The sequence below is a fragment of the Pipistrellus hanaki genome (assembly GCF_964339955.1).
Source record: "Pipistrellus hanaki genome assembly, chromosome: 12".
NCBI classification, from domain to species: Eukaryota; Metazoa; Chordata; class Mammalia; order Chiroptera; family Vespertilionidae; genus Pipistrellus; species Pipistrellus hanaki.
In genome coordinates this window covers 14592458-14867366 of record NC_140514.1, presented here as the reverse complement: position 1 = coordinate 14867366, position 274909 = coordinate 14592458, and the positions used below count along the sequence as shown (strand labels likewise).

The 274909-nt window shown below is 48.9% G+C and overlaps 19 protein-coding genes across 45 annotated transcripts; 8 read left to right on the top strand and 11 right to left on the bottom strand.

Annotated features, from left to right (window-relative positions):
- Positions 1–11747: 11747 nt before the first annotated feature.
- SLC5A6 (solute carrier family 5 member 6) lies at positions 11748–26849 on the bottom strand. Of its 6 annotated transcripts, none has more exons than XM_084901561.1 (18): positions 26334–26849; positions 25228–25292; positions 22571–22679; positions 18422–18965; positions 18055–18120; positions 17668–17719; positions 17450–17517; positions 16609–16763; positions 16070–16210; positions 15747–15876; positions 15201–15289; positions 14703–14815; positions 14322–14389; positions 13866–13952; positions 13572–13753; positions 13276–13379; positions 12923–13038; positions 11748–12607 (listed from the first exon to the last, which is right to left on the bottom strand). In XM_084901561.1, the coding sequence occupies exons 4-18, from the start codon at positions 18815–18817 to the stop codon at positions 12455–12457; spliced, it is 1920 nt and encodes a 639-aa protein (XP_084757687.1). In that variant the 5' UTR covers positions 18818–18965; positions 22571–22679; positions 25228–25292; positions 26334–26849; the 3' UTR covers positions 11748–12454. The 6 variants fall into 6 exon arrangements, with proteins under 6 accessions (XP_084757687.1, XP_084757685.1, XP_084757686.1 ...); XM_084901559.1 differs by lacking the exon at positions 26334–26849 and adding an exon at positions 25681–25821; XM_084901560.1 differs by lacking the exon at positions 26334–26849 and adding an exon at positions 25495–25626.
- Positions 20410–21134, top strand: LOC311631131 (nascent polypeptide-associated complex subunit alpha-like; the record flags this gene model as incomplete). Its single annotated transcript, XM_084900951.1, is given in 4 exon segments — positions 20410–20590; positions 20866–20889; positions 20892–20918; positions 20921–21134. Coding segments are annotated over 4 exon segments (300 nt in total), but the record flags the coding sequence as incomplete, so codon positions are not given.
- ATRAID (all-trans retinoic acid induced differentiation factor) lies at positions 25944–30181 on the top strand. The gene is made up of 7 exons (XM_084901562.1): positions 25944–26165; positions 26865–26986; positions 28658–28729; positions 28933–29004; positions 29105–29226; positions 29509–29606; positions 29848–30181. The coding sequence occupies exons 1-7, from the start codon at positions 26067–26069 to the stop codon at positions 29950–29952; spliced, it is 690 nt and encodes a 229-aa protein (XP_084757688.1). The 5' UTR covers positions 25944–26066; the 3' UTR covers positions 29953–30181.
- Positions 30182–30399: 218 nt separating this feature from the next.
- On the top strand, positions 30400–55081 carry CAD (carbamoyl-phosphate synthetase 2, aspartate transcarbamylase, and dihydroorotase). Of its 2 annotated transcripts, none has more exons than XM_084901551.1 (44): positions 30400–30667; positions 30928–31067; positions 32716–32845; positions 34309–34451; positions 34625–34766; positions 34962–35133; positions 35564–35749; positions 35933–36045; positions 37759–37904; positions 38154–38285; positions 38399–38632; positions 38766–38987; positions 39161–39349; positions 39820–39944; positions 40108–40238; positions 43715–43827; positions 44276–44520; positions 44734–44980; positions 45346–45444; positions 45630–45854; positions 45934–46116; positions 46312–46530; positions 46798–46965; positions 47533–47715; positions 47818–47922; positions 48596–48835; positions 49061–49142; positions 49421–49587; positions 49715–49879; positions 50017–50148; positions 50354–50555; positions 50867–51057; positions 51157–51297; positions 51486–51587; positions 51934–52030; positions 52556–52600; positions 52699–52868; positions 52967–53041; positions 53472–53684; positions 53768–53893; positions 54065–54220; positions 54295–54396; positions 54562–54656; positions 54740–55081. In XM_084901551.1, the coding sequence occupies exons 1-44, from the start codon at positions 30586–30588 to the stop codon at positions 54840–54842; spliced, it is 6678 nt and encodes a 2225-aa protein (XP_084757677.1). In that variant the 5' UTR covers positions 30400–30585; the 3' UTR covers positions 54843–55081. The 2 variants fall into 2 exon arrangements, with proteins under 2 accessions (XP_084757677.1, XP_084757676.1); XM_084901550.1 differs by having other exon boundaries at positions 52696–52868.
- Positions 55082–64105: 9024 nt separating this feature from the next.
- On the bottom strand, positions 64106–75040 carry SLC30A3 (solute carrier family 30 member 3). 2 transcript variants are annotated; one of them, XM_084900783.1, is made up of 8 exons: positions 74918–75040; positions 68282–68445; positions 67513–67659; positions 67274–67427; positions 66424–66622; positions 66085–66190; positions 65687–65821; positions 64106–64901 (listed from the first exon to the last, which is right to left on the bottom strand). In XM_084900783.1, the coding sequence occupies exons 2-8, from the start codon at positions 68427–68429 to the stop codon at positions 64753–64755; spliced, it is 1038 nt and encodes a 345-aa protein (XP_084756909.1). In that variant the 5' UTR covers positions 68430–68445; positions 74918–75040; the 3' UTR covers positions 64106–64752. The 2 variants fall into 2 exon arrangements, with proteins under 2 accessions (XP_084756909.1, XP_084756908.1); XM_084900782.1 differs by lacking the exon at positions 74918–75040 and adding an exon at positions 73042–73341.
- A 713-nt stretch (positions 75041–75753) lies between these two features.
- DNAJC5G (DnaJ heat shock protein family (Hsp40) member C5 gamma) lies at positions 75754–88151 on the top strand. 2 transcript variants are annotated; one of them, XM_084901564.1, is made up of 5 exons: positions 75754–75866; positions 86276–86470; positions 87020–87233; positions 87414–87561; positions 88026–88151. In XM_084901564.1, the coding sequence occupies exons 2-5, from the start codon at positions 86358–86360 to the stop codon at positions 88073–88075; spliced, it is 525 nt and encodes a 174-aa protein (XP_084757690.1). In that variant the 5' UTR covers positions 75754–75866; positions 86276–86357; the 3' UTR covers positions 88076–88151. The 2 variants fall into 2 exon arrangements, with proteins under 2 accessions (XP_084757690.1, XP_084757689.1); XM_084901563.1 differs by lacking the exon at positions 75754–75866 and adding an exon at positions 78942–79106.
- A 2418-nt stretch (positions 88152–90569) lies between these two features.
- On the top strand, positions 90570–108820 carry TRIM54 (tripartite motif containing 54). The gene is made up of 9 exons (XM_084900432.1): positions 90570–91088; positions 103750–103922; positions 104654–104825; positions 106340–106435; positions 107250–107483; positions 107757–107779; positions 107892–108016; positions 108325–108408; positions 108695–108820. The coding sequence occupies exons 1-9, from the start codon at positions 90921–90923 to the stop codon at positions 108703–108705; spliced, it is 1086 nt and encodes a 361-aa protein (XP_084756558.1). The 5' UTR covers positions 90570–90920; the 3' UTR covers positions 108706–108820.
- Positions 108821–109140: 320 nt separating this feature from the next.
- Positions 109141–110096, bottom strand: UCN (urocortin). Its single transcript, XM_084900434.1, has 2 exons — positions 109989–110096; positions 109141–109727 (listed from the first exon to the last, which is right to left on the bottom strand). The coding sequence occupies exon 2, from the start codon at positions 109709–109711 to the stop codon at positions 109301–109303; it is 411 nt and encodes a 136-aa protein (XP_084756560.1). The 5' UTR covers positions 109712–109727; positions 109989–110096; the 3' UTR covers positions 109141–109300.
- A 728-nt stretch (positions 110097–110824) lies between these two features.
- Positions 110825–122604, bottom strand: MPV17 (mitochondrial inner membrane protein MPV17). Its single transcript, XM_084900433.1, has 8 exons — positions 122514–122604; positions 121965–122039; positions 114286–114401; positions 113997–114089; positions 113813–113908; positions 113553–113585; positions 113238–113290; positions 110825–111787 (listed from the first exon to the last, which is right to left on the bottom strand). The coding sequence occupies exons 2-8, from the start codon at positions 122032–122034 to the stop codon at positions 111718–111720; spliced, it is 531 nt and encodes a 176-aa protein (XP_084756559.1). The 5' UTR covers positions 122035–122039; positions 122514–122604; the 3' UTR covers positions 110825–111717.
- A 2909-nt stretch (positions 122605–125513) lies between these two features.
- GTF3C2 (general transcription factor IIIC subunit 2) lies at positions 125514–142895 on the bottom strand. 2 transcript variants are annotated; one of them, XM_084900419.1, is made up of 19 exons: positions 142759–142895; positions 138136–138406; positions 137652–137973; positions 136771–137056; positions 134630–134724; positions 133838–133915; positions 133590–133688; positions 132575–132802; positions 132265–132376; positions 131942–132050; positions 130849–130874; positions 130537–130666; positions 128375–128519; positions 128107–128268; positions 127827–127914; positions 127476–127604; positions 127061–127210; positions 126807–126914; positions 125514–126524 (listed from the first exon to the last, which is right to left on the bottom strand). In XM_084900419.1, exons 2-19 carry the CDS (start codon positions 138380–138382, stop codon positions 126306–126308), a joined length of 2733 nt encoding a protein of 910 aa, XP_084756545.1. In that variant the 5' UTR covers positions 138383–138406; positions 142759–142895; the 3' UTR covers positions 125514–126305. The 2 variants fall into 2 exon arrangements, with proteins under 2 accessions (XP_084756545.1, XP_084756546.1); XM_084900420.1 differs by lacking the exon at positions 126807–126914.
- A 4686-nt stretch (positions 142896–147581) lies between these two features.
- Positions 147582–152465, bottom strand: EIF2B4 (eukaryotic translation initiation factor 2B subunit delta). Of its 6 annotated transcripts, none has more exons than XM_084900424.1 (13): positions 152183–152465; positions 151778–151821; positions 151366–151501; positions 150945–151151; positions 150346–150428; positions 150063–150154; positions 149721–149835; positions 149496–149572; positions 149215–149317; positions 148820–148947; positions 148511–148688; positions 147945–148125; positions 147582–147828 (listed from the first exon to the last, which is right to left on the bottom strand). In XM_084900424.1, the coding sequence occupies exons 1-13, from the start codon at positions 152211–152213 to the stop codon at positions 147629–147631; spliced, it is 1575 nt and encodes a 524-aa protein (XP_084756550.1). In that variant the 5' UTR covers positions 152214–152465; the 3' UTR covers positions 147582–147628. The 6 variants fall into 6 exon arrangements, with proteins under 6 accessions (XP_084756550.1, XP_084756552.1, XP_084756551.1 ...); XM_084900426.1 differs by having other exon boundaries at positions 149721–149809; positions 152183–152246; XM_084900425.1 differs by having other exon boundaries at positions 152023–152220.
- A 58-nt stretch (positions 152466–152523) lies between these two features.
- SNX17 (sorting nexin 17) lies at positions 152524–158142 on the top strand. 2 transcript variants are annotated; one of them, XM_084900430.1, is made up of 15 exons: positions 152526–152659; positions 153099–153173; positions 154104–154221; positions 154937–155001; positions 155256–155366; positions 155470–155560; positions 155708–155795; positions 156018–156087; positions 156340–156432; positions 156525–156728; positions 156861–156986; positions 157144–157221; positions 157363–157437; positions 157517–157558; positions 157651–158142. In XM_084900430.1, exons 1-15 carry the CDS (start codon positions 152597–152599, stop codon positions 157762–157764), a joined length of 1413 nt encoding a protein of 470 aa, XP_084756556.1. In that variant the 5' UTR covers positions 152526–152596; the 3' UTR covers positions 157765–158142. The 2 variants fall into 2 exon arrangements, with proteins under 2 accessions (XP_084756557.1, XP_084756556.1); XM_084900431.1 differs by lacking the exon at positions 153099–153173 and having other exon boundaries at positions 152524–152659.
- Positions 158143–158248: 106 nt separating this feature from the next.
- On the bottom strand, positions 158249–161625 carry ZNF513 (zinc finger protein 513). 2 transcript variants are annotated; one of them, XM_084900421.1, is made up of 4 exons: positions 161352–161625; positions 160953–161108; positions 159451–160029; positions 158249–159365 (listed from the first exon to the last, which is right to left on the bottom strand). In XM_084900421.1, the coding sequence occupies exons 1-4, from the start codon at positions 161404–161406 to the stop codon at positions 158542–158544; spliced, it is 1614 nt and encodes a 537-aa protein (XP_084756547.1). In that variant the 5' UTR covers positions 161407–161625; the 3' UTR covers positions 158249–158541. The 2 variants fall into 2 exon arrangements, with proteins under 2 accessions (XP_084756547.1, XP_084756548.1); XM_084900422.1 differs by lacking the exon at positions 161352–161625 and adding an exon at positions 161232–161305.
- A 515-nt stretch (positions 161626–162140) lies between these two features.
- Positions 162141–184806, bottom strand: PPM1G (protein phosphatase, Mg2+/Mn2+ dependent 1G). The gene is made up of 10 exons (XM_084900429.1): positions 184412–184806; positions 167752–167821; positions 167177–167262; positions 166582–166714; positions 165504–165916; positions 164789–164926; positions 164208–164442; positions 163712–163841; positions 163059–163161; positions 162141–162760 (listed from the first exon to the last, which is right to left on the bottom strand). Exons 1-10 carry the CDS (start codon positions 184529–184531, stop codon positions 162554–162556), a joined length of 1635 nt encoding a protein of 544 aa, XP_084756555.1. The 5' UTR covers positions 184532–184806; the 3' UTR covers positions 162141–162553.
- An 11782-nt stretch (positions 184807–196588) lies between these two features.
- On the top strand, positions 196589–208404 carry NRBP1 (nuclear receptor binding protein 1). 2 transcript variants are annotated; one of them, XM_084900173.1, is made up of 19 exons: positions 196589–196732; positions 199904–200139; positions 200324–200446; positions 200637–200738; positions 201323–201412; positions 201557–201597; positions 201962–202056; positions 202563–202586; positions 203554–203637; positions 203803–203861; positions 204023–204121; positions 206017–206149; positions 206585–206690; positions 206829–206879; positions 206974–207109; positions 207251–207304; positions 207392–207455; positions 207716–207771; positions 207845–208404. In XM_084900173.1, exons 2-19 carry the CDS (start codon positions 199924–199926, stop codon positions 207947–207949), a joined length of 1638 nt encoding a protein of 545 aa, XP_084756299.1. In that variant the 5' UTR covers positions 196589–196732; positions 199904–199923; the 3' UTR covers positions 207950–208404. The 2 variants fall into 2 exon arrangements, with proteins under 2 accessions (XP_084756299.1, XP_084756300.1); XM_084900174.1 differs by lacking the exon at positions 202563–202586.
- Positions 208405–208512: 108 nt separating this feature from the next.
- KRTCAP3 (keratinocyte associated protein 3) lies at positions 208513–210183 on the top strand. Of its 9 annotated transcripts, none has more exons than XM_084900198.1 (7): positions 208513–208593; positions 208732–208916; positions 208997–209056; positions 209204–209410; positions 209529–209663; positions 209770–209882; positions 210005–210183. In XM_084900198.1, the coding sequence occupies exons 1-6, from the start codon at positions 208566–208568 to the stop codon at positions 209875–209877; spliced, it is 723 nt and encodes a 240-aa protein (XP_084756324.1). In that variant the 5' UTR covers positions 208513–208565; the 3' UTR covers positions 209878–209882; positions 210005–210183. The 9 variants fall into 9 exon arrangements, 7 of the variants coding, with proteins under 7 accessions (XP_084756324.1, XP_084756325.1, XP_084756323.1 ...); XM_084900199.1 differs by having other exon boundaries at positions 208525–208593; positions 210002–210085; XM_084900195.1 differs by having other exon boundaries at positions 208530–208916; positions 210005–210117.
- IFT172 (intraflagellar transport 172) lies at positions 210142–244644 on the bottom strand. Its single transcript, XM_084900170.1, has 48 exons — positions 244463–244644; positions 241199–241342; positions 240892–241004; positions 240241–240280; positions 239853–239918; positions 239570–239649; positions 239263–239350; positions 238259–238473; positions 237290–237413; positions 236573–236668; positions 235291–235452; positions 234654–234707; positions 234307–234410; positions 234060–234145; positions 231439–231551; positions 230224–230391; positions 226958–227094; positions 226678–226785; positions 225126–225210; positions 224727–224819; positions 223973–224050; positions 223480–223728; positions 223226–223304; positions 222892–223012; positions 222565–222709; positions 221498–221587; positions 220840–220937; positions 220532–220667; positions 220332–220448; positions 219939–220081; positions 218844–218937; positions 218624–218688; positions 218252–218432; positions 217907–218016; positions 217662–217791; positions 214797–214895; positions 214483–214592; positions 214280–214343; positions 214087–214173; positions 213708–213824; positions 212826–212936; positions 212522–212641; positions 211913–212008; positions 211632–211691; positions 211444–211542; positions 210987–211140; positions 210492–210583; positions 210142–210293 (listed from the first exon to the last, which is right to left on the bottom strand). The coding sequence occupies exons 1-48, from the start codon at positions 244499–244501 to the stop codon at positions 210204–210206; spliced, it is 5250 nt and encodes a 1749-aa protein (XP_084756296.1). The 5' UTR covers positions 244502–244644; the 3' UTR covers positions 210142–210203.
- A 1764-nt stretch (positions 244645–246408) lies between these two features.
- FNDC4 (fibronectin type III domain containing 4) lies at positions 246409–249313 on the bottom strand. Of its 2 annotated transcripts, none has more exons than XM_084900016.1 (7): positions 249178–249313; positions 248845–248989; positions 248642–248757; positions 248197–248401; positions 247634–247723; positions 247170–247294; positions 246409–247001 (listed from the first exon to the last, which is right to left on the bottom strand). In XM_084900016.1, exons 2-7 carry the CDS (start codon positions 248963–248965, stop codon positions 246966–246968), a joined length of 693 nt encoding a protein of 230 aa, XP_084756142.1. In that variant the 5' UTR covers positions 248966–248989; positions 249178–249313; the 3' UTR covers positions 246409–246965. The 2 variants fall into 2 exon arrangements, with proteins under 2 accessions (XP_084756142.1, XP_084756143.1); XM_084900017.1 differs by having other exon boundaries at positions 248197–248395.
- Positions 249314–269896: 20583 nt separating this feature from the next.
- Positions 269897–270279, bottom strand: LOC311631130 (SRA stem-loop-interacting RNA-binding protein, mitochondrial-like; the record flags this gene model as incomplete). The annotated part of the gene is made up of 1 exon (XM_084900950.1): positions 269897–270279. The coding sequence occupies one exon, from the start codon at positions 270277–270279 to the stop codon at positions 269962–269964; it is 318 nt and encodes a 105-aa protein (XP_084757076.1). The 3' UTR covers positions 269897–269961.
- Between the last annotated feature and the right edge of the window lie 4630 nt (positions 270280–274909).

Here is a 274909-nt window from a genome sequence, read left to right as displayed (position 1 = left end):
ACATGCCTGGGTTGTGGGCTCCATCCCCAGTGTGGGGCGTGCAGGAGGCAGCCGATCAGTGATTCTCTCTCACCATTAATTTTCTCTCTCCCTCTCCCTCTCCCTTCCTCTCTGAAATCAATAAAAAAAAAAAAAACCCAAACACTTAAAATAAAATAAAACAACAACGTGAGCTAACATCTCAATGGGCCTGGACCTTTCGGTGTTCTTCCCCCACAGGCCTGTACCAACCATTACAAATGATCATGGACCAGTCCACCCTCCTGCCCGCAGAAACCCCGGGCATGTAATTCTCCTAGCCCCGTTAAGTACACACCTCCATAGTTCCCACCCTCTTAAATCTGTGTCTAAAGAAAGCAGAACACAAGCTGCTTATTCAAACATCTATTTTTCGTTTTAAGCCAGAATATTCTCATTTTTCCTAATGTTATGCATTCTCTATTGTGTCAATCTTCAGTCTGCCCAGAGGCGATTTCCAACATCCTGGGATTTCAAATGCTTCTGATCTCAAATGTCTGCCACTCCTAGGGTCATGCCCTTTACCCCATCTCCAAAATCTCTATTTCAGGAAATTCCGATCTGGTATTTTGATCCCTATGTCCTAGTCTTCTATATCACCTAGGTTAGTGTTTGTGGTCCACTATCTCTTCAATCTACACATGCTGGGGAGAGGGAGTAGGACAGGATAGAGCCTGCAACCGAGGTATGTGCCCTCGACTAGAATCGACCTGGAACCCTCAGTTCACTGGTGGATGTTCTATCCACTGAGCGAGCCTTTCTTAAACAGATAGGAAGGCTCTTCAGTTCGGAAGCCTCTCCTAGACAGGGCAGTTTTCCTTCGGGCACTCCCCAAGAGCTTTGCTCTGCACCTGAGCGGGTGAACGCCAGGCCCCGAGGGAACCTGGAAAGCAGAGGTGCCGGCTCTGCGCCTGCGCCTGCGCCTGCGTGAAGAACCCAGCCGTCTACAAGCCGGATCCACATTCTTCAGTCAGTGTGTGCTCCCTGATAAACGAGCCCCCTGCCTTGTTTTCAGTAAACCTCTCCTTTTGAATCGGTTTCACCTCCTCTCTTGTTTTCTATCCTTGAAAAGGGGCAAGAACCCCTTCTCTGGTGACACGGAGACCTCTAATTCATTTACCACCTCTGTCTTACTAACCATCTTCCCTCAGGTCCTTACCACCTCTTCCCTCCTCCCAGATTCCATGTTCATTACTAGAATTGCTTCCTTGCAAAGTTCCCTTATCCCCTGCACACACCCCCACCCCCACCCCCACCCCCACCCCCTTTGCTTTTGCTTGGCAACACCTTGACCCTGTGCTGCCATCGCTGCCATTCCACTCCAGGCCTTTCCTGCACACACAACTGCGCTCACGGTCCTTCCTTGAAAGTCTCACCATGAGTCTCAGCACTCTGTGGCAGCCTTCCCAGACATGTTTTCTTCCTCACATTCAAGCACATTTGTTTTTTGGTGTGTTTTTTTTTTTTTTTTTTAAATATATTTTATTGCTTTTTTATAGAGAGGAAGAGAGAGGGATAGAGAGCCAGAAACATCGATGAGAGAGAAACATCGATCAGCTGCCTCCTGCACCCTCCTACTGAGGATGTGCCCGCAACCAAGGTACATGCCCTTGACCGAAATCAAACCCGGGACCTTTCAGTCTGAAGGCCAATGCTCTATCCACTGAGCCAAACCGGTTAAGGCTGAAGCTATTTTTAAAAAATTTAGTCTGTGACCCTTTTCGCCCGTGGGCCTCTGCTGTGAAAGTTTTACCTGTGCAGTGTCCTCTGATCTTGTTCTTTTTCTGTAATCATAAAAATGTCTTTGCTGCTGAAACCGGTTTTGCTCAGTGGATAGAGCCTGTGGACTGAAGGGTCCCAGGTTCAATTCTTGTCAAGGGCATGTACCTTGGTTTCTCTCTCATCAATGTTTCTAACTCTCTGTCCCTCTCTCTTCCTCTCTGTAAAAAAATCAATAAAAAATATATTTTAAAAGAAGTCTTTGTTATTTGTAGGAACTTTCTTGTAGACATTTGGCCTCCAAAAGCTTCATACCATCCCCTGTAGTTCAGAAATTTATCTTGTAAAATAGCAGTCAGTCCTGAATCTGTACTTACTGAAGTAGCTACTCGAGTTTCTGGATTTTGTTGTTTGTCAAAAGTGTTGTCGTGTTCTTTTGCTGGCTCTTTCCTTTTGCCAAAGAATTATTAATATAATCACGAATGTAACATTAATCGTCTTAAAATGAGTGAAAAGTTTCTGCGTCTGCTCTGATGTAAAGAGATGCGGGTGAAGAAGCCCCCTTTTCTTCTTCGCTGGATGAGGTCAAGTCCACGCACAGTCTGGGATTGCTGCAGCCACCTTGAGACCCCAAGTGGAAACGTCACCCACATGCTGAGAATGGCAGGATCGGTAATGACCTTCTCAAGGCTCTGAGCTGACCTTGGGCCGCCTCGGCCCTGGGCATCTTGTTTGGGGGTAATGACTGTCCTTGGTGTGTGAGTGTCTGTGTTTAGAAAAGCAAGCGAGAATTTGTTGAATGCAGCAAAAATATATTGAAACAAGGACGGGCATAGAAGAAGGCAACAGAGAGCCTAGTCTGGGCTGTCTTGGCTCACAGGGAAGTCAAAGAACAGGAGAGTTGGAGACAGGTTCAGGGGGTTCGCCTGGTGCGAGCTGCCGCTGCCCGTTACTCCCCTGGATGCAAGTCTCATGGGGCCCATTAAAGGTTAGGGCAGTGGTAGGTAAACTGCGGCTCTTTGGCCCCTTGAGTGTGGCTCTTCCACAAAATACCACGTGCGGGCGCACACGTACAGTGCGATTGAAACTTGGTGGCCCATGCGTAGAAGTCGGTTTTCGGCTCTCAAAAGACATTTCAATCTTTGTACTGTTGATATTTGGCTCTGTTGACGAATGAGTTTGCCGACCACTGGGTTAGGGGATAGTTATAAGGGCGTGGTGGGGGTGGTGGTGGGAGGAGAGCCGGAAGGAGAGGGGGAAGGAAATGCTCTCTGGAGGGAGAGCGAAAACTCTCCTGACTGTGGACTATAGTTTTCTTTATGATGCCATTGTTACACACTGCCAATAGGGGAACACCTTTCCATTTGTTTCCGTTGCCCCGAGTCACAGAAGGATGAAAATTATAGGTGGTAAGAAAGTGATTGAGGTGCAAGGGTATTTATTTGAATGTTGGCTATGGCACCAAGGGTCAAGTTTGACAGCCTAAAATATCCTGTGCTTAACAACTGTCAGTTTGGGAAGCTAACCCAAGCAAAGACAGTTATGCAAGAGAGCAGCATTCTATAGGACAAAAGGCAAATCATTATATTATGTAATAAAAACAATACCGTTGTTTTTTTAAAAAGTATCCAACACTTTTGAAATTTACCCTGATAACTGATGAGTCCTATATGTACAATTGCAAAAACATTGTGCATTCTGGCATGACTGTCTGTTTTCGAGAAAATGAATGAGCAGGAGATTTTTTTTTATATAACATAAAAAAGGTGATTAAAGAGCATCTAACAAGCCAAAAAAAATAACATGGTGCAATGGCCGTCTGGCAGCTTTACAAAGGATGTCACAACACATTTCCCAAACTCTCCTGATGGGAACCCTCCTGGCAACACATGATGACAGTGAGCTTATTCCACGTGAAACATGTGAACACGTGGGTGTTGGTTGCCTGAAAGGCAGGGCAGTGATGGAGATTAAAGTGAAATGCTGTCACTAAACATTTGCAGCCTCAGACTTTGGCATCCCAGCCATCATTCTAAACATGCTCTAACTGAGCAAGAGGCCTCGTGATCAATTGATTTGAAGGGCTGAAATGTGGAAGCAAACTCAGTGTCCACTGAGGAGGCATGGATAAGCAAAATACGGTGTATTTATGTACAAGGGATATTATTCAACTTCAAAAAGGAGGGGCATTTTGCCCTAACCGGTTTGGCTCAGTGGATAGAGTGTCGACCTGAGGACTCAAGGGTCCTGGGTTCAATTCCAATCAAGGGCATGTACCTTGGTTGCAGGCACATTCCCAGTGGGAGGTGTGCAGGAGGCAGCTGATCAATGTTCTCTCATCAGTGTTTCTCTTTATCCCTCTCTCTTCCTCTCTGTAAAAAAATCAATTAAAAATATTTTTTAAAGAAGGAAATGGGGAGTTATTGACTAATGGGAATACAGTTTCAGTTTTGCAAGATGAAAAGAGTTCTGGAGGTGGGTGGTGGTGGTGGTGGCAGCACAACAATATGACTGTATTTAATACCACGAAGCTATATTCTTAAAAATAGTTAAGATGGTAAATTTTATGTTATGTATATTTTACCACAATAAAAGTTTGGGGGCGGGGGGAGAAAGCTGGAGTGGTTTTATTAATGTCAGATAAATGAGACTACAGAGCAATGAAAAATACTAGCTATAAAGAGGGACATTTGTAGCGATAACAGAGTCAAATGACAAGGAAGGGAACACAGACCGAGCCAGTTATCAGGCTGCTGTACTGAGGTGCCACCGGTCAGGCGGCTTGTAAACAACAGAAAGTTCTTTCTCGCAGTTCCGGAGGCTGGAAGAGAGTAGGGGAACCAAGACAGTTAAACAAGCAGTTTGCAGCCTTCTAGTAAATCCTATCTTCCTTACATCAGGCACTCTTAAGAGGAGATGATTTGTACCTCTCCTCCCCAGCCAGAGGGTAAATAGCTTAAATCACCCTACTCAGAGAGAGACAGGTACGGTAGCAGAAACCCATCAGTGACATTTCCCAACGCCAAAGGACGGATGAAGTTATTGAGGAGTAAATCTCATTTTGGCACATCAGCATAAACCTGACCCTGTCCCAAGGCCCCCTTCTCTCTGACTTCTTAGTGAGCCAAAGCAGCCCAGCTGATAGATCCTCCCTTCCTCCAGTTGATGGACTGAGGTAAACACCTGCAGCCAGACATTCCTGAGCACTGAACCACCAATCAGCACCTGCCAAATACCCTAAGGGCCCCCCCCCCCCCCCCCCATTCCTAAGTCCCTAGGTTCCTAATCACAGGTCTTACGTGTAACCACCAATCAGCCCTCTCCATTTCATCTTTTACCAGCCTAGGCTCATTTCCCCACCTAGTCCCTCCCCTCTATCCTAGGCCCTTCCTTGTTTCACTATCCCCAGTTTTAATAAATATCCTTTAAAATTCACCTCAACTTGTGCTGTGAAATTTATGAAATCAAGAACACACACAGTGGGGGGATAAGGACACATGCCGAGAACCAAGCTGGTTAAGCAGAGACAGGGTTGCATATGCAAATGTTCTTATTTCCCAATATTGCCAGCAGCATGGGAGAGGGACTAGGAGCTGTCAAGTAGAATATTCATTAGCTTTCCAGGTGAGTTCTTTGATATGTTCATGTACAAAAGTGAGAGCATTGAGGGACTAATCATTTTCTGATTAATTTCACCTTCAAAGAATGTAACAGGTGTGGCTCAGTGGTTGAGTTGACCTATGAACCTAGTGGTCACAGATCAATTCTGGTCAGGCACATGGGCTCGATCTCCAGTGGAGGGCATGCAGGAACCCCTCCCCGCCATCATTACAAACATATTTTTTAAAAAAATGTCCTGAGGCGGGGTCTGCCCCAGCACCCCTGGAATGTGTAAACTCTGCTCCTATCCTTTCCTTGTTTAGGGAAGATAAGACATTTGGTTTATTGCTCAACCAGTTTGGTCAGCTATCTGCTTCAGTTTTCCCATTCCATTTACCAAGTAATGTTAACATAAAAAAACATTGAAACCGGTAAAGAATTTTTTGACTTTATTTGAGCCAAACTGTAGACATATGCTGAGAAGCAGAACCTCACCGAATTGAGATAATGCTCTGGAGAATGGCAGGTTACATCTGTATTTATGCATTGCAATCAAAGGAAGGGACAAAGGTGGCTACACAACATACTTAGGTGGGTGCAGGAACATTAACATGATAATGAAGGAATTTGTGTTCTCTGTCCTGGAGCCCAGCAACTAAGGTCTGGGCCTCAAGGAGTCCAGAAAAAGGGAAGCTACAAGTTACCCAGACATTTCAAGGGTCTGTTATCATAGATGCAAAAAGACAGATAGGCTCAGTTAAGTTAAAGGTTGACCTTGTCAGTGAAGATACCGGCCTAGGACGTAACTACCATCATAACTGCTTTTAGTTAAAGTTTCATTTCAGACCATCCTCTGTGGTTACTTTAGGTCCCTGAGTTTGCAAGACCGTCATGCAGGCCTTCCCTGAGCTTGTCAGGTCAGCATGTGTCCCCAGTATTTTTCTTGCTTCTTACTAACCTGCCTCAACACTAAAAGCATAATCTATAAAAGAAAAAATTGACTAACCAGATTTCACCAAAATGTAACTTTTACTCTGTGAAGGATACTCTTTTTGTTTTGTTTTTTTTTGTTGTTGTTGTTACTATATTTTATTGATTTTGTACAGAGAGGAAGGGAGATAGAGTCAGAAACATCGATGAGAGAGAGTCATCGATCAGCTGCCTCTTGCACACCCGCTACTGGGGATATGCCCGCAACCAAGGTACATGCCCTTAATTGGAATTGAACACGGGACCCTTCAGTCCCCAAGCCGACGCTCTATCCATTGAGCCAAACCGGTCTCGGCTGTGAAGGATACTCTTAAGAGAATAAAAACACACTTAACAGATGGGAAGAAAATATTTACAAATCACACATCAGACAAAGGAATTGGATCCAAGATCATAAAGAACTCGCAAAACTCAATGAAAACAAGCCAATATAATAATAAGTGGACAAAGATTTGAACTGAATGTGTAGGCACCAGAACCCTCATATATTGCTGAGAGTGCAAAATAGTGAGGCCACTCTGGAAAAGCTGGCACATTTCTTACAAACTTCAACATACAAGACACATACCACACGATTCAAGAATCTCATTCCTAGGTATTAATTCAAGTGAAATTAAAACCTATGTTTATAAAAAAAAAAAAAAAAAAAAAAAAAAAAACCCTGAAAAACCACTGTACAAATGTTTACAGTAGCATTGCCTGTATTCACCCAAACCTGGAAACAACCCAAGAAATTGTGCCACATCTATAACAGAGATCACTAGTTAGCGAGCAAAAGGAAAATAGTAATTTAAAAAATTTTTCATTTATTTTTTATCCTTTCATTTGTTTTTACCTCCTGCAGGCCCCACACAGGGGATGGAGGCCACAACCCGGGCATGTGCCCTGACCGCAATCAAAGCGTGACCCCCTGGTTCATAGGTCGATGCTCAACCACTGAGCCATGCCAGCGGGATAGGAAAAAAAAGTATTGATATGATAACATAGACGCGTCTCAAATGCATTATATTAAATAAAAGAAGCCAGATTCAAAAGACCCTATATTACATGAACCCATTTATATACATTCCTGGAAAAAGCAGAAGTGCTGTATAGGGACGAGGAACCGATGGATGTTGTCAGAGACACACTGCGTCTCCAGTTCTTGCCCCTGTGTCCTGCCAGGACACTGGACTTTTCCTGAATTGCTGTGCCCCTCCCTCCCTCTCTGCCTGAAGCTCCCCCTCCCACAAGCTCCCTTAGGGTGAAGCCTCTACATTCTGCGTATTAGTGATGGCTCCTCATCTGCTTTCATTTTCCCAAACTGTGTTGACGTCTCTTGGCCCCGTCATCATTTTCCCCTTTTCTTTAACCCTATGTGTTTATGATCTTTTATTTCTTTACTGTTAGGACAGTGAGGACTTGGGAGGAAACATAAATACATATTCAGCGTACTCACACAAGCTCTTCTTTAATCAAGTCTAAAACATATAGTTTAGCTCATGGGTGTTATTTTCATATATATTTTCTCTCTCTGGCCAACCTCAGAAAACGTAGTTTACCAGACATGATCGCAGTAGATATCTCCATGCAAGCCACTGCATGTTTGTCTCCCAGAGTGGACACACTTAAGAGTTGTCACATGGTTTCAGGTCTAGCAGCCAGAATTTCCAGCAGCTGCCTGGGGTGTGGGCCAGAGATCCTGGGAATCCGACAAACCAGTGGTTCTCCACAGGGCTGTGGGAACTGGGCTGCCCACTAATAGTGGTGAGCTGGCAACTTGGCAAAGGAGACGAGGGTCTTTGTATGTCTCTGAGCAGCATCCCGTAGTCACACTTATAATCAGGACCCAGAAATGCCTTTTCATCACTTACATCATAATCATCCCTTCATAGAAAGGCATAAAAATAGTGTGGGACTGGCACCGACTCCCGCAGGAATCATTCCTGTTCTAATTTTTCCTACGGCATCTTGACCTTCAATCACAAGTGGTCTTTGACAAGACAGTAGTATTCAAGTCTACCACACCAAGAACACAGCAGGGTCCCAGGCAGCAGGGGGGCTTGTGTTCCCCTCTTCAAATGCCACAGCAGAGCTGAAGTGGTGCCAAGTGGTGGCTTTGAAAGCTTGGGCCACACAAATGTAGATTGCAGGTTGTAACATGCCCTGCATACACACATCTCATTTTTAAAAAAATATATATTTGATTGATTTTTTACAGAGAGGAAGGGAGAGAGCGATAGAGAGTTAGAAACATCAATGAGAGAGAAACATCGATCAGCTGCCTCCTGCACACCCCACACTGGGGATGTGCCCACAACCTAGGTACATGCCCTTGACGGGAATCGAACCTGGGACCCTTCAGTCTGCAGGCTGATGCTCTATCCACTGAGCCAAACCGGTTTTGGCACACATCTCATTTTAAAAAAATATATATTTTATTGATTTTTTACAGAGAGGAAGAGAGAGGGATAGAGAGAAACATCGATGAGAGAGAATCATCAATCAGCTGCCTCTTGCACACTCCCCATTGGGGATTTGCCTGCAACCAAGGTACATGCCCTTGACTGAAATCGAATCTGGGGCCTTTCAGTCTGCAGGCTGACGCTCTATCCACTGAGCCAAACTGGTTTTGGCACACATCTCATTTTTTAACAAATCTGCCACTGTTTATCTTTGCCAGCTGGCCCTAAAATTTTAGGTTTTATAATTTTACAAAACTACTAGAGGCCCAGTGCATGGATTTGTGCACATTGAAAGGAAATTAATTAGGTGGTGGTCTGAGGGGCAGGACTGGGTGAGAAAGCTAACCTCCCGTGGTCCCTCCTTGGCTGGCAACACCTGGGGCAGTGCCAAGGTTCTAAGGGTGTCTGCAGAGTGAGCAGGGTCCCTCTGGCAGGTGAGGTCCCTCTGCATGACCTGCAGGGATTGGGCCAAAATCAGCAGTTCAAGGGATTCCAGAGTACAAGAGGGCACTCTGTAAAGTTGCTGTCGCCCAGCAGTTCCTGTGTTGAACATCTACCTCTCCCCCCCGACCTCCCTTCCCTCCTTTGTGGTCAGTGTGCATCATACCTACTAGCTGCCAGTCGCTTAGCCTTTTATTTATATAGATGATCTTCTGGGCCAGGTAAACCAAGATTTTCTTTTGAAAGGGGCAGATACAGTGTACTTTACTGATGGTACATAAGATAGGACTCCCTAAGCCTCTCTCTTTCCTCAGAGGTTCTGGGATAGAAACTGTGTTGAGGGTAGGATTCTCAGTGCGTCAGGGGTCAAGTTGGTACAAGGACTCCCAGGCAGCTGTCCTCTCATTGGGGCTGGTGGCCCAAGGGCTCATTTTGGGAGTGATTTGAAGCATAAGGTCCACCACCCATTGCTATAGACAAACTCATTGTCATCCCAGGAAATGAGCTTGACAAAGTGGTCATGGAAGGCAATGCCAGCCCCAGCATCCAAGATGGAAGAGTGGCTTAAAGTTGCAGGAGACAAGCTGGTCCTCAGTGTAGCCCAGAGGCCCTTTAGGGAACACTTCGATGCTGCTTTTCCACCTTGGTATCATCATATCAGTTTTCTCCAGATGACAGTTCAAATCCATGACCAGCACATGGTGGGTGGGGACCCAGAAGGTTATGCCCATGTGTTTTCCATTCAGCTCAGGGCTGACCTTGCCCACAGCACTGTCAGTACCAGAAGCAAGAATGATGTTCTGGGCAGCCCCTCAGCCATCTTGCCACAGCTTCTCAGAGGGGCCATCAGGATCTTCTGGTGGCAGTGATGGCATGGGCTATGGCCCTAAGCCACTTAATCATGCCCAAGTTGTCATGGGTGACCTTGGCCAGGGGAGCCAGGCAGTTGATACAAGAAACATTGCTGACAACATTGAGGAAGTCATGTTTTTCATGGTTCATACCCATCACAAATAGGGGGCTTCTTGTTTTGATGTCCCGTTTGAGCCTCTTTTAGGTGGGTTTTCTATTTATGCTGCTGGAAGAATCTTAATGATTCAACTGAATGCATTTTGAATCTCACTCAGCAGGTTTTAATAGACCCAGTCTCAGCGAAAGAGCCTTATCCTACCCAGGTAAAATTTTATTATTTCTCTGGCCTAGTAGTATTGCATGGGTTTTTCTCAACTTGTCACAAAAGAATCACAGAAAGTCTCCCACAGATTGTTGGTGGGGGGTGGATGGATGTGAGACGGTCTTGCTTCCTAGGATGGGATAGTTGTTTATTAATAGTCCTCTATGTTCTCTGTTACTGACAGCTTCAGAGATCTGAACTGAAGTGCTAGTCAGGCAGGCCAACTGTATGAACAGATGGATGCTATTTCACAATTGTGGGTGTGAGAGGCGACCTTTAGTTCAGAAGTTGAGGATGGTGATCCTGAGACATCATTAGCGTCAATGGCATCTGTGCTGTCACTTTCTGTTTTGTTAATCCTCACCCGAGGATATTTTTCCTTTGGATTTTAGAGAACAGAAAGGAGGGGGAGAGACAGAGAAACATCAAAGGTTGGTTGCCTCCTGCACGTGCCTTGACCAGGGCTGGGATCAAGCCTGCAACCGAGGTACCTGCCTTTGACCAGAATGGAATCCAAGACCAGAGTGTCAGTAGAGGGGCTGACACTCTACCAACTGAGCCAAACCGGCTGGAGCTATGTATCCTTTTTATTTCTATTTGTGCCTTTTCTTTTTCCTTGACCATTTTTTGCCCATGTTGAGATCTATTACTCCTGTTGAGCAATGTAAAATTGGACTGCAATCCACATGAGAGCTGGTTTACAGCGTGTGGATAAATATATTGAAAAATGAACACACGAGAGTCCAATTAGGCCTAGAACACTGGCAGGCAGCTCTGGGGTGGGGCAGTTGTCCAGGAGCAATGTCCCCTCCATCCTCAGGAGAGCCAACCTGGCTTTTCTGAGACTGTCCACTGACCTACCTGGGACCAAGTCTCTCTTGAGGGGCCGAGAGCTTGTGCAGACTTATTTCTGGGCAGCTGGACAGGGCCAAGCAAGGGTAGAGAGCAGGTGTAGGGACGAGCAGTGTTCTTCACAGACTATAAAAGTCCACCTTGATTGTTCTATTTCTAAAGCCAAATAGCAGCAGTCTTCCTCTAGCCCCCAGAGTGAAAGTCTCAGAGCAGCAGGGAGAGAGATGCACAGGTCTCTTTGCTGCTTCTTGTCCCCGGGGCTGGACCAGGGACAGACTGAGCCACAGGGATGAGAAGCGGCAGGGAGAGAGGGTGTCTCCCACCCTGATGAGCATGAGCACAATGCTGCCACCTGCAGACACGCCAGGGACATACATGACTTGAAATCTCATGGAGACTGAGTTTCCCGGTTCTCCTTAGACCTGTGCATGGGAAATGAAGGCTCTTATCCTCTCCAGGGATGGGATTGGGGCGGACAAGAGCAGCTGCAGAAAGAACAGGAGCCCAGATTCTAGATCCAATGGCAATTTTTATTCCTTAGGAACAAAGATATGTGGGAAAGGAACTCCAAAAAGAAACAGGAGCATGAGTAACAAAAATGATACTAGGGTGGTGTGGCTCAGGAGTCAAGATGGACACTCCACAATGGAGCTGGTCATGCCCTGGTTCCTTAGATTACATCTACGCCATTCCCAAGTGCCCACTGGACTGGGTGGCGTGGCGTGGGCAGGATGCTTCCCCTACTCTACACAAAAGAGATGAATGTACCTGTCTTTTCTGAGGCCTCCCAGGAACACCAAACCTCCCTCTCAAGAATGGAGGTAGACAGATAAGAATAGAGGGCCTGTGTGTCACCGATTTCCTGAAAGCAGTCACAGGGCCCAGTGGCTTCGCTGGGGCACATGGGAAGTAACAGCATCTGTGGTGGAGGTGGTCCACCTTCCCAGAACAGGCCCATGGCAGTTGCAACCTGCACTGCAGGCTCCACCCACTTCAAAAGAACTTTATCCTTTCCCCAGAGGATTCCCTGGTATCTTCTTTTCCAGCAACACCCTGTCCCATCCTCACACCTCCAAGGCCCGACAGCCTCTAGCACAGACCCCCAGGATTAGAGTCCTTTGGTGTGGGCTCGGTCGTCTGGTCATCCCGCCCCCTGCAGCACACATCCAGTGTGCACCCCTGTACCACAGGGCAGACTGAGGAGGCTGGTGCCAGATCACAGTGAGGTCTCCTGGACGACGAAGGTGGGGCTGCTCCCTGGGTTGATTGGGTCTTCCTCAGGCTCTGCCACAGCCTCCTTGTCTCTGATGCCCTTCAGCATCCCATTACTCATCTTCTCGGGGAGCCCTGTGGGGTCCCCAAAGAAGTCCTGCAGACAGAGCAAAGCGAGTGAAATAGGGAGCAGCAGACAAAGGGCTGGGGAAGCGACTCCAGCAGAAAAGGTGAGAGACCCGCTCTGAGCCCAGCGAGAAGGGAAAGCAGCATGAGGGGAGGGGGGATGCCAGCACCCAGTGCTCTCTCCCCGCTCAGACCCCTCTGCCCACCAGGCCAGAGCTCTCCTGAGGCAAATACCAGAAAAAGGGGCGCTGGGTGTGGGGGGGAAGCAAAGGGAGGGAGGGGAACCCGGAAGGTCCGGCGGTGGTCTGGAGAGAGAAGGCGGGGGGCAATCTGGACAAGGCACTACCTGGCTGTGGCTTTTGCAGTGAAGTCGCTTCTGCCAGGACACAGGCAGGAGGGCAAGGAGTCTTGGCAACACTGGGTAAATAGTCCGAGGGTCCAAGGTCCGGCCCCGCATTCCCCCTGAAGGTTGAGGTGCTTGAGTTTTACCAGGTAACCAGTGTACGCAACCCAGAAAGCCCTCTGTTCTCAGGGCTCCCAGCCCCAGCCCTGCCCACCGTGGCTGGAGCTCAGCCAAGAAACCTGATGGTTAAAGATGCCCGGAGCCCAGAAGGTAGGGTCAATTCTCCCCCCAAAGTCCAGATTCCCGGAGCGCCTCCCTGTCCACCCTCTCCTGGGTGATCCTCCCCACACCCTCACCAGTGAGGAGACTGACGAGCAGGCCCACCACGATGACGGTGGTGGAGTTGTGGGCGCTGTACCACAGGTATGACAGGGAGTAGAGCCGCTGCAGTCCGGTGGGCCTGAGGAGACGGAGGGGGGTATTCCTTGGCCGCCTGGCTCCACTCACCTGCAGGTCCTCGGTCCCTGGATCCAACCTTTCCCTGGGGTTTCTGGTGGCCCATTCCTTACCAGGGCCCCTGGGAAACCCCTAAAAAAATGAGCTGTTCTTCCCTAAGGCTCCCCAAGGAGAAAGCTAGTGAGGCCCAACTCACCTGGAGAGGGGGGTCAAGGGCATCGGCGTGGTCATGGCCATGGTGGACAGGTTGCTGGGCGGGGAAAAGTGGGACCCATTCAGGGGCGGGGGTGCCACGCCAGAGCCCATTCTGGCCACTATGCTCCCAATGCCGATCCAGAAGGCCATGATGAGTCCAGCCAACAGGCCCACCACGGCGCCCTGCCAAAGACGGCACACTCTGGTCACAATGCCAGCCATACCAACCTCCAGGCGTGCCCAGCACTCCCAGGTCCATCCCTGCACATGACAGGGGAGCCAGACGGTCACTCACAGCAGGGTTGGCACAGGGAAAGAACATCCCAAGGCAGAAGAGTCCGAGCAGAGGCCCCCCAACCATGCCAAAGATGCTGATGGCTGCCTGTGGAGAACAGGGTTGGGAAAAGAACACAGGCTCAGAGACCCCAGTCTCACCAGCATGGCCTCAGAGCCCTCTGGCCAGATCTGCCCGGGAGCCGACCCCGTGCAGGACTCCATACGTCAGGAAGGAAAAAGGGAAAGTGCTCTGGGCTCCCCTCTGAAGACGATCCTCTGACGTCTCAGAGCCAACAAGAATGACCTGGGGCTTTTGGCGACTTGAATCTGTTTACAGCTAACGGCAGTCCGTCAAAGCAGAATTTCTGATGCCTGCCCCTATGTCATTGCCTTCACAATAGCTACCTCCTCAATTTCCCGTTTCAATCTGCTCCTGATCTCCCCCCAAACGGCTCTCTTCCCCCACAGTCATTACCTGCAGCACTGGTCCCATCCGGGAGGAGATGTAGGCCATTCCCAGACAAAGCAGCCCGTAGCTACAGGCTGGGAAGAGGGAGGAAACAGGCGAGTTAGCACACTACAGAGGGAAGTAGAGCAAAGCTCCTTCCCGGACGAATCACTTCCTCTGTATCGTTAGAAACAGGGCACACACTCCATGCCCGACTGCAGGTCCCTCCCAGCCTGTCCTCACTCTGTCTGACTCCGACCCCGGGAAGTCCCTGAGCTGGGCACCAGGCTGTGCTTCCCTCGGCAGGCAGCGAATGCTGAGCCCCACAGCTGGTGCTTTAGAGCAACGGTGACATGCTCAGCGCAAATCCGAGCAAGACGTGACCGAGAGGAGGAAGCATCATCTCACCAAGGATTCTGGAAAGCCTGGTGGCCCGGGCTTCTGAGAACTGAGGGAACCAGGGTCGAACCAGATCTTCCATCGTAACAGTTGCCAGTGAGTTGAAAGCAGAGGATATGGTGCTGAGAGGAGGAAGAGAAAGACAAGGTGCACTGAGAGGAAGGAACGAACAAGGGAGGCTATTGAGGGACAGTGCCCCGGAGGCAGAGGACGGTGCAGCCAAAAACCTCCTCCCAGGTGGCAGCCGAGGAAGAGGCCCGGAAGGTAAGGACACGTGACCTTTTCTGACTGGGGCACAGGTTTTATTCTGTAGATCAACTGCTTTTATAAAATAAAAGAGGACTTTTATCAAAGAAGGGAGCATCTCCAGAGAGGACACGCTCCGTCCTACACAGATGAGCTGCCCCTCGTCACCCAGATAGATGGCATAACGAGGGATCGTCCCCGCTGCCCGTCACTGTACTCGGCAGGGTCAGCCGCGCGGAGCCCGGGGAAAGGGTCAGGTACCTGAGGGAGCCGCTGAAGAGGCAGGCAACGAAGAGCCCGGGCAGGCCGGGCAGGCCCCGCAGGAGGTCCATCACAAAGTACAGCACGAACTGCGGGCAGAACACAGTGCACAGCTCTCCTGAGGGGAGCCCTTCCCCAGCGCGGACGCACAGGAAGCCTCTGTCCGTGCCCCAGCCAGCCGGGACCGCCAGGAAGAGGGCAGGCGCTGAGGGTGACCCCGCAGTAAGGAGAGAGAAAACGGACTCTGGAAAGAGGCCGCCTTGTTGAGCCTCTTTTCTCTATGAAGGGAGGCTGCTGGGAGGGTTACATGAGACCAGGTGGTGGCAGCTCCCAGCAGGGCATGTGTGCCCCGTGGTGAGCCACCCAGCAGGTGAGCAACGTGATGAGTGATGCTGGAGTCCTCACCAAATGGAGAGAGTCTCAGAGTGAAAAGAACGCACATCCGCTTGCTGCCCAGGGCGGGGGTCCTTTCTTCAGCCGCCCAGACACTCCTCCTCCGGGGCCCAGTGACTTCCCGGCACAGAAGGGGCCGGAAGGCCTTCTCACCTGGTCGGGCGCTGCCGCAGACTGCTGGGCGCTCATGGGATACTCCTTGTAGTAGGTGAACATGACCAGGCCAATGAGGCAGCTCATGCAGAGCACCAGCTGCTGGCACGGGAAGACGGCATAGCAGGAGCTGCAAGAGGCCGGGGGAGAGAGGGGCTAACAGATACCCTTAAGCATGTTCCTGAGCCCCAAAACCAGACTCACATAGTCCCCAACGGGGGGCTGTGAGCTCTGACATCCTGTCCCCACCAGACCGCCTCCATGGACCCAGGGCCCACTCTCCCCCTCCAGCCCTTGCTCCGCCCTCCTGTCCGCGCACTCACAGCACAGCAGCCTTCTCCGTGCGGGAGCTGAGGTAGCGCTGCACCTGCGCCTGGTTCACCCCATACAGGGAGAGCATCATGAAGACACCCCCGAAGGCCAACGTCCAGAAAGTGTGCCGCACAAAAGGGTCCGGATCTAGCCTGCAATGAACGCCACCGGTCACTGCGCCACAGCCGCAGAGACCCGGCCTTCCTCACTCTCCTTCCGCGGGGCTCAGCGGGGAGCAGAGGCAGCACTGTGAGGGCTAAGGAGCTGCTGAGGCAAGCACTGGGTGGACCCGAGAGAGGGTAGCAGGTTGGAGGGAGGGCTCCATTTTTCCAACCTACGGCCTCATCCCAGGCACTAAAAACAGCCTGACCCCCCTTACCCACCAGCCACACCGTGATCAGGCCCCACCTCTGCCGTGCCGGCTTCCCTCCTGTCTCAGTGCCGCCCTAAGGCTTCCACAGCTGGCCCTCTGCTTACAACCCTGAGCTCAGACTCTAGGATAGGACCAGCTCCTAGGCACGAGACCCATAGGCAGGAGGGTTGTACTTACTCGATCCCAGAGATAAGGCCATGCTGGGAAGCCACATCCCACACTTGCTTCAGGCCGCCCACCTTGGCCGACCCCACAATGATAACCGCCAGCTGCCCTAGGAACATGACCAGTGTCTGGAACACATCTGTCCAGATGACTGCCTTCAGCCCACCCTGTAAGAAAAAGCGCTGCCTGACACCAGTGTCTTCCAACCACCCGCCCAAGGACACTGCCACCAGCAAGGCACCGCTGCCGGGGGCACAACCACTGAGACCCCACTGACATCATTGGGTACCATCCCCTACCTGCACCTGCCATCCCCTCTACTACGTCCCACCCACCATAATCCCACCCATCTCCTACATCTCATTTCATTCTGCCTTCTCACCTATATTCTTTTTTTTGTGTGTTAATCCTCACTCAAGGATATTTTTCCAAAAATAAAATAAAATAAAATAAAATAAAATAAAAACGAGGGGAAAAAAAATAAAAAAAAGAATACCATGCAAAAAAAAAAAAAAAAAAAAAAAAAAAAAAAAAAAAGGATATTTTTCCACTGATTTTTAGGGAGAGTGGAAGAGAGAGGGAAAGTCAGAGAGAAACATTGATGTGAGAGAAACACATCAATTGATTGCCTCCTGAATGAACTATGACTAGGGCCTGGGCTGGGAGGAACCTGCAACCAAGGTCCCTGCCCTTGACTGGAATCGAATCTAGGACTCTTTGGTCTGCAGGCTCAAATACGTTCTTATCTCATCTCCCACCTTCTTATTTCACATATCCCTTCTTTCCCTTTTCTTCCCATTCCCTTCTTACTTTATCTCTCCTCCCTCCCCTACCTAAGACTTCCTGCACTTACCAGAGCAGTGTAGACAGTACAGACAATGCCTAGGGTCAGCACTGACAGCCAAATATCAAAGCCAGTCACTGTGAAGAGATAAAAGCCACGCTCTGTCTCTGGAAGAGGATTGCCAGGAGGGGAAGCCAGAGAAGCCCAGGTAAGACCGGAAGCATCTGGTCACCTGCCCTCCCAAAGGAACATCCCCAGCCTGGAAGCCAGGGGCTCGGCCTCCTCACCTGCATTGAGCGCCAGTGAGGGTGCATAGAGCACAACGCCCATGTAGATCACCTGTTGGGTGTGAAAAGGAGAACGTGAGGGGGAGGGGAGAGGAGGGTGGGCAGAGGAGGAAAGATGGACTCAGTTCCAATATCCCAACGGCCTCCTCTCCCCTGGGCTCACTACCTTCTCCCTTCTGCCAACGCTTGGCTTGCGGCCACCCTACTCGCCGTGCTGGGACTTGAAGGGATGGAAAGCAGGGTGCCTCTGGGGCTTTAGTAACTGAGTCCGAGCAGGAATTTTAAGCGTGCCGGTTTGAGAGCAAGGAGGCTCCAACTGCCTGGGCATGCCTGAGTTCAGGTCCCCTGCCCATGCCTCAGGCTCAATTCTAGCCTCATTCTACTTACCATCTGAAGGATGAAGGTGATGGTCCCACAAACCCGCACAGTCTTATTGAATCGGAGCTCCAGGTACTAGGTAGTATAAAAAAATAAGAAGGTATTCGTCCCTATTCCACCCCCAATTTCCCTCAAGAGGTCCAGAGACAGAAGGGAAGATCCAATTCATGTCCACGCTTGGCCCCGCTCAGAACAGCACGCTCCTCCCCGACTCTGCCCTCACCAGAAAGAACCTGTGAACACAGGACATGGCGCTGCCACTCTCATTAGGCAGAGGCAATCTGGGGCTCCAGATCCCTCATCTGTGCCGTTCCTCCTCTCCTTCCCTGAGAGCCTGAGGGTTCAATGTGCTCCCCTCCCCTTCCTCTCTGCTTACCTCGTAGGCACTGGTGAGATGCAGACGGTAGAAGACAGGGATGAAGATGTGTGCAGGGATCAGCAGCCCCAGGAAATAGGAGCAGCCCAGGAACCAGTACTGGGTCCCAAACCGGTAGATCTCGGACGGCACCCCCAGGATGGCCACCGCGGACTGGAAGGTGGCCAGCAGGGACAGCGCTACGGGAAGGCAGCCCATTTTGCGGTCTGCCATCTGCAGCTGATCAATGGTGTGCCGGCCCCAGCCATGACAGGCATGGTAGAGCCCAATGGCAAGGGAGAGAACCAGCAGCAGGATGAAGACCACGTAGTCCACAGGGGAAAAGGTGGTGTATTTTACCGCGCTTGTGTTTGCGGTGGGGGAGAGAGGAGCGAAGGTGGTCACCTCCACTCTCATGTTCTCACTGTCTGTGACCTGCAGCCACTCGCTGCTCCGGGGCTCTGGGCTGCCACTTGGCCAGGCAGTGGCAAGCCAGCGGCTACCACCTGGCTCTCAAGCAGGTTTCAGTCTTCCTTCTCCACCGAGTGACACGGTCCAGGGTGACCTGCAAAGGAACCAGCTGCTAGTCAGGCCTATTGTGCCTTCATGGCCCTCCACTGCCAGGCCTGTGAGTCCCAAACCCACCAAACTTGGACCAGCCACTTCGAGCAGACCTTGAAAGTCTGGAGGTCTCAGTTTGAAAAACGTAGGGAGGAGGCAGCAGAGTGAGACAGCCAATGTTACAGAACAGTAAGAAGCTAGGACAATTCCAGGACAAGTGGAATAGGGAATTGAGACAGAAGGTCCCAGTGTGCTCTCCCTCCAGCAAGCATGCCTGTGCCATTCTCTTCTCCTCTTTCCCCCACAGGCACGTATCCCCTGACCTCTGAGGGACCCCATGAGACCTGCAATCAGGGGAGCAAAGGGCAGCAGAAGCTCGCCCTGGGCTCACCCCTCGAACCTGATTCCAAGGCCCTCTTTCCTCTGACTGCCCAGTGAGCCAAAGCAGCCCAGCCGAGGCTCTCCTACTGCTGCTTCCATGCCCTTCCGTGTTTCACTGCCCTAAGCATGTTTTCACTGCGATCAATAAATTCTTGCTTGTCTCTTTTACTTAAAATATATTTTATTGACTTTTTATAGAGAGGAAGGGAGAAGTATAAAGAGTTAGAAACATCGATGATCAAGAAACTTTGATCAGCTGCCTCCTGCATACCTCCTACTGGGGATGTACCCACAACCAAGGTACATGCCCTTGACCGGAATCAAACTTGGGACCTTTGAGTCCACAGGCTGACGTTCTATCCACTGAGCCAAACTGGTCAGGGCAACATTTTGTCTCCTGATTGAAATTTTTCCTTCAAGATAAGAGTCAACTCCTCTCCCCAGTAACACCAGGAGATAACTCCGTGGCCAACACCTTTCTGAGCACGCACAGCTGTGAAATGTAAGAACCTTCTCCACCCCGTAACAAAAGAAAAATCAGCTCTAGCCCCTGTTTCTTATCAGATTTCTCTGCCCCACCCCCCACTTGTAGGCTCAGACCCAGTCACTACAATATATGAAGCCAGCAGAGCCCAACCTGGCGCCACCGCCCAGTGGGGAAGAAGAAATGGAGGCCAATAACAGCATAGTTTCCTCCATTCCCCTGACCTCAACTCCCTCTTCCCACGATTCCCAGTTTCATCATGCTGACAGCACCCCTTCTCAGCACTGATTCCCATCCCAATGAGATCATCTCCATGGCAGCCCCAAACTCCATTCCAGGCATCGCCAGGTCAACCACTCCATTCTCCCCAACACTACTAGCCTTGCCACTTATCTCTCAACTACTCTACCTGTAACACCACAATCAACAGCAGATCATGGAAGAGAAGTGGGATTCAAAAGTGAGAGGGGTTCCCTGCACAAAATGTGGGGTGGAGCCACAGAAAGCATCCCTATTGCACAGCAGGAGCGGCCACAGCCCCGGCTGAGACCGGCTCTGGAACAGAATCTGACAGTGATGAATCCGTGGCAGAGCCCGAGGAACAGATTCCACACAGGCCACCCAAGCCCAGCTGGCAGCAGCAGCTGAAGTCAATGAAAAGGCTCGGAAGGCTATGTCCAAACTGGGTCTTCAACAGGTTATGGGGGTTTCTGGGGTCACTATCTGGAAATCTAAGAATATCCTCTTTGTCATCATAAAACCAAATGTCTAGCCGAAACCGGTTGACTCAGTGGATAGAGCGTCGGCCTGCGGACTGAAAGGTCCCAGGTTCGATTCCGGTCAAGGGCATGTACCTTGGTTTTGGGCACATCCCCTGTAGGGGGTGTGCAGGAGGCAGCTGATTGGTGTTTCTCTCTCATTGATGTTTCTAGCTCGCTCTCTCTATCCCTCTCCCTTCCTGTCGGTAAAAAAAAAAAATCAATAAAATATATTTAAAAGAAAACAAAACAAACAAAAAACAAAAAAAACAAACAAACAGATGTCTACAAGAGCCCAGCTTCAGAATCTACATAGTTTCTGGGGAAGCCAAGATCAAGATTTATCTCAACAAGCACCGCTGGCAGCTGCTGAGAAATTCAAGTTTAAGGTGAAGCTGCTTTAAACATTAAATAAAACACAGATTCCAACTGTACAAAAGTGAAGAGGAAGAGGCAGGTGAAACAGGTGTGGCAGTTATGGACATAAAATTAAAACAAGACTGCCCGACCTGGTTGAGAGTTGACCTATGAATCAGGAGGTCATGATTTGATTCTTCTTTTTTTTTTCTTTTTTTAATATATTTTATTGATTTTTTACAGAGTAGGAGAGAGTGATAGAGAGCTAGAAACGTCGATGAGAGAGTAACATCGACCAGCTGCCTCTTGCACACCCCCTTCCAGGGATGTAACCAAGGCACATGCCCCTGACCGGAATCGAACCTGGGACCTTTCAGTCCGCAGACCGACGCTCTACCACTGAGCCAAACCGGTTTCGGCATGATTTGATTCTTGGTCAAGGCACATGGCTGGGTTGCAGGCTCCATCCCCAGTGTGGAGCATGCAGGAGGCAGCCAATCAATGATTCTCTCTCTCATCATGGATGTTTCTCGCCCTTTCTTCTTCTCCCTTCCTCTCTGAAATCAATCTATAATAAAAATGTAACATGCTAATTAGACCGGGCATTATTCCGGATGAAGCCGGGGTCAGAGGGAAGCCAGGTCCTATGTGCCTGCTGGTGGCCTGAGCAAAGCCAGGGTGCCTACAGCTGGGAGAAGGAAAGCCTACTCTTGCATGAATTTCGGGCATCAGGCCTCTGGTAAAAATACATAAAAAATAAACACTCTTTATAAAATAAAAACGAGGACTTTTTTTGAGTTTCAAAAGAGTAACAATTGCAGCTTGGTTCAAAATTTATCCTGTTTCTATCATTAATAAAGTTATGGCTTCTTTTTTTTTTAGAGCTGCTATTATGAAACCTTAGGGCATTATTATTTTTTAATAAATCTTTATTGCTCAGATTATTACAATTGTTTCTCCCCCCCCCCCATAGCTCCCTACCACCTGGTTCCCACCCCACCCTCTGCCCTTACCCCCCCACCATTGTCCTCATCCATACATCCATAGGTGTACGATTTTAATCCAGTCTCTTCCTGCACCCCTCACACCCCTTTCTCCCTGATAATTATCAATTCACTCCCTTTCTTTGCCCCTGATTCTATTATATTCACCAGTTTAATCTGTTCCTCAGATTTTTAATTCACTTGATTTTTAGATTCACTTGTTGATATATATGTATTTGTTGATCATAATCCTGGGACATTATTTTTAAAAATATATATTTTATTGATTTTTTTTTACAGAGAGAAAAAGGGAGAGAGAGTTAGAAACTTTGATGAGAGAGAAACATCGATCAGCTACCTCCTGCGCACCCCCCACCAGGAATGTGCCCGCAACCAAGGTACATGCTCTTGACCGGAATTGAACCTGGGACCCTTCAGTCCGCAGACTGAAGCTCTATCCACTGAGCCAAACCAGTTTCGGCAAGTTATGGCTTCTTGAAAAAACAGTGAGAGGGCAATGTGCTGGGTCCAGCAGTTCTGAGTTAGGATCATAGAACTCTTCAGGGAAAAGCAAACCAGCCGAGGAGCTGGGGCCGGGGGAACAGCCAGGGAGAGTGGTCTTACCCTGCTGGGGCAGACAACTTACCCAGAGAAGCAAGTCCGGTCTGAGGCAGAGCTGCCTGGAGAAGCTGTGTGTCTGAGGCTAGGCACTGAAGATCTGGCTCTATATTAGCAGCTATTGCTGAGATCAGGAACTGGAAGGCGAAGGGAAACTCAGCAGCTGTTTGTTCTGGCCCCTTCAGGGAACCAATCACTGTGATCCAAACAGCCCTGTTTCCCCAAGACCCCCAAACCCTCGCTCCAGAGCGGGAAGCAGGGAGCTCAGAGGCAACAACATTCCTAGATGGATTAGGCTTTCACTCTAAGTCACACTTGGCACCCGGGCCCAGAGGGAGTGGGAAGGAGGGGCTGAAAGAGGAGAAGTTACCTTTCTGACTCCTGAACAAGATACCAATCCTCAAAGAATATGCCTTTGTGCTTAGAACAAAGACAGGATCATAGTATTTAAAAACTTAGAGAGATCACTAAGTAACACCCTCATTTACACCAGGCTGAGATAACTCTGATCTTTTCAAACTATGCCAGAGGCTAGATTAGAGCCCAGGTCTAGTGATTGCCCCACCCATCCACTCTCCATTTATACCACACGGTTTTTAGAGACTTTTCTACCTTTTCCATCTCATGGCACACAAAACCTAATTACTAAATTCACCAGTGGCCCAATCCTTACTATCCAGGACAGAAAGAGAATGTTCATTGTAGTCAATCATTTGTGGAACAAAGTTTAGATTTCAACTAGTCTAGACACATATCATGCCTGATGGGCATGGCTTAGTGGTTGAGCACCGACTTATGAACCTGGAAGTCACAGTTCAATTCCCGGTCAGTGCACACGCCCAGGCTGCAGGCTCCATCCCCAGTGGGGCACATGCAGGAGGCAGCCAGTCAGTGATTCTCTCTCATCATTGATGTTTCTATCTCTCTCTCCTTTCCTCTCTGAAATCAATAAAAAAAATGTATTTTTAAAAAATAGACACAGATCATTATATGAGAGGTCTTCTGTTCTTGCCCAGTAGGAGAGAGCCTGGCTGTCTTCTGGCTCTCCCACACTGTGCTCTCGGGCAGATGTTGCCTGCTGGACTGATAGAGATGGCCTCACACCAATGAAACCTGAACTCTGAAACTCCTGGGGCCAATGAGAGAGGAAATCAGAGCTGGCAACTCTTGGATCACATGCTACAAATGTCAGTAATCGGAACAATGTTCCCAGTAGGCCACTGTAGTTTAACCTGAAGATGCCCTGGGTCTTTGTAGATTGCAACATCACAGAGTTTTCTCACTCCTCTAGAAATCTTTTACTGCTGTGATAGAGGTGACGGGAACTACTAGACAGTAAGAGATGGTGCTGTGTGCAAACAGAGGGTGCAATGGTAAAGGGTCAGTGACATGGAGAGGCAGGTAGTTGGAGAAAGGAAGATTCTAGTATAAACTAGAACACAGGCATACAGCTGGAGTAAACTAACAGGGCTTCCTGATAATCGTGGGGAACCCTCCTTGATGGCTATCTAGACAAGACAGAAAAAAGCTCGACCCAGGAAAAAAGTCTTCATGAGATGTGATTCTAAGAACAGGGTAGTAGCTAACAATTCTACACTGATTCAAACCCGATGGCCTTGGACTGTGAGTGAAAAGTAAGAACTGAGCTGTTTCGCTGAAATTGTAATACACAGGGCACAGATAGCTGGCTGTGGGCCCCTTTCAAAAATGCCTACAACGAGGAAGGTAATCTTTCCCACCACCTTACCCTTCCCTACCCTCACAAACTATATTGGATTGCTTGGACTCCTGCGAAGGAAACGGGGCCCCTGCGGGACCAAGCGTCCTGAAAAGATTCCTTCAAAATCTTGTGCCTAGCCCACACCGGTTTGGCTCAGTGGATAGAGCGTCAGTCTGCGGAATGTAAGGTCCCAGGTTCGATTCCGGTCAAGGGCATGTACCTTGGTTGCGGGCACATCCCCAGTAGGGGGCGTGCAAGAGGCAGCTGGTCAATGTTTCTCTCTCATCAATGTTTCTATCAATAAAAATGTATTTAAAAAAAAAAAAATCTTGTGCCTAGAATTTCTCAAGGTCTGAAAGGCTTTAGGGGGGCCCTCACTAAAACGTTATTTATTTATTTTTAAAATATATTTTATTGATTTTTAACAGAGAGGAAGGGAGAGAGATACTGAGCCAGAAACATCGATGAGAGAGAAACATCGGCCAGCTGCCTCCCGCACACCCCCCACCGGGAATGTGCTCGCAACCAATGTACATGCCCTTGACCGGAATCGAACCTGGGACCTTTCAGTCCGCAGACCGACGCTCTACCACTGAGCCAAACCGGCTTTGGCTAAAACGTTAATCTTTAATTTACAATTTAATGCTAATTTTATTTTCTAAGGCCTTAATTCTCGGGCTCAACATTGCCACCCCGCACCTTTTTTAAAAAGAAAACATTTTATTGATTTATTTTTTACACAGAGGAAGGGAGGATAGAGCTAGAAACACCCATCAGCTGCCTCTTGCACACCTCCTACTGGGGATGTGCTCGCAACCAAGGTACATGCCCTTGGCCGGAATCGAACCTGGGACCTTTCAGTCCGCAGGCCGACACTCTATCCACTGAGTCAAACCGGTTAGGGCGCCGCCCCTCACCTTTAGCCAGAGCCCAGGGCACCTTAGGACCGCGCTCCCTCTCCTTACCTCGTGGCTCAGACAGCGCTAGGAGGTCCGGTCGTTCTACCTGAGATCAGCATCGCTCCCCTTTCCTGGGAAAGGAGAGGAGACGGGGCTGTAAGGGAGCATCTCTCCCGCCCCCACCTCCGTGCCAGCGCTCCCGCCACCGCGTGCTCCCGGGGCGGGTGGAGGTGAAGGGGACAGGGTGCCCGAAACGTCTCCTCCCGCCAGGCTCGCCCTTCGCCCTCCATTCCCCGCTCCACACTCCGATCCTCGTGATGTCCCGCTTCCCACCTTCCCTCCGCGGGCGAGGCGGCAAGGACCACCGACCGCTCCGTCGCACGCCCCTGCGATCTCCCAGGGACCCACGCCGGGCGCGGGGCACTGGGCCCGGGCACCCCGCCCCCTCGCCTCCAGGCCCCGCCCTCCCCGCTCCTGCGCGGAGCTCCGCCGCCTTCCGGCCGCCCTCGACCTGCCCACCTGCCGCGTCTCCACGCCTGGGTCTGGCCGCCCGCCCAGGGCTGGCTCCCGGCACGCGCGCCGGGTGTGAGCCGGGGCCCGCCCCTGCCCGCCCCGCCATGTCGCCTGGGGGTTGGCGGTGTAACCCGGAGACCCGGCGGGGACGCGCCCTCGGCGTCCGGGCGCGAGGCTTTCGGGGGCGGGAGGGGGAGCCGGAGGGGGGCAGGCCAGCTCCGCCTAACGAGGACCGGGGCGCACGGAGGAGAGAGTTGACCTCGGCGGGCGGCAGCACCCCTAAGTCCAGCGGGGCCAACCGGCCGGCACCCCCTAGTCTCCGCCCCCGGGGGGCGGGGCCACAGCGCAAGTCTCGCGAGAGCTGAGAAAGGACATCTCCTAGGGCCGGAAAAATGTCCCCTCGCGTTGCGGGCAGCCCTCCGATCCCGCTGCCCTGGGCCGCGGCCCTGCTCCTCGCCCTGCGCGTGGGAAGGGCCCTGGCGCTACCCGAGGTACAGCGACGGGTCCGAGGTCCGTCCGCCGGAAGACGAGGCGCTGGGCCGGCGTGTGGTCGCGCTCGCCGACCTCGGCCCTCCCCGGCAGGCCGGCCCGCAGCTCCGGTTTTGCCCTTGAGGCCTTCCCAGCCCCATCCCAGCGGGCTCCCGCTCCAGATGACTCACCCGGCGCAGATTTCCCAGCCCCGCCGACATCCCAAGACCTTTCAACTTTGACCTCCTCGCGCCTGGGTCTTTGAATTAAGTTCTTTCTGCAGACGAGCCCTTTGGCTGTCCCGCAGGCTCTCCGCGCACGAATGCCGCTGTATGTGTCGTGCGGTGGCAGCGCTGCGCTTTCTGTAATGCTTGATGAGTGTGGACCTGCCGTCTTTTTACACCCCGCCAAGCGCCACTGTCAGGTTGCGAAGTCACTGGAGAGGACATAATAAATATCAATATGTCCCGATGGTGATCTTCAAGAACGAGAGGTTTCCCCGGGTGTGGTCTGGTGCTGAAAGGCTCTGGTGCGCTGATTTGGCGCCTGGGAAGACAGGCGTCTAGTGACACCTGATACGAAGGTAGAACACTTCCCTCTGTTCGAGGAATTCTGGAGAGGTGTACTGGCATGTAACATTTGATTCCTGTTTGTTCTTTCGTGGCTTTTTTTTTTTTTTTCTTTCTTCCCTGTGGGTCCTAATAGTTTTCTCTTTTCCACAGATATGCATCCAGTGCTCAGGGAGTGTGCAGGATTGGTCAAAAGTGGCCCTTTATTGTAAGCAGACGCCAGAGCGAACGTTGCACGCCCGCTGCTGCCTGAATCAGAATGGCACCATCCTGGGGTGAGGGAAAAGACTTCGCCGGATAGTGGAAAGGGGTTCCAAACCCAGATTCGTCAAGGCTTACCTGATTGGCTTTTGGGATAAATATTGGTGTCTATTTTGGAGGCATCTCAACCATAATTCTCAGACTTCTAAACCTGTTATAGCATTTTTGGCTAGGTAAACAACCTTGTGGTTCATCCTGGTTGAAACTACATACAAGCCTTTGTGGGTTTTTATTTTATTTTATTATTATATTATTATTATTATTATTATTATTATTGCCTTTGTGGGTTTTTAAAAAATGTTTTTATTTATTTTAGGGAGAGGGGTAGAAACATCAATGAGAGAGAACCAGCTATCACCTTCCTCTACTGGGGATCGGATTCCAACAGTAACCTCCTTTAGGGGTCATGCTCAACCGCTGAGCCATACCATCTGGGCTCCATTCTTTAATTCCAGCATCTTTTGTGAATTCCCCTTACTACTAAATACCACTGTAGTATTTTTTTTTTTACTCTCACTAATCCTTAATGTTTGTACTAATCAGTTTTATTTATAAACTGCCCTGTGATTTATTTCACACTAGAGGCCTGGTTCACTGTTTGTGCACCAGTGGGGTCCCTCAGGGTTCCTTGGCCTGGTCTGCACCCTCTTGCAATCTGGGACCCCTCAGGGGATGTCAGACTACCAGTTTCCACCGACCCCCACAGGCCTGGGCGGAAGGATCCCATCAGTGCGCCATCTGTTGGGGGAGGGCTCTAGGGCTTGTCCTGCTGGTCTAGCCTAGTCCGGATCAGCCGGACCCCAGTAGCAAGTTATCCTACCCGTCAGAGCATCTGCCCCCTGATGGTCAGTGCACATCATAACGACTGGTGGAATAGTCCAACCATGGTTGGACACTTAGCATGTTAGGCTTTTAATGTTTATATTGATCCTATTTTTGGTCTTGTTCTCCTACTACATTGTAAGCCATTTGAAAGCTAAAAAAGAAAAGAAAGCTAAGATACTGAGGGTTTTATTTTTTTATTTTTTTTAAAAAAATCAATCTTTGTTGTTCATATTATTACAAAGGTTCCTCATTGAGGGTTTTATTTTTATATTCCAAATTTCTGCAGTTAGTAGGTGCTCCATAAATATTTGTAGACCAGAGGAACAGACAGCAATAGATACTGAAGAAAATAATGTGGCATGCTCCCTAATATCCAGTGTTTTACATCCAATCTGTGGTAGAAAATGCACTTGGAAAAAACTTTCAATTATATGGTTTGAATTTTTTTTCCATTTGAAAGTCCTTTGTGATCTGAAGTCATATCATAATATGAGATTCACTAATCTAGACAAGAAACAAATTTCTTCCAATATATGCATAGATACAAAGAATTTTCTGCCATGATGGAAATATTCCATATCTATACCATTCAATATGGTAGCTGTTACCTACATGTTAATGGTTAACTGAACACTGAAATTTGGCTAGTGCAAAGGAGGGGCTGAATTTATTTCAGTAGCTACATGTAGCTAGTTAGTGGTGACTAGATTGGACAGTGCAGCCTTAAAATACCTACTACAGCACCTATTGTAGCCCTGAACATATCTGTATTCAACTAATACTTAGCAGAAAGAGGGATGCATTGGCCTCTAATGGACAGAGAGAGACATGTAGTTACACTGATTACCTTATTTCCTCAGGCTGGATCTCCAGAACTGTTCTCTGAAGGACCTTGGTGCAAACTTTCCTCAGGCACATACTGCCGTCATCATGTAAGTGGTTCATTATCCTCCTTACCAAAAAGTGACTATGACAAAGGTTGATGGGAAAGTTTTTGAGGATGTACTCCTCAAAAAATGTTTGAATACTGATACCTAAACTTGGACAGCTCAGAATGAGAACTGGAGTACCAGCCCAGGGAGCTGTGTTGACAGTGTTTTTCTAAAGCACAGCACTAACAGTGGGTGTCTTTCAGAGACCTGCACGCAAACCCACTCAAGGATGACTTGGCCAACACCTTCCACGGCTTTACCCAGCTCCAGACTCTGTGAGTAAGGTATGGGGTTGTGGGGAGGGAATCAAAGAGGGGCAGTGCTGTGAGCTCAGCAGCTTGGGTTGCATAGTAAGACTGCTTGCGTTGTGTTCAGGGTACTACCACCCGATGTCAACTGTCCTGGAGGCATTAACGCCTGGAACACTGTCACATTTTACCCAAACAACCAAACCTGTGAAGGACAAAGGAACCTTTGCAATAGCACTGGGGACACAGGTATGCTGTCTTATCCCCACCCTTTTGGGGACCTGCCTCTCCTCCTTTGGATTCTCCCTTTTAGATCAGAAAGATAGGAGAATTGCTTATGTGCCTTCTTGTTCAGGCTTCTGAAGCCATGGCCCCTTGGAAAGAAAGGATCTTAAGATATATTTATATTACTATGTTCTGATTATAACCTTTCTTCTCCTTTGACATGGAAATAACTAAATCTAAATTGAAGTACATATTTGAGAAATATAATGAGATCCTATGATATTCTCTTGTTTCTCTGAATCCCAGAAATATGTCCTGAGAATGGATCTTGTGTGCCTGATGGTCCAGGTCTTTTGCAGTGTGTTTGTGCTGATGGCTTCCATGGCTACAAGTGTATGCGCCAGGTGAGGAATGAATTCTTTTAATTAGGGGTAAGAGAAATGCACAGAGCAAACACCTCTCAGAAAGAAGAGCCATAAGACCAGGAGTTGATGCAAATCACCTAGTGAAGGAAACTCTGAAAGAATTGCCCCAGGATGAGGGGATATGTATGTTAGGGAAAAACTGGGTGTTAGGATGTAGCCCTTGGAGTAACACAATATGAGGTGTATGAGGTGTGTGTTTTTTAAAATCTTTTATTCACAGGGCTCGTTCTCGCTGCTTACGTTCTTTGGGATTTTGGGATCCACCACATTATTCATCTCCATCCTTCTTTGGGGAACCCAACGCCGAAAAGCCAAGGCTTCATGAACTACCTAGATCTCCTACTGACCTAAAGATCATCCCACTATCTTAGCCCAGCCGGGGAGACTTCCTTCCTGGACAGGCTGGTCCGAGGAGCCTCCTCAAGGAGAAGGCCACGGTTGGAAGGAAGATGGAACATTGCGCAGTGCTGGATTGTCACACTCCAATCGAGGCGTGGACTAGTCCCAGTTCCCATTTGTGCTGTTAACGATAATAAACTTTTTTATTTTATTTATTTGTTTATTTATTTGTTTATTTATTTATTAATTATTATTATTTTTTTTTTTTAGAGGAAGGTACCCCGGCTTTGTGTGTTTCTTGATTGGGGCGGAAGTGGGTTTTCTTTCGCACATTTCTCCAGGCTTTGCGCTAGGGAGACCCGATTCCTCCGACCTCGCTGCCGCCCAGGCTCCGCCCCTTACGTGCCGGCCCCGCCCCTCACGCCGCCCGCTGCTCGCGCCGCCGCAGTCGGCTCCCGGCACTCCCGGGGCTTCTGCCGCCCGCCGCGCACCACCCAGCCGGGCGCGCCGCGAGCCACGTGTACCTCCTCTGGGCTCCCGGCCCTCACGTGGTCCCAGCGTTGGCGGAAACTTGCGGTGCGTCCAGCTCTGAGTGCCCACGGCGCGGAGCTCCGTTCCCATGGCGACCCTGGTGTTGGAGGATGGGTTGGTCCTGCGTGGCCAGCCCTTTGGGGCCGCTGTGTCGACTGCCGGAGAAGTGGGTAAGCAAGCCCGGTCCGGCTGCCGCTATCGTCCCACTCTCTGCGGCCCTTCCCTGCCCAGGCTGCCCCAGCCAGACCCCGCCATTTTCCCGCCCACAACCCCCGCCCCCCCCCCCCCGCTTTCGGCGCCCAAGTCCCCCCCCCCCCCAGCCCCGTTCATCTCATGGCCAAGGCAGCCTCCACTCCAGGGCATTCTCGTGGAGTGGGGCAGCGTTCCCGAGGAGGCCCTCCTGAGCCCCAGCCCTGCCTCTTTCTTGCAGTGTTTCAAACCGGCATGGTCGGCTACCCCGAAGCCCTCACAGACCCATCCTACAAAGCACAGATCTTGGTGCTGACCTATCCTCTGATCGGCAACTACGGCATCCCCCCAGACGAAGCGGATGAGTTCGGGCTCAGCAAGGTAGCCACACCCAATGCCTAGGTGCAGCATTTCTCGAACTTGTTTTGTCTTGATTCCAGGTTTTCTGAGCCTTAGTTCTTCATTTGCCTTCCACTCGGGAGAGGGAACTCTAGGTAAGGGACTTGTTATTCCTCGGAAGGACCCCGTCTCATCTCAAACCTACGAATACACTGCATTCTAGTCTATAACGCAGTATCTTCATGAACATGTTAATCTCCAGTTTTGTCAGCCGTAAACACACTGATGAATTGATTTTATAAACTGCAAAACTGAGGCCCTGACAGAACCAGGGTAAGGCCTCCCAGAGCCACCAGATCACCACGGATGCTTTTCTGTCACATGTGTTGTAAACACACATATCCATGTGCAGACTAAACTTCCTGGAGCTGAGGGTTCTGCCAGACTGTCCTTCAAATCCTTTTCCATCTTTCCTTAAATCTCCCACTAAGCAGATGTAATTTGAATATGCAACTCCCTCCTACATAAATGACCGGTTTCTCTAGTTATTGAATGCTTATCTATTAGATAACAAATTTCTGTTATCTTTTTATGTATATAATCCCCTGTGAAGGAGGAGGGTATAATCTTGCCTAGATAAATTCCCCGAGCCTTTATCTTTATTTAGTAAGGTACGCTATTTTTATCACAATCTATAATCATGATCTTGCTTATTTACATGTTACCTGGTTAATTTTCTTGCTCTCTGAGTAACAAATTAACATTGTGACCACAGGGACCATGCTCACTGCTCCTCCCCCAGCCCTCAGGAAATGCTTATTGGCTACTATCATGTATCAGTCACCTTGCTCTTGAGATCACAGTTCTGTGAAAAAGACACAAACTTGTTTTGTCCTGATTCCAGGCTTACTGAGTCTTAGTTCTCAATTGCCCTCCACTTGAAAGAGGGAACTCTAGGTGAAGGACATATTATTCCTCCTAAGGACCATGTCTCATCACAAACCTATGAATATACTGCATTCTAGTTTATAATGTCGTATCTTGGTTAACATGTCAATCACCAGCTTTGTCAACTGTAAACCCACACTGATAGAATTGATTTTATAAACCTGCAAAATTGAAGTTTTATGTAAAAAGCAAGAACAGTGGAAAATAAGCGAACTTAGGTGAGCTCTAAGGAGAAGATACAAGCTGCAGTGGATGACTAGGGTGGCTTCACAGAAAAGGGGATTTATGATCTCAATTTTTGGGTAAAGGAAAAGGAAAGAGAATGTCATTTTCAATTTAAAAAAATGTATTTTTATTGATTTCAGAGAGGAAGGGGGCGGGGAAGAGAGAAATATCAATGATGAGAGAGAATCATTGATTGGCTGCCTCCTGCACGCCCCCTATTGGGGATCAAGCCCACAACACAGGCATGTGCTCTTGATTGAAATCGGACCCGGGACCCTTCAGTTGCAGGCCGACCCTCTATCCACTGAGCCAAACCAGCTAGGGCTAATTTTCAATGATTAATCAGGCACCCTGGGCCCTTGTAGGGAATAGCACCGCTGGTGAAGGACAAACGCATAAGGGAATGAGAGGGCATTCAGCGTGGCTGAAGCACAGGGTTCATGCCATACCATGGGAAAAGACGGCATAGCAGGGTATAAGGCCCTGGGCTCTCATGATCTCTTCCTTCCATCAACAGTGGTTTGAATCCTCGGGGATCCACGTGGCAGGACTGGTGGTGGGAGAGTGCTGCCCCACCCCTAGCCACTGGAGTTCCATCCGCACCCTTCACGAGTGGCTGCAGCAGCACGGCATACCTGGCCTGCAAGGTATGGTGCAAGCACATGTGAGGTTGGGCAGAGGACTGGTGCCTCGATGGGAAGAATCAAGAGAAAATCTCTGTGCACTGTTGGGACTTGAGTTCAAGGTTGTGATAGAATCTGATTTCCATGTAGATTGGGGTCTGGAGCAAGGAACTGAGCTCTTGCTCACATGGAAAATTTCAAACGTATAAAAAGGAAAGAAGAGCATATAATTAACCTCCACCAACACAGGGCTAAACTTATTTCCTCACCATTACTATAACCCCCGGATTATTGTTATTATTTTTTTAAAATTTTTTTATTAAATTATTATCTTCGTACATATACCATTGCATATTGTTATTGTTTAATATATGTTTATTGATGTCAGAGAGGAAAGGAGAGGGAGAGATAGAAACATCAATGAGGAGAGAGAATTATTGGTATGCTGCCTCTTGCACACTCCCCAGTGGGGATGCAGCCATGCAACCCGGGCATATGCCCTGACCAGGAATCAAACTGTGGCCTCCTGGTTCGATCACTGAGGCAAGCCAGCTGGGTACCCCCGGATTTTTTTATTTTTATTTTTTGGTTTAACTTGAGAGTTTTATTAGGGTCTCCATACAAATAAGTCTGGAAGCACATGCAACTCAAAAGCCTCACTGAAAAGTTTAGTGAAGGGACTAACTACTCCAAGGAGAGGCAGGTTCATGAAACGGAACGGGAGATGGCAGAGCAGTACCAAGTTCTGGCTACAAACAGCTACCAAAATCCACAGGGAGCCCTGTAGGAAAGGGGTCCCTGACGGGAGCATGGCCACAACTCACCACAGGGTTTTTGAAGCTTATCTCAGACATTGTATCATTTATCCATAAGTATTTAAGTATCTCTGAAAAAGGAATCCTTTTAAAACATGACCACAATAACATTGTACATTTTAAAAAGTAACAGTAATTCCTTAACATCATACATTTTAAAAAGTAACAGTAATTCTTAAATATCGAATATTCAGTCAAGGTTTTAAGTTTTCCCAGTTATCTAAGTTATTTTTTTCATGGCTTGTTTCTTTTTGAATCTGAATCTGAATCTAAACAAGATTGGTACATTGCATTTGATTATATCTTTTTAACCTATGGGCCTTGTAACCTATTGACAGAAACAGGTCATTTTTCTTTGGAGTATCCCAGTCTGCATTTTGTTGATTACATTCCTGTTGAATCATTTAGCATGTTCTTTTTCTATAAACAGATAAATCTTGATATTATTTTCTGTAAACAAACAGATCTGGATTCATGGTACAATTCAGATGTGAGGTTCTTGGCAAGAATCCTGCACGGTAGTGAGTTTCCACCAGGATGGCTTAGGGTTTTGATGCCCATAGACCAGCTGTGTGTGACGCGGCTGTGGAATGGAAGTTCTCCGGGCAGTCTTAACCCCAGGCATGGCTGAGTGGGAGGAGTGGGGTCTCTCAGAGTGGGCTATTTTGACAGGAGTGGACACTCGGGAGCTGACTAAGAAGTTGCGAGAACAAGGGTCTCTGCTGGGAAAGCTGGTCCAGGATGGGACAGATCCTTCAGCCCTGCCATTCTTGGACCCCAATGCCCGCCCTCTGGTGCCGGAGGTCTCCATTAAGGTACAGTGGGCGAGTGGGAGAGTGTTGTAAGCTGTCGCACAGTAATTACAGTCTGTCCGTAACCATGGAGAGCATTGAGGCAGAATCAGAAGAGGCCTCCACGTTAGGGGGTAGGTGTGTGCCTATAAATACTCAGTGATTACAGCTGCCACCCATTGCCCTTCCTTTCACAGGCTCCACAGGTATACAATGCAGGGGGCACCCCTCGCATTCTCGCTTTGGATTGTGGCCTAAAGTATAATCAGATCCGATGCTTGTGCCAGCGTGGGGCCGAGGTCACGGTGGTACCCTGGGACCATGCACTGGACAGCCAGGGTGAGTAGCTGGGGTCTCTGTAGGACCGCAGGCAAACGGCATGTGTGGAAGATCTGTCCCTGGGTCTAATCGCTAAAGCCAATGTGAGTGGCGGGGAAGACAATGGAGATCAGGGCTTTTGCTGTAATGGGAAGGGCTGTGAGTGTGTCTGTAGTTGAATACTGGTTATGACGTCATCTTTTCTGCCCATTCCAGAATATGAGGGTCTCTTCCTGAGTAACGGCCCTGGTGATCCTGCCTCCTACCCCAATGTGATATCCGCACTGAGCCGTGTCTTATCTGAGCCTAACCCCCGGCCTGTCTTCGGGATCTGCCTGGGACACCAGCTGTTGGCCTTAGCCATTGGGGCCAAGACTTATAAGATGAGGTGGGAGTTATGGGAGGAGAAGAGCCTGTACTACTGACAAGAGGGGTGGGGAGCTGAAACCAGTTTGGCTCAGTGGATAGAGCGTCAGCCTGTGGACTGAAGGGTCCCAGGTTCGATTCCGGTCAGGGGCATGTGCCTTGGTTGCGGGCACATCCCCTGTGGGGGGTGTGCAGGAGGCAGCTCATCGATGTTTTTCTCTCATCAATGTTTCTGGCTCTCTGTCCCTCTCCCTTCCTCAATGTAAAAATTCAATAAAATATATATATTTTTTAAAAATAGAGGGATGGGGAGTCTTGGGAAAGGGCATGGAGTTGGTGCTTATTAGTGTTAAAACAGAGCAGGAGCTGGTGGGGATCCTGAGAGAGCTGGGTTTGGTCCAGGGGTGAAGGAGGGTGAAAGGGGCCTGTGCCTCAGCTGCTTCCATCCGCAGGTACGGGAACCGAGGCCACAACCAGCCTTGCTTGCTGGTGGGCTCTGGGCGCTGCTTCCTGACATCCCAGAATCATGGGTTTGCTGTGGAAACAGACACCCTGCCGGCAGGCTGGCTTCCTCTCTTCACCAACGCCAATGACGATTCCAACGAGGGCATTGTCCATGACAGCCTGCCCTTCTTCAGGTGAGCCTGGGTGATCCTGGCACGGGGACTGGGTGTGTGCAGCTTTGAAGCCCCCTGGGACTTGAAGGTCCAAAAGTAAAGAGTGATCGTGGGCCCCCGTCATCCACCCCACTCCCTACCTCCGAGGCAGCCACTGCCCAGGCCAGTGATGATGACAGGTTTCTGATCCACTCTCGTCCACAGTGTCCAGTTTCACCCAGAGCACCAAGCTGGCCCTTCAGATATGGAGCTTCTTTTTGATATCTTTCTGGAAACTGTGAAAGAAGCCATCACTGGGAACCCTGGGGGCCAGACAGGTAAGCACCTGAGAAGAAGTGGGTTGTGAAACCAAGAACGGGGCTGGCTCTAGGATGGACGTACCCAGGAAACTGATACATGCTTGGGAGGTTAAGGAGGTGGGTGTAAAGCACCCAAACCAAGATGATTTATTTATACTTCTATTGAAAGCAACTCATGAGTCCTGGGTGTTCCCTCTCTCTCTCTCTCTCTCTCTCTCTCTCTCTCTCTCTCTCTCTCTCTAGTTGATTTTAGAGAGTAGAAGGGAGAGGGATAGAGAGATGGAAACATTGATATGATGAGAGAGCAGAACATCAATAGTTGCTTCCTGCACACCACCCACTGGGGATCAAGCCTGCAACCCAGACATGTGCCCTGACCTGGTTCAACACTCAATCACTGAGCAACACTAGCCGGGTTTTATTTTTTTTGTTCCTACCTGAGGATATTTTTTTATTGATTTAAAAAAATATATATATTTCTTTTATTGGTTTCAGAGAGAGAGGGAGAGAGGAACATCAATGATGAGAGAGAATCATTAATTGGCTGCCTCCTGCATGCTCCCCACTGGGGATCGAGCCCACAACCGGGCATGTGCCCCTGGCTGGAATTGAACCGGGGACCCTTCAGTCTGCAGGCTGATGCTCTATCCACTGAGCCAAATCGACCAGGGCTCCATTGATCTTTAGAGAAAGTGGAAGGGAGGGGTAGAGACAGAGAGAGACATCGGATGTGAGAGAGACACATCAATTGGTTGCCTCCCACACACGCCCCAAACAGGGTCAGGGATTGAGCCTGCTACTGAGGTACATGCCCTTGACCGGAATTGAGCCCATGACCCTTCAATCCACTGTGGATGCTCCAACCACTGAGTCAAAACTGGCCAGGGCTGGGTTCTAGCTCTGACTGCCATTCACTAGAGCAGTGGTTCCCAACCTTTTTTTGTCCATACCCCACCTAAGCATCTCTAAAATCCCGATTACCCCCTCTTCCCCCGCCACGACATACAATTCTTATTCAAAAAGTGACTCCTATTCATGTGGAGGAAGCCTAAAAGGCTGTTAACTTGGTCTAAAAAAGCTTCTAAAGAGCATGGCATCCATGAGAGAGAGAAATAAAAGAATGAAAGGACAGTTGAAGTACTGAGGAAGAAATCACTAAGAAGTTGTTAAAAAAAATAATAATAATATGAAGCGATATGAAAAAATGGCAAATAGCCCTAGCAGTTTGGCTCAGTGGATAGAGCGTTGGCCTGCAGACTGACAGGTCCCAGGTTCAATTCTGGTCAAGGGCATGTACCTTGGATGCGTACTTTGGATACAGTCACATCCCCAGTAGGGGGTGTGCAGGAGGCAGCTGATCGATGTTTCTCTCTCATCAATGTTTCTAACTCTATCCCTCTCCCTTCCTCTCTGTAAAAAAAAATCAATAAAATATATTTTAAAAATTTTAAAAGATGGCAAAGTTTCAAAACGTAGAGAATTTAAATGCATAAATGTTACAATACATATTTATATACTGTATATGAGGCCCCTAGAACCATAAGAAATGCAAAAAATTCACTGTTAATAATTCATTCTCAGATTGCCCCCCTGTGGGGCGTGTGGCCCACGTTGGGAACCACTGCACTAGTCATTGCTTGTTCTGGATTCTTCTGTGAAACGAGGGGGTTAATCCAGATGATTTCTCTCAGGTCTCATTAGTTCTGTCCATGACTCGCTTTGTTCCCACAGTTCGGGCGCGGCTGGCCGAGCGCCTGTGTCTGCCCGGGGCTCCCAGCCCGGGCTCTGGGCTCCCCCCACCACGGAAGGTCCTGATCCTGGGCTCGGGGGGCCTCTCCATTGGCCAGGCTGGCGAGTTTGACTACTCAGGCTCTCAGGTAAGTCAAGTCCATCCGCCCCTCAGGGCGTGTGAGCCTCAGGGATGCTAGAGTCTTGAGGAGAAAGGCCAGGCTGGAACCTTGGTTGTGGGAGGAAATGAAGGAGGAAGTGGGGAATGTGCGGGGCGGTGAGGTGCTGAGGAGGAGGAGGGGCTGTTAGGGACTAAGGGTACAGGGAGGACAGAGGACGGAGACAGTTTACAGTCTTGCTTCTGCAGTCTAAGTGGACGTGCCATTGTGTCTCCCTAGGCAATCAAGGCTCTGAAGGAGGAAAACATCCAGTCAGTGCTGATCAACCCCAACATTGCCACCGTGCAGACCTCCCAGGGGCTGGCCGACAAGGTCTATTTCCTTCCCATAACACCTCACTACGTCACCCAGGTACGGCTGGGGGAAGGCTGGACTGAGGAGGGGGACCCAGGCGGGAACACAGGTTTCTAAACTCCTTTGATCCATTTCCTAACTGCAAGGTCCTGATGCCTCTGCTTCCTCAGGTGATCCGTAACGAGCGCCCAGATGGCATACTGCTGACTTTTGGGGGCCAGACGGCTCTGAACTGTGGAGTGGAGCTGACCAAGGCTGGAGTGCTGGCTCGGTACGGGGTCCGGGTCCTGGGCACGCCCGTGGAGACCATCGAGCTGACGGAGGACCGGCGCGCCTTTGCCTCCAGGATGGCAGAGATTGGCGAGCACGTGGCCCCCAGTGAGGCAGCCAATTCCCTTGAACAGGTTTGAGAGGTGGCCGGAGGGAGGTAGAACAGAGTCCTTTTCTTTATATCTTATCTCCTCTGTGCCCGGGCACCCTCTGTGCAGCCCGCAGTCAAGGCCTGACCTGTTGGTTTATCTCTTCTGCTCCCTGCAGGCCCAGGCAGCCGCTGAGCGACTGGGGTACCCTGTGCTGGTGCGGGCAGCCTTCGCCCTGGGTGGCCTGGGCTCTGGCTTTGCATCCAACAGGGAGGAGCTCTGTGCTCTCGTGGCCCCAGCTTTTGCCCATACCAGCCAAGTCCTGGTAGACAAGTCCCTGAAGGGATGGAAGGAGATTGAGTATGAGGTGGTGAGAGACGCCTATGGCAACTGTGTCACGGTGAGTCGATGGAGACGGGGCGGGAGCCGTGCCGGGCAGTACGAGCTCTTGGAAGGGCAGAAGCCAGGGCTCAGATCTCTGTGCGTTCGGTGTCCCTCAGCTCCAGGATGGGTACCGCCACCTGTCTTTCCTGACCCCTTCGGCAGTGACCTCCATGGGGCCTCTCTTCACAGGTGTGTAACATGGAGAACTTGGACCCACTGGGCATCCACACTGGTGAGTCCATAGTGGTGGCTCCGAGCCAGACGCTGAATGACAGGGAGTACCAGCTCCTGCGGCAGACGGCCATCAAGGTGACCCAGCACCTTGGCATCGTCGGGGAGTGCAATGTGCAGTATGCCTTGAACCCTGAATCTGAGCAGGTGAGACTCTAGGTCCTGGAGCTGATATTCTAGCTGTTGGATCTCCTTCCCCCCCAAATTTTTTTTAAAAATACGTTTTTGTTAGAGAGAGAGAAAATTAGTGATGAGAGAGAATCATTGATCGGCTGCCTCTTGCACGCCCCACCCTGGGGATCAAGCCCGCAACCCTGGGCATGTGCCCTGACTGGGAATCGAACCATGACCTCCTGGTTCGTAGGTTGACGCTCAACCACTGAGCCATGATTGCTGGGCCCTCCTTCCAAAATTTTGAGGCCTCAAAGCCAAAAGGGCTTTTGGCCCTACAGACCCCAGAGTAGAAACTGGGATTGCCTTTGGTAGGGTTGGCCTTCATGGGAGGGGGCTGTTGCTATCCATCCCTTTGGGGAGGGCTTTATTTTCTGACCTTTCTGAGATCTCCTAGGTGGGCTTCTAGGCCAGTTACCTGGTGACTCTGTTCCCTCTCTTTGCAGTATTATATCATCGAAGTGAATGCCAGGCTCTCTCGAAGCTCTGCTCTGGCCAGTAAGGCCACAGGCTACCCACTGGCCTACGTGGCAGCCAAGCTGGCTTTGGGCATCCCTCTGCCGGAGCTCAGGTACAAGGGTGGGGAGAGGTCAGGGAGGTGAAGAAAACTTTTATGGACAGGGAACATGAAAAGGACATCGGTCTGGATGTAAGGGGATGGAGAGAGCTACCTGGAGGCTCAACGTGTGTATCTCCCGCTCTGTCCTTCTGCCACCCCCACCTGACGGCTCCAGGAACTCGGTGACCGGGGGAACAGCAGCCTTTGAACCCAGCCTGGATTACTGTGTGGTGAAGATTCCCCGCTGGGACCTCAGCAAGTTCCTGCGCGTCAGCACCAAGATCGGGAGCTGCATGAAGAGCGTTGGTGAGACACGTCCGGAGACCCCTCCCCAGGTCACCCCCCGGGTCCCACCTGTCCCAGGAATCTGGAGTGTCAGATAGTTCCTGGCATGGCCTTTCGGCATCTGTGTTAGCAGCTTCTTGGGAATACAGTTCCTCAGAGCTAATAGGGACATTTCAAACGAAGAAAGGAGGTCTTACTACCAGGAGTGGGGCTCGACGGCATCTGGAAATCTATGCCAGGATACGCATGCCCCCTCCCTCCCAGACGCAGGTCAGACTCTGGGGGGGGGGGTTGACAGCCATCAGAGAATCCCATCTCTCTCATCTTACCACTGAGTAACTGAAGGGGCCACGAAAGGAAAGTTGTGGCCAAATAGAGGGCAGCGCCAAGAACAGAAAACGGCCTGCTGGCTGGTGTTCCTCCGACAGTGAGGCCGGTTCCGTGAAACTCCACCCACAGCATTTCGTGGCATTTTGCCCACAGCCTTTAGGCTGTTAATGGTAGTGACTGTGCTCGTTTAAAACTCTGATGCTTGGGGCAAACAATGGCTGTTGTTTTTCTGTGAACCCTCTAAATCCAAGTCAGCACAGTGCTAGCCATTCTCTCTCTCTCTCTCTCTTTCTCTCTCTCTCTCTCTCTCTCTCTCTCTCTCTCTCTCTCTCTCTCTCTCTCTCCCTCTCCCTCTCCCTCTCCCTCTCCCTCCCCCTCCCTCCCTCCCTCCCTCCCTCCCTCCCTCTCTCTCTCTTTCCAGAGAAGAAGGAAGAGGGAGAGAGAGGTAGAAACATCAATGATGAGAGAGAATCATTGATAGGCTGCCTCCTACTGGGAATTGTGCCTGTAACCTGGGCATGTGCTCTTGACTGGACCCAGGACCCTTCAGTCCACAAGCCGACATTCTATCCATTGAGTCAAACCAGCTAGGGCAGTGGTGGCCATTCTTAGCTCATCTCCTTTCCTGGGCCCTTTCTACATGATTACTAAATGAGATTTTTTAAAAAAAAAAAAGTGTATAAGATGAGAGCAGGATTTCAGAGGCCTTTTTCTTTTCTTTATTTTTTTTAATTTATTGACTTCAGAGAGAGGAAGAGAGAGAGAGAGAGAGAGAGAGAGAGAGAGAGAGAGAGAGAGAGAGAGGAAGGGAGGGAGGGAGGGAGGGGGAGGGAGGGAGGGAGAGAAAGAGAAAGAGAAAGAGAGAGAAACATCAATGGTGAGAGAATCATTGATCGGCTGCCTCCAGCTTGCCCCTTACTGGAGATCCAGCCCTCAACTCAGGCATGTGCCCTGACCAGGAATTGAGCTTTACCTCCTGAGTTGGTGTTCAACCACAAGGCCACACTGGCCAGGCTCAGAGACCTTTTTCAAAAAAGAAAGAAATTTTGTGGTGAACAGAGAGTGGTCGGCCTCCGAGCAGTAGTAGGGCATGCTGGGGTTGCATTAATCCCATGCTTCCTTATCTTGTCCTTTTCAGTTGCCTTAGGCTGTCCTCTAAGACATTTCAGCCCCCCATGCATGTGCCCAAACCAGAGTGCTACCAGCTGAGGACAAGAGCACTTTATTGTGTTCACCTTCCCATTGAGAGCAGTAGTAGCCTTCACACAAGTTAAGTCTAAACTCAGATATTATTTTGGGATTTTTAGAAATCTTACAAGACTGCCAAGTTGTTCCTTCTGGAGATGAATTTGTTATATGAAAATTATAGTAAACATGGGAACAAAGCCATAATTAAATTGTGGCTAAAAGAAGTGGATTGGAAATAGGACAATCAAAGATTGATTCCTAGATGAGACATTTCAGAGTTTTATATCTATTCAAGTATTCTTGGAATGGGATCTTTGATAACTTATTTTACAAGTGAGATACACCTATCATTGAGGAATTAGAAAAGATAGTTTAACCAAAGAATGATCACTTGTAATATTGTCACACAGAGATTCATTTGGGCATGTATATGAGTCCAGGGTTTTTCTAGGCATGCAAGTATGAGTGTTGGGTTTTTCTTTTACCCAAGATAAAACTTTGATGATATCAACACATTTCAAAGGAATTAAAATCACTTATAATCCAGTTCCTTAACACTGCTATTAGTATCTTGGTGTTTAAAATTTTTTTTCTAAAGAAACAGATATTAGGATTATAAATAAATACAGTTGGTAAGAAATATTTGAAAACCATGGAGTAAATTTTCAGAGGACATGAACAAAACTTTACAGAACAGGAAATCGGTAAACAAACGGGGGGGGGGGCGGGGGGGGGCGCGCTCCCTCTTAGTAATAAATAGAAATCTAGCCCTGGCCACATGGTTCAGTTGGTTGGATTTCTGGTTCAATCCCTAGTCAGGGTGTGTATGGGAGGTGACTGATCAATGTTCCTCTCTCACATCAGTTTTTCTCTCTTTTTATCTCTGTCTCTCCCTCTCTCCTTCTCCCTTCCTCCATTCCTCCCTCTTTCTCTAAATCAATAAAAGCATGTCCTCTGTTGAGGATTAAAATAAATAAAAGCATCATCCTTGGGTGAGGATTTAAATAAATAGAAATCTAGTTAAATAAGATATCGATTAACAAAAGTGATTATTGTTGTTAATCCATCTGAGGATATTTTCCCATTGATTCTTAGAGAGAATGGAAGGGAGGGGGAGGGAGACAGAAACATCAATGTGAGAGAAAGAGAAACACATCGATTGGTTGCCTCCTGCATGAGTCCCTACCTGACCAGGGTGGGGATTGAGCCTACAACCAAGGTGCATGCCCTTGACTGGAATCAAACCCAGGACCTTTCAGTCCTTGGGCTGATGCTCTATTTACTGAGCCAAATCAGCTAGGGCTTAACAAAAATTGTTTTAAATGATGATACACATTTCTTAGAAGGTTGGTTAAATGTATACTTTGTATTATAAAGTAATTCTTACTTAACAAGAGCCAGAAAATGTATCTTACCGGTTTCCCCTGCACTTCTGGAAGTTTATCCTAAGGGGCTAACCCAAAGCAGAAAACAGCCCTGACTCCACTTGTCCCCACCGCTGTTTCAGTTGGTTAGAGCATCATCCTAATACACCAAGGTTGCAGGCTTGATTCCTGGCAGGACACATACAAGAATCAGCCAATGAGTGCATATGTGGAACATCAATTTGAAAGAGAAACATTGACTCTCCACCTCTTACTCGCCCCCTACCGGGGATTGAGCCCACAAACCTGGCATGTGCCCTGACCAGGAATTGAACCGGCAACCTTTTGGTGAATAGGACGTTGCCCAACCAACTGGGCTCCACTGGCCAGGGCCCGTTTTAGGCATTTGAATTCCATATTCACTAATAAAACATGAAAAAATCATAGAGGGCAGAGCTGAAAGTTTTAAGATTTTTCCATAATGAAACGCCATAAATCTCACCACCATGGGACCCGAGAACCTCCGGGAGAAGAGGTTTACCTGACTGCAAACCATAGACATTCCGGCCAGCTCCTGCCCACCAGGCCCTCAGTCTTTACATCCTGTGTCTCCAGGTGAAGTCATGGGCATCGGGCGTTCCTTCGAGGAGGCCTTCCAGAAGGCTCTGCGCATGGTGGACGAGAACTGTGTGGGCTTCGATCACACAGTGAAGCCAGTCAGTGACGTGGTAAGTGGCCGCCATGCCCCCTGGAGACCCCCCTAGAGTGGACACTGCTGCTCTCTGTCCCCAGCCCAGGAGCCCATTCCCAGCAATAGTAGCTGCAGTCATTAGTGGACACTTGGCTGTGTTTTCGCTTTGCTGAGAATTTCAGGATGTCCTCTCATTTGTTATGTGAGGACGTACTACGCTTGGTTTTATAGATGAGGCAACAGGCTTAGGGAGGCTGTTGAACTTGCTCGGCGCCACGTAGGCAGTGAGAGCCAGGATCCATGTCCAGGTTTTTGCGACTGCAGAGCCTCTGCGCTGGTCTGAGTTCCCTCTGCTAAGATGATGACAGTCGTGCTCCAGGCTGTCTGAGGTGCTGACAGAGGACTGGGAATGTTTTGCTGAACATTCTGCCATCTCCTGCCTCTGCACAATGCTCTGCCTCCATCTGTCTGCCCTCTCCCGTCAGGAGTTGGAGACGCCGACAGATAAGCGGATCTTTGTGGTGGCCGCCGCTCTGTGGGCTGGCTACTCGGTGGAGCGCCTGTATGAGCTCACGCGCATCGACCGCTGGTTCCTGCACCGCATGAAGCGCATCGTTGCACACACCCAGCTGCTGGAGCAGCACCGCGGGCAGCCTCTGCCCGCACACCTGCTGCACCAGGCCAAGCGCCTGGGTTTCTCAGACAAGCAGATCGCCCTTGCGGTTCTCAGGTGAGAAATGGCAGCGAGGGCCCTGGGCTGAGAAATGTGGGGCAGTGACCCTTGGTACGAGTGCGAGGCCCTCAGAAAGGGCGAGTGGGGGCTTTGGCGGCCTCTGACCTTCCCTGGGGTGTTTTCCTCTGTGACCCCGGCCCTGGGATCTTCCTCCCCTGCTCAGTCTGTACCCCTCTCCCAGGGCCCGTGTTTCTGTCCCCTTTCCTCTAGCACCGAGCTGGCTGTTCGCAAGCTGCGTCAGGAACTGGGGATCTGCCCAGCGGTGAAGCAGATTGACACAGTTGCAGCTGAGTGGCCAGCTCAGACGAACTACTTGTACCTCACCTACTGGAGCACCACCCACGACCTCACGTTTCGGACGCCTCATGTCCTGGTCCTTGGCTCCGGCGTCTACCGGATCGGCTCCAGCGTTGAGTTCGACTGGTGTGCCGTGGGCTGCATCCAGCAGCTCCGAAAGGTCCGGGAGCTGGTGTCTCATTCAGTTTTCCCTGCCGCTCTGTTCAGCTCCAGACTGCCTTCCACCCATGCTCCATCCAGGCCCTTTCTGTTAATTGCTCCTCTTTGCATCTGTTGTAGGGCTTTGGGTTGGGGCAAGGGTCCCCTTAGCCGATCATGTGACCCTCACAGGCATGTGTGTCTCCTTTCCGGCACTTTGGTGCCACTTCTCAATAACTACAATGCTAGCCCCACTCCCTCCCCAGCGGGGTGCCTGCGCAGTGATTGAGGAAGCTGAGGCGGTGCTCTCCAGAGTAGGGGCTTTGGCTTAGTTTCTCCATCCTTTCCTCTCACCTGATGGCTAATCCCAGTCCCTCCCCATTGCAGATGGGGTATAAGACCATCATGGTGAACTACAACCCGGAGACAGTCAGTACCGACTATGACATGTGTGACCGACTCTACTTTGATGAGATCTCTTTTGAGGTGAGAGGGATGCAGGCTCTCCTAGTCTGAGGGGCCGGGATCAAGTAGGAGTAGCTGGCCGGCCTAAGATCCTTTGGAAGTTGTGGGATGTGAAGGGATGTGGTGCACGGTGAGGAGCCCTGAGCCAGAAGGCTGAGGCCCTGACCCCACTTGTCCCCACCGCTGTTTCTCCTCCTGCCCTGTAGGTGGTGATGGACATCTACGAGCTGGAGAACCCGGAAGGCGTGATCCTCTCCATGGGAGGGCAGCTGCCCAACAACATGGCCATGGCTTTGCACCGGCAGCAGTGCCGCGTGCTGGGCACCTCCCCTGAAGCCATCGACTCGGCCGAGAACCGTTTCAAGTTCTCCCGGCTCCTTGACACCATTGGCATCAGCCAGCCTCAGTGGAGGGAGCTGAGTGACCTAGAGGTGGGCTGGGACCTCGTGGGAGGCTGTAGGGTGTCCTGGGTGAGTGCGACCCGTCTAGCTAAGCTCCCTGCACCCTTAGTCTGCTCGCCAGTTCTGCCAGACGGTGGGGTACCCCTGCGTGGTGCGCCCCTCCTACGTGCTGAGCGGCGCTGCGATGAACGTGGCCTACACGGACGGGGACCTGGAGCGCTTCCTGAGCAGCGCAGCGGCCGTGTCCAAGGAGCACCCCGTGGTCATCTCCAAGTTCATCCAGGAGGCCAAGGTAGGCTGCAGACAAAGAAGTCTCCAGGGGCGGGCCCCTCTCTGGTCCCACAGACATTCATGGCACAGGGGGCTGGGAAGGCTGGGTTGCACCAAGGCCCTTAAAGCAAGGGAGCATCTGGGGCAAGTGGGAGGAGACAGTGGTCCTTGCTCTTCATCACATTGCCCTGCGCGCACACACATCCCCTACTCCCAGGAGATTGACGTGGACGCCGTGGCCTGTGATGGTGTGGTGGTGGCCATCGCCATCTCGGAGCATGTGGAGAATGCAGGCGTGCACTCGGGGGATGCCACGCTGGTGACCCCACCACAGGACATCACTCCCAAAACCCTGGAGCGGATCCAAGCCATCGTGCATGCCGTGGGCCAGGAGCTGCAGGTCACGGGACCCTTCAATCTGCAGCTGATCGCCAAGGTAGGGATGAGGGGTTAAAGGAAGGGACTAAAGGGCCCCAGTGCCTCCTCGTTCTTTGCTGGCTCCAGTGCCAGGGAGCTGGGCACGCTCTTCGGCCCTCGTGAAAGTAGGCGCGAAGGCTGGAGGGACAGGTGGTGGGTAGGACCGCAGTGTCAGGGTTTCTGACCTGGTTGATTCCCCACAGAAATGAGTGCGGGGGATGAGTTGGGGTCAGGGAGGTATGTCAGGAAGCCCAGGGAAGGCCTGACCAGCTCTTCTCTGCCCCAGGATGACCAGCTGAAAGTCATCGAATGCAACGTGCGCGTCTCTCGCTCCTTTCCCTTCGTCTCCAAGACACTGGGCGTGGACCTAGTAGCCTTAGCCACGCGGGTCATCATGGGGGAAGAAGTGGAGCCCGTGGGGCTCATGACTGGCTCTGGAGTCGTGGGGGTCAAGGTAAGGAGGATCAGCACCCTGAGGTTCGCAGGCAGCAGCCGGGAGGCAGGAGGAGAGAGTTCCTTCACGTACACGTTGTCAGTCAGCATGCTCACCCAACGCCTGCTGTGGGTAGGCGTTGCTCGGCCATGGAGTGACGAGGTGGCCTTTCACTCTGTAATGGGAGGTGAGAGAAGTTGGGTCCAAAACAGCTTGTTTATAGAACAGTTTCTAATAGACCTACATAATAGAATAGAGGTGAAAAACGCTAAAGGAGTCTGCAGACAGCAGGTACTTCTAAAAAGGGTGACCTGGGACAGCTTCAGAGACACGGAGGCACTTGACCTCGGCCTGGAAGGATGGTCGGGTGTTTGATTTGCAGGGCTTGGGGAGGAAGGGTCCAAGGCCGGGGACAGCTGAGGGAAGGCAGGCCCAGGTGTGCTGGGAGGCAGCTGGTGGTGGGTATAGGCACACGCGGAGCAGCAGCAGGCAGGCTAACCCGCTGTTTGGATGGGACCCAGGAGAGGGTCTGTGGCTGCCTCTCCCACCGTGGGGAGGCGGCCCCTCTCTCACCTCCTGCTCCCTCAGGTGCCTCAGTTTTCCTTCTCCCGCCTGGCGGGTGCTGACGTGGTGCTGGGTGTGGAGATGACCAGCACCGGGGAAGTGGCCGGCTTTGGGGAGAGCCGCTGCGAGGCCTATCTCAAGGCCATGCTGAGCACTGGCTTTAAGATCCCCAAGAAGAACATCCTGCTGACCATTGGCAGCTATAAGGTACAGGGTTGGGGTGGATGCAGTCAGAGAGATGGGGCGGATGGCCTGGCCTTGAAGTGGGAGACTGGAGAATCATAACCTCATCTTCCTCTGCTTGGTCAGAACAAGAGTGAGCTGCTCCCAACGGTGCGGCTGCTGGAGAGCCTGGGCTACAGGCTCTATGCCAGTCTGGGCACCGCCGACTTCTACACCGAGCACGGTGTCAAGGTACTGGCTCCACGGCCTCCCCACACTGCCCTGCAAGGGTTTGAAAGCACCAAAGAATTCTCTCCCTCTTCCCTGCTTGTATTGTTTTATGCAAATCTACTTTTCAGAGAAAGTAGAATATGCAGAAAAGCCAAGAAAAAGAGCCCTGAGATTTCTGTTAACATCTAAATATCTATATATATAAAAGTCTTAAGCAACTATTAAGGCAGAATGACCTGCCGGTAGCTGATATGCACAATGACCACCAGGGGGCACATACTCAATGCAAGAGCTGCCCCCTGGTGGTCAGTGTGCTCCCATAGCCAATTTCCCATGGTCCCTCCCGTGGCCTGGCAGCCAGCCCAAATTGGCCCTGATTCCCAGCCAGGTTGAGGGACCTCACCCGTGCATGAATTTGTGCACCAGGCATCTAGTTCTACTATATTTCCTTCCAGAACTTTATGTGTGTGTGTGTGTGTGTGTGTGTGTGGTAGGCTCATCCTGCACAGAGTCCTTCATCACCAAGTTTAGTTGTCTCCCCTGTCAAGAAATAAACTGCCACTAGCAAATAGAGGCAGCCCTGGTCCCCACCCAGTCTTCTCATGGGTTCCCAGGCCTCCTCCCCTCCCTTCAGGCTGGCCTTTCTGACCCTTGCCAGGCTCAGATTGGCCCTGCCCTTGTCTCTGGGCCCCAGGTAACAGCCGTGGACTGGCACTTCGAGGAGGCAGTCGACGGTGAGTGTCCACCACAGCGAAGCATCTTGGAGCAGCTGGCAGAGAATCACTTTGAGCTGGTGATTAACCTGTCCATGCGTGGAGCTGGGGGCCGCCGTCTGTCTTCCTTCGTCACCAAGGGCTACCGCACCCGACGCCTGGCCGCGGACTTCTCTGTGCCCCTCATCATTGACATCAAATGCACCAAACTCTTTGTGGAGGTAACTGAGACTGGGGTGCAGGGAGGGAGACAGCCGGTGTTAGTGGGGGTGGAGGGAGAAGGGAAAGCTCAGAATGAAGCAGCCATGTGAGTAATCCAACTTTGTGGCTGCAGAAAGAGAAGGTGAAGATAGAGAGGCAGGAGCCTGGTTTATGGGAAACCCAGTCCCTACCTACACCTCCCAGAGTGCCCTTAAATCAGAGCTGACCGCTGTTTCCATCTGCAGGCCCTGGGCCAGATCGGGCCCGTCCCTCCCATGAAGGTGCATGTGGACTGCATGACCTCCCAAAAGCTCGTGCGGCTCCCTGGTAGGTGCAGCCCAGCAGGACCTGCCTCTGGCTGCTGGGAACAGCTGTCGGAGACCCTGGTGTGGTGGGGGATGGCTGAGCGCCCACTCCCTGCCCTCGACGGCACAGAGTGGATGCCCGGGATCTTGGTCACTCGGCTCCTTCACTCCCCGGTGCACAGTGCCCTTGACCGAGTTACCTCCCCACCTCTTGCCTCCATTCTCCTGCCGCCCAGTCACCTCCTGGATGCCCTTCGTGCGTGACTCTTCCTCTGATCTTACCGCCTCCCACCCTCCCAGGACTGATCGATGTCCACGTGCACCTGCGGGAACCAGGTGGCACGCACAAGGAGGATTTTGCCTCGGGCACGGCTGCTGCCCTGGCTGGAGGCATCACCATGGTGTGTGCCATGCCTAATACCCGGCCCCCCATCATCGATGCCCCTGCTCTGGCCCTGGCCCAGAAGGTGAGCTCTCGCACCCCTGCTTCATGGTGCCCCACCAGCCTCCCCTTCCCCCTCCCCAGGGGCCCAGGCCCCTGGTGCCAGACTGGCATGTGTGCTCTGGGCCCTTATCTCATCCCGTCCTCCCCAGCTGGCAGAGGCTGGTGCCCGCTGTGACTTTGCCTTATTCCTCGGAGCCTCGTCGGAAAACGCAGGGACCCTGGGTCCCGTGGCTGGGTCTGCTGCGGGGCTGAAGCTCTACCTCAACGAGACATTCTCCGAGCTGCGGCTGGACAGCGTGGACCAGTGGATGGAGGTAGGGAGTCGGCAGCGGAGGAAGGCAGCCGGACAAGCCCTGCCGGCTGGGGGGCCCCACAAACTGGGCCGACAGCAGTGAGGAGCCAAGAGCTCCGAGTGCTCCAGGCTCTCCCAGAACATTCTTTCCGCCCCCAGCATTTCGAGACGTGGCCCTCCCACCTCCCCATCGTGGCCCACGCGGAGCGGCAGACTCTGGCCGCCGTGCTCATGGTGGCGCAGCTGACCCAGCGCTCGGTGCACATCTGTCACGTGGCCCGGAAGGAGGAGGTGAGGACTCCAGAGGCCCCGGTGCCCTGTGCCCTCCCAGTAACATCAGGAGGCCCGGGGAGTCCTTGGGGCAGGAGAGAGTCTGAGGAGCCTGGAGCCGGATCCTCAGCTTGTCCGCCCTATGGCTTTCCAAGAAGGGCCGCTGGCCGCGGGCATGTAGGGCTGGCACAGGGAGAGGCCTCCTCTCATTTCCGTGCTCCCCCAGATCCTGCTGATTAAAGCCGCCAAGGCCCGGGGGCTGCCCGTGACCTGCGAGGTGGCGCCCCACCACCTGTTCCTGAGCCGGGACGACCTGGAGGGCCTGGGGCCTGGGAAGGGGGAGGTCCGGCCCGCGCTGGCCTCCCGGCAGGACGTGGAGGCGCTGTGGGAGAACATGGCCGTCATCGACTGCTTCGCCTCGGACCACGGTGAGAGGGCCCGCCCCGTGCCTCCTGCCCAGCGGGGATCCGGGGCTCGGTCCGTGTAATGCCCCAGCCCCTCATACAGCGCCTGGTGCGTGGGAGGTGCCTGGTGCACGTTCAGTGGAAGGATGAACGAGCAGATAAGTAAAATGGTGCACGGGAGACCATGCCCATGGTGGGGCCGAGAAGGTGGAGAAGTCCCGTTCACCCGTTTTCCGATCCCCAGGGAAAAGGAGTGCGGGAGGGAGGCGGCAGTCCTGGCACGCTGTGGGTCCCGGCGGGGGAGGGGGGGTGCTGAGGGTCTGCTCTTTCCCCAGCCCCCCACACCCTGGAGGAGAAGTGTGGGTCCCAGCCGCCCCCCGGCTTCCCCGGGCTGGAGACCATGCTGCCGCTGCTGCTGACGGCTGTGAGCGAGGGCCGGCTCAGCCTGGACGACCTGCTGCAGCGCCTGCACCACAACCCCCGGCGGATCTTCCACCTGCCGCCGCAGGAGGACACCTACGTGGAGGTGGGAGGGCGGGAGGAGGGCCTGGGGTGGGGGTGGGGGCTCTCAGCCCGGGGCCTCTCCCAGGCGCGGTCTTTCCCTCGCCTCACTCATACTCCGCAGGTGGACCTGGAGCACGAATGGACAGTCCCCAGCCACATGCCCTTCTCCAAGGCCCACTGGACACCCTTCGAGGGGCAGAAGGTGAAGGGCACCGTTCGGCGTGTGGTCCTGCGAGGAGAGGTTGCCTACATTGATGGGCAGGTGCGTGTGGGGCCGGTGCACCGTCCCAGTTGTGTCCTTTTCATCCCACCAAGCACATCTGTGCTGCCTCCCTACCCCTCCGGCCGCCCCGGTACAGTCCCCCAGGGCACTCTTTCTCCCTGCTGGCTTCACCCCTTCAATCCCAGCGGGCTCTCTCCTCACTCGCCGCCCCTGCCTTCTGCCTGCAGGTTCTGGTGCCCCCGGGCTACGGACAGGATGTTCGCAAGTGGCCTCAGGGAGCTGTGCCCCAGCTCCCGCCCTCCGTCCCTGCCGCCAGTGAGGTCACCACGGTACACACGCTGCTGGGCTGGGGGGAGTCTGGGAGTGGCAGCCAGGGCTGGGGTTTCAGGGCGGAAGGCTCTTTACCTGACAGTTAAAATCCCCACCTCCTCCTCTGTCTGCTGCAGACCACAGAGTTAACTGTCAGTTTAGGAGGGTGCCCGTGGGAAACACAGCCCATTAACCAGAGGCCTCGGGGCCGGTGGTGGGGCCCGCCTGCTGCGGACAGCACCGCGCTGGGGGCGGGGGGGGGGGGGTCCCGGAGAGCGGAGTCTGTGTGGACACTGAGCTTTTCGTGACTTGAGAAGCGGTTGGGTCAGTGGTTTTCCAAACATGAGACCAGTGTTCGCTCTGCAGACGCCGGAAAGGCCCCGGCGGGGCGGCCCCGGGCTTCCTGACGGCCGCTTCCACCTGCCGCCCCGCATCCACCGAGCCTCGGACCCCGGTCTGCCCGGTAAGGGCCCTGTCGCGTCCGGGGGCGCCCCCTGGACATGGAGATGTGTGGGCAGCCTCTCTCCCTGCACCCAAGTGTCTCAGATGAAACAGTGGCCTGGGAGCTGATCCAGGCCCTCCCCTCCCAGCACCTCATCGCTACCTCCTTCCCCCATCCTTCCTGCCATCCCCCATCCTCCTCTGATCCGCTGTTCCAACCTCTGCCTAAATCGGTCTGCCCAGCTTCCCTCTCCGGCCCTTTTTGCTGTGGGCAGCTGCATCCCTGCGCCTGGGAGCTGGGGTGAATCCAGGGGTCGGCAATGTGAGCCTGGCCGTTCCCCTTCCCTAGGATCGCTTTGCCACTTGGGAGGGCCCGGGGGGTTGGGGGCCGCTGCTGACGTACTGCAGCCCCGTGGGAGATCACGTGGCCCCAGAGCTGCTGTGGTGTGAGCCAGTGTAACAGACTGTGATTCGGGGTCCGGGGGGCATGGGGGCTTTTCTCAGCCCTCAGTCCCAGGCTTACATCTGTGCTGTTGCCCGTTTGCAGCCGAGGAGCCAAAGGAAAAGCCGTCTCGGAAGGCAGCTGAGCCAGGTGAGAGGCCCCCCCGACACACTCGCCTTGGGGACCTCTGATCCGGCCTGCCAGGAGGGACATCTGACCAGCCTCTTCTGCCCCGTCCCTCACAGCAGAGCTGATGGGAAGCCTTGATGGCACCTGCTACCCTCCACCACCAGTACCTAGACAGGCGTCACCCCAGAACCTGGGGACCCCTGGCCTGCTGCACCCCCCGACCTCACCCCTGCTACACTCACTAGTGGGCCAACATATCCTGTCCGTCCAGCAGTTCACCAAGGACCAGGTGCCTGGGGCGGGGGCCGGGACACCAGAGCGAAAGGATCTGGCAGCATGGGGCCGGGACCTCCAAGCTGCCCTCCCGCTGACTCCGGTCTCTCTTAGCTGTCTCACCTGTTCAATGTGGCCCACACGCTGCGCATGATGGTGCAGAAGGAGCGGAGCCTCGACATCCTCAAGGTGAGGGTCCCGGCCCCGGTCAGCAGGGCTGCGCGGTGGTCAGGGGGGCCTCGCTCCCCTGCCGTAAGCCCTGGTGTGAGCCGAACCTCCCACTCACTCTGCTGTCTCTGCTGGGAGGGCCTGGTCCCAGGTCTGTCCTGTCAGCATGCAGCTGACCCACGAAGCCCTGAGCACAGCCCCCTCACCTGTCCCTGGTCTGTGCGGTGGACTCGTGGGGGAGAGCTGGGGTGTTTGCTTTTCTCCCGGAGAACGTGTCTCGTTCAGATCCTTAGCAAGGGCTTTTTGGAGGCACAGCCTTCAGCTCAGCAGGACCCAGATGGTGCAATTCGTGGGGAAGTTTGGGGGGGGGGGTCCTCTCGGCACTCGCCTTGTGTAAGCTGGGGAGGGAGGCAGCCTGTGTGGAACACACGTACCCATCCCTCCGCCCCAGGGCAAGGTCATGGCCTCCATGTTCTACGAGGTGAGCACCAGGACCAGCAGCTCCTTCGCGGCCGCCATGGCCCGGCTGGGGGGCGCTGTGCTCAGCTTCTCCGAGGCCACATCGTCCGTCCAGAAGGGTGAATCCCTGGCCGACTCCGTGCAGACCATGAGCTGCTACGCGGACGTCGTGGTGCTCCGGCACCCGCAGCCCGGAGCCGTGGAGGTGAGGCCGGCCGGGGACCAAGGGGGGCGGGCGGGGGCGGGGGGCGCAGAGGCAGGACTCCCCTCCCTCGTGCCGCTTCACAGCTGGCAGCCAAGCACTGCCGGAGGCCGGTGATCAACGCTGGGGATGGGGTTGGCGAGCACCCCACCCAGGCCCTGCTGGACATCTTCACCATCCGGGAGGAGCTGGGCACCGTCAACGGCATGACGGTGAGCGTGGCCTGCCCGGGGAAGGCTGGCGGGGGAGGCGGGAGGCGGGGGAGTCGCCCCTTTATCCCTGGCAGCTGCATCAGGCAGGCCCCGTCCGGGCCCGAGGCCACAGCTTTGAAGCGGGAAGGGGGTGCTCAGTCTGGGCCCTCCTGTGACGGGTTCCTCCCCTAGATCACCATGGTGGGGGACCTGAAGCATGGGCGCACAGTGCACTCCCTGGCCTGCCTGCTCACCCAGTACCGAGTCAGCCTGCGCTACGTGGCGCCTCCCAGCCTGCGCATGCCCCCCGACGTGTGGGCCTTCGTGGCCTCCCGCGGCACCAAGCAGGTGAGGCCCCGGGAGGCTGGGGGACACGGGTCAGGCGGGCAGAGCCGGCCCTGCGCTCACCCCTCGCCCTCCAGGAGGAGTTTGAGAGCATCGAGGCGGCGCTGCCGGACACCGACGTGCTCTACATGACGCGGATCCAGAAGGAGCGCTTCGGCTCCACCCAGGAGTACGAGGCTGTGAGTGCCGGGGTGCAGGAGCCGGGGCTGGGGGGCGCGCACCCAGACGGGAGGCCAGGCTCCTGGGGCTGGGTCAGCGCCCCTGGTGGTGGGTGTGGGGAGCCGGGCTGTGGCCGCACAGCCTCCATGCCTGAGGTGCTGACCGGCCCTGTCTGTCTGCCTCAGTGCTTTGGCCAGTTCATCCTCACCCCCCACATCATGACCCGGGCCAAGAAGAAGATGGTGGTGATGCACCCGATGCCCCGCGTCAACGAGATCAGGTGACGTCAGCGTGGAGGCTCCCGGGGGCTGGTGGGGAGGGCGCCCCCTCGCGGGCTTCGTGGTGACTCGCCTTCTCTCGCAGCGTGGAGGTGGACTCGGACCCCCGAGCAGCCTACTTCCGCCAGGCCGAGAACGGCATGTACATCCGCATGGCCCTGCTGGCCACCGTGCTGGGCCGCTTCTAGGGCCCCGCTCCTCCGCCTCCGGCCCAAATGCCGGGCACGGAACCCAGTGCCCCCCACGGGGGCCGCACACGTCGACGCCCTGGGTCTCCAGGTAGCTCACGTGCTCGTGTGCACACACGTGCAGACTACACTCCTGGGACTGGACTGAGCTCTCCAGCATGGGGACCAAACCTGTCTCCCTCCTGCACCTCCATTCTGTACAGTTTTTCTACTGACTAAATAAATAGCCTCGCTGCCTCCAGTCCTGCTTCCCTGCATGTCTTCTGGCTTCAGCACAGGATGCCAAGCGTCATAAGCAGAGCTTCCTCCCAGCAAATGAGAACTGGCAGGCTCCTGCGCTAGCCAGGGCTGAGCAGCCAAGCTCAGCATTATCGGAGCCGTGGCTCTTTGGGGTCTGGGCAGGAACATGCTGTTCTGCTGGAGACCTGAGCCCCACGGATATATGTGCAGCCTCCTTCCTCAATTAAGCTGCACTCCAAGTCCTGACACGAGTCCTGTGAGAAGGCTGAGCAGCTGGCTGGTGAGGTTCATGATCCTGTAGGCCTTCTCTCCCCTCTGCCTGGCTGGTCCTTCAGCAGCTGAGGCGGCCCCTGATCCGCAAACCTCGCCTTGGAGTCCTCCAGCTGCCGCCACTGCTGGGAGCCCCTCCTGTCTGTTATCCATGGGGGCCTTTTCAGGCTGGACTAGGGACAGGGGGACAGGCCCCGGCAGGAGGAGGGGCACTTGGGCTGGAAACCCTGGGGTGGGGGACGGGTGGATTCGCTCATGCGCCTGCAGGTTAGGGCTTCTGTGGATCTTTCGAGGTGTGTGAGCTGTTCCATTCCGTGAACTGCAGGAGCATTAGGGACGTTGCTTGATCCCACAGACTCACTGAGCGCCCACTGGGTACAAAGCACCATGCACGATGGGAGTCCAGGATGGACAAGATAGTCTGCCCTCCATCTTGAAGCCTCGGGTGCTACGGCATCAGGGACGTGTTGATTGAACACGTTTGTACGAGATGGCCCAAACATCACTCGGTGATGGCTCCAGCATCACCCAGGAAGACCTGCTTCATGCAAAGAGCTAGTGGCATGTTTCAGTGGTAGGAAAGGAGAAGGAACTTTTTTTTTTAAAAGCGTGAACAAGAACTTAACAGTTTTTTTTTTGTTTGTTTTTTGGTTAATCCTCACCCAAGGATATTTTTCCCATTGGCTTTTAGAGAGTGGAATGGAGGAGGATAGAGAAACATTGGTGTAAGAGAGACGCATCGAGTGGTTGCCTCCTGCACGTGCCCCAACCAGCACCGGAAATCAAACCCACAGCCCTTCAGTCTGCAGGCTCTAACCACTGAGCAAACTGACTAGGGCAACACACTGTTTAATCTCATGCCAACTTTCCAACTGTTTTTGCAGATGCAGAAATTGTTACTGCGTGGCTTACCAGTCACATAGCTAGGGTTCACAACAGGACTACTCAAACCCATCTTCCTATTAAAACAAAAAGAAAGCAGTCCTTTCCTGCTCTCAGGGCATACAGAAGCAGCAGGAGAGACAAACCACACAAATGAACCACCGAGAGAATAAGCCTAACGCATCCATGGGGGCCAGTTTTCAGAAATGAGCAATCAGCACAGATCTGGAGTCAGGAAGGCCCACGGAGCTGGGACGCGATTGGGGCTGGTTCCTGAGGGCCAGCTTTGGCGGGTGGGTGGGAGGGAGACACCTTGAGCACAGCTTGAATGCAGTTCCTGTCTGCAGCACAGCGGGGAGACCCAGCAGGCGCTCCTGCTCTGTCTAGTTAGGGTTGAGAGCCTGGTGGGCTGGACCAAGGGGTCTGGATGTAGGTGCCAACAAATAGGGATTCATAACCACAGGGCGGGTGAGCCATCTGCTGTCAGGGGAGCTGAGACCTCCTATCCCTCCCCAGGCTCTCCAAACCCCGGCCTGACCAGTTCTTCCTCAGGTGCTGGGAGGACTTGGTTGGTTGGAAGAGAGAGTTAATCATTTAAAGACCTGCCCATCCGCCCCAGCTGGTTTGCCTCTGGATAGAGCGTCAACCTACGGACTGAAAGGTCCCAGGTTCGATTCCGGTCAAGGGCATGTACCTTGGTTGTGGGCACATCCCCAGTAGGGGGTGTGCAGGAGGCAGCTGATAGATGTTTCTGACTCTATCCCTCTTCCTTCCTCTCTGTAAAAAATCAATAAAATATATTTTTTAAAAATAAATAAAGACCTGCCGGTCCTCTCCAGAGCTCCTTCCTGTTCTTGGGCAATTCAAACAAGTCAGAGATTATTCCCCACGAACTTGGGAACCTGTCACACACAGATCCCCACGGAAGCCGCGCGCCTCGTCCTCAGTGGGAGCAGCGCTTGCTGCCAGGCGGCAGGCACAGTGTACTCAGTTGCTAAGTGGTGGGCGGTGTTTCTGCCCCGATCCTCTCTTTGGCTCTCCTCCTCATAACACAGCTCTCAGTTGACTAAACTCTTCCCCCTTCCAACCAGAAATGAGATCTTATTACACTGGGAGATAAAAGGAGCTAGCCGCAAGAAACCAAAACATCCTGGCCCCTGTGGCTCAGTGGTTGAGCGCTGACATGAACCAGAAGGTCACTGGTTCCATTCCCTGTCGGGGCACATGCCCGATTGTGGGCTCAATCACAGCCGACTGATGTTGATTCTGTCCCACTGATGCTTCTACCTCTTTCACTAAAACAAAATCAATAAAAAAAGCCGGGACTGGTTTGGCTCAATGGATAGAGTGTCGGCTTGGGGATTGAAGGGTCCCGGGTTCGATTCCGGTCAAGGGCATGTACCTTTGGTTGAGGCAGCTGATCGATGATTCTCTCTCATGGATGTTTCTATCTCCCTTCCTTTCTGTACAAAATCAATAAAATTAAAAAAAAATTCTTTTAAATCAATAAAAACATTAAAAAAAAAAAAAAGACATAAAAACAGTCCTTTAAACAAAATACCCATATCTGAGCCTGTTCTACATTTATTGAGAAGGTCATAGGCCCCAGCTAATTATTAACCATAGAAAGTTTCCTGGTCTCCTTTCCTCCTGAGATGCTTAAGAGATTTGATCTTTTTTTTTTTTTTTTTAAGTAAACATAGCTCTAGTCAGGTGCCAAGGACTGTCCTGGTCTTCACAAATATTCACGTTCTTTTTTACTTGGACTTTTGGATGAACCCTCATTTCCCCCAACTCTCGTGAAAAGAGGTCCAACGTAGCATGTTCCCTTGTCACTTCAGTCATTTTCCCCAACTGTTCACTGGTTGGTGAAACAAATCGCCTCCAGAGAGGCATCCATTTGGAGCTGTCACCGTCAGCCTATTCCTGCCTCGTCACTAATGAACAGCACCGGTGCACCCGGAGCTTCGAGTTGAAAGGGCAGAGTTGGGGGTTCCCGATGTAACACCGGCAGGCACCTCCGATTCCGTAACTATCCCACAGACTGGGAGCCTGGCTGCTGGAGGCCTGGAGCAGAGAATGAGCACCAGGTGAAGTGAGTGCGGAGGGAAGATAGTCTCGGAGCAGAGATGGGGGTTAAGAGCCATTCCACCACCAATTGGGATGGTGCACTAAATGCAGATGATGGGTGAAGAGGCAGGGAAAGAGGTGCTGGATGGGACCGGAAAGAGTGAACAAAGGGCTGGGAAAGCTGATGAGCCCACAGGAGATTAGTGAAAGGGTCCCGAGTTGGGCCCCGGGGAAGGTAGACACTGATTTTGTGGTGGTTTTGGGGAGACAAGGTCACTCACCCTGAGGACCCCTAGAAAATAACTCTCTCCCCCTTGAGAGGGCCCTGGTGGGTCACCACCAAAGGCTACTGCAGATTCGCCGTGGGGAGAAGGCGCGTGTGGGGAGTCTGGGGACTGAGAACACGTGATGGGCTTTGCACTGAGCCTTCGTCCATTTGTTCACCATCTTTCCCTCCTCCGTTCCTTTGCCAACAGTCAGTTCTCAGCACCAGGCTGTGAGCTGGGTGCCGGGGCGGCAAACTCCAGGAAAGCAGTGTCTTCCCTCAGGGCAATCTGCAGATCAGCATCTGTAGGACATACTCTCCCCCACCCCCCGCATCATTGTGCGGCCCAGCAGTCCTGTGAGTCCTGACCCGAACCCTGAACCCTGCTCTGGTGCAGCAGGGGGGCTGGAGGGAGGGGAGCCCGGAGGTCAGGGGAAAGCAGGCTTGCTGTTGTGGGGTCTCAGACCTGCTTACTTTGGAGAACATTCACTGTCTTCCTTCCTGGGTTTGGCCCCCCTGCTTCTCCCCAGGTTTCTGGCTAACATCCTTCTGAAATGTATAACCGACCTTGGCTGCGCCAAGGGGAACAAGAGGCTGGAACTGAAATGTGCAGACTGCGTGGGTCAGAGAGAGAAAGCCAGGCAGCGAACCCTGGCACCGATGCCGCGGGCACAGGACCAAATGCGAGAGGAGAGCTCAGACGGGTGGCACCTGGAGACCCACCCACACAGTGCTTTCCTCCTCTGTTCGGAGGTTTTATGTTTTAAGGATGGAAATTGTTCTGTACGAGAGCCCACACCTTCCCCGCCCGGCGTAGCTCTCATCTAGGGCAGGGGAGGCTGCCGATGGCTGTCCCTGTAGTGAGACACCCACTTAGAAACCGCCCACAGAGCCTCCGGGGGGCACGGGGCCCCTGGTGCGGCCGGGGAGGCGGCCACCATGGCCTCTGACGGTGCCCAGTGCAGAGGCTCAGCTTCGCCTGGAAGAGATCTGTCCTCTGAGGGAGCTTTGCCGGGCCTGGTGGGAACTGCCTCCTGGCCTGTAGGGGGCTGTAGCTGGGGAGCAGGGCGGGGCAGGGAGAGGCAGGGAGTGAGGAGTGATGCTGAAGGAGAGAGGCACAAGCTCTGGCCAGCCCCGGCCCTCCTTCCTACTCATTCTCCTCACTCTCTCTCCTCCATCCTGGAAACCGGGGTCTTTGTCTGGGGGATCCTCTGTGATCGCAGTTCCATCCACAACCTCGGGCTCTGCCCCACAGAAGTCTGGGAACTGCCCAGCGCCCTCTCCTCCCTGCAGGTACTGGCCAGGAGCTGCTGGGATGGCCCTGGAGCTCCTGGCAGAGGCAGGGTGGCCCTGGGAACTCTCAGAGCTGGGGGGGGGGGGGGGGGAAGTCCTTCACCATAAAGGAAACTCCCTACATGCAGCTCTCCAGGGAGGGGGGGATCTGCCAGGAAGAGGGCCAGGGGTTTCCCACCCTGACTCAGGCCCCGAGATCCCTCCGGAGCCTCTGGCCGCCTCTGCTCTGCCCTGGCCCGGCCAGGTGGGAAGAGGGCGCTGCTCCCCCTCTGACAGTCGCCTCAAGGCAGCGAGGACGGCCCAGTCCTTTAGGCTGGCCTGAAGTCCCGAAGGGGCAGCAGGTCGCTGGAGGGAGGAGGACACAGCTTTATCACTCTGCTCTTCCTCTTTAAAAAAATTATAGCTGAAACCGGTTTGGCTCAGTGGATAGAGTGTCGGCCTGTGGACTGAAATATCCCAGGTTCGATTCTGGTAAAAGGCATGTACCTTGGTTGCAGGCACATCCCCAGTAGGGGGTGTGCAGGAGGCAGCTGATCGATGATTCTCTCTCATCGATGTTTCTAACTCTCTGTCCCTCTCAATTCCTCTCTGTGTAAAATCAATAAAATATATTTTTTAAAATTACATATATATTTCAGAGAGGAAGGGAGAGAGAGATAGAAACAACATCAATGATGAGAGAAAAATCCCTGATTGGCTGCCTCCTGCACGCCCCACACTGGGGACTAAGCCTGCCACCTGGGCATGTGAATGGGAATCGAACTGTGACCTCCTGGTTCATGGGTCCATGCTCCACGCTGAGCCACGCTGGCCGGGCTCCCTGCTCTTCCTCCGGACCCCAGACAGGCGGTTCCCCTAGCTGGCAGGTCCGCAGTCCTCACGCTCGGACAGAAAGGTGTGCCTGTCTCCTGCCAGCTGGCCCAGCAGACCCAGGTCAGCAGCGCGGTGAGGAAGGCGGGCCCGTCCACCCGCCCGGACATTCCCCGGGCCGTCTCTGCAGCCTCCGCGCTGGCTGTTCTGTCTGGCGCCTTGGGCTCCTGCCTCCTGTGAGCATACCGACAACGGCACTCGCAGGATGACAGGCCTCTCTCCCTCCTGACCACTCTCCTCCTTCTCCTCTGCTCCCCGCGCCTCCGCCCCTGCGGCTCCCCTCGGCCCTGCCTAACCAGCTGTGTAAGGCGTTCCCCGGGCTGGGTTGATGGATGACAGGCCTTCCCTATCCCCTCTTCCTCCACCTCCCCTCACTCCCGGCCCCTCCCAGTCCTTTCCCTCACCTCTCCCTCCGCCCGCCACACACTCTATCACAGGGAAGGCTCCGCAGGGAAAGGCCGCGGGCACGCTGTGGAAAGGTGGGCTGGGGAGATAACAGGGCAGTGCGGCAGCTCCTGCAGATGGGGGGTTTCCCGGACCCCCTGGGACGCTCCTGGTCCCTGACTGAGCGGAAGGGGCAGGGGGGGGGGGGCAGGGGCATGGCAGACGGCCGGGGCCTTGGAGCAGTCAGAACCCAGTTTGACTCTCAGCTCTGAGCGTTATCAGCATCATGCCCCGTGTGTAAGCCTCCGCTCCTCCGCATGTGAAGTGCAGATGCTATCGACCTCGGCGCCTTGCGACCAGGGTTAGCTCAGTGAGTGCTGGCTCCTGTCTCTGTTGTTGGGGTGCTGGCCGCCCCTGTTCCCCGGAAATCTCCCCCCTGCATCCGGGATCCCACCAACGCCAGCCCTTCCCAAGGGGCCTTCTGCACCAGGCGCGCTCACGCCCACGTCACGCAGCCCCTCCGCTCACGGGTAGGACGCTGGACGGCAGAGAGGGTACCGTGGCGGGAGGCTAGGCGAGAGCCGTGGCAGAACCCCGGGCCAGAGTCCAGAGCCCGGGCCTGTGTGCCGCAGGAGCCGGCTGCCAAGGACGCATCCCAGACACTCAGCTGCGCGCGTTCCACGGGGCCTGCGAGAGGCAGTGTCTCAGCCTCCCTGGCTCTGCCTCTCGCCGCAGCGGTGTTTGCACAGAACAGACCCAAGAGCACCCCTTCTCCCAGCCTCTGACCACCCTCCAAACCTCCACTCACCACCTTGGGAACCACATCAGCCGTCTCAGCCTCCCAGACCAGCGACACCTGTTTTTGATCTTAACTGCTTGTTGCCGAACAACCATGAGCTCCCAAACTCAGTTATTCCCCCGAGGTGAGGCCCGTCAACCGCCTGGCCAACCTGCCGCCGCAGCCTCCTGCACCTACCTCTCTCTCTGGCTTCCATTCGGCCGAGGACGTGGCTCTGGAGGGCGTGGGCCGCTGCTTCGGTGAGATGGAGGAGGAGGGCAGGGCGCTGAGCGTGTCTTAAAAGATGCAAAACCAGCGCAGTGGCCGCGTTCTCTCCAGGACGCGCTGGAGCAAAACGCAGGGCGCGTGGCGGCCGCCCTGGCCTTGGAGAGAGGCCTGAACCAGGCCCTTGTGGACCTGCCTGCCCGGTTCTACCCGCAGACCCTCCGCTCTGTGACTTCCCGGAGAACCACTTCCGGGGTGAAGGGGTGAAGCTCATCAGGGAGATGGGCGACACCTGACCCACCTCCGCAGGCCGCCGGCGAGCAGCTCCTCTACGGGCTCAGCCTCAGGCACCACCAGGAGCCTGTGGAGCCCAGAGGCCTTTGAGGGGCCTCTGCATCCCCCTGGTGTCTGGCTTTTGCCTGAGCCTCTTTCTCCCTGAAACCACTAGCCATCCTTTTAACCACCCTGAGCCCTCTCTCAGGCTTGGACCATATGGAAACAATAAAGCTTTTGTAGCACACCCCCCCCCCCAAAAAAAGGGGGGAGGGGCCTGGTGGGAGTGAGAACCATCTCTGCTCCTGCCCCTGGCACTTCCTGGGTGACCGAGGGGAAGCCCTGGTCCCTCTGAGCCTCGGCCTCCTCTTCCTCATCGCGCAGGGGTGGGGCGGAGGGACTGCGAGCTCGGTGAGGTCTCTCTGCCTCGGACAGCCTGTCCCTTCCCCCGCAGAGGGACCCAGCGCTGTGCATATGGTGGGCCTGCAGCTTGGGGCTGTTCCTAAGGTGAGCATCTAGTCCTCACTTATCCCAGCCTCCGTTTCCTCTCTTCCCCACCCCCATCCTGGAGCTCGCTCGCTTGCTCGCTCGCTCGGGGGCCTGCAATCAATGAGCCGTAAAATGGGAAAGTATCAGGAACTAGCAAAGCGTGGAGAGCAGCTGGGGCCGGGGCGGCGGGCTCCCAGTGGCTGGGCTGCCAGCCTGTCACCTGGGCCCAGCCTCCCCCGTCCTCCTCCGGCCCCCAGCGCCCACAGGCCTGCCGTGGAAAAGAGTAATGGAATCCGTGCGCACGGACCTGAGAAGGTGCAGCCAGGGTGTCTGACTGAGTCACAAAAGCGGGTTAAACAATAGAGCGATCCCCGTTAGGCTATTAATAGAAGTGTTTGCGTAAATGTAAATAGGAGCCGGAGACGCCGCTCTGGGGACAGCAGCGACCTCAGGGAGCAGCTTACAGGGGGGAACATTCACATTCGACCGCATACACATTTCCTCTGTGGAACCCTTAAAACAAGCATATGTGCATCATATGCCTCAAGAACAAAAAGGAGATGATTTTATAATAAAATGACTTCCGTGGCTGGGTGGCGGGGGAGCCGGGCAGAAGCACGCACAGGATGATAAAGAATGCCGCTGGGGCCGAGATTCGGTCAGCCATGGGGGGAAGGCCAGAACTCCTGCCGGCCTGCAGCACTAGATCTAACGTCAGACCACAAACCGTTTGGTTTTTTAAAAGCAAAAATCAATTCCTCGATGAGTCTGGTTTGTCCGATCAAACCTGTCAAACTCTCTGATTCTGGAGGCGGAAGGGGAGTAACTGTAAGGAGGCCCTTGGTATCCACAGCCAAAACCTGGGCCCGAGGGCGGGCAATCAGGGCTGAAGGCCCCTCCCCCGGCCCCATGCAGCTGAGAACTGAGCCCACATCAGCACTGGGGTCCAACCACGCTCCCCAGAGGGACGCAGCTCCCCTTGGACAGCCCCAGGCAGGCCCCGTGGCCTGCGGGAGCCTCTAGGAGGGACTCCCAGGAGCCCTCACCCTGCCTTCCAGCCCAGGCTGGCACAGGAGGAGGGAGGGGTGGGACGAGCGGGGGTACATTTGATGGTGGGGGTGGGGGGGCCGGGGAGGGCTCGAGGGCTGTGGAGGTCACTCGGACTGTGGGATTCTGTCAGTGTCTCCCGTCCGGAGGAGTCAGCACGGGAGCATGGGCGGAGGCTGCAGTGAGACACACGTTTATTGAGGGAGCCGCAGCGGGGTCCTCCCTCCCTCTGGGAAAGCCCAGGGCACAGCACCAACAGAGGGACGGACGGACCCCCAGAGGGACAGGGGCGGGTGCAGACTCACAGAGGCCATAGCGCAGCCACACAGGCACAGAGAGACACAGGCCACAGCACCAAGGAACACACACACACACACGTACGCACACAGACAACACACCACAGGGCCAGAACACACGGACAAAGTGCAAGTTTAGGGGCTCCTGCATAGACAGAGCGAGGGCCTCGTGGGGAGGGGCCCCTGCTGACCTCCCCCGGGCCGAGGCACACCAACAGCACACAGACAGGCCGATGCCCCAGCCAGCCGGCCGGCCTGCCACACGCACAAATGAACGACACAGAAAGGATGCTCGCGGCTCCCCAGACCGAGGGAAGCTGGGACCCCCAACCCCCACTGCCCTGATTCCCTGCTCAACCAACTCCCACCCCACTCCCCCTGACTTTGGTCTTGCCCACTGGGGCTTGGGGCCGGGGAGGTGGCAGGCGGCGGGAGGGAGGGGTAAGGGCCCCGCTCAGTCTTTTCGGAGCGCCTAGGGCTGAGCCTAGGGCTGAGCCGGGGCCTGGCAGTGGGAGAGGCAGGGCCAGCTCAGGCCTGGAGCGGCTCTCGGCAGCGCAGGCACCGGTCCATCTCGGGCTGGTACTGCTCGAGCTGCAGGGTGCAGCTGGAGAATCCAAACCGGGAGCAGAGCCGGGAGGTGGCTTCGGCCAGGACGGCGTCGGGGTCCGCAGTGGGGTCTGTGGGAAGGTGATAAGAGACGGCAGTCCCCAGGGGAGCCGGCACCAGGCCGGGCGGAGATAAGGGCCGGTGAAGGGGGACCCGGGAGCGTGCACAGCATCCGCCAGGCTTCAGTGGGAGCTTCATTTGCTCTCCGTGTCGTAGGAAAAGCATAAACACGACAAAGAAAAGGCTGGGGAGACTCACCCCAAATCTGACCAGGCCAACCCACTAAACTGTTCTTATTTTTCCATTCTCTTCGGCTCTCGGAGTATCCGTATACCGCTGTATTCCAGCAGCCACCAGGCCGCCCGGTTTTCCGGGACAACCCAGATGTTAACTATTCTGTCCCATTCCCCCTCTAGAGCCATCGTCCAACATCCCACAAAGTATCATATTTTTGGCATCCAGATTGCATGTCTCTGATTGCTTCTTGCATCTGGAAGGAGCTCAAAAATCCTTTGTCAGCTTGTGAGTCACCATATATATTTTTAATAGTTGAATCATAATGTAGGGATAATTTTATATTCAGCCTTTCCTTTTAGCATGATACCATAAACAGTCTCCCTAGCTGCCACACAGTGTTCAGTCATCATTTTCGGTGGGTATGCGGCATCGCGGAGTGGAGGTGCTGGGTTTGCCTAACTAGTACCCAGGGAGGTACAAGTGATCTTGTAAAGGCTTACTAGTTCCCTAGTTCCCTGCACTACTTTGGAGAGGGTGAGAGAGACAGAGACAGAGGAGAGACTGAAACCATCTCATTAATTCAGGCTCTCTACCTCTGTTTTGCCGGGGGTGGACTCACCGATGGCCAGATGCGCAGAGGCAATATGGTAAGTGAGCGTCAGGGACCACATGTGCAGCTCATGAGTTGCCTGGACTCCTGGCACTGACAGCAGTGTGTCCCTCACCGGCTCGAAGCCCACATTTTTGGGGGCACCTGCAAGCAGCATCCACCAAAGCCTTACTCCTGGGGCTATTCCTGCCCAGGGACAATTCCCACCAGACTCCCCCACCCCCCGTTCTGTACCCCCTCAGCCTGTGACCCCACAACCCGCACAGCCTGTGCCTGAATCCTCCTTCCGGCAAGAGGCCCCATGGCCCCGGCCACCTCCCCACACGCATCGGAGAACAGAGAGGCGCCCGTGCTGGAGGGAGGTCAGAGCGGGCCCGAAGGGTGGGGAGCAGTGGGGTGTGAGTCACCTTCCATGAGGACACGGAGAACGTCTCGGAGGGTGGGAGCCGTGGACCCGAGGGCGAAGATGGAGAAGAGGAAGGTGCTGATGGGATCGGCCGCCTTGCACTGAGGCTGAGACAAAGAGAGAGCCCTGAGCCCGGACACCAGGGACCTTTCAGAGGAAGATCCAGGGGTGTCCTAGGCAAATGGGACCTAAGGGGCCTCTGAGGACCCTGCTCAGGGGAAAGGGGCCGGGACCCCAGGCAGGGATCCTGGGGAGCCAGGAGCTGGCGTGGGGAAAGGAGGCCGTGGGCCCTGGGAAGGAGTTGGGGGAGGGAGGCTGGGACAGGCCTGGTGGACAATACCTTGAAGTAGATGAGGATGGAGGCAGCCAGCACCCCAAGGCTCTGCAGGAGGTCCCCCAGCACATGCACAAAGGCCGCCCGGACACTGGTGTTCACCAGGGGCAGGTGCTCCCCAGGCCCTTCCTCCAGCGGCGCGTACTCCGCCCCCCTAGACCCATGGCTGTGCTGGGGCCCGGCCTGGTGCAGCACAACGGCCATTCTGAGGGGGAAGCAGAGCAGCTCAGCCCAGGGGCCTGCTCCCAGCCTCCTCTCTCCTCCCCCTCTCACCTCCCCCTCTCTCCTCCCCCTCACTTCCCCCTCTCTTCTTCTCCTCTCTCCCCGTCTCCTCTCCCTCACATTCCCCCCCCCCCCCCCCCCCCCGCCTTCCCCTCTCTCCTCCCCCTCTGTTCTCCTCCTCTCTCCTCCCCTTTTCTCCCCCTCCCCACCTCTCCATGAGCTCTTTCTCCACCTATATTCTCCCTGGGTTCCCAGCCCCAGGAAGAAGACAACATTGTCTAAGAGAGAAAAATAGAGCAGCCTGGGGGCAAGAATAGAGCCAGAGATTTGAATTCAGATGTCGGCCCTGCTACTTAAATAGCAGTGTGGCCTGGGTGGCTGTGAGCTTCTAATGGGCTGATACTGATGACAGTCCCAGCGAGAGTGGCTGCTACACAGCAGGCCTTTAATGAGGGCCTGTTGACTGAATTTTCGGTCTCTCCCCGTTGTCTCCCAGGCATTCCCAGGGGAGACTGCTGAGGAGCAGTGTTTGCCTTTGCCAGTCTGCCTGGGAGGGGAGGACCTGCTGGCCCCGCCGGGAGGAGGGCCCCTTGCCCTGAACCCCACAGGGTGCCTGCTCCGTCCTGGACCGTACAGCAGATTGGCACAGACTGCGACGCCCGCGGTCACCAGCATGGCGCCCCCCTCGATGTGGTAGTCGCTGTGCAGCAGGCGGATGAAGGCCAGGTACAGGAGGACGCCCGTGACCATCCAGAGGGAGATCACAGAGGCCAGAGCCCCCAGGGTCTCTGCAGCGGAGACAAGCAATCAGAGACAGACCTGCCCGGCACCCTAGGAGGTACCCCTCCGGCAAGACTCATGCAGGAGCCATACCTGAGCGGTGCCAGCCAAAGGTCATGGTGCGGGTGGCTGGGCGGGTAGAGAGCCAGAGAGAGAAGAGGCTGCCTATCATGCTGCCCACATCTGCCAGCAGGTGGGCTGCGTCGGTCATGATGGCCAGGCTGTGTGCTAAATACCCACCTGCAAGGGTAAAACCATTCTCTGAGGAGGCGTGCACATGGGAGTGGGGGATACCCCGAAACCTGAGCTGCGACTTTTCACTGGCGATGGGATTCCAGATGGCTTCTATTTCCTTCTTTTCACTCATCCACAAGTTCTAGTTTTTCTACCATGGCATCTTAATAACAAGAAAATCAGCCGGAACCGGTTTGGCTCAGTGGATAGAGCGATGGCCTGCGGACTGAAAGGTCCCAGGTTCAATTACGGTCAAGGGCATGTACCTTGGTTGCAGGCACATCCCCGATAGGGGGTGTGCAAGAGGCAGCTGATGGATGATTCTCTCTCATCGAAGTTTCTGACTCTCTATCCCTCTCTCTTCCTCTCTGTGAAAAATCAATAAAAAAATATATTTAAAAAAGAAAAAGAAAATCGGGCTTTGCAAAGAGCAGTTATCACAGAGTCCGGCCCTGGACCTCGCCTGGAATCTCTGCTGCTGCTGTCCTTCACTCTCTCCCATTTCTGGATCCCGGGCACCCAACTCCCTAGTGCCACCCCCCACCCCCCCACCCCCCGGGACTCTGTGTGGAGGCGGCGTAGGCAGGCGTCGGGAGGATGGGGCTGGAGGAGCAGCTCTCCAACTTACCCACCACCTCCCCGGCCATGAAGACGCAGCACACGGCGCAGGCGACACAGAGCTGCCTCTGCGCCCGCAGCCGCTCTGGGGTGAGGCCGGGCGGCGGCAGCGGGTCCCGGTGGCAGTGGAAAGCTGTCTCCTCAGGCGCGGACTCCATGGGCTCTGTGAAGAGACTGAGGCGGGCAACACGGCTCAATGGGGGCCTGGCCCGCGGGCTGGCCTGCTCCTGGCTCTCAGATCCTGGCCCCCGCAGCCTGGCTCCGTCAGATGTGGCCCATCTCTCTCTCCTTCCCAAGGCCTGGCCACACCCGGGACCTTGTGGACAGAGGGCCACACTCGAGATGGGGCCTAAAGGAACACTCAGACCCCAGCCTTTCTTTTCTTTTCATACACATTTCCCAGCTGGAAAGCACCTTAGAGATGGTCTAGGCCCGGGGTTGGCAAACCGCGGCTCACGAGTCACCTGCGGCTCTTTGGCCCCTTGAGTGTGGCTCTTCCACAAAATACCACGGCCTGGGCGAGTCTATGTTGAAGAAGTGGCCTTAGAAGTTTAAGTTTAAAAAATGTGGCTCTCAAAAGAAATTTCAATCGTTGTACTGTTGATATTTGGCTCTGTTGGCTAATGAGTTTGCCGACCACTAGGCTAGTCAAACACCTTATTCAAGCAAGTGGAAGTGAGGCATGCGCCCATTGGACTGACCTGGAGCAGTAACTGTCTGCTCCTAAGGTTCCTGTACAGATGCAAGAAAAAAAAAGGGTCCTGTGCTTTCTGTCTGATAATGGCAGCCAAGATTGAATTGGGGGACACAGTGAAAAAAATTCGGAGTTTTTACAACTCAGAAATTACTTCGTAAACGGTTGAGCCTATTTTATTCCAAAGAAGAATCTAAAATATGAGTTTAACAAGAGGAATGTTGGAAAATTATTCCCTACCCTCGCCTTCTAATTTCACTTTTAAAAGCTTTAGGCCCTGCTGGGAAGGTAGCTGGTTAGAGCATCCTTCTGACATGACAAGGTTTCAGGTTCAATTTCGGGCCAGCGGAGCACATACAAAAATCTACCAATGAAGGCATAAATCACTGAAACAACAAATTGATGTTTCTCTCTCTCTAAAATCAATAAAAATAATAATAATAAAAGCTTGCCCTGGCTGGTTTTGCTCAGTGGATAGAGCATCGGACTACAGACCAATGGGTCCCAGTTTGATTCTGGTCAAGGGCATGTAGGACCTTGTATCCACCCAGGCCCTGGTCAGAGCATGTACAGTGTGCAGAAGGCAACCAATTGGTGTGTTTTTCTCACACCAACATTTCTCTCTGTCTTTCCCTCTCTCTCCCACTCTCTCTAAGAAACAATGGACAAATATTCTTGAGTGAGGATTTAAAAATAAAAATTAAAAAAATAAAAGATTTAGGAGAGCGAGAGGACTTATGGGGCCACACAGGTAGTAGTAGAGCTGAGGCATACACCGTTTCACGATGAGAGGCACATAAGAAACACAACACGAGCAAATCATCACGCGTAGCCCTGCCTGGTCTCTGAGAGGTTTTGGTGGATCAGACAAATGTCTTCCCTGGAGGTAGCTGCAGCCCTCAGAGCAGGCGAAGGGCTCTCAGGGCTCAGACAGAGGGAAACAGATTCCAATAGGAAAATCAGGTTCACCCTGGAGCAGGCACCCCGGGAGGGGCCTTGAAAGATGGGGAGGATCTGGATAGAGACGCAGAGCGCTCACCAGGCAGAGGCACTGTGAAGGGAAGGCGGTGTGAGAGTGCGTGTCAGGACTCAGCACACGATCCTGGCCTTATGCCCCCCTCCCAGACCCTTCACCTCTCCTCGCTAGACATGGGGCTGACGGGTAGCCCTTTAAGGGGGCAGTGGAATGTTGGGACCCACAAAGTCCGAGGTTCCTGGCACAGAGGACTGAGGGCCAGATTCCAGAGCGGGGTTGTCGTGGGGAGGGCGGCGTGGCTGCCCACGGTAGCGGTAGGAGCACCGGCCTCGGAGGAGTCTGCCACACATTCGCTGGACTTGAGTGTGACCCTAAGCACCCAGCGGAGGCCACTCACACTGCACAGTGCCCAGGCCCCCTTGGCAAATGAACGGGGCTGAGGGCCTCACTGGGGTGCCACGGGCTGAGCTCAGTTTTAAGTCCATTCGAGCCCAATTCTCACCCCCCCACTGCTAGCTATCCAACCTGAACCCCAGTAAGCATAGAAGCTTCCACAGAATAAAGGACCTACATGCAGGCCTAGAAACACTCCCGGAAGTGGGACGAGAACGCCTGAGTGAACATGAAGGCTCCAGACAGAAACACGATCACAGCAGCACAGTGGTGAGGGGTGTCTGGAGCCTTCCGGCCGAGGAGAGCTCTGCCGAGCGACTGAATCGAGGGGTGAGGGAAGAAGGGGGACCTTTGGTGTTTGCAGGGAAAACCCAAGCGCTGGTGGATAGGTTGATTCGTTGGCATTTCCTTCCGAGACTGAGAACCTGGATGTGTAGGATCCCAGGTGTGCTTCCGGAGGAGATGGGGAGAGGGGGTGGCTCTCAGATCCATCCTCAGTCAGTGAGGTGTGCCAGGCAGTGCATGCATGCCGAAGCCGGCTCTAGCAGGAGAGACAGATGTGTCGCCAAGCACTGACTAAGCCAGCGGTTTGCCGCTCTGTTGACTAATGAGTTTGCCGACCACGGTCACATGCCACCCTTTACCTCTTTGCACACAATATGCCACATTGCCTAATCCTCACAGCTTCCAACTACACGGTAACATTTAGTCTAGTCCAGTGGCCGGTTTGCAGGAGAGGCTGGGGCCAGGAGGACTGGGAACAAAGGACTGTGGAGCACAGGGGAGGGAGAGCTTCAGAGAGAGGGAGAAGGTGTAGAAGATGAGGCCGAGGCGGAGAAGGGGAAGCCAGACGCATGGAATGACAATGACAGGATATTCCGCTTGGAGTCTAAGTGTGAAGAGCCAGGGGAAGGAAGAGGGGGAAAGAGGGGAACTCTAAGGAACATAAAAGGGAGAGAGACCCTGATGGATGGAGCTTATCTTTCCTGAGCCCTGAGATGCCCCTGCTGACGGGCCATTTGGGAGGAAGAGAGGAGAGGAGACGGAGGGATCCAGACCAGACCAGGCCAGAGGCTGCCTGTGCAGCATTTCAGAGGAGGGGCGGGTGGGGAGGGAAGCGCCTCTTTCAGGAAATACTGCAGGATTTGGTGACTAATGGTCAAATGGGAAGGAAGATGAGCGGGGAGCCGGAGTTGCGGGTCTGAAGAGCAGAGAGAGACGGAGGGGCCTTGGAGCCGTGGTTTAGATGCCGTTCCTGGTCCCGCAAGGCCCAGTGCGGCCAGTCATCAAGGTAGCCACCCATCAACAGGCTGCTCCCTTTTGTTCTGCAGGAATTGGGCCCCAAAGCCCTCATGGCTGGTATGGGTGTGGGTGTATGTAGGGTGCTCGCTGTTTAGAGAGAAGGGAAGGCGGTTTTCTCTCCCTCGCCCTCTGAAACCCTCAACAGACCACAAATAATCCTGAGCGGGGTGGAGAGACGGAGGGAGGGGAGGTGGTCCGCTGCAGAGATAAGGGAAGAGGTGCGGGGCCGAGGCCGGCCGGAGCCGGAGCCCCGCATTGCCCAGGTCTGCAGGCCCAGCGCACGCACGCCCCCGCCCACCCAGGTCTGCAGCCCCGCCACCGAGAAAGATCAGAAACACCAGGAGGCACCACCGCAGAGACAAAGGGAGAGGGGCTGGGAGGGAAACGGGGAGATGGGGGGGGGAGGGGGCTAGGGGGGAAGATGAGGAAGGCGGCAAACGGACGGCCAGCCCACAGACAAAATGGCCAGTGGAGGTGACCAAGGAGGACCCGGCTCGGCGGCTCCGAGAGACCAGGCGGCGGGCCGGGCGGCGGTTCGCGGAGGCGGTTCTGCCGCCGCCCCCGGCCCGCTGTCCCGGCCGCCCGGCGCCTCGTTTCACACCTCGCCGCCCCCGGCCCCGTCTGTGCGGAGCCGGGAATACCCGCCGCCCGGCCGCACCTGCTCCCGCCGCGGCGCCCCCCGCTCCGCCCGGAGCCCGCCGCCTCCGGGGCCCGGAGACCCGCCGGGAGCGGCCACCCGGGGCCGGAGCCGCGGCCGCCGGAGCCCCGCGCGCGGCTGGGGGCCGGGCCTGCGGCCGGGGCTCCGAAGCCGGGCGGAGAGCGCTCCCGCCGCCGGGCCCCGGAGCCATGCGGACATCGGGGCACCGGCCGGACTCCGGCCCGACGGGGCAGCGGCTCGCGGGGCAGCCCAGCGCGGTCCGGGCGGCGGAGGGTCCGGGGCGAGGGGGGCGGGCCAGGCGGCTGCTTCGCGGGACCGGGGTAGAGAGGGGGTGCAGCGGGCTGCCGGGCGGCGGGGACCGGGCGGCGGGGTCCGGGCTACCCGGCAGGGCGCCTGGGTCCCCGGGGCCGCAGAGGAGCGAGCTCGCGCCGCGAAGCCCGGGGAGCCGCGGTGAGTGCGCGGGGGCCGGGGCCGGGGGACACGGGCCGGGGACAGGGGACAGGGGCGGGGGCAGAGCCGGGGAACAGGGGACGGGGGCAGGGGAGGGGGCCGGGGGACAGGGACCGGGGGCAGAGCCGGGGGCCAGGGGCCGGGGGCAGGGGAGGGGGGGGCCGGGGGACAGGGGCCGGGGGACACGGGACAGGGACAGGGGCCGGGGGCAGGGGAGGGGGGGGCCGGGGGACAGGGGCCGGGGGCAGGGGAGGGGGGGGCCGGGGGACAGGGGCCGGGGGACCCGGGCTGTCCTACCTCTTCAGGCGCAGGCCGCCCCCCGCCGCGTCGCGGTCCCGCGGGCTCACCAGGCGGGTGGTCTCCGAGCCCCCCGCGGCCGGAGCGGGCTCCATGTCCCCGCCGCCGCGGCCGTCCAGCCCCGCCGAGGGAGGGGGAGGCGGAGCCGGCCCCGCGCCGGTCGCAGCGGCCCGCCGACCCCGGGCTCTCCGCGGGGCAGCGGGGCCACCGGAGCGGAGGTGTCTGCGGCGGCTGTGGCGCGGGGAGTCCGAGCTGCGGCTCCCGCGGCCGCGGCAGCCCCGCCCCGCGTGGGGCGAGCTCCCCGGGCCCCGCCTCCGGGCGCCCCGCCGGTCTCCCCATGCCCAAGCCCCGCCCCGCAGCGCCACCCCCAGATGCGGAGCCCCGCTGTCCCGCGTCCGAACCGAACCGGGTGGGGGCACCCCTCGCCGGGGCCCGAGACGCCTAATCTCCATAGCCCCGCCCCTCCGTGACTTAGCCCCACCCCTCGGCGACTTAGCCCCGCCCACCAACCCCAGGCCGAGGTCCTCTACCCGGCGGCCTTCTGGACCAACCTTCCTCCAGGTAGCGCACCCGTCATCTGGTGACCCCGGCCCCTACACAGAGGCGGGTGCGGGCCCGTTACCTGTCTCCGGGGAACCAGAAGGCATGGGGGGTGAGCCGTGTGTAACCTCGGGGAGCAGGCCAAGGACTCCGGCCAGAAACCGCTCCGCGGAGGAAGCGGGGTCAGAATGGGTGAGCTAAGTGCTGCCAAGCGCTGTACCGCTCATGGCCATTGATTTTTATACAGAAACTTGGGATGACAAAAAGCTTGCTGCTCTCTCCTTCCATCTATTCTTATCCCTATTTTTCGGATGAGTAAACTGAGTCCCAGCTGGTCGTGCAGCCGGTGGAGAAAGAGGCTGGGGCTGGGACCCGGGGCGCTGCACCAGGGACGGGAGAGAAGGCCGGTCTCGAGGCTCCGATTCCGGGGCAGCGGGAGGAGCAGCGGTGCGGGGCGCCCTCTCTGCGGGGTCACAGACGCGGTTCCTGGAGGGAGGCTGCTGTCGGCTCGCCAGCAGGGGATTCCTTCCCTCAAACCTGCGGTAGCTCCCCGGGCATGGCCTCGTTTTACCTGAACCCTGGGGAGAGGAGGACTGACAGCACAGGCCGCGGCCCCCTGGAGCGGAAGCCTCGGAGGCTCCATACTCACACCTGCGGTCGTGCAGATTGAAGAGGGGGCGGTGGTGGGATTGTGCACCCCAAGCTGCGGCTCCCTGTGAGAGCGGAGGGTCCGGCAGAGGAGGGGAGAGAGGGAGGCCACGCGTGGGGAAACGTGGAGGTTGGGAGTGGCAAGAAACGCATCCACCTCACCCTTCGGAACACCCTGGGCGTCCTGAATTTTGGGGACTTTATTATTCCAGACAATGAGACCGCGCGTGCACTTCCAACAACAACAACAAAACAAACAAAACAAAACAAAACAAAAAGACCCACCGCGGAGCATGTGCCAGATGGAGTGGTTAGAAGGGATGGGGTCAATCCGGGAAAGCTTCGCGGAGGAGGTGAGGTCTGGACGGATTTTAGACAAACTAGCGGGGCGGCGGGGGAGAGTGTGGCCGGTGCCAAGGTTTTGGGGCGGCGTGTGCGTAGGTATCCTACTGCACCGGGGAGCCGTGCGAAACGGATGAGAGGGTCTGTGAGAGCCTCCTGCCCTTCACCTCCACCCCCCCCCCCCTGCGGCGTCCTGACCCCCCCACTCCCTCCCAAAGCCAGGCCCAAAGCCCGCGAGCCGCTAGGGGGCAACCGAGGGGGTGGCGCTCTCCTCCCAGCCTCCCCTGCCCGGAGTGATGGGGGGCACACCGATGCCGCGGGAACGGGAGTCCCCAGCTAAGGTCACCTTGCCGGTTCGCGTCAGAGCGAGTCCTGCTCCCGCCCGCCTTCCGGGGCCCCGCTGGGCACGCCCCGCCCGGCGCCGTCGGTGTTCCAGGCGCCGCGCCGGCAGGGGCTGCGCGGACGCGGAGAGAGGGACACCGCGCACCTGCGGGGCCGAGGGGCAGGAACGGGCGAGCCCAGAATCGGAGGAATCGGCTGGGCCCTCCGCGGGAGAAGGGGCCGCTCGGGCACGCCTCCGCCGATGACGCCAGCAGGGGACGCGGGAGTCACAGCGATGGCTTCCTCCGGGATTTCCCTGTTCGGGCAGTCCCCGGCGCGACAGCGGCCCGGGCACCGGGGATGAGTGGGTGGGTGGGTGGAGAGTGCGCAGACGCTGACAGGTGCCCGCCCCGCTGCAGGGCGGCGATCGGGCCGGCGGGAAGGGGAAGGGGAAGGGGCGCTGGAGCAGATGGATCACTGGGCTGCCCTCCGCTGTGCTGCCTCCGGAAGCCTGGATAACGGAGCGAGAGCACTGCCAGTTGCCGCTGATTGGAAATGTATGCAAGAAGAGCCTGGCTGCGAAACAGACTGCTTGCACCTGTTTCTCAAAGAGCCATCAAGTGGCCGCGTGAAAGTCTTTGCACAGCGTCCCCTCTTGATCGCCTGGCCTGAGGAAGGCGTTCTGCACCTCAGCGCTGGGAAGATGATGATGCAGCAGCCAGAAGCACAGCCTTGGGCTTGTGCCCTGAATCGAACTGTAGTCTTGTAAACACTATCCATTTAACATTTACTGAACACGTTTCCTGCCACGCACCTTGCTAACAAAGCTGGGAATTCCGGGCGAACAGCATCAGCGTGTTCCCGCCCCTCCTGGCTTTAACGGGATGGCAGGAGGTTTCAGTGTCTGCCGCGGTTTGGTGCTGATGTTCCCGCATGCGCTCATGGCCTGTCCTCAGATAGCTATCTTCTCTAGAGTGAGTCCTTAGGCCACCCAGCCCCAAATGCATGATGGAAGCCTGGCCCCCTGCGTGTTTCCAGGAACACGGGCCAATGGCAGTTTCCAGGGCAGAGAGGGTGGTGGCAGGACAAAGGGGGTCTCGGGGGCATTCTCAGCTAGACCAGTTCAGAAGAGGAAAGCCCGGTGGGGAGGTCAGGATTTAGGTTGGACAGAGATCTCAGGCAGACTTGGAATCCAAGCATGTGGGGAAGGGTTAACACCTGAAAGCTCCAAGCCAGGTGGCAGGGTATGCACAGAGTTTGCAACCTGTGTCCATTCTCTGCTCAGGAGTTACTTCCAGGCAGCCTTTTCTGACTCCTCCGCGCTGGGTTATGTGCTCCCACCTGGTGCTGCTTCCAAGATCCACTCTGCGTATGTGATGGTAGCACTCACCACTTTTAAAGAAATCATTTGCGCCTCTGTCTCCTCACTGGAGGTCAAGGCGCCTGAAGGCAGAACTTGTCTTTCTCATCACTGCGTCCCCAGTGCCCCCTACTGGCTGACACGTCCTTGAAAAAGCCCCCACATCCCAGAAAGGAGGAGTCCTGTTGTCAGAGTGGAAGGAGCATGAAGGAAGCAGGGTTGTAGGTGGAGACAGGATGAGGGACAACTGCAGCTTCCATGTCACTTCCCCAGGGGGGCCTCTCCTGACCCCAAAGTACGCTGGTTCTCATGCTACACTGATGGCCAACTTCTTCTTCCTCAGCACTTAGACTGTAATTAAATAGTTATTTGGGTAGAGTGTCGGCCCCTTATGGCAAACCAAAGGGCCCCAGGTTCGATTCTGGTCAAAAGCACATGTACCTCAGTTGCAGGCACCTCCCTGGCCCAGGCCCTGGTTGGGGCTCATGCAGGAGGCACCAATCAATGTGTTTCTCACACATCAATGTTTCTCTCTGTCTCTCCCGCTCCCTTCCACTCTCCCTAAAAATCAATGGGAAGATGTCCTTGGGTGAGGGTTAACAACAATAAAAAAAAAAAATTGTCATTTGGGATTTGTTTCTTCACTTGACTTCCAGGTACTGTCATCTGGTTTTCCTCCTACTTCACTGCCTGCTTGTTTTCAGCTTCCTTTGCTGGTTCCTCCTCATCTGCTCAACCTTTCAATGTTGAGGTAGTCCAGGACCTGGTCCCCCTCTTCTCTGACCACCTCACTCCCTTGGCGATATCATCCAATCTCAAGGCTTTAAGTACTATCTAGAAACAGCAAGAAGCATGGTTGTTGAAGCTAAGTAATGGATACAGGGCAATTGTGCTATTCTATTTTTGTATGTGTTTGAAATTCTCTATGAAAAAGAAACTTCTTTTAAAAAAAAAAGGCATCTATGTGATGATTCTCAGCTCTCTCATTGGAACTCCAAATCAAATACCCAAATGTCGCTTGGCCTCTCCTCCTTGATGGCTAATAGGCATCTCAAGCTTCATTCGTCTAAAACTGGTCATCACCCATCTCCAAACTCCTCCCTTGGCAGTCCTTACATGTCAGACACGGTAATTCCCTCCTTTGCTCAGGCCAGTAACCTTCGAGTCATCACTGACTCCTCCGTTTTCACTCCCATTCAGCCTGTTAGCAAATCCGGCTCCCACTCTTGTCCAAACCACCACCATCTGCACTGACTATTATAGGAGCCTCCTAAATTCTCTCCCTTTTCCTACCCTTATTGCCCGATAGTGTATTCTTGTTTCTTTTTTTTTATTCTTGATCCAGCAGCTGGACCACATAGGCCAGATTTCATCATGCCCCATCTCACTCACTGTCAGCCTCAGGCCTTCCATTTGTCTGCAAGACCCTAACAATCTAGCCCCCTCTGGATTGTTCTCTACTTCTCTACCTCACTCCCCAGCCAGTGTGGCCTTTGTGCGGGACCTGCCACACCCTGGGCATGTGTCCACCCCAGGGCCTATGCATTTCCTCATCTGCATGCCTGCATCTGCCAGAGGTCTCCACTACTCGCCTGAGGACCTGCTTGGAATGTTCACGCAGCTTTCACCTGCTCAGACCTGTCTGCTTGTTCTTTTTCTGTTTTTCACTTGAGGATGTGTTTTCCAATGATTCTAGAGAGAGAGGAAGGGAGAGGGAGAGAGAGAAATATCAATGTGAGAGAAAAACATCAGTCAGCCGGTCACCTCCTGTACACACCCCGACCTGGCATCGAACCCAAGACCTGGGTATGTACCTGACCTGGAATTGAACCCACAACCCCAACCAACTGAGCCACACTGGGCAGAGTTATCTGCTTATCCTTTTAAAAACTGCAATCGCAGCCGAAACCAGTTTGGCTCAGTGGTAGAGCGTCGGTCTGCGGACTGAAGGGTGCCAGGTTCGATTCCGGTCAAGGGCATGTACATTGGTTGAGGGCATATCCCCGGTAGGGGGTGTGCAAGAGGCAGCTGGTCGATGTTTCTCTCTCATTGACGTTTCTAGCTCTCTATCTCTCTCCCTTCCTCCTCTCTGTAAAATATCAATAAAATATATTAAAACAAACAAACAAAAAAACTGCAATCCCTAAAAGATTCTGTCTCCATCCCTTGCTTTGTGTTTCTCCTTAGTCATAAAGAAACTATATTTATTTTTTTATATTTAAATTCCCTGGCTACCTCCTCCCACCAGAATGTAAGCTCCATGGTGACAGAGAGTGTTGTCTGTTTGGTAAACTGCTGCAGTCCCAGCATCTAGAACAGTGTCTGGCACGTGACCGTGCCCAACAAACATTTGCTGAGCATATTGATGAGTCTCTGTCTTCCACACAAGGCTATCATCTATGAGAACAGAAACCAGTTTGGCAATTAGCATAGCCAAGGTATGAGGCATATGGCAGTGCTTACCAGATATTTGAAGAGTAAGTGAACTGGTTAATGAAAAGGACCATTCGTGGGGGGGAATGGTGTGAGAGTGATGGCGTAGGAATGTTCATCTGAGTGTGGTGGGAGGTTTGCTTGAGGGCAATAGTAGACACCAAGTTTGGAGGGGTAAGTTGGAATCAAGTTGGAATCAAGGTTGAATAGCCAGAAAGCAGCCAGATTTCAATGGTTGCTTTGCATCTGTAGGCTAAGACCAAAAGAGTGGTCATCAGATCCAGGATGAAGCTGGCAGTAGGGAGAACAGTTAGGACTCTAGGACAACAGTCAGTGTGACATGGCAATCCTTCATCTGGGGTGGCAGCTTCAAGGTGGCGGGAGCTGAAAAGAAGGGACAGATGAAAGAGCCATTTAGAAGGTAAGGCTTTTTTTAAAACTGAATTTGGGGGAAATAATGAGTCCACAGCCCAAGGATGTTTGGGTTTTGAGCATCATTATCTTGGAAAGTCATAACATTAACAAATAGAGAAACCAAGAGGAACAACCAGGTTGGGGGCGAGATGGTGAGTTCAGATTTCAGAGTTGGTTTTGAGACCATGGGAAACTGGCATGTGAATGACACCAAACGGACACCAGAGCATCACTGTGACAGCTGACGCCATGGGTACCGATGGGCTCTCCGAAGACCAGAGGAGAGAGCACAGCAGGGGCTTCAAGACAAAACCGTATAGAATATCCATGGCCAGGAGGTGAAAGAAGGGAGAGGATCCAGCACGGGGAGCGGAACTTTACTAGAGTCGGAGAAGGAGAATCCAAATAATGCAGAGCTGTAGGGAGGGAAAGATGTGAAGTTGGTGGAGTTGGACACAAAGAAGAGAAGTGATTGAAGGCCCAAACTCTCTTCTCAAAATAATAGCTGGAAATTCCAGTTGTTCCTTTTTGCATTAGTAAGAATTAAGTGAGTGAGGTATTATAATCTTTCTCACTGTAAGCTGAATTAATAGTATTTTAATCAGATTGCTTCCCACCTAACCTTTGAGGATGAGACCATTTTTTGAAGATATTTGTTTTTATTGGACATGTAGAGAGGTAATTTTGGAGTTCTGACTGCTTGGGGGAGGACTGCCGGAGATATTTGGAGTAGCCAGAAGGCAGCAGGTGAGTATTGGTCAGAGGAACAAGAAAATGGGGTTCTACATGGCTGAGAAGGGTGCAGAAAGGGGATGGAAGGAACCCAATTACAATTTGCAAATCTTCTTTTTTTAAATATATTTTATTGATTTTTTTACAGAGAGGAAGGGAGAGAGAGATAGAGAGCTAGAAACGTCAATGAGAGAAACATCGACTAGCTGGCTCTGGGGATGTGCCCGCAACCAATGTACATGCCCTTGACCGGAATCGAACCTGGAACCTTTCAGTCCACAGACAAACACTTTATCTCTGAGCCAAACCGGTTTCGGCTGCAAATCTTTTTAAGGGAAGCAGCCTGGTTTTTCCTTTCTTCCCAGAGACAATGTAAAAGTAACTTCTCTCTTTACAAAATTGAGAGGAGATAGACTAGAAACGATGATGATAAATGAGATAGCATTTACCAGGTGCCAAGCACTGTTCAAATGAAATACTGAGGCCTCCTAACAACCTGAAGAGGCAGACACTACCATCTCCAGGTGAGGCAGGTGTGCCCTGTCAGCCTGCCCTTAAGTCTGCAGAGTCTGGGTTACAGGGCAGAGAGGACGGGGTAAGAGACGCCTTTCTAGCTGGAAGCCCTCCATCTCCCACCCTGAGATGCCTGTGGGGAGGGGAAGAGGGACATTTCCCGACATCAACCATAAACATCAACTTCAGCTTTGGTCTGTCTCTAACCTAAATTTTAAAGAGAGCTGGTGTGGCCTGGCCATTGTCACTCAGTGGTTGAGCGTCATGGTTTGATTCCAGTGGGAACACATCCTGGGTTTCAGAGTCAATACAGGAGGTAACCAATCAATGATTCTCTCTCATCACTGATGTTTCTGTCTCCTTCTCCCTTCCTTTCTGAAATGATAGAGAGAGAGAGAGAGAGAGAGAGAGAGAGAGAGAGAGAGAGAGAGAGCTGGTGTGTATAAGGAGGAGAAGTCACCAAATAGACACTGAACTTGGAGTCAGAAGACTTAGATCTGGACCTCACTGGTTGACCTTGAGCAGGTCAATCCCTATCTCAGGGACATACATTTCTCAATTTTAAAATAAAGGTATTGGATAAGAATTAAGTCTCTAAAAATTGCACAATTCTAGAACCTGGTGCTTGGGGATGACAAATTATGGTCTCTCTCTCCAACTGCATATGTTTGAGAGCATGATATTTTGGGTATGAATATGTCAATGTCTGCTGTCTGTATGTGTGCATTCCAGCTATATGACTAAAACGTTGTTTGTGGGTAAATAAAGGATGTTTCTTGGTTTTCTCCAGAAGAGACCAAATGGCTCGGTGAGGTAGTAAACTCAAAGATTCCTGGTTTAAGGTATGGTGAGAGGGCAAATAACCCCAGAAAAGATATTAGTCTGTTCTCATTCTTCAGCATAATTATTTTCATTTTTCCATCTTTTTTATTCCAAATGTAATTTAGTATTGACAGCAACCTTGGAAATGATGCAGATTTATATAAAAGAGGAAAATGGCAGGTTTGGCTCAGTGGGTAGAGTGTTGACCTGCAGGTTGAGGGGTCCCAGGTTCGATTCCCATCAAGGGCATGTGCCTGGATTTCGGGCTTGATCCCCAGTAGGGGGCATGCCAGAGACTGCCGATTGATGATTCTCATCATTGATATTTCTCTTTCTCTCTCTCTCTCTCTCTCTCTCTCTCTCTCTCTCTCTCTCTCTCTCTCTCTCTCCTTCCTCTCTGAAATAAATTAAAATATATTTTAAAATAACCCAATATAATAAAAACCTAAGATGCAAATCGACCAAATGGCAGAACAGCCGGTCACTATGATGCACACTGACCACCAGGTGGCAGACACTCAACCCAGGATCTGGCCCCAGCCCACAGGCCCCAGGCCAGCCAAGGCATGTGCCATCAGGGGCCCCCTCATTGCCCACTGATCGCCCCGCCTATTGCCCCACAGATTGGCCCTGCCCTGATCACCAGCTAGGCCTAGGAACCCTACTCATGCATGAATTTCATGGATCAGACCCCTAGTCCTATATAATAAAAGTCTAATATGCTAAGTGTCCCGTTGTCTGGTCAGTTGTTCAGCCAATCAATGCTAAGGCCTCTCAATTGCTTGCTATGACGTGCATTGGCCACCAGGGGGCAGATACTCCAACAGGTAGGTTAGCTTGCTGCTGAAGTCTGGCCAATCAGAACTGAGCTAGGGGGCCAGACATGCCCTGAATCCCTCCTGCCATCTCTTCCCAGCTGGCCAACCTCCTGTGTCCCTCCCTGGCCCATATCGTGCACCAGTGGGGTCCCTTGGCCTGGCCTGTGCCCTCTCGCAATCTGGGACCCTTTGGGGAATGTCAGAGAGCCAGCTTCGTCCCCATACAGGCCAGGCCAAGGGACCCCACCGGTACATGAATTGGTGCACTGGGCCTCTAATAATAATAATAAAAGAGGAAAATTAGACTCAGATTAAGTGACTTGTTAGAAAGATAGTGAGAACTCAGAACTAGGGCCTCTGTCTCCTGGCTGGTGTGTTCTTCCTCCTTCTGTGCTGGGTGTTAGAAGATACAATGTGCAGGAAACACAGCCAAAGGGGATCTGTTTCTAGGTGAAGGAGAAGTGGAGAGCCTGTGCCCAAAGAGTGTCAGGATGACTTGCCTGCTCTATCCCTATCCCTGCAGCCTGCTGGCTCTAGTGTCATTTCAGTCAGAACAGAGGCTCAGAACCTTACAGATGATGGCTATTTCAAGAGCCACAAACTATAATTAGAATTAATTAGAATGTCAGAGGGCAATGATAAGAAGTAATAACCTTCTGGAGCCTCTGGCAAGATGTGAAAGATATTTACTACTTCTTTTCAGTACCTAATTTGCCCTCTTTCTTGGCACTTTCTTCTATAAAGCAGGGACGTGATCATATAAGGTTGTTGTGAGAATCAGAGGTAATTGGGTAAAAGTACCTCTGAAAAGGCGCACAAAAGTTTGCTGGTTCATTCAACAAACCAACATTTATTGAGCACCTACAACATTCTAGGAACTGTGTTAGGAACTAGACAAAGACTAACACAAACAAGAAGCTCAGAATCACCATTACCATCGCCCCTACTGCCCTTTTCTCTTTGCCCCTTGCTATGGGCTGACCTCTGAGTCTACACTGGACCAGCAGAGGGCTCCCTCTGCTGTAGCTCATTCAACAAATCATGAATTAACTTACTGGGAGCCAAGCCTGGTTCTAGGTGATTGGGATACAATGTGAACAAATAGACAAGGTGCCTGTCCTCATGGAATTCACTGCCTACTGGGAAAGACAGATGTTAAACAAGTCATCATGCAAATAAACATCTATGCACAAATGATGAGGATATTATGAAGTGGGGGAGAAGAGTAGAATTCCATTTAGAAGGCCTCTCTGAGGAGGCAGGAAGCTGACATCCACAAAGGATGAAAAGCTGGCATGGCACACAGTCCGGAGAGGAGTCCTCCAGGCAGAGGGAGCAGCATAGCCAACGGCCCTTGAAATGGAAGGGAGCTGGGTGTCTCCAAAGCAATGACAGAAAAAGTGTGGGACTGAGTGGCAGGGGTAGGCCGAGGTGAGGAACTTGGGCCTATAGACCGAGGTGAGGAACTTGCGGAGTGCACTGCACTTCTGATGCCTTCTGCCCTCCTCCCAGTGCTAGTGAGAAAATGATTGTATTGTCCTGCTATTTCTATCTTCCCGTGGTGGTGATCAAAGGTTGGAGGTTAGTCAGAGAAATCTGACATAGTACCACCCACCAAAAAATTTCTCAGCTTTAGTTCCTTCCCTCTAGGCCAGCCTTTTTCAACCGCTGTTCCGCAGCACGAGATGTTGCCTGGTGTGCCGTAGGTGCAGACAAGACAAGAATTTTATAATTTTTCACTATTTTGTTTACTTAATATTTCATAATAAAGTAATTATAAAATACTTTCTTTGTGTTTATTTGATTCCTATTCAAGAGAATTACTTTATATATAGACAATATAGGCACAGAGTTAAATTTTTTAACATTTTCTAATGGTGGTGTGCCTCGTGATTTTTTTCATGAAACAAGTGTGCCTTTGCCCAAAAAAGGTTGAAAAACATTGCTCTAGGCCACTACCCTCTAAATTCATCTGACCCAGAACCTATGAACTGGGTGGGAGATGCCAAATATTTCAATCCGCACCCTGATTACAGACGTACAGCTATCCACCCCCATCCTGATCAGAAACCTACGGAAATAAACTCATTAGTTCAGCGATCATTGTGCCTTTAACATATGGACTCCTTGGTTACTTTGCTCAGATGGCTCATATCTCTTGGGGTGGAATATTGACTTATCACTTAAGACCTAGAAGGGGCCCTGGCCAGTTTGGCTCAGTGGATAGAGCGTCGGCCTGCAGACTGAAGCGTCCTAGGTTCGATTCTGGTCAAGGGCATATACCTTGATTGCGGGCACATCCCCAGTTGGGAGGGGGGGAGGGGTGTGCAGGAGGCAGCTGATCAATGTTTCTCCCTCATTGTTATTTCTGGCTTTCTGACCCTCTCCGTTCCTCTCTGTAAAAAAAATCAATAAAATAATAATTTTTTAAAAACCTAGAAGGGGAGATAGAGGTGCACATATAACTGTGTTAAGGAAAAGAGAATGGTGAAAACCACAAGAGGGGGGGTAACAGAGATATATTATTGAATTAATAAAGCTCTTTCAATTACATGTTATAGGAACCACTGAGTTTGCCTCTCCGATATCATGACGTGGTAAATTATTAGTGCTGCAAACACTGCTTCCTGTAGGAGATCGCCAAAATAAGGCCAGGTAAAGATAGGTGCTCTCATGTCCTCTAGTAGGGATGTAAATTGGTACTTTGGTACCTTCCTGGAAGAGAGTTAGTAATACGGGTCAAGGTCCTCAAAGAATTTCACTTTCTACTCCAAGGGGGAAAAGGGAAATTTACTTAAAGATTGATAGATAAGAATTTTCATCATAAGGTTATTATACCATCGCATGATTAGAAACAACTTCATTATCCAATCTGGATCATACATTTGCATTATGGTACATACTCATGATGTCATAGTATTTAAAGGAAGCTTTTCAAGAACAGTTGTAACTTCTGGAAATGTTCAAGATATTGTCTTAAAAAGGACTGTGCGAACTAAACAACAATACAATAGGATACATGCTTTGGCCGGGCAAGGTGGGAATGACTGGGGGAATGAAGGAAGGAGTCCCAGGAATACTGGCATTTGAGGTGAGTCTTAAAGGACCTACACCAGTTTCCATGTGGAAGGGAAAGAGAAAGTGAACATGAAGACGGGGAAGGCCAAACACGTCTTGAGAAAGGCGTGCAGCAACCATCCTTCTCACACAGACTGCAAACCCATTATCTTTCCCTAAGTGAGTCAACGAACCAGAACGGAGACCAGATGGGTGATTCCCTTCCAGGGGAGAAGAAATGCTACCAAAGAGGCCCTGCTGCCCTGGCCTGCAGGCGCCTGGCGTATCCGTACGCTCAGGTTTCCGAACGAGCGAAATAAGTCCCAGGGCTCCCTCAGCCTCGCCTCCGAGACCTTCCGATGGCGCCAAAAAACGACCCTGAGAGTTAACACAGTGCGCAGGCGCAGTGAGCAACTGGGGACCAGCGGTGTGAAGTTTCACGCCCAGGCGGAGGGTGAAAGGCCTGTCCAGCTGGCTGAAGGGAGGTCGAGGCCAGGTCCGGTGGGGAGTCCACACAGCAGAGGGGCCCCGGGGACCACATCCCCCCAGGCTCTCCCCAGTCTGTGGGGTCTTACCCCCTGACCCTTTGTTGGTCGCTGGCCAGGCCCTACAGCTACCCCCTTTTCACCCCCCTCTTTATCCTCCGGGTGGTTTCACTGCCCTGTCTCTGAGGGACAGGGATGGGGTGAGTTGGGAGGGGAGGCCGAGGGAGGAATAAAGTCTCTGGCCTGGTTGTAAGCACAGCCCTGGGCTGGGCTTTGGACCCCGGGCCTCTCTTGGGTGTTCAGGGTGTGATCTGAATTGTTTTCCCCGCAGACACTGTAGCTCTCCCAGGTCCCTGGCCCGTTCTGCTCAGGGCCCGAGGCTGCCCTGGGTTTCCTCCTCCTGTTTACAACTAGGATGTGGGGTGTCTGGAGGTCTGCATGGTTGAAGGGCCCTGGGTAATGTGAGATGGTTCCTTTTTAAAGAATTTGGCCCTGGCCGGGCCGCTCAGTCAGTCAGAGCATCCTCCAGATATGTCAGGGTTGTGGGTTCAATCCCCAGTTAGGGCACAGGCAAGAAGTAATCAATGAAGGCATAAAGAAGTGCAACAACACATCTCAATCTATCTCTCCCTCTGGCTCTCAATATTTTTTTAAAAATTGAATTTGAGTGTCTTCTCTGGGAACTGGCACTCCCCTGCTAGTCACAGAGCCCACTCACGGTTGTCTTCTGTGGCCCTCTGCCCGCCTAGCCCCTGAAGGCAATGCGCTTCCCGTCCCTGGACGTCCCCGTCTCTGCGGCCTCACCTGCGGCGGCGCTCACCTGACCAGATCATGACGCACGTGGAGGAGGCAGCCCGCCGCCTGTCCAAGACCGGGACCAGCCTGTACGCCGTGCTGGAGCTCAAGAAGGGCGCCTCCCCCGACGAAATAAAAAAGGCCTACAGGTTCGGACCTCCGCCTCTCAGGAAGCCCTCCGCCCCCTTCAACTCACTTCCTTCTCCTTCGCTCTCTGGCCCGTTTAGAAAACCCACGCTGGGGCTGGGTGGGGCCACCATCCTCTTCAGCGTGGCGTGGGAAGGACTTTGGACGTGGCCTGCTTGCCTCCATTCTTTGTACCGCATCTAACTTTGGAAATTTGAGGTGTTCCTTCATCACCATCTAGAAACCTCTCCCTGTTTTTCTTTCTTTTTTTAAAAAAAATAAATATTTTATTGATTTTTTACAGAGAGGAAGAGAGGGGGAGGGATAGAGAGTTAGAAACATCGATGAGAGAGAGACTTCGATCAGCTGCCTCTTGCACACTCCCTACTGGGGATGTGCCCGCAACCAAGGTACATGCCCTTGACCGGAATCGAACCCGGGACCTTTCAGTCCGCAGGTCGATGCTCTATCCACTGAGCCAAACCGGTTTTGGCCTCTCCTTGTCTTTCAGCCTAACCCTCCCTCCCCAGCTACTCCCCATTCTCTCCCCCTTTTGGATATTGCCTTGGTAGGAGACTGGCCTTGAAGTATCACCCAGATAAGAACCCAGGGAACGCTCAATCAGCAGAAATATTCAAAGAGATCAACACAGCGCACGCGATCCTGAGCGATCATAAGAAGCGGAAAATCTACGACCGGCATGGCTCATTGGGAATATATCTATACGATCACTTTGGTGAAGACGGCGTCAAGTACTATTTTATGATGAATAGTTGTTGGTTCAAGGTACACACGTCTTCCTAGCTCTTTAAGAATAAGAAGGAAAGGGTGCCCTCCTCACCAAGGGCACCTTCCCCTCCTCTCTGAGGACACATGCTTTTTGTCTCACTTTCTGGGGACGAGGAGGGTGTGGGCGGGGAACTGGAATGGATATGCGGACTGAGGCCATCCTTTCCTACCTTTCAGACACTTGTCATCCTGTGTGTTCTGCTCACCTGTTGCTGCTGCTGCTGCTGCTGCTGCTTTTGCTGTGGCACACTCAAGCCGCCCCCTCCCGAGGAGATAGGGAAGAGAAAATACCAGCAGAACGTCCAGACTCAGCCTGGGCAAGCAGGTGAGAGCCCTCGGCAGGGACCAGGGTAAGAGCTGGACTGGGAATGGAAAAGGTGGTTGGGATGAAACAGTGAACCATAAATAGGGGAGTCTCAAGTCAGTAGTGGGGCAAAGTGGAGAGAGAGAGGGGAGACACCTGTTTTCGGAAGGGTTTATGCTACACACGGACCGTGTGACTGTCATGCTGGCCTCCGGACAGTTAAGCTGAGGGGTGGGTGGGAGTTAAGAAATGGGCGGGAGAGTGTGCCTAGAAGACAAGTTAGAGGATGTCCTTTATTCAAAAGGAAGATGAAGTGTCTGAGATTATGCTCACCCCAACTAAACTTCCAAGGGCGACGTGACTGGAATCCACCCTAGTGCCACCTAAGGGTGCTAATGTGTAACTGCAAGGCAACAGTTTTCTCACCCCTGGGCTAAACAAAATGTTACTGTTAGTATATATGTGTTTTTCAAATTCCATCTTAGGAAGCAAAGTGAATTTTAGAAAATCGGAAGAAGATGATGAAGATGATTAAAAGATGAAGAGCGGGGTATGAAAACTGAAATGCAGCAATAACTAAAGGATAAGAAAAGAACATACAGCCTGGCTGGTGTGGCTCTGTGGTTGAGCGTCAACCTATGAACCAGGAGGTCATGGTTCAATTCCTGGTCAAGGCACATGCCTGGGTTGCGGGCTCAATTTCCAATGGGGAGGGGGGGAGGGAGGGTGCAGGAGGCAGCCAATCAATGATTCTCTCTCATCATTGATGTTTCTATATATCTTTCTCCCTCTCTCTTCCTTTCTGAGATCAATAAAAATAGATTTTAAAAAAGAAAAGACTACACACTAATTCCAGATGAGTCTTTAATGGAAAGTTTATCGCCCTATAGTATGAACTGTAAGTGTTCATAGCTTTCCCAATGGGGGCTCTCTTTACAATCTGGGTGCTCATTCCTTCTAGTTAATAAGATGTCAACTTCTCTCCTTAGGTGCTGACCCAGAGAAGGCGACTCCTGCTGCCCAGTCCACTGGACACATCGAAGAGAGGAGCAAGTAGCCCTGTCCTGACATTGACCCTGATTTGCCCCTCCTCTTGTAAGAATCCCAACTCTAGAAGCACTGACAGCGTCCATCCCAGTGAGGATGCAGTCTCTGACCCGATGGCATCACTGACCCTGGCCATGCAGGGTCGCCCAGCTACTCTTGTCCTTTAGCTCCGGTCCCAATTTCAATGTTAGAGAGCAGACACGCACCCCCCCCCCCGCCCCCCATCCCTACCCTGAAGACATCTCAGGCGGTGGTGACACTTTTCCCAAGCATCCTTTTTTGGGATTGGAGCCAGTGTCAGCTGGGTACGGTCCCTGAGCCACTTGGGGTATCTCCACCCGGATCCTGGAAGCTGAGCAGCGTGGATCCAGGCCCAGAGCTGTGGTGCCATGGACCCTCCTTTGCTGCAGCTCCTCTGCACCAAGCACTCTTAGCATCAGACTCACCCCTCAGCCCGTGTGCCTCTCCGGGCGGGGCTGGCCCCACCTTCTTCCCGTGTCCACACACTCAGCACCACCAGCCTCATTCTGCACCACCCCGCGTCAGCAGGGGGAAAGGACGGTGCCTCTGAGACTTCTCCTCCGTTCTCTCACCGCATCTGATGCAGACGGTTCTCTAAACAGGCACGAAGCCCAGGACGGGGAAACGGTGGTCCGTCTACAGACCCTTTTCCCCACTCGGGCCTCTTCACACAACCTGTTCGGTCTCCTCTCCCCACCACTCATTTCCCGTCCGCCAGGGTCAGAGTTTTGTGATTCCTCACACTTGTCTCTCCTGACTGGGAGAAGGGCTGAAGAATGTCAGAAAATAAAAGAGCTTTTATCTGATTCCAGTGCGTATGTGGGGCCCCAAAAGGACCAGCTGTGCGTAGGGTAGAGAAGAAGGCCCGTGAGGACCGGTGCTCACGGCTGAGAGCCGTCGCCTTGGCGAGGGGGCGCCCAGGACGCAGTGGGGCTGGGGCCGAGGGCGCCCACAGCTGAGGCCTCCGGGAGCGGTTTGGTGATGACTGGTCAGTGCTCTAAAGTTTCCCTGGAGGCCGAGTCTCCTGGTGCTCAAAATAGGTCCCTGGCACTCGGGTCCCTTCTGCCCAGCTCAGCTTCTCTCCATTTCCCAACAAATCTAAAGTCCTTGGAGTGGCTCCAGCGATGTGTTCATGGGTCAGAATGCCATACTTGCTCAGGGACAAGCTCACTGCACCTCTAGCCTCCAGAGCTGCTTTTCCTAGGGCGATATAAGGAAGTTCTGGGCAAGAACAAAAGTGGACCAGCCCAGGCCGACTTGCTCAGTGGTTAGAGCATCAGCACATGGTCTGAAGGACCCCAGGTTCGATTCTGGTCAGGCTCGGTCCCTGGCCCCAGTCAGGGCATGTGCTGGAGGCAACCAATCAATGGGTCTCTTTCCCATCAATGTTTCTCTCTCTCTGTGTCTCTCCTTCCCTTCCACTCTCTCTAAAAATCACCGGGGGGAAACATATCCTCGGGCAAAGATTTAAAAACAACTACAAAGTGGCCCAGAAGTGTTGGACCAGAGCCTGTCCAGTCTCAGGGGCTGCTGTCCTGCCCCGTGGGGCTCAGAGGAAGCGGGCCAGGTCGCTGGCTAAACCGTGGAGGCAGACATTCTCACTGTCAGCAGGTCTACCAAGATCTGCCTCCCTCCCCGAGCTATGCGAGGTCCCTCTCCAGCAGGCCGACTCAGACTGCGCCCTGCCCAGCACTGCCCTGCGAGCAGGGCCCACGCCAGAGCGGGCTCAGGGGCTCCCGGGAGCTTCCGAGTGGGAACAAGTTCACGCTCGGTACCTTTGCCGGCCCACCTGTCACCAACCCGGCAAAGCTCACTCCTGCTCTTGCCCAAGAGCCACCCATTCCTGCGTGAGTCAGGGTCACTCACTCGGTGACAGCTGTGGCTCGCCTTACAGGAGCTAAATCGGGAGCTGGAATGTCACCCAGAGGCCCCTGTTCCCCACCCCCACCTTCAAGTTAGTCTGCTCTCCGGGGAGTGAGGGACAAACAGTGCTGCCTGTGGAGTGAGGAGAGCCGTTTGAGGAACAAAAGGAGACATTTCCAGGGACAATTGCTCAGGGAGCGAGGGCTGGAGAAAGCTGCCTGTGCCTGGCTGCGGGACAGAGCAGAGAGGAGAGAGACAGGTGTCTGAAAACAGCTAAGGACGCGGCAGATAGAGGAAGGGACAGGAGAGAGCGCAGAGCTAGTTGAGAGTGAGCGTCCGCAGGGAGCAGAAGAACCCACAGACTGAGTGAGCGAGGGAGGAGGGGTCCAGAGGCAGCGAGGAAAGGCCAGGTCCGGGCCGAGGCCGAGGTCGGCACCATCACTGAGGGGATGAACTTCGCAGTGGGTTTCAAGCCGCTGCTGGGGGATGCACACAGCATGGACAACCTGGAGAAGCAGCTCATCTGCCCCATCTGCCTGGAGATGTTCTCCAAGCCGGTGGTGATCCTGCCCTGCCAGCACAACCTGTGCCGGAAGTGTGCCAACGACGTCTTCCAGGTGGGCCGGGCGCGGTGAAGCAGTGCGGGCTGTGGGAGACTTCTCGTCAGCGCTGAGCCCCCCCACCCCAGCCCCCTGCAGGTGATGGGGAGAGTGCTCTATGGCGGGCGGTGGCTGGTCTGGCTGAAGGGCCCACGGAGAGCCGGGGTTCTAGGCGATCCCAGAGTAAGCATGAGTCAGCAGCGGCGCTGCAGGCTGCGAGGTCAGTGGTCAGCCCGGGCTGGGACAGCAGCTGGGACGCCGGTATCTCCAGAGGAAGGAAGACCCCGTAGGGAGTAGGGGGGAGGTGGTCCCGCCCCAGGCTGCGTAAGAGTCTGGACTGGACTCTGCATTCCAGCTTGGCGTTTCAGATTTAAGAACATTGCGGACAACCTGGAGAAAGGGCGTTGAGATCATGAAACACTACAAGGTCATGGTGACAGGGGAACTATGCAAAGCTCAGCGCGTCCGTGTTTGGGAGGCAGAATTAGACAGTGGGCAGGGGACCGCGGATTCTCCCCACTTGAAAGAGCCAGGCCCGTGCCCCACTCCTGACGAGTCGTCAAGGGGCCTGTTGGTTACAAAGGATGGAGGTGCCTTCGAGAGAAGGCAGAGAATAGATTCTACTTCCCAGAAACGCAGCCAGAGTGGGTTTGCATGTGGTCACGAGGCAAAGCAGACGTAATCCAATCCGCAGATAATCATTTTAGCTACCGGTTTTAAAAGAAGAGCAGCATCCACCAGAATGGCTTATCAACGGGCTTTCCTTCTTGTCCTGTCACTGGCAGAGGTTCGATAATCTACAAAATGGGGCAAAGTTCAGAAAGAGTGAGGGGAAGACACACACACACACACACACACACACACACACACCCTCTTGCTAATGAAATGAAATGAAACGAAACTCTGCATGGACCACAGCTGGCCTGCTTTGTATGCATGGCAGTGATAGGAGACCTCACGAACACACATTCTTCATCGGAACCAGAAATTATGAGGAAGTGTGCTGAACAGTGATTTTGAACTTAACCCAGAGCATGCTTCTCTTTTAAGCTCTTTGGGGCAGCATGTTTGGAGGGGAAGTAACGGGCTCCCTAAGCCAGGCCGTCCTCAGGTTGTCTGCCATTTTCACTGATGCCCAGCCCCATAGCCTTTCCTGCCATCTTCCCATCGAGCCCCATGCCCATCTCCTAGTCCTCTGTCAGTCTATGTGGCTCCGGAGGATCTCAGAGCCAGTGATTCTCGCTCTCAGGGGGCCTAGACTGACCGCAAGGCCTCCCTACCCAGGGCGCCAAGTCACCTATGAGAGCCTCTGCCTTGCCCATGTAGGTCTTTGCCTCAGTCTGAGGACGTCTCGAACATCTTTCAGGCTGAGATGCCTAGGTCGGAATGCCCAAAAGGTTTTGCCTTCCCTTCTCATGAATTTAGAAGGAAGCATCCTTTCACGAGAGCCTGGAATATGGGAAAGCAAGTGGGCGTTTGGAGAGTGAAGCTCATGTTGTCTGTAGAAGTGGTACAAATATTAAAGCCATACACATAGTATCCTTGGGCAGGGGGACGCAGGCACAGGAGGCCAGGAGATGTTGGCGTGACCTCCCTGTTCAAGGCAGGCCTCTGCATCCAGGAGTACCCGCTTTGATTCCTTGAAGCTCTGGGATACTGGCCTGGGCCCCGAGAGACCTGAGGATGCTTTGTGCCCAGCCCGGTGCCGGGTACTTGTGGGATGGTGTGGTGCTTAGGGCTTCGGGGTGGTTCTGTGGATCTTTCCAAGTGCAGCGCCTCCTGCGCCTCCAGCAGAGGAGACTGAACAGCTTGTTTCTCGCTGCTTTATTTGGGCCGGCATGGTGGGAGGCTGACCCAGTTTTTTGGCTGCACTTCTGTATGTTCTTCTCAGTAGATCTCCCTCGGAAAGATGAGCATATTTAGTTTCCTCACACATTGCCTCCACATTTTGACAACTCGAGGCATAATCAGATCGTCTGTTTTCTAAGTATAGGGACAAGAATAGGACTTTTGGTTTCTCTATCTTCAAGCCACTTAGGAAAAATACCCTTAGAACATTGCCTAGAAAGTTAGTAGAACTTATAAAAGTGATGCGAGTATATTATATTACTTACACACACACACACACACACACTCACACACTCACACATTTTTTAAACAGTATGGGGATTTACATCATGAAAAGTGAATCTCCACCTCAGTGCTCAGTTCCCTACTCCAGATGGAGGTAGCCATTACCAGCGTTTCTGATGGTCTTCCAGAAAATTTCCATGCATAGGCACAAGTGTGTGTGTGTGTGTGTGTGTGTGTGTATGAGAGAGACAGAGACAGAGAGAGAGAGAGAGAGAGAGAGAGAGAGAGGGAGATCTATATATATATAAAAGCCTAATATGCTAAGTGTCTAACTGAGCAGTCAACCAACTGGTAGTTATGATGTGCACTGACCACCGGGGGGCAGATGCTCCAATTGGTAGATTAGCTTGCTGCTGGGGGCTGCCTGATTGAGACTGGGCGAGGCAGGGCCAGACACCCCCTGGAGCCCTCCCACAGTCCCTCCCCAGCCACCAATCCCAATTGGCCCAATCGGGACTAGGTGAGATGACCTTGATCAGCACCAACCACTGGCTAGGCGGAGGGACCTCACCCATGCACAAATTTTGTGCATTGGGCCTCAAGTACACATATTTAAACTAGACTCGTTGTCCTACACCTGCCTTTGTTCACTTACTCTTTCTTGGCAGCTATTCCATATCCACACATTCAGATTCATGTTTTTCTTCCCCCCACCCCTTTTTCAAATGGCTGTGTGATGTTCCATTGTTATGACTGGACCACAATCTACAAGGTGTCCCCCCAAAATGTATATTCAGCCCTAGCAGGTTTGGCTCAGTGGATAGAGCATCAGCCTGCAGACTGAAGAGTCCAGGGTTTGATTCTGGTCAGGGGCACACGCCTGGGTTGCAAGCTCAATCCCCAGTAGGGGGTGTGCAGGAGCTAGCCAATAAATGATTCCCTTTCATCATTGATGTTTCTATCTCTCCCTCTCTCTTTCTCTCTGAAATCAATTTTAAAAAATGTATATTCACTTAACAATTGATAGTTCAATTGATGCTTCTAATGAAAGAGGCACCAGATTTAACTCATTGAAATTAATAATTATTCAAAGTGTATATACATTTTTGTGTACACCCTGTATTTAATCAGTCCTCTAAAACATTTAGATGGTGTTCAGTGTTTTTACTGTTCTAAAAACTGCTGTGATGAACAACAAAGAATTTTAGGGAATTGTGATTTTATAACAGCAGGTAAAACTAAAGCCAGGAAAAATATTTGAAAAGTTAAAAGGTTTAATTGAAAATGTGTGATAGTATTGAGGGTTTGGGAGGGAATCATCCATAATCCTACCTCCCCAAGACAATTATTTTTATGTTTGTCTATTACTTTCAAGCCCTTGACCCATATTTTTACATAGTTTCATCATGGTTTAACTAGTTTTCATTAGAGCTGTAATCTCTCTCTCTTTCTCTCTCAATTTAAACATCGCCCCCTTTAATTTGTCTCTCCCTCTTTCCCCACCCTGCACCCACTCAGCTCCCAAGCACTTTGACTAGAAGGAAGCTGTTGGTGTGGGAGTTTGACACAAACATCTTGCCATGTGTTTCTGTATTTGTAAACTCTATCCGCTCCTGAGCTACTTTAAAGCAAGCCTTCATTTATTTTTATTCTTGCCCCCCTCTTCGCTGTGGGCACTTGTGTATGAGCTGCAACCTGTTGTAACTGAACAACCAGAAGGCCTTGTGAGAAGATGGTTCAGGAACAGCTTTTCTGGAGGATGATCATCTAGGGAGAGATTTACCGCGATGCGAATAGCAAGACAAGAGCCTCCTTCTCTCAGGCAGGGCGGTCAGGAAAAGGGATGGCCTCTGTGTTTTGCCACTCCTCCCCGAATTCCAGTTCTTTACGGGTTAATTGTGGAGACCTGTTATCAGGCTCAGGCCTGCAGTGAAACCCTGCACAGCCAGCCTCCTCGACCACTTCCACCTGCTACTGAGGGCGCCAGCCCAGGCCTGGGCCCCTCTCTCTTGTGAGAAATGATTTGTTGAAATGTTGTGAGTTGCACTGACCTTGAAGCAGATCTTACTGACTTTAGGGAAAAGACTTGACTTAGGGAAACAAAAACCTAGGCTGGAAGGTAGCATTCCTGGGATCTCCTCAAACCAGTTTCTTCCTTAACTTGCCATGTGAGGTAAATCAGGCTATTTCACCCCTCCACGCCTCTTTCCACACACACGTGAAAGAGATGAAAAGGATGACTTAAACGGATCTTTAACATCCTTGTAATTCTAACAATCTGATTTTGTGAGTTCAAGAATTATCATGAACTTTCTTTTCAAGGCCTTTCCATCCCATTGCTGGTGTCTTACCTTGAGTCTCTCTTCTGCTCACCCATCTTCCCTTCAGCCAGCGCCCCTTCGCAGAACCCTCGTGCTGGGCTCTTTGCTGGGTTCCATCAGGCAGAGCTAGCCCTCCACTTCGAATCACGCTCCCACCTGCAACTCAGCGTTTGTCAACACCTGGGTTCTTCTAAGGCTCTTCGGCTTGTCTCCAAATGCCTGGTATAGTCCGTGTACCCAAGGCCGGCTCGGAGGACCGGCGCGGCCCACTATTAGTCACGGGGGGGGGGGGGGGGGGGGGGGTTGCCTCCACCACCTCCAACGTTCCCCCTCCCCACCTTGCATGGTGGGCCAGTCTCCCACATCAGCATCACTCTGGGTAGCGAGGGAAGAAGGAAAATGTTCGGACATAAATATAGACTTGCTAGAGTAACTGCATTCACAAAGCATCTTTCTAGATGGAACATTTCTATCTGGTGCTAGGAAATATTGCCAAGGAAATAGAAGGCACCACAGAGTTTAAAAGGGTGACAACTCGTGGCATGCATGCTACCTAGGAGCCTTGAACATAGCCTAGGATTACATTCCATTTATTTGTTTTATTCCAGCGAAGAAGGAACGGTTATTTCGGGCCCTGTGGTTCCGTGTGGCCATCTATTGTTAAGGTCTAGAGCAGTGCTTTGTAATCCCACGCGTGATTCTGTCTGAGTTGGGTAGAATGGGTGTCACTGCCGTTTTATGGGGAGGACACAGGAAATAGGTTACAGTCACACACACAAAGGAACAGAGTAGGGACATAAATCCGGGTGTTCCGTTTCCTGGAGTGATGGAATTTCCTTTATACATCACCTCACTGGCACAGGAAATTTTCCTGTGGTGCTGGCTCTCTTGTTTACACCACCTCACAATGTTCGATAAAAGGAAAGAACAAAGACATTTGTGTGTACAACAGAGCCCATCAATTATTTCTTATTCTTGAAACGGAAAGATAAACAGAAGCAAAAAGTAGGGTTTTGCTAACTGGATATTAGCTGACGGCTCTTTAGCCCAAGGTGAGACCACCAGCTGTGGAAATGTGTTCAGGAGGTTGCCATGAAAACCTCACGGTACAAAATTCCTATTTGTGATGAGGCCGTCCAGGGACTTACTGTCAGGGCAGGAAGTTATCTCTGTTAGTGCCAGCACTGCTTGGTCAGTCTGTGAAGCCTAGGGACCCTTTTTTTTATTATTATTATTTATTTGATTTGTTGTTAGGGACCCTTTTAAAGACAAGGTGTGTATAGTTTTGAAAAAAGAAGTGTCCTTTAAATGCATAAAATATAATACATATGATTATAAAGAAAACCAACTGTTGGAACTCAGCATGCATTTTCACACATTCTCAATGGGGGCGATGTTGTTCCAAGTACATCTGTGGTGTTGAAATTTTTTTTATTGTGATCTTACTTTTTAAAAAATATATCTTATTGTTTTTTTACAGAGAGGGAGAGAGATAGAGAGCTAGAAACATCGATGAGAGAGAAACATCGATCAGCTGCCTCCTGCAGCCCCCCACAGGGGATGTGCCAGCAACCAAGGTACATGCCCTTGACCAGAATCGAACCTGCGACCCTTCAGTCCACAGGCCGACGCTCTACCCACTGAGCCAAACTGGTTTCGTCTGTGATCTTATTTTTAAATTTTTATTTATTTATCTTTGCTTTCATATAAGACCCCTCCCCCCAGCTTTAGCAAGGTACAAATGGACAAAAAAATATATCTATTTAAGGTGTACCCTGTGATAATTTTATATATATATATATATATATATATATATATATATATATATTAAATGATTACCACAATCAAGCTAGTTTACCTACCAGTCACCTCATATAGGTACCGTGTGTGTGTGTGTGTGTGTGTGTGTGTGGTGTCAGCAAATGCAAAGTATACAATATAGTATTATTAACTGTAGTCACATCAGATCTCCAGAATGTATTCACCTTATAACTGAAATGATTACTTTTTGACCAACATCTTCCCATTTCTCCACCCCTCACCTCCTGGCAACCACCTTTCTACTCTTCTATAAATTTAAATATATATATTATTGATTTTAGAGAGGAAGGGAGAGAGAGAGAGAGGAGAGAGAGAGAGGGAAACACCAATGATGAGAGAGAATCATTGATTGGCTGCCTCCTGCATGCCTCCTACTGGGGATCAAGCCCGCAACCCGGGCACGTGCCCTTGGCTGGAATGGAACCTGGGACCCCTCAGTCTGCAGGCTGATGCTCTATCCATTGAGCCAAACCAGCTAAGGCTGCTTCTATAAATTTTTGAGTTTTTCAGATTTGTGGTATTAAAATGTAAAGGGGAGGAGTTAGTGACTGGGAGGAAAATTGTCTACAAAGGCTCCTGGAAGGGACAGTAATAGGGGAAAAAAAAAAAAAAAAAAAAGCTTGAAAAACACTGGAATAAGTACCAAAATAACTAGAACATGTTTTATAGGGGAATACATGTGCTTTCTGATTAACACATTAAATAATGAGATGGAGTAGGGAGCCTCATAACTACCTAGTTTAGAAGCAGTGATGAGCGTAAATTGTTTTTGGAGACTTGATCAACACCTGTAATGTGATCTGACAATACCTATGATTTCTGTTGCTAAAATGCTATTACTGTGATTTGTCACCTGCCTTCATAACTGAGGAAAGAGCCCAGGTTCTGCCAGACGTTAATGGAAATAGATGCAATTTTATTTTTCCATCTGGTTCACTGGCCACTTGAATTCTAGCCATGGATCTTTGGGGGGTCGTTGTCCCAGGCTAAGTACCCAGGCATCCAGGCTTGGAATGCCTGAATTGTCTGTGACTCTCTCCTCTCCCCACAGCCCACCCACGTCTGGGATTGGCCTGTCCTACTGATTCCACGCCCATAATTGCTGCCACCATGTTGAAACCGGTTTGGCTCAATGGATAGAGCATCGGCCTGCGGACTGAAAGGTCCCGGGTTCGATTCCAGTCAAGGGCATGTGGATGTGGGCACATCCCCAGTAGGGGGTGTGCAAGAGGCAGCTGATCGATGGTTTTCTCTCATCGATGTTTCTAGCTCTCCATCCCTCTCTCTTCCTCTCTGTACAAAATCAATAAAATGTATTTTTTTAAAAATTGCTGCCACCATATCGGGGCAGACAGAGACTCACAGGGACTGTGGCACTTGCTTCCCAGCTGAGCTGTGCTGTGGCCTCTCTCCCGTCCCTGTTTGTAACCAACCTCCGAAGGTCTCTCTGCTCTCCTGCAGCTCTTTCCTAGCTACCATCTCGTCACCTGTCTACCCAGTCTCCAAATGCCGTCGTCTTAGACATCCTCCCTCTTGAACTAACAGTAAAGATACTAAGTAGGTTTTCTTTGTTGGTTCTTATGGCACTTCAGCGCCCCCTTTTCTCTCATGTCAGCCCTGGTCATTGCATTAAAAAAAAAAAAAAAAAAAAAAAAAAAGTTGTTTTTTTCCAAATCCCAACGTGCTTGTACAAAATTTGGAAATTATGAAGTTTTTTTAAAAAAAAAATTAAAGAAGGCAGCGTGTCCAGTGGTTAGAGCATCAAATGCACACGGAAAGGTCTCCTCCGGTTTGATTCCTGGTCCAGGGTGTGTACCTGGGCTGGGGTTGTGGGTTCCCTCCCAGTCCCCCTCCCCCCCCTTACCCGCCTCCATCAGGGGCCATGTGTAAGGCAACCAATCGACGTGTCTTTCTCACACGGATGTTTTTCTCGTCTCTCTCCCTCCCTTCCACTCTCTCTAAAAATCAATGGAAAAAATATCCTCAGGTGAGGATAAAAAAAATAAAAGAATATTCACATTGTTCACAAACATCACCACTATGCATCTCCAGAACTTTTTCACTTTCCCTAACAGAAACTCTGCTCCCATTCAACGGTAATTCTGCTTTCCCCTTCTCCCGCCCTCAGCCCCTGGCAAGCACCATTCTGCTTTTCGTCTTTATGCATTAGCCTGCTCCAGGTACCTCATCGAAGAGGGATCACACAATATTTGTTCTTTTGTGCCAGACATTTCATTTAGCATATAATGTCTTCAAGGTTCACCTATACTGTATCATTAGTCCCGATGACTCAGTCTCTGCTGTTTTATACAATCTATGTAACTTGGATCAGTGTCGTAGACTCTAGTTCCTTCCGTGTCAAATGTGCATTTTGCTCCTATGTTGCTAAAACATTTTACTCGATTTATTTCACTGCTCTTCTCCAACTCCGATCACTTCTATCTCTTCTTTTATCAAAGGGGCTGTTTTCTTTATTTCCTTCAAAATGTTATATTGAAATTGTACTATTTCTTGGAGCAATTCTTCTCCCAAAGTGTATTCCTCATCTGTCCTTTGCGTGTCATGCTTCCTTTCCCCCGTTCTTTTTGTGCTATCTTGGCTTGCATCTCTGTTAGATCCCTTGGGCTTATCACTCCTCTTGGAACAGGGGTGGTTTTATCTGATGCTGAAAGTGAATTCTTTACTTAGCCTCCCATTTGCCTTGGCTTTCTTCCACGCTTCTCTGAACGGTAAACTGGCTGGCAGGGGGTCATCGCTGGGCTGCAGTCTCTGTTGAGTTCGTTGGCTTCTCTGGTGAACAGAGAGGGTATAACCAGGATTAGTAGATAGCAAGAGCCTCAGGGTAGTTATGCTACATCAGATCATTTTCCACACCGAACCTGACGAATTATTCTCCCTGGGGGCATGCATACATCCCTAGGAAGAGGTTGCCCTGAGATTTGAGCTATCACCTCTCCTTTTCACCGACAAGCAGGTCATTCTGGCTGCAAGCTGGGCCCTTACCATGCTCCATAGCGCAGAGGTTTTGATTTGATGGGTCATCGTTTGTTTATTTCCGCTCAGGTAACTTCAAGCTGCAGCTGGATTTTAGGCTGTTGTTTCTGTCATTGGTGAAAGGTTGGTGTTTGGTCTTGCATGGCCTTTACTAAGATCTGTGTTACCTGAAACTCATAGAGACGAATGTTGGAACTGAAAGTGTGGTATGTTGATGACCAGGATGGACTCTGGAGTCAGAATGCCCCGAGTTCAAATATTAGCTCTGCCGCCTAATAGCCGATGGCCATGTGCAATTCATTTAACTTGCCTGGGCTACCATTTCCTCTCTCCGAAATGGGGCTGAGTGGAACCTACTTCATAGGGTTGACATGAGGATTAAATGAGTTAATGCAAATAGAAGGACTTAGAGCAAAGCCTGGCATAAAGGAAGTGTTCCATAGATGTTAGCCCTTATCATTATAATTCTTGTAGTCCAACTTAGGGGTACATGTTCATCTCCACTCTCTGCACAAGGAAGTCTTGAGGATTAAATTCAATAATGTCTGGAAAGCCCACAGCACAGTGCTTGATACTTAATAGACCCTCAAAACATGTGTTGACCGTTAAATGATGAGTACAGAGGAAGGTACAGGGAGGAGGGAGGAGGCGGAGAGAGGGTACCTATGAGTTTGCCTTTGCTCTGGGCTAAGGCTTTAGAATATGACTTTTTTTTTTTTCCATTCAGACATTTACTAAACATCTTTATAGGCTCCCCACCAGCTAATCAAAGTGTTGACATAAGAAATCTGTAGATATTTTTCATAAGAGTTTACTTGAGCCAAACTGATGACATATGCCAGAGAGCATGATGTCAAATACTCCAGAAAATAACATTTTTTTTGCAGCTTCATTTAAAATTAAGGAGGGAGCCCTAGCTGGTTGGGCTCAGTGAATAGAATGTCAGCCTGTGGGCTGGAGGGTCCTGGGTTCAATTCTGATCAAGGGCACATGCCCAGGTTGCGGGCTCGATCCCCAGTAGGGAGCATGCATGATTCTCTCTCATCATTGATGTTTCTGTCTCTCTCTTCCTCTCCCTTCCTCTTTGAAATCAATAAAATGTATTTAAAAATAATATTCTCCCTGGGGACATGCGTGAAGTAAGATCCCTACAGGAGATTACAGACTTAGAGTCATCCTTACTCACTTGGATTCTAAATATTAAAAGCTCAGTGATTTTATACTTTAATCCACAACTAAACTAAATTAAATTAAACTGAACAATATTCATATATAATCTAGTCACTGAGAAAGACAAACACAGCCTTGCATAATCTCAAACTAATTTGTTCCAACTTTATGATCATTCGCTTCTTAGAATGCTCAAGAAATCCCCCCCCCCCCAAAATGTGATATTTGTAACATGCCAGTCACTCTCCCTAAGATAGGCTGCCCACGTTTCCTACCTAGCCTACCTTTCTTGCTACCAGAGGATCCACCGGGACTCTGGACTTGGGCGCCCTCTAGGTGTCACAGGCTGCTGCTGCACCCACCGAAGGGATCTGAGGACTTGGAGAGTCTGACAGATCCCAACTGCAGGAAATGCACGAAGTCACAGGCGACTAGTCTCTCTATTCCTCTCTAGGAGTGTGTGGTTTTCTAACCGATTAGGATTAGATTCTGCTGTGACAGAAAACACAAAATAACAACAATTTCAAGAAGGTAAAGACTTGTTTTTCCTCTCAAGTGAAAGTATGGGCAGTGAATTCTTTACTTAACCTCCCATTTGCCTGGTCCTGGACTGTCTCATCAGAGACACTCCTTTTACCTTGGTGCCATTCTCAACATGTGGCTACCTCGTGGCGTAAGACGCTGCTCCAACATGAGCCATTCTATCTTCATTTCAACCAGCAGGAAGGGGGAAGGAAGAATAGGGCATGCCTCTCCCACCAAAGACACAGTAACTCTTCACTTAACGTAGCAGATAGATTCTGGAACTTTAAATGAAATGACAGGTACCGAAACCAATTTTATGATAGGCTTATTGACATGGACAAGAGTTAAGGCCCTGGGAGTGGTCTGACGATTCTCAGGGAAAAGGGGAGAGGATTGTGTGGGAAGAGACTGAACATAAACTGTGCACCTATGGATGAGGACAATAGGGGGTGGGGAAAGGGCAGAGGGTGAGTGGGAACCTGGTGGAGGGGGAAAAAATGAGGAACTTTTGTAATAATATGAACAATAAAGATTTATTTAAAAAATTTAAAAAAAAAAAGAGTTAAGGCCCTATGACATCTCATCAGTGTGCACACTCCCTAGAAATGGCACAAAACATTTCTATCTACACCCCATTGGCCAGAATACAATCTCTTGGCCACACCCAGCTAGACAGGAGACTTGGACACATGTTCTTTTTTTAATTGATTTCAGAGAGGAAGAAAGAGGGAAAGAAAAACATCAATGAAGAGAGAGAATCATTGATTGGCCACCTGCTGCATGTTCCCTGTTGGAGATTGAGCCCACAACCCGGGCATGTGCCCTGATCAGGAATTGAACCGTTTCTTCCTGGTTCATAGGTCGAAGCCACACCAGCTGGGCAGACACATGTTCTTTATCCCATGTGTCTTGCCAAAATCTCCGGGGCTCTATTATTTAAGAAGAGGTGAATCTCGAGGAACAACAAGCAGTCTCTGCCATTGTTCCATCTCTGCGGCTCTCCACCAATGGACTCTGTTCTTCTCTACAGACCAGCCTTCTCTGTTCAGAGTTTCTGAGCCCACGCACTTTCTATTTCTGCTTGCACAAGGTTTTGGGTGCCCACAACGTCAACTCGAAGCCCAACACACAGGTCATTTCAGTTCCAAGGCCGTTCGTGGTCTAGCCACCTCAGGTTCTGGCTCAGTTCCAAGTACCTAGAGAGAGGGTTTATATGTCTAACTTGGGTCAGGCAATCACCCCTTCAGTTCTGAGCCAGTTGCCTGTGGCCTGGGGTATACTCGTCCAAATTACATCGTAGAACAGTGCCAAGGGCAGCAAAAGAACCCAGGACTCCTGGCTCCCAGGCCCTGGAGTGATTTCCCAGAATCCCCCAGCACTTGTCTCTGCTTGAGCCCCTGCCCAGAGCTGCAGAGCATCTCCCCCAGAAGTGGCCCAGGAGAGCCCATGCTGGAGGACACTGACAGCATCATTTCCTGACTGAGCCTCCCTGCCAAGGTCAATGTCACCTCACGGCTCCAAGCTGGGCCCCTTTGGGGAGATCCCATTCTGAGTAGGCCTTGGCCGAAGCGAGGCTCCGGATGCAGGGTCACTCACCGAGGTGAGCCAGGTAATAAAATAAATATGGGAAACAAAATCGACGCTGAGCTGCTCTCAGAGGGCCCAGCCATAGAAAAGAGCTGATGCCGTCCTCTCCAGCCCCCTCTACCTCCCCGCAGCTTCCCATTCCCTCAGGCCTCATGGCGCCTGTTCTCTCCCACTCCCTGCCCCCACAGGCCTCGAACCCTCTGTGGCAATCCCGGGGCTCCACCACCGTGTCTTCCGGAGGCCGTTTCCGCTGCCCATCTTGCAGGCATGAGGTTGTCCTGGACCGGCATGGCGTCTACGGCCTGCAGCGAAACTTGCTGGTGGAGAACATTATCGACATCTACAAGCAGGAGTCTTCACGGTGAGCTGTGGGGGCCTCTTGTTCCTCTAGAGCACATGTGTCAAACACAAGGCCCGCGGGCCAAATCCAGCCCGCCAGGTCTTGCAATGTGGCCCGCACCGCGCTGTCATCACTGCACTCCGCTGTCAGTTTATGACATTGTCAGTTTATGACTGTTCAGTAAACCATTCGGCCCGCGATTTAGGCTGGATTTTAGATTTTGGCCCCTTCTCTGATTGAGTTCGACACCCCTACTCTAGAGGGCAGGGCCTGGGGCGCAGCCTGGGAACCCCTCAGGGTTGAAGGGAGAGGCACCGAACAACCTGCCCCTTCAGGTTAGAGCGGAGAGGGGAGCAGAGGAGGAGAAGGACTTGCCCAGGTCACTCCACTCGGGGGGGTCTCCGGCTCCTGGTCACTGCTTCGCCTTCAGTCTCCACCTGGGAAGGGCTGGCAGTCCACTAGCAAGGTCCTGCCAACCCTCCATTACTTCCTGCCGTGGGACCTCTCTGTCTTCTGGAATGGAGGCTATTCTCGGATCTAAGCCTCCTCTACCCTTTAGCATCTTCTATTCCCCAAATGAAGAGCGCTGCGGAAGTCACCTGCCCAGCCGCAGCACCAACTGCAGGGGCAGAAAAGGTGGTGATGGTTGGTAGAGACTGAAGGAAAGGTGTTCATGGGGCCTCACATTCTCGGTCGTCCTCCCGCCCCGGCCTGGCCCCTGACCCTCCTGCCACCCTGCCCACTCTCCTCAGGCCACTGCACTCCAAGGCTGAGCAGCACCTCATGTGCGAGGAGCATGAAGAGGAGAAGATCAATATCTACTGCCTGAGCTGCGAGGTGCCCACCTGCTCTCTCTGCAAGGTCTTTGGTGCCCACAAGGACTGTGAGGTGGCCCCACTGCCCACCATTTACAAACGCCAGAAGGTATCAAGCAGCAGAGGGAGCAGGCATGCGGGGGTGAGGGCATAATCAGGGGCTCTAACTTCAGCCTCTTACTCTGATTGGTTTTAAGGTCCCAGCTCTATGGGTGACCGTGGGTGAGTCACTTGACCACTCGGGCACTCACTTTCCTCGCTTGTTCACTGGGGATGAAATGCCTACTTCTGAGAGTTATTTCTGGATAAAATAGGATAATGGCTGTAAGCAGATACTTCAGTATGGTGGCTAGATACTCCCAAGGCCCTCTCACCATCACACAACTAGATTCCACATAAAATGTAATTTAAACTTATATTGGTAGGCACATTGGAGCTAAAGGAAATCTCCAAGTAAGGGCAGGGGTGGGGGGGGAGGGAGAGGAAGACAGAGTGAACTGAGAACAGAACTCAGACTGGTGAGCACAAAAAAGGCAGGATTTCCCAGAGGGCAAATGCTGGCTGTATTGCTGAGCTAGAAAGAGGAGACCATGTCTCCAAACACCTAGAAGATGGGGACCTGCAATGAAGACCCCCAAAGAACCCCGGGTTAAATTGGAATCCTAGGAACTGAAGTGGTCAGTTTCACCACCTGGCTTTGGCAAAAGCAAATTACAAACTCTGTCTGGAGGGAAAAAAAGAACTCAGTTTAAGCCCTTGGGCTTTTCTTAGATTAAGAACAACAATGATTAGCTCACAATTGATACACAACGAAATGTACTCCATTACTGACGTCACCAGAAACAAACATTAATAGACTTATACTTCCAAGAAATTCAGATATTGGAATTGTTAAAGAATAGAAAGGCACTGGGTATAAAATGCTCTAAAAAAAAAAAAGATGGGATTAAAAAACAAGCAATGCAAAAAAGAAAAAAAAAGAAAAAGCAAGCAATACTAGACTATCAAAAATGCAGATATCACAAAGACCCAAATAGAGCTTTTAGAAATAAAAATACAATTGTTGAAATAAAACATTCAAAGAATGAATTAAGTGAGAGATTTCTCTGAAGAGAGAATTCATAAATAGCAAGGGTGGGCTGGGGGTGGGGTGGGGTGTGGGGGCGGAGGGGAGCCTAGAATGCAACGTTAGGAGATGAGCAGGTTGAGAGTAGGAAGGTCTAACACATATCTAATCAGAGTCACACAGTGAGAAAATAAAGAGAATGGAGAAGAAGCAATGTTATCCTAACAGACAATTATGAAGAATTTTTCAGAATTGATGGAAGGCACAAATCTACAGATAAAGCATCTAGCCCAGTGCCTGGCACTTGATGGGTATTTGGTGAATGTCTCACTTGGTGGTAGAGGACTTCCTCTCTCAACCTTCCAGAAGCCACAGAGTGTGCCTCCACACTTCTTGGATGGTTCTGCACCCTCTTGGTCTCTAGAATAGCTGCCCTGAAGATGCCCTAACGGTGGGGTGAGGGGGCAGTTCTCTCCTAGGCAGCCCTGGCAGCGTGGGAGGGGTACAGTGCTAGACCGGGTCCTCCAGCCCTAAGTGCTGGCCTGTGTGTGTGGCAGAGTGAGCTCAGTGACGGCATCGCGATGCTGGTGGCGGGCAATGACCGTGTGCAAGCCGTGATCACACAGATGGAGGAGGTGTGCCAGACCATCGAGGTAAGCCTGGGATGGGAAGCAGTGAGACTTTCTGGGCTCCCAGAGGGGATCACAGTAAGGGGATGAGCTTAGCCAGGCTGCTGGAGTTGAATCTCAGCTCTGCCCCTCACTAGCTCTGTGACTTCGGTCTGGTTACCTAACTTCTCTGTGCTTTGTGCTTTGGTTTTGTTTGGTTTTGCCTCCATAAAATAGCAATAATGGGAATGTTAGGGCGCCTACCTGGTTGGATCTTTATGAGAACTAAATATGATAAGTTCGTTCTAAATAAACAAGTGAAAACCAGAGACATAGACAGCACCCATGAGACTAAAGTATTGTTATTTGCTGAGAGTAGATTTGAAAGTTCTCATCATACCTATTAGAAAAAAAAGTGTAACTATGTAGGATGACAGATGTTGACTAGACATCTTGCGGTGATCATTTACCATAGATACAAATACGGAGTCATTGCATTACACACCTGAAACTTTTATGATACTACATGTCCATTATAGAATCTTTCCAAAAATCGGGACTTTTTTAAAAGGCCGCAGGACGCGGGACAAATTGTTAAAAATCCGGACTGCCCCGCCAAAAGCGGGACGTCTGGTCACCTTACCATTATATCTCAGAAAAGTCTGTGCTATTATTTCTGAAAAGATCTGGGCACCAGCAGCCCTTGGCTGGAGTTCCGGCTCTGCCACTAATTTGGGGTGTAACTGACAGGCCACTTTTCTTTTGGGGCCTCCGCGCTTTGCACTGAGTGGGGAGGGGGAGGGGGACGGGCGCTCTCCCCGCGTGGAGAAGCCAGCAGACCACTGCCCCCCTCTCTCAGGACAACAGCCGGCGGCAGAAGCAGCTGCTGAACCAGCGGTTTGAGACCCTGTGCGCGGTGCTGGAGGAGCGCAAGGGCGAGCTGCTGCAGGCGCTGGCCCGCGAGCAGGAGCAGAAGCTGCAGCGCGTCCGGGGCCTCATCCGCCAGTACGGGGACCACCTGGAGGCCTCCTCCAAGCTCGTCGAGTCCGCCATCCAGTCCATGGAGGAGCCGCAGATGGCGCTCTACCTGCAGGTGGGCCCCGGGTGGCTGGCAGGCTGCACCCCCTCTCCCCCCCTCCCCCAGCACCTCCCCAAGACCCAGGTTCAAGGCCGATCTCTCGCACCTACATGCCCCTCCTCCCCCCCTCCACGGCCTCGGGCCAGTCACCCCCTCGGAGTGCGTCTTCGGAATTGGGATGTGTCTCCCTCCCCCTGCCTGCCGGCCCTCCGGGATGCGGTGGGCATCAGAAATGGACTGTGGCCAGCGGTGGCACAGCTGACTCTCGCCCTCGTTTCCTCCTTACAGCAGGCCAAGGAGCTGATCAATAAGTGAGTGGGCGGGGCCGGGAGGGGAGGAGGGGGCTGCCCTGGGAAGTGGGGGGGGGGGGATTTGGGGAAGAGGGGGTTTGGGGGTGCTGAGCGCGGCGCGCCCCTGCCGCAGGGTCGGGGCGATGTCCAAGGTGGAGCTGGAGGGGCGGCCGGAGCCGGGCTACGAGAGCATGGAGCAGTTCGCCGTGAGCGTGGAGCACGTGGCCGAGATGCTGCGGACCATCGACTTCCAGCCGGGTGAGGGCGGGGGTGAGGGCGGGGGCCCGGGGAGGGCGGGGGCCCGGGGAGGGCGGGGGTGAGGGCGGGGGCCCGGGGAGGACGGGGGTGAGGGCGGGGGTGAGGGCGGGGGCCCGGGGAGGACGGGGGTGAGGGCTGGGGTGAGGGGGGGGGCCCGGGGAGGACGGGGGTGAGGGCTGGGGTGAGGGGGGGTGAGGGCAGGGGGCCGGGAGGGGCCGGGCCGGGCGGTGTGTCCGACCCTCCGGAGGGGGCGGCGGGGCGGCGGGCCGGGCCGCAGGGACCCCTCCTCACGGCTCTCCCCGGCCCAGGCGCGGCCTGGGAGGAAGAGGACGAGGAGGCGGCGCTGGATGGAGACGAGGGCGGCGCGGGGCCCGAGGAGGAGCGGCCGGAAGGTGAGCGTGGCCGCGGGGCGCGGAGCCCGGACCTTTCCGTCCGCCCCACCCCCATAGCGCAGGCCAAGGGACAGGTTCTTTTCTTTTCTTTTCAATTAAATGTAATTCCCATCACCATTTCCCCTGTGCCCTCCCCCCGCCCCGCCCCCCGCACTTTCCCTGCGCTTTGGGGGAGCAGCGGGTGGGGAAGCGGGGGGGCACCCACGTGGCGGGGGAAGGGGCGAGCCGGGCTCGGCGCCGCTGGTTCCCTGGAGCCCCGCTCACCGCGCTTTCTCTCCGGGGACAGGCCTGCACTGACCCGCCCCGCCCCGTGGGGACCCCGCGCCCCGGGGCCGGCGCCGGGTTCGAGGATCCGCGCGGAGACCACGCGCGCCCGCCGCCGGGGAAACTCAATAAAGGCTGAGGCGTCCGACCCGCGGCTCCTGGCTCCGCTCACTCAGCCCCGGCCTCCCCTCTCCGGACCGGGGACCAGCTGGGGGCGGGGGGGGAGTGAATGAACCCCAATTAGGCTACTAGAGGCATGGATTCCCCAGCCCAGCGCCGCGGGCAAAGCGTAGGGGCGGAGGGGGGTGGTGGTGGAGGGATGGGGACGAGCCCCTGGGGAACTTTTAAGGGCGACGGAGATCCGGACCGTCTCCCGCAAGTGCTCCCCTGGCAGCACTGCCCCCTCACCTCACTGCGGCCCCCCGCCCCGCGGTGGAGGGCCCCCCGCGCCCCACGACAGAGGCCAGAGGCTCTTGAGCACTTTTATTAAAAACTCGTAGCGCAGAGTGTCCGGGCGTCCCCGGCCGCGCCGGCCCCGCGGGACTGGGTCCGTTCCGGCCGAGCAGGTGCCAGCCCGGGGGCGGGGGGTGGGGTCGAGGTTTCCGGGGGGCCCCCGGGCCCCCGCGGGTCACTTGCCCACCGAGTCGAAGAGGATGCGGTTCTGCTCGGCGCGCTCCCGCTGGCTCTGCGTCCGCGCCAGCTCCAGCAGCGTCCGCAGGAGGTGGAAGGTGAGGTCGATGGACAGCGGGGGGTCCTCCCGCCGTGGCCGCTCGCCGCCGCCCGAGGCCGCAGCTCCCCACCGGCCGGGCCCCGCGCGGTGCGGGAAGCGCTCCGCCAACAGCAGGAGGAGCGCGCGGGCCCCGCCGCCCTGGGTCCGAGCTCCGGGGCTCCAGCGCAGACTGGGGTCCGGGACACTGGCCGCCGCCGCCGCCGCCGCCGCCGCCGCCTCCTCCTCGGGGCTCCACTGGCCGCTCCCCGGGCGCAGCTGTGCCAACAGCAGCAGCGCCGCCAGCAGCGCCTCTCGCCCGGCCAGCCTCATGGTGCCGCCGCCGGCCCTGGACACAGGAGCAGCGCGGGGTGAGGCGCACTCGGGCAGTCGCAGGTGGCACCGCTCCCCTTCCCGTGCACGTCCAGCGGCCCGGCAGGTCCCCTTCGGCTGTGCCCGGTGCCCACAACCTTCCTTCCCTGCAGCCCCAGCCGCTGCCCGGTCCTGTGCCCCCCTTTCCTCTCTTCTCCCCCCTCCTCCCTCTTAGCGGCCCCTGTAAATGCGCCGAGTCCTGGTGCAGAGGAGTCCGCGGCGCTCCCAGGCCACTCACAGGTGCGGGAGAGCGGTGCGCGGGGCAGGACGCAGCTCCGGGCGGTCCCTGGGCGAGCGGAGGGAGGGCGCCTGGGGAGACACGGGGTCTGTCCCGGGACCGCCGCCAGCTTATATAGCTCCAGGGCAGCTCCAGCTGACGTCAGCCAGGAGCATGCACTGATGGTGGAGCAATGACGGTCGCCGCTTTGAGTCCAGCGGGTCCCCCGAGGGGCAGGTCTCTGGGGCTTGCGCTGGAAGCGACAGCGGACTCCAGTGAGCAAGACGCTGGCTGGGCGGAAGGATTGTTCTGGAAGCCATGAGAGTCATTCACCACTGAGAGAAGTCTGCAGTGAGTAGGCCGGTCCCCAGTCCAGACTAGATCGCGGGGCTGTCCATGGTGCTGACCCTGCCCTCTGCCCCCAGAGGGGTCAGTGGCATGGGAGAATGCCGTGCTGCAGGACCCAGCTTTGTAAACTGAGGCAACCAGGATGCCACAGCTGGCGCTCAGCCATCACCATGTACCCACCCAAGAGGCAGCTGAGGCAGGCTGAGTTGGCCAGGATTCTTTTTGATCTTACTCCAGCTCCAGGATCTAAATCCTAGGGCTGACTAGACACCATAAAAAAAGATTTTTGGCCTCAGAATACTTTCAGAGCATAAAAAGCTGATCCATCTCTTCTGATTTTACCCCAGAATGGTAGTTTAGTCAAGGTAAATTTTCTCCTAGGAATCACAGTGGCACCGTTCCTGAATCTTAGGCTTCCTGGTTAAGATCCCTTGGTAAAAAGTAAGGAAACATGGAGTCTTACTTAGTCCATTGGAGGTGTTGTAACAACAAACAAACAAAAACCTGGGTGGCTTATAAACGAGCATTTATTTCTCACAGTTCTGGAGACTGGGAAGTCCCAGATCATGGTGCCAATGAATTTGGTGTCTGCTGAGGACCCGCTTAATGGTTCACAGATGGCACTTTCTTGCTGTGTCCACACTGGCCACTTTTATAAGGGTACTATCCCCATGAGGGCTCTTCCCTCATGACATTTTCACCTCCCAAAGGTCCCACCTCCTAATACCATCACCTTGGACACTGGGTTTTCACATGATTTTGGGGTTATACAAAAAAAAAATGCAATCTCTTGGACATGGGCTCAAATTTCTGTTCTGCCACTGATTTATGGTGTGGACAGGTCCTCAATTCTACAGACCTAGTTGTCTTCATTTGTAAAGACTGGGCATGGAGGTCTCTAGGCTTTTCTTTCCATCTCTAGAAATTTTGACTCCTTAGTATTTTTCTGTTGGGTCTTACTCATTGCCTCTGCAGGTTCCAGATTACATTTGTATAGAGGTACCCGATTCCATATTTATGGCAGTACCACATAAAGAGTTTGAAGGGATCCCCAAAGAACTGGAGCTACACTGGGGCTGGGCATGGTTGGATAAATCTCAGTATCAATGAAGAGTGGGGATAAATGGCATTTGCCAGGATATGGGCATAAACTAAAGTTGCCAAGATCATATGGTCCAACAAATACTATGGACTGCCTATTATGTGGTGGGCATAAGACCACAATAAAGATTTTCGTGAATTCAGAGGGAGTCAGTTTACATTTTAGAGTGAAATAGGCCATTTCATTGTGCTGACCCTATTAAGTTCTGGTCAGCAACCAAACCCCATGAAAACTGGTGTGCCCACTTTGAAGAGGCCATCTGACCATTCCAGGGTCAAGCTGCATCACTGCGAGGCAAGCTCAGAACCGATGTGCCTTCCAGGACAGGTAGGAGTTCCAGATAACAGCAACACACTGGACGACAGCCAACCTAGGGAACAGGAACGGCATCGTGAAGAGGATGGATCAGGAGAAGGCAAAGAGGGAGATTCAGGGAGAGCGTGATGGAAGAGGGGGCATTATCTCTGAGAACATCCATATTCAGATCTCCTTCCTCCAGCCCTCTACGGAGGGACGGAGGGACGTGTGGCTCAGACCAGAAGACAACCAGCTCAGTGCTGTCCCAGAGCTCTGACTCCTGCACAAGAGCCTCAAAGTGTAATGCCCTCAGCAGCCATCTTGCCTTGCGTGGCTCTGTTGTTCATGCCCCTGAGGAGGCTCCTTCTAAACACACGTATCTATGCACCTTGTACCAGCTGAGATCTCATCTTCAACGTGTACTATCTGCCACTGAAAGTAGCGCCTTCTCTTTACATTGTTTTAGCTTCAAAGACTGTTGCAAGGACCCTCATGTTTAAATTTTGGTTCGTAAGTCTATATTCCTTTTAGCTATGCTATTCATGCTCATTTTGGCCATGTCCTCTCTGAAGAGTTTTGTATGTTTCCCTGTTCCCAAAGCCCCCTCACTTACAATAATTTTAACTAGTCATCTTGAATTTGACTTTTTAAATTGTAGTTTCAGTAACTACCTTTAGGATAAAATAATACTTTGCAGTGGGCTAACCCAGTGATCGGCAAACTGAGGCTCGTGAGCCACAAGCGACTCTTTGGCTCCTTGAGCGTGGCTCTTCCACAAAATACCACGGCCTGGGCGAGTCTATTTTGAAGAAGTGGCATTAGAAGAAGTTTAAGTTTTAAAAATTTGGCTCTCAAAAGGAATTTCAATCATTGCACTACTGATATTTGGTTCTGTTGACTAATAAATTTGCCGACCCCTGGGCTAACCTGCCTGTGGACTAACCTCACCTATATGGCTCTTTGGCCACTTTTCTGTGTAATCTAGGCTGCAGCCCCGAGGAACTGTCCCTGCAGCAGGGTGGAGAGCTCGGGTGGGATGAGCCAATGGCTGGGGAGCAGGACCCTCCCTGGGAAGATGAAGAAGGTCAGAGGGCAGGTACTCTGGGACAGGTTCTGAGTAAAATGTTCAGGAGTCTAGGAGCTCTGATCAGGCAGAGTATTCTGGGAGGCGTCTAAAGTAGCTCAAGCCCCAGCCGGCTTGCCCCTATTGGCCCTTGGACTGAAGGGTCCCAGGTTTGATTCTGGTCAAGGGCATGTAGCTTGGTTACATCCCCGGCCTCAGTCAGGGCACATGTGGATGCAACCAATCGCTGTGTCTCTCTCACGTCATGTATCTCTATGTCTCTCCCCCTCCCTTCCACTCTCTCTAAATATCAATGGAAAAATATCCTCAGGTGAGGACTAACAAAAAAACAAATTAGAAAAAAAAAAAAAACTAGCTCAAGGTTGAATGAAAATCGGTCTATCTACAACTATGCATAATGTGGCTCTCCCTTGAAGAGTGGGGTAGGGAAATGGCATACCTGTAGTAAAGGGGAACCAGGTAGAAGTTGGCTAGCTGCACAGCGGGCCAGAGCTACGAGAGAGAGAAGGTAAATGTTGGGGAGCTGCCTCCGTTAGCCCACCCCATCCAGAGTGAAATGGGCCATTTCATAGTGCTGACCCTATTCGGTTCTGACCAGCAACCACACCCCATGAAAACTGGTAAGTTGTAAACAAAAACAAGCTGAACAACTGGGTGACTGCTTCCGAGTGTGCCACCCACACTGGGAATGAGAGAGTAATCCCACCAAGGGGTTTCTACGTCAGGAGCACCCCCAATCCCTGTCAGCTCTTACATAGTAGTTGGCGATGAGGGCATCAGGATAGTCCTAAGGAGACAAATAAGGAAGAAATTACTTGCAGTTCCATGCAGCTCCTGCCTCACAGTCCTATCACACACAGACCTCTGTTCAAAGAACACATATCTGCACCACCCCTCTCCTGCAGAGCTGGGACTCTACCTGCACATCCACCATTCTCACCCCCATGAAGCTTGCCTCATTGCCCTGACATGCATCTGGACAGCCAGAGATCTCCCCACACCTGCCCAACTCACCCGCCGGAGTTTGGCCCAGTTGTCCCGGGCTGACAGCCCATTGAGCGCCCCTATCAGCGAGAGGAAACTGCCTAGAAAACATGGGGCAAAGCACCCCTGGGGGAGAGAAATGAAAATGCTGTGAGCACCTCAACCCCTGTCCCAATGCAGCTCACCCTCCTCAACCCCCTTTCCTTCTGCTCACCTGATCCAACAACATCTTCTTTAGAGCATCCATCTTGGTGGTGCCAGGGATGAGCCGGTCCAAAACCTTGTACCAGCCTCCTATGACAGGGCCCTGAAAGCAAACCCCAGGGAGGGGCAGTGAGGGAAGCAGTTGGCTTTTACATCACACAGCTCCTCCCACAAGCGTTAGAAACCAAACCCCAGCACAAGCATTGTGGGAGCTACTCAGGTTAGCGTAGATGTGTGAGAAGCCAAGGGAAACAGACCACTGTCCAATCCACCAGCAGCCCTGCTATGGGCGGACTTACCACAAAGCCACAGCCCAGAGAGGCCATGGTCAGGGTCCGGCTAATCTGGTGTTTCCGCACACCTCGCCTCTCCACCAGCTGCTGTGAGATAATGTCACCCAGGCCCATCAGGGACCCTGTGCAGGGTACACAGGTGTTGTCAGGTCACCTCCCGGATGGGCTGCCACGCCAAGGAGGTGGATCAGCCTGCTGACTGAATGAGGCTCTGGCACTCTGGGCCCAAGGGATTAATTCTGGGACAAATGGCCCGGTCCCTTGCTGATGCTTTCAAGTTATTCTCTCCCGAGGATGGTGACCCCTCCTGTGTGACCTGTTAAAAACTGTGATGAGCAGCCCTGAGCCGGTCAGACCTGAGAACTCTGCACGGAGCAATCAAGTGAAGTCGGAGTCAGAAACTGAAGCTAGAGGAAGGAGAATCTAAGGCATCAGGGACTGAGAACCACACTGTCAGAATCAGAAAGGCCTTCCACCCAACTTAAGAGGTATGGGAACAGAGGTCTGCAACCTTACATAGTAACCAGGAAGTGGCAGAGCCAAGGCAACGCCAGATGGTTTGATTTACTAGACAGTTTTCTTTCCAGGACACCGCACTGTGAGTAGGTCATGCATAGAATGGTAAGGAACCCTGGTTTTTCCCCAAAGCCCAAGGCAAGACCTGGTCAATGTCCTTCACCTTGGTCTTGGGGTCTCGAGTTGCGGATAAGAGCAAGAATAACTCTTTTTCAAAACATGAGTGTTCAGCCGAAACCAGTTTGGCTCAGTGGATAGAGCGTCAGCCTGCGGACTGTAAGGTCCCGGGTTCGATTCCGGTCAAGGGCATGTACCTTGGTTGCGGGCATATCCCCAGTAGGAGGTGTGTGCAAGAGGCAGCTGATTGATGACTCTCTCTCATCAATGTTTCTAACTCTCTATCTCTCTCCCTTCCTCTCTGTACAAAATCAATAAAATATATTTTAAAAAAAACAAAAACAAAAAAAACATGAGTGTTCAAATGGTCCTAGTTAGGAAGATGACGGGCTGAGGTGGTAAGAGTCCCCATAGGGAGGAGTCCTGCCCACCTCTAACACAATCAGGTAAACCCATGTCCCCACTCCCAATCTCAGACTGAGCTGGCCATAGGTATTATAGCCATTTCTCCCCCAAGCTTCTACACCTGCTTCCCCCTCCCCCACCACACTTCACTGGCACGGATACCCAGCTCTAAGCAGCCCTTGTCAGATGCCCGTACCAGGAAACAAGGCTATTTACAGAGCCCCCCTTCAGCTATGGTGGCGTGATGGCTTCTAGCAAATACACTCATATATACAGGGCTGCTTGGGAGTGACCGCATGATCTCCAGCTCGCCTGTCCATCTCACGGAGTAATGAGTCCCCCTCCAGCCCCGTAGCCACCACTGTCCTTGTGCCCTCAATTAGCTCTGGGCAAACACATCCTTCAACCCTTCCCTTGGCCGGGAGCTGGCTCTGACGTCCGTGCTGGCTGCACACTCACTGCTCTTCCCCCGCATCCTCTGCACAGCCCGGCCCCGGAGCAGCCTCGTCAGAGGCCGCTGAGCAAGGCTGAGCTAGAGCTGGGGCGCCTGTAGGTGACCTGGGCTGCTGGCCTCAGCACAGCCATTAGGACAGCCCTGCCTCTCCTCTCCCTGAAACTCCCATGGTGGGGGAGATCCTCCCCAGAGCATGACTACTCGCCACCTGCCAATACCTATTGACAGGATCCCAGGCATCTTTGTTCTCTCACCCTCAGCCGTATGTAACCAAGCCCCTGGCAGGTGCTCCGGAAATAAAGGAGAAATGCCAAATGTACTGCCCCAAACAACAGGGCTGCTCTGGGAAAGGGCGTTAAAGAACTCTGAGTCTAGCCCAAAGGACCACGTCAGGCTCAAGGTGTGAGGACCAGTGGAACTGAAGTTAGCACATAACTCCCTATGCCCCTCCCTGACAACTTGGGGTCACCAGCTGCACTCCCAGGCGGGGAGGGAGCCACTGTGGCCATGCTTAAAGGGGAGGGAGATGCGGGCACTTGTTAAAAAGACTAACAGCTTGACATTCTACTTTAGCAAGGTGTTTAGAGTTTACAAAGGGCTCTCATACATTTCATCCTCTGGGAGGTAGGGGTCCCGCATCCATTTGTCTTTGAGGGAAGAGGGACTTGGTGAGACGTGGAGCTGGGGGCCTGAACCCAGAGCTTCTCTCAGGAGGAACAGGGAATTCCCAGAGTACCTGAGACTTGGCTCCTGTGGCTGCTACTCGCAGGGGCTTCCTGCCCTCTGCCAGAACCAGACCCCAGAGGCCTGCATCTCAAAGATACTTCTCTGTTTTTTGTTTGTTTGTTTTCTGTGTTTTTTGTTTGTTTTAATATATTTTATTGATTTTTTACATAGAGGAAAGGAGAGGGATAGAGAGCTAGAAACATCGATGAGAGAGAATCATCGACCAGCTGCCTCCTGCACACCCCCTACTGGGGATGTGCCCGCAACCAATGTACATGCCCTTGACCGGAATCGAACCTGGGACCCTTCAGTCCACAGACCGACGCTCTATCCACTGAGCCAAACTGGTTTTGGCTCTTCTCTGTTTTTACTCCCCAGAATGTGACACCATCTCTGTTCCTTGTCACCTGTGGGGAGTGAAGCAGCCAGGTTCCTGGGGAAGAAGCTGTCACACAGACAGCTGTGTGTTTCCACTCTTCACGCCTGCCAACTGTCATCAGCAAGCTCAAGACAGAGCAGGAATGAAAACCAAAGTCCCAATTCTAGCCCCATAGCCCTGCAGTCTTTGAGAAAGGTGGATTCCAGGCCCCTAACCATGCACACCAAACCCCAGACACCAAGGGACAGGGCAGCAGCAGGAGAGGTGCTGTGAAGCTCAGGAGCCCTGCCAGTTCTCTCCATTTCAGACAGGACAGGACCGAGGTTCCCTTCTGTCCACAAATCATCAGGCCCCTGAGCCTCAGCCACTCCAGGGTGGTCTATGGCTTCGCTCCCAGCACAGAGCAAGGCCTACATTTCTGGTCCAAGTGGCTGGGCAGGAAAGGCTGACATTCAGATTCCGTATTCCACTTCCCCGAGTCCATTTAGGCAGATATGGTTGGTCTGGCCCTCCTTACTTTGGGCTTGTTCCCAGGGACTGGGGCTGGAGGCCTGCAGAGACATACTGCCCGAGCCCTGATGGGGCAGGGTGAGGGGCTGCTGGCCAGTGATGCCCCAAAGCTAGGCTGGGCACAGAGCCCAGTGGGCAGACGTTGGCACTGGCGTGACGTCATACCCCTGGGCAGGTGCCAGTTCTCATGCCGTCACTCGAGACCGAATTCAGCAGAGTGAGGGTGGGTTGGGGCGGGGAAAGGGGGGAGGGGGAAGCCTGCCTCTGAGCACAGAGGAAATTGGGACCACTCCTCTGTCCACTATGGAAAAGCCCCACTTCTATCCCCTCTTCCCAGGTACAGGTGGGAGTGAGTTCTCTTTTCTGTTCCTCTCCTGGCTTTTGTGCATGGAGTCTTAGGGGCAAGGAAACAAGTGTTAGTGGAGGAGAACAGGCTGGGGGCAGAGAGTTGGCAGGAAGCGGGTCCTTGCGTACAGGAGACCCGAGCTGTCAGGTAGAGCTGCTGCTGTGGGGCCAGTGGTGCTGTTGACTCATTCCTCCCCAGAAGCCTCCAGCCACTCAATAGCTGCCTGGCATAGGGGCTTGGGCTGGCAGAGCCCACAGGGAGCTGGAGCCCAGCAGAAACGGAGTGCATCCTCTGGGCTTGGTCTGAATGTCTTCCCCATCCCTGGCCTGGACCTACCAATCCTACATTTGCTAGAAAACGAGACCAGAGCGTTCTGTAGCGTGCTGGGTGTCTAAGCCCAGACCAGCTGGGGCTACACTCAGCATCCTGAGTCCCCAGGAGCCTCAAGTGCGGGGCAGCTCATTGGCAAGCGCTATAGGTTCTAATGCCAGCTCCCCCACCAGTGAGGTGAGACCTCAGGGCAGGTGTCCCTCCTTGCCTCAGTTTCCTTTTCTTTTTTTATTTTTAATATATTTTATTGATTTTTTACACCGAGGAAGGGAGAGAAAGAGGGACAGAGAGCCAGAAACATCAATGAGAGAGAAACATTGACCAGCCGCCTCCTGCACACCCCCCACCAGGGATGTGCCCGCAACCAAGGTACAAGCCCCTGACCGGAATCGAACCTGGGACCTTTCAGTCCACAAGCCGATGCTCTATCCACTGAGCCACACCGGTTTTGGCTCAGTTTCCTTTTCTATAACAGAGGGGCTGGACTGGATGAGCTCTTATATCCTGGGTTAGTTCAGACTCCAGGAAAACCAGTGTCTGCAGAAGCTCAGCTGCTCCCACAGCAGGACCAGGTTGGCAAAGATTGGGCTGAGGGTCCTCTGAAGAAAGGATGGGAGGAGGTTGACTCAAACTCTGCAAAACACAGCAGACCTTTGCCCGGGCCGCCTTGTTCCTGACTCTGGCTTGGTCCACACTGAATGTATCAGACACTTCTTTTGAACCATTTCAGATCCTCTTGATTCACTTATCTCTTACTCCAGCCACTACAGCAATTCAACCCGATAGATTCTTGCCTATGCCACACTGGGGGCTGCACTGTTGATGCTCTACTTGGGGGCCTTGCATGTGCAATTTGGTAGCACGTGGGCGTTAACATCCCACGTGGCGAACCTTTAACCAATGTGAGTTGGCAGCTAGTGGGTAAAGGTTTCTCCTTTTCTCCAGAAAAGACTACTCACCTGTGTAGTCCTAAGAGGCATTTCAAAGAGTTTCTCAATCGGTTTTAAGGGACTGAGCAGCTAGGTGCCTTAAGCAGTGTCCAATTTAACAATGTGTCCTTCCCCCATGGGCCCTTGTAAAGGGGCACAGAAGCTTCAGGCTCTGCTTTTTGGAGAACCAAGGCTAAGATAATGGTCCATGTTCAGATTTTTTTTTTTTAATTTACTGATTTTAGAGAGATGAAGGGACTGAAATGGAGAAGCATCAATTCATTGTTCCATTTATTGGTTGCTTCTTGTATGTGCCCTGACCAGAGTTCGAACCCACCACCTTGGCATATCAGGACAACGCTCTAACCAACGGAGTAACCCCGCCAAGGCTCATGTTCAGATTTCTGGCAAGTGAACAAACCCAACCTAAATACCACTATAAAAGCAACAGTTTGCCCGGCCGGTGTGGCTCATAGGTTGAGCGTATGTACACCTATGAACCAGGTCACGGTTTCATTCCCCACCAGGGCACTTGCCTAGGTTGTGGGCTCCATCAACAGTAGAGGGTGTGCAGGAGGCAGCCGATTGATGATTCTCTCCCATTATTGATGTATGTATGTATGTATGTATGTATCTATCTATCTATCTATCTATCTTTCTATCTCTCCTTCCCTCACTCCCTCCCTCCTTCTCTGTTCCTCTCTGAAATGAAGAAAAACATGTATTTTTTTAAAAAGACTAACTTGCTGTGCCTGGGTTGCCAACACTCATAGAACACTCCAGTCCAACCCCTCGAGCCTTGAAGATTACTAACAAACAAACAAACAAAAAAAAACAACAACAAAAAGATTACTAACAGTTTTAAGTCTCTAAAGCCTCTTCTCAGAGGTAATCCCTACACCTACTCTGTGAAGTCATATAAGTAAACTCAAGTTCTAAATGAGGAAACTGAGGCTCAAAGACTTGTTCGTGCAGCCACTACTAACTGCTAAGGCTCTAAGATTCAAATCACGGTCTTCCAACTCCAAGTTTGAAATCTCTGCTGTTTTCTAATGTGATGAGCTACCCCATGGACCTTTAGGAACCACTGTGCTGGGATCTGAAGACAACTCGGTGAGCAATTTACACTGAGCAGCAGAAGAGACGCCTGAAAGGTCTGGAAAAGCCGAGAAAAGTGCTACCCAGCGGTGGCTTTGGGGCTGAGCTGTTGGCACTGCCTCAGAAAGACGGCAGGTATGGAGCCACAGGGCTGTCGCACTGACAAGCCCCCAAGTCAGCTGCATATCTGCTCTTGGGCCCCTTGGAGCTCCAACTCCTGCCCTTGTCAGCTGCAGGTGCCCTGAGTAAGGCCTATCCTTCCCTCCTTATTCTTTTTTTTCTTTCTTTCTTTCCCTCGCTATTCTTAATAGCCAAGAGGGGAACCTTCCTTCCGGCAGTTAGGGGCCCTGAGGGAATCTGAGGCTGGGCAAAGGGCCCAGAGTGTCAGTTCCCATCACAGCCACACAGTCCAGCATGAGTCACCACACACGCAGCCAGGTGAGTCATACAGGCTGACGGACACTCTGAGGACAGGGCACAGGGTGGCTGGGCACAGGGGGCTGGAAAGGGGCCGGAGGGCAGAAGAATCCACCTTTGGACAGTCCCCCACTGAGGTTTCTAGTGCTGATGTGAAGCTATTCTAGTAACAGGATCGCTGTTCCATCTGGTTTTCAGTATACTCCTCCCTCCACTTTTCAACAGCCTTCCTCTCAGAAGCCCGTGGTCCTCATAGAATCCTGTTCCCTTCCTCTAAACATAGGTAAAGCCCCATCTTAACCTGATCACTCTTTTTTTTCAAAAGATATTTTATTGATTTTTTATGGAGGAAGGGAGAGGGATAGAGAGCTAGAAACATTGATGAGTGAAAAACATCAATCAACTGCCTCCTGCATACCCCCCTACTGGGGATGTACCCACAACCCAGGTAAATGCCCTTGACCGGAATCGAACCCATTACCCTTCAGTCCGCAGGCCGATGCTCTATCCACTGAGCCAAACCGGTTAGGGCTTAACCTGATCACTCTTGTACTGCCCCAATAGTCACACTCCTTATGATTCTTCCCCCTATAGTAACTTACTTATCTCCTTGCTATCCCTTACATTAGCTAATATACAAAACGAACATGATAACAATAACAAATGCAGGCAAGTCACTGGGTTACCTTTGTGAAGTTGTTACAAACTTGTTACTTAATCACTGGATTTGTAGTAAAAATAAACCCTTGGTTAGTATATTTTGGGGGGATACATACATAGATAGTAAAACCACAGGAAAGCAAAAGAATGGTGTAAACAAAACTCAGCAAAGTGGTTATCTCTTGGGAATCTGAATTAGGGACAGGTGCACAAGGGATCTCAAAGTTGGGTACTCACACAGGAGTGCTCCATTTTGATACCACTGAAAGTGTACATACATGTCTTAATCATTCTTTTGTATGTTAAGATGTATTTCACAATAAAAAAAATACTAAGAAAAACAAAGTGGGATAAGTCCTCGCTCACAGAGCTTTGTGGGGACCCTACAAGACACTGTGTGTGAATGTGGCTTGCACACTGTAAAATGTTAGAGGAATGTTTGTTATGGTTAGTTTTCTAAGTTAAGGCCTCTAGATAAATGTTACCGTGTAGTTGGAAGCTGTGAGGAATAGGCAATTCTGGCATATTGTGTGCAAAGAGGTAAAGGATAGTATAGGCCAGTGCCTTTATCATGAGGGATGACTCCTCAGATCCTACTTTACAGCTAGACCAACTATGCATATCCCTTCTCTTAAGGTGACCCGCCCTCCAAAACAGACTGGAGACAGCTTGGGACGACAGCCAGCCAACTCTGCAAGGGCGCTGAATAGAAGGGAAAAGGGAGGGGGTGTGGTGGGCAATCTTTGGCTTCCAAATTAGCCCACTCCGGTCCCACTCAAGTCCCAGAGGGACACTCACCGGCTGTCAGGACCTGTACTTTCCACGGGTGAGTATTCAGGGCCCGCTGGTATGCCCGCCAGAGTGCCATGCTTCCTGTCAAGCCGAGAGGAGAGGGGTTCAGCCCCACCGCCCCGCCCAAGTAAAGAGACGCTGGGCTTTCCCTGGTGCCTATTCCCTCTCCCCCTCCCGCTTTCATTAGTCCATCATCAGGGGCCTCAGGGAGGATGCCTCCTGGACAGCTTCCGGGCAGAGGGCCGCCTGGGGCCATCGGGTAAAACAGGGAGGCAGTGGGTGACTGTGAAATCCTGGTGGCAGCCTCCCGCCACCATATGCCAGCCCGGGAGCAGGGCCACCTCCGGGCCGCCGCCCCACGAGGCACTGTTGGGGACAGGCTTGCTCCGGCTTTCCCCGGAGCCCGGCTGGGCCCCCAGACCCAGACTCTCAGTAGGAACCAGCCCGCATCCTTCCGGAGCCCAACTCCACACGGGAACCAGGGCTGGTCCCTCCAGGGTCTGGAACTGTCACGTGCGCCCTGGGCGGACGCGGAGCGGACCCCGGGCCACTCACCTGGGCGCGAGCTCAGCCCCTCCACGTGACCTGGGCGGGCGGCGGGACTTCCGCCGCGAGCCCCGCCCCTTCCGCCTGGCTGGGCGGAGGCTTTCCCCGGCCGCCGGCGCGGGAATGGGGGCGGCCTGGTTCATCACTACTGCTCGTGGAGCGCGGCTCTGCTCGGTCGGAGCAGCTGGTTTTCCCAGTTGTCTAAGCCCCGAGCCGGTGTTGGTGTGGCCGCGCCTGTCATACTCCCCACCTGGGTCCGGCCGGGTCTCCTCCTGCCCCTTCCCGTCCCCGCCGCTCCGGGCCCCCCGGAACTGGCCAAGGTCCTGACTTCGGTGTCCGTCTGTTTGGAAACTTTAAGTCAGTTGTGTGTGTGTGTGTGTGTTGTCTCCAAGTTCTACTTTAGCCGCAATTTTGAGTTCCTGAGTGAGAGGACCATAGCTGTTTTCCTCATAGCAACTAGTTCAGTGCTTTGTCCACAATAACCTTTAGAATGCTGCATCAAGATCACTCCTGCATCGGGATTAGATACATTGGGATTAGATTACGAAATTTAGGTACTGGTTTCTTTCTTTCTTTCTTTAATGTTTTTATTGAATTTTTTTTTTAGAGTAAGGGAGAAACATCGATGAGAGAGAAACATCCATCAGCTTCCTCCTGCACGCCCCCTCCTGGGATGGAGCAGGCAACCCATTTATGTGCTCTGAGTGGGAATCAACCGGCAACCTTTCAGTGCAGGGGAGGATGCCCAACCCATTGAGCCACACTGGCTGGGCTAGGTACTGGTTTCTTAACTAGTGGGCTGGGCAGCTTTGGTTATCACTAGACTTGAACTTCAAGGCTCCTTATCTGTGAAATGAGGGGGTTGGACTTTAACAAACTGGGCTCCAGGTTTACAGATGTTTGTGAGGATGGGTATCACTACAAAGTCTTCTTTATCTCAACTTGTTAAAAATATATATATACTTATAGAAAGAGCCACTTTTAAACAAAAGGGCCCACAACTAAAAATGTTGGGGATTCGGTGATTTCCTAATTACCCTTTACTGCTCTAACATTCTAAAATTTTGTGAATATAGTGCAACATCCTCCTTAGGGATGTAGAAACTCTTACAAGGTCCTTAACAATGGATTTGTTAGCCTTTGCTAACTCAGGAGGCAGCCATATCTGATTGTTTTTCAAGCTCTCTACCTGGCTAACTGCAGCCCCGATATACTCAATTCCTATATGATTAAGGCAGGGAGAATCCTGTCACAGAATCTGGAGTAAGGAAGCAAGAGAATTCAATGTCACAAATTTTTAACTTTTTACAAGCATAACACCGTAATAAAATAATTTTCACTAGTAAGTAGGCCAAATGTGACAGGTTGGAAAATTGTATTATGAACTCTGAATGTCCAGGTTAAAATCCCAGTACCATCACTTAGTTCCATGACTTTATTCAGACTGGTTAACTGCTCTGAATCTTACGTTTATCAAGTAAAATGGAGTAATACCTGCATCATATGATTAACTGACATATGCAAAGTACCCAAAATAGACCAAGTGCTTAATAAACACTTGCTTAACCTCCTTCCTTTCTTCCCTTTTGGGAACACATGGAATAATTTTTACTGGAGAAATCGGGGAAGCCCCTCAGTGAAGGTGGAATTTGAGCTGGGATCTTGATGAAGAGTGCTTAGGTAGAGAGACCTGAAGAGGACACTCCCAGAGGAGGGACAAGTGTGAGAATAGCCACAGGAGAAGTGCCGAAATCTATGAATAATACAAAGTGGATATATTGGGAGGGAAGGTTAGAAAGGGAGTGGCCTGGAGAGAAAGGGGTTAGAGAAAGAACATAGACTGAAAACATCTTCCTGGTTCTTTTTGAGGTCAAGACGGGCTGACACTCAGCAGCAGGGTTGCCAGCACCACCTACAGCCTCAACAGCCCCAGGTCCCATCCTTTTTACCCCTGACAGGGGGGTTTCAATAATGCAGTGTCAGGGACTACGGCGTAGGATGTGCGGATTTCTCTGCAATGGCAGGCAGTTCCTTCTTAATCAGCTCAGAAAGCGAACTGGCACAACCTGAGCTGGCTCACAAAAGAATGGTGCAATCCTTGGCTCTTTTGCACTGATGTGGGCTGTGGTTCCTCTGCTACTAATGGTCTGGGTCGCCTCCAGGTCTGTTTCCTCTTCTGTACAGGAAGGAAACTGAAGCACTTCATCCCTTTCTTAAAGGTTTTCTGACATATGATGAATTCCTTACACTTAAGAGGCAGAAAGCTATTCCCAGATATCTGGCCAATCAGTCTGGAGTGCCAGAGGGCTTTGTTCCAGGTAGGCACTAAACTAATTTCTACTCCCTTCAAATAGCAGCTGGCTGTGTCTTTTTCTCTAAAATAGTTGAAGTCATCTACTTACCCCCAAACCCTGATTGTACTCCTATACATTCCAAGACTGTGATCTGCCTCTTTCTCATCGCTGGGGTACGTCCTAGCTTAGGAAGCAATACTGCAGGCATGAGTCTGCAGCACCCACAAAAGGATTTTAACAAGGTGAGCTCTAACAATACAGCAGGTCCTCAAATAACCTCATTTCATTATATGAGATGCCAAATGAACATAAATCTTGTTTATATCAACTTACCTATAATAAAATGGGTCTCCTTACATGTTGTTTAAAGTCACAGAACCTTGCCCCGGTTGGGTAGCTCAGTTGGTCAGAGCATTGACCCAATACAGCAAGGCTGCAGGTTTGGTCTCCAGCCAGGGCACATAAAAGCAACCAATGAATGAATGAATGAATGGAACAACAAGAAAAAAAAATCCATTCTTTCTCTCTCCCTCCCTATCTCTAAAAATCAAGACATTAACAAATTTTAAAAATGTCACACAAGCTATTGATAATAAGCATGGACTTACTATACGTGGCTTCTAAAATCTATATATAGGGTTGAAATAAAGTAGCTAAACATGTTTAATGTGACAGTATCATAAAGGATCAAAAATCATAACGTGTAAAAGAATGGTTAAGGTAACCGAAGATATTTAATCTAGAGAAGACTTGGGAAACACATGATAGCTATTTTAAACACTTAAAAGGGCAATCACAGGTGAGAATTACTAGAATTCCTAATACCAATGGTAAAATCTGGAGGTATACTCTGACTGGATATAAAGATTTCTAAAACAGGACTGTCTAGGAGTGTTCAAGTAGGATCAGATGACCAGTGATCAGGAATATTTCCTAAGCAGGAGCAAGTAAGATCTGAACCACTGTTCTATCGGTAGTGTGTCTGTCGTGTTCCTCAGTTAAAAACTACTACAAGCAGCTTCAGTCCAACAACTTACTACCCCCGTCCCCATGGGCTTGCATGTTGGTTACTCTAAACAGGAAGCTGGGAAGGCAGTAATACTGGATCCTGGGATATAGTCAGAAGCCTTCATGCAGATACTCTTTCCAGTTTTCCAAACACCCACTCACATGTGGTCTCAAAAACACCCAGTACCTTTACTTAGCTTTACCCACTTCACAATATGCTCAATATGAGCAATTTGTCTCCCAAGCCTAGATCAGGCCTGAGTGTTTCTTGTGAGCCAGTTTAGGCTGAGGAGCCTTGAGAGTTTGTGGAGGAGAAGCCTCCAAACGTGATGACAGCTGAAATCCATGGGAGGAGAGGTATCTAAGGAATCCTGGGAGGCAGATCTAACGGTCCAGGCCTGGCAGCATCACTGTCCAAGAAGGCCCCAGTCTCTATGGTCTATGCGTGGGGCCATTTGTTCTTGGCAGACTTCATTCAAGGGTCTTGTGTGGACCGTGACTAGGGATTGGGCAGAAGGCGATGGGTGGTTGGAGGGAAGCTAGGCCCTTTAGCAGAAGAGGACGACTGGAACACAGCATTGAAGTGGGCTCGGCTTTCAAGCTGCATACGGTGGCCCAATGGGGAGGTGAGTCCACGGACAAAATGGATCCGAACCAGCCCTGACTGCCCCCCAGATACGAGCCATCCATACGAGTCCAGGTTTGGGCTGAAACGTACCTATGAAGAGAATAGAAAACAAGAGAGAGATGCTCATAGTTGGTGCTTTAGGGTGAGTGCCAGTTGTGAGAGCAAAACACCTGGCCACAATCTGACAGGATAGGACCGTGAGAGGGTGAGAAGACAGTGACCAAAGTAAGTTCTTGAAGATGAGTTCTCCAGAGCTGTTTTCCCTCCTAAGCCCTCTTGGTTGCTTTTCATCTCCCATTTCATTGATCACAGGTCCAGAGTTGGGAGAAAATGAGAGTGAAGGGTGGAGAGGATAAGAGGCAAGGTTCTTACTTTATGAATAGCCTCCAGCTGCAGCCTGTCCAGACAGAGCTGAGCCTGCCCCTCTCCCTCCTGCATACGCAGCACTGGTTCTCTACGGAGCAGATCATGGAAGGAACCCTGGGGAGGGGAAGTGTAATGAGAGACAATGAGCAGCTTCTTAGGTTTGCATCTTGGTGCTGGAACTCCTTAGGATTCCCTATTACATAAGGACTACAGTTTCCTACTTTTCCTGGTGCCACACCCCTTCTCCTGGGCCAATTTACCAAATCTGTGTCTTGAAAGAGCAAGTAGTGATGGTTGACGGTTTCAGCATAAGTTCGAGCCTTGGGTGGGTTGAGGGCTCCAGATGCAGAAGAGTGGTCTTGACCTTCAGGACTATCCTGATACGGCATCAGATCTGCTTTATATATAGGCTAGAAAGGAGACCATAAGGTTAGGTCTCATGAGACTGAAGACAAAATGAAAGTAAAAGAGAGAAAATTGGTTTGGGGCAGGAGAGACTTAAAGATGGAGAAAGCAGTATGTTCAAGCATATGTTCAGATGAACTAGGGTAGGCAATACTGTGTATAACAAGACTCCCGGGGATAATACCTGAACTAACCTGTAGTACTAATTTGGGAGGCCATGTGGATTAGGAACTAATAAATGATGCTGCCATTAAATATTCATATACGTACAAATCTTCGCTCTACAGGTCGCTTGACAGTTATTGGGTTCAGTGCCATATCAGGCAATATAGCTGCAATGAGCTCCCCGGATGTATCTCCTGCAGCTATTGTCCCAAGCCAGTCGGATCCTGAAAGACTCTAGTAAGAAAAGACAGATTCGTTCAGTTCTGTGAACTGATAATAATTGCATTCTCAGGGGGGAGAAACACACACACACACACACACAAATGAGTTTATATAACCCATATCCCTAATGATACAGTTACCACACACCTATCTTCTATAAAAAACTACTACCTCTTCCCGACCACCACTAGATGAGTAAATGAATCATTTTCCTGTGTAAAGAGAGGGGCTCACCCAGACAGTGCCTTTTCGAGGAGCAGTGAAGTAGGCCTTGAAACCAAGGTAACCAGCATCAATATAATGAATTCCACAGAGTCCATAACTGTAAGAGAAAGAGGAAATGAAGCTTCCCTTTTCCTAAGATTAATTTCTTCTCCCCATGTCCTTCCAGAAGTCAAACTACCTTACTGAAATCACCCCCAACCCTCCTCTCCCCACACAATAATCTGGAACTCTGAGACCCCAACCCCTAAGGTCTGTCCCCCGAGCTTCTCCTATCTCCATTCCGCCATACGAGGCATAGCAGTTGTCCTGAGCCACGGTGACACCATTGTAGGGGAGCAGCCAGGCCAGCTCTGTACTCAAGAAGCGTTTGATAGAGTTTATTGGTTCATAAGGTCGTCGAAGGTCCCAGAATTTGATTTTCCGGTCGCTCCCTGCAGACACTATGAAATGACTGTGGAAAGATGAAAGATGAAGGAGAAGTTAAAATCTGAACGAGTCTGAAAGAGTCAGCCTTAACCCAGCTTCACCTCCCACCTCCACAACTCTCCTATTCCAACCTGTTGGCTTTGCACCACTGAAGGGTACGCACAGCCTGGTCATGGGCTAGGAAACCCTGGAAGGGGTAGAGCTTCAAAGAGCCATCAGGGAGCCGTATCCGCTGCAAGGGCGAGTTAGTGGGAAGGTTCCAGAAAACCACCATGCCTGCGGTAGGGACATAACATGTAGGTATTAAGGCAGGTTCTCTCTTCCTTACTCTAATTACCTTCTCTATCTTCTATCCTCAGATCTGATCCTCTATGAAATGACATAGGGATAATGATCAGCTAGTCCATTCATTCCCTCATATTTTAAAGACTCAACCTGTTATTTTTAGTTCCAATTCCAAGCAACAAAAAAGTATTATCTTAGTCTGGGACCTGCAGTTAAAAAGTTTGGTTGAATGCACTCAGTAGCCTCTACTTCCTACTAAATCTATGTAAAGGGATTTTGAAAGACCATAAACTGTCTAAGAGAGGGCTGGCAACCTATAGCCCATGGGCCAAGAATAGCCTGCCACCTAATTTGGTAAATAAAGTTTGACTGGAACACAGCCCACTCATTCATTTACCTAATGTCTATGGCTGCTCTCGCTTTACAATAGTGGAGGCGAATAGTTCCAACAATGGCCAAACAGTCCATATAGCATAAAATATTCACTATCAGGACCTTTACCGAAATGTTTGTCAACTCTGCTCTAAGACAAAGAGAATGTGCAAGGAGCCAAAAGCAACAAAATGCAGAGAACAAAAAACAAATCGACAAACAAAAACTAACTTGGCTGACCCAAAACAAGTTGACCCCGACCAGGCTGGCAGAGCAGGGGATACTAAAAAATGTAATTTTGATTAAAATAAGAGATAAACTGCCTTGGCCAATGTGCCTTAGTTAGTTGAGCATTGTCCTATGCACTGAAAGGTTGCTGGTTCGATTCCCAGTTGGGGCACATGCCCAGGTAATGGGTTCATCCCGGTACAGGAAACAACCAATCGATGTTTCTCTCTAACATTGATGTTTCTGTCTCACCCTCTCTCTTCTTCTCCAATATCATTAAAAACATTTTTTTTAAAGACAAACTAATAAACAATAGAATTTTAATAAATAAAAATTGGGAAAAATGTATGTAACTAAACCTCTTTTATATATAAACTCAGGAAATGTAATACCCATGAACCTTTCTTGAAAAAAAGGTATTGACAGTGAATTACAGCTAAGCAGCATTAATAAATATCAGCAATGGAGGGAAAGACAGATGAAAGGAGTAGTAGAGACTTGCAATCATTTCAATGTAAAATTATGATTAAATAACTGGGAATTAAGGCAGCAAAGCAGCATCAAGTATCATGTACCTTGACAATGTAAGAATATCACTAAAAGAAACAATTAGGAGATGGTGGAAGAGATAAGGAGAAGAAATGTGAGAGTGCAATTTCCTTACCTCCCCAGCAGAAAGGCTACTGATAATGTCTAAAACTTGTCACTTAAAAACGACAACCTAACACCTCCAACTACTTAATGTTATCTATAATTTTTATTTTTTATTTTTAATCTTAAAAGTATCTTTAAGGAACTAATGTCTCTGTGGTAAGGGAACATCTACTAGGAGTTTAGCTCATCTTTCAGCTTCACTTGTCTTTTCTACTATAAAATCAAAGTATAATTACATTTAACATCTTTTCATTTAAACTTGCTATAGTACATGATCCCATTTCTTTTTTTCTTTTTTTTATAATATATTTTATTGATTTTTTACAGAGAGGAAAGGAGAGCAATAGAGAGTTAAAAACATCAATGACAGAGAAACATCTATTAGCTGCCTCCTGCACACCCCCTACTGGGCATGTGCCTGCAACCAAGGTACATGCCCTTGACTGGAATCAAACCCGGGACCTTTCTGTCCGCAGGCTGACGCTCTATCCACTGAGCCAAACCGGTTTCAGCTGATCCCATTTCTTTTCAGCTTTACATATGCACAGAGAACTACATGAAATTATGTTCCTCTACTCAATTACTTTTCTAAGTAGAAACATTCCAATAACTTTTTTCTTTCGTCTCTGTATTTTTTTTTACATTGCCTGAATATTTATAACTATGTAATGCTCAACACTCAACCAAAAAGGAAACAACAACCCAAAGCAAGCTTAAAGAGCAATAGCTCCTTAGGTTTGGTTTTGTTTTTTACCATTATAGTATCCCGCAGCCAGGTGGTGGTGGGGCCGGGTGGGCATCCAGGCCAGGCTAAGGCACTGCCCACACTCAGAGGGGTCTGATACCTGCACAGACCCCACCTGCAGGGTTGCCACACACTGAACCTGCAGGGACAGAAGAGATGGGACTAGGGTTAGGAATACCTATTGTTTGGAATGAAGACTCAGATTAGTGTCCAATCCGGCAGGAGAGGAAGATCTCTCAGAGTGAGAAAGACTCTCTAAGGACTCAGTAAGGGAGGCTCCAGAAGATGGAGCCAGGGTAAGGCAGCAGGTTCCTCACTCACCTTATAGATGGCGGGCTTCATTGCATCTGTGAGGGGAAAAGAGCAGAACTGATTCTCTGATCCAGAAGACCGAGGTCCTAATAAGCCTTGCTCTTAGATCAGCACCCCACCCTTTCAATAGTGACGTTCCCTTACACTCTTATCTTTTCCCCATCAAATGTACGAGCCCACCTTTCTCTGCCCCATCTTCTTCTTTCCTCCTATTCTCACAGTATCCTATCAGAATGGCGGTTCCCTCCACTCTGCTCTCTTCTCACCATTTCCCAAAGAACTTTGCTCTCTGGTTACCCATCCTATCATCTGCATTATTCACTCTCTCTTCCCCTCCTGGGTCATTCTCACATTCACACTATCGCCTCCTATCTAAACCAACCAAACAAGACTCTTACCTCCATCCACTACCCTGTCACGTGTTCCCCTTCACAGCCAGACTTTCTGAAAAAAATTGTCTATCCATTCTATCTTCACTTCTTCACCTCCCAATCGCTCCTCAAGCCACTCCTCCACCTGCTCACCAAACATGGGCCTTCTCAGGGTTCAAACTGAGATGCCCTCTTCAACTCAGTGCAGTTGAAAAACAAGTAAATTCAACCAATAGGAGCTGCCTTCCCCTGACCCTCCTCTTCTTGCTCATATTCAGCTCTATCTTCTCTCCCTCTGTTTACAACAGAGAGTGTGTTTCTATGTATGTGTGGTGGTGAGGACAGGAGAGGCTGAGGACAAGATTAGGAGAACAAGAGTATGGCAGGGACGACTGGCCCTATTAGTCAACCTCAGCTGTTGGCAGTTCTTTACACAGCTAACTGTGGCCAAGAGGAAGAAGCCTGAGAGCAGGGAGAACAGGGAAGAGAGGGAGATGAAGGCAATGTGATGAAAAAATGCAGTTATAAGTCTGCAAAAGAGAATTATTTGTGGGCTGCTGAAGAGAGAGGTCAAGTACAGAACGTGTGAAGCCAGAATGGAAGGTGTGGCTGTGCAAGGCTTTGTACTATAGAGACTGGGCCTAGAAGAGTTTCCGGGGAGATGGACAGGCCCTACAAAGATCTGGCCATGGCCACAGCAGCCTCATTCTCCTTTTTGCTGGGCTACTCACCTGGGGGCTGCTGTGCCAGCAGGGCGTCGGGATGGGGCAGACTGAACAGCAGCACCTTCCCGTCTGAGCAAGCAAGAGCCAAGAGACCCAGCCGAGGCAGGAGAGGAGCCTAGGGGGTGAGACCAGATCTGTGCTGAGGACTGCTGGCTTAGGAGCCTCTCAGAAAACTTCTGAGGTTCTAGTTTCTGGAAATACGACATAGGTTGCTAGGAAAAAATGCCATCCACCGCCATCCAAACTCTGTTCCTCCTACTCTGGGAACACCCAGAGCCTTTGCTCTGGCTCTGAGTCCAAGGGCCATCACACAATCAACTGGGAGGTACCTTCCGAGGGGTGCCTGGAAGTTCCCATGCTCCACTGGGGCAGAACTTGAGGTCCCAAATGCAGCCGTGGTCACAAGCAATCCCATAGACAAAGTGGGCCCTGTTGCCAGGACTGAGGAGAGAAGCCATATGGGGAGTATGGGTAAGAAGAAGGGGGGTCTAGGGCTGCCAGAGCCTGTGTGCTCCCCTTATTTCAAACCAATCCAAGCCCTCCCTCCCCCGCAACCCAAACCCGGATCCTGCCCAGCCCCGTCCGTCGCTCCTCCTCAGACACCCTCCCGGAGTCAGCAGTGTCCCAGCCCCACCTCACCAGCTTTCTTGCTGCAAGGTCCCAAGGCCCCAGAGCTGCAGCAGCCCGGGACCCGAATGAAGCTGGCTCAGGGAATGGGTCTCATTCATGTCAGGGCTGGAGAAAAGGGCCACGTACTGCGAGGCTGCGGCCCCCTCCGGCACTGGGCACCAGTCCAGAGCCCAGAGAGGGCCCCCTGTGAAGAAGGACACATCCCAGCGCTCCGGGTGTGCCGTGATCGAGCTAAATCTGGAGACAAGTCAAAGATAGAATGAAAAAAGGAGTTAATAAAAGGTAATGAAAAATTCATAGGTGAATGGATAAATAAACAGTGATACGTCCAAACAAACGAAGTATTTGTCCAATCCCTAGAATGTACACACACCAAAAGTGAACCCTAATGTAAACTATGGACTTCGAGTGACTATGCTATACCAATGTAGGTCATCAATTCCGGTGGAGAATGTTGATAGTGGGAGAAGTTATGCATGCGTGGGGGCAGGAGGTATATCAGAAATCTCTATCTCTTCCTCTCAATTTTCCCATGAAGTTAAATTGCTCTAAAAATTTTAGTTAGTAAAAAGGTAATGAGGACAGAATGGGAATTCCACCAGAGTTAGAATGAACTGGCTTCAGCAAGGGCCGGAGGATCAAGGACAGTCTACAGGTGAGAGCAGTCCTCGCTCTCGTTTGTGTTTTCCTCCTTTCCCTCCCAGTCCTTCTGTTCTAGTTCACCTTCAAAGACATCAGGTATGCATCCTGGTTACTACAGTGTTCTCTCCGGGGCCAGTCTGTCAGGGACTACCCGAGTATAGATGAGCTTGTAAACAGGTTTGACCCTCAACCTCCATAGTGTCCTTTAGTCTGGCCAGCAGCAACGAGCACTGCAAACTAGAGGGGACTGACCAGATCTACCCGGGACTCCGACCCTTGGGATCAACTGGACCAGCAGCAGGGGAAGAACAGGGCCAATCTGTCCCCTTCCAACATTCATTTTTCCTACTTCTCTCCTAGAATTAGAAGAGATATAATCTACCTGTTAATGCGGTAGAGTGTGCCATCTTCAGGAAGTCCTTCACGTTGCACAGAAAACAGTGGAGACTTCTCCTCCTGGGGCAGGTAGGGAGCTGCCTCACTAGGGAAGGCAAAGGGAACAACAGCCTGAACCTGGAAGAGTTTCTCCTTTTCTAGGATTCCCGTCATAAATCTAGATCCTCTGTCACTCTGTAGCCTCCAGTGGTATCACCACCCCCCCAAGGCTTCAGAGATGGCTCTTCAACTTACAGTTCAGATAACAAGTGCCACTTCCAGGCTAAAGGAATCCATTCTGCAAACTCCCAGTACGAATGCTTCTGTTCTCGACTAGAGGGACGGAGAAGCATTAACGAAGGAAGAGATAAATTCTAAGCAGTTCTGCCCAAAAAAACTTTCTGTGATAATGGTCCTGGCTAGTGTGGCCCAGGGGTTGAGTGTCAACCTATGAACCAGGAGGTCACAGTTCAATTCCTTGTCAGGGCACAAGACCCCTAGTGTGGGGTGTGCGAGAGGCACCAATCAATGAATCTCTCTCATCACTGATGTTTCTCTCTCTCCACCTTCCTCTCTGAAATAAATAAAAAGATATTAAAAACAAACAAACAAAAGGTTACCAGTTCGATTCCTGCTCAGGGCACATGACCCGGTTGCAGGTTTGACCCATGGTAGGGGGCATGCAGGAGGCAGCCAACTGGTGTTTTGCTCTCATATCAGTTTTTTTTCCTCTCTCCCTTCCTTTCTCTCTAAAAATTAAAATTACAATTAAAATAATCAATTAAAAGAAAAGCTTTCTGGGCATTTGAAATGGGGCTATTGCAAAGGAGAAACTGAATTTTACTTTTAAATTGCTACATGCAGCTACTGCCTTGAATAACAGACAGCACAGCACTAAAACTTTTGCCTTTGGAGCAGTGTCGTTTATTTATGATGTCTTCAGTGCTCTACCCTGTGAGTGCCTGCCCTCTTTCTCACAGCCCCATTCTAGATCATTCTGTGCACTCCACCACCCTTCCATTCCCAGGCCCCATTCCCAAGTCTCACAGGTCCTTGGTGAGATGGAGGCACTTCCAGACAGGAGCCATGATGTGATTGGACAAGCCATTGGGAGCCATGCCCCGGCAGTGCAGCTTCTGCTTCTGGGATCAAATGAAGAAAGTGTCAAGGAGAATTTTATAGCCAGAGGAAGTTCCCAGGACACAGCTTTCTCAGCTTTTACTTTTCTCCGCACAACTTCCCCTCTAACCTTTGCCATATCAGAATCTCAAAAGATTTATGTTAAAACCATTACAAAGACTTCTCCACCTTCTGCTCCTACTCCTCCATCAAAACTGCAAAATCTGCCTGGCTGGTGTGGCTCAGTGGTTGAGTGTTGACCTATGAACCAGGAGGTCACGGTTCGATTCCTGGTCAGAGCACATGCCTGGGTTGCAGGCTCCATCCCTAGTGTGGGGCGTGCAGGAGTAGCTGATTGATGATTCTCATCATTGATGTTTCTATCTGTCTCTCTCTTTCTCTCTGAAATAAGTAAAAAAAACTTACATTTTTTAAAACTGCAAAGTCTGTTACATGTTTTTTGAACGTTTTCCTTGATGTCTCCACACATTGGACTTAGGGGATTTCCATTTACTTCTTAAAACTCTTGCCTATGGAGTAGTCTTTCCTTCCTCCTCCCATCTTTCTAATATTGCTTTGCTGGTTCTCCCTCCTCTAATAGACTTGGTCCATGATGGTATTTCCCAGAGACATCCTGACTTCTTTTCCAACCTCCATACATGCACTCCTGGTCATTTCACCCCATGTCCCAACATTATACCCGATTATAAAGTTTGACTACCATCATTACCCGTTAATCAAGTTTACATTTTAATAAGCTCAAACTTCACTAGTTTTCAACTTTTCTACAAACTCTAGATCCATACAGTGGTGCCAAGCAATTTTAGAGCCTGAAGCAAAAGGAAAATCAGTAATACAGTTCCTGTCTTTATTTAAAATTTGATATTTGAAATAAATAAATAAATAAATAAATAAATAAATAAATAAATAAAATGTGATATTTGGTCATTATAGATTTGTTAAATTAATTTTGATTTTTAAAAATGTACCAAAATATTCATCCTGATTTCTAAGGATTTGGTGCTCCCTTAAATGTTGCACTTAAGACAAGTAAGGCACTGGTCCCATATTCAATTCTGATTGGTGACCAGATGTCCCCAGCATGGTCCACGGTCTACAGGCACTTCCAACTCAGTATGTGAGAAAGTGAGCTCATCACCTGCCCATCTTTGCCTCTCCTGCGTTCCCCACTCTTCCTATTTGGGATGACGAAACATCTTGGAAATGGATAATGTTAGTGGTTGCACAACACTATGAATGCATTAAATGCCAGCGAGCTATACATTTTTAAATGGTAAGTTTTCAGTTATGTAGATTTTACCACAATTAAGCACACACCTTTAATGGCTCCTACTGTCACTCCTTTTATCTTCTCTAGTTTAATCCCCACTTTACCCAAAGCCCTATGCTGTAGCCATAATCAATTTCTGAAAAAAATCAATCTCTCTGGCACACTTTCATTTACCTGTTGAGACCTAGCTGAACTATCATTCCTTTGTGAAGCCTAAGCAGTTGACTACCCCTCCTCTATTTGGCTAACACATTTTGATCTCTCCTGGCCTAGCAACTGAACTTTGGGAGGCAGGACTCTGCTTTATTCACGATTTGTGTTTCCTAGCTCGCAGTAGATGCTCAATATAGGTTTTGGGTATTTTTGTTAATCGTCACCAGAGAGAATTTTTTCCCCACTGATTTGTAGAGGTTGGGAGGAGAGAGACATACAGAAACATCGATGTGACAGAGACAATCGATCGGTTGCCTCTCACACATGCCCTAACCAGGTGGAGATCAAGCCTACAACCGAGGTACATGCCCTTGACCAGAATTGTACTCGGGACTCTTCAGTCCGTGGGCTGACACTCTAACCACCAAGCCAAACTGGCTAGAACAGATGTTCAAAAGATGAATGAATAATCCTGTTTACTTACACCCTTAGCTCCTGCAATCTCAAGTGTATTTGAATTTGTATCTTTCTTCTTTTACCTCTTTTGGTCATCATAGTGACTAGGTCAAAGCCTTCCTTTCTGGGAACTAATAATCCTATTAGTTCCTTCAGTGGATCCTCTTACCCCTGACGTGGTTCCTCGTGGGGTGCTGCGGGCCGCAGCAGGCTCAGGGTCAGATGAGCTCTCACTTGGGACCTCACTTTCTTCTCCATCTTCAGCCTCAACCTTGAGAACAAAGTCTTCGTCTCGCGTGGTGTCGTCCTCTTCCTCTCCACCTTGACAGACTGACTGTGGCCGGATCTTCTTTGGTTTGATGGGGCTGCTCACCTTGGGGCCCTCAGGACAGGACACTGGAGCAGGCAGGGCTGTTGAGAGCTCTTCCGCCAGTTCCTGAAGATACAGAAGTGCCCTGTGGGGTAGGGCAGAGTCAGACATACTCACAAACACTTAACAAGAGCCCACTCTTTATCTATTTATTTATTTAGAGCCCACTCTTCCAGACACTGGGTTGATTCTTATTGCACTGGACCCTCAGTGACCCTGTGAAGCAGCTATTTATTTCTCCTTCCCTTCTGATAGATAAACATAATTCCAGGAAAGTAAAGTGACTTGGTCAAAATGATTCAGATAACATATGTGGGATCTAAACCAGGTCTTCTGACTTCAAGTCCCAAGCACTTTTCACTCTACCACAGTAAAAAATCACAGATGGCAACAGAAAATAATAGAAAGGTGCGGATATACTGATATACTATATCTGAGTGGTAAAATTGTAATGAAGACCTGGGGGGAAATTGTGAAAAACGGATAGGATACAAAGATTTTACAGAAAGAAAATCCTAGACAGACAAAGTGAACAACAGATGAAAGTTGCTGATATAAAAACCAGATCACTCAAGTCCCCAGAACCCGACACCTCATCATAGTCTTTTCATCTCCCCAACATCTGACCCACCCTGATTCCTTCACCCCAACCTCCACTCAAGATGCGCCCCAATCCTTACACTTGGGCAGCCCTCCGGCGGGGTCGCTGCCCAGGTGGAGTCTCAAAGTCCTCAGGGGGCCTCTTTGGAGCCGGAGACTCTGGCTGATCCAGGCCTTTGGACAACTTCAGCAGAAGCAGCTCTGCCTTGGTCTTCCGACCTCGTTTCTTAGGCATGGGGGTGGACAGCGGGATGGATGAATCTAAGTGACCAGGAGCCAGAGGGACTGGTGGAGGATTAGGTTGTTGAGGCCTTTTGGGGCCTTTCCGCGCCCTACCACCTCTCTTCCGGCCAGGCTTTGAGCCCCTAGGCTTTGAGACCTTTGACATCTCTGAAGAAAGATCTGTAGAGAAGAATACGTGTCTATGAGATGGGACCAGAGCTCAAACCTCTTTAGAACAGACTACAACATACCCAGGCTTGTTAAACCTATGAACTCAACCTGTTCTCTTTCATCTTAAACTGAGCACAGGGAGAGAAGAAGATGAGAAGACAAGGTACATACCTTGCTGTTCTAGTCTGGGTAGGCTTTCCTGTTCTGGAAGGAGCTTTTTCTCATCAAGAGAACCCTCAAGTCCAGTCAAAGAGGTAGGCAGAGACATCTCTATGGAAGCCTCGGTGCTGGCTGTGTCTGAAGTGGTCCTGACATCAAGCTGATTTAGCACCTCTTGTCCCGGAGAGCCCACTACAGTCACGTTCCCCACGGGGCCGGCCTCCCCCAGGGCGACATAGCCGACCCCGCAGGTATCCATCAGCACCCCCCAAAATGGTTGCCCCTGCACACAGACAGACAAATGAAAAGAAGGTAAAATCTATTTGTACTGACTCCGATTTTTCTATTTTTCTCCCCTCACTGCCCTTCCCGAAACCAGAAATCTAAGCTGCCTGATCATGTATTCATTCAGTAATAGTTACTAAACATCTTCCATGTCAGGTATTATGACAATAAGCAAGACAGACAAGGTCCCTGCCCTCATGGAACTTACATGCTAGTGAAGCTGATAATAACAAACAAATAATAATACAGCCACCATTTTTTAAGACAATTGCTATGTGCAAGCACTGTAGTAAGTGCTTTATTTACATTATATAACTTAAAGCTCATAACATTTCTTGTAATGATACTGCAGTGAATGCCTAGATCTAAAAGCCATCTTTATAAGCATTAGTCAAGGAACAGATTTATTTAAAAATAAGTAAAACAGCCCTAACCAGTTTGGCTCAGTGGACTGAGTGTCAGCCTCTGGACTGAAAGGTTCCGGGTTCAATTCTGGTCAAGGGCATGTACCTTGGTTGCGGGCACATCCCCAGTAGAGGGTGTGCAGGAAGCAGCTGATCTATGTTCCTAACTTTCTACCCTTCTCCCATCCTCTCTGTAAAAAATTAATAAAATATATATATTTTTTAATAAAAAATAAGTAAAACAGTTCTCCAGTGCCCAGTCATCAGTCTTTTACCTGGGTTGGGGAGGTGGTAGGCTTTGAGACAATTAAGGAGCATCCTACTACATTAAGAGACTTTTCCCTGCCCTGGTCAGTAGCTCGGTTGGTTAGTGTCATTCCGATATAACAAGTTTGTGGGTTCGGTTCATTACCCGCCGGTCAGGACACATACAAGAACCAACCAATTAATGCACAAATAAGTGGAACAACACATCAATGTCTCTCTCAAATCCACATATTAAAATTTTTAAGAAAAAAAGAGCTTTCCCCACATTGAAGAATGGATTTTAAAACGGTCATAAATCTTCATTTTCTTCAAACCCAGGAATCAGGTGTACAACCATGGACCAAAGTCAATAGGAGATAAAACACTGATACCAACCAAAAACCTGAGCAACAAAGAACTCTGCCAGGGCACAGTTTTCAGCCAGAAAAACCTGCTTGTCTGGGTCAAAGGGGGAGAAATAGTTCAAATCTGAGGAGGGAATTCCCCGTAGGACTGTGTGTATCTTCAGGATAAAGAAATGATCCGTCTTATAGAAAAGGTTGCTGATGAAAACATACGAAATGTCAAACCAATTAAAAGTTCACAACAGTCTGAGTGGATTATAAATGATAACAGCCAACTCTCTAACTCAGGTGTTAAGGACACACTATAACATCATGTGCTAAAGATAGAAGAGAACAATGCCAAAGTAAATGGAGGTCAGTGAGAATCCACCTGCACTGTTCTCTGGTAAATAGCAAGCCCTGTCAGAACTACTCCATTCAAAGTTAGTAACAGCCTGGCTGGTGTGGCTCAGTGATTGAGCATTGACCTGTAGGTCATGGTTTTGATTCCTGGTCAGGGCACATGCCCAGGTTGCAGGCTCAATCCCCAGTGGGGGGCATGCAGGAGGCAGCCGATCAATGATTCTCTCTCATCAGCTATGGCTCCATAAACAAGTTGCCTCTACAATCAGAATGTGACCACGTAAATGGGGAAGACACTTCTCTGGCTCCCAAATCCAGAAGCACTCCGAGGCCACAATCTGCACCAGCAAAATGCACACATGCTGGCCTGCCTCTCCCCTCTCTAATCTCAGGCCCCAATTTGAGTTCCTTAAGAGCACATTTGATCAGAAAGACCTAAATCACATTCAGAGTCTTGGATGGTAAATTTCCAGGAAATGAAATCTCTAGCTTTCCAGGCTCTAAGTGGAAGTTGTTCATTTCCTCACATCCCACTTACCCAAGGTGAGAAAGTGGGATCAGGGTCTTCTCAGTTCCTCTCCAATGCCACTGCTTGACAAGTAGTCCTTCCCCTCTTGCAAAAGCCTTGTTCCTCTGAAGCTTGTAACATTCAGCTAAAGCCCTGCTAATCGCTCCGTTGTTACACCCTGGACCCTGTCATCACATAATACTTTTTAACCTCCAGAATCGCTAAGACATTTACTATCTGATCACAACCTCCCATCATTACAGCTAGACTGCTCAACTCCCATCACTGTATCTATTCTTCAATCACATCTAGCCACTATTCATTGATCTCTCCAATTTCTCCCTATGGCAGCAGCCACATACAATCTAGCTTAGATTTCTTTAGTCAGACTCTATTGACATTATAAACTTTCCTTCTGTCTGTCTTTTGTTTCACAGATCTGGCAAAATTCCAGCCTTAGATGAACCGATCTTCTACCTTCTTCATTGTGTGCATCTAAGCTACACAATCACACTTTCTCTCTTAGTCTCTCCACACCCTCTCTCTTCCAATGTCTGATCCCCTGGTTCTCAGCAGATAACTTTGCTTCTGGTTTTTGAAACAAAATTTAAAGCCATTAGAGGGAAATACTTGGATTTCTTGCAAAGTAGCTTGATCCTCCGTGCATTTAGACTCCTCCCTCATCCACTTAAAGCCTCACCTTCCATAGCGTTCAAGCCCCATTTTCTGCCTTCTTAAGGAAACTAGTCATTTATTCTTTTCTTCTCTATGGGCATCTTCCAAAAAGCACGGACCTCTTTTTGTGTGTGGGGTTTTTTTTGTGTGTGTGTTGTGTGTTTTTTTGTTGGTGGTGGTGGTGGTTTTTTTTGTTTTTTTGTTAATCCTCACCTGAGGATATTTTTTTTCCATTGATTTTTGTTTTTTTTAGAGAGAGTAGAAGGGGCAGAGGAAGGGATTAAGAGGGGGAGGGAAGGCTGAGTGCGGGAAGGAGGAAGAAAGAGAAAAACATTAATGTGAGAGAGACACACCAATTGGTTGCCTCCCCTACACATCCTGACAGGTGCCAGCGATCAAACCTGTAGCCCAGGAATCAAACCCAAGACCCTTCGGTGAGCAGGCCAATTCTCTTAACTATTGGGCAACACCAGCCAGAGCCAAAGAGCATGTTTAAATGTTTACAATTCGCATCTTAACACACACACAAATTGCCCTTCAACCCATATTCCTCCTCCAACTAATATGTTCCTCCTCCATCTCACAGACTTTTAAAAGAGTTGCCTGCCCTTACATTTTAATTATCCTACTTCCTCCTAACGAGGATATAGCCCCCACCCCATCCCTGAAGCTGAAATTCCTCAGTAATTGCTGCCAATTAACTCAATTGACACTTCTCAGTCTTATTTAACTTGACCTCTCAGCAGCACTGAAGCTACTTATCATTACTTTCTTGAAACACTGTCTTTTCTTGAGAAGAAATTCAAATTCAGTAACCTTCCAGAAGTTCCTCAATCTTTTACAATTTAAACTCACTGTTGGTTCTAACATACTATTTCCCAAAGTCTGGTACAACTGGTGGTATGCAATATTATTTTAATAGTATAAAAATGAACAGTTTTACTCGACTGTGTTTTTATTTTAACTTATAAAATATATATATATAACAAGCCCATGAAACTTCATGGGTTCATATATTGCATGGAGACGAAAGCACTTAAACTTTAAAAATAAATCAATTTAAAGAAAACTCTAATAGTACAGTTGGTAAGAATGGGTGGCAAAAGTGCTAATGGCACAGGAATGACTTAAGTTTGTGTAACAATACGCCGCTCCGGGAAGAGGCTTGGCCATACCCTGCAGCTCTCTAACCAAGTGCTGGGTGGGGTTGAAGGCGTCACCTCTGCCCTCCCAGCCAACTCGCCAGGGGAGAAAAGGGCCAGGCGAGGAAACTAACTGGCCCTGGACTGCGCCAATGAGGTTGCAGCGCGCGGGGCACAACCCCCAGGTTTCGAAGAGCCTCCCGGAGGAGGAGGAGGGAGGAGGCTGGGGCACAGCTGCAGGAGGGACTGACCCGCAGCTCCTCTAAGGTGCCCGCCTGCCCTCCCTCAGCCCTGAGCAGGGGAGCACCTTTCACCACCGGCCCGGGCCTGCGGCCAGCCCTGGGCTTTCCAAAGCTGAGGACTACTGTAGGTTCCCAGCGTCGAGGGAGGTAACGTAAGCAGCGCCCAGGCCAGGACACTGGATGCTGTGTTACGGGCACCGTGTGAGTGGAGGAGGCGAGGCCGTGGTTTGCAGAGATGGGGGATGCATTCTGGCCACGGTGGGTAAGGAAGTGGGGAGCTTGATGGTTCCTATAGCAGCCGCCCAGGGGCTGGAGGTCGCGATGCTGTGCAGAATGGGAACAGCGGAGCCAATATTTTGGCGCCACCGAAAAAGGAGGAGGAGTAATCGTGGGGGGCCCCCGCACACCCCACGGCTGTACACTCACCCTCACCAAAGTCCTTCCGGAAGTCCAAGTTCGAAGATGGCGCCGCCCGTCTGGTCGCGGCTTTATGACGTAATCCCGTAGCTACTCTTCATTGACGGTCCATCCCCGACCTCCGGTAGCAGTGCACAAAGGTAAACATGTGAGTTTGGTTGCGAGTGTGTGCCAGAGAGTTTTCTATTGCACTGTGTTCCACAATGCAACGCGGCGAGGGTTCCCGGGCCCTTTCGGAGCGGGAGAAGCTCCCGGCTCCGGCAGCGCGGAGGGTGCTGCAAGGCCTTATGGGAATTGCAGTGTCTGGAAGGTAAGGTTGGCGCCTGCGCGGTGACGCTCGCCGCGCCCACCGGGGTTCCCACGCGGCCTCTACGCTCTACTCGAGTGTGCTGCTCCCCAGGCTTTTCTTCTGGGTCTATGGCGGGCTGGGCCAGGGCGGATGTGAGGGTTTACCTGCGACGTTGGAGCCAAAGACAGACACTGGGAGACAAAAGAATCCATGAAACGGGCGCCAGGACTCGGGGCTCCGCTGGGGGGGCACCGCCCCCCTCCTGCAGGTGCAGCCGCTAGTGAAGTCCAGGAGGAAAAGGAAAGGGAAGGAGGAGTTGAAAAGCCTGCGCTGAGTGAGACTCTGGCTTGGACATTAGCCTTGGTTTCCGGCTTTGCCTCACTCCCTCATTAGGAGGTGGGATGCGGGGTAATGAAGAATGTGATACATTCTGCCCTTTCTTGAAGCAGGTTAAAGCCATCAAATTTCGCGCGTCTCCACAGACAATAGGAGTGTTTAGGATGTATAAATACATCCTGGGAGGGGTGTGGTAAAGAGGCCACATGCTAACCTGACTAGCTCAGGGAAGGCCTGCTTGGCGGCCTTGCAAACTCAAGGGACCTAAAGAAACCACAAAGAATGGTCTGAAATTAAAACCTTTAATTACAAAGTTTCTAGAGGGTAGTCTTGTCCTAGGCCAGTATCTTCCTTAACAAAGATCAACTTTGATCTTTACTGAGTCAGCTTATTTTTGCATCTAAGGTAACAAAACTGGAATATCGGGGTAATTTGTAACTTCCCTTTTTCCGGAACCCTCAGGGCACAGCCAATGCACCGGTACAGTTGGTGCCTGGGCAGAGATCACAAATTCCCTCATTGTTATGTTAATTGTTGACTTACAGACCCTGCACCCACCTGTGTAAAGGAAACACGTGTCTGTCATTTTACTTTTTAGCCAATCTCAGAGGTTCCCTCTTGCTTTCTCCTGCCTCCCTAATCTGTCACTAGTGGATTTGATGTAACCCACCTGGATCTCCTCTTTTGATTGTAGTGTATAAAACAAGATGAAAGATGGCCTTTCTCTGGAGCACTATCTCAATACGTTGAGATCCTGCTTTCCTGCAACTGTCGAGAGCTTGGCTCAAACTCACAAGAATTATTTACAGGTTTAAATGTTTTATACATTAACAAATCTTACCTATTGAAACCTTGCTTACAGAAAACATTTTAAGGAAAGCTTGGGTGGAACTAGCTAAGATTTTTAAAAATATATATTTTATTGATTTTTCACAGAGAGGAAGAGAGGGATAGAGACTTAGAAACATCGATGAGAGCCGAGACCGGATTGGCTCAGCGGTAGAGCGTCGGTCTGAGGACTGAAGGGTCCCAGGTTCGATTCCGGTCAAGGGCATGTACCTTGGTTGTGGGCACATGCCCGGTAGGGGGTGTGCAAGAGGCAGCTGGTCGATGATTCTCTCTCATTGACGTTTCTAGCTCTCTATCTCTCTCCCTTCCTCTCTGTAAAAAATCAATAAAATATATTTAAAAAAAAAAAAAAAAACGATGAGAGAGAAACATCGATCAGCTGCCTCTTGCACACCCCCCCACTGGGGACATGCCCAAAACCAAAGTACATGCCCTTGACAGGAATCGAACCAGGGACCTTTCATATATATATATTTTTTATTGATTTTGTACAGAGAGGAAGGGAAAGAGATAGAGAGTTAGAAACATCGATGAGAGAGAGTCATCGATCAACTGCCTCTTGCACACCCCCCACTGGGGATATGCCCGCAACCAAGGTACATGCCCTTGGCCGGAATCGAACCCGGGATCCTTCAGTCCCCAAGCCGACGCTCTATCCATTGAGCCAAACCGGTTTCGGCGAACCAGGGACCTTTCATTCCACTGAACCAAACCGGTTTCAGCTAAGATTTTTTAAAATACATTTTTATTGATTTCAGAGAAGTATCAATGATGGGAGTATTATTAATCAGCTGCCTCCTGCTGACTTGGGGATTAAGATTACAACCTGCTCATGAGCCCTGACTGGGAATCAAACCATGCCCTCCTGGTTCATACATAGGTCAACTAGCTAATATTTTTATAAACTGGAATAACGAGTCTCCCATCCTCCCACCACCTGTATGGCTTAGGACCAACTCCTTTATGAGGGCACAAAGTTGGTGCATTTGAGGTGTGGTTCCCCAGTACATCAGATCTTAAGTGCTTCTGAAATGTACAGATCTGTCTTCTCTTCATTCCTGTTGCCTCAGAGTAGGCTATCTTTGACTTGAACAATTGCAACGTCCTTTTATATTAATAATTGTACTTATTTTAGTAATAAGACAGTCACATGGTTCAAAATTCAATATACAAAGCAAAAGTATAAAATGAAGACTCCCACCTCTGCCTCAGCCTCCCAGACCACATCCACACAGGCAGTTTCTTGTTAATCAGCGTTTTTCTTTTCTCATGTATTATTCTGAATTATATTGGAATATTGGAAAGGCAGTAAAAATGCTTGAACCTCTTATTTGCCAGTTTTCAGGGACTGATCACTAGATACTTCCAGTGGTATATAATGACTTGATTTTTTTACTTTTTATCTCTTTTTAAAAGATTGTTATGAACTCATTGTTTTTATATTGAGCATACTACTCAATCATCAAAATTAAGAGAAATTTCTCACACGTGGTTCAGTGGTTGAGTGTCGACATATAAAGGAGGCATATGCCCAGGTGCATGTGGAGCATCAGGGGGACAGCCAATCAAAGATTCTCATCATTGATGTTTCTCTCTATCCCTCTCTCTTCCCTGAAATAAAAAATAAAAAAAATTTTAAGTATTTTTTTTTAAAAAGGGGGAGTTTTTTAGAATACTAGAGACCAGGTGCATGAAATTCATTCATGGGAGAGGGGGAGTCCTCTCAGCTCAGCCTGCACCCTTCTCCAATCTGGGACCCCTTGGGGGATGTCTGCCTGCCAGTTTAGGCCCAATCCCCAGGATCGGGATCAGGCTTAAACTGGCAGTAGGACATCCCTCTCACAATACTGGACTGCTGGCTCCTAATCACTCACCTGCCTGTCTGGTCACCCCTAACTGCCTGTCCCCTTCCCCCCGGCCTAGTCACCCCTCACTGCCCTCCCCCACCAGCCCAATTCCCCCAACTGTCCCTCTGCCAGTCTGGTTTCCCTCAACTGCACCCCATCCTGGCCGTCACCTCTGCCTCCCCCCACTCACTGGTCCAGTCGCCCCATACAGCCTGCTGTTCGGTTGTTTGGTCATCCCTCAGTAACCCCCCTACTAGCCTCGTCACAGGCAGCCATCTTGTGAGGGTCAATCTGCATATTACCTCTTTATTATATAGGATTATCAGCTAGTTACGTGGAAAGAATGATAGAATTAGGGGGGGAAGGTGGAATCACCATTTTGCATTCCCTGATAACATAATTTGAGCAACAGTCATAGTGGATAGGAAATTTCAAAATGCCTGGACCCACTCACCACTGAAAATGGAACAAGCAACCATTTTTATTTGCCTCATGATGTGAGGCAGTATGAAAACAGTCAATCTGGTTTCTGGAACAAGTCAATGTAAAGAGAAAATAAGAGGGGTGGGGAAGACTGCTTCAAGTTACAAGAAAATTAAGACAATAACCAAATATAATGTATGGATTTGTTTGGACCCTGATTCAAATGAATCAACAGTACAAAGCTATTTTAAGATAACCATGATGAATGTTCCTTGATAAAAGTTAAAGACACAGCCCTAACTGGTTTGGCTCAGTGGATAGAGCGTCAGCCTGCGGACTCAAGGGTCCCAGGTTCGATTCCAGTCAAGGGTATGTACCTTGGTTGCGGGCTCATCCCCAGTAGGGTGTGGGCAGGAGGCAGTTGATCGATGTTTCTCTCTCATCGATGTTTCCAACTCTCCCTCTCCCTTCCTCTCTGTAAAAAATCAATAAAAAATATTTTTTTTTAAAGTTAAAGACACAATCTCTGAATTCAAAGTGCCTGAGATCACATGCTAGTTTAGTTCTGTGTTATCCTGGGAAAGTAACTTAACTTATCTGTGCCTTAGCTGTGTTGCCTTGGCAAATAACCTCTCTGTGCCTATTTGCTCATCTCTAAAATCTCTTCACAGAGTTTGATAAAGCTGCACAAATGGATAAGAAAGGAATTAGAACCATTTCTGACACACAGTAAATAGTAAATACTGATATTACTTATTAATATGTAATTATTTAATTACATATTAAACTATTAATTTAAATATAATATTAATTCATACTTCTAAAGTTAGGACTCTTATTTGTCCTTACAGTCCTCATATTTAGCTCAGTATCTGGCACTCAGATGCTTGATAAAAGACTGAAGACTTGGAATAGTGTTTAGTCTCCATACTGACCTTCACCTTGGCCCCAAAACACTGGCATGGAGCTAGTCACCTGAAAGGGTCTCTGTAAAAGTCTGAGATTGGTAGCAAGTGCCAAGAGGAGTTGGGGAGTCTGGACTCCTAACCTAGGGGTGGCGATGCTAAAAAGAGACAAAGGCAGCAGAGTTGCTGGGTGAAGGGATATGTCCTTTATTGACCGGGTTTTCCTCCACTCACTGGTCGCTACTCTTGACTCGTAGGACAACAGGTACAGAACTGCAGGGGATCATCCCTAGCTCTGTGATCACCAGGTCCACGAGCTCTGGGGGAGTCACATCATAGACCAGGTTCAATAACCGCAGGGACTTGTGGTCCTGCCAGTTAGCTAGTGCCACATGGTCTCCTCGCTCACACAGCAGGTCGTCAGGGTCATCTGCAATGGAGGTGTACCCGTTTATGTCCTTTCAGAAAATACGTTGCAGTTCAACCTCCCCTCTCCCAAATTTCAGTCCCTGGAACCTTGTTTTCTACCCTCCTGAGCCTCCTTACCTAGCTCATTGGAGACAAAGGCATCCGTCTGCACACGCTCACAAAACTTGTACGTCTCACAGCACACCAGCACTGGCACATTGTGGGCTCGTGCCACCAGAGCCAGCTGCGCTGTCCCTACCCGTGACATCACGGACCCATTGGCCAGGAGTGCATGAGCTCCCAATAGCACCTTAGAAACCTATTGGAGGGGTGGGGGGAGGTGAGAATGTCACGTGTGATCAATGCAGAATCAGGTCCCCCACTCCTGCCCAGGACAGCAATATTAAGACAATGACTAACAAACCTTAATGAGGGCTCTTGGAAAATACCTGACCAATGACCCATTGCACCTCCCACAGAAAAGGAGACTCTGAAGTTACTTTTTGTCCTGTTCCCTCTTGGTGGTTGCTAGTTTAATATAATGTTCTTCAGTAACTAGACTGTTACAGCACACTATAGTGTCTTCCTTATTAAATATAAGCAGAGCTATCCAATTCTAATATTTCTAAATAATTGTAACCCTTGGAAGGTGGGACCCCAAAAGGGTTTACTCCACCTTTGGGGTCCCTTTTCTCTGCCCTCACCTCTGGGAGCACATAGGAGGCCGCAGGAATCAGCACGTAGGAGGCAGGGACTCCAGCACGGATCAGAGCGCGCAGCATGTGCTTTCCCTCCAGCCGTGGCCGGCTGTCCACCACTACTACCCGAAACGGCCGGCCCTCCGTCCAAGCCTCCTGAAGGATCCGTGACACCAGAGATGAGCTGGGGTGAATGGACAGGATGATTCAGTTATAATGTCACTGGCTGATGGCCAGCTCATTCTAAAGGGCAGCACCCTTCCTCTGCCCCCCACCCCTCCTCCAATTTCCTCAGTCATAGCGACTGAACCATACCATCCATACACCAGGATCACATCGCCATCACTGATCTTCTTATAAGCAGAGCGTGAGATTGCCCGAGCTGCAAGCACAATCTTCTCTTGCACATACCGGTCAATTGCTGCTCGAAGTTCTGACTTGGCCTAAACGGAGTGAGATGCTTAGGGAACAAGAAATGAACACATTTCTTCCTGATGACCATGCCAGGTGCTTGAACATGTATATAATGATGGGCTCAAGGAGGACGAGGTTGCCTGAAGGGGACCCAAAGATGGCACAATTCAAACAGCCCAACCACTTCCTCCACCCCTGACCCGGGCAGAATGGCCACGCTGTCCCTCCTAAGAGTCCTGAATATGTTTCTCAGCTCCACCCAGGTGCATGCCTTGCTCATTTCTCATAATCATCACCTCCTCTTCCCGCTTGGAGCTGCTCACACCCGTGATCTCCTTGTTAAGGAACTTGATGGCGTTGTACATACTTGCCGACAGGGGGCGGCACTGATTCAGGAAGCTAAAACGAGAACACCTTGTATTTGTGCGACTCCTCACAATTTACAAAGCTGCCACGTTTAAAAAATAAATTAAGAAGACAGAGAACAGAAAGATGAAAAAGACATAGAAGAGCAAGAGAAAGGGTACAAGAAAAGGACTAGGTGATCTGGGAGTGGACTTGTGGTGGTTGCCCTTACCTGAAATAGGGCTTTAGTTTATTGACTAGATCCCTTGAAAGCTCTTCATTTGGTGGTGTCGTGTAATCCTGAATCACCTGTAGTGTACACAAGCTGATCAACAAAATGCCCCCTAATAAACATCTCTGAAAGGGGGATAGGGGAATCTTCATGGAGGGAAGTGTTCTGAGGGTGAGAGAAGCTGGGTCGTGTTGGGAAAGGTGGGGCTGGGACAGGACGGCATACCTGCTGCAAGGCACGAAGCAGGGCAATGCACCGGGCATTGGAGCCACTGACCAGGCCCTGGGAATACTGCAGGCCGAGGCGCACCATGGCTGGGTGGATCACAGAGGATGGGATGCTGATGGGATGGCGGTGTCACACACTGTGCAAGGGAGCTTGAGCACTTACTGCCCACCTGCCCCTAACGAAAAGGAACTTCCTTCACTAGCACAAACACCCCATTTCCACTACAGCTCTGCCTTGTGCGCATGCTTCTGCCCACAGACCCAGTCTCAAATGTCCAGTCCCTTTCAATACGTAACACTGAAACCCCTCAGACTTAAGAGTTACCGCAGAAGATCCTACCTCATACTCTGGGTCAGAGAGTTCTGTCTGCTGTACTGGGGTAGGTGGGAGAAGAGGCTGACTTTGGATCCATAATCTTTTCGTATAGGAACCTTGGTAAAATAAGGGAATAAAACCAATGGCCTAAGGGTTTAAAGCTTAGGTGACGAAGCTAGAAAGGAAGAAAACAGTGAAACTACTCTGTCCCAAGTACCCATCCTCCAGGGTCTCATTTTGTCCCAAGCACCTTTCCTCCCTCCGTCCCATCTCCCTGGGCTCTTCCCAGCCACACACCGCTTCCTACCTGCTGTCGCTCTGGTTTTTTAACAAGCCTCCTCAGGAGTGTGGGGTCGTCAGCCTGAGTGTGCTCAGGGAGATGTTTCACTCCTAAAAAACAACGATCGTGTTAACGTTCTGTAGGTGACGTTGAAAATTTTTCTTTTTTCTTTCTTTTCTTGTTTTTTTGGGGTTTTTTTTTTTTAAGAGCATTTTTTTTTCCCAAAAAAAACTGGATAGGAGAGGTAAAAAAATAGAAGAAATCAGGGTAAGATGAGGTTGAGGGGAGAATTTTGAACTCTGAGAACTTAGGCAAAGAATAGGAGACTAGGCGAAGCCGGTTTGGCTCGGTGGATAGAGCGTCGGCCTGCAGACTGAAAGGTCCCAGGTTCGATTCCAGTCAAGGGCATGTATCTCAGTTGCCGGCACATCCCCAGTGGGGGGCGTGCAAGAGGCAGCTGACCGGTGTTTCTCACTTTCTATCCCTCTCCCTTCCTCTCTGTAAAAAAATCAATAAAAAAAATATTTTTTTTAAAAATAGGAAACTAGAGCTGTTTTACTAGGGAGACGCCTGTGCTGACACAAGAATCAGAGTCCAACAGAGGTCTTACGACGAAAGGAAGGTACCTGAGGGGCTTTCGGCGGCTGTACTGGGGCAGGATTGAGGCGGCGGTCCTCCTTGTTCACCTTTCCTGGCCTGTTTCAGGGCCCGCTCAGCCTCCTGCTTGGCTCGCCGCTCGGCACGAAGCTCCGCTTTACTCCGACCAGCTGGCACTTTCTCTCCAGCAGTACCCGACTGACTGCCAGGTGCTGGCAGCTCCTTGGCTGGGCCTCCTAACGAGAGAAGAGTTGCCCAACCCCCAGGCTGGTAATACCTATGCTTTCTTACTTTATTACCCAAAGTAAGAAAGCATAGATATGCTCTCCCTGTCTGTCTAAACTTCTTCCTTCCTCGTTGGCTCAAACCCAGTCTGTCCTGCCTGCCCCCCCCTCCCCGCCTCCTCTGCCAGACATCCCTCTCCCAGCCCCGTGGAAAAAGCCCCCACACCTTGACACTGGGTTGCAGATACAGCAGAACCAGTTTCTGGTTCTGCCCCCTTTTCCTCCTTCCGTTTCTTCTTCTGCTGTTTCTTTTCCTTCCGAAGCTGCAGTTTCTCTTCTTGGGTCAGCTCCCTCCCTGCTGCCTGAGACACAGACAACACTGCTCTTGCCCATCACGTCCAAAGGGAAATCAAACACTGCGGGACGCTCACAAGATACCCAGAAGGCAATCTCCAGACCTCCCTAACTCTCGCCCCACACGGATCCAAGTCACATCCGGTTGGGGGATAAAGACTCTAACATCTCCTGGCTGTACGGAGAAGTCAAGTGAAACCCGGGTGGAAGTTGGGGTAGGATGAAGCTGATACAGCCTCCTGAGCAGCGCTGGACAGGCGGCTAGGGAGGGCTCCCTCACTTACCCCAGGCCGAGGAGAAAGCTCCGCCTTCATCCCAGACGCCGAGTCTGCATCAGAAAACAGGGCACACAGTGAGCCCGAGAGGCTCCGGGAGGGTTTGAGGGGACCGGTACGGTGCGCAGCTGGCCGGCGGGTCGGCATGTCCACGGCGCCGCCGGCACGCGGGAGGCCAGCCAAGGGCTCGCGTGGGGACGCAGTGCGAGGCAGGATCAAAGGGTAGGCGGGGGAAGGAAAAGAGGGGCACCCACGCTTCTCCCCGGCACCGGCGGTCCGCGGCTCCGGACGGCGCCGGAGGCAAGGCGGACCAGCGTCGCCGGCACTGAGTGACAGCGCCCCGAGCGCCTCAAGGCCCAGCGGGAGCGTCCGGAGTCCGTCGGCTGTCACACCCGCGGCCGGCCCTTCACTCACCCTTGCGCACCGCCACAGCCGCGGCAGCCATCTCCCTGGATCCTAGGCTCCGCCCCACGGTCACAGGGACTCCAGCGCCTCCCGGCTGGCACCCGCGGCGCTCAGCTCCCGCCGACTACGATTCCCGGCATGCACCGGCGCGCCGCGGACTACGGGTGGCGATGAGAGTCATCTCGACTTGGCAACTTCCGGTTCCGGCAGTCTCTTCCCACCCTTTAAGACTACAATTCCCAGCATGCGCGCGCGCCGCGCCCACGAGCGGACGTCCCACCGCCCTTCCCGCATCCGATCTCAGACCCCCGCCCCCAAAATGGCGAGTGAGGCTGCGGGGACGTGCTGAGCAGCGGAGGCGAGCGTGCAAAGCTGCCGCGGCCTCCCACTCGGGTGCCTGGCCGGGGCCCTGCCGCAGGGAACATGCACTTTTCCATTCCTGAAACCGAGTCCCGCAGCGGGGACAGCGGCGGCTCCGCCTACGTGGTGAGGAGCGGCTGGAGCCGGCCGGGCAGGGGCGGGGATAACGGGCCGGAGCCCTTTCTCAGCGGCCTCCGAGGCCTGGCCGCCGCCTTCGGGGCTGTTCCCAGGCCGCCGACTCCCGACGTCCTTGCTGGGAGTTTGTCACATCCCAGATTCGTCCACAGGTCGCCCCAGCTCCTGTAGGTCCTTGGTTGGGCCGCGGCCGCTGTGGTGGGCGTCCCTGGCCTCCTGGGGGTAGAGACTGCGACGCGAGCGCCCAGTTCCCCAGGATGGGCCCTTCTGCTTTGGGACCTGGACCTGGGGAAAGCAGACTGACACACCCTCGGAAGGTCTCGGCGCGTTACTTAAGTGGAGCCATGCCAGGCAACTTCCGACCGGGGTTCTTCAAGGGGGTCTCCCCGCACCGCGACCCTAAAATGCTTGCCTGCTTTTGTGTCCTCAGGCCTATAACATTCACGTGAATGGAGTCCTGCACTGTCGGGTGCGCTACAGCCAACTCCTGGGGCTGCACGAGCAGGTGGGACGAGCACCCTTGCCTTGAGGCAGCTTCAGGCCCTCCTCTGGTCATCCACGTCTCCTTGTCTCCCCTCGCCGCTTTCCTGTAGGCTGTAGCTCCTCTGGAGTCACTGCTAAGGGGTGGACCTGTGACCTTATCTTATCGTTTGACGTTTCCGGGGAACTCCCTAGGAAGCTGAATGTCTGCCCTGTGTTACTCCGTATTCTCACTTCTCCTTCCTGCTTCTCTGCCCCCGGCTTGCTCCAGGCTTTGCCTGTGCTTGAAAAAGTACCTCCCGCCCACCCCCCTTTCAGCTGCCAAAGCACATTCTTTTCTGTCATCTGAGCTGCAACTTGAGATTCTTTTCCCTGCTCGTACAAACCATTAACCAGTTTCCTTCTGTGTTCTGTAGCTCATCCCAGTGTAACTGTTCCAGTTATCTTTATGTATCTGTGATGCAATGTTTCTTTGCTATTCTCACCAGATTGTGAACTCTGTTTTTAACCGAGTCCTGATTCTACTGATAACTAGTTGTGCAACCCTGAGCAAGTTACCTAATTTCTTTGGGCCTCAGTTTCTATATCTGAAAAATGGACTTGTTGCTCTGTGAAGCCTCTGTAAGTCCCACAATACATTTTCCTTTTAAAGGAAATTTTCCTTTGGTTCCTGTGAGGACCCAATGAACACAGTCTTGCTCTACATAATCAAGGGGCTCCCTGGGTCCCATACAAACCCTCCCCACATTGCAAAGGGGCTGACTTGTGCTCAGATAGGAAAGAACTTATGTCTAGGACAGAGGGGCGGCTTTATTTGAGTGCTACTTCCGCCAAAGGAATTGCTTCGTGGATGACCAGGGACTGAGGGAAGGGAAAGGGAGCCCAAAACAACATTGTGTGGATTGCCTGTTCTTGTTTGCTATGTATTTGAAGGGTTGTATCTTTCTCCAAATAGCTTCGGAAGGAGTATGGGGCCAATGTACTTCCTGCATTTCCCCCAAAGAAGCTCTTCTCTTTGACACCTGCTGAGGTAGAACAGAGGCGAGAGCAGTTAGAGAAGTACATGCAAGCTGGTGAGTGGTTGGAGGGAACTTCGGGCTGGCTGTGTTGAGGACTATGGGGAGAGACCTGTTAGCTGGCTCTGCAGAAGGTCCTAAATTCGAGATGTGGAAAGCTTCTTGTGTGATCTGTACTTCATTAGCAAGAGTAAGTAGCATGCAAGGATGCTGTAAAGACTAGCAAAGCAACCCAGCACTACCATCTCTGAGAAATATTCATATGACCCTGAATAGTCTTAAAGCAGTTTAGATCGGTGGGGAGAACTTAATTCAAATCTGATGTGCTTTCAATGGACATCATCGTTATTTCCCTAGTCCATAGACCAGGGGTCCTCAAACTTTTTAAAGTGGGGGCCAGATCACAGTCCCTCAGAGAGCTGGAGGGCCGGACTATATGAACTACTAATTCCTACTGTAACACCTCGGCTGCGCTCACTGCCCAAAAAACCTGGCGGGCTGGATCAGACTCCTCTGCGGGCCGCATGTGGCCCGCGGGCCGTAGTTTGAAGACCCCTGCCATAGACTGATCAACTAGATGGCAGTGAAGGGTGGAGCAGGTAAAGAATTTATGCAAACAGTGAGTGAGAGGAGGCCAGCTTGGAATGTGACAGGCCACCATCAGCTCAGGAAATGAGATTGGGGTGGGGGAAAGGGGTTACTTACCAAGATAACTGGGAGGAGCTAAGGAAGAGTCTTAAGTTACTGGAACATCATTTTCTTGCCCCTGCAGTTCGGCAAGACCCACTGCTTGGGAGCAGTGAGACCTTCAATAGTTTCCTGCGTCGAGCACAACAGGTGAGGCTTGGGGGTGGGGTCAAGATTTAAGGGAAGGGCCTGCCTGTAGGGTCACGTCACTTTAATGAAGTGGCTACGGAGGACTCATCCTAGCACCATTTTTTTTTTTTTTTTTTTTTTTATGGAATGGGGCTTCTGCTGTACCAATGAAATCAGGGAAACATGTAATTAAGCAGCTGAGAATAAAGACACCAGCGGGACCTAGACAGAGGGAGTTGGGCAGGGGTTAACCAAGTGGTGGCTTCCATTCCCAGGAGACTCAGCAGGTCCCCACAGAAGAGGTCTCCTTGGAAGTGCTGCTCAGCAACGGGCAGAAAGTTCTGGTTAATGTGCTCACTTCAGATCAGACTGAAGATGTCCTGGAGGTGAGGCACTAGTTCTGCAGTGCCCCTGCAGCCCAGGCCCCTGGTTTGGGGGTTGATTGGAACCAGCCAGTATAATGAGCTATACTTCCTCCTTTACCCCCAGGCTGTGGCTGCAAAGCTGGATCTTCCAGATGACTTGATCGGATACTTTAGTCTCTTTCTAGTTCGGGAAAAAGAGGATGGAGCCTTTTCTTGTGAGTTTCTCTGTACTTGACTGCTACCCTGAGCTTCCAGTAGTGAATTTGCCTCCATCTCCCCCCTGGCATTTCCTCAGGGCTTCCCTCTTGATTCCCCTCCCCTTGAGTCTCATGACATTTTCCTTTTTTATTTTTAACCTGTAGTTGTACGGAAGTTGCAAGAGTTCGAGCTGCCTTATGTGTCAGTTACCAGTCTTCGGAGTCAAGAGTATAAGATTGTGCTAAGAAAGAGGTCAGGGCTGGGCTTGGAGAATGGGGAAGTGCTAGATTGAAATTTTGGGCCATGTATTGAGACAGAATACTCTGGTCGAGGGGGTAGCACTGGGTGTTTGTACCACCAGTAGCCTGATAGTTCTAGATTGTTCCTGTTTTGCCCCTATTTTCCATTCTACCTCTTGCCTTACCCCAGCTCAGTCCCATTACCATTACCCCTTTCCACCCCTTGGCTTCACAGTTACTGGGACTCTGCCTATGATGATGATGTCATGGAGAACCGGGTTGGCCTGAACCTGCTTTATGCTCAGGTGAGCCTGGAGGTGCTTCAGAACCCTTCCTCTGAAAACAACTCTGGTCTTCCCTCGGCCAGCAAAACTCCTTTCATGACTTTTCTCCCTGGGGGAAGTTCCTAGAATATTAGCAGGAACTTCCTGACCCAACATCTGATTATGGTCAAGGGCTCACTCCAAAGAGGTTCTTCAAATGTGGGGTTAGGGGTCAGGCTGGGTAGAGGTAGACACTTCCTGTACCTCTGACTCAGAGCCCGGTCTTCACTGTAGACGGTATCAGACATTGAGCGTGGGTGGATTCTGGTGACCAAGGAGCAGCACCGGCAACTCAAATCACTGCAAGAGAAGGTCTCCAAGAAGGAGGTGAGCTCTGCCTGTCTCCCTTCAAGGGGTTGCTTCCTCTGAGCTGCCCTACTTCCCCTCCTGACCAACCCCGCGCGGTGACTGGGTTTCAGTTCCTGCGGCTGGCTCAGACGCTGCGGCACTATGGCTACTTGCGCTTCGATGCCTGTGTGGCTGACTTCCCCGAGAAGGACTGTCCAGTAGTGGTGAGCGCAGGCAACAGCGAGCTCAGCCTCCAGCTCCGCCTGCCCGGCCAGCAGCTCCGCGAAGGCTCCTTCCGGGTCACCCGCATGCGGTGCTGGCGGGTCACCTCCTCTGTGAGTTGGGGTGGAAGGGAGAAGCCTTTCGGGGTGGAGGTCTGACAAGCCTTCAGCTTCAGAAATGGGCTGGGCTGCGGTGAGTCAGAGAGCATGGCAGATTGGTCAGAATGATCCCTTTTTCTCTCCCAGGTGCCATTGCCCAGCGGGGGCACAAGCAGCCCGGGCCGGGGCCGGGGCGAGGTGCGCCTGGAACTGGCTTTTGAATACCTCATGAGCAAGGACCGGCTCCAGTGGGTCACCATCACCAGCCCCCAGGTGTGAGCACACCCTCGGGCCTCTGGACCCCATTGCACCGCCTCTATTAGATACCCAAGTCTAGGGCTTCCAGGACTGCATGTGAGTGGGAGTGCTTGTCTCAGGGGTACCGGGCTCAGGATGGCAACTCCAGGCTGAGCCCTCCTTCCACCCTCAGGCCATCATGATGAGCATCTGTTTGCAGTCCATGGTAGACGAGCTGATGGTGAAGAAATCCGGCGGCAGTATCAGAAAAGTAAGTAGCAAACGTGGACCAGGTGGCTAAGTAGCTGCACTCTACCTTGTCTTCTCAACCAGGTGTGAGGGAGGGGGAAGGGCTGGGGATTCCCGAGGGAGTGGTCCTGCCCTTCTCAGTGCCTTGTACCTCCATCCTCAGATGCTGCGCCGGCGGGTCGGGGGCACCCTGAGACGCTCAGACAGCCAGCAAGCAGTGAAATCCCCACCACTGCTTGTAAGTGTTCATGTCAGTACCTGGCCCCCCTACTGGGGATATGAGAAGCCTTTCTCTGACGTCTCTGCCTTTTCCCCAGGAATCACCTGATGCCAGCCGGGAGTCCATGGTCAAACTCTCAGTGAGTTTCCCAGGAGGGCTGGTGAAGTGGGTGCTTGTAGGGGGATTTCAGGGAGGCTGGAGCCCTCTGACCCCACCCTGCCTTTGTTACAGAGCAAGCTGAGTGCCGTGAGCTTGCGGGGAATTGGCAGTCCCAGCACAGATGCCAGTGCCAGCGATGTCCATGGCAATTTCGCTTTCGAGGGCATTGGAGATGAGGATCTGTGATCTCCAGTGCTAGGATGTCTGCCCTCTGCCCCAGAGGAATGTTCAGAAACGTGCCCTGTGCCTGTATCCCCCAAACCCAGGGGTCTTTTCCTTCTTACCTTTCCCTTTTCTCCTCTCGGCCAGGGGCCTCTAACCTTCCCTCCCCTCCGGGGCTGGCTGCACAAAGGATTATCCCCTTTTCAGAGCTGGCCCTCGATGCCAAATTAGCATTTAGTATTTTGCACAAAGTCCACGGGACCATGGTTACCTGCCTGGGGAGGAACCACAGTTCCCCCCAGCAGCTTCTGGCTCCTCGGGGCCGTGGGCCAAGGGGATGGGCAGAGGTCTGTGTATGGTCTGGCCCACTTTCCCCTCATTAAATAGCCTGATTGCTGCCTATCTCTGGTTCCCTCTCTGCCCCTGCTTCCCCCATCCTAGCATGGACTACTGTGCTAAGAGGAAGGCTGAGCTGTGCTTGCCACTGCCAATTCAGCATAGACATGGCTTTGTTAGTGTTTCCTTTATTATAAAGTACTGAAATAAGTTAAATAAACAGGTGGGAGGCTGGGCAGTCCCCCAGCCAGTTTCTCCGTAGCCCCTGGGAGCAGTGGAGGTGAATACAGGGCCCTTCTCACTGAGCTCATGAAGTGCACCAGTCAAGGCAAGGCCCCATGGTCCATATAGTGCCTAAGTTAGTCTGTTGGAACCCCTGGCCAGCGGGGGAGGAAAGAGAAGGTGGCTTCTGGTCCATTACGGGAGGGTCAGGGCTAATCCTACAGCCCTGGAGAAGGCCATAGTTCAGGGTGAGTCCGTATGGAGAGCCCGGCTACCAGCGGTGCTCAAGGGCGTTGGACCCCGAGAGCTCAAAACAGAGGTGGGGCTGTGCGGTGGGGCCCAGCCCTCGGAGGCAGAGAGGCCAGGTCCTCCTGTGCCACCATGCCCGTGCACCTTCTGGTGGCGTTTGTAGTTGTCCCAGTGGCCCGTGGTGTAGGCGCAGGTGGCACAGCGGAAGGGTTTCTCGCCTGTATGCCGCAGCATGTGGCGTTTGAGGTTCATGCTCTGGTTGCAGCTGTAGTTGCAAAGACTACACCGAAAAGGTTTGTCCCCAGAGTGGATGCGACCATGACGCTTGAGGTTGGCCAGGTTGCCACAGGCATAGGGGCAGAGGGGGCACTTGTACGGCTTCTCTCCCGTGTGGACACGCTGGTGTCGCTTCAGGTTATCCAGGTGAGCAGAGGCATAGGGACAGCGGGCACAGCGGAAGGGCTTTTCGCCACTGTGTGTCTTCATGTGCCGGGCCAGATGGTTGGGATAGTGAGTGGCAAAGGGGCAGAGGCTACAGGCAAAGCCCTTGTCACTAGGGCCCTGAGGTCCCCCACTGGCACCTCCAGCCTCTCCTCGCATGCAACGCCCACACATGGCGGCTCCCAGCCGACTACCCTCGCCCTCCTCCAGCTCTTGTCCACAGTTTCGGCAGGTCCAAGGGAACAGCAGCTCCGGCAGTGGTTCTGATCCAGTCCCACAAAGGCCCTCCCCTTCACCCCGCAGCTGTCCACAGTCCGGCAGGAAACTGGCACCGCCTGGCGGCACGTGGAGGCTCAAATCTGGAAGCAGCAGAGCATCTGTGGGAGCAATGAGACCTGGTGAATCCAAGTACCCGTAGGGCCACCCCCCGTGTCCCAGGCTCTTTGGTGCCCAGCATCTTACCTTCAGGTCGCCGGGGCACTGTCCCCTCCTGCTCTGTGGGACTGGGGGGCCGGGCTGGCCGAGGAGCACAGCAGCGGAAGCCACAGGTCGGGCAGGGAGGAGCGGGGGGCCCTGCATGGGTGCGTTGGTGCCGCCTCAAGTTGCCCAGGCTGCTGCAGGCAAAGGGGCAGTGGGGACAGCGGTAGGGCTTCTCGCCAGTGTGGGTGCGAGTGTGTCGTGTCAGGTTGACGAGCTGGGCTGAGGCGTAGGGGCAGCGGCCACAGCGGAACGGCTTCTCCCCGCTGTGTGTCTGCATGTGCCGCTTCAGATGGCTCGAGTAGTGGGACACGAAGGCGCAGAGGCGACATGAGTATAGTAGCCGTGGGGGCATCGGGGCCCCCCCACCCGGCCCTCCTGCCCCACAACACGGCCCCTCACCTGTCGGCCCCCCACACAGCTGGCAGGCTGAGCCTGGCCTCTCACCCCTGGCCTCCCCTGGACCCCTGGCCGGCTCCTCAACTTCACTCTCAGCACTTAGCGCCCGACCACCCCCAGACTCGTCGTCACTCAGCCCGTAGGGAGGCCCAGGCCTGGAGTCTCCTGGTGAGACAGACATGAGAAGAGACATCAACATTAGGTAGGACTAGACTCCAAACACCCTTTCTCACTCATGGTCTTCCTATGTGCTTGGCCCCACCTTTCTCTATCCCGAAAATTAAATATGAATTGTCTATTGCTGTGTCTGGATTAGCCTAGTGCCTAGTTCCACTTAATGAGAAAAGATCAAGGACCACAATGGACCACAGACTGCAATGAATCAATAATATAATTGACTGGTTCTTAGGATACAAACAAGGAAGAGGCCTAAAACTTTTCTAAGCTCTATATATTAGTAAGGTCTCTTTTTAACATGGGCCTGATTATAAAAAGGGGGGGGGGGGGGGGAGAAACAGAAGTGAAGTAATGCATGAAATACCACCTTTAAGCCTAAGGGATGGTTCAGGTGGGTTCCCTCAATGACTCAGAAACACCCTTCATAGGGGCAGGACTGGGAGGGCAGCGCAGCAAACTGGGATGGGGTGGGGCAGAGATAACAGGGAGAGGAAATGCGGAATGATCCTTAGTTTAGATAGAGACTGAAACCTCCATACAAAAGGAGCTTAAGCTATCGGTGAAAGGGAGATTAAACATGAAGTACTAGCTTGAAGTTCCTTCCCTGAACCTCTCAGAAGTAAACTCTCGTAAGGAACGGGCTGCGGAGTGGGACAAGGTTATAAAAAAGACATTTACTTTTAACCAGTGACTCCTCCACTGTCCTATTCATACCACCTTTGGACCAGGCCCCAGAACTTCACCTCAACAAAGTGATGGAGCTGACTGGACAATTAGGCAAGTGAAGAAATCTAGCTCAAACCTGACCTAAACAGCCCTGGCCGTGGCAGGAAACGGTGTTTTGCTCACTGGCACTAAACCTAACCGGTCTCCTGAAGTTCTGGGGTTCCAGGGAAGTCCCCAAAACTCACCTTCAGAGTCTCTCTCGAAGCCCATGAGCTGGTCGCTGTTGCCGTCACCTTCCTCCTCTTCCTCTTCCTCCTCAAACTCCAGATCCTGGCCTAGCAGCAAATCACTCTCCAACACTAGGGCCCCCGGTCCTTCATCGAGGGAGTCTTCGGTGTCCACTGAAGAGGGGAGAAGGCTGCTAGCTTCTCTCTCAGGACCGGTGCCCACCATCCGCGCCCGGGGGCCTGACCTCGCGGACCGCACTGCCCAGACTTGCAGACCCTCCCGGGCTCCCTCGGTACCTCGGTGGGAAGCCAGGAGCCCACATCGCCCACACCATCCCTCAGGAGTCCCCCTCCACCGCGACCCGAACCCACTCTACTGACCCCACCCCCGCTCCTCCCCCCACTGCGACCCCTGACCTTTGACCCCCTCGCATTTCACGGGCTGCGGGTGGCTTTGCTTCCTTCGGGGCATCGTGACCGGCTCCAGCCCGACGCGCCTCTGGCCTGCGGCCGCCGGCCCCGCCCCTCCCAGCCCGGCGCTCGGCCCGCCCTTCCTCAGGGCCCGCGAGCCGCCCCCATGCGGAGGCGCGGGCCCGGGGCAGCCCCCGGCCCTGGCCCCAGCGCCCAGCTCAGGCCGCTCCCGCCGCCGCCGCCGCGTCCATTCATGGAGCCCCCTACCCCCCCTGCGGAGACCAGCTGGTACCTCCGTACTCGCTTCCGCTTCCGCTACCGCAGAGCCGCACGGGATGCGTAGTCCCGTCCGTGGGAAGCAGAGACAGCAGGGCTTTCGCAGCGTGACCAGGAAGTGATTGTGACGAAAGGAAGGGAGGGAGCCAATCAGAGATCTGCTAGAAAACGACTGGCAAGGGCTGAAGCCCTGCCGGGTTTCCTCCAATGGGCCGCCTGCAGTCATGATCCCTCCCTGGAGGAGGAGATTATTCCTGACTCCACAGGGGGGTGAGGATGAGTAGCGATGCAAGCAAAGCCTGCCAGTAACTCATGGAACTAAAATACCTGGGCCCCCCTCTACTGGACATGCAGGCTCACGTGGGACACACACTCGCGTGGGACACACACACACACCCCACCCCACCCCCCAAAATGGCTAGGTAGATGCTACTACTGATAGTCAAGTCTGAAGCGCCCAGGCAACCTGAGTGACCAGGACAGGATGGGAAAGCAGCAAAGAAAAAAGGACACTATCGGTTCGATTAGGTTTTGGCCTTTAGTCTGAAAAAGTGTTTGATTGAAAGTGTACAACAGAGAGTGGGTGCAAGCGGCCGGGGCCATAGAGCCGCCAATAAAAAAGAATGTCCTTAAATAAAGTTCACAGAGTAAAAACCAGAACCTCCAGTCCTTCCCTCCAACACAACAGAGCACAGGCACAGAACCAGTGATGAGCCCCAAGGAGCAGGAGGCGGCTGGGGAGAGCAGCAGCGGCTCCCGGGCTGCTGTGTGGAGGGAGAGCCCTCTTTGGAATGGGCTGAGTAAAGCCACCCAGTTCCCCCTGCACACCTCACAACCACTGCTAAGGCTAAAGGAAAAAGACAAAACTCAGTCTCAGGTCCGGAGGGCTCAGAAAACAGTCTCAGGGGCAGGAGTCTGGACAACCAAGTCCACTAGTCCCGCTTGGCCTTCTTCTTATTGTCACTGTTGCCATTCTCTTCCGCCTCCTCAGTAGAAAGCGCCTCCTCCAGTTTCCGCTTGCCGCTCTCCGGCTGAACCTCTGCTGTGCTTCGGGGCTTGAAGCAGATGATGATGCAGGTCATGTTGTCACACCCTGTTCCGTCCCCAGAAGTGTCCGGTGCCAGGCACTGGTCCAGCAGCTACAAAACGGAAGGGTAACAGTTTTAAGGTTTGAACACCTTTCCAGGAACCTAAAGTCACACTAGAGGGGTGGCCGTGCCAGACAAGGTGGCAGAAGGAGAGAAATGGATCACAGGTATTACAAAACAGCCCATTTGCTAGTCCATGAGGCATAAGTTAAGTCAGGGAAATGAGGAAGGTGAAACTTTCTAAGTCAGGGCTTGGCATCTGTCACTAATGAATGATACTCCTATGCTCTGGTCTTAGAGAAAACCTTGGCTATGCAGCCCAGACATTCTCTTCCAACCTGGGACTCACCTCTTCCACGATGGATGACAATAACCGAAGCTCCCCATTTTCATCACGCTGGCTAATCTTTGACTGAATAAAGTCTATAACTTCCTGGCTGCTCATCACATTCCTGGGATCAGAAACAATAGTCAGAATCTTCTTTAGTCCCACCCAAAGCAGAGTGGAGGCGTATGGTTAGAGGTGACAGGTTGGCCAATGTAAACACAGAGACTGTCCTCAAGCTCTGCCTCAGGCCTGGGGGTCTTGATAGCAAGCCATCTGCCTAAACTCTAATCCTAGAGCAGCTTGAGGAAATATGCTGAATGCAGCTATTCAATTGATGATATAAAGCCAAAGCAGGCTGTAGCCTGTCTGCTCTGTCAACAGAGCATCAAATTGAAGGGTCCCAGGTTCGAATCCAGTCAAGGGCACATGCCCGGGTTGTGGTCTCAATCCCCAGTAGGAGGGCATGCAAGAGGCAGCCAATCAATGATCCTCTCTCATCGTTGATGTTTCTATCTCTCCCTTTCTCTCTGAAATCAATAAAAATATATTTAGTAAATAAAATCAATAGAAATATATATATTTTAAAATAATATAAAAATAAAGCCAAAGCAGCTCAGAGCACTACACGAGAATATTACAGAAAAAGGAATTTTAAGGCATTTTGCCAGGCTCACCAGATGCCATCACAGGCAATGACCATGAATTCATGGTCATCTGTGAGAGTCAACATCTTGATGTCAGGAAGGGCTGATATCATCTGTTCCTCAGGTGGCAAGTTCTTGTTTCTCTTATAGAAGTGATCTCCTGAAGTAAAGGAATAGTTGGTTAACGAATAGTTTGGGTACTTCCCACAGTCATGTGTTTGAAGCCTTGCCATTCATTTCCTTCCTTTCCATAATCTAACGGATAGGAGAACTGAGTTCTAGTCTTTCTAGTTTCAACCCTGACTTTAGGTTGAATCATAAGTAATTCACTAACCTGTTTTTTTCATCATCCAGAAATGATACCCATATTACTTATCTCATAGAGACATTTAAAGTTAACAGGTGGTAGATACAAAAGTATTTGGAAAGGTATAAGGGCTATGAAAATTAAAATTTGCTACTACATAGTATAAAGCAGAGAAAAAGACCCCAAAAGTCTTTCCATATATTGTCTCCTAGTTCTTACCAATGGCCCTGGAGAGGTTGAGGCCCCCGTTGACTCGACCATCCATGGTAACCTTGCCACCAGCATTCTTGATGCGTGCTAGCTCCACTTCATCCTCCGGCTTGTGGTCATAGGACATGTCTAAAGCTTTGCCAGCCTCAGACACCACACAGCGAGAGTCTCCTGCATTGGCTACAATCAACTGCTTCCCTCGTATCAGAGCCACTACAGCTGTTGTACCACTGTCAGAGCCAGGCTTAAGAAGGAGAAAGAAAGCATCATGGAAGCTTCTGAACACGAGCTTCTTATCAGTGCTCCCCTGACCATTCACCTATGCTTCCTCATCTCACTAGGTCCACTAAGAGAGCTTTAACAAAAAGGAGGATCACAAATTTTATTATTTCCAGGAACTATGGTATGCTCCCTGTTTCCTAAGATAATTCTACCCAAAACACCTCATTCCCTTTGCAGAAAATAATCCCCCCATGACCACGACTTCAAAACTAAAATAGCAAGGGGATTCCCTCTCCCAAAATCAAAATCAGGGGCTTCACAACTGCCTCTTGATTCTCCTAAACCCCTTGGTCCCCCTCCCCACAGACCTCCTCTTTGCCTTCCATCCCAGGGACCATCATCTCCTCCTCTTCTTCCTCATCCTCTTCAGCCTCCTCGGTGTCATCCTCATCTTCTTCATTCTCTGCCTCTTCACTGCTGTAGCCATCCTCTTCCTCACTGCATTCCTGCCAGAGGGATGATCCCAGGCAACTGAGACCGGAATGACCTCCTGTCCCACTCCCCCAACTCCTATTCAAAACAAAGAGGCCCTGCCGAACACAGGTCCTCAAAACCCTAAAAGATGCAACTATATGATCTCGGTGAGAAATATGGGGGAAGGGAGAGGGCTAGCATTGGAATAAATGATATCCTGAACTGGACTCACCAGTCTTTAGCAGGAAGCCCTGGGGAAGGCCAAGGCAATCAGCCAAAAGCACTTTGTAGGCAACATGACCAGAAAGTAAGTTGTCCAGAAAAGGAAATACCCAAATATCCAAAGTAACAACCATCATCTTCCTATTCTCTCTCTAGGAGACAGACTCTTTCAAGGCCACACTAAATCTATTAGTTAGTGAATCATCAAAGGAAAGAGATAAGAGGGTTAATGGTACCTGTGTTGGTGGAGATAATGAATTCAAGAAAAGCTTAGCATATAGTGGGTCTTTGGGGATGTCAAAATAGAAAAGAGGCAAACAGCTATGAATGGCAACCAAACAGGCCCCTCTGCAAGTTCACCATCTATCAGCCCCTACAGGCCCTTACCTCGCTGTCTTCCTCTTCCTCCTCCGCCTCATCTGACTCATCCTCACTGTCCTCAAAGAACTTGGACTTAGCAACTCGAGGCAGCTTGTCGGAGGCTGAAGAGCAGGAAGGCCCAGCCTCACCAGTGGGAATGCCAGGCTCACCACCTTGGCCTGCCTCTGTACGTTCCGAGTTGGAGGAAAGGCCTGTGTGGACCTTGGCTGTGGGACCATTTTCCTCTGAAGAAGATTCCCTAGATGGGTCCTCAGATCCTGCCTCCCCATTGAGGCCCTGGGACCCTGGTTCCTCGCCTGTCCCAGCTCCAGATTTGCTGTGGGGAGCACCCTTGTGACAGTTCTGCCCGTAGCGTGTCAGCAGCTCTTCAATAGTCATGGTAGCCTCTTCATGCAGCAGTGCAGCCTCCTCATTGTCCACTGCAGGTAAGAGGCTAAATCAGCGCCCCCATGCCAGATTCCTCTTACTACATCCACTGCCCTTGCAGCCTGAGTTCCAACTTCCCCACCACTCCCTACTCTTAAGGGTCCTCTCACTTATCAAGTCTCAGAAAAACACCCTTTTGCTTCCTTCTCAAATAACATCTGCCTCCATAGCCTTCCGTTGGTCTTTGTCTTTCACCCCCTTCTTAGTCAAAGGATCACTAGTTATATTTTTCTTATCACCTCATTTTTTATTAGTAAGTTGGAAACCCTATTCTGGCTGAGGACCCAGGAAGCCCACAGTGCCAGTCTAGGCCTATGGCCAAGGCTTAATGATTGGCTGCTGGGGCTAATGACAGCTCTGTTCTTGAAAGAAGGTCACATAAATATTAGCAGGAACCAGAAAGACCCCTTCACAATGACAAAAAATAATGCACATAAAAATGCTTATAATTAAGACACTAGGCACTCAACAAAGGTTAATTCTATTTCTCCTTTTCATAATCACATGCAATGCAGGAGAACATAGGGTTCTTTAATTTGAGGACTCTCTAAGTGCCTAGGAAGTCATCCTCTCTCAGAATTGATACAGAAATAACATATACTAAATAATAGTATTTTAAAATGCTGATTTCCTCTCAAACATGAGATGCCATACTTACCATCATCTTCATCAGCTACTTTTTCTTTTTCATCTTCATCCTCAGTGGGTCGTCCTGCAATCTGTGCCAGCTCCTTAATGACTTCCTCAGTGGTCAGTTTGGCATCAATAGCCAAGAAGGCATCTTCCAAAGCCTACATATAAGCAAAACAGTATGAGGAAAGTGTAGGAAAAAGTACAGCAGGTATAAAATAAATTGTCTAGATTGAATCCTAGTCACAAGGATGGGATGCAAATAAGAATGTGATCCACCAAACTAGGAGACACTCATATATAAGTGAAAAATAGTTCAGAGACCTGGGAATGATAGGGCAGCTCTAAAAAGGCTCAAATGGGAATAAGCTTATTTTATTTTATTTTTAAATATGGAACACTTTACAAATTTACGTGTCATCCTTTTGCAGGGGCCATCCTATACTTCTCTGTATCATTCCAATTTTAGTATATGTACTGCCAGAGCGAGCACGGAATAAGCTCGTTTCAGGCAATGAATTCTTTAAGAAGAAGTTAGGTGGCAATGAGAAAGGAAAAGCCAAGGATCAGAAAACGGGGAAAAGCCTGTAGAAGGGGAGAATAAACATTGTGGGAAGACAGACCTTCTGTAGCTTGCCTTCTTTGTAAGCCTTCTGATCTTTGATGATATCAGGAAGATATTTGGCACAATACAAGGCAACTTCCTCCCCTAGAAGAAAGGTAAGGTCACCCAGCGCACTGCTTCCCACACATAGAAAGTAATATAGTATCTATATATTATACTGGAATAAACTCCAAGCGTTGAGGAGATGAATTATCTTAGCACAACTCAAACCTATTTGAAAGACGTTTGAGAAGTTCTGACTCAGAAAATGGACTTCACGATCACCTCTCTTAGGAATATATTGATATATCCCTTGTTGTTTTTTCACTTGCATACTTATTTTTCAGTGAAGGGGGGAAAAAACTAATGTAAGAAGTTTCTTTTCTGGATTAAAACAAGGCCTGGTGAGATTATGAACCAATACAATATCCTATTAGGATGGAAGAATGGCAGAAAAGAAAAACAGCATGAGGCAGGAATTGATACAGGCGAACCAGAACTTTGGAAAGTGAAAGAACAAAAGACCTGTTCTTGCTCTATAAAGTCTGGAGTTAAAAGTGTTAGAATGTTATCAATATGAACTGTTAAAGTTACCTCCGTGTCCATCATAGACAGAAAACATAGCAGTCTCACTGTCCAGCTCAGGAATACAATTGTGAGCATCCTAGGAAAAAGAAGAGAATAATTAGCATTTCTCAAGGCCAAAGGATATTCTTTCTCAAGTCATGAGAATCATGTTCACACTTTAATCTTACTAACTCTACCCTAACTGACTTACAGGACCTAGAAATAAGAACGGAAGACGAAATGAAAAATGAAAGGAAGGAAGAAGCGAGATGAATCAGGTCACTACCTCTGCAGTCTAGCAGCCTCAAGCCTAGGAGTTAACAGTCGTCCAGATGGTAGAATGCTTAGCTGTTGGAACTCTAGACCTAACCTTTTTGGATTTGTGGCAACTATGGGAAGAACCAGAATAAAGAATCTTTTAATCTTTAAGTCACTTCCAGATCCATTCCATGAACCAGTGAACTTCAAGGAAGAAAATGCTAGGAAAAATAGTACAATGAGGTCAGAAAGCATTACCAACCTAGAAAGTTTCTAAAAGAATCCTACGACAGCCTGATTGAAAGCACTAGAAAGTTGCAGAACTATATACATTTACACTCTGCCCTACCCGCCAAAACACTATGTAAACACCTTCTTCCTTCAAAGTTTAACTCATTCAAAAAGTTATCCTCAGGCTAGGCAGAGGATATATTTACAAAAGAATATCTTCCTGCCCTCCGGTGCAGATATGGTTGAGCCCATGCATGAACCAGGTCACTGTTCGGATTCCCAGTCATGGCCCATGCCTGGGTTGCAGGCTCAGTCCCCAATGGGCAGCCAATCAATGATCCTGATCACTGATGTTTCTATATCTCTCTCCCTAGAATCAATTTTAAAAGAACGTATTAAAAAAAAAAAAAAAAAAAAAAAAAAAGGATATCTTCCTAACAAATAATGCTATTAAACCATGCTATGTTTAGTACGTGTTACCTGGAACTTACAATGCCCCATATAATCAGCCTTCCCATCTTCTGCCCTCAGCCAAAATTGATATATTATTCAACTCTGACTGCATAGCACACTTGAAAAGTTTATAATAGTCCTGCCATACCAACGTTTCAGTTGGAAAGCTGGGCTTAATCAACTTCTTCTAATAACAAAACTCTGCCACCCAAACTAATATTCCATGTTAAGCCATAGTTCAACCAAGACTGTCTGACCTAGGTAAAAGTATACACAGTTTACTCTGCCCCATCTTGAAAAACAACCCAACCTTTGTTTCAGGTGCTTTCTACAAACAAGGTTTTAATACACAATTTTATATTTTGATTATCCTTCTGTAAGTTAATAGTTCTCATTCCTCTTTCAGGCATCAACAACTTAAAATTATCAATTGTACTAATTAAAAATTTCTAATTTATTTCATTTAGAAAATCTGGGTGCAGTAGTTCTTAAGTTACCCTTGAAATAAGACTATGCCTTCATTATACAAGTCTAGAAAATAAAGGTATTTTAGAATAGGGAAGGAGAGCATTGAAAAATACCTAGTTCTGTATATCTCTGTCTCCAGCAGCTAATGGGCTGCTATGGATGGTCCTTGATGGCCTATCTATGGTCACCACCAAATGCTCCTTAGCCTCATCCCCAGGATCTAGAGAGCGCCATAGACCAAAGGTCACCTTCTCCCTCTTCTAAACACTCTACCAAAAGCCGTAATGGTCTCTCCCTTCCCTCTGTGCCTTCCTCTCTTCTCACCACCATTTTCAGTACCTCATTGCCTGTTTTTTAGTAAGGAAGAAACACAATAAGTAAACCATATAGAATGATGTATGACTCATATGGAAAGATGGTAGTGATATGGCTCAGTGGTTGAGCATTGACCTATGAACCAGGTCACAGTTCAATTCCCGGTCAGGGCACATGCCCAGATTGTGGGCTTCATCCCCAGTAGGGGGCATGCAGGAGGCAGCCAATCAATGATTGTCTCTTATCACTGATGTTTCTATCTATCTCTACCTCTCTGAAGTCAATAAAAATATATATATTTTTAAAAGAATAAGTACAATAAAGTAAGGAGGAGTGGTTTGCATTACAGAAAAACAGTAGGAGAATTGAATCAGCACGGGACATGGTATAGTATAGGCCAGGTGTCGGCAACCTGCGGCTCCGGAGCCGCATGCGGCTTTTTGTTAAGTGAAAAAATCCTTTTTCTGCACGATCCGGTATATAGCATTAAGGTAAGAAACAATATATGCAGTGTTATATTTGTTTTAAATGTCGCAATGGTTTTGCGGCTCCCAGGTTTTTTTTTTCCCTTCAAAAACAGGTCCAAGTGGCTCTTTATGTCTTAAAGGTTGCCGACCCCTGGTATAGGCATTAGACACTATACCTCAGCAGTCACTACCTAAGTCACACTGAGTCGAATTAGCTTCAGCAAAATTGATTGTGCCATATTAACATTGATTTAATTATGCTGATTTTGTAGTGTGATTTGTTGGCATGGAACTCATACCCAGTTCTATATTTGTACACGTTTAACTAACATTAAGTTGAAATCATTTCAGTAAATACTGGCGTTCCTTAAAATAAACAAACAAACAAACAAACAAATAAATAATCAAAAAATCCATGAAGGGTCTCCAAGATATTTTGTTAAATAAAGAAAACTGCAGAGCAACATGTTTAGTAAGCTGCTTTCTGTCTAAGAGGAATCATAGGATAATCCATAGACGCAGACAGTGGGGTGGTGAGATGAAGGTGGGCCAGAGGAGGTCGATGGTCGGGGGGAAAGGGGACATGTCATACTTTTTTTTATTTATTAATATATTTTATTGATTTCTTACAGAGAGGAAGGGAGAGAGATAGAGAGCTAGAAACGTCGATGAGAGAGAAACATCGACCAGCTGCCTCTTGCACACCCCCTACAGGGCATGTGCCCGCAACCAATGTACATGCCCCTGACCGGAATCGAACCTGGGACCCTTCAGTCCGCAGACCGACGCTCTACCACTGAGCCAAACCGGTTTCGGCGGACAGGTCATACTTTTAACAATAAAGATTAAAAAAAAAAAAAAAAAAAGAGGAGGAGGAAGAGGCATAAAAATATGTCTTTCCATAGTGTAATACTATAAGATACATAGAAAACTAATAAAAGCAGTTAATTATAAGAGGATGTGAGGGTAGCCGGGACCGGTTTGGCTCAGTGGATAGAGCGTCGGCCTGCGGACTGAAGGGTCCCGGGTTCGATTCCGGTCAGGGGCATGTACATTGGTTGCGGGCACATCCCCAGTGGGGGGTGTGCAGGAGGCAGCTGATCGATGATTCTCTCTCATCGATGTTTCTAACTCTCTATCCCTCTCTCTTCCTCTCTGTGAAAAATCAATAAAATATATTTTAAAAAAAAAAGAGGATGTGAGGGTACAGAGAGATGAAAATGAGAATGAATCACAGAAATGTTAAGCTTTTTCAAAAGTAAATTTTTTTTAATGCATCACTAAAATTTGAGGAACTAGACCAACTAATTTCAATTTTCGGTAGGGGAAGGAGGAGCATTCTTCCTGTCCCCTCTTCCCCAGTGGGAACAAGAGAATCAACTGGTCTTTGTCTAGTAATGCCACTCCAGATCACAGCTGTACCATGTCTTTTAAACCCACACCTCTATATACCATCTATTTTACTTCTTCATCTGTTCCTCACAAGAACATGTGATCATGAAGTAGATCTAGCCTCAGTGAACATATGAAAAAATATTTTACCTCAAAAGCAATAAAAGACAGGAACATTAAAATTAAGAAAATATCTTTTTACGGCCCTAGCTGGTTTGGCTCAGTGGATAGAGGATCGGCCTGCGGACTGAAGGGTCCTGGGTTTGATTCAGGCCAAGGGCACATGCCCAAGTTTTGGGCTCAATCTCCACTGGGGGCATGCAGAAATGATGAATATGAGTTAATGTGGAAATGAGTTCACAATATATTAAGTAATAAAAATAGGGGAAAGTACTTGTATGTATATGCTGACAGTCTGGAAGATGATATATCAAACTTAGGAAGAGCATGCTTTGGATAATAATTATTTTCTACATTTTCAATTTTTGTACAATAAGCCATATTGTTCCATTTGTAATAAAATGACCCCCCCCACCACCAAAAAAACACACACACAAAAAAAAACAACCACAAACTCTATGAATTGGCCTTAAGTAGCCATGCTACCATATATACTACATGATCTCTGGCCAACTATCTCTTACTTTACTTTCATCATTTATAAAATGAAATATTATCTATCTTGCCCATATCATCACAAGACTATAAACTGGAATTATTTAGCACCTGGCTCACATTTTTCTTCTTTTTATTCTCAAAAAGGAATGCACACCATAAAGATTCATCTTAGGGCTTGAGATCTCAGTTCCTAGAACTACTCCGCATTACCTTCTCCTCTACTTCCCGGGCGGCTTGAATCTATATTATCATTTAGAACTGTTACACCTTTTCTAAGCACTTCAATTTTCACCTTTACACCTTTGATCACAGCCCCTCTCTCCTTACTCTTGCCTTTATTTCTCTCTGTCCCTTTCTGAGCCAGAGCTAGGTATTTCAACACTGTCTCTTAGCAAGCTAGAAACCCTCATCCAACCTTGTATAACCTGACCAACTGCTTTCTTTACCCTTGAATCAGAGGCACTAGGTATTATAGTCAGAAGATGTCATGAAATTATGTTGATTGTGATCACTACTTTCATTTATCTTTTTTTTCTATATTCTCCATTGACTCTTAAATATATTAATCACATCTTCCCCATTCTATCTCAAAACTTCTCCAGCTATATCTAATCTCTCCTTCGCTTTTGCCTCTAAAACAGTATTTATCATCTTTCTATATCAACATTCATCTTAAACTCCTAATCTTCAAACTTGTCTCCTCCAACATTTTACTTCACAGAGCAGACAATAACCTTAATAGCAATCCAAAGAGTTGTTTTGCAGTTTTCATTCATGCCAGCCATTGTTTGTAAGTAGTACAAACCACATCAGCTTTCTTGAAAGTGCTCTTGGGTTCTATAAAGAACTGTAGTTCTATACTTCCAAATTCCTGTTAATATTAGATGTCCCTTCTCCACCACAAACTTAACATATGTAAACCGGAATTATGTAAGACTCCAAAAAATCTGGAGCTTCCCCTACACATAAATGAAAAATGAACTCTCCCAGACAACACCTAATACAAGTCCTCCTTGACTTCCTGGTTGTCTTCCACTTTCCATCACTAAGTCCTGCTGAGTTTTCCTTAGTAACTCTGTTCCTAAATTACTTCCCTCTCTTCTTTATTTATTGTCCAAAGTTTTACATATGTCTCCTTCCCTCCCTCCATTGACCCCCCCTCAGCCATTCCCACCCCAGGCAAGCCCCCACCGCCCAAGTGTCTGGATCCATGTTATGCTAATATGCATGCATACTACAAGTCCTTTGGTTGCTCTCTAAGCCTTCTCTCTCCCCTACCATTTGTCTCTGGATCTATTCCTTTTTTTTTTTTTTTTCTTTTTCTTAGTAACTTCAATCCATTTTTTATATACTTTTATTGATTTCAGAGAGTAAGGGAGAGGAGATAGAAACATCAATGATGAGAATCATTAATTGGCTGCCTCCTGCATGCCCCCACTGGGGGATTGAGCCAACAACCCAGGCATATGCCCTTGGCCGGAATTGAACCCAGGGCCCTTCAGTCCACAGGCAAATGCTCCATCCACTAAGCCAAATAGAGCTCTGGATCTATTCTTGTTCATCAAATTATGTTGATCATTATATCCCACATATGAGTGAGATAATGTGATATTTATCTTTCTCGCCTGGCTTATTTCACTTAGCATAATGCTCTCCAGTCCCATCATGCTGTTGCAAATGGTAAAAGTTCCTTCTTTTTACAGTGGTGTAGTATTCCATTGTGTACATGTACCAGTTTTTTAATCCACTCATCTGCTGATGGGCACTTAGGTTGTTTCCAAATCTTAGCTATTGTAAATTGTGCTGCTATTAACATAGGGGTGCATATATCTTTTCTGACTTGTGTTTCTAGTTTCTTGGGATCTAGTCCTAGAAGTGGGATCACTGGGTCAAATAGGAGTTCCATTTTTAACTTTTTGAGGAAACTCCATACTGTTCTCCACAATGGCTGCACCAGTCTGCATTCCTACCAGCAATGCAGGAGGATTCTTTTTTCTCCACATCTTCGCCAGCACTTGTATGATTTGTTGATGATAGCTAAATTACTTTACTCTTAATATAACTCCTCTCCTATCTCTACTCTCTGCCCCCTATAATCCAACCTACCACATACATCCGGCTGCCAAATTAATCTTCCTAATATAACATTTTATTGCTACAAACTTCAGATTCTACTGAATAGAAGATTGATTCCCTACAACTTACTGGAAATTTAAAGCACTCAACACCATTCCTACCCATCTCGATAACCTAATCTCTTACCTCTCATAACTATTCCCCAAAAGACAATCTTGGCACTAGTTGATACTACCCCAGCCCAGCATAGTAAGCATGCTTGTCTCAGAGCCTTTCCTCCTACCCCTTCTTCTAATACTTTTTTTTCTTCCACTTTTCTCCATCTCATTTGCCTGTTACACTCTTTCCTTAAGGTCCAATTAGTCTCACCTCTGAGAGATCTTTCTCAGTCACACTAATATTCTATGATCACTTCCCCCTCTAAACATTTAATATTTATTGCCTCTACCAATAATTTTGGCACTCAGCATATACTATCTGGTATTGTTATCCAACATTCCGGGGGTGGGAAGGGGGGAGTCCTAGGTCCTAACTAGATTGTAATATATCTGGAGGTGGGCCCTTGGAGTGGTCATGAGGGAAGACTCCTCATGAATGAGATTATAAAAGAAATGCCAGAGAGCTCCCTTTGCTTATGGAGGACACAGCTATAAGACAGCCATCTATGAACCAGGAAGTGGGCCCTTATCATATACCTTAATCTTGGACTTTCCACTAGGGTCTAGAAAAGATAATTTGTACACCCCATGTTTATAGCAGCTCTATTTACAATAGTCGAAAAAGGTACAAACAACCCAAGTGTCCATCAACAGATAGATAAACAAAATGTGGTATATATATTCAATAGAATATTATTCAGACTTAAAGAAGGAAATTTTGACAAATGCTACAATATGGATGAACCTTGAAGACATTGTGCTAAGTGATGTAAGCCAGATACAAAAAGACAAATCTGTCTTTGGAAGCCTGCCCTGGCCCACCCAGGCCTCCACCTAAGGCTACAAAGTTTCAATTGTAAAAGGCAAATAAATCCCAGATACCAGGGCCTCCGCTTGGGGGGGGGGGGGGGGGGGGCGCCGCATGGCCGGCCTACAAACCACCACAGGACCCTCACCCAGGCCGCCCATTGCCCCAAGGGAACCCCCCACCCTGATCTGGGACACCCTTCAGGGCAAACCACCTGGCCCCCATCCATGCACCAGGCCTCTATCCTACCTAATAAAAGAATAATATGCAAATTGACCATCACTCTAACACACATGATGGTTTCCCCATGTGGTCAAAGATGACTGACCCCATGTGGACACAAAATGGCCACAAGGCCAGCAGGGGAGGGTAGTTATGGGCAATCAGGCCATCAGGGAAGGGCAGTTAGGAGGGACCAGGCCTGCAAGGTAGGGCAATTGGGGGCAATCAAGCCTGCAGGGGAGGGCAGTTACAGGTGACCGGGCCGGCAGAGGAGGGAAGTTGGGGGCGACCAGGCCTGCAGGGAAGGGCAGTTGGGGGCAAACAGGCTAGCAGGGGAGTGGTTAGGGGTGATCAGGCTGGCAGGCAAAAGCAGTTGGGAGCCAGCAGTCCTGGATTGTGAGAGGGATGTCCGAAGGATGTGCATCCCTGCACCCTCTCCAATCTGGGACCCCTTTGGGGGCAATCGGACATCCTTCGAGGGGTCCCAGATTGGAGAGGGTGCAGGCTGGGCTGAGGGACATCCCCCACCCCATGCACAAATTTCACGCACCGGGCCTATAGCACATGCATATACCGGTGATTTAAAAGTCAGATAATAATACCAACATGTAATTCTCTTCCCATCCACTTAGAACCGTCAAAATTCATAGAAAGAAAAGAAGAAAGGTGGTTGCCAGAGACTTGAGAGAGAGGAGGATGAGGCGTTATTTAATGGGTTTAGTTTCAAATTTGCAAAATGAAGAGTTCAGGAGATTAGTTGTACAACAATGTAAAAGTACTTAACACTGCATACCAATTGTACATTTAAAAATGAGTAAGATGGTCAATTTTATGTTATGTGTATTTTACCACAATAAAAATATAAATATAAATATTTTAAAAAACAAACAACAACAAAGACAAAAGGGGAAAAAAACTTCCCACAAAGAAAAGCCCAATCTCAGATGACTTCATTGGTAAATTCTACCAAATAGCTAAAGAATTAGCCCAGCTTGTGGTTCAGTGGTTGAGCACTGACCAAGGAACCAGGAGGTCACAGTTTGATTCCTGTCAGCGTACATGCCTGGACTGTGGACTTGATTCCCAGTGGGGGACATGTAGGATGCAGCCAGTTGATGATTCTCTCTCATCACTAATGTTTCTGTCTCTCTCTCCCTCTCCCTCTCCCTTCCTCTCTGAAACCAATAAAAAAATATTTTTTTAAAAAAATAATTAATACCAATTCTTTCTTTTTTTTCACCTTGTCACACCACCGATTGAAGCAAAACAACACAACATGCTGCTGCTTCACCCAAAAGTGGCGTTTTTACTTTGCCCTTTCTTGACGGCTCAGTGGGTCATTAGTAAAAGGCCCAACGAGTGCTTTTCAAAGGGGTTAATACCAATTCTTGATAGCCTTTCAAAATACAGTTGGTGCTCACTGGTTGGACACCAACCTATGAACCAGGAGGTTGCAGTTCTATCTGGTCAGGGCACATGCCTGGTTGCAGGCTCTACCCCTAGTGTAGGGCATGCAGGAGGCAGTCAATCAATGATTCCCTCTCATCATTTATGTTTCTCTCTCTAAAATCAATAAAAATGTATTAAAGGAAAAGAAACAAAAACAAAATATAGAAGAGGAGGTAACGTTTCTCAACTAATCCTATGAGACCAGTAGTATTATCCTGATACCAAAACCTACAGATACCACAGCAAACTACAGACTTAATAATGTTAAAGTAGTAATGCTCCTCAGTTGATCTATTAAATCCCAGATGCCTGTTGTACAGAAATTAACAAGATGATCCTAAAAGTAAAAGAACAAAGTTGGGAGATAACACTTCCTGATTTAAAAACTTACCACAAAGCTATAGCAACCAAGACAATGTGGTACTGGCATAGCAATAGGTATGTAGATCAATGGAATATCATTAAGAATCCATAAATAAACCCTCATATTTATGGTCAACTGATCTCTAACAATAATGCCAAGATAATTCAATGAGGAAAAAGAATAGGCTTTTTAACAAATGGTGCTGAGGCCGAAAACGGTTTGGCTCAGTGGATAGAGCATCAGCCTTTGGACTAAAGGGTCCCGGGTTCAATTCCGGTCAGGGGCATGTACCTTGGTTGCGGGCACATCCCCAGTGGGGGTGTGAAGGTGGCAGCTGGTCAGTGTTTCTCTCTCATCGATGTTTCTAACTTTCTATCCCTCTCCCTTCTTCTCTGTGGAAAATCAATAAAATATATATTTAAAAAAAAAAATGGTGCTGAAACAACTATTATACCATGTTTCCCCGAAAATAAGACATCCTCCGAAAATAAGACCTATTTACATGTTTCCTTCTGAGTGAAATGTAAGGCATCCCCCCGAAAATAAGACTAAACATGAAAGATTTGGTCCACTGATTCTGAAAGAAATGGAGTCACAAGAAATTCACCAGGAAATTCAGGAATTGGATTGTTATGATGATGTTCCAGAAGATGATGACATGATTGTCATTGAATAAATGAGTAAATTCTTGATACTGTAGGATTCACAGTTTGTCTGGTACCGTATACAGGTAATAAATTTCCTTTATTTTCATTTAACAATAAATGTGTATCGTATTCTTCTTCATGGAAAAATAAGACATCCCCTGAAAATAAAACCTAGCGCATCTTTGGGAGCAAAAATTAATATAAGACACTGTCTTATTTTCGGGGAAACCGAGAAGATATCCACATGCCAAAGTAATGAAGGTGGATCCCTTCCTTACACTATACATAAAAAATAACTCAAAATGAATCTCGGATGTAAATGTAAGAGCTAAAACTATAAAACTCTCAATAAACTGGACTTCAAAATTTAAAACTTTTGTGTTTCAAAGGACACCAACAAGAAAGAAAAAATGCAGAAAAGGAGAAAAAACTTGCAAATCCTACCTGATGAGGAACTTGTATCCAGATTATAAAAAGAACTCTTTTAAAAATATATATATATTTTATTGATTTTTTACAGAGAGGAAGAGAGGGAGAGAGTCAGAAACATCCATGAGAGAGAAATATCGATCAGCTGCCTCCTGCACGCCCCCCACTGGAGACGTGCCTGCAACCAAGGTACATGCCCTTGATCGGAATCCAACCTGGGACCTTTCAGTCCTCAGGCTGAGGCTCTATCCATTGAGCCAAACCAGTTTCGGCTAAAAAGAACTCTTAATCTCAATAAAAAGACAAAAAAGACAAACCAATTAAAAATGGACAAAGGATCTCAAAAGATATTTCTCCAAAGATATATAAAATGGCCAATGAGCACAAGAAGAGATGATTAAACAGCCTTAGCCACCAGGGAAATACAATCAAAACAATAATGAGATGCCATTTCACATACACCATAATAAAAAAGACAGATAATAACAAGTGAAGGGAGGATGTAGAAAAACTGACACCCTCAGACACTGGTGGTAGAAATGTAAAATGTTACAACCTTAAACAGTTAGGCAGTTCCTCAAAATGTTACACAGGGAGTTATTATATGATCCAGCAAAATGTTACACAGGGAGTTATTATATGATCACTCAGAGAAATAAAAACTTTTTTTCCACACAAAATCTTGTACATTAATTTTCAGAGCACCATTATCCATAAAAGCCAAAATATAGAAATCTAAACATCCATCAACTAATGAATAAACAAAATGATAAAACTGAATATTGTGTTCAGCCATAAAAAGATATGAAATACTGACAGATTAATGATACAACATAGATAACCTTTAACAATGTTTAGTAAAAGAAACCAGATAAAAAGTGACATATTTATAATCCCATTACATAAAACTAGAGGCTGCGGTGCACAAAATCCATGCACTTGGGGGGTAGGCTCCCGCCATCAATGCTGCACTCACCAGCCATGAGCCCAGCTTCTGGCTGAGCTACACTCTCCCCATGGGAGCGCACTGACCACCAGGGGACAGCTCCTACACCTGCTCCTTGGTGGTCAATGTGTGTAATAGTGACCAGTTGTTCTGCCAGTTGGTCAATTTGCATATTAGGGTTTTATTATATAGGATACTTAGAGTGACTTGGTAATGTTATAAAGTTTCTTTTGGAGGTTATGAAAATATTCAAAAATCGATAGTGGTGTCTTAGCTAGTTTGGCTCAGTGGATAGAGTTTAGCCCTCGTACTGAGGGATCCCAGGTTCAATACATGTACCTCAGTTATAGGCTCAATCCCTGGCACTGGTCAGACACATGTAGGAGATAACCAGTTAGATGTCTCTCTCTCACACCTATCTTTCTCTCTCCTTCCCTCCACTCTCTCTAAAAATCAATAGAAAAATATCCTCGGGCCCTAACCGGTTTGGCTCTGTGGACAGAACATCTGTAGGTCCTGAGTTCAGTTCTGATCAAGAGCATGTACCTTATTTGTAGGCTCGTGCCCAGTGAGGGACATGTGGGAGGCACCTGACCGATGTTTCTCCCTCATTGATGTTTCTCTCTTTCCTTCTCCCTTCCTTTCTGTAAAATAAATAAAATATATTTTTTAAAAGGAAAAAGAGCCAAGACCGGTTTGGCTCAGTGGACAGAGCGTCGGCCTGCAGACTGAGAGGTCCCAGGTTCGATTCCGGTCAGGGGAATGTACCTTGGTTGCAGGCACATCCCCAGTAGGGGGTGTGCAAGAGGCAGCTGACCGATAATTCTCTCATTGATGTTTCTAACTCTCTGTCCCTCTCTCTTCCTTTCTGTAAAAAATCAATAAAATATACTTTGAGAAAAATAAAAATAAAAATATCCTTGGATGAGGATTAACAACAAAGAAAAATTGACAGTGGTAATTGCTAAAGAACTCTAAATAATCACTGAAAAGTGCACTTTAAATGATATATATGGTATGTAAGTTATGTTTCAAAGTTAGACTTTTTAAAGTGTTTTTATTGATTTCAGAGAGAGGGAGAGGGAAACATGAATGAGAATCATTCGGCTGCCTACTGCACTCTCCCACCTGAGGATAGAGTCCACAAACCCGGCATATGCCCTGAAAATGTAATTTTAATAGCAGCCTAATATGAGTAGAGCTTTTGATCAAATCTGTTAAATTTCTACACTCAAATTCAGTCCTGCCGAAACCGGTTTGGCTCAGTGGTAGAGCGTCGGTCTGCGGACTGAAAGGTCCAGGGTTCGATTCCGGTCAAGGGCATGTACCTTGGTTGCGGGCACATCCCCAGTAGGGGGTGTGCAAGAGGCAGCGGTCCATGTTTCTCTCTCATCGACGTTTCTAGCTCTCTCTCTCCCTTCCTCTCTGTAAAAAAAAAAATCAATAAAATATATATAAAAAAATATATATATAACAAGTTCAAGTCCTTACCTCTCAAGGATAATTCCAAAATGATAACCCAACAGAAGATCAGGAGCTGAGAAGCAGTAGTAACAACTGCTAGGAGATTGAGCAATAGAAATAATTAATGTAAAATATTCTTAAAATCTTGAGGTATAAGTTCTGATTGTACCTGAGTCAATCTGTACTTGAGAACTTATAAAGAACTTATAATAAAAAATAATAGAAAAAATTTATGAAAAAAATGCCCTTTATAAGAATTGCTTAGCCGGAACCGGTTTGGCTCAGTGGATAGAGCGTCGGCCTGCGGACTGAAAGGTCCCAGGTTCAATTGCGGTCAAGGGCATGTACCTTGGTTGCGGGCACATCCCCAGTAGGGGGTGTGCAAGAGGCAGCTGATCGATGATTCTCTCTCATCGATGTTTCTAACTCTCTATCCCTCTCTCTTCCTCTCTGTGAAAAATCAATAAAAAATATTTAAAAAAATAAAAAAATAAATAAATAAATAAAAATAAAATAAAAAAATTTTCTTAAAAAAAAAAAAAAAAGAATTGCTTAACTGCATCGCAGACAATGGAATTCTGACCTGGTTCAGTAAGTAAAAAAGGGCTTTAAGCTAGAGATGAGACACTAATCTAAGGATCAGACATAAAAGCTCTTCAGCCTCAGATGCCCTCTCTCAAGTGGGACCTCACAACATGCTTAAGGTAGCTTATTTTTATATTTTGCCCATTAATATAATAATTGAAACTGTCATTCAGATATCTTAAGAATTTTCTATTCAACCCTGTCTACATTCAATTCTAGATAACCCTCTATGACCATTAATAACTTAGCAGTGAACCAGTGTATTCAAAATTATACTCCCTTTTAAAAAGGGCAAATATAATTTAGAGAAACTTTTTTTTTAATCTTACCTCCCCATTGAAAACATTTTATCACTTTCAGAGAAGCTCACAACCAAAAACCACAAGTCCCTTTAAGACTTCATTTCAGCTCTAGCAGGTTTGGCTCAGTGGATAGAGCATCAGCCTACAGACTCTGAAGGGTCCTAGGTTTGATTCTAGTCAATGGCACATGCCTGGGTTGAGAGCTCAGTCCGGGGGGAGGGAGGGGGTGCTGCAGGCACCAGATCAGTGATTCTTTCATCATTGATGTTCCTATCTCTCTTTCCTTCTCCCTTCCTCTCTGAAATAAATAAAAAGTATTTTTTTAAAATAATTCATTTCAGATTGCACTTCTCGGAAATCTCCACCAAAACTCAGAGATTTCCACATATATTTCTCAGGCACCCTTTTACTACTTACCTCTTAACCCCCAAATACATTTCTCAAACAGCTTAAGGGTCCCTCCAAACCGTGAAGAAGAAAGAGAACATCAACTGTGGTATTTTTGATTACCCCTCCTCAAAGTACCCTGGTGCCATAGAAAGAGGAGCTAGAGAGGCAGAAAGTGTAAAATGCCAACAATTAATAGTTGTCATCCTTCCCTTAAGAGAATGGGCAAAATAGTATTCTCTTAAGGCTAAATCTATGAGTTGGGATTTTAGCAACCTTTGAAATGCATACTGGCATGATAAACTTACCTCAATGGAATCATTAGAACCAAGCAAATAAGGTCAATAGACTTAACTGATGGAATTAAGACTCAAAGGTTAAGAGGAACAGGAGTATACTTGATGAAAAAATTCACTCAAGCAGCTAAATGAATAGTTATTTTCTTGCCATACCAAATAAATTATGTTGTACTTTGGAAAGAAAGAAAAACCAAGCCAAAGGGAAAGTATCAAGGAAGCAGAAGAGGATCCCAAACAGGACCTGAAGATGATTTGGTTAGCTATATTCATTATTTTATTTTTTTTATATTTTTATTGACTTCAGAGAGAAAGAGAGAATCATTGATTGGCTGCCTCCTCCACGCCCCATACCCGGAATCGAGCCTGCAACCCAGCATGTGCCCTGACCAGGAATAAAACTATGACCTCCTGGTTCATAGGTGTACCCTCAACCACTGAGCCACTCCAGCCAGACTGATTAGCTATACTTAAATATTCAAAAAAGGTAAATACAGAAACAGTTTACCTGGGAGGATTTAAAATACCCAAAGTAGTTACCTCTCAAAAGGGAGATTAAGATCTAAGTAATAAGTCTAATGAGATCTCCTACAAACCAAACAGCCCCAGATGAAAAAAAGTCATTTTCTAATTAACAGAGAAACCAAAATTAAAGGAAAACGTCCTGCAGAGAGGAAGCAAACAGCACAGAATCACTGAGCAAATGACTTGGAAAACTGAATACCCAATTAATAAAGAAAACGAGAATAGTACTAAGAAATGGAAAAACCATAGCAGAGAGTAAACTGGAAAATATGGAATGAGAAACCTGGAGGAAAAGTCTTACTGTGAGATGAGACAGTCACCTCAAATCTTAAAATATTAACAGAAAAAGTCACAGAAATGGAACCTCCAAACTGCCAACTAGCCCAAACCCCATTATGTAAATATTTTCCTTTTGAAACTATATCCAGGTATTTCTAACAGACAATTACATTTACCAAGCACTCTGTAAGCTCAATACTCTGCACCACAAGTGAAATATAAACATTATACTTCAGATGATAAACATCCATTATCTTGAAAAAATTCATCCTACAGATTCTTTCCACCAAGGCACAAGTGTTGTAAACTTTCTGGCCCTCAACTTCTGAGCTGAAAAAGGCGGGAGCCCAACTAGATGAGATGAACTATAGGATCCCCTCCATTCTTGAAATTTATACCTAATGATAGAACTGATTCAAGGCAACTGTACGTATATCCGAGTCTGAGAACAAACCTTGAAGTTTATACTGTCATTCCAGAGCTAACCACAGGGAGGAGCGAGGGATTTGAAGAAATTCCCAAGGGAACGGTAGCTGGCTGTTACCTGAAGCCCACCTAGGAAGTGGATAAACCCTCAAACCCAGACATAATTAAGAGAATTTCCCTAATCCTTCTGCCTAGATCTCACAATACTCCTCAACAAAGACACATCTTACACAGGCCTTTCTCCCTTCCTTTCCTCGTTTTCTCTGCTCTCTTTTGCAGTTTCAAATCCATTTTACCCAATAGTATACTTTTTTCATCCAGACTTTTCCCCTTTTGCCCAGAGTAAAGTTTTCTAGAAAAGAATGTCAGTTCTCTGTAGGTTAAAACAAAACAAAACAAAAAATATTAACGAAATTACTGAAAACCAAGGAGACTATAAACACAGGCAAATGACAATTAAGTTTTGAAAAACCCCAAATGGGAAAAAAAAAAAAAAATCAAGCATACTGTTTAAAAAGGAATACTACTGATTGACATAATTCAAGTTTTCCAAAGGCCTTGAAGAGAACACAGACAATTCTTGGAGGTCAGGTCGAGCCTCTGAAATTAACATGCGGTTAAGAACTCGAAACAGAGTATTTGCCGGGGCTTCCTTTCCCTGTCAAACTCTTCGCCCAAAAAGGGCTCTCATATATTTAACACCAAAATATATATATTTTTTGAAATTAAGTGCAGTCATTCACATCTATTTGCCTCTTCCTCGCAAAAGTAAATGAATGGCCGCTCCTTTCCTCTCCACTCCCACGCTAACCCTCACACCGTTTACAAGCCCGGAGAGCCGTGCTGGCACCAGAGGAAGGCGCGAAGGCTCGGGGAGAGGGCGGTCAGCGTCGGAAGGTGCCTCCCTCCACATGGCAGAGCCCTGGCCGCCGAGCACGGCCCCCCCAGCATCGGCAGCTCCCTCCCGCTCTCGATGCCGACCCCCCAGAACTGCCACCGGGGAGCCAGGCAGGCTCTCGACTCTGACCCGTCCCCGGGGACGACCCCATTCCCGCCCCCCCTTTTTTTCTCCATCGAGTTCCCGCCCTCCAGCCACCAGTCCCTGGGCCCCTCCGGCCTCACCTCCATGGAGACTCGCCAGCCCTGCATGGCGGAGAAGCCGTAGGGCAGCGGCAGGCGCGGCGCGCCGGCCCCGTCCCCGGAGCACTTCACCGTGTTGGGCTGGGAAAGGTAGGCGCCCATGGCGGCGGCGGCGGGCCGGTGGCCTCAGGGGCAGGCGAACGGAGCGCGCGCGACCCGTGCCGCGCCGGAGCCGGGAGCCCCCCTGGGGCGCGCGTGGCAGGAGCGGCCGGCGGCGCAGCAGCGACGCAAGGTGCCGGTGAAAGGCGCGAGGCCGGCCAGGAGGCGGTAACGGGACTGCCGGGGAGAGGGAGCGGAAGCGGAAACGGTGCCGCTCCAGACCCCGCCCGGCCGGCGCGGCGCGGCGGCGCAGCCGACAGTCATTTCCTTAGCAACTCGCCCCGCCCTCGAGGACAACGGCCCGCCCAACCGCCGCTCCCGCGAGACTGGCGCGGCCACGCCCACCAACGGCCGCGATCCCCGGAGAGGGGAGGGGCGGGGTAGGGAGGGACGTCACGCGTTCCTGGTCCTCGCTGTCCCTCTTCTTGGCTCTCCCACCTGGCCTTTCTCGTGTTTCTCTGGCGCTCGTTTCTGCGGGGCCCGGTGCTCCCAGTCCGCCCTGCAGTGTGACGGCCCCTTTCTCCCCGCTGCGCCCTCAGACCCGCTAACCTCGCCGGACTCGGTTCCGTTTAGTCCTGAGCGCAGGAAGCACCTGGCCGGGCTTTTAGGAGGTTTGTGTGAGTAGCGTGTGAGAGAGGCTTTTCTGACCAAAGGAAATAAAGACCTCATCTACGACATGCAGCGAGTTAATACGGTGCAGAAACGGCCGGCACATTTTGTGCTGGGAGAGAAGAAACCCGAGGAGAGGAGCACGCGCTGGGGCTGGCGCCCTCGGGATGCCTGGGAGAGCGTTATGCCAGGGGTGGGGGTGGGGGGATGATGGGAGGAGGTCTCAGGGATCGGGAAAGACAGTAAACTGTACTTGGAAAGATGTTTGAGGAAGCTGGCCAGCCTCGTTAGAAAGTGATTTTAAGGAGTGATATTAGATAGGCTGGAGGTGGTAGCCTGCAGGTGCCAAGACGCGTGACTTGGACTTCATTGTCACCGGGTATAGCGTTTCAGGGCTCTTAGTCTCTCCGTGCAGTGTAGGTCGGGGACAGAAAGTCTTGGAGAATAACTGGTGAAGAGACTTTCATCTAAGCCCGAGGTGATAAGGGCTGGGACCAGGGTGGTGGCAGTGGGAATAAAGATGAAGGAACAAATTAGACCATAAGAAATCGACAGGATTTAGCAATAGGTTGGATTCAGGGAAAGGGAAAAATTTCTCCAAACCATGAGCAGTTTGCTTCTTTTGAAACAGAAAACGAATGGCTCCCTCCTGCCTCTTCAGAGACCTCCAAATTCCTTCACACAGTTTACCAGACCCTTCATGCTGGAACCAAATTCTAGCATCTCTTCCACTTCGCAATTCCACTGCAACGCAGGCCTTCAGCCATGTCTCTCTGGGTTCCTCAGAAGCCCTGCTTTCTCTTTCTGTGCTTTTAGCCACAGAGCAAACCTCCTCACCCACCTGTAGCATCACTTCCTCCAGGAAGTCTCCAATCTCCCTACTCTAGTCTGGGTCTCCACTGGTCTTTCCTGGCAGACAATAAGCCTTTATGAGGGCAGAAATACCATCAAACTTGTATACCTCAGCACCCCGAGCACATTCCTTTTATGTGCTCAACAGTGTTTAAATATTTATTGAATGTATGAACAGTAAGGTTTTGACCCTGAATATGACAAAAATGGGTGGAGCCATTAACTGAAAATGGAGTGTTGGTGGGAGGGTGCTAGTTTGGGGAGAAAAAGGGGGGTTCAGTTTAAGGTGACAACTGGATATACAAACATTGAAAACACTGGATTGAAGTTAGACTATGAGGGTAGAGGAAGATGTTAATTAGGCCTGTAGTGACTTACATGAGATCTCTGACGAAGGCAGTGTAAAGAGAATACCAGGTGTTTTTTTTTCTAAGAATGAAAAAAGCATGAGTTTTGACATATATTACCTATGAGGTCTTTCACAAGTTACTTATTCTCTCTCGGGTTCAGTTCCCCATCTATAAAACACTATCTACTTTTCCAGATTGCTTTAAGGATAAGAGGAGCTGAATATAAAGTTTGAAGTTTGCATTGTTGTATTATTATTCAACCAAAATACAGCCATGTATTAAGTATTCATAAACACATACTGTAGTAAATGAGAGGAATAACATTAAATTATGCAATTATGTTCACACAAAAATGGGCAATTGCCTGAAACAAAGTGGAAGAAAAATAGACAAGGAAAAAGGAGGAAAAGAAAACATGACTGTAGGAAAAAATGAGGTACTTGGTGGGCAGTGGTGTCTCAGAGAATGGAAATGACAATACTAAAGGGGCTTGTGGAAAGAGATGAGGAAAGAGACAAGAATATGAAGATTATCCTCAGTCCAACCCCATTTCCCAAAAAAAAACATTACAGTACACTTTCAAGGACACAAAGTTTTCATGCTTTGGTAAGGAGCAAAACCAATTTTCTTTGAAAAACCCAAACACCATCATACTCACAGATTGATTTCTCCTGATTCCATCTTTATGAGTTTCAAAATCTGATTAATGGAACACAGTGAAAGAAGCAGCTCCCAAACATATACTTTAGGGCACATGTGTTAAACACAAGGCCCACGGGCCAAATCCAGCCCGCCAGGCCTTGCAATGTGGCCCGCACCGCGCTGTCATCACTGCACTCCGCTGTCAGTTTATGACATTGTCAGTTTATGACTGTTCAGTAAACCATTCGGCCCGAGATTTAGGCTGGATTTTAGATTTTGGCCCCTTCTCTGATTGAGTTCGACACCCCTACTTTAGGGACTGCCTTGAATGAAAAAAGGGTCTGTAAAATATACACCACGTTTATTCCACAGCAAGGAATATAAAGGCATGGGATTGGTTTGGTGTGATAGGCAATAAAATAATTCTGAGAATTTGTTATATATTTAAACAAATCACTAGGTTGCTTATATTGTCTCTCAATTGGTCAAACATTTAAGATAAACTGAAAAACACTAGATATTTTAAAAACCTTTTTTGTTGAAGGCCAGTAGCCTATTTGTCCAAAAGACTTGATTAAAAAAACAACAAAAACCTTTTTTGTCTTTTTCTATTAGCTACTCATGAGCCTCTTTCCAGTTACCTTTCATATGAGAAAGAAAAGAGATGGTGGTGTAAGCCAGTGTTTTTTCAAACATGAGAAATTGTGACCCACTGAGACACCCCTGCCGGCCCCAAGGGATTCATGGGAGTCCGGGGAACATTGCCTTTAAAATTACATGCTAACTTTTTTTTTTTTTTTTTGGGGGGGGGGGCAATGGTAAGATATGTACACAGATAATAATTTAATTTAAAAAAAATTTTAAATTACGTGCTAACTTCAGAGTATAATGTGACACCATTCAATTGTAAACTTAAACATAAGATCACTCAAAAATATAAGGTGCTAATCTAGATAATCTAAAATATGCTAATATGCTTATATTATATGACTTAAAGCACAAAGTTTTAAAATTCTCATAGAAGCCTCATAGTCCTTGGAAATTCAAGACGCCCAAAAGGTAACAGACCACAGATTGAGAAACTCAGCCTTCATATGGAAGATGCTAAGTGAGGAGAGAATGAGAAAAGAGAAGTTGGAAAGTAGGTCCTCCCAGACTTCCCCCCCACTAACCCAGACTTTTCCTAGGGTTCCTAATTCTTGTTTGACCCTTCATATACTTCCTTCACATCCTGTTTCTGATGACATTATACTAGTCATAAAATATTGCCTTGCCGGAACCGGTTTGGCTCAGTGGATAGAGTGTCGACCTGAGGACTGAAGGGTCCCAGGTTCGATTCTGGTCAGGGCCATGTGCCTTGGTTGCAGGTACATCCCCAGTGGGGGTGTGCAAGAGGCAGCTGATCGATGATTCTGTCTCATCGATGTTTCTGACTCTCTATCCCTCTCTCTTCCTCTCTGTGAAAAATCAATAAAATATACTTAAAATATATACTATATATATTGCCTTGGAAGCACAGCAGTTTTGATGCTATATACCTTCCTATATGTGATTAAAGGTGAAACATCAGTCCAGGGAGTGGGGGCAAACTGTGGGGACAAGATTTAGGGTTAAGAGAAAAGGAATACAGATATTTTGAAGTTACCAGAAGAGAAAGGGCAAAGAGTCCATTTCTGAAGTTCTGGACGAGGCCATATACATTTTAAGTTTTCAATAAATGAAACTTTTAAAAAAATCAGTTGCTGTTTTGTATCTCTAGAAGGCAAGACATAAATTCATTTTTAAGCAGTCTTTTTCTGAAGGATATCACCAGAATGGACTGTCTAAACATACATAAAATAGTCATTTTTATCCTAAAGATAATTGTGAGATGACCATTAATAAAAATTCAGATGTTTCAGACTGAGTTGCTGGAGTTAATTTATGTATTAGTAATATAAATTATGTCTTTCACAGAAATGTGGTCTTGAAGGAAAAGAGAGATCATTTCTTTCCCTTAAATGAGACTATAAGACTGGAATGTTTCTTAAAATCCTTGTTTTTTAGGAAAACCTATGTATGTTTTTATCCAAGTGTTTTCTCACAGGTGTTCACAAAACTGAAGCCACCCTCAAGAGTGAATGCCAACCTTATCTCCACTCCTTACATAAATCCACAGACTAGCCTGATCACTGGCATGTCACAAAGCGGTGTCATATAAAAGCCAAATTATCCCAGGTCTGGAAAGTACCAGTAACTCCTGGGATTGCATCAAGCAGGCCAAAGTGAAGGTGAGTTTTCCCCTCTAAGAAAAAGATAGTCCCTCAGTCGGATACTCTGAGTAGAAATATGCTAATATCCTTATTTCAAATGGAGAAGAAAGAGTCCCTTTGGTCTCATGCCAGCATTAAGATTCCAAGATGTGGCAGTCTAGAGATTCCTGTTGAGGAAAGTGGGCAGGCTGAGCTGGTTCTGCCTTATCAGGAAGCTGAAGTATGGTCACGTCTAGAGGCAGTTGTGGACTACTCTTCGTTTTTAAAGTCTGTGCCTTTGTGTCCTGTTAAATGGCCTGGACTGCCGAAACCGGTTTGGCTCAGTGGATAGAGCATCGGCCTGTGGACTGAAAGGTCATGGGTTTGATTCCGGTCAAGGGCATGTACCTTGGTTGCGGGCACATCCCCAGTGGGGGGTGTGCAAGAGGCAGCTGATCGATGTTTCTATCTCATCGATGTTTCTAACTCTCTATCTCTTTCTCTTCCTCTCTGTAAAAAGTCAATAAAATATATTTAAAATAAACAAATAAATAGCCTGGATTAAGCTGAGCTTTGGAGAATAAAGTGAGGAGATCTATGTTCATTGGGATGGGCCATGTGCAGAGCCTGAAGTAAGAGGTGGCAAAGTTCAAGAGTAACAGTGGTTTAGGAGCAAGGACAACTGGCAAAGGCAATAGTGATTTCCAGAGAGATTCTGTGGGCACACTTAATCATTCCTTAGAGATTCCTCCAAGTCCTTTGTAAGAGAACTCCTTTGCCATGCTGGCTGCTAAGAACTGAGGACACACAAGTTCAGTCTGCCAGATTGGCCCAAGAGAACCATAATAGTACTTAGAAAGCTCCTGCTGTTTCTTATAGTTGTAAGGAGGACAAACGTTCTTAACTGAGGCTCATGTTCAAAGAATCAAATGACTTCACATTTGTAATTACTTGGCTCTACAATTTGCTAGAACAAAAAGAGCAAAAAAAGGAAATCTGCCAATTGAATCTTGCCTGCTACCTCGCCCACCAGAATAGCTTTCTCTCCACTGACTGTTCCACCTACTCTTAAATGGTTCTTTCCTCAACTGTGACATGATAGTTTCCTCATGTATGTCTTAGCTCAGTGCTCAGCCAACATTTCAAAATCTTTCTGCAGAACTCCATTGTTCTCTCTCTGTGTAGCTCCATCCTTGCTGGCACTTTGCCCTGAAAATGCTTGCCACCTTGGCCTCCCTCAACTCCAAACTCTTCTTCTCAATGCAGTGAGGGTTTGGGTTTCCTCTCTCTACAAGTGGCCTGAAAACTCTTTCTAGACAGTACTCTGAGGATATACTTCATTTGTTTCCCTTCTCTCAGGGATCACCATCCAGTGCTACCTGTTATCCAATGTCTGAAAACTATTTTGTATCTATTTTATATAACTATAAAACTATTTTATATAGCTATATTCTATCCAGTTTTCTGGATGATTAAGGCAGGAGGGTAAATTTCATTCCTGTTATACCATCATGGCCAGAGTGTAAGTTTTCCCAATCAGTTTTATAAGTTGTTATTTATAAATACGTCTTTCAGTGAGATTGTGTGGGTGCTTTTTAAAAATATCTTAATTATTTCTGCTATATCAAATGCATTTTGCCTTCATGGAATTCTAGGTTTACAAGAAAGTCTTTTTATCAGTCTGACTGCTGTTTCATAGGTAATCTGTTTTTTCTCCCATCTCTGATATTTTTTACAATTTTCTCTTTATCCTTGATGTTATGTAAATATCACCATGATGTGCTTTAGCATTTGCGTATTTTAGTACTAAAAGCTTACGTTTAATATTTGAGGACTAATGTCATTCATCAATACTTTAAAAATCTCATCTGTTTTCAAACTGTTTTATCATCATTCTCTTTATTTTCTTTCACAACTCTCCTATGTTGGGGCTCTCAATCTATTGTCCCTCTCTCCTAGCTATATACTATATATTATTTTTTTCCCCTTAATATATTTTATTGATTTTTTACAGCGAGGAAGGGAGAGGGATAGAGAGTTAGAAACATCGATGAGAGAGAAACATCAATCAGCTGCCTCCTGCACAACCCCTATGGGGGATGTGACCGCAGCCAAGGTTCATGCCCTTGACCGGAATCGAACCTGGGACCCTCAGTCTTCAGGCTGACGCTCTATCCACTGAACCAAATCAGTTAGGGCTATGCTATATATTCTTGTGTCTCCAATTATACCCGGTTTAGAGTTGTTACTAACTTTTTACACTTGATCTTAGCCAAAAGGCCGAGAAGCGATGTGTTACTAACTTTTTAATTTCACTATTTTGTTTCTCTTAGTCCCAAACAAACCAAGCAAGGAGTTCCTTTACTTGTTTTGGAGAGGGCTTTGTCACTCTCTTCCCAAGGTTGCTCCAAAAAATAAAAGTGTTCTTACCTGATTCTCTCTTTAGTTTTCTCATTTACTCTCTTCTGGAAGTAAGAAACTTTGTAAAAACAAAGATTAAGTTTCAAACTGAAAAGCCAGAGGTGAGGTTAAAGGACAGAAAAATAACACCTATGTTGGAAATCTTCAACTCTTACTGTTAAAAAGTGACATAACCTGCAGTGGAAAATCACAGGATTTATGGTCCAAGACTTTCTTCCTGGACTGGTGAGTCAGAGAAAGGGACAGTTCAGTCATCTGGACTGTTCTTCCCTCCCGGTAAAACACAGAACAAAATACATAACAAATTTGATTTTAACATAATTAAATGCAATTGTGGAAATCAGATAATCTCAGGTGAATTCTTAATTTAGGTGGACTGTATATTATTTTATTCCCCTATGGCCCTATTTATTATGTTTATCTTAGAAGTTGACTAAATTTCTTATGACATGACAGAGGTATAGAGCTAAATAATGTTCCCATTTCATAACTTAAATAATGAAGCTCAGAGACCTAACTTATGAGGCAATATCACAAGGAATCATTCCTAGACAGGGATAAGGCATGAGCTCGGGTGATGAGATTCTTAGATATACAGATACTCAAAACTTCCCCCCACCCCCACCCCACTCCCAGTTAATCCAAGGAAGATCCTGGGAATGTGTATGTTTTAAGTACCTCAGATAATTCACCATTATCAAGAAATCTAGGATTCTCTTAGTTTGAGGCTCTGCAGAAGTGTAAATGCCAAGCTTGAGGCAAAGGAGCATTTCCTTTGATTATGCCTTAATTTTGAAAAGAGGCTCTTTTCAAAGAAAGGAACCACATCACTTCCCTGGAAGGATGATCAGATTAGAGGCATGATTAGTGAGTCTCATATTGAAGAAGAAAAGCTTAGAGCAAAAACCCAACAGATTTGCCAATTGCCTTGATCTATGAAAACCAAAATCTTGAAAGATTCTGGACAGTTTTATTGAGGAATAATTTTAACACTATAAGATTCACTCACTGTGAATTCAGTGACTTTTAGTAAAGTTATACATTTATAGATGTGGCAATGCAAAGCTAGAATTTACTTGGAAAATGAGGTCAGCAGGTCAGTTGGGAAGCTTAGAATTAGACAAATAAGCATGGGTAGTTTTAAGGCATTGCCTTTCTTTACAATCATTTAATAAATTATTTAAAAGGCAAAAATGGGTATATAAGAAGTCTTCCACTCTCTCACCCATCCATCTATCTTTTATTCCCAATAAATTGGCTCTTGTGGGGGATTACTGACTTGCAATGGAAATCTTTAGGCAAATTAAGTTTGAAGTGATAATGGAGCATCCACTATTATTTTGGCGTTTGGGCATGAAGTGCTGGAGATGAATATAATTCAGGTGATATATTGGAAACTCATCAATGGATATATTTTCTAAAGGATGGTGTAGAGAGAAAGAATAAGACTCTGGGCATATTAATAGGAGGAAAGAACAGAAATTAAAGGTAGAGGAGAGCCCTGGCTGATGTGGCTCACTGGTTAGAACCGGACCTCACACTATAGGTTCTCCTAGCCAAGGGTAGATGTCTGGGTTGCAGGTTTGATCCCCTGCTGGGTGGATGTGGGAGCCAACAAATTGAGGTGATATATCAATGTTTCTCTCCGTCCTTTTCACGCTCTCTAAAAATAAATGAAAAAAATATCTTCAGGTGAAAATTAACAATAAAATAAAATAAAAATAAAAAGAGAAATTAGGACAAGTTGAGAAAGAAATGAAATAAATCAGTATTATAAAATAAAAGGTAAAAGAATTTTCAGAACGTGCTGCTCAGCCCCAAATCCTAATAGAGAGGTCCTGTAGAGTGAGGCATGTGAAAGGAGCAGGAGTAGGAGTTTAAATACATGAGTAAAGCTTTAGCAGTGATATAGGATGGGATTCACATTGTAGGAGATTGGGGTGACAATGGGAATTTCCTAATATACAAAGAACTTTTAGAAGCCAATAAGAAAAAGATGATCGATGAAGAATTTGCAAGGCAAACTGAAGAGGAAATGCAACTGGGCAATAAAAATGAAAACAATGGTGCTGGAACAACTGGACACCCACATGTAAAAAATTAATCTAGCCTAACTTGTGGGGCTCAGTAGTTGAGCCATGGACCCATGAGCCAAAAGGTCATCAGTTGATTCCTGGTCAGGGCACGTGCCCAGGTTGTGGGCTCTATCCCCAGTGGGAGGTGAGCAGGAGACAGCTGATTGGTCACTGCTGTTTCTCTCTCATTGATGTTTCTATCTCACTATCTCTCCTCCTTCCTCTCTCTCTCAAAAATAACAATTTATAAAAAAAGAAAGCCAATTAAATCTAAGCACAAACCTTACACCCCTCACAAAATTAACTCAAAGTGAATCATAGACCTAAATGTAAAGTGTAATACTGTAAAACCTAGAACTTAACATAGGAGAAAACTTTCATGACCTTGGTTACCATGATGCTTTTTTATTTTATTTTATTTTATTTTTTTTGCTTCTCACCTAAGGATATTTTCCATTGATTTTTTTTTTTTTTTAGAAAGTGGAAGAGAGAGGGAAAGACAGAAAGGAAATATTGGTGTTTGAGAAACACATCTATTGGTTGCCTCCTACACACGCCCTGACAAGGAATCGAATCCTTTAGTCCACAAGTCTGCAACCCAGGTATGTGCCTTTGACCAGAATCAAATCCTTTAGTCCACAAGCCAACACTCTATGCACTGATCCAAACTGGCTAGGGCAGGGGGTTTTAGATACAACACCAAAGATACAAATCATAAAAGAAAAATAAGCTGGTGCCCTGGCCGGTATGGTTCAGTAATTTAAATGTCGGCAGTGCACAGAAGGGTCTCAGGTTTGATTTCTGGCCAAGGGCACTAACTGGGTTTGGGTTTCTCTATCTTCCCCCGCAGTGCGTTCATTTGGGGGAGGCAACCAGTCAGTGTCTCTCACATGATGTTTCTATCGTTCTCTCTCCTCCCCCTCCCACCCTCCCTTTCACTCTCTCTGAAAAGCAATGGAGAAAATATCCTCTGGTGGGAGGAGGGGATCAATGGGAGGGGAACGGGGGGATAGTTGTAATACTTTCAACAATAAAGAAAAGAAAATGGCCCTAGCTGGTTTGGCTCAAGGGATAGAGTGTCAGCCTGCGGATGGAAGGGTCCTGGATTCAATCCCAGGCAAGGGCACATGCTCAGGGTGCTAGATCCTCAGTAAGGAGCATGCAGGCAACAGCCTATCAATGATTCTCATCATTGATATTTCTCTCCCGCTCCCTTCCTGTCAGAAATCAAGAAAATATATTTAAAAAATCCTCTGGTGAGGATTAACAACAATAACAAAAATATAAGATGGACTACAGTATAATTGAAAAATTTTGTTCTGGCACCACCTACACCTTTCCCCTCTTCTTCCCCCACAGGTGTGTATCTGCTAAACTCTAAGGGTCTTCTGCATGTCTGAAAGGAGCTAATTGAAAATGGAAGGTTGTAAATGCTATGGCCCAGAGAGAATGCAATGGGAAACTATAAGAATACTATCAGCCTTGCTGATGTAGCTCAGTGATTGAGCATTGACCTATGAACCAGGAGGTCACCGTTCTATTCCCAGTCAGAGCACATGCCCCCGGGGTTGTGGGTTTGATTCCCATTGTGGGGCATGCAGAAAGCAGCCAATCAATGAATCTCTCTCATTATTGATGTTTCTCTCTGTCCCTCTCCTTTCCTCTCTGAAATCAATAAAAATACATTACAAAAAAGGGAAGCTCCTAGTCCTCCCTTTTAAAAAAAATTAACTGATATTTAATGAGTGTATACCCACAGGCCAAGTGTTCCAATTGCTTTGGAGCTCACAGAAAGAAAAGGTTAATCAGGAGAGGAGAAACATCTTTTCTTTGAGATTAGGACAAATATTTATAATGTCAACTACCTGAAATTGTATGTCAACTTTGGTGGGTAAATCCAAAACAAGGTCCATAACTTACAGCAGATGTCTAAGTGTTAGAGCCTTCTCTTTCGATGGTAAGGATGAAAGGTTGGTTTTTAAAATCAGTATTTTGAAGTGAAGAAATGAGAAAAGGAGAGGTTTTTGCCAGTTTCCTTTTTCCCTCTCAGTTAAGTAGACCTTTTTATTCCCTTTAAGGACAATGAAATTTGGTGATTATGACATTCCCAAGTTCTGATGATGGGTTTATCCTCTTCCCTCCATAATAGGTGTCTAAGGGCAGAGTGAACTGCTATCCTTCAGGCTTTGGGTTTGGTTTTAGCACATCTACGGGGTCTCCCAGAATCTTTCCCCCTGAAACTTCTTTTCAAGGAAGTCTTATTTGATGAGTCTTACTGTTTTGGATTTGACGCTTACCAATTTTCGGTAAATAGCTTAATGCCTCTGGTTCAGTTTTTTGCAGTTGTCCACTATCATTAAATGATAATTTCAATTTCTTATGAGGGGCAAATGAGATAAACATCTGTGAAAAGCTTTGACAAAGTTTTGGCAAATATCAGTGCTATGCAATCACAAAACATCAACTGTGTTCAGCGTTAATGTGTTCAGTAAATTTTTAAAGCTTTCTGAATAACTGGAGCTCTGCGAAGTCTCCCCAAAGAATGAAAGTGGGTGGGCGCTCCTCCAGAACTGAAGCTACTTCTTTGGCTCCTTTTGTCTTTTAGTCGGACAGCAACTGTCATGGCGCCTTCAAAGAGGGGGAGAAGGCCTTCCCTTCGTCCAGCGGAACCTCCCGGGGCACCTGGAATGGACGGAGGAATGGACAGAGATGAGCCCCAGTTGAGACCGAAAAGACCGAAGCCTCGGAGAGGTCTCGGCCGGACAAGCTCAAGGGGAGGAGAACGGGTGGAAAGCGATCCGTGCCGGCGACCATCTCTCCCAGGCACCGCCCTCTCCCGCGCCCTCGTCCAATGGAAGCGCAGCGGCAATGCGGCACCGCCCATCTGTTGGTCGGGTCGCCGGGAGGGCGGGGCCCGCAGTTCGGTTGCGCCGCGGAGCGCAGCTGTGAGGGAGGCTCTCGGCTTTGCGGCCCCGGAACCCGAGCGGGAGCTGAAGCGCAGGCTGCGGGAAGCCGAGTCGGCAGGTGAGCGCCCAGGGGGGCTGGGGCGGGTGGATGGGGTCTTGCGAGACGATGGAAGTGTCGGTCTCCGCGGCCTGGGGCGGGGGGACCCCGGCAGGCGGGTGTCTGGAGGCGGCCCTGCTTACTCGGCGGCCCAGGCCCGGCCCGCGGGAGCCGAGGGCCCGGCCTGGGCTCCACAGTCATAGCCGGGCCCTCGTCACCTCCCCCGAGTGGCGGCGGCGGCCCGGAACCCTGCCGGCGCTGGGCGCGAGGTGCGGCGTTCCGGTCCAACCCCGGCTGCGAGAGGCGGGGCTGGCCGCGGGGGCGGGGGCGCGGGCGGGCTGGCGGCCTGCGGAAGCGCAGCCACGGGGCGCGCCCGCTCGCGGGTCGGCGCGCTGCCGGCGCGGGGGCGTGGCCTGCGCCTGTGGCGGCGCCGCGGACCTCGCTGCTGAGGTGGCGCGCTCGCTCCGGGCCTGCCTGCGGGCCGCGTGCCGGCGGGGGACCTGTTGGAGTGTGAAATTCCTCCGGAGCTGCTGGGCCTCTGGCCGCAGAGCCCTTAGGTCTGTCTCAGAGGCCCTCCAGGCCCGATCCGGGTGAGCGCTGCCAGAGGCTTGCGGCCTCCGAGCTTTTGGCTGAGGAGTTGCAATGCAGAGGGGCTGCGGTCCAAGGAATGGAAGTCTCGGAGAAAAACTTTGCGGGATGATCTGCTCACATTGCTCAGAAATGAGCACACTGTGCATCTCGGGGTGGCTGGAGGCGGCGAGAAGATTCATTTAGGGGTGTAAATGGCCTTTCCTTACGTGGTTTATTCAAACCTTTGAACGACCCTGGGCAAAACTCCCAGCGTCGCAAAGATTTCCTCATCAGGAGAGGGAGTGATGGGGGTCTTGGCATTGCCTTTATTTTGCCTACAGGGGAAAGTTTGGGGAGGGAGAATACAAGCACATGCAAAGGGCATCCTATGATTGATGAAACCTTAGCTTTTCTTGTGGTGCCCTGCTGTGGATTAATAGTCTGTGTTCTGGGTCCAGAGGTTTCTTTAGAGTAGGGGTGTCGAACTCAATCAGAGAAGGGGCCAAAATCTAAAATCCAGCCTAAATCGCGGGCCGAATGGTTTACTGAACAGTCATAAACTGACAGTGTCATAAACTGACAGTGGAGTGCAGTGATGACAGCGCGGTGCGGGCCACATTGCAAGGCCTGGCGGGCTGGATTTGGCCCGCGGGCCTTGTGTTTGACACATGTGCTTTAGAGTCTATTGGCTACAGGCTTCCAGTATTAGAATTCCACTGGTATTTCCTATTGTAGTCAAGCTAGAAATTTCACTTAGCTGTTCGGATTCCGGATATATTCTATATTAATAGGTACTCTAGAAAGTAACCAAAGTTAACTTATATTCTGGTGGATTACTAACACATTCACATTATAGCTTCTCTGGCTGGTTGAATAAAAATGTTTGATAGTCAAGAACCTAGAAAATACCATAGTGAAATAATATCTTGCCAGATTTTCTATGTATGCTTTGTTGCTCCCTGGTATTTAGTAGGGTGTCATCTAATAAAAATCTCCTGACTTGAGTTAAAAGTAGTGTAGGTTAGCCCATCGGACTGTGGACTGAAGAGCCCTGGGTTCAATTCCAGTCAGGGCACATGGCTGGGTTGCAGGGTTGATTCCCCAGAAGGGGATGTGCAGGAGGCAGCCAATCAATGATTCTCTTCATCGATGTTTCTGTCTTTCTCTTCCTCTCCCTTCTTCTCTGAAATCAATAAAAATGTTTTTTTGTTTTTTTTTTTAAATAGTATAGGTTGGGGGAAGAGATGGACAGAAGGGGGCATTCTCAAGTTCTAAAAAGAAATAAGGTTTTTTCAAAAGATTGGTGTTGATCAGAGATCTGTATTCTGAACTAACTGTGAGGACCAACTCTACTTTCCAGGATAACATTTTCGTCCTGGAGAGCACTCCCTTGAGACCAGCACACACAGGCTCCAATTCTTCACGCCTTTTGTTGTTAGAGAAATGGAATAACAGACTATGGTTGTTCTATGACTATCTGAACAATTAGTGACTTTTAGCTTTTGAGCAATCTTTTTCTTCCAGGAGCTATGCCCCTGAAAAAATGTTATGCTGTATATAGTACTTTAGTATTTGCTCCTATAACTACTTGTAATTGCAAGGAGTACAGGAAGGTGGATCCGGTGCCCCAGGGAATGGTATGGTGCCTTTGAGCCATGGAAGGTGAATGATGTACAGTATCTTGAGTTATTTGTACCTGAAAGGGGTACATATGTCAGATCCAGTGCCCCAGGGGATGGTGCCTTTGAGACATGTGAATGAAATGAAAGCTGGAAGCTTCAAGTCTGAGATCTGCTTTAAATTTGTGACTCCATGAGTATAAACATTGCTTTCTTTTATTCATTGTATCTCAAACACCTAGCCCAGTGCTTGGCCCATAATAAGTGCTTAATACATATCTGTTGAATGAGTGAATGAGAAAAAATGTTGCTATTCAATACCCATTTGCCACACTCGCACCACAGGGAAGATGAGGTCATCAGGGATGAAGTCACTAACCACTCCCTGTCACCTGGCCCAAGCGTGGCCTCCCCATAGACTGGCAGGCTCCTGCTGTGTATGTAGGAGGGATGGATAGTGAATGCCAAGATTAGTTCTAGTGGAATAAGACAGCTGAGGGTTCACAAGATAAACTGGCTGAGAGTGCTACAGGTCCAGCCTTTGGGTTGGATAAGTGGGACATTTGGGGGTTTGGAGTAATCTGTTCTGAATGGTGTCCATGTAGCTTAGTTCTTGAGCATAGTGCACATAGGGCAGATGAGGATTCAAAGGGAAGGCTATTGAGCAAATATTTGTTGAGAAAAAAATTGGGCCCCTGGTTTTGCTGTTCATTTGGACTTTACTAAGGGTGCTTTATACTACTATAGCCGTAAATCTTGTGTTGCCACTCTTGGATGTGTCATCTTCAACCAAACTAGCTTCTCTTCTCTAGTTTAGGAGAGTAGTTAAGGCTTTAGTGTTCAGACAGGACTATTTCTGTGTTTGGATTTTAAGGAAACAAAGGAGGTATGTTTTTTCTTTTTAATCCCAGATGATGTTTTTTAGGATTTGTTCCTAAAATCTTTATAGATCTATGCTGACTCTTTCTGCCTTCTTCATCCATCCTTGCCCCAACCAATGCAGGCCTGAGTGTTTGTTCCAGCATGTCGGAGGGGGAGTCCCAGGCAGTACTCAGCAGTGGCTCAGACCCAAAGGTAGAATCTTCATCCTCAGCTCCTGGCCTGACGTCAGTGTCACCTCCCGTGACTTCCACCACGACCTCAGCTGCTTCCCCAGAGGAAGAAGAAGAAGAAAGCGAAGATGAGTCTGAGATCTTGGAAGAGTCACCCTGTGGGCGTTGGCAGAAGAGGCGAGAAGAGGTAAGGTGATGGAAGGGTCACTTTTAGGAGAGTGAGTTCTAAGAGGTGAGAAGTAGAGGGGCAAATTCTCAAAGGTACAGACCAAACTTCTACAGGTCAGAGCCTAGGTGAAGATAATCATATGGAGTATTAAAATTGGGGGCTCACGAGGTAACTATAATAACCTTTCATTTTGAATTCTTAGGTGAATCAGCGGAATGTACCAGGTATTGACAGTGCATACCTGGCCATGGATACAGAGGAGGGCGTAGAGGTTGTGTGGAATGAGGTACAATTCTCTGAGCGCAAGAACTACAAGCTGCAGGAGGTAGGTAATGGTGAAATGATACAGACTGTCTCTGGGGTGTTAGAATGCTGGTATTAAAGAGGAATTGGTGTTGGGAAACTGACCAAGCAGAGTATGTTGGAGTTAGATCATTTTGGGGAGGGATAAGAAATGGTTTTTCAGGATTACAATGACTTCTAACCCAATAATCCCACTGTCTCCCCTGCTCCAGGAAAAGGTCCGAGCTGTGTTTGATAATCTGATTCAGTTGGAACATCTCAACATTGTTAAGTTTCACAAGTATTGGGCTGACATTAAAGAGAACAAGGCCAGGGTAAGAACTTTTTCCTGAGCTTACTGCAAGAAACTAGCTATGTTTATTTTTACTTTACATACATTAAAACAAGATAGTTTTGAAATAGAACTGGAATCAACTGGTATAGTGATGAAAGTAGGGCTTTGACTACCACCTATGCCTTTTGTGTGGCTATAGATGGGGCAGAAATGAGTGAGCTTTTCTTTTTTCCTTCCCATACATAGCTCAGTAGTTTTCATTCCTACTAAATTTAGGAAGTGGACCTTGCAAGTGTGGCTTAGTTGATTGAGCATCGTCCGTATACTGGAAGGTCACTGGTTTGATTCCCGGTCAGAGTACATGCCCAGATTGAGGTTTGGGATTCCTGTGGGGTGTCAACCAATTTATGTTTCTCTCTTGCTCTAAAAATCAACAAAAAAAATTTCAAAAAAAGAGATGAATTCCTGAAAAATATTAAAATAAAATTTAAGGAAGTGGTATTAAAACAAAAGAGAAACTTAAAAAAACAAAACACAAGCTTCCAAATTTATATATGTTAATGTGTATAAAGGCAGGAGATAATTTCTGCTATAAAGCCTCATTTGTGTGCTTTGCCTCTCTAGGTCATTTTTATCACAGAATACATGTCATCTGGTAGTCTTAAGCAATTTTTGAAGAAGACCAAAAAGAACCACAAGACTATGAATGAAAAGGTATGGAGGGAGAACAAAGTTTTAAGCTGGTTTGGGAGTTTCGAAAATATTACATTAACTTAAAGCTGATCAGGAAGGGACGGAGGGAACTGTGAAGAGGGTTGAGAGAGGGATTACTGCTGCCCCTTGCTCACTCTGTTCCAGGCTTGGAAGCGCTGGTGCACACAAATCCTCTCTGCTCTAAGGTATGTAGGGTCTGGTTAGTGCCTTTCCCGTGTCTCCTGATTTAGTTCCTCCAAAGATTTCAGAGCACTATTCTGCTGTTTTTGCTGCCTCACCCCACTTTTAGTCGTATCCTATCAAGACTAGGCCCCAATGAGTCTTTTAATGGGTCCTTCCTAATACCCTAAACGCAATACTGTCTCCCAACTCTTTCTCCCAGTGCCTATCCAGCTATTTAACTGATCAGGCATAATGGAGATTCAGAGTGTGGGGATTATCTTTGTGGTGACCAGCAGGAGATCACCAGGCCCTTGCTCTTTTTAACCCCTGGGTTCCCCCTGCCCTTAATTTCCCAGTGGCCCCTCTAACAGCCCAGTGCCCCCACAGCTACCTGCACTCCTGTGACCCCCCCATCATCCATGGGAACCTGACCTGTGACACCATCTTCATCCAGCACAACGGACTCATCAAGATTGGCTCTGGTGAGGGGAGGGAGAGGTTCTGGGCAGGGGAGCCTCGGGATTTTGGGAAACATGGGGGTAAGACGAAAGGAATGGGGAGAATGGAACAAAATTCTGAGATGTGGGTTGGTGATAAGAGAAAGGACCTTTCTAGGGGTAATTCATAGGGAGAGGCCTGTCAGTAGAAAGGGTGTAGGGCCTAATCCTAGTTGTACAGCTTTTTGGAGGGAAACGTAAGTACAGAGAATCACAGAGATTTTGATAGGAGGTTGGGAAAGGGCAGGAAGAGATGGGTGTAAGGTCTAACTTGATCCTCTGGGGCTGGACCCTACCAAAGGCAAGTTCCAGACTGTGCCTGCTGTGAGTGCTTTCATTTGCTGTGTATCTGTGTGCAGTGTCTAACATCTCTGTGTGCCGTGTTTGTGTGGGATTTGCGTGGCCATTTGTCTGGGGCTTGGCTGCTCCATCGCTCACAACTTTTCTCTGTTTTCCTCCCTCCCGCTTACGGGCTGCTCTGTTCCCAACAGTGTTTCATAGGATTTTTGCTAATGGTGAGAGCTCCCTCTGCCCCACATGGGGCTCTGTTTGTGCTCCTTCTGCTCCTCTTTGCGGCTGCCCAGTGCATGCAGTCGTGGGAGCAACCCCTATTGTCCTACCTCCCCAGCCTAATTATGCCTGTTTCGCTTCTGCCCTACCAGCCGTTCACCTGCTTGCCCTTCCATAACCTGCTTGTTTCCTTGTTGCCTGGCTGGCCATTTACATCCTAGATTCTTATTCCCCTCATCATCAGGCTGGTTCCCTAAATCATAGTGTGTTCCCAAACTATGTGACATGTAGTCATTGTTTCTGATTTGAGTGAGTCCAGATTGGGCCTGACCCAGGTTCCTCCATCCCAGGTTCCTCCATCAGCTGTATGGCAGGCAATGCTGAAGGAGAAGGGGATAGAGCAAGGGTTCTAAAATTTTTCATGGATTAAAAGTGAAAGTGACTCAAGAATATTGGTTCAATTTTGAGCTATTTCTGAGTTTTAGTCAGCAGAGGTTGGTAAGAAGGAGGTTGTAACCTTCTTACTTTTTAAGTTTCTGAGATCTCAAATGGTCCTAGATTAGGAAGGGCTACCCGTTATTTTATGCTGTTTGCAGAAGGAGTGAAAGAACTACATCAGACATTTTCCTGTGATTAGGGATTAGATGTATGTGGGCTGTGGGAAAGGTGAACAGGTCACAAGTGAAAGTTTTTCCTTAGCCTGTATTGCTCCTTGGCTAGCCCAAGCCCCACGTACCTGTTGGTTTAGTGTGGAACCTTTGTTGCAACTGAATTAGGGATTCGATGAGAAGTGGTAGACCTGAGAAAGGGGAGGTAGGTGGTGCTCAGGTGTAGTCTGTAGTTGATGGGAAAGGGTTTGTGCCCTTTTGAGGGTTGGAGACTTCAGGAGAGAATTTGGCGTTTGGGAGCCTCTCTGGAGTGCAACTGCTTTGTTCATGGTGGTCAGACTGTGGGTATCTCCCCTGCTCCCAGTGGCTCCTGACACTATCAACAATCATGTGAAGACTTGTCGGGAAGAGCAGAAGAATCTACACTTCTTTGCACCAGAATACGGAGGTGAGGCATTCCAGTTTTCTGCCCTCTCCCCATCCTGTTTTCCACAGAAGTAACATCACTGAAACTGCTAGTCCTTCTCTACTGGAAGACAAAATTTTTTTAAAGGCATTTCTGCCATGCCCTGCTCCCATTCATATTCACCAAAGCCTTCTCTGTTTTCCTTAGAGGTTACTAATGTGACAACGGCAGTGGACATCTACTCCTTTGGCATGTGTGCACTGGAGGTGAGGAAAGCACATCAGGGAAGGGTGGTGATGGAAAGGGGTCAATTAGAAGATGGAAGGGGCCATGGGGGAGGACAAGCAAAGTACTGGTCTTGAGGGAGTGACTTGGAACACTGAGGTTCTTAGTTCTCCACTTGCCTTTTTATCCCCCGTTGGTGCAGATGGCAGTGCTGGAGATTCAGGGCAACGGAGACTCCTCATATGTGCCACAGGAAGCCATCAGCAGCGCCATCCAGCTTCTAGAAGACCCATTACAGAGGGTAAGAGTCTTCAGGGTCACTTCCTCCTTAACAGACTTTTGAAATGTCTTCAATTTTCCTTCTATTCTACCTACTAGGAATGTGCTCTCTTCTAAGAGCAAGAGGACATAACCAGAAAGGACATGCAAAAACAGTCAACATTTCCCTGTGTGGTGACTACTGTGTGTTTTGTATATACACGCAGTTCAGAGTTTGAGGGGTGATAATGGGGTTAAAGGTAATCATTAATTCAGTATGGAGGTAAATTAATTTGATGGTTATCTCAGGTAATTGGTATACTCTCTGACAGGGCTAGAGAACCTTTTTTCTGACAACAGCCATTTGGATATTTATAACATCATTCATGGGCCATACAAAGGTATTAACTTAAAACTTAGTCTGCTGAAAAGCAACGAATATAATACCTTAATAAAAAAATATTTTAAAAAAACAAAAAACTTAGTCTGCTATATTTGGTCAATTATAATTAACTCACCCCTAATGCCTTGGTTCTAAGACATCTGTCTTGATATTTTTAAATAAATCAATCAGTTTTAATTTGATCAGTCATTTGGGGACTCACACACGGTTGACTTTAAACAACACAGGGTATGAGTACCCACTCCCTGTGTGGTCAAAAATCTGCATATAACTTTTGACTCCCCTAAAACTTAAGTTATGCCTTGGTAACCACAGGGGATTGATTCCAGGACCCCCTGTGAATACCAAACTCTGGGGATGCCCAAGTACCCTGTATAAATGGCATATGTCAATGCATACTGTCTGCCCCCTCCAACCATGGATTGAAAACAGTACAGGTATTTATTGAAACAAATCTAATTGTAAGTGAACCCATGCAGTTCAAACTCATGTTGTTCAAGGGTCAACTGTAGTTTTAGTTAGGGAAAGTGACCTTAAATAATGAGCTAAGGGTTATGAGTCAGTAGATAAACTACAGTAAGGGGATTCAGGACAGGAGTGTCCAAACAAGGATAGTTTGTAACTCATTACATTAAGTGTGAAAGGGAGAGAAATGAAAGAAGATTAATGGAAAGTCTTGAGCTCTAGCAGGGTTTGGCTCAGTGGATAGAGTGTCCCCTTGGGGATTGAAGGGTCCCAGGTTCGATTCTAGTCAAGGGCACATGCCCAGGTTGTGTGCTCGATCCCCAGTGGGGGATGTGCAAGAGGCAGCCAACCAATGATTCTCATCATTGATGTTTCTATCTCTCCCTCTCTCTCTCTGAAATCAATAAAATTATATAAAAAAGAAAATCTTGTGGAATTTTGGACATTCCAAAACCCAGTCTATTGTGGAATAAGTATCCAGTTCAGTGTTAGGGGTGGTGTGTTCAAGGGAAAGATTAGGAATATGACATTATGGGCCTTCAAGGTTGAAAGGAGGAAAAGTTAATTATCCTGGGACCTATGGAGATGTAAAGGGGTGATTTAGAAAAGGCAAAGGGAAATCCAGTGCATTTAATAAGTGTAGTGGACAAAGGAAATTGTGGTTCTAGGCTCAGGAAATAAAAGGATGCTGAATATTATTGACCACAATGAATATGTTTGGGAAAAGATAAGTTTGGCGAGGGTTGGAGAAGATAAGTAGGCAGTGAGTTGGGCCAATAAAGCAGAGAGGTAGAAAATAAGGAAAATAAGTTTGAACAACAAAGAAAAGAGAAAGCTTATGGTTGGAGAGCAGAAAAATAATTATTAAAACCAGAAGGGCAGTGAATGATACCTTTTATATAATACTTTATAGTTCTCAAAGCCCTTTCCAATAACATTTAGCAATTGGTTTCCTCAACTAGTATAGAGCACCTAGTATATACAAAGCCCTGTGCTAAGTATGAGAGAGTGAAAGAATACAGCGGGGTGCTTGCCAAATGCCTGCTTTACTTCCTTGTTCCCTTTTCCAGGAATTCATTCAAAAGTGCCTGCAGTCTGAGCCTGCTCGCAGACCAACAGCCAGAGAACTACTGTTCCACCCAGCACTGTTTGAAGTGCCCTCACTGAAACTCCTTGCTGCCCACTGCATTGTGGGACACCAACGTGAGTCCTGTTGGCCCTCTTAGTTTTCTTTTTATCTGGAGTCTTATAACTATCACTGGCATGCTATTTTTTTCTCTTCTACTTTGAAAGGGATTCTTTTTTTGTTGTTAATCCTCACCAGAGGACATTTTTTCCATTGCTTTTCAGAGAGAGTGGAAGGTAGTGAAGGAGGGGGAAAAAAGGGAGAGAGAGAGAGAGAAAGAAAGAGACATCGATTTAAGAGAGACACGTTGACTGGTTGCCTCACGCACCCAGGTATGTGCCCTTGACCAGAAATCAAACCTGCAACCTTTTGTTGCTGCGTCGACACTAAAACCACTGAGTACACCAGCCAGGGCTAAGGGATTCTTAACCCCGCCCTCCAGGACTTCTGTACTTTCTATGACATTAGACTTACTATTCCTGGATAACTTCTCATTCCGTCGTGCCCTCCAGACATGATTCCAGAGAATGCACTGGAGGAGATCACCAAAAACATGGATACCAGTGCTGTACTGGCTGAAATCCCTGCAGGACCAGGAAGAGAACCAGTTCAGACTTTGTGAGTAACAGAGAGTCTGAAAGGGACAGATTGGTCACTACCATCCTTAGGATTCTGTCAACTGTCCATTCTCTGGGAATGGTTGAATCTACTGTTTTGCTTGTTTCCTTCCTTCCATAATCTGTCTTTCTCCTCCAGGTACTCTCAGTCACCAGCTCTGGAATTGGATAAGTTCCTCGAAGATGTCAGGTGAGAGGGGAGTGAGGCTGCTTTCTTGAGGAAGCAGGGGTGGGCGTCCTAAGGCATGCATAGAGCCCATGTGGCTTGTCTGATCTCCCTTTAGGAATGGGATCTACCCCCTGACAGCCTTTGGGCTGCCTCGGCCCCAGCAGCCACAGCAGGAGGAGGTGACATCACCAGTGGTGCCCCCCTCTGTCAAGACTCCAACACCTGAACCAGCTGAGGTGGAGACCCGCAAGGTGGGCTATGGGGGTATGGATGGTGGTATGGTTATGGTGGAAGGGAGAAGAAGATATCTCAAATAAGGCTCTGTCCTTTGAAGAAAAGAATGTGTTTCTGCTCCCTGGCAACCATGTCACTCCCTGGTCCCTTCTCCCCAGGTGGTGCTGATGCAATGCAACATTGAGTCGGTGGAGGAGGGAGTCAAACACCACGTAAGGCTCAGGGCCAGGGCTGCATAGAGTTGGGTGGCCAGAGGGTGGAGAAGAGGAGCCTCAGTTTCTGACTGTCCTCTTCCCCAGCTAACGCTTCTGCTGAAGCTGGAGGACAAACTGAACCGGCACCTGAGCTGTGACCTGATGCCCAGTGAGTGTCTCCTTTCCCTCAGAGGATGGGAGTCTGTGAGCCTTATCTGTGAGGGGCACATTCAGGGAAGGGGAAGGTGGCAGGGCAGTAGCACACTGACTCACATAAATAAATATATTAGCCACTAAAATTTAAGGGTGGATCTGATAGTTTTGCTTGTATCATTCTTTCCCAGCCAGAGTAGACTGACTGGGGCTCTTGGAAGGGCTCGGTGCCTCTCACTCGCACCGTGTACTCACGCTTTCCTGTTTCTCTGTCAGATGAGAACATCCCTGAGCTGGCGGCTGAGCTGGTGCAGCTGGGCTTCATTAGCGAGGTGAGGTTTCTGCCTTCAGTGCGGGGCTGCCTCCGTTCCTTCCGCAGGGGGCTCACTGAGCTTTCTCCCTCAGGCTGACCAGAGCCGGCTGACTTCTCTGCTAGAGGAGACCCTGAACAAGTTCAATTTTGCCAGGAACAGCACCCTCAACTCAGCTGCTGTCACAGTCTCCTCTTAGAGCTTCCTCGGGCCAGGCCCCTCATCTGAGCTGTGGCTGTCGCTGACCGCTGCAGCCTTCCCGCCCCTCCCCTCAGTCAGTATTACCCTGTGAGGCTCCCTCTCCTTTGTTACTTAGGAGGGCTTTGGGGCTCCCTGGTTCTGAGCATCACCCTCCCCTTCCCCTTCTCTTCCTCCCTCTGCACTTTGTTTACTTGTTTTGCACAGACGTGGGCCTGGGCCTCCCCAGCAGCCGCCTTCTAGGTGGGGGTTCGCCTTCTAGGTGGGGGTTCGTAGCTGATCTGCCGGCTCCTGCCCAGCCTGTGTGGAAAGGAGGCCCATGGCCGGGGAGCTGAATTCTACAATCCCGCTGGGGCGGAGGGGGCGGGAGATAAGGGTGGTGCTGCAGTGGTGGCCCGGGGGGCCATTCAATTCGCCTCAGTTGCTGCTGTAATAAAAGTCTACTTTTTGCTAAAAGCGTCCAGTGTGTGTGCCTTCTTGGTGGGCGGAGCGGGGCGCGGGGCCCCGCCCGGGCGGGGAGGTGGGGCCTCCAGGTAGGGCCGGGGCGGAACTGCCTGCGAGCGAGGGCGGGGCCACGATCAGGTAGAGCTGCCCGGCGGCGGGCGCGGAAGGACGCGATGAGGGGCTGCCGCCTCTGCAGATTCGGTAACCCGGGCCCCTTTGCTGTCGTTTTCCTGCACCCACCCTCAACCAGTCCCACGGCCCCTGGTGCTTGGGGGGTCGCGCGGGGCTTTCCAGTTCCTCCCCGGGCTCAGGCCGGCCCCTCCCCCCCCTGCTCCGCAGACGCAGTCCGGGGCCCGCGGCGGCTTATGCGCGTGGGCCTCGCGCTGATCCTGGTGGGCCACGTGAACCTGCTGCTGGGGGCCGTGCTGCACGGCACCGTCCTGCGGCACGTGGCCAATCCCCGCGGGGCGGTCACCCCCGAGTACACCGCTGCCAATGTCATCTCCGTGGTCTCGGGGCTGCTGGTGAGCGCGGCTGGCGGGCCGGGTTGTGGGCGGGCGGCGCGGAGAGCATTCCGGACCTCACTCGGCTTTGTGTCTTCCAGAGTGTTTCCCTGGGACTTGTGGCCCTCGTGGCGTCCAGAAATCTCCTTCAACCACGACTGGTGAGGGTGGTTTATGGAGTTTTAATGATGAGGGCCTTGAGATGGGCAATGGGGGCTGACTTAGCTTCATCTTTAAGTGGGAAGGAAAAGACCCAGTGGGAACGTGGGCCACTCCAGGCTGCTCACCTGATTCTCTGACCCTGCCAGCACTGGGCCATGCTGGCAGTAGCTCTGGTGAACCTGCTCTTGTCCACCGCCTGCTCTCTGGGCCTCCTCCTCGCTGTGTCACTCACTGTGGCCAATGGTGGCCGCCGGCTCATTGCCGACTGCCATCCAGGACTGCTGGATCCTTTACTACCGCTGGACCAGGGGCCTGGACACGCTGACTGCCCCTTTGACCCCACAAGAATCTATGTGAGTGTGCTCAGTTTTTTTTGCAGTCCCCAAAGCCTTGGTCTGCCCCTCCAATCACTCCAACTTGCCACTCCTGCCCTGCTCCCTCTTAGTCCCCCCATCCTTCTTCACCTTGTAGGATACAGCCTTGGCTCTCTGGATTCCTTCTTTGCTCATGTCTGCAGCGGAGGCTGCTTTGTCTGGTTACTGCTGTGTGGCAGCACTCACCCTCCGTGGGGTTGGGCCTTGCAGGAAGGAAGGGCTGCAGGAGCAGGTAAGGAAAATGAACAGGAAGGGTTCATTCAGCACAGATTGGCTGTGTTGAGTAGATGCTGAACTATAATTCAGGGCCAGAGTGCTAACTCTACCTTCTTCTGCAGCTGGAGCAACTGACAGAGCTTGATCATCCTAAATGTAAGGGGCAGGATAATGAGCAGCTACTGGATCAAAATCAAGAAATGCAGGCATTCCAGAAAAGTTGGGCTTAGGACAGGTAATGGGCCATGAAGATGGTAGCCTGGGAAAGGGTAGGGGCAGGGGTTACTTTTAGAACTGGGTCTGGTCCCTTGTTATGCTACTTGCCCTCTGACCTAGGCTCTCTCTTCTATTAAGCAGGTGCTGATCCAGAGGCTCAGTCCACAGGGCTTTCCACTGACCCATAGAATGATATAAATAATAAAATAACTCTTCTACTTGATTCTGATTTGGGGGGAAAGGACACTGGGGGACCTTAATCAAAGAATACAGTGGTCTCTGTTAGTTACAAAAGTTTAATGAAGCAAAGAATTTAATATTCTTCCCTGAGCTCTACCAGTTACTGAAAGGAAAAGCTGGTGCTGGGTAGCCCTCCACACCACTGACTGATGAATTTCAGCACATCCTGGCACACTGGGCTATGCGAGGTCTGTAAGCAAATAGAACATCAGAGGAACTCATCAGTGCTGAGAAAAACATCCGTGCTATAAAGAAAATTAGCTCCATCAGTATGGGCAGCAGGCAGGGTTCAGGGCCTGCACCTGCCTTCTTGACAATCCCACCATGCTAGTTTGTTTTCTTCAGTGCTGTTCTCCCTGCCCCATCATTCAAGTCTCCCCGCTCTAACCTTGATAGCCATAAGGAACTTATTCCAGTTGTCCTTGTTAGCTGCCTTCCCTGGCCGCTTAAATTCAATTTTGTTTCTCAGAATGGGGTATCCTGTAGGGGAAGGAAAAAAACATGAATTGGGGTTTGAGCGGGATTAAGGGGGAAAACTAATTTAGGGGTAGGGATGTTCTTCTGCATCCTTTACAAAATCAGTAAAATAGTTTTTGTTTTTTTAAATATGTTTATTGGTTCCAGAGAGGAAGGGAAATATAAGAAACATCAATGATGAGAGAATCATTGATTGGCTTCCTCCTGTACACCTCCTACTGGAGATTGAGCCCACAACCTGGGCATGTGCCCTTGATTGGAATCGAACTCGGGACCCTTCAGTCTGTAGGCTGGTGCTCTATCCATTGAGACAAACCAGCTGGGGCAGTAAAATAGTTTCTTGGCCCTGCTGTTTTCCCCTCCTTTCTACCAACCATAGAACATGGGCTGCTATAGGGTTCTGTACCTGTAATGAGGCAGGGCAGTGCCCGAACTCCAGTGCTAGCCGCCACCAAGGAAGCCTCGTAGGCACCTCGCTCATCCCGAGGTAGAACCTGCTCGAGCCGCTGGTCCATTGAGACTGTGAGCACCCAGTCTCGAACCTCTTCTCTCTGAGTCTCCTGGGAAGGACACAGGGAGCACAGCTTCATACAGGGCAGGGCACGCGGGAGGATGGTTAGTGGGGGAGTTGGGGAGCTGTCATCCTTTCATCCATAAATGGTCCTCCTTGAATTGAGGGTCAGTCATACCCTTAGCTTTTTCCTCTGCTTCTACTAGGAATAGTGAGGACTGAGATCATTCCAAAGATGTGGTGGACTGATGGCTGGTACAGAGGGTTGGGAGGATCATCCTAAAGTGTCCCCCCCCCCTTCTCAATGCACTCACACTGGCGAGCCTCCCATTCTCCAATCCTGTGTCCTTACCGGTATGTGCTGCTTGGCTGGGAGTGGCACCTCAAAGGGAATGTCCGTATCCTGAAAGTCGGAGTGGTCAAGGGCATCCAGAGTCCCTTCCTCGATTGCCTGTGGCAGAGTGAGCAGCCATGAGATAGCCCCACCGAGTCTGTGACAGGCAAAACCTCTAAACCTCTGGGCACAGCCTCCCTACTCACATCGGTCAGATCCAAAAAGCGGTTGAGGAAGATGAATGCCATGTTCTCCCAGCCAACTGCCTGCAACAGAGAAAAGTTGCAAGCGGAAGTGAGTAGCTGGGCTTGGATGCTGCTGCTGCAGGGTGCAGGGGGGAGAATCCAGGAAGACACAGGAAACTGCGCTCTTCCATAACACCAGCCCCGCACTCAGCTTAGCTCTCCCTGAGCGCCCGGGGTAGTCTACATACCAACTTTGGATCTCCTTTTTTCTTTAACCCCAAACCTTCCTCGTCCCAGCTTACCTTGGCTGCTATGCCTGCTTCATAAAAGGCTTTGTCTGCAGGTAGTAGCTGGGTGTGACGTAAAAGCGAAACAGAAAGCTTGGCAGCCACAGTTTCCTGTGGATTAAAGTCAAAGCTCTGTGACCCTGGCACTTCAGTGACTGAGCTGTCAGACCGATGAGCCTATGACTGAGGCAGCCATCGAACCAGAAAACCAACATCATTGTTAAACTGCTCTGCATCTCAAGCCATTCTGAGTCTTAGTATTTTCATCTTCACAGAACTGGGCACAGAGTATAAAGTTCTTCCATTTTTAGAATTGTATCATCTAAGTACATGAAATAATGATACAATTTGTTAATAGGGCAAAGGTGTGTGTATAAGAGTACAGAAATCAAGGGATTTGAATGTTAAGCAAAACGAAGCTGCGCTGTGTGGGCATGGAGCCCTGAGAAGTTCAGAGGAGGCAAGGAGAAAACCATCTCAGCAAGGATTAAAGAGTTACTTGAACAGAAGAAAAGCTAGGAGAGAAATGGGCTAGGCTTGAGAATCCAGAACTTGAATTCATCCAACTTCATACATTTGAAGAAGCGTCTATAAGACTGAGTGCTTCTCCCCCCTCCATCTCACCAGCTGTTTGACACTCTGGGCCGCAGAGCGAGTGGCATAGTAATGAGCAATCAGCAGCATCGTCTCAAACTCCTCATGTGCTGGAGAGTTTGCCTCACTGGACTTCAGCAGGTTTTCACACTGGAGCAGATGGAGAGCAAAGCCTGGGTCAGGGATCAGAGGAGTACAGGGCCATAGAGTGGTCACCTGATGGCCACCTGGACGTAGGCAGGTGCAGTACATCAGAGGGTAAGGATTTATGTGCCTGAAAGACGAGACGAGGACAGGGACAGGCGGTCCACGATTGTGGACCCGGCTTCCTCACCAGGTTGAAGAGGACATCCCGAAGGTCAGCCCAGTTGTGGTAGGCCTCGGCACCGTTGGTCCCAGGTGAGTTCACCATGTCCGTGAAGATCCTTTTGTAGATGTTGAAGTTCTGAAGGTAGAGGGGCAAAAAGAGCTGAGTGAGAAGGAAGTCAGTGGAAGTGGGGTCAAAGAGAGGGAAAAAGGCTGTAAATGTGTGTGGAGGAGCTAGGAAACAATGATGGAGAAAGTGTTGATTATATTTTAGGGAAGAGAATGAATAAGAGTAAAAAAATAACTATTTCCTACTAACGGGTGATCTGTGATGGTAAATATGTGAATGTGAATGCAGTCAGTGTCAATGGGCTAATACTTGAGAGCTGTTAATGCTCAGGAGAGCCCTGTTCATTCATTCACGGGGGAAATCGGCCCTAGCCTTGTGTGCAGAGACCTCAGGTCCAGCTGCATTGGATAATGAACCCCCATCCCCAGGCGCTATCAGTGGAGAACTAGATACACCTGGAAAGCTGCTGCATCTGAGATCTTCCCCTGGGACCTCCCTTAAGATCTCCACCCTAAACCCTTACAACCAAGGACCTGCGCCTTTCCCTCCCCCTTCTCACTCCTTCCCACCCCCCCAGCTTGTTACCATTACTTTCCTCCCTCCCAGGCTCCTAGGCCCTTCCTGTTCCCTGTGTGTTGGCTAAAAGCTTAGAAAGCTGGTGCTTCAGTGGGTAAATCCTCCAGAAGGGCTGTACATTTTGGAAGAGACTGGGTGGGGTTTCTGGGCATGCTGCTGATCAAAGAATCTGTAACAAAGACAGTTCCAGAGGGCAGGGTGGTTCTCAAGGAGAAGGAAACAGTTGCCTGAAGGATACATTCATCTCAAGGAGCAAGCTGGTACCTGTGGGTTAGCAGGGGCTCCGTGTTGCACGTACAGGGCCAGTGCCTGGGCATAGTCACCCTCTCGGATCAGGTGAGTTGCATACAAAGCCACGTACTTGTGCAGAATCTTGTAGTTCTGTTCCAGGGGTGGAGGAAAAGCAAGGGGAGGTTGGGATCAATAAGACCAGGCAGTGAGGGTGGGGTGGTGACTAGAGGTTGTGGATTTGTTTAGAAGGCAAAGGGCCAACTTGGCCTCTGACCCCAATGTATGACTAAGCTCTCTGGTGCTGATTAGTCATCTTTTGGGTTTAGAGGAGTAGGAGAGAGAGCTCTGGGGCAGGTGTGGAGTCCAGGGAACTTGTACAGAGGAGCTAGGAATGGGAATAAGAGAGCAGTACCTGCTTGGTAGCTGTTTCAATGCACTTGTCCCACTGGCCCTGCTCCACATACAGGTCCAAAGCAGCCACCACATCTACACCCACCAGCTGTGGATCAATGGAAAGAGAGGAGATGACATGAAGGGGAGAAGAGGGAGAGAATCTCTTGAGTCTCTGTGTGTGTGCTGTCTCCTGGTAACTCCACAGGTCTCACCGAGTCCACTTTGCCCTGGTTCTTAAGGAAATCTTTATAATGTTGGTCCACGTAGTCTTCATACCTGTGAAGATGGACAGAGATAAAATACTGCATGGTCCCGGTGTGGTCTCATGGTCACACCCTTCCCATGAGAACTTTCTCCCACTTTTTACAAAAGGAAGTAAGAAGATTTCCCAGAGAGAAGGGGGATAGGAACTCACCGGGGATCTAACTCCTTGGCCACACGCTTGGCCTTGTTCCACTCCTCACCCTCAATGAAAGCATCGATGGCTTCCTTGACTAGGTCCAGGTTCAGATAGAGCTCTGCAGCCTTCATGGGGGGAAATCAGAGACTGGAGACCATCTTCCTCCTCCTCACCTCCGTTTTTCCCCCTGTGAACTTTTCCCTCTGTTTCCCCAGAACTGCACGCCACCACTGCCCAGAGGCCCACCTCCTGCACTTTCCTGGGTGCAGATGTCACCATTCTACCCATCTCTGTGAAATCGGTCTTTTCAGTCCCAGGAACCTACTTACTGCATTGTGCTTTCCAATTCCAATCAGCTGGGGTCCGATAGCCCGAACTACTTCCAGACTGCGTTGGGGAGGCAGAAACTTGATGGAGAGTTCGGCTGCCTGAGTGGTGGAGCAGAAGATGGAAATAGATAGTAGGAGAGACAAAGACTGCTAGGGGTCCTCAGCCTGATCTTTTTTTTTTTTTTTACCCCTAGTTGTCAACTTTCTCTTAAACCTTCCATGAGCTCACCTCCCACCCTCCTGAGGAAAGCCTGTCTTGGTGGTCCATCAGAGCCTTTAGTGACCATCAGCACCTTTTTCTACTTGTCCTCTTTTCAGACTCTTCGCTGTCTAAGGTCACTGCATTTGGTCCTGCCACCTTTGACAAACTGGTTTCTCAAGTTCTTTGTCACAAATAGAATCTTGGTATAGGAAATCTTAAAATAGGAGCCCAGGACATTTTGTAAATATTTGTGTTGGTTTTTTTTGAGCCTGTTTCTGCATCATGAAAGTGATGGTTTGTCCAGACTTGTATTGTCCGGAACAGCAGCCACTAGTCACCTGTGGCTGGGCCCAACTGAGATGTGTGGAAAGCTTAAAAGCACATTAGATTTCAAGGGCTTAATATGGAAAAAGGAATGTATAACATCTTAATAAGTTTTTATGTTGATTACATGTTGAAATAATAGTTTAGATATATTGGGTTAGATAAAATGTAATTATTTTCACCGTTTTTTTAAATTTATTTGAACATGGCTACTAGAAAATTTTAAATTACCTGTGTAACTTACCTTTGTGATTTCATTTTACTTCTGTTGGACAGTGCTGGTCTAAATGATCTTAGAGACATCTCCAACCCTAAAACTCAGTAAGTCTACAGACCAAGTATTTTGTGTGCTTACTCTGTTTCCACTGTGATGCTGACAGCCTCACCAGATTCTAATTTCCACACGCTGTAATTTAGCTATAGACCAGGGGTCTTCAAACTACGGCCCGCGGGCCACATGCGGCCCGCAGAGGAGTCTGACCCGGCCCGCCAGGTTTTTTGGGCAGTGAGCGCAGCCGAGGTGTTACAGTAGGAATTAGTAGTTCATATAGTCTGGCCCTCCAGCTCTCTGAGGGACCGTGATCTGGCCCCCACTTTAAAAAGTTTGAGGACCCCTGCTATAGACTATGCGAATCCTCCTGGTCTTTCCCCTACTTATTCTTTTAAATATATACATATATGGCCCTTGACCAGAATCGAACCCAGGACCCTTCAGTCCATAGGCTGACACTCTATCCACTTAGCCAAACAGGCTAGGACTTTAATATATTTTTATTGGTTTCAGAGAGGAAGGGAGGAGGAGAGAGAGAGAGAAATATCAATAATGAGAGGGAATCATCAGCTGCCTTCTACGCACCCCACACTGAGTCCGCAACCCAGGCATGTGTTTCCCTGACAGGGAATCGAACTGTGACCTCCTGGTTCGTACATAGACACTCAAACCATTGAACCACGCTGGCTGGGCTCTCCCATTTATTCTTGTCTCTCTTTCTTTACCTGCCAAACCTATCAAAATTTAAAGTGCCCCCATCCAGGCTTCCTCTGACAGATCTGAAGAAGGTATAGTCTTGCACAGACCCTAGTAAACAATGCCCTGGATTAACACAGCAGATATTTAATAAATACTTGCTGATTAAAATCTGCTAAATGCGCCGGGACCGGTTTGGCTCAGTGGATAGAGCGTCGGTCTGCGGACTGAAAGGTCCCAGGTTCGATTCCCGTCAAGGGCATGTACCTTGATTGCGGACACATCCCCAGTGGGGGGTGTGCAAGAGGCAGCTGGTCGGTGTTTCTCTCTCATCGACGTTTCTAACTCTCTGTCCCTCTCAATTCCTCTCTGTGTAAAATCAATAAAAAATATATATTTAAAAAAATAAAAATAAAAAAAAATAAAATCTGCTAAATGCTCATAATCAGTCATCAGTCCTTCTCCTTCCTTCCCCTCCAACTTCTAGGGGCTATTTAATTGCAAGGTCTCAGAAGCTGAGGGAAACTCTACGAGGGCATCATCCACCAGCATTTTATCGTGGGGGCTGATCAGCCTCCCCTTCATAACTCCTAGAACCCCATGTCCTCGAACCTAAGGCACTTCACTTAAACTGTACGTGTATCCCAATTTCAAAGATACTAAAATGCGATTATGTCTTAGGATTGATGAAGCATGTTGGCTTGGCTTAATCTGCTAAGATTTTTTGGAGCTGCTGGGTGGAGAAGCCCCTGCTTTCTTCACAGCTCCGTTGGGCTCCAGCTCCAGGGTCTGGACTTTGCCCTTCCAGCTCTGGCCACAGGCCTCGCTCTTCCTCACAAAGCTTCCTTGAACTTCACTTTGTTTTTTTTGTTTTTGTTTTTTTAAATACATTTTATTGATTTTTTACAGAGAGGAAGGGAGAGGGATAGAGAGTTAGAAACATCGATCAGCTGCCTCCTGCACACTCCCCACTGGGGATGTGCCCGCAACCAAGGTACATGCTCCGACTGGAATCCAACCTGGGACCCTGAAGTCCACAGGCCAACGCTCTATCCACTGAGCCAAACCGGCCAGGGCATCCCTAAACTTCACTTTGAATCACACACTTGAGTGGTCACTAAGGTAATCACTACACTCAGATACAATATTAATTAATTGAGCCACATGTTAGTCTAACTTCCCTCCATTTATGACTGTCAGGGTTCTTTTATCCCATTTATAGCCTTTGCAAGTTCTGGATCTAACATCTGGCAGGCACTCAGTAGACACCTGCTAGCTGACTGAAAACAAAAAGGTGGAGGCAGGAGGGAAAAAACCGCATTTGAGGAGTGCTGGGTATGAATGGAGGCCGGGGAGGGTGTGGCAGCCTCACCTTCATCCAGCACTTCTCCACCAGGCCGCTGCTTCCTGTGTCCCGCACTTTGAGGTAACAGTCGACCGCAAGGCTATGCTCCCCAGCCTGCTCCCACTGCCGAGCTTGTTCCACCAGCCCCTCCATGCCCCTGTGGAGAGAACAGTGCTTGTGACCAGGAACGGGAGGGCAGCCTCTCCTGGGCCGCTTTATACCCACCCCCACTACTAGCCCTGTCCACATTTCCTGGCCCCTCGGCTCCGTACCTGGCCCCCTTCTTGGTAGCTTCCCGCTCATACTCCTCCTGCAGGGCCTCCAGCTGGCCGGGCATGTAGTCCTTGCAGATCCGCAGGGCATCACTCCACAATCCAGCCTCCTGCTCAGATTCCCAGATATCAGGAGGGCAGAGGCAGGGGTGACAGTCTCCCACTGCTACATGAGATATGACCCACTGACTCCTGGGTCTTTGGACCTGTCTTCCTCTTCCTCTCCTTCCTCTCCCCAGTACAACCTGACCTTCTTACTCTGTACTAGAGGTCAGTGTAACGCTCTCTAGGCTTACATATGCTCTCCCTCACCCCTCATGGCCTTGAATTCGGCGTTTGTCCCACCTTATAGTAATTGAGGGCCAGGCCTGGCCTCTGGGCCCGAAGCAGCAGTCCTTCCGCTTTCTGAAAGTCCTTCTCCTCCAAGGCCCCCCGGGCCTGCCCCACCAGCACATCCGCGACACTGTCAGGGTCGTGGGCTTCGGCCACACGCTGAGCAGCCTCCCAGTCCTGGTTATGGACAAACCTGCTCCCGGATGAGAACATAGGAGAGGCTAAGTATAGGACTGAGGCCTCAACCATGGGAGGCAAACAGCCTTGCCACTGAGTGGGTATAAGATCTATTGGTAAGAGGTCTGGATGAAGGTGAAGATGACAATGAAAGGTCCTGGGGCTGGGCTTGGCAGGACAGGATTTAGGAGTTTCTGGGTAACTCACATGAGAACTGCTTCCTTGGGTTTTCCAGCCCTGATGAATTCAGCTTCAGCCTCTTCAAATTTACCCTAGAGGGAGAGAAAGGCAGCCATACATGAGGAAGTGGGCACCACAGGCAGCTCTGAGACCGGAGACATGAACATCTGGCAGCAGTGGGATGGGGGATAGAAAGGAGGGTTCTGTGGTCAGGGTCAAAAGCAATGGAGAAGGGTCACAGCCATACCTCATCCTCCAGGTACATAGCATACTTGAGATGAATCTCAGGGGTCTTGTGCTTGAGGGCCAGCCGAGAGAGTTCAAAAGCAAATTCAAAGGAGCTGAAAGAGAAGGTGCAGATAAGGTTGCCTACTCAATGCTTCTTTTAAATAAAATAAAAGTTTTTTTAATTGACTTTTTACAGAGAGGAAGGGAGAGGGATAGAGAGTTAGAAACATTGATGCGAGAGAAACATCTATCAGCTGTCGCCTGCACACCTCCTATTGGAGATGTGCCCACAACCAAGGTACATGCCCTTGACCAGAATCGAACCTGGGACCTGTCAGTCCACAGGCTGACGCTCTATCCACTGAGCCAAACTGGTTAGGGCTCAATACTTCCGTTTATAAGAGGAAAAGGGAAAGGGAGGGAAAGAGAAAACAGAAGGGGCAAGAATTGAGGGGAAGGGAAAGATTGAGAAAGAAACTGGTATGAAGTGATAGAGAAGCACTGATGTAAAGAAAGGCAGGCAGTCCTGTGACGTCACATCACTGCCCTGGGGATTAGGGCACATTTGGGAAAGCCAGGGCTGTGTAAAGTGGGGTGAGCAGGAGGGAGGGAAAGGGGTGAGCCTCAGCACTACACCGACAGGGCAGGAAGGGCTCCTGCTGCTCCTGCCCTCTCCGGGGCCACGCCCACATTGCAGAGAAACAGTCTCAGAGATGAGCGAGACTACCCACCTCCACACGGGCTCGATGCAGGGTTACTACAGGTGTTCGTAGTATTACTTAAAAAAAGCTCATTTTGCATTTAACGGAATCACACTTCTGTTACTCAGAAGTAAGTTACTGGCTCAGTACATTTTAGCGTTAAAAGCTGGTCTCGCTCCACTTTTATCCTTAGGACAGCCAAAGATTAAACACCGTTCTGAGATCCAGACAATAGGGGAAGACTTACTAACTCATCCTTGCCTCTCTGTCAAGTCCTTCTAAGGATCTCTCTACCACATTTCTTCACTCTGCCTCCGCTTTTAGGAGTGCTCGAGATCTACATCCTTCTCTCTCTGTGCTCTGCAGAGGCTCTGTCCCGAAGGGGCCAGTGGAGAGAAGGCTCAGTGCCTCACCAGTTGTCGGCAGCATGGTCAATAGCAGCTTCCAGAAGTCCCAGCTTATTGAGCAGTCTCACTGCGGCCTCTCCTCCCAGGCTCTTTGCCCAGAGATAAGCCACCTGTTTGTGGGCATTGGCTCCTCCATGAGTCTTGGCCACCTGCAAAGCAAAGCCCCTCGCAATCCTCCAGAACAGGGCTACCTGGCTGCTCCCTTCTCATCTCCGACCTGACCTCGGCTCTGACAAGGATCAGGTACCTGCGCTAGGACAACAAGGAAGAAGGCTAAGTTTCAGGGGCTCTTAACCTGCTTATGGTCCAAGGACAGATTTCATAAACCCTTAAGACTGCATGAGAAAGTGGGTATAAAGGTGTGGATATAGGAAAGATGATGTGGCCTGGACTCCTTACCCGGTAGGCTTCTTCCCAAAGCCCGTTGGACCGGTACATGTTCACTGTTGCCTTCCATTCCTGGGCCTCGAGGTAGTGAAACTCGGCCTCCTGGAGCCGGCCTTCGGTCTCCAGCTCCTGCGGAAAGGTGGGTCGGGATGGAGAAGGGCAGCGGGAGCTTGTTCGAGGACGGGGTGAGCAGGGACAGAGGGAGGGCTCACCTTGCCCAGATGTAAGTGTGTGTCACCGAGGAGATCTGGGTGGTGCTTTCCCACCAGGCGGATCATATCATCATACAACTTGTGCTTTTTGAACATGGTGATGGCGAGATCAGGCTCTTCCACTGTCACGTACAGTCTGGGGACGGGAGATACACGTGGGCCTCCTAGACCCACATTCCTGTTGCTGGAGTCATTCCTAAGAGGTCTTGTCACTGCCTTCTGAACAGAGGGCACCCACCCTCAGACCCCAGCCCTCCCTCCAGCCCTGAAGCCTCACCTCCTTCCACACCTGGGGGGCCTCGGCTCACCTTTCAGCCTCGCGGTACTTGCCCTGCTTCTCCATCTCCTGTGCCTGGGTGATGTACAGCACCGACACGTCTTCTGGCCTCATGCACTTCATCGCCAGCTATGCACACAAAGGCAGAGCAGCCTCAGGTGCCAATTCCCGGAAGAAGCAGAGGGCTTGAGGGACCTTGTTTTCTCAGGACTCTGCACTTTCTCATCACCCACAGGAGTGTGTTACTGTACTCTCCTTAGTCAGCTAAGGGAATTCCAAGGCCATAAGAAGCCAAGTAAGAACTATATTCTGCTAAGCCATGAGGGTTAGAGATTCCCTGTGCTGGGGTGCTGGGGGCATATGTTCCCATTACCATGCTCCTACAGTACCCACCGGCTTCTGGGAGCAGAAGTGAGAACACAGCTGCCAATGTCATAGGGTGTCAGGAGTGGTATTCCAGATTCCCCAGCTCCCAAGCCCATCTGATCTTCAGAATTATAGGTTTGGGAACACGCGTCTCTTCATCCTTGCCTTTCCCTGTGGCTAAGGATCAAAGGTACCCAAACTACATTTCGCTACTTTCTCAGCTCTCTGGAAACCATGGGAATGGGAGATCAGACACTAAGGAGAGTGGCACCACCACTACAAAAGAAGGATTCTCTTGTCATGAACTCCACCCACTTCTCTACCTTGTGTGCCTGCTCCCAGCGGCCAGCCTGGGTGTACATGTCTATTGCATCTTTTGTCCGGTCTCCCTTAATGTAGAGTTCCTCAGCAATCTGTGGGTGAGAGAGACAGATTAAAAAGGTCAGAGCAACGAGTTAAAGCTGCTGGTAGGAGGAAAGAATAAACCTCAGCCAGGCTGGAATAGAGCCTGGGGTACTGTTATCTATACTAATAAAAGGGTAATACGCTAATTAGATTAGACATCTTCTGGACATCCTTTCGGATAAAGCCATGGGGGCAGGGGCCAAGGCAGAGGCGGGCAGGGAGAGGCGGTTAGGGACATTAGGCTGGCAGGCAGAGAGGTTAGGGGTGATCAGGCCGGCTGGCAGGAGAGGGGTTAGGAGCCAGCAGTCCTGGATTGTGAGAGGGATGGCTGACTGCCGGTTTAGGCCCAATCTCCAGATCCCCCGAGGGGTCCCGGATTGGAGAGGGTGCAGGCCAGGCTGAGGGGACGAATTTTGTGCACCAGTCCTCTAGTCATATCATAACAGAGGAGAAAAGAAGACTATGGGTGTCTCACACCTATACTGCTTGACAGGGGTCTTCAAACTACGGCCCGCGGGCCACATGCGGCCCGCAGAGGAGTCTGATCCGGCCCGCCAGGTTTTTTGGGCAGTGAGCGCAGCCAAGGTGTTACAGTAGGAATTAGTAGTTCATATAGTCCGGCCCTCCAGCTCTCTGAGGGACCGTGATCTGGCCTCCACTTTAAAAAGTTTGAGGACCCCTGGCTTGGAAGAAAAGACCAATCCAAAACAATGGGAGTTTAAAGGGCCTTGCCTTTCTGCAAAACAAAGGATTTTTAAATTTCAACTAAGTTGGAATTATTCATGAAGAATCACTCAAGCTGGCACAGAAGGAGGGTCTGCGTCATGTTGGAATGAAATAAGGACAGGAAACCATTTGTCTCCATTTAAGTGGCGAAGTTGGTTCCCAGAAAGGACTTGGTAAGGTGGCCCCCATTTCCTGTACTGGTTCTCTCCTGTCATCAGGTACTGCATTGCCTCAGGCTGCAGAAAGGGCTCTTCCTCACCTCATACTCCTGCAGAGACGCATAGTGCTGGGCCACGCGAGGATAGTATTTGGATGCAGTGCTCCGGTCCTGCATATCTAATATATAAATCGCCTTCTTCCACTGGCGGGCACCCAGAGCAGCCTCAATTGCTTTAATGGAGCACCTGGCACAGTGGCAAAGGCAGAAATGTGTCAAAAGAGAGAGAGAGATGGATGCGGGTAAAAGACACCTCGTGCACACTCTGCTCTACGATTTGAGATCTTTTCTTCTAGGCCCTGGTGTCCTTACTTGCCCCAGCACCTCTCACCTCACATCCCATCCCCTCTGCACCCCAGACCATCATACCTGGCTTCAATATAGTGATTAATGGCTGCGTCAAGCTGCTTCTGCTGCACCAGGTGGTCCCCCCACGCCTCCTCTAGTTTCACCACTTGCACTGGGAATGCCAATCGAGCCAGCTCCACCGCTGCCAGAGATGGAGAGGACTCAGTTCAGACTTCAAGGGATGGGACTCAGGAAAAGGAAGACAGGGAAATGAAGTGCAGAAAATCGGAGAGAAGTGGAGGAATAGAAGAGAAGAGAAGCCAGTCAACCTGGACAGATGGACCAAAATAGGAATGGGGGGCTGTCTGGGTAAGAATCTATGGCTTGTGAAGGATGGGTTGTGAATGGCTGGTACCTTTCATGAAGGCGTTGCCTTTGCAGTAGCACTCCAGGGCCCGCTGTGGGTTTCTAATCTTCTCAAAAAGATCACCTGCCTATTAACATACCATATTACTACACAATACCCGTTACACAAAGAATCCAGCGTCAGCCCCCAAAAGAAGAGAATCGGCCACCAGTCAGGTGGGCTACGCACTCTACGATTCCTCTGGGCAGGAAAGGGGCAGTAAGCCCTGGAGATAAGGGGCAGGAACAGGAAGTCAGCCATACCCTTTCATACAGTTCCCCCTTGATGAGGGCTGCGGTGATGTGTTCTACCAGCTCGGTGTTGGCCAGCAGTTCCTCTCGGGTCAGCACCAGCCGAGCAGCTCTGGCGGGGAGCCCGGCTTTGAGGTAGAGGCTGATGGCTGCCAGCCCATCCCCCTGGCTCTCCTGCAGCTCCCCCGCTCGCTCCTCTTGCTGGGTGTCCATCAGCCACTGGTAGTAACCCCGGCGCAGCTTCTCTAGGGCAGGGTGTCCCTGGACACGCAATGGAGAACTGGGCGTCACATCCCTCCTTCCCACCTTTCTGCTTCCCACGCTTCTCCAATTCCATGGTAACAGCGGAAATCCTCTTGGACACCAGTGTCCTAGCTCCTCACCATGTCAGCTCCCAGCCCCAGCCCCGTTTCAGTTCCTATAGCCTCCTTGACAAGAGAAGGTTTCTGATATTGGTGGAACCGAGTCCTGAACCGTTGTGGAGAAGAGAGAACCTTGAGTATACCTTTGCCTCAGCCACAGCGATACACTCGTCCCAGCGGTGCAGCTCCTGGTACATGTTCATGGCCTCCTCAACAGCGTTCTGGGGGATCCCGGGCGGAGGAAAGAGGAACACCAGGAAAATACGAGCATCAGCAATCAGCAAGCTCTCCTCAGCCTGCTAAGATGCCAGCCCATGTGGCCTTGACTTACCCACAAGCAGAGATAGATTGTGAAACAAAAGAAGGTTAAGCTTCAGAGAACCCTACTTGACAGGCTCCTTCCAAGTCAGTTTTTATTTTAATTTTTTAATTTATCCTCACCTGAGTATATGTTTATTGATGAGAGAAAGAGAAAGAGAGAGAGAGAAACATCTATTGGTTGCCTTCTGTACGTGTCCTACCGGGGGATCAAACCCACGACCTTTGGTATATGGGATGACACTCCAACCAGTGGAGCCCCCAGACCAGGAATCCAAGGCAGTTTTTCTTAAACAGGGCTCCTCAAACTGTATAAGCTTCAGCCCCCATAAAATCCAGATCTTCCTCCATGCACAACAATTATAAAGACAGGCTCTGGCGTGCAGGGGAAGAAAGAGAGTAACATAAGAACTAACACAGAGAAGGAAATTGAGGAGTGAAACTAATAGTATAAACATTTCCGTAAGTTCTCCCCAGACCTTTGGAAGCCCAGCTAACCAGTGTTCTTTCCTCCTCTGAGTCTGCCTCAGTTTCCCCCCCTTGATCCCCTTCTCCATCCGGTCCCTCTTCCCCCATTGCCTGTTCCAAGAAGATCATTTCAGCCAGTTTGTAGTTCTTCTCCAGCATGGCTAGGCGTGCTCGGACCTGGTAAAAGTCTGCTCCTTCTCCACCCTGCGGGAAAAGGGAGGTTCTGGTTAGTCTGTCAGCGCTGCAGGAGCCATTCTGTCTGTGCAGGCTTAGGCGGGAAGGCCAGAGAGGTGGGGAAGCTAAAAGACTTGGAAAGCTGAAAAACTTCAGGAGCCTAGGGGCTTAAGGTTTTGGCTAGAAATTCCAAAATGGTCCAACTTGAGGGTGCAGGTGGGGTGGGGTGGGCCAGGTAGGGGAGATTAGTTAAAGATGAAAAAACTAATATTCCTGGAGCTGAGGACTAAGAAATCTCAGCTGGAGAGACTGGAAGAAATGGAGGACAATACTTGCATATTCCCGAGACATTTTATCTGCAATCTCGTTGGTCTCATGCAGGAATCGAGCTTTTGCTACGTGGCCCAAGGCAGAAAAGCACCTACGGTATGGAAGCAATAACAGTATTAGTAATATTACCCAGTTTCCCCGAAAATAAGACAGTGTCTTATATTAATTTTTTCTCCCAAGTTGCATTAGGTCTTATTTTCAGGGGATGTCTTATCTTTCCATGCGCTAGGTCTTATTTTCGGAGGATGTCTTATTTTCGGGGAAACACGGTATATAGGATCATTATTAATTCACTGGTTCAGCAGGTATATACTAAGCATCTATTATATGCCAGGCACTGTCTTGCCAGAACTGAAGGCACAAAGGGAATAAGATAGATAAGGGCATTGCTCTTAGGGAACTTACTTTTTGGTGGGAAATAATTAGTAAAAAAAAAAAAGTTAACTTGAGAGAATGAAAAGGAAAAGAAAATGTGTGGGCAGTCGGAGAAGGCCTGTCTGAGGTGCTGATATTTGAATTGAGACCTGAATATAAGAAACATGCAATCATGTAAGATGGGGAGAAATTATTCCAGGCAGAAGGAACAGCTAGTGTAAAGGAGTGAGCTTGGCAAGCTCAAAGGGACGAAAGGATCCCAGTGCGGCCGGAGACAAATGGGCAAGTAGGTACCTGGTATGAGAAGAAAGCAGAGGCCAAATATTGAAGGGCCCTAGGACATGGCAAAGAGTTTAGATTTTCCACTAAGTACAATAGTAAGATGCTAAGCAAGTAAATGATAATCTAACTTATGTTTTAAAAAATTAATTCAGCTGCTATGAGATGAATGGACCTAAGGGTATAGGACAGACTCAGTGAGACTACTTAAGAGGCTTTGCAACACTGCAGATAGAGATGGAGGTGACCAGTTCTAGAGTGGAGGCAGCAATAAGAGACTCAGATCTGTTTTTGAAGACCCTGGATCAGAGTCCCTCCGACTTGCTGATAGTCTAGCTGTGGGAAACACAGGGGAACGTGGATCAAGGATGAGTCTTAGCCAAAATAGCCTCAGTTGACCTACAATCTGTGCTCTTTGCATAGATGCTCTCACCTGTTCTTCACTATCACTACCCTTCTTCTTTACCATCCTTCAAGGTTGATTCTATTATTATCCCTATTTACATAGAGGAAATCAAGATACTAAGGCTTGGAAAGGTTATATAATCTCTAAGTTTATACAAATTGGTAAATGGAGCCAAGGTTTGAACTCTGAGAATCTGGAGTCCCAAGTTTGTCCTATGAACTCCACTCCTATGCCATACTCAGATATTCACATCAATGCAGGAATTGTTAAAAACTTTGAAGCAGCACCCAGTTACAAGAATGGGAAGCAATAACAATAAGACATACTCTGCAGTCTAGGAAGGGGATATTTGGGATAACTACTGTGGAAGGGCTCTCTGACATCTGTTGGTGTGGGAAGGAAGCAGTGGTGAACACTGGGGAGGAGCAGCCCACACATCCAACACCCACGTGGTCAGCCCTTCTGCTGCTGACACCTCAGCTCTACAGCCCCCCTCACCTCTCGGCAATGTGTAGCTGCCTCGCCTCCAGCGCCAGTTTACTCAAGGTTTTCCACATGGCCTCTGTTTCTGGGGTCATTTTCAGAGTCTCCAAGAAGGCCGTTGCCCTGGAGAGGGAAGGAGCCAAAGCACAGGGAATGAGTCCGGGGTCAGGAAGACACGGAGGAACTTTGGTGATGGATGGGGCAGGGCAGGGAGGGCCAGGCATATCCTGTTTAGATAGAGCCAGTTTTACAACCCGTCCCCGGTTGCTGGTTACTGGCCCAGCTTCTTCCTCACCGGGTGTAGTTGCCATCATCAATGGCTGTTCCAAACTCAATGAGGCCCTCATCCAGTGTGTAGGCAACTGTAGTCACACCTTCGGTCACCATCACCTCGGTCTTTCCCCCTTCCCGCTCCAGGCCTACAACGTCACCCTGTAAAAAATTCAATCCCCCACCGCACCCCAATTCCAAGTTAGTGTCTCACTGAGTCACCGCAGGACAGACCCACCCTCATGCTCACACTGCGAGGGAATTACAGTGACCCTTGTTTTCCCAACAGCTAGTTTCTCTCCAGAAGATAAAATTTCCTTATCTGTGCTATTATCCTTGGGTTAAAGTACACCTATAGCTTTGATGGCACTAATGCCTGCAGGTAAGGTGACAAAATGTGACATCCATTTCTGCTTCTTAAGGATTTTCCTCTAAAACACAACTTGACCCTGGCATAGTTTTTATTAATTTTTTTAAACCCTCACATGAGGAGTGAGGATATTTTTTCCCATTGATTTTTAGAGAGCAGAAGGGAGGGGGGGAGGGTATGTGTAGGGAGGGGGGAGGGGGGGAAAGGAGACAGAAAAACATAGATGTGATAGAGACACATCAATTGGTTGCCTTCCCTACACACCCCAACTTGGGGTGGGGATCGGACCTGCAACCCAGGTACTTGCCCTTGACAGGGAATGGAACCCATGACCCTCCAGTACATAGGCTGATGCTCCAACTACTGATCTACACTGACCCAAACCTGGCATACTTTTTAATGCATTGCTGAGTTCAACAAAGGAAATCACTAGGAATGCTTCCTACTCCCTCTTCCATCCTTTCCCCTTGAGATAGAAAGAGAGGTGGTGGAGGAGAGGGAGAGAGCGAGAGAAGAGAAGAGAAGAGAAGAGAAGAGAAGAGAAGAGAAGAGAAGGAAAGAAAAAAGAAGAGAAAGGGTCAGCAAGCTAAAACCTGAGCAGGACACTATGAAAGGTGAGCAAGTGTGGAGAGTACATTTGCTCTGAAGGCAAACACAGTATCTCTAATACAACAGGGAGGCCAAATCTGAGAATCCCTCATTAAACCTCAGGATCTTCTCCTCAGTAATGAGAACAAAAGTGGCACAGGTCACTGATATGCCTGATTCCTGCAGAAGCAGACACAAATCCCCTGGGGAGGAAAACATTTTAGGTCCTTGGGATTCCAAAATATTCAATCTGATATGAGCTCATAATTTTAAAAATACCAAAATGCAAGTTAAAGGATAAAAAATAACTATGAACAACAGTTTTGAACTTGCAAGGATTTCAGATAGTAAAAATATCAGTTATGAAAAAAAGTTATAGAATATAAAATGATTATGTCTGAAACATATAAAGACCCAAAAGATGAAATAAAAAATTAAGCAAGGAACAAGAGACTATTAAAAAATGGTCATCAGAGTGGGAGGAAAAAAACAAAGCATTATGAAAAATTTAAATTTTAATAAAAAATAAAATGTATGATTTTAAATAGCAGATTAGACAATGATGGAAATGAATTAATGACCTGAAAGTTGTACCTAAAGAAATGATCCAAATTGTAGCCTGGAGTAAGAAGGAGAAAGGAGCCGAAGCTGGTTTGGCTCATTGGTAGAGCGTCGGTCTGCGGACTGAAAGGTCCCGGGTTCGATTCCGGTCGAGGGTATGTACATTGGTTGCGGGCACATCCCCGGTGGGGGGTGTGCAAGAGGCAGCTGGTTGATGTTCCTCTCTCATCGATGTTTCTAACTCTCTATCCCTCTCCCTTCCTCTCTGTAAAAAATCAATAAAATATATTTAAAAAAAAAAAAAAAAGGAAAAAGGAAATATAAAAGAGAAGTTAAACAAGTATAAGAGACAGGACAAGAAATCTAACATGCCTAATTAGAATTCTGATGGAGAGACTAGAGAATGCAAGCAGCAATGTGTGAAGGATAATGGCTGAGGAATTTCCAAAACTGGTGAAAAGATGTGTACTCACAAATACAGGAAGCACAATACATAATAAGCAGGATAAATAAAGGAAATTTATATTGATACACATTGTAGTGAAACTTAAAAATACCTAAGAAAAAGATTTTTATTTATTTTTTATTTTTAAAAATATATATTTCATTGATTTTTTACAGAGAGGAAGGGAGAGAGGAGAGATAGAAAGAAACATGGATCAGCTGCCTCCTGCACACCTCCTACCGGGGATGTGCCTGCAACCAAAGTACATGCCCTTGACTGGAATCAAACCTGGGACCTTTCAGCCCACAGGCCAAGGCTCTATCCACTGAGCCAAACCAGTCAGGGCAGAAAAAGATTTTTAAAAGCAACTTGAGAGAAATGACAGATCACCTATACAGAACAAAGAAACTGGCACCATGGTGATGAATCTAAACAAATTGTCTGTATAAAATAATATCTAACTTTGGGGATAATAAAAGAGAACTAAAATAAGGAATGGCAAAGGGGAAGTAATTGAAGTTAACAAAGGTTCTTTTAATGTCTTTGTATTTTTTGCAGGGGTGGGGGTTAGATGCTGATTACCTTTAGACTTCAGTTAATTTAAGTACATGGTAAATTTTCCAGAGTGATCACTATAGAAATACAATGTAAACCTCCAAGTTGGAGAGGTCGGGGGAGTGAAAAATGGTATTCAAAAAGGACAAAACAAACACACCCAAAAAACCGCCCAACATTAATCAGTCTAAAATGAGGCACAAAAAAAAAATAAATAAAAAAAAGAGAAAAAAGAGATATAGAAAAAGAACAAAAAATATCAAGTACTCTATCCACACCCACACAGTCACCCTGGGCTGGCACAGGGGCCTCTCTTCTGTTTCCATAGGCTCCTCCCAGGTTTTGGAAGATAGGTGCGTGTGTGTAATGTGGTAAGACAGAAGAGAAGGCTGATCTGCAGTCTGAGAAAAAAGGAACTGGAAGTCTGAAAGGCTTATCACAGAGAATCAGCAAACAAGGATGTGACATGAGAGCTGCCCTTCCAGGGGGAATCTTGCAGCCTAAGGGATCACCTCGGTAGAACTGGGTGAATTCCCAGGGCCACTGTAGTGGAGACCATACTCCAAGGGTCTAATATAATGTCAAGAATCTGAACAAGAATGGTTCGAGGGCCTAGTCCACTGAGAGGGAAGAGTCTAAGCTTTTTTTTTTATTATCACCTCCAACCCGGAGATTGGTGATGGGCAGAGAAAACCAAGTAACCTTCGGGGCCTCTTCAGTGCTCTAATTATCGGCCTGACATTATGCCTGAGGTGCCCTGGCGTCGACATACCTTTATAGAGGTCATGGTGACCCTCTCAGGTGCCTCAATGTTGTACCACACACATAAGCTGTTTCGGTTCTGAGCTACCAGCACGTCACTTCCTGGGACCCACTGCACGTAGGAGCAGAAGTTGAGGATCATTGTCTTCGAGCAGCTTTCAATATCATATAGATGCAACTGAAGAAGGAAGGAGCAGAGAGCACAATTACATGGGGATAGGTGGTGTTTTGGGATCTTGACCATTTCCCTAATGGTGAAATGTGCTGAGCTGACCCATCAGTCAGGTACATGCTGAACTTCAAAGCTCACTGACTGGCAACCCTTGAAGTTTATGTTGAGTTGGCATATTCTGACTGGCCAAATAAGAGATCACCTATAGAGCAAAGATCTACCCCCTACAAGTTTAAGTTAGGTGAAGGTCAAACTTTCATTCTTAGAATAACTGGGTCAGAGTTACCAGCCTGGATTACAAAATGAAGGCCACCAGCTCGGCCTGCATGGCTCCGTGGTTGGGCGTTGATTTATGAACCAGGATGTCACGGTTAGGGCACCTGCCTAGGTTGTGGGCTCGATCCTCAGTATGGAGGCAGCCAATCAATGGTTCTCATCACTGATTTTTTTTTTCTCTCTCTCTGTGCCTTCCTCTCTGAAATCAATGTAAAAAAAAAAAAAAAAAAAAAAAAAAGGCAGGCCAGCAGACAAATTAAATCATCTGGAATTTGTGATGTGGCTTTCACATAATAATGAGAATAAAATAAAAAATCACCAGATAGTCTCTTTGCCTCTGAGGTTGAACTCTGGTGATACCATAATTAACAAGGGGCCAGGGGGAGACTGTCCTCAGGCCAGCTGCAATGCTGTCAGACTTGTGTAGCTGAAGAGCACACAACAGCAGGTCTGCGGAAAGGTCAGTGAGGCACAAGGAAGAGGAATGCTGGGGGACGGAAGTTTCACAAGGACAGACTTGTGAATAGTAAGAGAGAAACCAACTCTCAAACTCCCCTATTGATCCTGGTGCCATCGTGATACAGTCTCCTTAAGGGTAAGAGAGTATGGGTTGTGATATCAGATACAAAGAATGTGGATTCTTCTGGGCCCTGTGCTATAGTAATGGCATAGCACCAAGAAATTGCATCGCATCCTGCTCCCCACACTCCCTGGGAGCAGCAATACCACCTCCTCCATGGACCAGTCAGTGGCTAAGGCCTTAGTAACCCTGCTCACGCGAAGTTTCCGGTCCCTGAAGAGAAGCTTGTGCCCAGTCTCATTAAGTTCCAGCCAATCCACACGGCTCTCGTGGCTGATAGTGCCAATGTTGTAGCCACCAACTAGGTCCACTAGAGAGTAAAGGAGACAGGATTCAGAAGACATTCCACACAATCATACACAGGGCATGAGGCACTCTGAAAAAGTCTGGCCTTATAGTTACAGGTTGGGTTTCAAGAATGTTACATCAATCTAGAATATGTCCTGAGGAATGCCAATGGCCAATTTAACGTAAGTTTGCTAAGATGCTTAAGATGCTGCGTTTAAAAAAAAATTGTTGAGGTTTTGTTTAACTCTGTAGTTAACTCAAAGAATGCGTTTCCTCTCTGGCACTTTTGGAGATGTCCCATAGTAGACCAGAACTATGGAGCAACTGGCTTCTATTACTCACGAAATCCTCTGCAATATAGCACTGAGCACTTTCAGGATGTGCCCCAGTTACAGCACACCCGAGAGAAGGCTGATGAGCAAAATGACCTTGATAACCAGATTGACTCCATGGAGTTACCTGCATGTGAGAGTGTCTGTGATGCAAGAGCACTGAGGGGCAAACAGTAGTGAAGGCACACACAGAATCGGGGGAGGCTCTGAGTAAAGCTAGGCTGGTCAGGACAGAGGATGAATATTTTGTTTGGTCTGAATCTTGTAAACAATATAAGAAATGATCACACTTAGAACAGACCACTTGCAAAAAAAAAAAAAAAAAAGAACAGACCACTTGCCCTAGCCAGTTTTGCTCAGTGGATAGAGCTCTGGCCTGTGGACTGAAGAGTCCTGGGTTCAGTTTCAGTCAAGAGGACATACCTCGTTGCAGGCTTGACCCCTGGCCCTGGTTGGGAAACATATGGGAGGCAACCAATTGGTGTGTCTCTTTCACATCAATGTTTCTCTATCTTTCCACCCCCTTCCACTATCTCTAAAAATCAGTGAAAAAATATCCTCAGGTGAGAATAATTAAAAAAAAAAAAAAAAAAAGGAAAGAACAGACCATTCAGGGATTCCTAGGATGCTTTCAGGGAGTCTCTAGAACAAAGCACATTCACAACTCTTATTGATATACATTTTTATTATTTTTTAAATATATTTTTATTCATTTTTTTACAGAGAGAGGAAGAGAGAGGGATAGACAGTTGGAAATATCGATGAGAGAGAATCACCGATCAGCTGCCTCTTGCACACCCCCCACTGGGGATGTGCCCGCAGCCAAGGTACATGCCCTTGACCGGAATCGAACCCGGGACCTTTCAGTCCACAGGCCGACACTCTATCCACTGAGCCAAACCGGTTCCGGCTGATATACATTATTAACAAGCAAATGTGCCTGCCTTTGTTATATATGCTGAAGCTAAAGACCAATTGCCAGTTAATGTGCACAACTGGGAAGACCAACTTCCAACTTAAAAATGAATTTTCCTTTAATTAGGGAGCAAAAATAATAAATTTTTTTTTATTTTTAAAAATTTTTTATATTTTATTGATTTTTTTACAGAGAGGAAGAGAGAGGGATAGAGAGGCAGAAACATCAATGAGAGAGAAACATCGATCAGCAGCCTCCTGCACACCCCCCACCGGGGATGTGCCCGCAACCAAAGTACATGCCCTTGACCGGAATCGAACCTGGGACCCCTCAGTCCACAGGCCGACACTCTATCCACTGAGCCAAACTGGTCTCGGCTAAAGCCATATTTTAATACCCTAATTATAAGTAGAGTCATAGAATGCTAGAGCTATGGGGACTCTATATTTTACATACACTGAAGCTGAGACCTAAAGAGTGAGGTAAGCCTGGCCAGTGTTGCTCAGTGATTGGGTGTCAACCCATGAACCAAGAGGTCGCTGGTTTGATTCCCAGTCAGGGCACATGCCTGGGTTGTGGGCTCGATCCCCAGTAGGGGGCATGCAGAAGGCAGGCGATTAGTGATTCTCTCTCATCATTGATATTTCCATCTCTCCTCTCCTCTCTAAAATCAGTAAAAAATATATTTTTTAAAAGTCTAAACATAAAAGACACTGAAAGCATAGAAAAGGCAAGCCATAGGCTTATATAAAATATATGCAAACGAGAATAACCACCAAAGGCTATAAATGCACACATACAGAACCCCTTCAAGTCAAATAAAAAAAAAAAAAGAAGACCTGATTTAAATAGGCCAGGGATATGATCTAGCAATTCACAGAAGAAAGCAAAAGCCAATAAATAAATAAACCACAAAAATATACAATTAGATACTATTTCATATACATCAGGATAAGTCAAATTGTGAAGTAAGGCAATGTCAAGTATTGCAAAGGATGTGGAAGAACGGAAACTCTAACTTTATAAATTTGCTAATGGTTCTTCTCTACAGTTCACAATTTTTCACACCTAATGTATATGTCTAGAGAACATGAGTAATTATATGGGCAGGCCTATATATGTACCAACGTAGGGACATATGGAGTTGAACATTTCACATATCCACTGTAGTGTGGGGTCACACATTTACATCTGATTTCTGGATCCTCCACCGCACACAACCCTGTGATTGGAAGTGCACTATAAACATCTATTTTAAAAGTTATGAGAGAGCCTTACTTACCTATAGCAATAGTCTTAATATCAATAAGGTAAGCCAACTTCTTATTCTCTTCCGCTCCCTGCTGACACCTCTCATTAATACGGACACTGAAACATGAAGGTAAGGCAAAAGAAGGAAGTTGGGGTGTTTATCAAGGGCTCAAGCACCACATGGGATGAAGTTCTAAGGTGAATATGAGGACGTAGGAGTCAGAAGTCAAAAAGGAATTCTTTAGAGTTTCAAATTGTAGAGAACCTTGTGGGGTTACCTGATGAGGTGGGGGTTCATGAATTCCGTACGTACAGAGCCCAGGGTATCATTATTCCCATATTCCACCAGGGTTAGCTCCCCAGCATTGAAGATCATGCATACCTGGGGGTGAATGGAATTGTTATATGACGGAAAGGTTGCATGAAGAAAGAGAAAAACGTAGAGGGAGGTGACTGTCAGTTCAAAAGGACTCCTACTTTTCTCTCTGTTCTGTCCCTCTGCCCATTTCACCCTCTGCCTTTCTTTATCTGCTGTCTTTTCAACCTATTGCCACTTGCCATCCTTCTGACACAGGAACCGGAAGGAGGCTTATGAAGACGGCGATGGTGAAAAAGCTCTACTCACATTTTCATTTTCAAAGAAATACTTCTCATTGCCACCAGATCCCTGCCAAGCTACCTGTAAAAGGAAGACATAGGGGACAGTGTGGGTAACTATCCAAGGCGGTGCTGAAAGAAGGAAAGAGTGGGAGGCAGAGAAACGGAGTCTGGGGAGGCTATGATGTTGCACAAAAGAGGTGCGTTGTCAGATTCTGCCCTGGTCGCTATGTTTCTGAGAGGTGCCATAAAAACAGTTTACAGTGGGGATCCGTATTCCAGGACTCCAAAGCTCCTGGGCCTCATTCCCTGAAACCAGATCCACAATATCAGAATGTCAGAGCTTCCTGTGGAGATCTTCCCCCTGGGAACCCTGGCTCCTCTGAAGTAGCAACTCAACAAGTCCCTTCCCAAGGCAGGGGAGGGTGGGTGGGTGGGAGGTAATCAACCAAGGACCGTGTATGCATACATGTATGGCCCATGGACACAGACAGTGGGGCATAGAGGGCCTGGGGTGGAGGGCAGGGGAGGCTGGGAGGGGGGGATTAAAGGGAGGGCATATATAGTACTTTCAACAATAATTAAAAATTATAAATAAATAAATAAATAAATAAATAAATAAGTCCCTTCCCAGCCCTCCCCCCACCCCCCATCTTGGTTCCCACCTCACTAAGGCGATTCGTGTTCAGGTCCCCCAGCAGCAGTGTATCTGACGTGTGGGCCACCAGGTAGCGTTCCTTCCCCAGGATTTTCACTTCTTCCACCTCATAGCCGTAGTGTGACTTGAGTACCACTCGGGTCCCAGATGATAGGTTCTTCACAATCACCTGGGTAGGGGACACATCTGAGCTCCCTAGGATCCCCCAACCCCAAAGGAGGGTGAACCTGCTGTGAACCTGAGGGTGAACCCTTTGCCCTAAGCTAATATCTTATTTCCTCACCTGGCCTTAGACACTGGGTAATAAGAACATGCACGTTTACATGGTGCTTTGCCACTTATGAAATGCTTTCATATGCTATCTCTTTCGATGCTTATAATACATATGATTCTGAAAGTTCCACTGGACAAAACCAATCACTCTCCCTATGTTCCCACAGCTCTTTGTAGAAATCTTTATGATAACTTTTACCACTGTTACTATATTATTTTTTATATGTCTGTGCCTTTGCTGGAATGATCTTCTCAATTAAGGTACAGGGTGTTACAGATAATTATCTTGCATTTGCAATGACTAACAGTGCTGACACACAGAGAATGGATGTTTCTGGAGAAAATAAAATAATGAAGGAATCAATGAATAATAAATGAAAGAAAAAAGGAAGTGCCCTAGCTGGTTTGGCTCATTGGATAAAGTGTCAGCCTGAGGACTGAAGGGTCCTAGGTTGGATTCTAGTCAGGGGCATATGGTTGCAGGCTCAATCCCCAGCAGGGGGAGTGCAAAAGACAGCCAATGATTCTCTCTCATCATTGATATTTCTCTCTCTCTCTCCTCTCCCTTCCTCTCTGAATCAATAAAAATACATTTAAAAGAAAAACGGAAGATTAAGGTAGAGAAAAGAAAAAAAGCAGGCTAGGGAACTAAGAAATTAACTTGCAATATCATACACAGTGAGCTCAGAGGCTCTAAAACATCAGAATGTACCCTTATACTCCTACTTATCAACTTCACCAGTTGACATCAGCTAGGCAGTGAAGTTTTAAACGAGAAAGGTGTAAGTGGCAATCTCCATACCCCGTAAGCCTGATGTTTAAACCTTTTCTTATAATAAGCTGAAAGAACTATTTCAGTAAAGTTGCCAGAGAGCTGCCCCAACATATTCTATTCCCAGAAAAACTCTGCTGGAGGATAAATTTGATACCGTGGCTGTGGCCAGAAGGCAGGGAAGTATTCCAAGGATGAGTGAGCCATGGCAAGATCTTGGAGTGGCAGGCTTTCAGCAGCTTACCTGGCTAGGTCCCACATACGTCAATTCAAACTTGTTCTTATAGATGCTCCTCCGGAGGCAGCAGTCAAACTGTTCCACTCCCCCACACAGTGTGCCCTAGGGAGGAAAGTGACAGCATAAAGAGAAGCACACATGGACCCAGGCATGGGAACGTATCTAGAGACACCTTCACAACTTAGGTTCTAAAACCTAGGGAAGCCCTAACTGGTTTGGCTCAGTGGATAGAGCATTGGCCTACGGATTCAAGGGTCCCGGGTTCAAGGGTCAAGGGCATGTACCTTGGTTGCAGGCACATTCCCAGTGGGAGGTGTGCAGGAGGCAGCTTATCGATATTTCTCTCTCATCGATGTTTCTAACTCTCCCTCTCTCTTCCTCTCTATAAAAAAATCAATAAAATACATTTTAAAATAAAAAAATAAAATAAAACCTAGGGAAGTGGGTAGTTTTGGGATGTCCCAGCTAGAAAAGAGTTGGCAAACTCGAACTCAAGGGCATAGTGATGGGAGGTAAGGGAGAATTCTGCTCTGTCTATACAGCTCCTTTGGCCTCCAATAAAGTATGCATTTCTCTTTCCTGTCTGTGACGTCAAATTTTTGGGCTGGGGTCAGAAGGGAAGAGGAGGTTCTCTACTGACAGGAGAGCGCTTTAGGACAAGGCAGGCTTTTTCATAGTTTGGAGAACATCGCCAGTACAGAAAGGGCTGACTGAGTAGCATACTGCACAGAGTCGTGAGCCATCCCGCTTCCAGGCCAAGGCAGTGACGGTGTATAAGTTGGCAATCTCCTTGGGCTTTGCCTCTTCCCAGATGCTTCTCCGAGGGCTCCAGTTGAGCACCCGAAGTCTGAAATAAAGTATGCGGCTTTTATAAGAGATGGGGGATGAGAAAAGGAGTGGAAGTGAGCTGGTATCTGAAGGAAATTGGTCTTGCTAAATCAGAGAAGACACGAAAAAGAACAGACAAGCTAGTAGGACAAAAGGTTCAAAGGAAGTAAGTTGGGAAAATCAGATCAAAGTAAAATGGAATAAGAGTGATGGGAGGGGAGAAAACAAAAGGAGATTATAGCTGGTGAGAAAAATAAGCTGTTAGCAGTAGAGAAATATGGGGTGCAGGAGAAATGATAATAGTTAGGGAAGAAAAAAAGGAACAGGAAGAGTCACAAAATTGAAGGGTATAGAAAGAGAGGACTCACAAAGCTGGGGTTAAAAGCACTCTAAGAAAGTGATGGGACCCAGACCCTACTTGTTTATCTACTGTTGCATCATTCATTCATAAAAAAATTTGAGCATATATTATGTGCTAGATGTTAACCTAGTCACTGGAGATTAAAAAAAAAAAAAAAAGAAGAAGAAAGAAAGAAAAAAAGAATAAGGGCTCTTCAATTTAGCCAGAAAGATACAAACTCTAAAGTATAATACAATGTGATAAACACTAAGCCAGTGGTCTAAAAAGAGGTGATGGGAAGACAAGCGGAAATACATTCCACTGTGGAATCGCTAAGGGAAGCAGAGAGACACAACAGAGCATGTGCATTTTGGTTGGAGCAGAAGAGGAAATGCGTAAATTAAAACCTGAGAGTCTCTTTCAACATGCATTTGATTGTGATCCAGTCTGCCACTCTGGTTGAGGAAAACTGGACTACGGCAAAGAGCACACAGGGGAGGTAGGCAGAAAGGGGGGGGACCCACCTGTCATAGCTTCCCAGCACAACAGACTGGCCCCCCGGACTCGTGGCAGCGGTGGTAAACTCTCGCTCCTGAGGGTCCCGGCTATAGTCAAACGTTTGGAGCACATGGCCTTCCTTTCCGTAGGCCACAATCCTCCGGTCACAGCCTGCAGCCACGATGCTGTTGGTAGCCCAAGCCAAGGCATAGGGTGGGCATGGATGGTTAATCAACTTCCCCTAAGATAGAAGTAGAGAGTTCCAACACTCTGACTCTGGGGACTCCACCAGAAATATCTCATTCAGAGCACCGGACACACTCACTCTGATCATCTTACTCTGCAGAAATCTTTCTCCCAGCACATCCTAACCCTGAGACTTCACATATTGTCTTTCTGTCTTATATGCACACATACATATATATGACACATATGTACACACCTATTGACCTTGTGACCTTGTATTCAAGAAGAACCCTCAAAATACTTACATGTTGGAGATGTTTACTATGTACCTAATAAGGTCCCCAAAGGGAGATGTCCTAAGCATTAACCAACCACAGGGAGCTATGGCTCCTTTTTTATTATTTATTTTAGGATGGAAACATTGAATTATTACATAAGTAATTCTTAATGTAAATGATTCAAACCAAAGAGAACTAGAGTGAAACATAAACATTCTTTTTACCTTTTCCCTCTTGAAAGTAAATAAGTCTTTCTTCTGTAAGTTTATATACATTACATATTTTTTGTATAATGAGAATAATTTTCACTTTTCATTACTCCCAGAGTCTTTATTTCCCTTCGTCTCCAAGTCCCTTCCACCTGACTCACCTTTTCCCATAAACATTAAGCTCTGGCCTCCTAAACACAAATCCTCCTGTGGCCACATCCAGCTGTCTCTCCCCCTGAGGTCTTATTTCTCTAACCTCCTTCCCTGGCACCTCCACCCAAATCCCTGAATGTCCAGCCTCCTCTAGGAGGGCTCTTGGGACTTCCTTCCCTCCCCCAGAGCATCCTTTATTCATACCTGTGACTCTCCAGACCCTACGTCTTCCAAGAAATACCTAACAATAGTGCCATCGGCATGACCAGAGAGAATTCCTTTCCCAGAGCAACTGAAAAAGGGGAAAAGAAAAAAAAGGAGAGAAATACAGGAAAAGATTAGAATACTCTGTCTTATCAAGAAATTCCCCTTTCTTTGTCAAACACTGCCCTGCCTGTGGTTCCTGCACCCAGTCTTCCCCATCTTTCATCCTCTGGTCTCCCATTCCAGACTTCCCCACAGCCTTTTCCTACCATTTCCAAACCCTTGGGATACCACTCGCCTTACTCACTTTGTTGTAAGTGACACCACGTAGGAATCTGTCCCGTAGATGGTAGATGACTTATTAGTTTTAGTGTTTGCTAAACGAACCTGAAATTGGAAGAATGGACACAAGTCTGGTTAGGGTACTTTCAATTTCGCCCATGTCCTAAGGAAAGAAAAAGAAAAAAACTGGTCCCTTTGCATTCTCCCCCAGCACACAACTCAACCCTAAAGGAGATTAACCATATTTCTTTCTTCATAACAATTATCCCCACCCCCAACCTTTCCTGTGGTTCTCTTCTCTCCTTTACCTTCCCTTCAGCCAATCCAAAGACAATGATGTACTCCATTGGCCACTGCAGACAAGTAACAGCACTCTGTAAGAAAGAAAGGATGAAAGGATAATCACTTCTATGAGGGTTAGCACATTTACCATAGCATAAATCTGAACTGCCTGGACACCTTGGCTAATGCCACCACCACAATCGCCTACAGGGAAGGAGAAGAGGAGACACAACTGGGCTCTGAGGAGGAAAGCAGATGAGGATGAACAGCCAGGTAGCATCATCCATGCAGTAGGAAAAGTCAGATATAGATGTTAAAAAAAAAAAAAAAAGCAACTCCTGGTTGCATTTGTAAGCAGGTATACTGATACATGTTTGTTCATCCTCATCTCCCAGGGACTGGTCAGAACTTTACCGTCTGGATGAACTTGTTACAGATGACTTTCTTGTCACCCCTGCCAAATAGAAGGAAGAAAAGCATATTAAAAACCATTTTCATAGATATATTGGTACAAATAATGCTAGGGGAAGGGAAGAGGGAGCAGATATGTTCCTGCCACTTCACAGGTGCCTTGAAAAGAGGCATAAGAGGGAGCGTTGAGTAGCTCTGGAACAATCATCCAGGGCTCCCCAGGACCTTACAGGGCCTCCTTGTTGACTTAGACCAGTGGTCGGCAAACTACGGCTCACAAGCCACATGTGGTTCTTTGGCCCCTTGAATATTTAGCAAAGGCCAGCTTAGGAGTACCCTAATTAATAACAATGTACCTACTTATATAGTTGAAGTTTTAAAAATCTGGCTCTCAAAAGAAATTTCAATCATTATACTGCTGATATTTGGCTCTGTTGACTAATGAGTTTGCCAACCACTGACTTAGACTGATTCCTCCAGGGCTGGGACCAAAGGACACAGGGGGCCGGCAAAGTCAGAGAAGCAAAAACAGACTCTGCCTTCCATGCCACAGTTCGGCCTTCATCCTCTCTATTCTCCCTCCCCAGTGAGGCAGTTCCTCCTGCCTTCCCCATCTTCTCTGAGTCACTCCCTTCTCCCAATCGCTATCCTTACCAATCTTCTCCAATTTTGTACACATAGATGATGTTGTCTGTCTGTCCTACGGCAATTTTAGTGGAATCAGGAGAAAATGCCATGCCCTTCACCATATAGCTCTTTCTGCCATACTAAGAATTAAAAAGAAAAAAGTAATGAGAATATGTGAAAGGGAAAAAGAGACGGAAGGGTGCATGTGTGACTGGAGTGAGCTTGAGGGATTTATACTGAGAAATGGAAGGGCAGGCCCATTTCTCTGCCTATGGCCAGGAAGTGGATTCCTAAGGCCCATCAACAGGTTAAGGTACACATGAGTACGCTTCACCTTCATGTCAGCTGGTTTGGTGGAGAATTTATCTCTCCGCTCCCCGTGTTCATCATATAGCAATACCACTCGGTCCACTGTGCAGACAGCAAATTTGGCATTGTTCTGGGACCAAGCCATGCAGGTCACCTTTGCAGCTCCATCCTGCAGAGGCAAAAATAAATTTAAGTGCTGGTCTAAAATGCCAAAAGCATTTCTAATTCCATTACTTCGAGTGTGGCGCTTGTCAATTTTCCTTAAAGCAAAGAGACGCACTTGACCCATCTGGTCTCCAAGGCCATAAAACCCTAGACTGTGGGAACAAGGTGCTTCTAGAAACCCATATAAGAGGTGATATGCTTAGTCAACTGTACCCATGTCCTTGCAATGGTCTTGTCCCCTTTGAAATAAATTCAGTTGACCTAAGTTTTGGTCTTCAGCCATTTATTCAATTAATATTTTCTGAATACCTCACTGAGAAAGGCACCTGGCCAGGGGCTGAGAGGGAGACAATGACCAAAGCATGGTCTCTGGCCCAGGATCTAAAAAGATGTTGTGAAAAGACAAGAAGGGAAAAGTCCCATAAGTGAGGTATGTACAAAGCACTATAATAGTTTGTAGAAGCCTGAGATAATTTGTTTATACGATCAACATTAAGCTTTGAAGAATGGATGCAGCTGAGTGAAGAAATTATCTTAGGTAGGAGAAATGGCATGAGCAAAGGCAAGCATGGTCAAGTAATGGTAATTTAATTGAGCCAAAACTGTCTTGTAAATAGCAAAATAGAGGAGAAACAGACTGAGGCCAGTTAAAGAAGGATCTTCAAAACCAGAATTTTTGGTAGGAAAGGGGGAGATAATAAAACTTCTGGAATAGGGAGTAAAATAATCAGAGTTGAGACTTAGGATGCGCAATGCCACCTTGTTTTTTGTTTTCCCTTAACTATCTACTTCACCAAAGCCCATATTAGAAGTGCTTATCTCCCAGTGAGTTATTCTTGCCAGATCTGTCCCTTCCGCCACTAGCCCTGGTCCTCTACAATGCTGCACTAAGGACTTTCCTTCTTGAAATAAAAAACTTAGTTTCTGCTTCAATTGATTAATTACTTGAGCTGTACAGTGCTGCCTTAAAACAGTTACTTTTCATTTCTAGTTCAGATACCTCCAAAGTCAGATGTTTTTCCCCCCCATCAAAATCCTCACACCAGTCAGAAAATAGCCACACCACCACTAGTATCACCCTCCAACTCTTTTTCAAAAACTTTATTTTAAAAATTATGTTTTTACTGATTTCAGAGAGGAAAGGAGAAACATCAGTGATGAGAGAGAACCATTGATCGGCTGCCTTCTGCACTCTCCCACTGGGTACGTGCCCATAGCCATGGTACATGCCCTTGACTGAAATTGAACCTGGGACTCTTGAGTCCGCAGGCCAACACTCTATCCACTGAGCCAAACTGGTCAGGGCCCTCCAACTCTTGATTAAATTATGTTAGAAGGGCTGAGGGCTCCTCAACAATTGTTGTCTATCATCTTCCTTTGTCATTTTTTCCAAACTTGGGCATTCAGCCCTTTCCTGCAGTGTGACATCATCTTACTTTGTAAAATTGAAGGAAGATTTTACTTCCAATTATTCCATTAAGGTAAAGAAAAATTTAAATTACTGACTCAGGGGCCAGTTTACTGAGCAAAGGGCACATCTGTCTCTCTCTCTTTAATTTGACTTTATTTATTTGATTTGAAAGGAGAAACATCAATGTGAGAGAGAAACATTGATTGGCTGCCTCCTGCATGTGCCCCCAATTAGAGATTGAACCCATAACCTGGGTATGTGCCCTGACGGGGAATTGAACCCGCCATCTCTTGGTGTGTAGGATGACACTCCAACCAACTGAGCCACACTGGCCAAGGCTAGGCACATCTTTCTTTTGTTCTAATTTCCTTCTATTCTCCTAATGCCAGTCCTCTGTTAAGCCTTCCTGGTTTCCATAATTAATCCTCTTTTCTCTGTAATATGTACTTGACAGGGTGGTTATGAGGAAATAAAACAATAATAGCTAACCTTTAACAAGTGCTTACCATAGACTGGGCATTTTGATAAGTGCTTGATATTCATTATCTTGTTTTACCTCATAACACTGAGGTAGATGCCATTATTATGTGTCTTTTACAGGGGAAACTGAGACACGAGGAGGTTAAGTAATTTGCTCACCTTTACATAGACAATTGGTAAGTGACAGAACCAAGATGTAAATCCATGTATGTATGACTTCATAAGCCACAATCCTAACTTCTTTACTTATGCTTATTAAACATTAAGTTACGACAGACATTGTTCTTATTAGTTTTGTATTTTCTTCTTCGAATTTTGAACGTCCTTCTCTCCTGTCTATCCATTTTTTTTTACACTGCTTTTCAGTTTACAATGCTCTTTTGTGTCTATTACCTCCTTTACCTCTTCCCAGATCTCCTAAGGTTGCTATTAGAAGGAATGCTGAGAGAGACTGTGTGATAAGGGCTAAAGTCTGAGGTAGACATTTATTTAAAGTAAAGTAGTGGTGGTAGCTCAAACCGTTTTTGGCTCAGTGGAACTGAAGGGGCCCTGGTTTGATTCTGGTCAAGGACTTGTACCTTAGTTGTGGGCACATCCCCAATAGGGGGTGTGCAGGAGGCAGCTGATTGATGTTTCTCTCTCATCGATGTTCCTAACTCTCTATCCCTCTCCCTTTCTCTCTGTAAAAAAATCAATAAAATATACTTTTAAATAAATAAATAAATAATAAAGTAGTGGTGACGCTAGGACTTGAATTCTGGTTTTCCAACCCCTAAGCCCAGCCTTCAGGGTTCCTCCCCCAGTACCCAGCCTCTTGTGGATCAGAGATCTATCCGCACCATGAGAACGCACGGCGCGGACTCCGGCACTCCCTCTCAGGCGGGGGCTTGCACTGAGAGCGCTTATTTAATTCCGTGTGGGTTTATGTTCGTTGTTTACAGGCGCAGGAGCCTTTTGAAGGCAGGAATGCAATGGCAGCTAGTTCTGGATCCCTCGGAGCCCCAGCACGGGGCCTGGTACAAAACGGATGCTCAGTGACACGCAATGCAAGCCGCAGTGGCTAGCGCTCCATCTCGCCTACTGGACTGGATGGACAGCATGGACGCAGCCGAGTCGCGAACGGCCGTCGGTCTTCTGCACACAGTAGGCACTCGGCACGATTAAACGTCAGTCCCCCGCTTCTCCTGGGGTGTTAAAACGGGCGGGGGAGGGACGAAGCACGCAACTCCTCACCTGAGGGCTCAGCAGGGTTCTCAGGTGCTTCAGCTGCATGACGAACACCTGTCTCTCTCTCTCAGATGCCACCGGACGGCGACAACTCCGGCGGTTACCTGGACAACCCGTCACGCAGCCTCAGCGACGCCGCTGACGCAAACGCGCCCGGGGCGCACCGCACGTCGCAAAGTCATCACGTAGGTTCGGGGCGAAGCGGACAGAACGTGCGCAGGCGCAGTGAGCTTTAGGGCGGGACCCGGTGAGGACTGGATGTATCCTCTCCGTCACCAATCCCGTCGCTGCCTGCATTCAAGCTCCAGCCGAGCTCCCGAGCCTGCAGCAAACCGAGGTCTATGTAATCGCAGCCTCTCTCGCTCTCTGATGTACGTAAACCGGGCTGAATGCTTTCTTTTAATCCTCGCAGCCCTGAAGGAAAGCAGGGCAGTTGCTCTTCTAGACCTTTTACAATTGACGGAATTGAATCCCAATGCATTATGTGACTTGCACGGGACCACAAGGCTCAAACGATAGCTAACAGGGAATACTCAGTGTGTGTCTGCCGGGCTTACAGTGCAAAGGGTTGCACATGCATTATCTCATTTAAGCTCAAAGCCACCTTTTGCGGGGATAGCATTATTAGTCCTATTTTACAGCACAGTCCGTTAAGGATGGAACTGGGATTCGACTTAGATCTGGCACATTGGAGCACCCTTTCTATTCCTTATCAACTCCTGCTTCCCTATCTCCATGCCACTATACCCCGTGGCTCTCCCATCCCAAGAAATGATGTGTCCAGTCTGAGAGATGAATGTTTTGAAGCCGGTGGCCAGGGAGAGGTAAGGTAACCTGCCTCCAAATTGAGTAGTGGTGGAGTAAAGACTTCTGATTAGATCAGGATGCTTTCCTGGTTCAGGGTGGAGAGCAAACCAGAAATGGGCTCATCTGATAGGTTAAGGTTGTCTTTCCATCCCTGGGGTTGGAGATTGGTTTAGTAGAAAATATATTGACTTCTTGATCTTTATTTGGATCAGGGTCTCTTTCAGAATTGTTGGTTTATTTTCTTGTAACATCCCAGGGAGAGATCAAGATTCAGAAAAGGAGAGTTATTCATAAGCCTTCCCTGGAAAGATCTGGAGTTGAGAAGACCTGTAACCTGCCTTTTCAAAGTGTAGCATATGCTTCTCAGACAGATTCTGGGTTCTGAAGCCTTTCCCCCACAGTGGTTACAAATGTCAACTTGTATTTCACTGGTGCCAACCAATTGGAACTTAGGAAAGAGTCCCTGTTTTCACAGGAAACAAATGGGTGCTAGAGCCCAAATTAGAATTCTTTTGACAGGGGAGTTTGATCCCTTCAACTTTATTTCCAGAATCCTCCTCTGGATATGGTGGCAGCGAATGAAAATGACGTCATTTGTGCTTTACAGTTATTAATTGAACTTGACTCAGTCAACAGAGACAGAGACATAAGGGAAAGCAAGGACAGGGAAGAACAGGCACAGGAACGCACAGGAGGAGCATGTAGCACCGAGGGATCCATCAGTGTAGCTGCTCTTCCGTTTGTCCCAAGACACTGTTCAGTCCTTTTCTGCAAACTAGCTCAGGTTTGATGGGGGAGTCACAGGAATAAATGGTGAGGAGCTGAGCTGCTGATGTGAAGATAACAAGGCTACTGGCCCTCTTATGTGATATAACTTTAGTTTCCACTGGTACAGGAAGAATTAATATCCTCTTCTTTCCTTGTCCCCTTCCTGGCCCAATAAAGCAAAAGGAATTAGGGCTCTAGCTTCCTGTACCCCTTCCTGGCCTCTCTCCACCCATCCCAGGCTGGAGAATCAAAGAAAACACTTTAAAATGAAAATTGATGAAGTGTGAAGGCTCCCATCAGGTTGGTGGCAGTGTGAAGGGCCCTTGTAGTCAGAGAAGAGAAGGTGGGGAAACGTCTTTAGCATACTATACAGTCAGTTCCATTTTGTCCAAGAACCTTTATTGGAAAAATGTCCAAGGAGTGGGATCACCAGCAGCTGGGGGTGCTACCAAGTGAGAGGGGGAGCACCTGAGGCTCCATGGAAGACATTGGAGTAGTGCAGTGCAGTGTCTGTCATTATTTATTTGCTGGGAGAGGGGGAGTACCTACAGAAACCCCTCTCTGAGACCCAGAGGCAAGATGTGGGGGCAGCAGGGAATGCTGAGTCCTGATACAAGGGACTTGGGGGCTCCATTTGGGACCTAATGGGATAGGGTTGAACAAGTGATTCTCCCCTGGACCTGCGGGATGGAAAGACATACCCCACCTGATATCCTCTCCCCAAGTCCAGGGGCACAGACCCTCACAGACCTACCTTCTGGCCCTGTTCACAGTGGAAAGAGGATGGGTACCAGGCCTGAGATTGTGGGAGTGTCATCTTCTGGGATACTGTGGGATCCTTCAGTCTTGGGCTGACCACCGTCTTAGGCTCTCCCTGACCCCAGCCCCATGCCCAGGTTGTTAGTACGTCTCTTTTCTGGTTCTGTTTCTTCACTCATACGTCTATGGTGTTGATAGATGGTGACTTTTTCTGTGAATGAAAATGACTTGAGTCTCTACATTTCTGGAAGGAAATACCACCTCCATCCCAAATTCCCATTGGGATTTTTCCTGCCCCTCCTTGCCTTTCTCCCCTTTTCCCTGACTGCTCCCAGAGGCAAAAATATCTCCCTTCCCTCCCTCACAGGCCCCACCTCACCTGTCTTGTCCCCACTGGCCTTCCCTGAGGACTCTGCTCTGGCCCCTTCCCCTTCTCCTTGGGGTTGTTGTTGGAGTCGTTGTCCTTGATGATATCGTACTGACGGCAGAACAGCCCGATGACAGCTGAAACACAACAATACAGTCTGAGCCTTGATCCCAACCTCCCCCCTCACACCCTCAAAGGGCAGTGAGATGCCCACAGTGGATGGAGAATCGGAGAAGAAAATCTTTTGAGTTCCTGGTGCACATGCACAAGCACCCCCACCCCTCTTAGTCTTCCTCTCTGGGCTCCCCATAGCCTCCTCTCCCTCTCTTCAAATTTCTGCTAACCCCTCTCAACTGAGCATCTTCCGACTCCATTTCTCTCACCTCCTTTTCTCCCAGCAACCTTCGCCACCTCCCACCTTCACTGAGCCCCATTCCCTCAATCATTGGTCCCCTGTCCAGCAGCTGCTTACTCACCAGCCCACATGAGCAGCACCACCACAATGATGACCACTTCCCCTGTCTGCAGTGGTCGCTCTCCATCCAGACCTTCCACTGTGATGTCACCTGAGAAGGAAGGACACAGCCTCTGGGCGTGGAGCGTAGCTAGAGAGGTATGTCTACGCAGACAGTCAAGGATGGAGATACGGAGGATTCCAGCCAGGGCAGACCCATCCCAGCATTGCCCCTGGTAGCCCCTCTCTGGGAAGCTCTTGATGGACAAGGGGTCACAGGCCCAACAAGCAGGAAGGCTACAGGTCAGGCACTTGCTCATGCAAGCTGCAGCCGCTGTGAACTGAGGTTGGGTAAAAAGGGAGCTTAAAAGCCCTTCCTCCAAAGGATTCATTAACAGCCTGTGTACGCCCAATCGCCTGCCAGCCTGCCTTCCTTCCTTTCCTGGCAGCACAACCCATTAAATCATCCTTCTCTTCATCTAAGCTAGACTGTTGCTTGCTTTGGAGAAACAAACAAGAGGCCTAAGTCTGGATACAAAGCCGGAGAATGCAAAGCTTTAGGGAGTGGGGGCAACAGACCCTCACCTGGGCTGGAGCTGTTGGAAGGCAGCCGATCCGAACCCTTGAGAGTTCGGAAGTGCACCCGGGGCCCCGGGGGGCTCTCCCCGCGAAGGCCGATGCTCCTGACCTGCACCGTGTAGTCGCTGTCTTCAGCCAGGCCCCAGAGGGCGCAGGCTCGAGTGGTGGTGTTCACCTCCCGGATCACCCGCTGTCCCGGGCCATTCTGTCGCTTCAGAAAGACAATGAGAGAGAGAGAAGGGCAGCCTCACCTCATTCCCAGGCCACAGGCTCACCCAGCACTCCTGAACACCCAAAGCCGAGGGAGTGCGGTGGAAAGGGCAGCTGGAGCCAGGGCACACCAGCTCCCAGCTTCTCCCGCCGCCGGCAGGGAGCTGGGGCTGGGGGTAGGGGGGCAGGATATTCAGAGATCCAAGGACACAAGTTAGGGGAGCAGAAGGGTGATGCATACTTGCTGGGATATGGAGTAGCCGATGACGATGTTGCCTTCTGGGACGTCCCAGGACACAGTGGCCGAGTTGGCTCTGAGGTGAGTGACTGTCACATTCACAGGAGACGGAGGCCGGTCTGAGAGGGGCCAGGATGTGAACAGGTTAACAGGTTCCGCCCGCTGACTAGCTCTGGTTAACTCCCTCCTCCGCCTCCTCTGCTCACCTGCTCGCACAAAGCCCAGGTCACAGCTGACCAGCAGGAGGACCGTGGGACTCAGATAAGGGGAGAGGGGCATCAGCGCAGCCATGGTCCCCGCCGAGTCCGCTAGGAGGCACTGAGGCATCCGCTAGACATCCAAGCGGGGCTCCTGGAGGTGGCAGGAGTTGGGGGTGGGGAGGGGAGTCAAGGACTGTCCAGAATGCCCGTGTGGGCAACAACTCTCCCGGACGCCCCACGGCCCACAGCGGCTCCAGAGCGCCCCCTTTGCCCACCCTATCCTCGCCCCCGCATCACCCAGGCGCCCCCAGAGCGTGGCTCTGCCCTGCCCACACCCACCTCCGCGGGTCCTCGCGGTCGATCAGGTCTCGGAGGGGGGTGCCTAGTGGGCGACCCATCGCCCGAGTTGGTGGCGCTGCCGCTACCCCATCCCGGCCCGGGCCCGTCGAGGCGGGTGGCACGGGGCCGGGCTGCGGGCGGAGCGCGGAGGCGGAGCGGGCGCGGGCTGCAGGGCCCCCAGCGCCGGGGCGGGCGGCGCGGTGGGTCCGGGAGTGCGGGGCGGTGCAGGGCTGACCGGGCCCGGGTGCGGGTGCGGGAGGCGGCGCGGCAGTCCCCGCCGGCGCCCGCAGCAGGATGTGCCCGTTTCAGCGAGCGAGCGAGCCGCCGCCTTCCGCAGAGCTGGCCGCGCGCTCCGCCGCAGCCTGGCCAGACGTCCCGGCCCCCGCCCCGCTCCGCCGGGGTGCCTGCTGCCGTCATTCCCCGCACCCCCACTCCCCGCCCCTCCCGCACCTACCCTCCGTTCTCCGAGCTCCTCCCCCGACCCTGCCCTTGGCGGCCCCCCAGGTCCCATCCCTTCAGATCCCAGGCTGGGTCCTAGGAGCCCGCACGGGGGCGATGGGAGAGGCACTGGGCGAGGGTCTCTAGCGCCAGGGGCTGCTCCTCCTCCCTCCTCGGATGGAATCAGCCAGGAGTACGGGAGGGGACAGAGTGATGGAGATGATTGTTTCAAGACTCTCCTACTTGTAGACTGCGTCAGCTTTGAAGTCTTTTCTCCATGCACAGTGTGGTATTTATCCCTTCCGTCTCTCATTCTTTCATTGATGAAGCAAATATTTATTGAGGGTCTCCTGTGTACCTGGAATGGTACAGTGATTATTAAGAGTCCTGAGTTTTTAGGGGCGGGGGGGGGGGGGGAAGATTTAAAGAGCAACAACTTGCCAAAACCGGTTTGGCTCAGTGGATAGAGCATCAGTCTGTGGACTGAAAGGTCCCAAGTTTGATTCCGGTCAAGGGCATGTACATTGGTTGTGGGCACATCCCCAGTAGGGGGTGTGCAGGAGGCAACTGGTGATGTTTTTCTCTCATCGATGTTTCTAACTCTCTATCCCTCTCTGTAAAAAATCAATAAAATATGTTTAAAAAAAATAATAAATAAATAAATAAATAAATAAACTACATGCCAAAATCATGTAGTAATCATAAAAAAAAATATTTTAAAAAGTAAATAAAGAGCAACGACTTCCCTGGCTGGTCTGACCTTTCCAACTTACTGCGTGGCCTTGGGGGCACTGATTAACCCAGGTCTCAGGTTTCCCACCTGTAAACCAGAGTCCAAAGCATGACAGGGCTGCAGTGAGGGTCAAATGAGACAAAGTTGGGGAACGATCTTTACAAATCTTACGGCACTGTGTGCAGGAGAGGTTATGGATTTGCACCAATTTGTTCGTTACTTCACTCATTTGATAATCATCTGATAAATCCTCACGTATTTTCATGCTTTGGCTGAGCATAGGATTTGGAGTCAGAACATGGATGTGTGTGATCTTCCACTGACAACTTCTGAGCTTCCATGTCATCACCTGAAAAAGGAGGTTGTTAGTATTGTCCTCTTAGTGTTAATGTATCAGGGGAGATACTGTCTGAGGAGAGTGCATTGCTCACTGTAAACAAACATTGGCTGCCGTATTTAGGACAGTACTTTGGTTTCTAATTCTTTCTGCAGCATTTCTATTTATGTGGCGCTCTCCCCTATAATATCTGGCTCAGTGTGTACACCCCTGGGGCTCTGAAGCTTCTGTGTTCTTCTTTCTGGGAGGAGAGGGAATTGGGGCACAGATGACTGGATGGCTCTGTGCATTGAACATGTGATCAAGCCATGGCCCCAGCCCTCTGACCTCTGCTGACCCTTTGGCCTCCTGATTCATTCCTGGTCCTAGAGCACTCTTTAAAAAAAAAATCATATATATATATATATATATATATATATATATATATATACACACACATATATATATGTGTGTGTATTTTATATATATATATATATATATATATATATATATATATATATATATATAAAATCTTTTACAGAGAGAAAGGGAGGATAGAGAGCTAGGAACATCAATGAGAGAGAAACATCCATCAGCTGCCTCCTGCACACTTCCTACTGGGGATGAGTCCAAAGGCCAACGCTCTATCCACTGAGCCAAACCAATTAGGGTCCTAGAGCACTCTTGCCCAGGGACTCTCGCTGCTCTGGGACTGGGACTGCGTGTGGTTGTGCACTTCCAGGATCCAGGCCACCCAGAAAGAGGTCAATGTACCAAAGGGCAAGAGTAAGGCACTTTGGGTCTTCCTCTTCAGGGGCTAAGCAGGGGCTGGGGAGTCTAGGTGCTTGTAAAGAGGGACTTCAGAAGCTCCCCTGGGGTTACCAAATGATCTTGAGACCAGGAAATCGTACAGGTAGAGGGCTTGGTAAAGGAGTGAGGGTGCTTGGGTTACTCGTCACTGTGGCTCGGATAAGGCCCTGACAGCTGGAAGCAGAGGCAGTGTGACAGAAGAGCTTGTGTGGATGCAGAGGCAGACAGGACGGTGTGTCCCCCACAACATGGGACCACATCAGGCACAAAACGTTTCAACTTGTGTTTGTGGCCCGAGAGCCCCACAAATGGGAGGTGAGACCCTTCTTCGTGTTGGCCTTCTGCACTGATTCCTAAACCATTTCTCAGCTGGACTTCCTTCCACCTTGGGTTTCTGTTTTTTTCCTCCTCCTTCCTATCTTCCTTCCTCATCTTCTTTCACTAAGAGGCTCAGAGTACCAAGTGCAGGCTAAGTCCGTGGTGTGGGGTGTGTGTGTGTGTGTGTGTGTGTGTGTGTGTGTGTGCATAAACACCCTGCCTGCTCTGCCTCCTACCTCCAGTTCAGTAGTCATGAATGAGGCTTTGGCTTCCTGTTATATCCTTGTGCTCTCTTCCCTCTAGTTGTCTGGGTATGCTGTAGTTCCGCCAATCACAGAGAAGTCAGCCCACTGACCTAGGACTTGGACAAAGCAGGTGCTGAGCACATTGCTGGATTGCTGGGGGCAATGTGATGCTGAGACCATTCAGTAGGAGGGGCAAGCCATGTCCACATACCAGGTGGCCCAGACCCATGCCCTGGACACTATGAATAAGATGACAATCCCATCCCCACCTTCCCCTCTGTCTTGTCAGACCAAAGTCCCTAAATTTGGAAACTCCAGGAGGCCCTTTACCTCACCTCATCCCCAATCTACTGTCTTCTTCTGATTCCTGCTTGTTCCCTACATTGAATCAATTCTGACCATCATGGTGCAAATGGCTGGAGAAGTTCAGAAAGTGCTGAAAGTACTAATACTCCATCTGCTCTCTGCCTACACTTCTGTTTCCTTCTACTTTGTTTTTTTTTTGTTGTTGTTTTTTGTTTTGTTTTGTTTTTTTAGTCCCATTTCTCTCTTTTACAGATCTCAGTTCTCTTTCCTCCCAGGAATCCTTGTTGTCATCTTATTCAATAGCAATTTTTAAAAATATATTTTTATTAATTTTTTTTTTTCAGAGAGAGAGGAAAGGAGAGGAATAGAGAAAAACATTTATGAGAGAGAAACATCATTGTTCAGCTGCCTCCTGCACGCCCCCTACTGGGGATTGAGCCTGGTGCCCTGAATGGGAATTGGTTCATGGGTCTATGCTCAGCCACTGAGCCACACTGACCCGACTCGCAATAATAATTTTAATAGTAATTATCACTGACCAGCTGGCATGGCACAGTGGTTAAGCAGTGACCTATGAACCAGGAGGTCACAGTTCCATTACCAGTTTAGGGCACATTGCAGGTTCGATCGCCAGTAGGGGGCATACAGCGTGCAGGAGGCAGCCAATCAATGATTCTCTCTCTCCTTTTTCCTCTCCCTTCCTCTCTGAAATAAGTAAAAATATATTTTAAAAAATAATGATCACCTGCATAATAATTTATAATTGACAATTTACTTTCATACCTATTGCCTTCACAAGAACTTGTGAAGCTAGTCTTATTGTCTTTTTTTGTGTGTGTATGTGTGTTGTTTTTTTTCCAGGTGGCAAAATAAATCCAGTTTTTAAAAAAACCATCCATTTCAGGGTACCATATTTACCCCAAGAATCAGCTTCAGTAATTCTGGAGTAGTGCCCCAAAATCTGTCTTTTTAAAGTGCTTCCCAGATGACTCTGAAGATCAGCCAAGTTTGATTTAAGGAACAACTGGAAGATCTCCATGCCTACATTGTTTGGAACCCTTCATTTCACTTAGTCACAGTGCCTGAAATTAGCATCCCCTGCAGCAGATATATTTTTGGTGAAGGAAAGGCCTCCATTAAAAGGATCATGGTAAAAAGTACCTCAGACTCCTTTCTTTATACTTTCGTATGAATTATACTACAAGCTCAGGAACCGGGACTTGAAAAAAGTACCTCAGAAGGAACCCAGCTCATCCCTGTCCCCAAGGCCACCACTAAAAACACAAAGCTGCTCTCAATGATGGACAGGCTTTCCCTGGAATGCCTCCAATGACAGGAAGCCCTCAGCTTTATCAAGTGGCCCACTCCGATGGTTTATTTAGCAGAGGTAAGCCTGGCTGTACATCAGAATCTCCAACGGATGCTTTCAAGAAATAGACGTTTCAGGGCTTTACCCCAAACCTATCTTAGAGCTCCCACACAAAGGACTAGAGTCAGCTTTATCTCTTCTTTTTTAACACTCCCAAGGCAGCTCACCCACAGAATCACACCGAGCACTATCTGGTTTAATATGCTGACCTTCCCCGAGATCAAAGTAGCCATTTAGAGAGAGAAAAGAGGAATGGGATTTGGGGGCACAGGACTCTCAGGAATGGGGAACACGAAGGGAGCATCTGATTTTAGGTTCTGTTACATCTTGTCTAAATTCCTGCCACTGTATGCCAAATGCTGTAAATCAAATCCTATTTTCTCATTTCCCTTTTCACTTTAAATTGTGTTATTTCAATTCATGTAAGAGACAGGTCTCTTAAATCAGTAATTATAAAACACCCAAATGGCTAGAGTAGATTGTTATTTTTTCTTTATTGATTAAAGTATTATTTATGTGTTCTTAGCCTCCCCTTCTCCCCTCACCCCCCCTCATGCCCTCACTCCCCTGGTGTCTGTGTCCATTGGTTATGCTCATATGCATGCATAGAATTCCTTTGGTTGATTTCTTCCCCTTACCCCCACCCTCCCCTAACTTCCCTCTGAGGTTTGACAGTCTGATCGATGCTTCTCTGTCTCTGGATCTGTTTTTGTTCATCAGTTTATATTGTTCATTATATCCCACAAATGAGTGAGATCATGTGATATTTATCTTTCTCTGATTGGCTTATTTCACTTAGCATAATGCTCTCCAGGTCCATCCATGCTGTTCCAAATGGTAGCAGCATACTATTCCATTGTGTATATGTGCCACAGTTTTGTGCTTTTAAAAAAATATATTTTATTGATTTTCCACAGAGAGGAAGGAAGAGGGATAGAGAGCTAGAAACACCGATGAGAGAGAAACATCAACCAGCTGCCTCCTGCACCTCCCCCACTAGGGATGTGCCGGCAACTAATATACATGCCCTTGACCGGAATCGAACCAGGGACCCTTCAGTCTGCAGGCTGACGCTCTATCCACTGAGCCAAACTGGTTTCAGCTTGCCACAGTTTTTTAATCCACTCATCTGCTGATAGGCACCTAGGCTGTTTCCAAATCTTAGCTATGGTAAATTGTGCTGCTATGAACAAAGGGGTGCATGAATCCTTTCTGATAGGTGTTTTAGTTTCTTGGGATATATTCCTAGAAGTGGGATCACTGGGTCAAATGGGAGTTCCACTTTTAGTTTTTTGAGGAAACTCCATACTTCTCCACAGTAGCTGCACCAGTCTGCATTCCCACCAGCAGTGCACGAGGGTTCCTTTTTCTGCACATCCTCGCCAGCATTTGTCGTTTTTTGATTTGTTGATGATAGCCATTCTGACAGGTGTGGGATGGTACCTTGTTGTCATTTTGATTTGCAGCTCTTGGATGATCTGTGATTTTGAGCATGTTTTCAAATGTCTCTTGGCCTTCTGTAAGTCCTCTTTTGAAAAGTATCCATTTATGTCCGTTGCCCATTTTTTTTATTGGATTGTTTATCTTCCTTTTGTTAAGTTGTATGAGTTCCCTGTAAATGTTGGATATTAAACCCTTTTCGGAGATTACATTGGCAACTATGTTCTCCCATACAGTGAGCTTTCTTGTTGTTTTGTTAATGGTTTCTTTTGTTGTGCAGAAGCTTTTTATTTTGATGTAGTCCCATTTGTTTATTTCCTCTCTAGTTTCCATTGCCCTAGGTGCTGTATTGGTGAAGATATTGATTCAGCATGTGTCTGAAAATTTGCTGCCTGTGGGTTCTTCTAAGATTTTTATAATTTCACATCTTACATTTAAGTTCTTTATCCATTTTAAGTTTATTTTTATGTATGGTGTAAGTTGGTGGTCTAGGTTTTTTTGTTGTTGTTTTTTGCATTTTTGTTTTATTTGTTTGTTTGTTTTTGTTTTTTAATCCTTACCCAATATGTTTATTGATTTTAGAGAGAGAAGGGGGGGGAATAAATGGAGAGAGAGAGAAAGAGGGAGAGAGAAGGATGTGAAAGAAACATCAATTGGTTGCCTCTCTTATACGCCCCAACTGGGAACTGAACCCACAACCTAGGTATGTGCCCTGACCAGGAATTGAACCCATGATAATGCTTTGGTTCAATATGGGACAATGCTTCAGAGCCACACCAGCCAGGGCTAGATTCTGTTTAAAGAAGTTTGTGCTGCCCGGCCAATGTGGTTCATGGTTGAGCATAGACCTATGAAAGTCAAGGTTCAATTCCCAGTCTGGGCACATGCCTTGGTTATGAGTTTGATTCCCAGTGTGGGGCCTGTGGGAGGCAGCCAATCAATGACTGTCTCTCATCATTGATGTTCTCTCCCCCCCACCCCTTTCCCTTCCTCTCTGAAATAAAAAATATATATTTAAAAAAAAATAAGTTTTGCACCTGTGTATAGAAAGTATTAATTAAAGTATTAACAGTGAATTGCTTTATGTCTCATTTATATATTTCAATTTTATGTATGGACTTAAAAAAAAGGAATGCAGTTTCATTCTTCTGCCTTGTTAATCCTCTCCAAAAATTGAAGTTGGCCTTCTAAGCCTCTAGTGCTCCTGTTCCTTTTTTCTCTGGACTTGGATGTGTAACCCCAGCATCCTCTGCCCTTCCTTTACAAAGGCCTCAGTCCAATCCTTGCTCCTCTGTGCCAGTGATGGGTACATCTGTGACATTCTCCTTCATCTTTCTTTTGTGAGATAGCAAGGCAGGAATTCCGTATTAGGCACAAGTTCTGTATCTTTCATCTCCAAGATGCTCATTTCTTCTCCTGTCTGCAATAGTTTACTTTTAATCTCCTTTTCTCAGACACTGGGAATCGAACCTGAGATCCTTTGATGGCGGCCCTATGCTCCAACCACTGAGCACACCAGTCAGGGCTATTATTAGTCTGTGTTTCTATATTTTTGTAGATATTTTCTATGGAGAGACATTTTACTTACATATTTTATGTAGTCAAATCTATCAATTTTTTTTAATGTGTTTTGCTTGATTCAAGTTTTTATCTTTCTAAATAAATGTATTGAAATAAGGAGGCTTCCGTGAGGGCTTGTAAATCTTTAGTTGTAAGAATATTTTTTATGTAAACTCCCCCACACTTTCCTTTTGAAAAATTTCAACTTGCAGAAAAATTGAAAGAACCAGACAATAAACACTCCTATGCTTTCTCTAGATTTACCAAACATTAGCATTTTCACACATCTGCTTCATCTCTCTTCCCTCCCTATTGAATCATTTGAGAGATAATTGGAGATATGATGACACTTGAAACAAATCACTTGTGTCCCCTATGAATAAGAGCATTTGCCTACATAACTATAATTATCACACAAGGAAAATTACAATTAAGACAATACAGTTATCTAATATACAGACCATATTCAAATTTCTCCAATTATCTGTATAACTAGTGGCCTAGTGCACAAAATTTGTGCATGGGGGAGTGTCCCTCAGCCTAGCTTGCACCTTCTCTAATCTGGGACCCGTTGGGGGATGTCTGACTGCCAGATAAGGCCCAATCCCTGTGCAATCCAGGACCTCTGGCTCCTAACTGCTTACCTGATTGCCCCTAACTGCTTTCTCTTGCTGGCCTGATCACCCCTAACTGCCTCTGCCTCAGCCCCTGCAACCGTGGCTTTGTCTGGAAGATGTCTGGGCTATCTGGTCTAATTAGCATATTACCCTTTTATTAATATAGATTATTAATATAAATGTTTTTATTTTCCAGATCCAAGATCCAATCAAGGATAACACATTGCATTTCGGTATAGGTCTCTTTAGTTTTCTTTAATCTAGATGACTTCCTCAGCTGTTTTCTTTCATGACATGGATATTTTGTAAGTCTAGACCAGTGTTTCCCAAACTTCTCTCATGATGAGAATCACCTGGTGGAGTTGTTAAACCACAGATTCCTGAATCCCACCTAAGAAGTGCTAAACTAGAATTTTTGGGAACATACAGGTAAAACTGTATACTTAACTAGTGCTCTAAGACAGATTTTATATACAGAGCACTAAGTTAGGTATGCAATTTTACCTATATGTTCTCAAAAATTCTAGTTTAGCACTTCTTAGTTGGGATTCAGGAATCTGTGTTTTAACAACTCCACCAGGTGATTCTCATCATGAGAGAAGTTTGGGAAACACTGGTCTAGACCAACTATTATATAGAATGTGCCTCACTTTGGATTTGCCTGACTTTTTCTTCATTATATTCACATTAGATTTTGTGGCAGCATTACTGCACAGAGGAGGCTGTGCCTTTATCAGCATATCCCACCAAGAGGTGCCTGATTGGAGCCTGTCCCTTTATTGGTGACCTTTGTTTGATCATTGGTTAAGAAGATGTCAGTTAGATTTCTTCATATGTTATTCCTCAGCAGTCTTTCATCCAATAATTTTAGCATCCACTGATGATTCTTGTGTGAATCAGTCATGACTATGGTCATTTTAAAATGGTGACTTTTCTATTTTTATCCTTCCATCTACATTTATTAGTTGGCATTCTTCTGTAAAGAAAGCCTTTCTCTTCCCTCCCTACCCCATCTACATTTGTTGAGTATCGGTATAGACTCATGAATTTTTGTTGCTGTTGTTGTTAAAATTCCTGTCATTACTCATTTTAATGCTCAGAAAGAGAACTCATTCTAGCTGGCCTCTGTATCCTTGTGACATATCATATCCACATTAGTATTTAACACCCTTTGCTGTGTTTCTCTTTGGAGAAATATCCCCTTTTCTCTTATGCAGAGGGTAGCATACTATATTATTTTTTGCCTTGTGTTTTGCTTAACAGAAAAACACTCCAGCTTATCTCTTCTCCATTATTATTTACATGCATGTATGTGTATAAGTATAATAGTTTACCCAGTCATCTCCTGTGTAGGAGCACAGAAATGAAGTCCCAGGTTCACCATGTACTTTTCCTAGTTCCTATCCTGGAAAAAGCTATTTTCCAAGGAGCTCTAGTTGTTGTTACTGAAGATTCGTATTTAGAAACCTAAGTGCTAGGTATGTGCACTGGTGTGTGCTTGCCTCTAAGTCCTTTAAGTAGAAAGAACAAGGATATTCATATCTATCTATCTATCTATCTATCTATCTATCTATCTATCTATCTATCTATCTACCTTCCCCTCAGTTCCTTTAATGGACTCCTATTACCCTCAAAGTGTGGTAATAGATGTTATACTAAAGGTTATATAAAGGTAGGAAAAGGGTACTACAGGGGTATAGAAAAGAGGTCTTCAGTTCTGCCTAAGAGGGGAGGAGTCAGGAAAAAGAGGGAGAAGGAGTTCTTTGAATTAGGTCTTGAAGGATGAATAGGAATTTTTGGGATCAGGCTGAAGGCTTCTCTCTGCTCTTGCCTCATCTCATTACAATTTCTGGTCTTGATAACTCCTTCCTATTCTTGCATCCAACCTGGAGGCTCCTGACTTCCACACCGAATGCTCTAGCTCCTCCAGGGTTCTTCCTCGTTGATGAACTCACATTTTCAGGCTTCAGTTCTCCCTGTCTTTCCCTCATAGGTGATTCCTATAGTCATTGATCAGCCTCCTAATCTGGTGCTCCCTCCCAGAGGCCCAGGCACAATGGGCTGCAGCTCCCTCTGTCTGTGAGACTGCCAGGAGCGCCCTCACTGGGCCAGGGCGGAAGGTCAGCATCACCCCCTAGAGCCTGCCCTGCAGGGAACTGGTGTTTCTTTGTGGTGAAGCCCAGCCCAGCCCTGCCAGTAGGAGGTTTTAGGGCCAGAAGTAGATGGAGGCCCAGTCTCCAGGGGCACCAGCAGCCTGGGGGGTGGAGAGTCTCTTTACTTTAGGGGAGTTCATGCCCTTGACCCTGTGGCCTCTACTTTCACTGGCCTATTTTGATTTCAGAAAAACTAAATGTCTTGTTTTGGAAAGTTAACTTTCCAAATTTAGAAGATCAGAGTCAGTATATCAGAGATGGGACAGGATGGGTGGCATGGGTTGTTCCCAACTTCAGGTTTATTTCTCCCCTAACCCCCAATCCCATTTCATTGGCCACTGGCCCAAACCTATTTCAGCATCTCTGTATTCCCTGTCTCTAACACGTGGCTTCTTTCCCCCCCTCCCCCCCCCAAAAATAATAATAACATAAGGAGAGGTGGGACTCAGATAATTCTAAGGGAAGAGGGAAGTAGGGAAGAAGTTGTGTTCCCAACACAGGACACCCAGAAAAAGACAGTCCCACTTAGGCATTTCAGGATCTTTATCACTAGAATGAGTGGAATGAATGTTACATCCACACATTAGACCATGAACTGAGAGTTGCAGCCCCTGCCCAGTATTTGTAAGATGAACATGAGGAACTCTGGGTGGTAAAACCCTTTACTGGTGGGACCCAACAAATACTACAAATCCCAGTCTGTACATTTTAGATCTCATTTGCCACCAGTTTTGATAAATCAGAGTCACCCTCTCTCATCCCAGACTATGATACATTACTCTATAGCAGAGAGCTGGCTCCCCCTTGTGCCTGAGAAATACCCAACTAACAGACACCCAGGAACTCAGGACAAAAACCTCTCTGAAGCTCATGTGAACCTTTTTAGGCAGGAGGGTGACTGCTAAGTAGCCAAACAGATTTTTGTTTTATGAGTATAGAGTAGTCAACCTTTTTTAAAAAATATATTTTATTGATTTTTTTTTTTTTTACAGAGAGGAAGGGAGAGAGTTAGAGAGTTAGAAACATCGATCAGCTGCCTCCTGCACACCCACTCCTGGGGATGTGCTCACAACCAAGGTACATGCCCTTGACCAGAATCAAACCTGGGACCTTTCAGTCCGCAGACCCACGCTCTATCCACTGAGCCAAACCGGTTTCGATGAGTAGTTAATCTTTTAAAGGCTCTCTACATACCTGTGGGCCTTCAGCCTCTATCAGATAGAGTCTATCTGAACTCTCTTTTCCTTTCTTAGTATATCTACATTTACATTAGATTTTTAAAAATATATATATGTTTTTATTGATTTTTGAGAGAAAGGGAGAGAAGAGAGAGATAGAAACATCAATGATGAGACTGGGCCTCTGCCTCCTGCACAACCCATATTAGGGATCGAACCTATAATCTGGGCATGTGCCCTGAGTGGGAATAGAACTGTGACCTCTTGGTTCATAGGTTGATGTTCAACCACTGAGCCATGTTGGCTGGGCTACATTAGATCTTTAACCAATGCCCTTTCCTTAACCACCACCGCTTCCATAGTGCCTTTAGCCTAGCACCCCTTTGGTTTTCATATTCTGCAAACACCTCTTCCTAACTCTACAACTCAAGCTGGGTAAAATTAGAAAAGGGTCCTGCAAAGACTCTCTGTTTCTTTTTACCCACAACTCTCTCCCATGTGCCTTCACTGGGTAAAGTTCTCTCTCATCTTGGCATCATGAGCAGGGTCAAGTCAGAGAGGAGACCCTGCTTTCTTGGCCCGGGGAAGGGAAAGCAGCCCTTGATCCTGTTGATGAGGCCAACATGTGAAGCAGCCCCACTCGCTCGTGTGGAATGGATCGGATACAGAATCAAATTTCCCCAAGGCTAGCTATAGGAGCACCCTGGAAATCCAGAAGGTTTTCTTTTTGCTTGCCAAGTGCTTGGTACAAAGACATCAAGTGAATTCAATTCTTTTAAACAACTGTATATGATAGTCAGGCGTTATGACCAACATGAAGGACTGCTCACTTTGGGGGACTTTAGAGGCTGGCTACCTTCTGCCACTGTGGAGGAGACAAAGATGACTAAGATCTGACCTCTACCCCTAGCAACTCACAAGCACATGTAAGCAATTGCAATATGAGAAAGAGAGAGAGTTGAAGAGGGTTGGGACAACAGGCTAGGTGCAGAGAACTGCCAGAACTGTTTGGGGAGATTACATGATAGGCCAAGAATCAAGGAAAATTTTGGAAAAAGGTGGTGGAGGTGGAGTGAGGGAACACCCAAAGAAAACCTGAAAGATCAAATGGTTCTAATTTTATGCAAACTCTTTCAGAGGATTCAAAAATAGGAACCACTCCTCAATTCACAAGTCTAGCATAACCTTGACACCAAAAAAATCTGAAATACAGAAGAAGAGAGGAAATTTACAAGCTTATGTCATTCATGAAAATAGGTAACAAAAATCCTATACAAACTATTAGCAAGTAGAATGCAGCAATATAGTTTAAGGCAAATACCCAGTAACTTATGCAAATGTGTACACAAGTTAGTAATTATTAATAATCAGGAACATTTAGGTTAAAACCACAATGAAATACAATTACCACATATATCAGATTGGCTAAAATTAAAGAGCCTGACAATACCACATGTTGGTATGAGAGCAAGAACTGTCTGCCATTCACCACTGGTGGAAATGTCAATATAACTACTTGGAAAAATAGTTTGCCACTGTCTACTAAACTTGAAGTTACATATTCTCTATAATCTAGCAATTCCACTCCTAGGTAGATACCCTAGAGCCGGGATCCTCAAAGTGTAGTCCCTAGACTAGGGGTGTCGAACTCAATCAGAGAAGGGGCCAAAATCTAAAATCCAGCCTAAATCGCGGGCCGAATGGTTTACTGAACAGTCATAAACTGACAATGTCATAAACTGACAGCGGAGTGCAGTGATGACAGCGCGGTGCGGGCCACATTGCAAGGCCTGGCGGGCTGGATTTGGCCCGCGGGCCTTGTGTTTGACATATGTGCCCTAGACCAACAGCATCAGCATGAGCATCACCTGGAAACTTACTAGGAATGCAAAATTCCTGCACACACTCGAAAGTTACTCAATTGGCAACTTTAGGGTCCAGCAACCTGTGTTTAACAAACCTTCTTAGATCAGTGGTTGGCAAACCACGGCTCGCGAGCCACATGCAGCTCTTTGGCCCCTTGAGTGTGGCTCTTCCACAAAAAACCACGGCCTGGACCAGTCTATTTTGAAGAAGTAGCATTAGAAGAAGTTTAAGTTTAAAAATTTGGCTCCCAAAAAGAAATTTCAATCATTGTACTATTGATATTTGGCTCTGTTGACTAATGAGTTTGCCGACCATTGCTCTAGATGATTCTGATGCATGTTAAAGCTTGAGAAACACTACCATGGAAAAATAGGAATGTAAGTCCACCAAGGTACATTAACAAGAATGTTTTTAATAACATTGTTTATAATAGTCAAACACAGAAACCAAGCCAAATGTTCAACAATATAATGGATAAATAAGTTATGTCATGGTTGTATAATGCAATGAAATAATAAAAACAAATGAATGTCAGCTGTGCAAAATAGCATGAATGACTCTCAAATATAATGGTGAGTAAATATATAAGACACAAATAATACATTTTTATATACATATAGAAAAAGGTCCTTGTCAAACTCTACCTATATATTTTAAGAACCAAAACTGTACCTCCAACCATAATCTTTTCTTAGCACTCTGGGCTGGCATATAACTAGTACCTGCCATATAATGTATGCTCAGTATGGCAGGTCTCATTCCTTATAATGACATTATGTTTATCTTTATTTTTTTTTAAGTTTTGTTGTTTTTTACTTAGGAGTAGGATAATTTTTTAAAATATATTTTTATTGATTTCAGAGGGTAAGGGAGAGGGAGAGAGATAGAAACATCAATGATAAGAGAGGCCCATTGATCGGCTGCTTCCTGCACACCCTCTACTGGGGATCGAGCCCACAACCCAGGCATATGCCCTTGACTGGAATTGAACCCGAGACCCTTCACTTTGCAGGTCAACATTCTATCCACTGAGCCAAGCCAGCTAAGACGATCTTTATTTTTATTGTTATAATCTTTATAGTGACTGCAGAGTATTTCATACTATGAATATACCATATTATTTAACCTCTTTCCTGTTGATGGGCTTTTCAAGAATATTACTTTGGTTGCCCAATATTTGGTTTCCCCGATATTTTGTCTCCTTGTTTGGGGCTTTGGGGGCTGTTTTCTGGAAAACAGCGTGGAACAGATGGCAGCAGAGACAGACTCAGACTCAGAGGTATGAAAATTCTATGAGGTAAGAGACCATGAATGTCTTTTTCTAAGACCTTGTCTGCTATTCAAGTTTTTTAATTGAGTTTATTTTCCAGGTTTAACTTTTCTCTAAGAAAAAAAAAATGTTCTGGTCTGTTTTATTTATCTTTGTTAGAGCATAAATTGATTCCTTGTAAATTTTATTTACAGTGAATTAACCCCAGAGAACCCAGTCAACTGCGTGTAATGACAAGATAAATGAGACCATGGATTCTGAAGTAGTGATCCTCTAAGGTCATTTCATTTTCCCATGTTGACACCTCTTGTCTGTCTCAATGCAACAGCAACTAGGAAACGTATCAAGCCTTAGAGTTAAGAAAGCATATAACTCACATTTTCTAAGAGTACCTACTTAAGACATCCTAGCTTTCTCAAATGTACTTGACCCATTGTAACTTGTGATTTGGAACCTATGATACCATACCTGACCTCTAGGGAATAACTGGCTCCAGAGAAGATGCCTGAAGGGAGGACAGGCTGCTTGGGAGTCCTGCTCCTTTGAAACCTTGCCTCCATACTCTCTACTTGATTACCAGTTTTCCAGCCCCATCCTAGAAGAGTTGTAAAAGTATTGGCTGTCACAGCAAAGATTGCGGGCAGCTGCTGGAAGGAGCACCAGATGGGCATGGCTCAGAGATGAGACTCAGGCAGCAGCATGCACAGGGACCTGTCAGGTTTACCTTGCAATGCCCATTGTGATGTCATATGGAGTCACAGCCTTGAGAAAGAAAGCTGTTTGACTGAGAGGGGCATGGAGTGGAGTAATGGCGCTGACATGGGGGCTGGCCCTTCCACTGCCATCACATGTCAGTCTTCTACTATTATTTGGTCTCCTTGTTTGGGGGCTTTGGGTGATGTTTGCTGGGAAACAGAGCACGGAACAGGTGGCAGCAGAGACAGAGTCAGACTCAGAGGTATGTGATGCAACACTCCCTTGAAATTCATTGCTCCCTGCCCCTACCCCTGGAGCAATAGAAACTCCTACATCTTGGGCCATGGGGGAAAATGGATGGGGGTAGGGTAAGGTGACCAGACGTCCCGCTTTTGGCAGGACAGTCCTGATTTTTAACCATTTGTCCCACGTCCCTCTGCATTTTAAAACAGTCCCGATTTTTGGAAAGAATCTTGGACTTTTTTAAAACGCCGTGGCACATGGGACAAATTGTTAAAAATCGGGACTGTCCCGCCAAAAGTGGGACATCTGGCCACCTTAGGGTTGGGAGGAGTTGGGATAGTGCTTTTGTATCATCTATATATATAAGAGCCCAGTGACCTGAAAGGCAAAACAACCAGAATGACTGGTGGCTATGATGCACACTGCCACAGCCAAGCAGCCTGATCCAGGCCCCTATTGGCCCCCAACACCCTGATCAGGGGTGGGGCCAGCGGCCAACCACCTATGGCCCCTCCCCCCAGCAGGCCCTGCCTCTGATCGTCCCCCAATATCTTGATTGGTGGCGGGGCCAGCCGGCCAATTGCCCGAGGTCCCTCCCCCTCACTAGTCCAGCCCGATGGGCCCCCATTAGGGCAGGCCAGCTGGACCCCACCCATGCAGGAATTCATGCATCGGGCTTTTTGTTCTGCTAAAAGCAACTAAACCATCAAAATCTCTCAGCAGCATTTCCCAACCTTTTCTGACTTTCAAACTTTTTTTTATTGTCATAATTTGTCAACCCCCATAGGAGTTTAAAAATAATTTTATCCCTTTTCCATAATAAATGATAAGTGATTTTAGGTGAATAATATTATTATTTTCAGATTGTTCACTGCTTGCATATGGAAATATAACTTATTTTTGAATTCCATTGATATTGTGTCTTGTAACTTTGCTAAATTAATTTATTAACTAATAGTTTGTGTGTATTCATTAGGCTTTTCTGTAAATAAGGTTGTTATCTGTGAAATAGAGGTAGTTTTACTTTTTCATTTCTAATTTGGATGTGTTTTATTTCTTTTTCTTACCTAATTGCTCTGGCCAGAGCTTCCAGTACAATGTTAAAGAAAAATAGGCCGAAACCGGTTTGGCTCAGTGGATGGAGCGTCGGTCTGAAAAATCGCAGGTTCAATTCCCGTCAAGGGCATGTGCCTTGGTTGCGGGCACATCCCCAGTAGGGAGTGTGCAAGAGGCAGCTGGTCGGTGTTTCTCTCTCATCGATGTTTCTAACTCTCTATCCTTCTCCCTTCCTCTCTGTAAAAAATCAATAAAATATATTAAAAAAAAGAAAAAAAGAAAAGTAGTGAAAGCAGTCACACCTGTCTTGTTCCTCATTTTAGAGAGAAAACTTTCAATCTTCCACTTTTGGGCATGGTATTAGTTATGGGTTTTTCATAAATGCCATTTATCATGTTGAGGAAGTACCCTTCTAATCCTAGTTTGGTGCATGTCTTTAAAATCATAAATGGGTGTTGGATTTTATTAAGTTCTTTTCCCACAAAAATTGAAGTAATCATGTGAGCTTTCCCTCTTAATATCATTATTATAATTTAAAATACTTTTATTGATTTCAGAGAGGAAGGGAGGGGGAGAGAGAGATAGAAACATCAGTGATGAGAGAGAATCACTGATCAATTGCCTCCTGCAGGCCCTAACCTGGGGATCAAGCCCACCACCAGTAGCATGTGCCATGACGGGGCATCAAACCAGTGACCTCCTTGTTCATAGGTCATTGCTCAACCACTGAGCCATGCTGGTAGGGCAATCATATGTATTTTAAAGTACATATGATTTTTGTTGTTGTTAATCCTCACCTGAGGGTATTTTTCCATTAATTTTTGAAAAGAGTAGAAGGTTATGGGAGAGAGAGAGAAATACTGATGTGAGAGAGACATACTAATTGGTTGCCTTCTAGGAATCTATTCAGTAACCAACGAACGTGCCCTTAGACAAGAATCAAACCCTGGACCCTTCAGTTTGTGGGCTGACACTCTATCCACCGAGCCAAACCAGCTAGGGCTAAAGTACAATGTCTGTATTGATTGACTGTGAGTTTGTTTATATTGCCCATATTATTATCTTAGTTTTCAACCATTTAGTCTTATATTTTAGTATTCATGGCAATTTTTTATTGAATACTAGGTATGTTATATGTAAAGTTACTTTTCTCCAGACATTAGAGTTATTTTTGCTTCCAGAAGTCATTTAGAGTAGAGAAACTCATCTTAATCCAATTAGGGATTAAACTCATCAGAGGCTAAACTTCAATTAAAAAAGTTATTTAAACCATATGAGCTTCAGTTTTTGATACCTAGAATTGCAAGTATATTCTTTTTTTAAGAAAATATATTTTGCCAGGACTGGTTTGGCTCAGTGGATAGAGCGTCAGCCTGCGGACTGAAAGGTCCCGGGTTCGATTCCAGGCAAGGGCATGTACCTTGGTTGCGGGCACATCCCTAGTAGGGGGTGTGCAAGAGGCAGCTGATCGATGATTCTCTCTCATCGATATTTCTAAGTCTCTATCTCTCTCTTCCTCTCTGTGAAAAATCAATAAAGTATATTTTTTTTTAAAAAAAAAAAAAAAGAAGAAAATATATTTTCTTCATTGTTTACAGAGAGGAAAGGAGAGGGATAGAGTTAGAAACATCAATGAGAGATGCCGGGACCGGTTTGGCTCAATGGATAGAGCGTCGGCTTGGGGACTGAAGGGACCCGGGTTCGATTCCGGTCAAGGGCATGATTGCGGGCATTTCCCCAGTAAGGGGTGTGCAAGAGGCAGCTGATCGATGACTCTCTCTTATCGATGTTTCTAACTCTCTATCTCTCTCCCTTACTCTCTACAAAATCAATAAAATATATTAAAAAAAAAAAAAAAAAAAGAAACATCAATGAGAGAGAAAACACCAATTCAACTGCCTCTTGCACACTCCCTACCGGGGATGTGCCCACAACCAAGGTACATGCCCTTGACCGGAATTGAACCTGGGACCTTTGAGTCCAAAGGCCAATGCTCTATCCACTGAGCCAAACCAGCACTGAGCCAAACCAGTTAGGGCTATTTCAGGTAATCTCAACTGAAAGTCTGAAATATTTATTAGGAGCCCTCTTCCTTGACCCCTAGTCATTTTTTGTTCATCTATCTCCATAAAACCACTGAGCATTTTGTTTAGCTGTTCAGCCATGGCGTGACAATTGGTAAATGCTTTGAGGGGGAAATTTGGGCTTGCTTCTCTACAATTCCTGTTTTTCTCTGGGATCTTGGCTCCTCTGGTCCTTGATGCCTTGAAAGCCCTTCAATAACTTCAAATAGATGTTTAAATATTTTTGGTCCAGTTTTTCTAGATGTTTTCATTTAGAGGATTCAAACAATTATTATAAACAGAAATCCTAGATTAAATTTTTCTCTCTCCATTTTCCCTCGTCTACTAACTTAAAAGTTATGCACTTTGTTCCTATTTTTTCCAGTGGTTACTCCAGGAATTACAATATGCAAACTTATCCAATTCTCTGTTCAGAAGTATTTTATTAATGCTGATAAATCCATCCTTGAGGTTTTAATTTCAGTACTGCATTCTTAATTTTTAGATATAATATTAGATTTTCTTTCAAATCTGTCAAATCACTTTTTTTGGTTTTCTGTTCCTTATAAATATATTTAAACTTGTCTTTTATTTCTTTAAATGTAATATACATGTTTCCTACACTAGATCTGATAATTTCAATACTTGGCATCTCTATAGGTTTGTTTCTGCAGAAATAATCTATTCAACATAATACAATATTCATGGATTTTTTTTTTTTTTGAGGCCTAGGATAAAGATCTTCCTTAGGCAGTATTTCAATTTGACTATGGCACTATTAATCCAGGACCACTTTATTTATTTTTTAAAAAACATTTTTCTTGATTTCAGAGAGTAAGGAAGAGTGAGAGTAGGATAGAAACATCCATGATAAGAGAGAATCATTGATCAGCTGCCTCCTGCAAGTCCCCTCTGGGGATGTGCCCGCAACCAAGGTACATGCCCTTGACCGCAATCGAACCCAGGACCTTTCAGTCCGCAGGCTGACGCTCTATCCACTGAGCCAAACCAGTTTCGGCAGTTCTCTGAACTTCTTAGTGTCATGAGATTCCAGCTGAATGTGGCAGGGTCTTCTATGAATATTTATTTATTTATTGCCTGCAGTTTGTATATTTTAAAATATTTTTTCATTGATTTTAGAGAGGAAGGAAGAGGGGGAGAGAGATAGAAACATCAATAATGAGAGAGAATCATTGATTGGCTGCCTCCTGTACACCCCTGACTGGGGATAGAGCCTGCAACCTGGGCATGTAGCCCTTGGCCAGCATTGAACCTGGGACCCTTCAGTCCACAGGCCGACCCTCCATCCTCTGAGCCAAACTGGCCAGGGCTTATGGTTTGTATTTTTGAAGTTTTCTTTAAAAAGTTCTGTGGAACAACATAAACTGATGAACAAAAATTGAAACAGACATAGAAGCATGGAGCAGGCTGTCCAACCTATGGGGGAAGGTGGTGTGTATGTGTAAGAGATCAACCAAAGGACTTGTATGCATGCATATGAGCATAACCAATGGACACAGACAGTAGGGAGGTGAGGGCATGTGCTGGGGTTGGGAGTAGCCAGGAAGAGGTCAATGGGGGTAAAAGGAGACTCAAGTAATACTTTAAACAACAAAGAATTTAAATTAAAAAAGAAAAATATTTTTTAAAAAGTTCTTCTGTGCCCTAGGTCACAAAGAGTTTCTCCTACTTTTTTTTTTTTTTTTTTTTTTTTTTTTTTTAATTCCAGTCTTACCTTCCACATTTTAATTTTAATTTTTTTATTTTTATTTTATTTTTTATTTTATTGATTTTGTACAGAGAGGAAGGGAGAGAGATAGAGAGCTAGAAACATCAATGAGAGAGAGTCATCGATCAGCTGCCTCTTGCACACCCCCAACTGGGGATATGCCCGCAACCAAGGTACATGCCCTTGACCGGAATCGAACCCGGGTCCCTTCAGTCCCCAAGCCGACGCTCTATCCATTGAGCCAAACCAGTCTCGGCAAATTTTAATTTTTTGTTAATCCTCATCCAAGAATATTTTTTCCATTGACTTTTTTTTTCTTTTTTTCTTTTTTTTCAGTTTTGTTCCTTTATTTAGTAGGTAGTAGTAGTATTAAAAATCTTACTTTTCATCAGATGTTTGATCTTGTAAAACTTTTGGTCTCTGAGCTTGAACGTGGAGTTTTACTCCATCAATAACATGACTGTCATGTTGTAGTGCAGTCTGAAGTTCTTCTTCTGAAGAAAAGTAAATCCAACCCATACCTTTGTTAAAGCCAGTCTCTCTGTCAAAAGGTAGTATGCACTTTCTTATATGGCCAAATTGTGCAAAGTGTTCTCTCAGCTCACTCCAAGAGGCGGTCCAGGGGATTTTCCTGATAAAGGCAACGGGCCGGCCGGTATTGGCCCGCAGAGCCAGGGCAGCCCTCGCTGCCTCCATTGACTTTTAGAGAGAATGTTTTTCCATTTATTCAGGTCATCTTCTATATCTTTTATTAAAGTTCCATAATTTTCTACATATAGGTCTCTTGTAGTTTCAGCTAACTTAATATTTTGAAATATTATATTATTTTTATTGCTATTATGAAGGACATATCTTTTATTACTTAAAATTATATATTTTCCTAGTTTGTTTACTACAGTAGAAAAATGCTATAGATATTCATAAGTTCTGATATTTAGGAACCTTGAATTCTTTTATTAGGTCTGATGGAGAAGGTCTTTTTTTTTTTTTTTTAAATATATTTTATTGATTTTGTACAGAGAGGAAGGGAGAGAGAGAGTTAGAAACATCAATGAGAGAGAGTCATTGATCAGCTGCCTCTTGCACACCCCCTACTGGGGATATGCCCGCAACCAAGGTACATGCCCTTGACCGGAATCGAACCCGGGACCCTCCAGTTCCCAAGCCGACGCTCTATCCATTGAGCCAAACCGGTGTCTGGAGAAGGTGTTTGATTATAATTTTGATTGCTTTAATACTTACTGGTCTACTCAAATTATATATATATATATATATATATATATATATATATATATATATATATATATATATGGCCTACTTTTGGTATTTTACATTTTTGCTAAGAATTTAGCCACTTCTGCCAAAACCGGTTTGGCTCAATGGATAGAGCGTCGGCCTGCGGACTAAAAGGTCCCGGGTTCGATTCCGGTCAAGGGCATATACCTTGGCTGCGGGCAGATCCCCCGGTAGGGGGTGTGGAAGAGGCAGCTGGTCGATATTTCTCTCTCATCGACGTTTCTAGCTCTCTATCCCTCCTCCTTCCTCTCTGTAAAAAATCAATAAAATATATATATTTTTTAAAATGTTAAAAAAAAAGAAAAAAAGAATTTAGCTACTTCACTCTAACCGGCCTGGCTCAGTGGATAGAGCATCAGCCCCTCCACCTGAAGGGTCCTGAGTTGGATTTCAGACAAGGATACATACCTTGGTTGCAGATCCCCTGGCCCAGATTGGGGTGCCTGCAAGAGGCAACCAATCGATGTGTCTCTCTCATATCGATGTTTCTCTCGGTTTCTCCCTCTTCCTTCCACTCTCTTTAAAAATCAATGGAAAAATATCCTTGGGTGAGGATTAAAAAAAAAAAGAGAATGTAACCACTTCATCAAGTATTTCTCGTTTATTAAGGTATAATTATTTAAACTGTTTTCCTTCTCCTACCTCTTCTACTCCAATTTCCAAAAATATTTTGTATTTATTTTTGCCTTTTGCCAGGACCACTTTTCTTTTCCTTTTGAGGGTTGCTGACTAAAAAGTGAGCATAAATTAGTATTCCAAACCAGTATGAGGATGGACTATTGGATAAAATTATTTGAGAAGGCTATGAGTTTTTCCCCACCTACCCAGAGGTTAAGCTTCATAAGCTCAAATAATATTTGTTTATTTTATTCAGCATTTCCAAATGCTTTTGTAGTGGGGAATTACTTAGGTCTGTCCAACTGTGCTAGGGGAATTCAACTGAGTAATAAACTGAGTGATTGAATCATGTGGACATTCATGAATTCCTTAGTAATTGTTGTGGAAACTCTTTTAATATACTCTCAGAGACTGACGTTCTAGTTTAAAGGAAATAAATAAAAAATTGTTTTAGGATTTGAAATTGTAACAAATGTCATTTTTGCCTTTAAAATGACTGGCAACATCCTTGCAAAAACCCAGGAATTTACTGACTACAGACTGGTTGGGAAATTCTGACCTACAGGAACAAATAAAAATGCTACACTTGGCATAATGTGGCTTCTTCCTACCTTTCCAGCTTCATCTCTCACTACTTAGCAAAAGTGCACCGGACAGCCGAAACCGGTTTGGCTCAGTGGTAGAGCTTCTGTCTGCGGACTGAAAGGTCCCAGGTTCGATTCTGGTCAAGGGCATGTACATTGGTTGCGGGCATATCCCCGGTAGGGGGTGTGCAAGAGGCAGCTGGTCGATGTTTCTCTCTCATTGACGTTTCTAGCTCTCTATCTCTCTCCCTTCTTCTCTGTAAAAAATCAATAAAATATATTAAAAAAAAAAAAAAAAAAAAAGTGCACCGGACAATCATGACCTTCTGATCTCGGTGATGTTCCCACTTGCCTGAAATGCTCTTTCTTTACCTAAAAATCTTCTGCTTTTTCTCCAAACGCTAATACAAATGGCAGCTTCTTGACTAATTCTTCCTTTCTTTCCCAAGTAGTTAATGACTGTCCTTTGTATTCTCTAGCACTTACATTTCTATTTCAGCATTTACTACACAGTATTATAATTTATCTCTTTAGAGATCTGATCTGTTTTCCTTATTAGTGCAAATTCCTAGAATACAGGGATCATTGTAGTCCTGGCACCCCACACAATACCAAGAACTTAGTAAATACTCAATAAATGATTCGTGAATAAATGAATGACGTGGTAATTTTTGCTGTGATGATGGATGCCAATTATATCAATATTTGTGTCTATAAGATAAAATTCACTGTCAAATTCTCTAACCTAGAACATTACCTGATTTTTGTCTTTTTCTCTTTTTGTGCTTCTCTAGATTTCAAAGCAGCATAGATTGGAAAAGATCCAACAATTCACAGGTCAGAAAGACCCTATGCTTTGTTCTTATTTCTCCCCACCCCCCACCATGCTTTATTCTTAAGCTCAAGGCTAATGACAGGTCAACTGTTTTTTTTTGTTTTTTTTTTTTAAATCAATCTTTATTTTTCATATTATTACAAAAGTTCCTCATTTCCCCCCACACACACCAGGTTCCCATGCCCCATTGTCCTCATCCATAGGTGCACAGTTTATGTTCAGTCTCTCCCACATCCACCACTCCCCTATTCCCCGAGAATTGTCAGTCCACTCCCCTCCTGTATCTCTGATTCTATTATAATCAACAGTTAATATTGTTCATCAGGTTTTTTAATTTCCTTTTTTTTAATTAATAAACTTTTATGTTTTAAGAATAAATTTTAAAATCTAATAATTTTAAACCTTATTTTTTTTTTTTCTGCCCTGGGAACTGAGAAGCAAACTTGTTTACAGGTAAACTTGCCCTTGGGCTATCAAAAGGTGTAGCCATTCAAATGTAAATGAACACATTGTTTAAAGATAGCTGCTGGCTGGAATTGGATTACCTGTTCTGGGTGGGAAGGGCATGTCCTCCCCTTTCTCCATTAAAATTAAGGTGTTAGCTTTAAAACCTCTTTTTGGCAAGAGACCTTAAACTTTCAGAACTTTAAATTTTTCAGGTAGCAAATGAATTGCTTAGCATTTTCTCAAATCAACAATACCTCCACATTCCCCGGCCAGGCCCGGAGCAGCCGGGTCGGGTACGGCCAGGCCTGAAGCAGCGGTTGCCAGGCTGGGAGCAGCCAGGCCCGGAGCAGCTGGGTCTGGTGTGGCCAGGCCTGGAGCAGCAGCTGCCAGGCTGGGAGCTACCAGGCCCGGAGCGGCCGGGCCCGGAGCATCCGGGCCCAGAGCAGCCGGGTCGGGTGCGGCCAGGCTCAGAGCAGCAGCAGCCAAGTCCAGAGCAACTAGGTCGGGAGTGGCAGTGACCAGACCCGGAGCAGCTGGTTGTGGAACGAACCAGAGCAACAGAGGCCAGGCCCGGAGCAGCCAGGCCCGGAACAGCTCGCTCCTCGCCTGCCCCTGCCCCACGGCTGCCTCTCAGACATGGCTGGAAACTTTTGTGGGAACTTGAGGGTATGCTGAATCAAGTGATGAAGGCTTAGATCTGGATGTGTTGAGTTAGTATAGGGCTGGGGTGTTGATCTGTGAGTGCCTTGTGTGGGGTCTGGATGAGGCTGGTTGACCTATTTGGAAATGTCGTTTGTGTGAAATGTATCATTGGGCCTGTGGAGGTATTATTGATATGAGAAAATGCTAAGTAACTGATTTACTATCTGAAAAGGGATTTACTATCGGGGAAAGGGAGGGAGGAAGAGACTGAACATAATCTGCACCTATGGATGAGGACAATGGGGGATGGGGAGGGGGCGGAGGGTGGGGGGGGAACCTGGTGAAGGGGGGAAGAAATGAGGAACCTTTGTAATAATATGAACAATAAAGATTGATTAAAAAACAAAACAAAAAACAACAACAATACCTCCACATTCCCAAGGATACACTTCAAACAAAAGACACATCCAAATAGATCAACCAACCTCATCCAGACCCCACACAAGGTGCTCACAGATCAACACCCCAGCGCTACAACAACTCAACACATCCAGATCTAAGCCTTCATCACTTGACTCAGCAGACCCTCAAGTTCCCCCAAAAGTTTCCAGCCATGTCTGAGAAGCAGCCCTAGGGCATGGGCAGGCGAGAAGCGAGCTGTTCTGGGCCCAGCTGCTCTGGGCCTGGCCGCTGTTGCTCCGGGGCTGGCCTCAAATGACAGGTCAACTGTTTTTAAGAATCCAGCCTTTAATAGCTGGTGGAAGGCAGGAGAATGAAAAAGATTATGTTGCCGGGACCGGTTTGGCTCAATGGATAGAGCGTGGGCTTGGGGACTGAAGGGTCCTGGGTTCGATTCCGGTCAAGGGCATGTACCTTGGTTGCGGGCATATCCCCAGTACGGGGT

Coding starts and splice junctions, on each gene's coding strand:
- UCN (XM_084900434.1), bottom strand. CDS start 109,711: ATGAGGCTGGCCGGGCGAGAGGCGCTGCTGGCGGCGCTGCTGCTGTTG.
- SLC5A6 (XM_084901561.1), bottom strand. CDS start 18,817: ATGAGAGTGGAGGTGACCACCTTCGCTCCTCTCTCCCCCACCGCAAAC. Junction 15,877..16,069: donor ACGGAGAAGGCTGCTGTGCT/GTGAGTGCGCGG, acceptor GGCCTCTTGCAG/CTCCTGCTATGCCGTCTTCC. Junction 13,380..13,571: donor CCCTTGACCCCCCTCTCCAG/GTGAGTTGGGCC, acceptor CCGTCTCCTCAG/GCCCACCGGACTGCAGCGGC.
- PPM1G (XM_084900429.1), bottom strand. CDS start 184,531: ATGGGCGCCTACCTTTCCCAGCCCAACACGGTGAAGTGCTCCGGGGAC. Junction 164,443..164,788: donor GGATGGAAGGCAAAGAGGAG/GTCTGTGGGGAG, acceptor CTCCTTCTTAAG/CCTGGCTCTGACAGTGGTAC. Junction 162,761..163,058: donor TGTCATCCATCGTGGAAGAG/GTGAGTCCCAGG, acceptor TCCGTTTTGTAG/CTGCTGGACCAGTGCCTGGC.
- EIF2B4 (XM_084900423.1), bottom strand. CDS start 151,915: ATGCCGACCCGCCGGCCAGCTGCGCACCGTACCGGTCCCCTCAAACCC. Junction 150,155..150,345: donor AAAAACCAGAGCGACAGCAG/GTAGGAAGCGGT, acceptor TATTTTACCAAG/GTTCCTATACGAAAAGATTA. Junction 148,948..149,214: donor GCTCCAAGCGGGAAGAGGAG/GTGATGATTATG, acceptor CACTCCGTTTAG/GCCAAGTCAGAACTTCGAGC.
- KRTCAP3 (XM_084900193.1), top strand. CDS start 208,566: ATGAGGGGCTGCCGCCTCTGCAGATTCGGTAACCCGGGCCCCTTTGCT. Junction 208,917..208,996: donor CCGTGGTCTCGGGGCTGCTG/GTGAGCGCGGCT, acceptor TGTGTCTTCCAG/AGTGTTTCCCTGGGACTTGT. Junction 209,057..209,203: donor ATCTCCTTCAACCACGACTG/GTGAGGGTGGTT, acceptor TGACCCTGCCAG/CACTGGGCCATGCTGGCAGT.
- FNDC4 (XM_084900016.1), bottom strand. CDS start 248,965: ATGCCTCAGTGCCTCCTAGCGGACTCGGCGGGGACCATGGCTGCGCTG. Junction 247,724..248,196: donor TTCCAACAGCTCCAGCCCAG/GTGAGGGTCTGT, acceptor CTTCCTTCTCAG/GTGACATCACAGTGGAAGGT. Junction 247,295..247,633: donor GGTGCTGCTCATGTGGGCTG/GTGAGTAAGCAG, acceptor GTTGTGTTTCAG/CTGTCATCGGGCTGTTCTGC.
- DNAJC5G (XM_084901564.1), top strand. CDS start 86,358: ATGACGCACGTGGAGGAGGCAGCCCGCCGCCTGTCCAAGACCGGGACC. Junction 86,471..87,019: donor GAAATAAAAAAGGCCTACAG/GTTCGGACCTCC, acceptor TTGCCTTGGTAG/GAGACTGGCCTTGAAGTATC. Junction 87,234..87,413: donor TGAATAGTTGTTGGTTCAAG/GTACACACGTCT, acceptor CCTACCTTTCAG/ACACTTGTCATCCTGTGTGT.
- TRIM54 (XM_084900432.1), top strand. CDS start 90,921: ATGAACTTCGCAGTGGGTTTCAAGCCGCTGCTGGGGGATGCACACAGC. Junction 104,826..106,339: donor CCATTTACAAACGCCAGAAG/GTATCAAGCAGC, acceptor TGTGTGTGGCAG/AGTGAGCTCAGTGACGGCAT. Junction 106,436..107,249: donor AGGTGTGCCAGACCATCGAG/GTAAGCCTGGGA, acceptor CCCCTCTCTCAG/GACAACAGCCGGCGGCAGAA.
- ZNF513 (XM_084900421.1), bottom strand. CDS start 161,406: ATGCCCCGAAGGAAGCAAAGCCACCCGCAGCCCGTGAAATGCGAGGGG. Junction 160,030..160,952: donor CTTCGAGAGAGACTCTGAAG/GTGAGTTTTGGG, acceptor CTGTCTCACCAG/GAGACTCCAGGCCTGGGCCT. Junction 159,366..159,450: donor AGTGCCCCGGCGACCTGAAG/GTAAGATGCTGG, acceptor TTGCTCCCACAG/ATGCTCTGCTGCTTCCAGAT.
- SNX17 (XM_084900430.1), top strand. CDS start 152,597: ATGCACTTTTCCATTCCTGAAACCGAGTCCCGCAGCGGGGACAGCGGC. Junction 155,002..155,255: donor TCCTGCGTCGAGCACAACAG/GTGAGGCTTGGG, acceptor TTCCATTCCCAG/GAGACTCAGCAGGTCCCCAC. Junction 156,729..156,860: donor GCTGGCGGGTCACCTCCTCT/GTGAGTTGGGGT, acceptor TTTCTCTCCCAG/GTGCCATTGCCCAGCGGGGG.
- NRBP1 (XM_084900173.1), top strand. CDS start 199,924: ATGTCGGAGGGGGAGTCCCAGGCAGTACTCAGCAGTGGCTCAGACCCA. Junction 200,447..200,636: donor AGAACTACAAGCTGCAGGAG/GTAGGTAATGGT, acceptor CCCCTGCTCCAG/GAAAAGGTCCGAGCTGTGTT. Junction 207,110..207,250: donor CTGAGGTGGAGACCCGCAAG/GTGGGCTATGGG, acceptor CCTTCTCCCCAG/GTGGTGCTGATGCAATGCAA.
- CAD (XM_084901550.1), top strand. CDS start 30,586: ATGGCGACCCTGGTGTTGGAGGATGGGTTGGTCCTGCGTGGCCAGCCC. Junction 46,117..46,311: donor AGTTCATCCAGGAGGCCAAG/GTAGGCTGCAGA, acceptor CCCTACTCCCAG/GAGATTGACGTGGACGCCGT. Junction 52,601..52,695: donor TCGGAAGGCAGCTGAGCCAG/GTGAGAGGCCCC, acceptor CGTCCCTCACAG/CAGAGCTGATGGGAAGCCTT.
- ATRAID (XM_084901562.1), top strand. CDS start 26,067: ATGTCCCCTCGCGTTGCGGGCAGCCCTCCGATCCCGCTGCCCTGGGCC. Junction 28,730..28,932: donor GCACATACTGCCGTCATCAT/GTAAGTGGTTCA, acceptor GGTGTCTTTCAG/AGACCTGCACGCAAACCCAC. Junction 29,607..29,847: donor GCTACAAGTGTATGCGCCAG/GTGAGGAATGAA, acceptor TTTTATTCACAG/GGCTCGTTCTCGCTGCTTAC.
- SLC30A3 (XM_084900782.1), bottom strand. CDS start 73,136: ATGGAGCCCGCTCCGGCCGCGGGGGGCTCGGAGACCACCCGCCTGGTG. Junction 67,660..68,281: donor CATGGCCGGGGAGGTGGTGG/GTAAGTTGGAGA, acceptor TTACCCTTGCAG/GTGGGTATTTAGCACACAGC. Junction 67,428..67,512: donor CTTTGGCTGGCACCGCTCAG/GTATGGCTCCTG, acceptor TCTCCGCTGCAG/AGACCCTGGGGGCTCTGGCC.
- GTF3C2 (XM_084900419.1), bottom strand. CDS start 138,382: ATGGATACCTGCGGGGTCGGCTATGTCGCCCTGGGGGAGGCCGGCCCC. Junction 132,377..132,574: donor ACCTTGCAGCAAGAAAGCTG/GTGAGGTGGGGC, acceptor TTCTCTCCTCAG/TCCTGGCAACAGGGCCCACT. Junction 127,605..127,826: donor CTCGAAAAGGCACTGTCTGG/GTGAGCCCCTCT, acceptor TTTTCTTACTAG/AGTCTTTCAGGATCCGACTG.
- MPV17 (XM_084900433.1), bottom strand. CDS start 122,034: ATGGCACTCTGGCGGGCATACCAGCGGGCCCTGAATACTCACCCGTGG. Junction 113,291..113,552: donor CCCTCATCGCCAACTACTAT/GTAAGAGCTGAC, acceptor TCTCTCTCGTAG/CTCTGGCCCGCTGTGCAGCT. Junction 111,788..113,237: donor CTGGTTCCCCTTTACTACAG/GTATGCCATTTC, acceptor CCTGTTCCCTAG/GTTGGCTGTCGTCCAGTGTG.
- IFT172 (XM_084900170.1), bottom strand. CDS start 244,501: ATGCAGCTGAAGCACCTGAGAACCCTGCTGAGCCCTCAG. Junction 223,013..223,225: donor AGGCAACGCCTTCATGAAAG/GTACCAGCCATT, acceptor CATCTCTGGCAG/CGGTGGAGCTGGCTCGATTG. Junction 214,896..217,661: donor TGGAGAAGTGCTGGATGAAG/GTGAGGCTGCCA, acceptor TCCACCACTCAG/GCAGCCGAACTCTCCATCAA.